The 288,358-nt window shown below is 46.6% G+C and overlaps 1 protein-coding gene and 1 long non-coding RNA gene across 2 annotated transcripts; one reads left to right on the plus strand and one right to left on the minus strand.

Annotated features, from left to right (window-relative positions):
* Positions 1 to 73,040: 73,040 nt before the first annotated feature.
* LOC311220878 (very low-density lipoprotein receptor-like) lies at positions 73,041 to 210,165 on the plus strand (the record flags this gene model as incomplete). Its single annotated transcript, XM_084304511.1, is given in 8 exon segments — positions 73,041 to 73,231; positions 74,660 to 75,405; positions 75,408 to 75,663; positions 75,665 to 75,802; positions 152,585 to 152,695; positions 152,979 to 153,147; positions 209,569 to 209,730; positions 210,121 to 210,165. Coding segments are annotated over 8 exon segments (1,818 nt in total).
* Positions 210,166 to 217,595: 7,430 nt separating this feature from the next.
* Positions 217,596 to 241,544, minus strand: LOC311220900. Its single transcript, XR_014619282.1, has 5 exons — positions 241,381 to 241,544; positions 241,074 to 241,114; positions 239,620 to 239,682; positions 227,285 to 227,368; positions 217,596 to 218,383 (listed from the first exon to the last, which is right to left on the minus strand). It is a non-coding gene; the product is annotated as an uncharacterized lncRNA (long non-coding RNA).
* Positions 241,545 to 288,358: the final 46,814 nt, after the last annotated feature.

The raw sequence follows: 288,358 nt of genomic DNA on the forward strand, positions 1-288,358 counted from the left end.
TGGAGTGAGAGAACAGCCTTGCACCAAGGTCAGTGTAGAGGGAGGGGGAGAGGTGCTCCAGGCGCCGGAGCAGAAGTCCCCTGCGGCCTGTGGTGAGGACCATGGTGAAGCAGGATGTCCCCCTGCAGCCCATGGAGTACCACGGTGGAGCAGGGTTCCACGCTGCAGCCCGTGGAGGAGACCACGGTGGAGCAGGTGGCCCTGCACCGATGGAGGCTGCCGCCTGTGGAAGACCCCTGCCGGAGCAGATTCCGGGCCGGACCTGTAGCCCGTGGAGAGGAGCCCACGCAGGAGCAGGTGACCCGGCAGGAGCTGCTGCCCGTAGGGGAGCCAGGTTGGAGCAGTTTGCTCCTGAGGGATGGACCCCGTGGTACGGACCCATATCTGGAGCAGTTCTGAAAGAGCTGCTGCCTGTGGGAAGCCCACGCCGGATCAGTTCATCAAGGACTGCATCCCGTGGGTGGGACCCCACAGCACAGGGGACGAGAGTGATCGAGAAGGAGCGGCAGAGAAGAAGTGCTGTAGACTGACCATAACCCCCATTCCCCCGTTCCCCTGCGCCGCTCGGGGGGAGGAGATGGAAGAGGGTGGATGGGGGGAAGGTGCTTTTGTTTTTTTTTTCCTTTGTTTTCTCACTTCTCTCGCTTGTTAGTTGTAGGCAATAAATCTTACTATCTCCTTATGCCGAGTCTGTTTTGCCCGTTACAATAATTATTGCGTGATTTTCTCGTCCTTATCTCAATCCTTGAGCCCTTTTCACATATTTTCTCCCCATTCCTCTTTGAGGAGGGGGAGTGAGAGAGCGGCTGTGGTGGAGCTCGGCTGCCCACTCGAGCAGAACCACGACACCCCCGCGCTGGAAAATCTTGATGAAGCTGTGCTGCCAGCATCTGTGCCGCTGCCAGGCAGCAATAAATCCACTCGGAATGCTTCGGCAATGAGAGGTGCAGCAGCAGCTTGCAAAGATTGACCTTCACTGGAGGAGCTGTTCCAAGAACTGTTAGAGAAATTGGAGAACTTAAAAATTACGGATTTGGAGGAGCTTCCTCTCTTGTCTGCCCCACTGGAGCTGACTCCCTCATTATCCGTCACTACAACACCGTCGGCACCAAGGAGGGACATGTGCTCCGACGTCATACGTGATGCCATCATAGAGGGGCATAGGCATGCTACATCCTTGGCCTGCCCTATTATTATCAACTCTGTGCAAGGCACCGGGTTGTGGCAGTCGCATGATTGGAAGCTTTTACAACAAGCTTGAAAAATGTTTTTGGACTATGGATTACAACCCCAGGCAGCTCGACAGATAATTCAATGGATTTTTCAGGCAAAACCAATGTGTCCACTTGACTGTCGAAACTTGGCGCGCTTATTGTTAACTCCTTCCCCATTGTTATTGTTTGAAAGGGAATGGTTGCAGTTAGCACAGGGGGAAGCGGGTCAACTGCGTCAACCGAGGGACCCTCTGTATGGGATTACTGCAGAGATGTTAAAGGGAACGGGTCCTTATCTCAATACCCAGATTCAGTTGCAGTTCCTGTGATTATTCACCAAACAGCTGCACAGCTCTCACTGAGGGCTCTTCTTAGTCTCCTAGGGGAAAAGAAAGCACCTCCATTCGCATCAGTACAACAGGCCCCTGGGGAACCATATGCTAAATTTATTGATCGGTTGTGGGCAGCAATTCTTGATCATCCTGATCTAACTGCGGAGTCTAAAAGCGGTGTGTTTAAAATGCTTGCATTTGACAATGCAAACCCCAAAACTCAAAACATCTTAGTTACACTGCCGAGAACCGCACCGGTAGAGGACATGTTGGAAAGGGTACAGAGAGCTGATCAGTCCAGGCAACCAGATGTGGTGGCACAGGCTGTAAAGGACTGTCAGAGATTTGCTTTTACGGTACCATCCATTAACAAACAGGCCCCGGCAAAGCGCTATGAATGGCTAGTGCTTCCGCAGGGGATGAAGAATTCCCCTACATTATGTCAATTATATGTGGCCTGGGAATTACAACCAATTCAGACAGCGTGGTGTGATGTAGTTATTTACCATTATATGGATAACATTCGGCTTGGTAGGCCAGAAGGCTTCCAGGATTCAGATTTAAAGATTATTTGGGATACATTGGAAGCAAAAGGGTTGAAGATAGCCCCAGAGAAGGTTCAACGGAAACAGCCATGGCTATACTTGGGATGGAAAATATCAGACTCTACTATTCGTCCACAGAAAGTTGATATAACTAGGGTGTTACATAATTTGACAGATGTACAAATGTTCCTGGATAATATTCAGTGGGGTTGCCACATTGTACAGATTACTAATGACGACTTAGCTATATTACTACTACCTTTATTGCGGGGCAGGAGTGCAGAGCCGCAGATTACACTAACAAATGACCACGGGCAGGCTCTTTCACAAATAGCTTCTAAGGTTGCAGCTGGCGCTGTTTGCAGACGTATAGCACAAGTTGCACTCTCCTTCCTAATTAGCAATCATGTGTCTCATCCATTTGCGGTCCTTGGTCAGTGGCAAAAAGAAAATGGGGAGAGTAAGGGGCGACAAAGACAGAAACGGTATCAGGAGGATGCCTCTGACGCTAACAGCACTGGGAATAGGAATAGCATAAGTGAAACAGGTGATGGCAAGGGCAGCATTTTTGAGTTCTGGAATGGATTTTCCTACCAATTCAGCCAAAAACGAGTGTTCAAACATGGGCAGAAGCTATCGCAGAGTTAGTACGTGAGGGTTGCTCTCAGAGAATTGAGATCAGTGGGCAGGAACCAGGAGATATTAGTCTGCCGATGACTCAGGATCATTTGGAATGGGGTTTACAGCAATCCATAACACCACAAGAAGCTGTGTTAGATTACCCGGGATTGGTACATTCCTGAACTCCAAAAGGGCCTCTCTGGCAAGTTATAAGATCATATAAATGGCAGGTAGTACCACGGCTTTTGTCCCGACCAGTGGTGGGTCGCACTGTATACACTGATGCAGGTGCAGCAAGTAGGAAGGCTGTGTGTGTGTGGTACGAGAATGGAAGTTGGGAGAAATACATAATTCTGGAGGAGACGGGATTCATTGCAAACACTGGCATTGTCTGCAGTTGTTTGGGCTTGTCAGTGCTGGATGCATGAGCTGATTAATACAGGCTCTCTCTGTTGTCAATGTGGTAAAACGGATAGAGGATGCCTTGATATGGAACACTAAGAGGGACAGATTATTTCTGCAGCTGCGAGATGCCATTCAGGGGAGAACTACACCTTACTGTGTTATCCATATACGTAGTCATCAGTTCTCAGTTGGGTTAGCAGAAGGTAATTATACCTTCACTGAGTAGTATGAGAAAGATTCAATATGATATCAATTCTTTCAATCAATGGCTCACTGATTTGTTTGAAACGATGCATAGATGGTTACTGGGATCAGTCAAAGAGGGATTAAGGATTCTGTTTGTTGTGGTGTTAATCATCATTGCATGTTGTATTGTAATAAATGTGGTTAAAGGGTTACTTGCAAAACTGTTACATCGGGCTTGGTTTGCTCAAAAAGAAAAAGGGGGAATTGTTGAGGGATTTTTGAAACAGCAAAGATCCCATGACTTGCTGCAGCTGAGCAAACCAAGCTACCAGGACGACTATGAGAAGTTCCCATGACAGTGTTCCCACATCGCCCAATTGAGTAATTTAAAAAATATTGTTGCCAGCAGCTGGCTTCAAGGACAAGTTCTACGTGACTGCTAATCACAAGGGGGTGGTTTTCTTGTAGTTGTTTGTCTGAGTGCCTTTGACCAATAATCTTGTGTGAGACACTATCTGCCCCTGTTAAGTTCACTATAAAAGTCAGGCAATTCGAGCAATAAAGGAGAGAGCATGATCTGACCATACTAGTGTCTGTCGTGTTTTCGGCCATTCTTCCTGCAACAGGCCTCTGGCTTCTCAAGGAGAATACTTTAGGAAACCATGTCAAAGGCTTTTCTGTATTCTATGTAGACTACCTCAACAGCCTTTCCATCATTCAACAGGCAGGTCACCCAGTCATAGAAGGAGATGAGGTTGGTCAGGCTGGACTGGCCATTCATGAACCCATGCTGGCTGGGCCTGATCTCCAGGTTGTCTTGCACATGCTGTGTGATGCTGATTTGTTCCATAACCTTTCCTGGCACCAAGGTCAGGCTGGCAGGCCTGTAGTTCCTCAGGTCCTCATTATTACCCTTCTTATAGATAGGCATCACATTAGCAAGTATCCAGTCATAGAATCATAGAATCATAGAATATCCTGAGTTGGAAGGGACCCTTAAGGATCATCAAGTCCAACTCTTGACACCGCACAGGTCTACCCAAAAGTTCAGACCATGTGCCTAAGTGCACAGTCCAATCTCTTCTTAAATTCAGACAGGCTCGGTGCAGTGACCACTTCCCTGGGGAGCCTGTTCCAGTGTGCAACCACCCTCTCTGTGAAGAACCCCCTCCTGATGTCAAGCCTAAATTTCCCCTGCCTCAGCTTAACCCCGTTCCCGCGGGTCCTGTCACTGGTGTTAATGGAGAAAAGGTCTCCTGCCTCTCGACACCCCCTTACGAGGAAGTTGTAGACTGTGATGAGGTCCTCCCTCAGCCTCCTCTTCTCCAGGCTGAACAGGCCCAGTGACCTCAGCCGTTCTTCGTACGTCTTCCCCTCCAGGCCTTTCACCATCTTCGTAGCCCTCCTCTGGACACTTTCCAACAGTTTAATGTCCTTTTTGTACTGTGGTGCCCAGAACTGCATACACTAGGCGAGGCCACACCAGCGCAGAGTAGAGCGGGACAATCACCTCCCTTGACCTACTAGCGATGCCGTGCTTGATGCACCCCAGGACACGGTTGGCCCTCCTGGCTGCCAGGGCACACTGCTGGCTCATATTCAACTTGCTGTCTACCACGACCCCCAGATCCCTCTCTTCTAGGCTGCTCTCCAGTGTCTCATCGCCCAGTCTGTACGTGCAGCCAGGGTTTCCCCGTCCCAGGTGCAGGACCCGGCACTTGCTCTTATTGAACTTCATGCGGTTGGTGATCGCCCAGCTCTCCAACCTATCCAGATCCCTCTGCAAGGCCTTTCCACCCTCATTCGAGTCCACAACTCCTCCAAGTTTGGTGTCATCAGCAAACTTGCTCAAAATACCTTCTATTCCTACATCCAGATCGTTTATAAAAATATTGAAAAGTACCGGCCCTAAAATGGAGCCTTGAGGGACCCCACTGGTGACCGCCCGCCAGCCTGATGCAGCCCCATTTACCATAACCCTTTGGGCCCTGCCCGTTAGCCAATTGCTCACCCATCGTATGATGTTTTTAATTAGCTGTATGGTGGACATTTTGTCCAGTAGGATCCTGTGGGAAACCGTGTCAAAAGCCTTGCTGAAGTCCAAAAAAATCACATCAGCTGGTTTCCCTTGGTCCACCATACGGGTGATCTTATCATAAAAGGAAATCAGGTTAGTTGGGCAGGACCTACCCTTCACAAACCCATGCTGGCTGGGACCAATGACTGCTTTGTCCCCCAGGTGTGCCTCAATAAGTTCGAGAACCATCTTCTCCATGATTTTACCAGGCACTGACGTGAGACTGACAGGCCTGTAATTGCTAGGGTCTTCTTTCTGACCCTTCTTGAAAATCGGCACAACATTTGCCAGCTTCCAGTCTACCGGGACCTCTCCAAATTCCCAGGATCGTTGAAAAATAATTGAGAGAGGTTCCGCGATGACGTCCGCCAGCTCTTTCAGCACCCGGGGATGAATCCCATCTGGACCCATGGACTTGTAGGGATCCAGGTGGAGTAGCAAATCCCGCACACGTTCAGGGTCGGTTGGGAGTATGTCATCCCCACCGTCCCGGTCCTCCAGCTCAGGGCACCCTGGGTCCCAAAGCCCATCATCGGCATTGAAGACAGAGGCAAAGAAGGTGTTAAGCGTCTCTGCTTTGCCTATGTCATTGTCTGTGAGGAGACCTTCCCTATCAAGGAGCGGCCCTATGTATTCTTTAGTTCTCCTTTTTCCATTCACATATCTAAAAAAAACCTTTTTATTTTCTCTCACAGACACAGCCAGCTTCAACTCTAGGTGTGCTTTGGCCACACGAACTTTCTCCCTACAAACACGAACAGCATCCCTGTATTCTTTCCATGACACCTGGCCCTTCTTCCAGTAGCGAAACACTCTCTGTTTCCACCTAATCTCCATTAGAATGTTCCTGGTCAGCCATGCCGGCCTCCTGCCCCGCCTGCCTGACTTGCGATATTTAGGAATTGCCTGATCTTGTGCTTCTAGGAGGCATCGCTTAAAGAATGACCAGCACTGGTGGACATTGAGGCCTTCAAGAGCAGTTTCCCAGGGGACCTTGCTGACTAGTTCCCTGAGCAGCCTGAAGTCCGCTTTCCCCATATCTAGGGATGAGGTTTTGGTGGCACTTTTCCTTCTGTCACCGTAAATTTTGAACTCAACCACTTCATGGTCGCTATGACCGAGGCGGCCACCAATCACCACATCTCCCACCAGACCCTCTCTGTTTTCTAGCAACAGGTCTAGGAGGGCACCTTTCCTAGTTGGTTCCGTTAGCACCTGCACCAAGAAGTTATCATCTAGGTGCTTCATGAACCTCCTGGACTTGCTTGTGTCAGCCGTGTGGCACTCCCAGTTAACGTCTGGCAAGTTGAAGTCCCCCATAAGGACAAGGGGAGTTAATCTCGAGGCCTCTCTTAGTTCTGTAAAGAATAATTTATCGGCACTATCGTCCTGGCCAGGCGGTCTGTAATGGACTCCCACAACGACATCCCCTTTATTCGTTCGTCCCTTGATCCTTACCCAGAGGCTCTCAACTTTGCCATTGCTGACCTGAAGTTCCACACAGTCCAGCCCCTGCTTCACATACATCGCCACCCCACCACCTCGCCTACCTTGCCTGTCCCTCCTGAAGAGCCTGTAACCATCTATCGCAACACCCCAGTCACAGGACTCATCCCACCAGGTTTCGCTTATGCCGATGATGTTGTAGTTGCGGGACTGGGCCAGGACTTCTAGCTCATCCATTTTATTCCTCATACTGCGTGCGTTCGTGTAGAAGCACTTCAGGTGCGTCTCCTTACACTCAGCACCTTGTGGATCTGACCGAAGGACCTCACTGGCACACAGCCCCTCTGATTCTAGCGTACCATCCCTTAGGTCTTCACTGGCGTGCCTGGTTTTAGCCCCTTCCCCCTTCGACTCTAGTTTAAAGCCCTATCTATCAGCCCTGCCAACTCCTGACCAAAGATCCTTACCCCTCTCCGAGAGAGGCGCATCCCATCCGGTGCCATCAGGCCCGGTGTAGCATAGACCTTTCCGTGATCAAAGAACCCAAAATTCTGCCGGTCACACCAGTCTCGAAGCCACGAGTTTATGTGAACAGCACGCCTTTCAGCTTCGATCCCCCCTATCGGAAGGACAGAGGCAAACACAACCTGCGCCCCTGATCCTTTAAGTAGTCGCCCCAAATCCCTAAAGTCTCTTTTGGTCGCCTTCGGACTTCTTGTTGCTACTTCATCGCTACCAGCCTGAAAGACCAGTAGCGGGTAGTAGTCAGTGGGCCGTACCAGGCACTTGACTTTCTTGGCAAAGTCTCTCACCCGAGCCCCAGGGAGGCAACAGACTTCTCTGCGGGTTGGGTCCGGTCGGCATATTGGTCCCTCTGTCCCTTTCAGGAGGGAGCCCCCCATAACAATAGCCCTTCTTTCTTTTTTGAAGGATGATGTGGCAATGCGATGTGTAGGTCGCCTTGTCTTAGGCACCCCCTCCAACTGGGACGGGTTTTTATCTACTTTGCCATTTAGATTGTCTTGTTCTAGTCCTTCATATCGATTATTTAAGGGTAGATGAGAAGGTGAGGTGGGCAGAGAGAGGGCTCGCCTACCACCCCGAATAGGCACCTGCCTCCATTCCCCCCCTTGATCTAGGTCTCCTCCCACTGCCTGGCAGGAGGAGGGAACCTCCGTCTTCTGCATAACAGGAGACGCCTGTGCTGTGGCAGGCTCGTGAGCCTGCCTCAGAGAGGGTAGAGTGCACCTCCACCAGTCAATTTCCCTCTCTGATTCCCTGATGCTCCTGAGCCTGTTCACCTCCTCCCGGAGCTCCGCTACCTGGCTGAGCAGTTCTTCAACCTGGGCACACCTCCCACAGGCATACCCACCACTGCTGTCGGAGACCGACAGAAGGCTGGGGCACACTCTGCAGCCCAGGACCTGGACGGCTGCGTGTTTCCCCGAGCCCTCCGTCTGAGTAGCCACACTGGTGACCGTGGCTGGAGATGCCGCACGAGATGCGGAGGCCACGGTTTTCTGCCTGGTTGATACCATGGTCAGGTTCTACGCAAGCAGGTTACAAGCACCGAAGGGAGAGGCAGCTGCAACAGAGCGACGATGGGCCCCCCGCTCGCCCTGTCCGTGCGAACTGCCGCGCAAACTGCCGCACCACGCCCTTCGACGTGCCACGCCCTGTTTGCCCGTCCTGTTCGCCACGCTCCTGGGTGCTCGCGCTCCCTAGGGGCAACTTTTAAACAGCCTGGGAGGGGGCGCTGCTGGCTCCGCCCGCGCCTCGTCAGCCTCCCTCGTGAGGACTGCCGGGTCCCGGCGGCTCCCCCGAGTGGCCTCGATGCCGGACAAAAAGCCCTGCCCGCCTCGGTCCCCTGCTCTGCTGCAGAACACATCTGCTCCAGAGCCGATCACCTCAGCAAATGGCTCTAAAACGGTGGCAACACCCGATTTAAATAGCCCGCCACTGACGTTGCTGGCTCCGCCCGCACCTCGTCAGCCTCCCTCGCGAGGACTGCCGGGTCCCGGCGGCTCCCCCGAGTGGCCTCGATGCCGGACAAAAAGCCCTGCCCGCCTCGGTCCCCTGCTCCGCTGCAGGACACGTCTGCCCCGGAGCCGATCGCCTCAGCAAAAAATCACCTCTAGCACAGCTAATTCCCTCAGGTACCAGATTCCCCTCTCCATGGTGGTCCACTTGCCTGGTTGACATCCAAGATCTTCCTTGAAGGGATACCTTTCCTTCCTGCCTGACAGGAGACGCCTCGAGAGGGTGAAGATTTGTGCTTCTTTCCCAATTGCTTTGTAAATGCCTGCTTCCCTAGCGAGGGATCCCAGCTGCCTGGCTTCCCTACCCTCTAATTCCAGGCTATTGGTTCCACTCTCCCAGCACCGGAGCAGCCAGGTGACAAGGTGCTCACCTGGATGACGACTGAAATCTTTTCACATATCTCGTAGCTCATGCTGGGATAAGCCTCAGATAGTTATTGATGCTCTTATGATATCTTCCTCTTCGTCTTCCTGTTCCTCTAATGGCCCAGGCACTTTGGAGTAGCCTCCTCTCGTCGTCTCCTTCCTCCCCAGTCTGAGTAGGAGTTCCTCTGCTTTCTAAATGACCTGACTTTCTCATCCACTGCTTCATCTTGTATACAGGGGCAACTGATACTAGTATAGCCTGTTTCCCTGGCCCAGCCTTGGGGCCTTTCACATGGGTTGGAACAACTGCAGGGTCCATCACAGGAGTGGCCAAAGGGGTTGGAGTGGCTGCAGGGTCTGTCACTGGGATATTGTGGCTCAGTATGCATAGGCCAAGCCCCAGCTCGTTGCAGTGATTTGTGTCTCTTTGGAATTGCCAGGGTGATGACAGACCTTTTTCAAACATTCTTCCATTTTTTTAGGATTTTGCAGTTGTTCAGGGGTGAATTTCCAAAGCACTGGGGGTGCCCACTGCTCTAGATGCCTGCCCTTATCCTCCCACGCTCCCTGACACTCATAACTATCCCGCCACATGACAGATCTCTGGATGACATTCCTAAGTAGTTGTTTAGCCTTAAACAAAACCCGAAGCGCATTCGGGAGACATAACAATAACAACATGCTGGTCTGAATGTTCTAAGGATATTCAAAGTTTTGAAGAGCTATAGTAACTAGCCTGGAGGAGAAGAAAGTGGTGAAGGAGAAAGGGAGAGTGAACAAGTGGGAAAAAACATCTCTCCCTGTTCTCTCCATAGACTGACTGAATGAAGAAAGAAGGTAAAATGTATAATTATTAATATTTTCTGAGATATGGTTTCCAAAGTATGGTGTTGATGGCAATACTGAGTACAAATACCAAATTAGTCTCATGACCAGTAATTTTATTTAATTTTACTCTCAAGTAAACTCAGAAATTTCTTCCTTATGCTTTATGTCTTTCCCTTGTGCAGACAGTAGTCCTCTCTCTTTCCAAATGTGCATGTACTACTCTGAATGTTTACATATTTGTCTTTGCTTGTCCCTCCCATCAGGGGTTCAATGATTCTTCCCTCCAGGTTTTTATTAAGACCTTGTCTCTTGGTTGTATCTTATGAATAGTCAATCCTAAAGGTGGTGTTTGAGCCATCATTCCAATTTCTCTTAGCTCTTGTAATCTCCTTCCAATAGTAATTACATATTTCTGGATACTATGATCCTCAACTACATTGTTCCCTGGAGGCATCCCTTGAGAATAAGACATACCATATAACATTTCATATGGCGATAATCCAGTCTCACTGTGTGGTTTAGTTCTTATGTTTAAAAGTGCCAATGGTAAGCATTTAGTCCAGGGCATTTGTGGGTGCCACGGAGTATGGTATTCCCACTGAATACCTAATGATTGACATAATAATTTTATTATTTTAGAAGTAAAGTGTGTGCCCTGATCAGAATCAATGTACTAGATTATCCCATATCTAGGTATCAGGTGTTCTAATAGAATTTTTACCACCATTTGTGCTGTAGCTTGTGCTACGGGATAAGCTTCTACCCATTGTGTTAAATGATCTACTATTACCAATAGATATTTTATCCTCTCTACTTTGGGCAATTCAGTGAAACCAACTTGTACTTTCTCAAAAGGCCTATAAGCTGTTTGTTTTTGTATCTCCCTCCCGTGGCTGCTTGTTGAAACTCTTTCTTATTTATCTTCTGACAAGTTAAGCAACGGTTATGTAATTTGCTTTGCTATTTCAAAAAAAAAAACAATGCAACCAAATTGTTTTAGTAAATGATCACTTAACACCTTTGTACCCCAATGTGTTTGTGCATGCAAACGTCCCAATATTTGCCTCGCATAAGCTTTTGGCAATATCTCTCACCTGTCTGGCAGTGTCCATTTTCCTTGTTCTAACTTAGCCCCTATTTTCTCCAGTTTTGTTTGTTTGTTTTGTTTTGTTTTGTTTTCCATTGCATTTCAAAGTTGGTCCAAAATTTCCATAGGGGTTTCTTTTGGACCTTGTTGGAACAGATTCTCAATTCCCAATTCAACCAGATTTTGGTATTTACCATTCGTTATTTCTGGGGTGACTATGGTCTCAGTGTGGGGTCGGTCAGGAGAATGCAATCGTCAACAGTTCCCTGAGCGGTTCCATAGGCAATCTGAGCTCACTCAAACTCAGGTTGTTTTAAGAGTTAGCTGCTTTTCTGTTTCCATGACAACTCTCTGGGACCCATCATGGTCCCTCTGCCCCAGAGGGCTCACACCCTGATTTTGAGATCTCAGCCTCCTGTTGAGGCAGAACTATTAACATTCCTACATCCTCTTTCCCTGCTCATTCAACTTCAAACAGCTCTGTTAAATACTACATGCCACACCTTTTCCACAAAAATTTACATTTCAACAGGACCGAATTTCAAGCCGAATGCCAATTTTTCTCATGCACTTTGTTACTAAGCTCATAGAAAACAAGGAATCACTCCTGTGTATCCGTCAATATGAGGGTTTAAAAGGTATTGACGCCTAAATAAACTCGCTCTCCCCCTTCTTACCAAATTCACAGGACTCAAGCCCGAACCACCAAAGAAATGACTCTCTCCGTTCTACCGCTTTGATAATCAGTCAGCCCCCTCCCCCCAGTACTTGGGAAACTGACCAAACACCATAGCAAATACACCAACACTTCTCAACTGTTAGGTACTTAGATAATGCTCCCGCCTTTTTCTTGTCACACTCAAACCATTTAAGAGCAAAAATGGGATCACAAGATACACCACCAGGCCCATATATTGGGCACCACCAATCAAAACTTGGATGAAACAGCACTTCTTTTTGGTCTGTCATGCACTTCGCTCGTCTCCGCCCACTCTCCTCATGGAGAATACAGAACTCCACACTCACTTCGCAGCGACACTGCATCTCACTCACACAGCACAATCATGCAATCACACAGAGAGGCCTCTAGCACATCTCATTCATACCACAAGAATATAATTTAGAATGATAAACAACCAAACAAGTATTGTCTCTGACTGTGTTCTTCGTGGAGTGACTTATTCCACTTTGTTTCAAACCCTCACACTTACACAAATACTTTCAACACAAAATACCTGGGCATTTAATACATACAATTATTAACACTCCAGTTAGTATCCCTCCAGCAGCTGAAAACATACCGTTTGTCTTCAGCTTCAGGACGTCTTTGTCTGCTCCTGCGGTGAGCGGCTGAGAGTGGAGTCCCCTCCGAGCAAAACACTCAGGGTGCACCTAGGGGCATCCACTCCGCAGCCGATCCCGCAGCCGAGCAGTGTCTCCTGCCTGGTTCACCCAAATGACTCACAGAAAGCTGACTCCACAATCAGTTAGATTGTAAATTAGGTATGTTTACTCAGTGCTGGGCGGCACGGGGGGATAGCCCCACCAAAGTCATGCACGCATAATGTGGCAACTTGCTTTGGTTATATCCAGTAAAGAGTTACATATACATGAAGTTTCCCAACACTCCTATACATATGCATAACCTGTCCCTTTGTGAACAGTCCTCCTTATCTCAGACCCCTTGGTTAAAGTCTGAGCCATGAGGTTGTTTTGATCTGGTTCTCAGGGTCCGAGGGGCTCCTGTTATCTGGAGGTCTAAGCGCAGCACAGGCACAGTACATCGCAAATGTAGCACATATTCATTCTTAATCAATCGCTCTCTAATTTCTAATTCCAATGTTTCAGCTGCAGCATACTTGCTCTCTTCCGGATCCACGGGTATTCTACTATTAACATTAATGTTCAAAGCCTGACAGACCCCGTCCTCCGTGGACCCAAATATCGGCCAAAATACATGGGGTCTTAAGGGTTCTTTTGGTCATTCTATCATATAATACTGGACCATTTTTAATTTACTCTTTCACTTTCTGGGGCCCCTATCGTTCCAATTTCTAATCATTATTCCTAATGGACTTTCTGGTGGTATGTCTGGTAATTTGCTCCCTTTCTTCTGGTCCCTAGTCTTCGATTTTCTCTGACCCATCTAGGAATTTTACTATGGCAATTCCCACAGCCCTTGGTTACCTTAGTAAGAGTGTCTTGCAGGGGGTTTAGGACCTATCACCCACCCATGAAACTTATAGTCGCTTCGGTCCTTCACCGGCCAAGTCCCTTGTGGGAGATTGGAACCCTGATTAGAAGACCTCCACACTCGCTTCGGAACTCAGTTCCATCTCAGCCACACTCTTACACACAAAGGCAACCGAATCCCACCCAACCGAACAGTATATGCCTTAAATACTTACAATTCCATCGTCTTCGTTCGGATCTTTGCACGCAGAATTACGGGCAAAATACAGTGCTGCAGCCAGCAAGGGAGCTCATAACAAAATCAAAATCTTTGCTTACCTTTACTCTGGTTCAGGATGACATTAGTCCTGACCCGACTCAAACAGGAGCCACTAAATGGTGGGGCGCCCCTCCTAGATCAAATCAGAATTCAGGAACCAAAGCCATCCTGGACGAGCCCCCATTTGTAATAAATGGCTCAGTCTTCAAAATAGGACTATAATCAAAGTTTACAATTTATTAAATGAATAGAGGTAAGCAAACAGCGCTGGGCGCGCCGGGAGTCTCTGCTCCACCAAGATGCACACCAGTTATATCAAGCAGCTGATTTTTATGCTCCTAGGCTAATACATATTCATTACTACTTTTTAAAAAAACAGGGTTATTATAATTAGTTTCCGGAATCCAAACCCTCCTACTGGAGCATGCCTATCAGTCTCCGGTGGTCCCTCTGGGGGTCTCTTGTGCTGAAGGCTCATAGTCTTCCTCCCTCTTGTCCTCCTCCTTTGTCCAACTTGGCTGTATGTCAGAGACTTGTGCAGCATCCCCTGTAAGCTTTGTCTTTTAGTCGTCCTTCAGCTCACCCCGTCTCCTTAATCTCCTGGCCAGATAGCAGAGACTTGCATAGTGTCCCATGCAATAGTCATAATAGTTAGCACTTATTCTGGAACCCCCCAGATATCAGAGACTTCAAGGAAAAGCCTACAAATACATTTCCCTTCAGCTCTCTATTGACACAAATTGCTAAAACATTCCTTTGCAAGATACAAGAACTATATACATTAACCACTCTGTTTTTCTTAGACTTGTGGTTATACAAGGGTATGCAAGACAGAAGGTCACATTCATCATACCATGCGGCCCTAGCATTGTTCCATATTGACATGAATCAGATGAACATATTTCACAACTGCAAAGCTCAAGTGAGGGCAATTAATTCAGCATTCTGTGCTCACATGCTGGCAGGCAATGTTTGAACTTCCACTATCATCTCAATAGCAATGACTGCATATCCAGATATTCTTTTTTCTTCCTTCATAAAACCGCTACCATTTCATAGAATCATAGAATATCCAGAGTGGGAAGGGACCCAGATGGATCATCAAATCCAACTCCTGACAACGCACAGGTCTGCCCAAAATTTTAGACCACATGATTAAGTGCACAGTCCAATCACTTTTTAAATTCAGACAGGCTTGGTGCAGTAACTACATCCCAGTGGAGCCTGTTCCATTCTGCAATCATCCTCTTGGTGAAAAACCTCTTCCTGATGTCCAGCCTAAACTTCCCCTGCCTCAGCTTAACACCATTCCCGCCGGTCCTATCACTGGTGTTTACAGAGAATAGGTCACCTGCCTCTTCACTCCCCCTTGCGAGGAAGTTGTAGACTGCGATGAGGTCCTCCCTCAGCCTCCTCTTCTCCAGGCTGAACAGGCCCAGTGACCTCAGCCGCTCCTCATACCTCTTCCCCTCTAGGCCCTTCACCATCTTCGTCGGCCTCCTCTGGACACTCTCCAACAGTTTAATGTCCTTTTTGTACTGTGGTGCCCAGAACTGCATACACTAGGCGAGGCCGCACCAGTGCAGAGTAGAGGGGGACAATCACCTCCCTCGACTGACTAGCAATGCCGTGCTTGATGCACCCCAGGACACGGTTGGCCTTCCTGGCTGCCAGGGCACACTGCTGACTCATATTCAACTTGTTGTCAACCACAACCCCCAGATCCCTCTCTGCAGGGCTACTCTTCAGCGTCTCATCGCCCAGTCTGTATGTAAAGCCAGGGTTGCCCTGTCCCAAGTGCAGGACACAGCAATTGCCTTTGTATAAACTTCATGTGGTTGGTGATCGCCCAGCTCTCCAATCTGTCCAGATCTCTCTGCAAGGCCTTTCCACCCTCAGCAGAGTCCACAACTCCTCCAAGTTTGGTGTCATCAGCAAATTTGCTCAAAACACCTTCTAGTCCTATATCCAAATCATTTATAAAACATTGAAGAGGACTGGCCCTAAAATGGAGCCTTGAGGGACCCCACTAGTGACCATCCGCCAGACAGATGTGGCCCCATTTACCACAACCCTTTGAGCCCTGCCCATCAGCCAATTGCTCACCCATCGTATGATGTTTTTGTTAAGTTGTATGCTGGACATTTGTCCAGTAGGATCCTATGGGAAACCGTGTCAAAAGCTTTGTTGAAGTCCAAAAAGATCACATCAGCTGGTTTCCCTTGATCGACTAGACGGGTGATCTTATCATAAAAGGAAATCAAATTTGTTTGGCAGGACCTACCCCTCATGAACTCATGTTGGCTGGGACCAATGACTGCATTGTCCCCCAGGTGCGCCTCAATAACTTCAAGAATCATGTTCTCCATAATTTTATCAGGCACTGACATGAGACTGACAGTCCTGTAATTGCTAGGGTCTTCTTTCTTACCTTTCTTGAAAACTGGCACAACATTTGCCAGCTTCCAGCCTACTGGGACCTCTCCAGATTCCCAAGACCATTGAAAAATAATTGAGAGGTCACCCGATGACATTAGCCAGCTCTTTGAGCACCCTGGGATGGATCCCATCCAGACCCCTGGACTTGTATGGATCCAGGTGGAGCAGCAAATCCCACACACATTCAGGGTTGGTTGGGAGTTTGTCAGTCCCACCGTAATGGCCCTCCAGCTCAGGGCACCCAGGGTGCCGAAGCCCATCATCAGCATTGAAGACAGAGGTGAAGAAAGCATTAAATGTCTCTGCTTTGCCTATGTCATTGTCTGTGAGGAGACCTTCCCCATCAAGTATCGGACCTATGTTTTCTTTGGTCCTCCTTTTTCTGTTCACATATCTAAAAAAAATGTTTTTATTGTCTCTCACACACATGGCCAGCTTTAACTCTAGTTGGGCTTTGGCCGCATGAATTTTCTCCCTACAAACACGAACAGCATCCCTGTATTCCTTCCTTGTCACCTGACCCTCCTTCCAGCAGCCGTACACTTTCTTTTTCTGTCTAAGCTCCATTAGAAGAACGCATCTGCCCCGGAGCCAATTGTCTCGGCTAGATCGATTTGTAATCGATTCCCAGACTGTGTCTTGCAAAGAGGTATCCTTCAGGTAGGGTCTACTTGAATAGAGCTCCTCACAGTCTTCCGTTCGGATCCCATCCTCCTTGCTAATCTGTTTTTAACCTGTTCCTCCCAACAGGGGGCTTAGGCCTTCCTCTACCACGTCCTCTTCCTCAATAACACCCTCTAAGTCCACCTCCAGGTCTTCTTTGAGAACCATGAGTTCCTTAGCACAGCAGTCAATCTAGCATCCTCCTTCTGTTAAATTACCCAAGCCACGTCCAACAATTTTCCCAAATCTCTAGCATCTGCCACCTGAGGCTTTTGCAATTTCTTCTGAATTTCATCATTTCACAAGTACTAGCCTCCCTATCCAGCTGTAGCTTCTGGCAGCTATTTTCCAGTTATTTAAATCTGATTGGAAAAGGCACTTTCACCACAACCAGACCATCATTCCCAACTGCCTGTCTCAACAGGGCTTGCAACACAGTTCCCTGCCACCTGCAAGTTCTTCCTGCCACTGGCAATTTTCTCAGACTCATCCTCCAATCCCTCCACCCCAGAGAGCTCACGCCTGTCATTCTGGTGTCTCTGCCTCAACCCTGGACCTACTAACATTTCTACATCCTCTTTCCTGCTCTTTCAACTTCAAACATCTCTGTCCAATGCTACATGCTGAACAACACCTTTTTAACACCTCCTTTTTATCTTTCTCCCATCTGTCCTTTTCTAATGCCAGCACTAAAGGGTCAGTAGGGGCCAAAAATATTCCATGCTTCTTTTGCCACTCCAGATGCTGTCTCAATTTTAAAGAATATATCATACAATACTTCATCCCATTTTTCTTCCCTCTTTAAAAACAACATTAATTATAACAAAGTATTATAATCCAAAGTGCCATTCATAGGCCATTTTCCCATCATTCAAATTATACATCGACCACCATAGATTACAGTATTTAATCATTTTTTCCATTTTCATGACCCCACTCGGGGGTCTGGCAATCTATTTTTGATGTTTCAAGATACATCCACCCCAAAGGTGATTTTTTCAGGATGGTTCCCTTAGACAATCCCTCACCCATATTAAATATGAGTGTTAAGACAAATATATATATAATCCAAGTAAACAAAAACACATACATAGTTCCAATACCAAAATTCTGATAACCAAAGTAAAATTTAGAAAATCAAGACAGTTAGCCAAGTTGGGGACTCTAACACCTTTTTCCGAAGCAAATGGGAACTCTAACCCCATCACGGGTCTTAAACCTAACCCTGCGTAGCTTTCATTGTGTCTTAAGGGCAGGTAACTAAAATTTCCAAAAGAATGCCTTTGTACTTACAAAACAATGATCTTCACTCAGGGGCTTTTTATCCTTATGATCATATCCATTATGATCATTATGACCATATATCCTTCTGACTCGGTATCAAACTAAGCGACAAAAATAGAAGTAATAAATCAGAAGAAATATATTCATCTTATTTTTTCACAGGCAATTGTTGTACTAAAACGATTAAGCAAAGCAGTAAACATATCTGTTTCTTTGCTTCTGGTCTCAGTTTCTCAGGATGAGGTAGAATACTGTTGCTGCTGCAGTTACTTCTGTATTCTCTGCTGTCTATTCTGGATAGTGGTGGAAAGGCTGCTGTTTGAAAGCCTTCCCTCTTTTTTTTTTTTTTTTCTTTACACACTGAACATATTTGATATTGTTCTTATTTCAAGTATCTAGGAAAACATCCCTGCCATTATTGGAAAGAGCCTGTGAAACCTAGTTCTTTTGCTGTTGGAGTAAAAAAAAAAAAAAAAAAACAACCAACCAAACAATCAAACAAAAAAAGAAATCATATCTTTAATATGATAGATGTTATGGACATGGCATTAGGGGATGTGGTTTAGTGATGGGATTTGGAAGATCAGGTCATTGTTTGGATGTGCTGATCTTGAAAGTTTTTTCCAACCTAGATGATTCTATGATTCTGAGATGTTGGTCTGGTTGAAGATCTAGTGTGATCATACAGACTGTAATATTCCTGCTCCTCAATGCTTACCCTGACCATGACTACAAATATGTTTTTTTTCCTGGCCACACTTCTGCCTTACAGAAACCTTTCTATTGGACCTGGGAAGCATCTGCACTTGAAATTGTTCACTAATCTGCACTGAGGCTGGGAATGTACTTTTCTGAATTTATGTCTGTGGATTCATTTTGGTAAGAGCACAGCAAGAACAAGTGAAAAAAAGAATAATAAAACTTCTTTCAGATATATGTTCTGAAAAACACATGAACTTGTCCTTTAAAAACTTGGTTAAATATCATAAATAGTATCATCTGTTGTGACATGGTTTGCATGACTCTAGATACCAATGATTTGGGCCATGTTTTATTTTATTATTTTCAGAAATTACACAGGACATTTCTGACCTTTCAAGGTACTTTCAGGCATGGAAATACCAGTTTCAATGCCTCTTCCTCCTCAGGCTGCAGTTTTCTGGCAGCAATGATGATAGCTGGGCAAAAGTAAGAGCAAGGCAAGTACTACAGCAGCTTCATCCCGGGAAGCAAGATTACTCTACCTGTCCTTGGATGGAGCAAATATGTCCTGAGCACTTGGCCTGCTGCAGGACCGCTATTTCACAAGGAAGTTTACTGACAAGAGATGATTTCCCTTTACCTTTGTGTTTCATTCTGGCATGGTCTGAGGCAGCGGCAACAGCAGTCATTCAAGGACACAAGCAGATCCAGCTTTTGTTGTTGGAAAGGCTGTTGACAATGGGATCTTAGGCGAGATTAGCAAAGATCTTATATCTCCTGCTCTCCTTGCTGAAGTAGGATACTTACAGTCTTCTTATGTGTATATATATGTTTTAGTGTATATAAACATGAATCTGTGTGCTTATACTCATAGCAAGTCAAAGCAAGTTAATGCTATTTCTAAATCTATTCCCTAAAAATGAATACAAAGAAAGATCATTTTTAAAGGAATGCTAAATAATTTGATAATAACTACATACCTTGAGCTTTGAACTTCATTCTTAGATTTCATCTTTTGGGTTCCTTTTTCCTTCAAATAATACTTTTATGCAGTCATTTGGACTTTATTTGTTTTTCACATTGTATATGTTATTATTAGGATAACTTCAACATGATTTAGTATAATGGTAATTTGTAACACATCTAATATCTTTCAGGGTCAAGAAGAGGAGTCAGGAAGGGTTAGGAAGAGGAGCTGTACTCCAGTATCAACCACTTTTAAAGCATTTCGAAACCCTTCATATGTTGCCAGCAACTGTTTTTCAGTTGGTCTATAGAAGGCCTTGGATCCTCTGTATCCCCAACTCCAAAACCCTAGGTGTCAAATTCGAGTCTGTCTCTTTCTTCCAGAGGCTCCAGGTGGGGCTATTATCCCTGGCTTTGGCATAGAGCACATTTTACCTCTTGGCCTGCTCGAATTGGCCCAAGGGCTACTGCTTGAACCATCTCCCATTTAATTTGTTCAAAGGCTTGTTGTTGCTCAGGGACCCATTTGAAATCGTTCTGCTTCCGTGTCACTTGATAGAGTGGGCTTACAATCAGACTGTAATTTGGAATGTACATCCTCCAAAATCCCATGACACCTAGTAAAGATTGTGTTTACTTTTTGCTAGTTGGTGGAGACATTTTTTCTTGCCTTTTTTTTTTTTTTTAATATTATTTTTATTTTTGTTGATCACATCCATTGGGATCTGATGATATCCATCTTGCCATTTTATTCCTAAAAACTGGATCTCCTGTGCAGGTCCCTTGACCTTACTCTGTTTAATGGTAAAAACAGCTTTCAAAAGGATTTGGATTATTTTCTTTCTTTTCTCATTGAAACAATCTCTCCTCAGGTAGTCTGTGTCAAGTATGCATGGAACCTAAGGGTCAGTCACAATAGGGTGCTTTTGCCACTCATTCCCAATTAGGCTGTATTGGGTTTATATGGTTGTCCTGGTTTCAGTTAGAACAGAATTAATTTTCTTCCTAGTAGCTGGTGGAATGCTGTGTTTTGGCTTAGGATGAGAAGAGTGCTGATAACACCCCGATGTTTTAATTGTTGCAGAGCAATGCTTATACCAAGCCAAGGACATCTCAGCCTTTCGCTCTGTCCTGCCAACAGGCAGGCTGGGGGTGCAGTAAGAGCTGGGAGGGGACAGACCCAGGACAGGTGACCCAAACTAGCCAAAGGGGTATTGCATACCATCTGACGTCATGCTAAACAATATATAGGGGTGGCTAGCCGGGGGGAGGGGGCCGGACTGCTCGGGGTTAGGCTGGGCATCGGTCAGCGGGTGGTGAGCAATTGCATTGTGCATCACTTGTTTGTACATATTTTTATTACTTTCCTATTATCACCATTGTATTATTATTATTATTATTGTTATTATTATTATTTTGTTATTATTATTTTCCTGTCTTATTAAACTGTCTTTATCTCAACTCACGGGCTTCACTTTCCATTTCTCTCCCCCATCCCAGAGAGGGAGGGGGGAGGGTGAGCGAACGGCTGCGTGGTGTTTAGCTGCCGGCCGGGTTAAACCACGACAATGGTAAATTTACATGGATTGTTTTTGTTCAAGGACTTGGGTGCTCTTGGTGGGTAATGCATAAGTATGAGGAAGCCTGATGTGTACCTCTAGGGAATTTCACCTTATGTGATGTCACAATTCAAAAGGGGAGCTACCCAGCTCACAGGTATGTAGCAGTCTTAACCATGAGTTCATACGATTCCAAGGTATAAAAGGACACAGATGCTTTGTTACCTACTTATAGGTAACAAAAATAAATATTGTTAAATATATATATATGTATATATAATTTAATTATGTATAGTTAGGTTGGTAGCATAGTAAGTCATTCTTGAAGAGTTACATCTATGTGAAATATGTTCATCTGATTTGTGTCAATATGGAACAATGCTAGGGCCTCATAATGAAATGTGACCTTCTGTCTCACATTCCCTTGTATAAATAACCACAAGTCCAAGAGAAACAGAGTGGTTAGTGTATATAGCTCTTGCATCTTGCAAAAGAATGGTCTAGCAGTTCGTGTCGATAGAGGGTTTGAAGGGTAAACCTTGAGACTCGGGTCTGGGAGATAAGAGAATAGGGGGGAGTTTTTTGAGATAACTGCTGACTATTGCACAAGACACAACTTTCTGACATCTGGCCTAGAGACTACTAAATGAGAGGGGGGGAAGCTGAAGAACGACCGAAGGACAAAGCCTGGGAGGAAGACTACGTGCCTTCAGTATGAGCGACTCCCAGAGGGACCACCAGAGACTGATATGCATGCATCCGTGGGATGGTTCAGGTCCCGGGAAACTAATTATAATAATCCTGCCTTTTCCAAAAGTGGTGATGAATATGTATTAGCCTAGGAGCATAAAAAAACAGCCACCTGATATAACTGGTGTGTGGCTTGGTGGAGCAGAGACACCCAGTGCACCCAGCGCTGTTTGCTTACCTCTTTTCCTTTAATAAATTGTAAACTTTGATGGTAACCCTATTTGGGACTCAGTCATTTATAACATCTATGAAGAAATCATTAGCATAGTTCTTAAAGAAACAAAAAGAAATAATTCTCCAACTGGACAGTCATATAAATCAGAATATAACGTGTAACTTTCTTTTATGGGAAGACACTTAAGTAATAAATTATTTTTAATTGCTAGGAAAGAAAAGATGTTTGATGAATAGAATCATAGAATCATTCAGGTTGGAAAAGACCTCTAAGATCATCTGGTCCAACCTTTATCCTAGCACTGCTGTGGAGTAATTGCCTAAAGTAACTAGAAAAATTAAACTAATATTCACATTTTAAAGAAAATGTACAGCATTGTAGAAGCTTCCAGGGTGGAGTGTAACTGCACTACCTAAGCATTCCCTAGGCCACCAACCTTAGATGTTAATCACACTGGGGGAACCTGGTGTGCTGACAGTACGGAGCGTAGAGCAGAGTGGAGACACCGCGGCTAGGCTCTGTGACCAGGTGGGGACGCAATTGTTCTTCTGCACACAGAGAACGATAAGCTGCACATTTGCTACCCTGAGCCAAGGACCTGTCATGTTTTTGACAAAAAGCTGTACTCTAGTGTACTTTTGCTCATTATAATATCATTATAATACCAAAACACACCTCTACTCAAAAAGCTACCTGCCTCCAAGGTGCGACCACCCCTCACGGAGCATGCACTCTGAATTTCTTGGAGCCTATACCTTTAAATAAAAGCAAGAAAACTTTTTACCAATCATAACCAAGATATGTTTGACTAGATCACTAAAGCTCCACCTAAAAGATAGAAAATAATATAAACTGGCTTAAGAGAAAGGGGATGTTAGGGAAGATACCATCACGAGCGACCTTCTGACTTCTGGGATCAGTCAACAGTCTGAGCTTCTCTTCCCCCCCCCCCCCCCCCATCGGGACTCCATGGGGTAAGATTTGAACACTTGGTTATACCAGGTGTCTCTGTGGAAACTTAGAAATCTCTAGAGTAAGGGCGTGTTACGTTGTTGGTGAATCCGTGACCGTGATAGTTCAGTACCCTGAATCCAACCAGACCCATAACAGTTAATCAGCTACATCCCTTAACGTGACAACTGCCAAGTCCACCATTAAACCATGTCACTAAGCATGACATCTACATGTTTTCTGAAGACCTCCAGGTATGTACTCAAGTACTTCTCTGGGCAGCCTGTTCCAGTACTTGACTACCCCTTCAGGGAAGAAATTATTCCTAATAGCTGTACTGGGTCTGTCTGGGATGGCGTTAACTTTCCCCACAGTGGCCCATATAGTGCTGTGCTCTATGCTAGAACAGCATTGGTATAACACCACTGTTTTGTCTATTGCTGAGCAATGCTGGCACAGCATCAAGACTCCCTCCAAACCCCTTCACAGCCAGTAGGCTGGGGGTGAGCAAGAAGTGGGGAGGGGATATCACCAGGGCAGCTGACTGAAACCAACCAAAGGGATATTCCATACCATATGATGTCACACTCAGCAAAAAAAGGTGGGAAAGGGGAAGAAGAGAGATGTGCTCTCGTTATGAAGATGTCTGTCCTCCCAAACAACCGCTACGCGTATCGAGGTCCTGAATTGCAGAAAATGCTATATAAATTATTCCCGTATTATAAAACAATTATAACAGTAACTTTGTATTCTATACTCAAGGTCTAAAAGCCCAAAAAAAATTATTTAACCATGAGTATTGCTTAATTTTATACCTTATCTCAGACTTGACTTGTAAAGAAATACATATATGCACAAACTCAAGATTTCAAAAGCATTCAATACACAGGAAGTTAACGGTGTAGTGGGTTTACATGGCAAGGTTTTGGTAGCAAGGGGCCATAGGGGTGGTTTCTGTGAGAAGGATCTAGAAGCTGCCCCATGTTTGATAAGGGCCCCATTGTTTTCCAGAGCTGAGCCAATAAGCGATGTTGTTTTGCACCTCTGTGAGAGCATATTTAAGACAGGGAAAAAAAACGCTGCTCCACACAGCAGCTGGGAGAGTGAGAGCAGTGAGGAACAGCCTTGCAGGCACCAAGGTCAGTGAAGAAGGAGGGGGAGAGGTGCTTCAGGCGCTGGAGCAGAAGTCCCCTGCGGCCTGTGGTGAGGACCATGGTGAAGCAGGATGTCCCCCTGCAGCCCATGGAGTACCACGGTGGAGCAGGGTTCCATGCTGCAGCCCGTGGAGGAGACCACGGTGGAGCAGGTGGACCTGCACCGATGGAAGCTGCCGCCTGTGGAAGACCCCTGCTGGAGCAGATTCCGGGCCAGACCTGTAGCCCGTGGAGAGGAGACCACGCAGGAGCAGGTGACCTGGCAGGAGCTGCTGTCCGTAGGGGATCCAGGTTGGAGCAGTTTTCTCCTGAGGGATGGACCCCGTGGTACGGACCCATATCTGGAGCAGTTCTGGAAGAGCTGCTGCCTGTGGGAAGCCCACGCCGGATCAGTTCATCAAGGACTGCATCCCGTGGGTGGGACCCCACAGCACAGGGGACGAGAGTGACCGAGAAGGAGCGGCAGAGAAGAAGTGCTGTAGACTGACCATAACACCCATTCCCCCGTTCCCCTGCGCCGCTCGGGGGGAGGAGGTGGAAGAGGGTGGATGGGGGGGAAGGTGCTTTTGGTTTCTTTCCCTTGTTTCTCACTTTCTCTAGCTTGTTAGTAATGAGCAATAAATCTTACTATCTCCTTATGCTGAGTCTGTTTTGCCCGTTACAATAATTACTGCGTGATTTTCTCATCCTTATCTCAATCCTTGAGCCCTTTTCACATATTTTCTCCCCATTCCTCTTTGAGGAGGGGGAGTGAGAGAGCAGCTGTGGTGGAGCTCGGCTGCCCACTCGAGCGGAACCACGACAAACAGTGAATTTTTTGATTCTTAAATTACACTCTGGAGTCTGGTTTAGAAAGGAAAACCTGCAGGCTAAAAAATGACATTTGGAAGTTTATTTCTATGTCATTAAAATATGCCATATTCCATGGCACCCATGAGTACATACATAAATTAGTGTATATAATAATCTGTTTATCATGTATATGATATACACAATATGTATATACATAATATATATATACATGTGATCATGTATCTCATATACATAAACCTAACAACACTGGGTCTACAGAATTATATATCTACCAATGAGAGATTTTACAAATAAAATCTCAGTATGAATTGCAACCCTGATCTTCGACTCCTATAGCTTCTGCATATTATAATTTTTTTTTCTCTCCCAACTATCATACATACGTGAGGTCTATCAATAGATATATAAAACCTATCCAAACCATGCAAATCAATGCTAAAAAGCAGTGGAAAGAAGTACAGTAGGTTAAAAAAAAAATACTGTTATATGCATTTAAGTGTTCATAGAATGAAATTAACTGATAAAATTAATTTCTGTGGTCAAAACTAATCCTAGGACCAGGAGCGCAGCGAACAGGGTGGGCAAACAGGGCATGGCATGGCAGTTTTCATGGCAGGTCAAGGAGGGTCAGTCATTTTTGTGTTGTGGGATCAGCAGAGGAAGGGCCTTCTACTGAAGAAATGGTGTCCACCCGCCGAACCTGCCAATCTGCAGCTGAAACCCAGATGGGGGGGCTGCAACCTCCCTGGGCAGATGCCTCCACCCAAACAGACCTCCCGAGGATTGAAAGAGAGGCCCAGGCCCTCAGTTCCAGGGAGCTCCAGTCTCTGGAAGTCCCCCTAGGGTCTGAAGGCAGAGGTGGGTGTCATGGGTACAGGTGTGCCCAGCTGGATGAGCTCTTCAAACAGATTGCTCAGTTGCAAGAGGAGCTCACCAGGCAGCGTAGCATTCGGGAATCTGAACAGGAGATAGACAAATGGTATTATACACTGACATGGTCTGAGCAACAGCCCTGCCTTAAGTCCAAGCAAGGGGTAGGGAAACAAGCTTGCAGCCCATAAGAAGCACATTTGAAAGACTCACAGGATGAGGGAGAGTGGACGCTTGTCTCTGATCAGAGGTGGAGGAGGAGTCTCCCCCCTGCCCCTGAAGTGCCCCTGCACGATAGATATGATGTTCTAAGGAAGGAGAGAAGAGATTCTGGGAGAATTCATAAAGACCTCAGAAAGACAAACCACAGGGAACTCAAAAAGGCCAACCACACAAAGTTAGCTCTATCTCCCAACTGCATCAAAACCAGTGCCACATAGAAGGCACAAAGGGTGTTAGTCATTGGAGATTCCTTTCTGAGAGGCACCGAGGCTCCCGTTTGCTGTCTAGACAATCTCTCCAGAGAGGTTTGCTGCCTGCCTGGGGCCCGTATTCGTGATATCATGAAGAGGCTACCAAGAGTCCCACCCCTTCCTGCATCAAAAGAGGAGTGGCCAACAGGTCGAGGGAGGTGATTGTCCCTCTCTACTCTGGCCTTGTGAGGCCCCACTTGGAGTACTGCATTCAGGTCTGGAGCCCCCAGCACAAGAAGGATGAGATTTATTTGAATTATGAGAAGGAAGGATCTGTTAGAGACGGTCCAGAGGAGGGCCACAAAGATGATCAAGGGACTGGAGCACCTCTCCTATGAAGAAAGGCTGAGAGAGATGGGGCTGTTCAGCCTGGAGAAGAGAAGGCTCTGGGGAAACCTCATTGCAACCTTTCATTACTTAAAGGGGACTTATAAAGAAGATGGAGAGTGACTCTTTGCTCAAACAGATAATGACAGGACAAGGGGGAACGGTTTTAAACTTTGACCTCTTCAGGGACCTAATTAGAGCAATCCCCTGGGCCAGGGCCCTAGAGGGAAAGAGTTGGCTAATATTCAAGCACCACTTTCTCCAAGCTCAGGATTGGTGCATCCCTACGAGAAAGAAGTTGAGCGATGGGGACAGGAGACCTGCATGGATGGGCAAGGAGACCTTGGGAAAACTTAAACAGAAGAAGAAAGCATACATAATGTGGAAGAAGGGACAGACTGCTTGGGTAGAATATAGGAACATTGTCAGAGAATGCAGGGATGTAAAGAGGAAAGCCAAGGCATGGTTAGAATTAAATTTATCAAGAGACATCAAGGACAGCAAGAAGCGCTTCTTCAAATATATCAGCAGCAAAAGGAAGACTAAGGAAAATATGGGTGCGCTGCTAAATGAGGTGGGTGCCTTGGTGATGGTGGATACAAAGAAGGCACTTACTGAATGCCTTCTTTGCTTCAGTCTTCAATGCTAAGGCTAGCCCCCACACACTACCAAGCCCAGAAACAAGAGAGAAAACCTGGAAAGAGGAAGACTTTCCCCTGTTTGAAGAGGATTATGTTAGAGGTTACTTAGGCAAGCTAGACACTCACAAATCTATGGGCCAGATGGGATGCACCCGAGGGTGCTGAGGCAGTTGGCAGATGTGATTGCTGGGCTACTTTCCATCATCTATCAGCAGTCATGGTCTTCCGGAGAGGTCCCAGATGACAGGAGACTTGCTAATGTCACGTCCATCTATAAGAAGGGTCATAAGGAGAAACCAGGTGTGGTGGTTTTACTCGGGTGGGCAGCCGAGTACCACCATGGCCACTCTCTCACTCCCCCTCCTCAAAGGGGAAGGGGGAGAAAATACGATGAAAAGGGCTCAAGGGTTGAGATGAGGATGGGGAGATCGCTCAACAATTATGATGATGGGCAAAACAGCATCAGAGTAGGGAGATAATAAAATTTATTGCCTATTACTAACAAGTTAGAGAAGTGAGAAACAAAAGGAAAGAAACCAAAAACGCCTTCCCCTCTTCCATCTCCTTCCCCGAGCGGCGCAGGGGAACTGGGAAATAGGGGTTGCAATCAGTCTACAGGGTTTCGTCTCCGTTGTTCCTTCTCGATCACTCTTTTCCCCTGATCCAGTGTGGGGTCCCTCCCATGGGATGCAGTCCTTGATGAACTGATCCTGCGTCAGCTTCCCACAGGCAGCAGCTCTTCCAGAACTGCTCCAGATATGGGTCTATACCACGGGGTCCATCCCTCAGGAGAAAACTGCTCAAACCTGGGTCCCCCACGGGCAGCAGCTCCTGCCAGGTCACCTGCTCCTGCGTGGGCTCCATGGGCTACAGGTCTGGCCCAGAATCTGCTCCAGCAGGGGTCTTCCATAGGCAGCAGCCTCCGTCGGTGCAGGTCCACCTGCTCCACCGTGGTCTCCTCCACGGGCTGCAGCATGGAACCCTGCTCCACCGTGGTACTCCATGGGCTGCAGGGGGACATCCTGCTTCACCATGGTCCTCACCACAGGCCGCAGGGGACTTCTGCTCCGGCGCCTGGAGCACCTCTCCCCCTCCTTCTTCACTGACCTTGGTGCCTGCAAGGCTGTTCCTCACTGCTCTCACTCTCCCAGCTACTGTGTGGCGCAGTGTTTTTTTTCCTGTCTTAAATATGCTCTCACAGAGGTGCAAAACAACATCACTTATTGGCTCAGCTCTGGAAAACAGTGGGGCCCTTATCAAACATGGGGCAGCTTCTAGATCCTTCTCACAGAAACCACCACTATGGCCCCCTGCTACCAAAACCTTGCCACGTAAACCCACTACATCTTGGTATCCCCATTCTTTTGCATGACCCACCAGGTATACACCGGTCCTTGGGTAAATACAATCCCACGAGTGGGTTTGCCTTTTCCCATGGCAGGAGAAACCCACACTGCCTTCCCCATCCACTTTCCCACATGCACTACAGGGACTTTTGGATGTGCACAAGTCGATGGGGCCGGATGGGATCCACCCAAGGGTACTGAGAGAACTGGCAGAGGAGCTGGCCAAGCCACTGTCCATCATTTATCAGCAGTCCTGGCGATCGGGGGAGGTCCCAGTTGACTGGCGGCTAGCAAATGTGACGCCCATCTACAAGAAGGGCCGGAGGGCAGACCCGGGAAACTACAGGCCTGTCAGTTTGACCTCAGTGCCAGGGAAGCTCATGGAGCAGATCCTCCTGAGAGTCATCACGCAGCACTTGCAGGGCCAGCAGGCGATCAGGGCCAGTCAGCATGGGTTTATGAAAGGCAGATCCTGCTTGACGAACCTGATCTCCTTCTATGACAAAGTGACACGCTGGGTGGACGAGGGAAAGGCTGTGGATGTGGTCTACCTTGACTTCAGCAAGGCTTTTGACACCGTCTCCCACAGCATTCTCCTCAAGAAACTGTCTGCTCTTGGCTTGGACTGGCGCACGCTTCGTTGGGTTAGAAACTGGCTGGATAGCCAGTCCCAAAGAGTCGTGGTGAATGGAGCCAAGTCCAGTTGGAGGCCAGTCACTAGTGGCGTTCCCCAGGGCTCGGTGCTGGGGCCGGTCCTCTTTAATATCTTCATCGATGATCTGGACGAGGGCATCGAGTGCACCCTCAGTAAGTTTGCAGATGACACCAAGTTAGGTGCGTTTGTCGATCTGCTTGAGGGTAGGAAAGCTCTGCAGGAGTATCTGGATAGGCTGCACCGATGGGCTGAGGTCAACTGCATGAAGTTCAACAAGGCCAAGTGCCAGATCCTGCACCTGGGGCGCAATAACCCCAAGCAGAGCTACAGGTTGGGAGAGGAATGGTTGGAGAGCTGCCTGGCAGAGAAGGACCTGGGAGTGATGGTGGATAGTCGGCTGAATATGAGCCAGCAGTGTGCTCAGGTGGCCAAGAAGGCCAACGGCATCCTGGCTTGTATCAGGAACAGTGTGACCAGCAGGTCTAGGGAGGTGATCGTCGCACCTCGAGTACTGTGTTCAGTTTTGGGCCCCTCGCTACAAGAAGGACATCGAGGTGCTTGAGCGGGTCCAGAGAAGGGCGACGAAGCTGGTGAGGGGCCTGGAGAACAAGTCCTACGAGGAGCGGCTGAGGGAGCTGGGCTTGTTCAGCCTGGAGAAAAGGAGTCTCAGGGGCGACCTTATCGCACTGTACAGATACCTTAAAGGAGGCTGTAGCGAAGTGGGGGTTGGTCTATTCTCCCACGTGCCTGGTGACAGGACGAGGGGGAATGGGCTAAAGTTGCACCAGGGGAGTTTTAGGTTGGATCTTAGGAAGAACTTCTTTACCGAAAGGGTTGTGAGGCATTGGAACAGGCTGCCCAGGGAAGTGGTGGAGTCACCATCCCTGGAGGTCTTCAAAAGACGTTTAGATGTAGAGCTCAGGGATATGGTTTAGTGGGGACTGCTAGCTTTAGGTCAGAGGTTGGACTCGATGATCTTGAGGTCTCTTCCAACCTAGAAATTCTGTGATTCTGTGATTCTGTGATTCTGTGACTTTAGCTTCTCCGACAGTTTGTAGGGGTTTTGTTTCAGCAGGACCAGGATGGCTGTCAGACCCCCTATTGTTTACTAGCCAAGTGGCCTCTGGTAGATTTATATCCCAATGTTTCCACGTCCCAGCACCCAATGCTCGCAGCATAGTTTTTAACAGTCCATTGTACCTCTCAACCTTCCCAGAGGCTTGTGGGTGATAAGGGATGTGATACACCCACTCAATGCCATGTCTCTTGGCCCAGGAGGTGACAAGATTGTTTCGGAAATGACTCTCATTGTCAGACTCAGTTCTCTCTGGTGAACCTTGACGCCACAGCACTTGCCTTTCCAGGCCCAAGATAGTGTTTCGGGCCGTGGCATGGTTTATGGGGTATGTTTCCAGCCACCCAGTAGTTGCTTCTACCATGGTGAGCATGTACCGTTTGCCTTGGCGGGTTTGTGGGAGTGGTCCGATGTAGTCAATCTGCCAGGCCTCACCATATTGAAACCCTAGCTACCTCCCCCTATTCCAGGGAGAGTTTACCCTCATGGCTTTCTTGATTGCAGCACAGGTCTCACACTCATGGGTAACCTGTGTGATGGCCTCAATGGTCAAGTCCACCCCTCGATCACGAGCCCATCTGTATGTGGCATCCCTCCCCAGATGTCCTGATGTTTCATGGGCCCATCGAGCTACAAACAGCTCACCCTTACCTCCCCAGTCCAGGTCCACCTGAGCTACTTCAGTTTTCGAAGCTCGATCCACTTCTTCCTTGTTCTGATGTTCTTCAGTAGTGCGACTCTTGGCCATGTGGGCATCTACATGACGTACCTTTACAGCCAGGTTTTCTACCCAGGCAGCAATATCTTGCCACAGGGTAGCAGCCCAGATAGGTTTACCTCTGCGCTGCCAGTTGTTCTGTTTCCATTGCTGCAGCCACCCCCACAGAGCATTTGCCACCATCCATGAGTCAGTGTAGAGATACAGTACCAGCCATTTTTCTCTTTCGGCAATCTCTAGGGCCAGTTGTATAGCTTTCACTTCTGCATACTGACTCGACTCACCTTCCCCTTCCATGGCCTTCACAACTTGTCATGTGGGACTCCACACAGCAGCTTTCCACTTCCGATGGCTCCCTACCACACGGCAGGATCCGTCAGTGAACAACACATACTGCTTTCTGTCTTCTGGCAACTCATTGTATGGTGGTGCCTCTTCAGCACGGGTTACCTCTTCTGTCGGCACTCCGAAATCCCTGCCTTCCAGCCATGATCTCTTCCAGGATTCCCGGGCGGTTGGGTTTCCCCATTCGAGCCCGCTGTGTAATTAACACTATTCACTTACTCCACATAGCATCAGTCGCATGGTGTGTAGTGGGGATTTTCCCTTTGAACATCCAATGTAACACAGGTAGCCGTGGGGCCAAGAGAAGTTGTGCTTTTGTACCAACAACTTCTGAAGCAGCTCGAACGCCCTCATATGCTGTGAGTATCTCTTTTTCCGTTGCAGTGTAATTGGCTTCTGATCCTCGATAGCCCTGACTCCAGAAGCCCAGAGGTCGACCTCGAGTTTCTTCTGGGGTTTTCTGCCAGAGGCTCCAGGTGAGCCCATGCTGCCCAGCTGCAGTGTAAAGTATGTTTTGCATAGCTGGTCCTGTACGGACAGGCCCAAGGGCTACTGCACGAGCTATTTCTTGTTTGAGTTGTTCAAAGGCCTGTTGTTGCTCGGGGCCCCACTCAAAATAGTTTCTCTTTCGAGTCACTCAATATAGAGGACTCACAAGCTGACTATAGCCTGGCACATGCATTCTCCAGAATCCCACAAGGCCTAGGAAAGCTTGCTTTTCTTTTTTGCTAGTTGGCGGAGACATTGCTATTATTTTATTGATCACATCCATCGGAATATGGCGATATCCGTCTTGCCATTTTACCCCTAAGAACTGGATTTCCTGTGTAGACCCCTTGACCTTACTCTGTTTAATGTCAAAGCCAGCTTTCAGGAGAATTTGGATTACTTTCCTCCCTTTCTCAAAAACTTCTTCTGCTCTGTTGCCCCACACAAGGATGTCATCGATGTACTGCAGGTGTTCAGGAGCGTTCCCCTGTTCCAGTGTCGTCTGGATCAGTCCATGGCAAATGGTAGGGCTGTGTTTCCACCCCTTGGACAGTCGATTCCAGATGTATTGGATGCCCCTCCAAGTGAAAGCAAACTGCGGCCCGCATGCTGCTGCCAAAGGGATGGAGAAAATGCATTAGCATTATCAATTGTGGTGTACCACTCGGCTCCCTTTGATTCCAGTTTGTACTGGAGTTCTAGCACGTCCGGCACTGCAGCACTGAGCAGTGGCGTGACTTCGTTCAGGCCACAATAGTCCACTGTTAGCCTCCACTCGCCATTAGACTTTCACACTGGCCATATAGAACTATTAAAGTGTGAGCGAGTCTTTCTGTTCACTCCTTGACTCTCCAGACAGTGAACCAACTCATGGATGGTAATCTGGGGGTCTTGGTTGGTGCGATGCTGCCGTCGGTGCACCGTTGTGTTAGCAATTGGTTCCTGCTGTTCTTCAACCTTCAGCAATCCTACAACAGAAGGGTCTTCTGAAAGGCCAGGCAGGGTAGACAGCTGCCTAATCTTCTCTGTGCTCAAAGCAGCTATGCCAAAAGCCCACCGGTATCCTTTTGGATCCTTGAAGTACCCTCTCTTGAGGTGGTCTATGCCAAGGATGCGTGGAGCCTCTGGGCCAGTCACAATGAGATGCTTTTGCCACTCATTCCCAGTTAGACTCACTTCAGCTTCCATTACAGTTAGCTGTTGGGATCCCCCTGTCACTCCAGAGATACAGATGAGTTCTGTCCCTTCTGTCAAAGAGGCGCAAACAACATCGCTTATTGGCTCAGATCTGGAAAACAATGGGGCCCTTCCCAAACATGGGGCAGCTTCTAGATCTTTCTCACAGAAACCACCCTTATAGCCCCCTGCTACCAAAACCTTGCCACGTAAACCCACTACAGTAGCCTCATGGCATTAAGGTACATTGTGAGCCAGTGTCCACTAGAGCTTTGTATTCCTGTGGTCCTGATGTGCCAGGCCATCGGATCCACACAGTCCAATAAATCCGGTTATCCCTCTCCTCTACCTGGCCAGAGGCAGGGCCCCTCTAGTCCTGGTTGGAGCGTCTGCCACTTAATTCTTGCAAATGAGAAGCAGAGGTCCCTTCATCAGGGTCAAGAATAACATCAGCTCTTCTCCTGCCTCTGGGGAACTGCCCAACAGAAACTGGAGCAGCGTTTTTCTTAGGAGCCCCTCTTCTTGCTGCTGTATTTCCTTTCAGTTCACGTTCCCAAGCAGCTAGGGTTGAAGTAGGTACACCATCCCATTTCCTCATATCTTCCTCGTGGTCACGCAGATAAAACCACAAGGTGCCACGTGGTGTGCGTTTTGGGTACTCTCTCTTGAGCAGGAAAATACTGATTCTTAGTGGCTGAAATATCACTCCATCTGGATGAGGAGGGATATGCTAGTTCTACGAGGTGGTCAAGTCTTTCGGACAGTTTCTCCACAGCTGAGACACAGGCCCGTAGTGGAGTAGGGAGATTGTCTTCATATTTTTGAAGCTGGCAGGACAGTTTATACGCTGTTGGTCCCATCCCCTCATCCCAGTTAATTACTGCCAACCTACTGGCATGTGCTGATGGTGCACTCCACACCGATTTATGCCACATGGATGTTGTGCACTGGACTTCATTGGGATCTCAAGGTGTCTGGGCGTTGTCCAAATCACTATAAATCATCTCCCGCACAGCTAATTCCTGCAGATGCTGGAGACCTTTATCCACAGTGGCCCACTTGCCTACTTGATATACAATATCTTCTTTATGGGGATACCTTTCTTTCACAGCTGCCAGGAGTCTCCTCCAGAGGCTGAGAACCTGTGTCCCTCTCCCAATTCCTTTGTCAATTACCATTTCTCTAGAGAGGGATCCCAGCTGCTTGGCTTCATTTCCTTCTAGTTGTTGGCTATTGGCCCCAGCATCCCAGCATCGAAGCAGCCAGGTGAGGCTGTGTTCACCTGGGCGTCGACCATAATCCTTTCGTATTTCTCGCAACTCACTCAGGGATAGGGATCGAGTGGTTTCTGATTCCTTTATGATTTCCATCTCTTCTTCCTGCTGTTTTTGTGATGGCTCTTCTTTAGAGGTGCCTGCCTTTTCCCCTTCTCCCTCCTTCTTAGGAGAGGCTTCTTCCCTTATTAAACAAGCTGACTTCTGTTTCCATTGTTTTGACTTGACTATGGGGGCGACTGATACCATAGTTGGTTGGTCCTCTGGGTCAGCAACAGCAGGTGTTATCTGGTCATCAGACTCAGAGACTTCCTCCCTCTCTTCAAGGTGCTGGATGATGTTAAACAGTGTTTGATAGGAGTAAGCCAGGACCCAGCACAATGTTGCAAGCTGTCGTTCTCTGGCATTATCAGGGTCAGGACATACGACTCTCAAACATTCTACCAGGTTTTTAGGATTTTGCACTTGTTCAGGGGTGAAGTTCAAAACTATTGGAGGAGACATCCATGACAGGTACCTGCTTATATCCTCCCACACACCTTGCCACCCGCCATAAGACTGTTTCGAGACAGATTCCCGGGTAAGCTTTCTAAACAATCGACTAATCTTAGAGAGAAGAGGAAACTCGTTATTCATAATTAGAAATAGCAATATATGAGTTACACATGGATATTCAAATACTCAAAAACTGTTGTAATTAGCCCACTGTGAAAGAAGGAGGAGGTACCATTCCTGATATTATTCATAAACTGACATCCAGATTGTTATAAATGGCTCAGTCTTCAAAATAGGATTAAATAAAAAATAGGATTTATTAAAAGAATAGAGGTAAGCAAACAGCGCTGGGTGCACCAGGAGTCTCCGCTCCACCAGGACGCACACCAGTTACATCAAGTAGCTGATTTTTATGCTCCTAGACTAATACATATTCATTACTACTTCTAAAAAAATAGGTTATTATAATTAGCTTCCGGGGTCCAGTCCCTCCTACTTGAGCATGAGCATCAGTCTCCGGTGGTCCCTCTGGGGGTCTCTAGGGGTCTTTCATGCTGAAGGCTCGTAGTCTTCCTCTCCAAGTTTTTTTCTTGTCCTTCCCCTTTGTACTCTTTGGCAGCGTGTCAAGTTTACACAGCATCCCCTGCAGGTCTTGTCTGCTAGCCATCCTTCAGCTTCTTTTTTTTCCTTCTTCTTAATCTCTTGGCCACCTGGCCAGATATCAGAGGCTTGCATAGTATCCCATAACAGTCACTAGTTGTTATCAGTTGTTCTGAAACCCCCAGACATCAAAGACTTCATACAAACACAAATAGCTTTCTTATTGACACTTCACCAGTAATTAAAACATTCCTCACCAGCCATTCACAGGGACAGTCACACCTATAGCAGTGTTAAGTTAATCTGTTAGAAATAGGAGTTCAGAATAACAAAATCAAACAGGTTCATAGATTTGAGGAGTATTTTCTGAAGACTTGATAAATTGACTAGAATGAGGGGGGGACTGGGACACACTGCATCTGTGGTTCAAGAATTAAATTGCTAGTGCAGGTCCCAGAGGCAGACAGGACTGTTCTTTATTGACACGAATTGTTAAAACATTCCTCACAAGATGAAGAAAGGAAGGCAGTGTAGTTCTGAATATTCTCTAAAAAATAGCTTCCATGAGACCCAAATAACAGTGCAGAGCCTGAATGCCAGATTAAACTCAAGGCCAGTGCTTGGCAGCACAGAGAATTCAAAAAAAAAGGAATACATTGTAGCACATTCTCGGATCGGATATAGAGAAGAAAGGAGAACATGACACGGATTGCATGACATATGATCAAACAAGCCAATATTAACAGGACACTGAACATGGTGACTAGCAAGTTAGTGTGTTAGTTTTAAGCGTTTTAATCAATTCTATTGTTATCTCAACCATTCAAGCCCCACATTGGGCGCCAAAAAGGACTGTGGTGGTTTTACCGGGCTAGGCAGCTAAACACCACAACCACTCTCTCACTCCCCCTCCTTAGATGAGGAGGGGAAGAAGTAAAGTAAAGAACAACTCACGGGTTGAGATGAGGATAATTTAATTAAAGGGAAAAATTAATTATTAAGGAAAGATTATTATTAACTAAACAATTTAACTGCAAGGGAAAAAAAAGGGAAAGGGGAAAAGGGAGGGGGAAAGGGAAAAAATAAACAAACAAAACAAATGGAGGCTATGTGGAGGTGCAGAGGAAAGAAATTACTCTCTACTTCCCACAAATGAGTGATGCTTGACCACATCCTTGAAGCAGGGCCTCAACGCATGTAGCCAGTGTTCGGGAGAAGGACCGACGTTTTCACAACAAGAGCCCACCCCTCCCCTCTTCTTCCTGTTTCCACCTTTTATTGCTGAGTGTGACATCATATGGTATGGAATATCCCTTTGGTTGGTTTAGGTCAGCTGCCTTGGTGATGTTTCTTTTCTCACTTTTTTGCCCACCCCCTAGGAGGGTTAGAGAGAGTCCTGATGCTGTGCCAGCGTGGCTCAGCAGCAGACACAACACTGGTGTGATACCACTGCTGTTCTAGCTACAAGTGCAGAGCACAGCACTGTATAGGCTGCTGCAGGGAAAGTTAAAATCCCAGCCAGACCCAGTACAATCCCCAGGTCCCATTCTGCTGATCTGACCATACTGGTGTCTGTCGTGTTTTCGGCCGTTCTTCCTGCAACACAAGTATAAGATAATTTATAGTGATTTCTGATTGCAAGGCTGCCTTCCAGGCTTTTTCATCATCCACACAGTTTCCTCGGGCAGTGACTGAATTCCCTTTCTAGTGCCCTCTTATATGCACTACTGTAATTCCAGTAGGTAATTATAGATTATTTAAGTCTTGTTTTACGAGCTCTTCGTGGACCAATTCCTTCCCCTTACTATTGATCAACCCACGCTCCTCCCAGATTTTACCAAACGTGTGAACCACCAAATATGCGTATCTCGAATTGATACCGATGGTTCCCTCTTTTCCTTCAAGAAGTTTGAGTGCCTGATTCAAGGCATATAATTCATGTTTTGGCTGACCAGTCACTGGGCAATCAGCCCATCTCTTTCAGTTCTTCACTTAATCCATGACCTATAGCATATCCATTAAGCCTCTTCCCTGTACTACCCTTGAGGATCCATTGAAACAGAATATCTCCTTCCTCAAGGGCAATATCTTGTAAATTAGACTTTAGTTTATCATTTTATTTTAGTTTATTTAGGTTATCAGCAGTAATCCCCGTGCCTGTTCCCGATCTGGGCTGAACTATATCTGGGCTGTGTCTCTGTATGTCTGTGCTGACCTCCCTTCTCCCCAGTGCTTCGCAGAGTCTGTCTTCAGATTAACAGTCTCAGTCCTTTGCCGGCCATACCGAGATGACCCACCACCCCTGATGGTACCGCTGAAATCAGCGGGGTGCACCTTCCTGTCTGTGGTGGCAAGAAATCTTCGGCAGGCGACAAGATTCCGGACGAGCCGCCAAATTGTGAGAAAAATCTCTAATAATTTTCTTCAGACAGGATCTTCTGTGAAGCTATTTTATTCATGATTGCAATGGCAGGCATCCTGTCAATTAGGAGCACATTTTAGTAAACAAATTATAACCTTTTATTCCCTATTACCCAATGCCTGATCACCTCCCTTGTTTCCTCATTGTCTGAGTACTACAGGTTCACAAGCTACTCGATGCTCCTCTATATCATCTATGTACAATTTTTCTTTTTTTCAACCATTTTTTCCCAGCCCTTTAATTTTTCCTTTTTCCCTTTTTTTCCCTTTCTTATGTTTTGAGAACTTGTGATCTTTGTTTTACTGTTCCCACACTGCTCATCCTGTTTCTCTCAAGCTTCTACATTATTTTGGAACAGTGAGGCCTTCTACTGTCCACTTATCTACTTAGCATTTCTCGTTATTATGACTACACAACTACCTTGGAATACAGAAAAGTAATTCTTTACTGCAAAAACGCAACTTAGTTTCTCACAGTCTGACATTCGATTAAATCCAGGCAGTTATGTTCTATATGACTTGCCAAGGCAATCGGCTCCCGGGCAGACGTGTTCGAAGCCACTCGAAGCAGCCGAAGGAGCTGCCAGGACCTGGCAGCCCTCGCAAGGGAGGCTGATGAAGTGTAGGCGGAGCCAGCAGCATCAGCAGTGGGCTGTTTAAATTGGGCACTGCTGCCATTTCACAATCACTTGCTGAGGCAATTGGCTCCGGGGCAGACGCATTCTGCAGCGGAGTGGGGAATTGAGACAGGCTGGGATTTTTTTGGCATCGAGGCCACTTGAAGCAGCCGAGGGAGCCGCCAGGACCCAGCAGCCCTCGCGAGGGAGGCTGATGAGGCATAGGCAGAGCCAGCAGTGCCCCCTTCCCGGCCATCCAAAAGCAACCCCTAGGGCGTGCAAGTGACCAGAAGCGGGGCAGCCAGGGCGTGGCATGTCAGAAGGGTGTGGCATGTCAGAAGGGCGTAGCGCATCAGAAGGGTGCATCAGGAGGGCATGGAAGTTTGCACAGCAGTTTGCGCAGGCAGGGCGAGCAGGGAGGGCCCTTCACTGCTCTTTTGCAGTGGTCTTTCCCTTCGGTACTTGTAACCTGCTTTCGAGGAACCTGGCCATGGTATCAACCAGGCAGAAAAACATGGCCTCCGCATCTCTTGCAGCCTCTCCAGCTGCAGTCACCGATGTGGCTACTCAGACAGAGAGCTCAGGGAAACACACTGCTATCCAGGTCTTGGGCTGCAGGGTGTACCTGAGTCTTCTGTTGGTATCCGACAGCAGCAGCAAGGGGTATGTCTGTGTGCCCAGGTTGAAGAGCTGCTCAAACAGGTAGCGGAGCTTCAGGAGGAGGTGAGAAGGCTCAGGAGCATCAGGGAGTCAGAGAGGGAAACTGGCTGGTGGAGGTGTACTCTGCCCTCTCTGAGAGAGACTCACAAGCCTGGCAAAGCACAAGTGTCTCCAGCTAAGCAGAAGACAAAAGTTCCCTCATCCCACCAGGCAGTAGGAGGAGACCTAGGCCGGGGGGGGAATGGAGGCAGGTTCCTGTTCAGGGTGGTAGGCGAGCCCTGTCCCTTCCCACCTCACCTTCCCATCTACCCTTATATAACAGGTATGCGGGTCTAGAACACAACAGTCAGAACAACGATGTAGACGAAAAGCCCATCCCAGTTGAAAAGGGTGCCTAAGACAAGGCAACCTACCATCCGCATCACTATATCTTCTGTCAAGAAAGAAATAAGGACCCAAACCACAGGGAAGTCTCATGTGAGAGACTTAGCTAAGCAAGTCAAGCGCCTGGTACGGCCCACCGACTACTACCCACTACTAGTCTTTCAGGCTGGTAATGACGAGGTAGCAATGAGAAGTCTGAGAGAGATCAAAAGGGACTTTAGGGCTTTGAGGTGACTACTTAAAGGATCAGGGGCACAGGTTGTGTTTGCCTCTGTCCTTCTGATGGGGGAATCAATGCTGACAAGCAGACAAGCATTAATACATGGCTTCAGGACTGGTGCAACCGGCAGAACTTTGTTTCTTGATCATGGAAAGGTCTATGTGACACCAGGTCTGCTGGCACCAGTGCAGAGTAGAGCGGGACAATCTCCTCCCTCGACCGAATAGCAATGCCATGCTTGACGCACCCCAGGATACAGTTGGCCCTCCTGGCTGCCAGGGCGCACTGCTGGCTCATATTCAACTTACTATCAACCGCAGCCCCCAGATCCCTCTCTGCAAGGCTGCTCTCCAGCATCTCATCGCCCAGTCTGTACGTAAAGCCAGGGTTGCCCCATCTCAGGTGCAGGACCTGGCACTTGCTTTTGTTAAACTTCATGCGGTTGGTGATCGTCCCGCTCTCCAATCTGTCCAGATCTCTCTGCAAGGCCTTTCCACCCTCAACAGAGTCCACAACTTCTCCAAGTTTAGTATCATCAACAAATTTGCTCAAAACACCTTCTAGTCCTGCATCCAAAACTTTTATAAAAACATTGAAGAGGACTGGCCCTAAAATGGAGCCTTGAGAGACCCCACTAGTGACCATCCGCCAGACAGATGTGGCCCCATTTACCACAACCCTTTGAGCCCTGCCCGTCAGCCAATTGCTCACCCATCGTATGATGTTTTTGTTAAGTTGTATGCTGGACATTTTGCCCAGTAGGATCCTATGGGAAACCGTGTCAAAAGCCTTGCTCAAATCCAAAAAGATCACATTGGCTGGTTTCCCTTGATCGACTAGATGGGTGATCTTATCGTAAAAGGAAATCAGATTTGTTAGGCAGGACCTACCCCTCATGAACTCATGTTGGCTGGGGACCAATGACTGCATTGACCCCCAGGTGTGCTTCAATAACTTCAAGAATCATCTTCTCCATAATTTTACCAGGCACTGACATGAGACTGACAGGCCTGTAATTGCTAGGGTCTTCTTTCTGACCCTTCTTGAAAACGGGCACAACATTTGCCAGCTTACAGTCTACTGGGACCTCTCCAGATTGCCAAGACAGTTGAAAAATAATTGAGAGATGTCCCGCGATGACATTAGCCAGCTCTTTGAGCACCTTGGGATGAATCCCATCTGGACCCGTGGACTTGTAATGGTACAGTGTTAGGTTGTAGTTGTTCTAAGATGATGAGGTTTGCGTCTTGCTCACTACAAACCCTCAAAAGAAAAGGAGGGATTGATACTAAGTCAGAAGTACATATGGTTCTCTCCCTGATAATAATAATAATAGAGCCAAATCTGAAACATTTTATGAACAGATAGGCCAAACCTTTACTATGTTTAGTTAGATGGAAGTTTGGAAACTTTGGATGTGTAAATGATGACCCAGGCCTGGAGGATGTCTGAAAAGATTAGGTCAGAAACTCATGGCATGCATATATCCTTGGATGTGTATATGACTTAGCTTAGCATGTATGCCTGTTGACTATTGATGAACATTGGAAGAACCCAAAGGACCACCAGTAGAAATAAATGCGCATATGTTGGGGATATTTATGTTATAAATGGCTCAGAATTCAAATTAGGATTAAATAAAAAATAGGATTTATTAAAAGAATATAAAGGAATAGAGGTAAGCAAACAGTGCTGGGTGCACCGGGAGTCTCCGCTCCACCAGGACGCACACCAGTTACATCAAGTAGCTGATTTTTATGCTCCTAGACTAATACATATTCATTACTACTTCTAAAAAAAACAGGTTATTATAATTAGCTTCCGGGGTCCAGTCCCTCCTACTGGAGCATGCGCATCAGTCTCCTCTGGGGGTCTCTAGGATTCTTTCATGCTGAAGGCTCGTAGTCTTCCTCTCCAAGTCCTTCCCCTTTGTACTCCTTTGGCACCATACCAAATTTATAGAACATTTTCTGCAGGTCTTGTCTCCCAGCCGTCCTTCAGCTTCTTTTTTTGTCTTCTTCTTAATCTCTTGGCCACCTGGCCAGATACCAGAGGTTTGCATAGTATCCCATAACAGTCACTAGTTGTTATCAGTTGTTCTGAAACCCCCAGACATCAAAGACTTCATACAAACACAAATAGCTTTCTTATTGACACTTCACCAGTAATTAAAACATTCCTCACCAGCCATTCACAGGGACAGTCACACCTATAGCAGTGTTAAGTTAATCTCGAAGAAGACAGAAAAAAGGCTGTAACTGTTAGAAATAGAAGTCTGGAATAACAAAAGCAAACAGGTTCATAAATTTGAGGAGTATTTTCTGAAGACTTGATAAATTGACTAGAATGAGGGGGAGACTGGGACACACTGCATCTGTGGTTTAAGAATTAAATTGCCAGTGCAGGGCCCAGAGGCAGACAGGACTGTTCTTTATGGACACGAATTGTTAAAACATTCCTAACAATCCCTTATCTTCTTTTTAATATCAACAATTCGTGTCTCTTCTCTCGTTAATAACTGGATTTCATCAGTCCATTCTTGGAGGGTCCAATTCTTAAGCATCATAATTGACATATCCCCTTCCTTTTTTTTTTTTTATGAAGTTATTACAAATGTACTATTTATCACCCGGTGTATTAATAACGTAAGGCAAGGTATCATACAAGGTATAAACAATAACATCATTACACCACATGACAATAAAAATAACACTCTTTTAACCCATGGTCCACCAGGCAGCCATGAAAATAAATCCCATTCCATATCCTTCCAGGTTTGTGCTCGCTCACTCACCTCCCGCCCCTCCTTCTCTGGGATGGGAGAGAGAAATGGGAAAGTGAAGCCTGTGAGTTGAGATAAAAACAAGAAAATAATAACAATAATAATAATAACAATAATGATGATAATAGTACTACTAGTAATAATGTGTACGAAACAAGTGATGCACAATGCAATTGCTCACCACCTGCTGTCCGATGCCCAGCCTAACCCCGAGCGGTCCGACCCTCCTCCCAGCCTGCCTGCTGGCAGGACAGTGAGAAGTTGAAACATCCTTGGCTTGGTGTAAGCACTGCTCTGTAACAATTAAAACATCATCATATTATTAACATTCTTCTCATCCTAAACCAGAACATAACATTCTATCAGCTACTAGGAAGAAACACCCTTTTTATCAATCTTTAAACAGCAATTACTAAAGCTAAATTTTCCACAGACTTCTCCTTCTTGTGCTAGTAAATAATCCAAAGCTAGGCAATTCTGATACAAAGCAGTTCTCATCTTTATAACTCATTTAGATCAGTTCTCATCATTTATAACTATTTCTATTACAGCTAATAACCTAATTATTCTATTAAGTATATATACTGGGGTCCTATAGCCCCAGGATCTGTCTTCTGCCCACGTAGCTGGATCATAATAGGCAAACGCCTTCAGGGTCGATTCAGGCTTGTGTTACCGTTCGGCCTGTCAGGGTGATCCAGCTCCTGTAAAACGAATCACAATTTTATATAGGTTTAAAAAGGTTTCTTATGTTATTTTCTCGGGACAACCTGACCTTAGTGTGGGAGAAGTCCGGTCAAGGCCCTCTCACTCGGCAGTCAATACCCATAGGGGTTGCCTCCCTCGGTAGACCATACACACCGCAGTGGAGGGTCCTGCCCCGGTCTTGCCTTCTCCCTTTTCTCCCTTTAGGCTTGTCCCCTTTATTTGGCATCCTTAATTCATGCAGAGTCTTGTTGCCAGAATATTAATTCGTCCTTAGCTTGAGTTTCAGTTTCCCAGGAGCGGACTCAACCCTCCAAGTTTCAGTAGTTACTGGTCCTTTTATTCTGGATGTGTGGGTCCCTTTCTGCAGTTCTCACAGCTGTTTCAGTAGTCAGTAAAACAAGGTACAGTCCCTCACATCGGGGGTTCAGTGATTCTTCCCTCCCATGGCTGCTTGTTGAAACACTTTCTTTTTTATCTTCTGACAAGTTAAGCAACGGTTATGTAATTTGCTTTGCCGTAGCAGGATTCATCTGATAGCCATGGCTACATTCACATTTGTAGCCACCTTTCAGGTTGATACAGATTTGACTACAGATACCAGGGTTTTGGCATTCATCACTATCTCCACAGTTTCCCAGCTGGACAGTCACATTCATTTATGTTGCATTCCTTCAGGGGCTCATCACCCCAGTCCTTGCAGTCTCTCTGCTGGTTACACACTTTATTGATATCTATGCATTCTCCACTTCTGCACTTGAATTTGCCAGGTCCAGAGCACTGAATAACATTGTTACAGTTTGCTTCATCAGTGCCATCCAGACAGTCTTCACATTTTGCTCTAGAACCGTTGGCAGCAGTGCACAGGCTGGCGAGGGCGAGCAGCAGGCAGAGTGCCCTGCAGCGCGGCAGCACCCGCCGCCGCCCTGCACCTGTATCACTTATACTGCTCCTATTACCCGTGCTGTTAGTGTCAGTGGCATCCTCCTTTTCTTTTTGCCACTGACCATTCACCACAAATGGATGAGACACATGATTGCTAATTAGGAAAGAGAGTGTAACGTCTGCTATACGGCTGCAGGCAGTGCCAGCTGCAACCTTAGAAGCAGTTTGTGAACGAGCCTGCCGGTGGTCATTTGGCAGTGTAATCTGCGTCTCTGCACTCCTGCCCCGCAATAGAGCTAAGTCGTCATTAGTAATAGTTATAACACCGATCTGGGGACGAATAGTCTTTTTTTCATTGCAAGATAAACCTCTTATAAAAAGAATGCTAGAGTGAAGCAGCACAGCCGCTGCTGCCGCTGCCTCTATGGTTACGTCAGACAGGCTGCAGGGTCCTGATGTCCGCCCCTCTGCTCTGTGCCGGCTTGCCATACGGTGAGGGTCGGCTGCCGTTGTCCACTGATGCCTCTGGTCTCCCGTAGCAACTCGATCTCGGATGTCCCGCGTCGCACCGCAATTACTTCAATTTCCCCGCGTTTTGCAGCTTCTGTCAGGTCTATTCTGTGTCTCTCAGAGCCGTCCGTGGCTCTGCAGCGTCTCTCAGGGCTCTCTCCGTCCAGCGGTAGTTCCCTCCGTAGTGTCTCGGGTCTCCCGGCGCCGCTCCAGGCTCTTGGCGCCGCTCCGGTCTCTCGGCCTGTTCAGGTCTCAGCGAGTCCAGGTCTCGGCCTGTTCGGGCCTCATATGTTGCAGGAAGCATGGCCGAAAGCATGACAGGCACCAGTAGAGTCAGATCATGCTCCCGCCTTTTTCTTGTCACAGTCAAAACATTTAAGAGCAAAAATAGGATCACAAGATACATCGCCAGGCCCATATATTAGGCATCACCACTCAAAACTTGGATAAAACAGCACTTCTTTTCAGTCTGTCACGCACTTTGTTCGTCTCTGCTCACTCCCCTTGTGGAGAGTACGGAACCATGGATCGGAACTCTGCACTCGCTTTGCAGCAACGCTGCGTCTCACTCACACAGCACAATCGCACACAGAGGCCTCCAGCACATCTCATTCATACCACAGGAATATAATTTACAACAATAACCAACCAAATAAGTATTGTCTCTGACTGTGTTCTTCGTGAAGTGACTTGTAACACTTTGTTTCAAACCCTTACACTTACACAAATACTTTCAACACAAAATACATACAATATGCAAATATTACAATATACAAAATTTCAACACAAAATACATACATAAAAACACATACAATTATTAACACTCCAGTTAGTATCCCTCCAGCAGCTGAAAACATACCGTTTGTCTGCAGTTTCAGGAGATCTTTGCTCCTGCGGTGAGCAGCTGAGAGTGGAGTCCCCTCCGAGCAAAACACTCAGGGTGCACCTAAGGGCGTCCGCGCTGCAGCCGATCCCACAGCCAAGCAGAGTGTCTCCTGCCTGGCTCACCAAAATGACTCACAGAAAGCTGACTCCACAATCAGTAAGATTGTAAAGTAGGTATGTTTAGTCAGTCCTGGGCGGCACGGGGCGGGTAGTCCCACCAAAGTCGTGCACGCCTAACGTGGCAACTTGCTTTAGTAAAGAGTTACATATACATGAACATTCCTATACATATGCATAACCTGTCCCTTTGTGAACAGTCCTCCTTATCTCAGACCCCTTGATTAAAGTCCGAACCATGAGGTTGTTTTTGATCTGGTTCTCGGGGTCCGAGAGGCTCCTGTTATCTGGAGGTATAAGAGCAGCACAGCACAGTAGCACATATTCATTCTTAATCAATTGCTCTCTAATTTCTAATTCCAATGTTTCAGCTTGCTCTTTTCCAGATCCACGGGTATTCTACTATTAATGTTCAAAGCCTGACAGACCCCGTCCTCCGTGGATCAAAATACATGGGGTCTTAAGGGTTCTTTTGGTCATTCTATCATATAATACTGGATCATTTTTAATTTACTCTTTAATTTTCTGGGGCCCCTATTGTTCCAATTTCTAATCATTATTCATAATGGACTTTTTGGTCATATATCTGGTAATTTGCTCCCTTTCTGGTCCTTGGTCTTCGATTTTCTCTGACCCATCCGGGAATTTTACTAGTGGCAATTCCCACAGCCCTTGGTTGCCCCCAGTGAGAGTGTCTTGCAGGGGGTTTAGGACCTATCACCCACCCACGTATCACTCCCTTCACCGGCCCAGCCCCCCCCACAGGAGATTAGAACCGGTGAGAAAACAAAAAGACCTCCACGCTGACTTTAGTAGTCTCAGTTACACTCTCACACACAAACACTGGCAACCGCACCTTTACCCAACCGGACGGTATCTTACGAATCAGTCGTCTTCGTCCAGAATCCAATCGGACGGCATCCACAAGCGTCTCTGCTGTCTTCGTCTGGGATCGAACCAGACGGTATCCAAACGACTGTCGTCTTCGTCCGGATCTTCGCGCGCAGAATTACGGGCAAAAAACATCCGGCAAGGGAGCTCAAAAAAAATTAAATTCTTTGCTTACCTTTATTCAGGTTCAGGATGGCATTAGTCCCGATCTGACTCAAACAGGAGCCACCAAATGGTGGGGCGCCTCTCCTAGATTAAATCAGAATTCAGGAACTATAGCCATCCCGGACGAGCCCCCAAATTGTTATAAATGGCTCAGGATTCAGGTGCTTCATTTACATACTTGAACTAGTTCCAGGAAATAAAGTGGATATGTTTGTTATCTTTTGTTATCTTGTGGATATTTGTGGATATCTTTGTTATCTTTTTTTTTTTTTTAAATCGAATGAATACGTATGTTTTGATTGTATATAACCCCTGTAACAATTCTGTGGGCACACTAGGTGGAGTGATCCCCTATGAGTCCGGTGCTGCAATTAAAGAATGCCTGCTTTCTAAAACTCCAAATTGAGTCTTAGAGAGTTGCTTTGACCAACTTTTATGATAACAAAACCATGGACACCATTTATAAATTTGCACATTGACTTTGTTCAAGTTTATTATATTCAAGTGCCTAAATGCTTTGGTCTACCTTGACTTCAGCAAGGCTTTTGACACCGTCTCCCACAGCATTCTCCTCAAGAAACTGGCTGCTCTTGGCTTGGACTGGCACACGCTTCGTTGGGTTAGAAACTGGCTGGATAGTCGGGCCCAAAAGTCGTGGTAAATGGAGTCAAGTCCAGTTGGAGGCCAGTCACTAGTGGCGTTCCCCAGGGCTCGGTGCTGGGGCCGGTCCTCTTTAATATCTTCATCGATGATCTGGACGAGGGCATTGAGTGCACCCTCAGTAAGTTTGCAGATGACACCAAGCTATGCGCATGTGTCGATCTGCTTGAGGGTAGGAAGGCTCTGCAGGAGGATCTGGATAGGCTGCACCGATGGGCTGAGGTCAACTGCATGAAGTTCAACAAGGCCAAGTGCCGTGTCCTGCACCTGGGGTGCAATAACCCCAAGCAGAGCTACAGGTTGGGAGAGGAATGGTTGGAGAGCTGCCTGGCAGAGAAGGACCTGGGAGTGGTGGTTGATAGTCGGCTGAATATGAGCCAGCAGTGTGCTCAGGTGGCCAAGAAGGCCAACAGCATCCTGGCTTGCATAAGAAACAGTGTGACCAGCAGGTCTAGGGAGGTGATCGTCGCACCTCGAGTACTGTGTTCAATTTTGGGCCCCTCGCTACAAGAAGGACATGGAGGTGCTTGAGCGGGTCCAGAGAAGGGCGACGAAGCTGGTGAGGGGCCTGGAGAACAAGTCCTACGAGGAGCGGCTGAGGGAGCTGGGCTTGTTCAGCCTGGAGAAAAGGAGGCTCAGGGGCGACCTTATCGCACTGTACAGATACCTTAAAGGAGGCTGTAGCGAGGTGGGGGTTGGTCTGTTCTCCCACGTGCCTGGTGACAGGACGAGGGGGAATGGGCTAAAGTTGAGCCAGGGGAGTTTTAGGTTGGATCTTAGGAAGAACTTCTTTACCGAAAGGGTTGTGAGGCATTGGAACAGGCTGCCCAGGGAAGTGGTGGAGTCACCATCCCTGGAGGTCTTTAAAAGACGTTTAGATGTAGAGCTCAGGGATATGGTTTAGTGGGGACTGTTAGCATTAGGTCAGAGGTTGGACTCGATGATCTTGAGGTCTCTTCCAACCTAGAAATTCTGTGATTCTGTGATTTAATTTTGAATATGTCCTTGTCATTTTAGAGATGTTATCAGGATGGGTCGAGGCCTATCCTTTTAAACTTGCAGCTGCAACAACTTTTGCAAAAAGTTGCTGAGATAATTAATTCATTGGTTTAGTATTCCCCTAATACTAGATAACAATAGGGGGACTCATTTTATTGGACAAAAAATGCAGAAATTTTGTGCAGCCCTAACAAATAGAACCAAAGTGCCGTTGTACTTATCACCCCCAATCCAGTGGGGCTGTAGAGAGGAAAAACTCTGATTTGAAAACCAGATTGGCAAAGATTTGCTTAGCTGAAATCGCTGGATGAATTACCTCTACCTTGATGTATATAAGAAACAATGTGAATAGAAAATATGGGCTGTCACCTCATGAAATTTTAATGGGCAGACCCCGCGCAACTGCCTTACACAACACCCTTGATAACAGTGTATTGTTAACTCTGTTTTGTGAGAAAGAGAGAAAACATACTTTGAGGAAAGGGTGAGATGACCCAGGCCTTGGAGATGTCTAAAGGATGATTAACTGAGGAACTGGCAATCAGGAAGACCATTTTGTTGACATTCTTGTGGGAAACATCCTGAGTATGTCCTTGAATAGGTCACCAATCAATGTAACATGAATAGTTGGCTGAAAAAGAAAGATTAGCAGTATTCTAATGTGACATATTCGCAAAGTATCCTCATTATAAAAGTAAAAATCACGCCCCCAGGCTGGGAAACCCTGGGGCCCAGTAGGAGACCCTTCCTTTCTGAGGATGCACAGAATCATTCTGTCATGTTAGCAGTATGCTAATTATGTAACAAACCAGAGGCTAGGGGATTGTACAAATACGCAATTATATTGATAAGGGATTGTATGAAGAGTGGTGTGGAAAATCCTAAGGTGTGCCAACTTTCTGGGAAAACACCTGATACCCAGACCTGTGCAATTCTGAAATTAACATGATAAGACTTCAGGGAATGTAAGATTATGAGGGGTATGTGGCCCCAATGCCTATAAGATATTGCATGTTAATTGGACTGGATCTTGTAAATTAGGATGTTTTTTTTTTTCCTGTTGTAATGCCCAGGCCACATATAATTGACATAATGTAGGGGAATTCCTCATTCCCTGTAGAAGCACTAGCCATTCACAGTGCTTTGCCGGGGCCTGATCGTTAATGGGGGGTACCATAAAAGCAAATCTCTGACAGTCCTGTGCCACTACATCTGGTTGCCTGGACTGATCAATAAATTTAGCATATGGTTCCCCAGGGGCCTGTTCTACAGATGCGAATGGAGGTGCTTTCTTTTTCCCTGGGAGACTAAGAAGAGCCCTCAGTGAGAGCTGCACAGCTGTTTGGTGAATAAACACAGGAGCTGCAACTGAATCTGGGTATTGAGATAAGGACCCGTTCCCTTTAATATCTCTGCAGTAATCCCATACAGAGGGTCCCCCGGTTGACGCAGTTGATCCGCTTCCCCCTGTGGTAACTGCAACCATTCCCTTTCAAACAATAACAATGGGGAAGGAGTTAACAATAAGCGCGCCTAGTTTCGACAGTCAAGTGGACACATTGGTTTTGCCTGAAAAATCCATTGAATTATCTGTCGAGCCGCCTGGGATTGTAATCCATAGTCCAAAACCATTTTTCGAGCTTGTTGTAAAAGCTTGCAGTCATGTGGCTGCCACAACCCGGTGCCTTGCACAGGGTGGATAATAATAGGGCAGGCCAAGGATGTAGCATGCCTATGCCCCTCTATGATGGCATCAGGTATGATGTCGGAGCACCTATCCCTCCTTGGTGCCGACAGCGTTGTAGCGACGGATAATGAGGGTGTCTGCTCCGGTGGGGCAGACGAGAGAGGAAGCTCCTCCAAATCCGTAATTTTTAAGTTCTACAATTTCACTAGCAGTTCTTGGAACAATTCCTCCAGTGAAGGTCGATTTTTGCAAGCTGCTGCTGCACCTCTCATTGCCAAAGCATCCCGAGTGGATTTATTGCTGCCTGGCAGCGACACACATGCTGGCAGCACAGCTTTATCAAGATTTTCTGGCGCTGGGGGTGGGGAGGGCAACCCCCCCTCCCCATTAGCTCTCTCCTCCGATAGTCCCTCAGTGGTGGGGGTGGGTGCAGGAACCGACAATAAAGATTGTGTCAGCCGCATTCCTGAGGTCTCAGGTTTCGTACTTGGCGGTCTGTCAGTCCCAGACGGTACTGAGAAAGCTTGTGCCACCGCCATAGCCAGCTGCCATTTCCACAGATGCCTCTGTCGCGTTAAGGGGTGTAGCTGATTAACCGTTATGGGCCCGGTCGGATTCAGGGTACTGAACTATCACAACCACAGATTTCACCAATAGCGCATTAACTGTTAGGGGTCCAGTCAGATTCAGCAATAGCGCATTAACCATCTGGGGTCCGGTCGGATAGTCGCCAATAACGCGTTAACCGTCTGGGGTCTGGTTAGATTCAGAACACTGAACTATCATGGTCATGGATTCACCAATAACATATAACCACCCTTACCCTAGTCGCACTTAATGAGAGCTATAACAATGCAATCAAGTGTGATTTATTACAGCAACAGGTACACAGGTTCTTCGGATTGACGGCGATAGTGACTGTCTCCCATTCCCACCTGGAGTGAATTTGTACAAGACATGGATAAATACGGACGCCGAATGGGCTGGATAAGTTCAGCCAGTATTAAATCCCAAGACCACTCTTGGTGAGTCCACCAAATCCACACTCAAAATCCCAGGTACCCCAAATTCAAAGAGAGGTTCAAACCTAATAGGGAACGGAGTGAGTTGTGGTGTCAGCAAAAAAACTCTTATCCCTGGGGAGGGCAGTGAGCCACCCTGCTCGGCGGGTATTAACAATTCAATGGCTCTCTAATGAACACTCTGACCCTATCACTGCCATTCCCTTTGGACCCCGAAAAATATTGGTAAATTTTCTTATTGATACCAGGACCCAAATGTCAGTAATTACACATGAGACAACACAAACCCCGAGCATAACACCTGGTCGACGCAGGGTTAAATTCACGGGAATCGATGGTGTGGAAAAACAATGCCCCACTGCAAAAATTTCACTCTGGTTGCCAGAGGAACAAAATTTAACAAGGATAGAAGCATTAGTTGGTGCTGCATATACTAATATTTTAGGATTTGACATACTGCATGGTCGTATGTGGAAACTCCCTGATGGAACTGTGTGGAGTTTCACGACACATCAAAGGGATTCAGGCACAGTAAAACTGAGTCTGTTACAAACATCCATACCCTTATCCCCTGCTAAAATCATTAATGTTCGGCAATATCTGTTGTCAGCAGCAGCACTTATGGGAATTGACGAGGTGGTAACAGAATTGGAAGAAAGAGGCATTATTAAAAGGACTCATTCACCTTACAATTCACTGGTGTGGCTGGTAAAGAAACCAACCAGGCAATGGCATTTTACAGTGGATTACAGACAGTTGGATGCTAACACCACTCCTTTGACTGCCACAGTTCCAAACATGGCAGAGATAGTGAAAGCCCTCTGTGTATCTAACAGTAGCAATGGTGCTAACTACTCCCAAATATCTCTGTGCATGGGAAATCAAAGATTGATATTTTACCCTCTTTCTAACCCTGCCGGTTGAATACAACCGAGCATATTTTATTTTTTTTTGTGTTCACAGGAACCCTGAGCGAACTGTATATGGACAGCTGGAAGATGACGAATCAACAGTTTGGATTAATAATGCTATGCTTTACCCTGACCTTGATGCAATTACAGACCTTAAAGGAAACTTAGCTACTGTAGTTGTGCATGGAGCTGAGGTGTTTCACCATGGCATCTAACCATGTATTGTCACAGTATAGCACAATCACTGGAACATCTCAAAACAGAAAGGACCTAAATCTCTCTACTTCTACATGGAAACAAAATATTTTCAAAAGATGAATGGAGTTGGAACGATTCTCTAAGAACGGCTGAACTACAAGCCACGTCTGGACAGACAATACAAATTGGTTGATGAATAACTAACTGATCCACTTATAATCGGCCGACTGAAATTAAGACAGTTTCCAAAATAACTGAACCAAATTTTGATTGCTGGTACATTTTTACTTTCACCAAATGTATAATTGTGTACTGTCTTTGGGGCTACAGAGGCACAGAATTACATAGAAATACATAGGAGTAAGTATTTTCAAAAGATGAATGGAGTTGGATCGAGAGGCAGGAGACCTTTTCTCCATTAACACTAGTGACAGGACCCGCGGGAACGGGGTTAAGCTGAGGCAGGGGAAATTTAGGCTGGACGTCAGGAGGGGGTTCTTCACAGAGAGGGTGGTTGCACACTGGAACAGGCTCCCCAGGGAAGTGGTCACTGCACCGAGCCTGTCTGAATTTAAGAAGAGATTGGACTGTGCACTTAGGCACATGGTCTGAACTTTTGGGTAGACCTGTGCGGTGTCAAGAGTTGGACTTGATGATCCTTAAGGGTCCCTTCCAACTCAGGATATTCTATGATTCTATGATTCTATGATTCTATGATTCTCTAAGAATGGCTGAACTTCAAGCCACGTCTGGCCAGACAATACAAATCAGTTGCCGAATAACTAATGGGTCTACTTAAAATAGGTCGACTGAGATTAAGACAACTTATTTGAGATTTTGTCAACTTATTGCACCCCATTATATTCTGCTTCATGCCCTGCCTACTTCTGTTGGAATGAACCCTACCTTGGTGAAGAAATTGCTGTTACGTGAGGGCTTGAAGCGGCTGATGAAACAAGTTTGAGACAATGGACAAAAGACTCTGATTAGTGTTCATCATGATGCACAAAGAAATACATCGAGTGATGGAAAGAGTAAAGAGAGATGAAAGACACAGTTGGTGCGACACTTTGTTTGGATGGTCACCAGCTGCCATGGGAATCTTCAACAAGATGCTTCACTCTGTTGTTGTTCTGTTAATACTCACTGTATTATGCTTTATACTGACAATTAGTTTGTACATTAAACTCTGGATTATGGTGAGATGTTTAGCATCTGTACAAAATCTACACACACTCAATAAACCTCGTCCCGAGAATGTATGTGATATCCCTGACATATTCCAAATGTCGTGAAGCTTGAGTGACTATAGTCACGGGGTGGATTATGTGGTGCAATTGCCCAAAGTAACTAGGGAAATAAAACTAACATTCACATTTTAAAGAAAATGTACAGCATTGAAGAGGCTTTCAGGGTAGGGCGTAGCTGCATTACCTGAGCGTTCCCTAGGCTTCCAACCTTAGATGCTATCGCGCTGGGGAAACCTGGTGTGCTAGCTCTAAGAACAGTACGGAGCGTAGAGTGGAGTGGAGACACCATGGCTAGGCTCTGTGACCAGGTGGGGACGCGATTGTTCTTCTGCACACCGAGACCGATAAGCTGCACTTTTTGCTACCCTGAGCCAAGGACCTGTCATGTTTTGACAAATGCTGTACCCTAGTGTACTTTTGCTCATTATAATATCATTATAATACCAAAACACACCTCCACGCCAAAAGCTACCCGCCTCCAAGGCGTGACCACTCCTCATTGAGCATGCGTTCTGAATTTCTCAGAGCCTATACCTTTAAACGGAGACAGGAGAACTTTTCACCAATCATAACTAAGATATGCTTGACTACAGTCACTCAAGCTCCACCTGAAAGATAGAAAATAATATAAACTGGCCTAAGAGAGAGGGGATGTCAGGGAAGATACCACCGTCAGGGGAGATACCATCCCGAGGGAATACATCATCCTGAGGACCTCCTGACTCCTGGGAGCAGTCGACGGGCTGAGCCTCTCTTCCCCCCCATTGGGACGCCTTTGGGTGAGATTTGAACACTTGGTTATACTGGGTGTCTCTGCGGAAACATAGAAATCTTTATAGAATCTTTGTGCCTTTTAACGCATTAATTTCCAGGCTGCGCACCTGTGTACTTCATGCATGCTAGCTTGCTTTTGCAGACAGTCACTATCGCCGGCAATCCAAAGAACCTGTGTACCTGTTGCTGTAATAAATTGCACTTGATTGCATTGTTCCTAGCCATGATACTTCTTATTGAACGCGACTAGAGTAAGGGCGGTTATACGTTATTGGTGAATCCGTGACCATGGTAGTTCAGTGCTCTGAATGCGACCAGACCCATAACAGTTAATCAGCTACACTCCTTAACGCGACAGAGAAATTGGCATAGTCGGCAGGATTGCTATGGATAAACTGCTGCAAAAATGCAAATGTTTCCCTTCCCAGGTGGGGAAGGAGTGGGCCCAAAAACTTTGGAAAAATCAAGAGAACAAGGTAGAGCACAATGATCAGTGTCAGGCTTCACGAAAGATCGGTCAAAGAAAGGGTAAAGGTGTGATTTGTGCTGTGTTAGGAGACAGTTTGTCTTGTGCTCAGCAGGAAGCTAAGGAAACTCCTGCTCCCAAACTGAGACTACTGTTGATGATGATGGTGGAATCCGCACTACTGTGCGAACGATTCCATGGTCACCAGCAGAGTTGCTTAAAATACAGGAGAAGTTCTCAAGGCAGTCAGGGGAATTGGAAGTTGAGTATGTGTGGCGAGTTTCTCTTGAAGGAGGAGATCAAATTATGTTGAGTGAAGAAGAGGCAGGAGGCTTTTGGAGACCTGGAGTATTTTTAATCACCACACCAGGAGACCATAGTTACTCTATAACTGCACGGGCAACATACTGGGCAGGTGGAATAGATCCTCAGGAGAGAGGGGAACCCCTGGAAATTAGAGCCACAAGCTATTCTGACCTGGCTGTAGCAGTACAGAAAGCAGCCTGCATTCAGGCGATATATGAAAGAGATGAATTCAGAAAATCCCCAGTGTTAGTTCCTATTGACCCGGTTCGATTAACTCCTCTCATCCATGGACTCCCTGATTGTCTTAAGATGTTTGTAGCAAATACCCAGGATCGCATACTAGCTGCTCTTAGGGATGATGATTGTGGTTGTAGGCGGAATCCAAACTCCCCCATTCCCACCTGGAGTGACTTTTTACGAGACATAGATAAATATGGATGCCGAATGGGCTGCATTAGTTCATTCAGTATTAAGTCCCAAGACCACTCTTGGCGAGTCCACCAAATCCACGCTCAAAATCCCAGATACCCCAAATTCAAAGAGAGGTTCAAACCTAATAGGGAACGAGGTGAGTTGTGGAGTAAAGCCCTAGCTTTGGGTGCACCCCGACCATTCTTGCGTGGTGTCTCTATGGAGGACCTCCGTATGTTAGTCCAATTTATGGGTAAGAAAAATATTCCAGCTGGGGAGAATTGCCTAACCAGAAAACCCCCAACTCATAAGGAAACTGCAACTTCTGCCCTAGCATTGTTCCATATTGACACGAATCAGATGAACATATTTCACACCAGTGAGGGGCAGTTGTGTGCACGGGTCCACTTCTCTCAGCTTGAGCTTCTTCCCAGCTCCGGTGCACCTATTTCCAGCGACTTTCTGTATGAGCTTCTTTGAGCGGATTGCTGAGTTTGGCCGAACCTATCTTCATGAGGCGATCAATGTGCCTGTTCCTGTCTTGGTCTCCGTTCTGCTAGCTGGTCCCTATTCATTCCTTTTTCCTGCTTCTTTATTGATGACATAACTTCATTATATCGTGTCGCCTTTCTTCATCTTGAGGACAGGTTCCCCTCTTATACCCTTCACCCCATAGCAGTCCTTTTCAAAACAACTTTTCATTGGTCAAACAACTTTGACTTAACAGCAACAGCAAACACCCAGCAACTTCCATGCCTTAATGACTGAAGAACAAGCAACCCTGAGACTGCATGGCGTCTCCTGAATCACCCTTCTTTGTTCCCTCTAAACTCTTACACTCCTGATGGCCTCATCGTTAAGAGTCTGATGTTATCATCAACCATGAGGCTTGCTGACCCCCATGGCCACACTCCCAAATCTCCCCTTTCTTTATTAATATCAACCATCTTCTTGACACGAATTATTATGCCATATATCACACACACGTCTGTCCCAACCCATAAGGAAACTGCAACTTCTGCACCAAGCCTAATTGAGGAGGCAGAAGCTCAGCAAAAAAACTCCTTTCCCTGGGGAGGGCAGTGAGCCACCCTGCTCGGCGGGTATTAGCAATTCAATGGCTCTCTAATGGACACTCTGACCCTATCATTGCCATTCCCGTTGGACCCAAAAAACTATTGGTAAATTTTCTTATTGACACCGTGTCGTGGTTTAACCCGGCTGGCAGCTAAACACCACGCAGCCGTTCGCTCACCCTCCCCCCTCCCTCTCTGGGACGGGGGAGAGAAATGGAAAGTGAAGCCCGTGAGTTGAGATAAAGACAGTTTAATAAGACAGGAAAATAATAGTAATAATAATAATAATAATACAATGATGATAATAGTACTACTACTAATAATATGTACAAACAAGTGATGCACAATGCAATTGCTCACCACCCGCTGACCGATGCCCAGCCTAACCCCGAGCAGTCCGGCCCCCTCCCCCCGGCTAGCCACCCCTATATATTGTTTAGCATGACGTCAGATGGTATGGAATACCCCTTTGGCTAGTTCGGGTCACCTGTCCTGGGTCTGTCCCCTCCCAGCTCTTACCGCATCCCCAGCCTGCCTGTTGGCAGGACAGAGCAAAAGTCTGAGGTGTCCTTGGCTTGGTATAAGCACTGCTCTGCAACAATTAAAACATCGGGGTGTTATCAGCACTCTTCTCATCCTAAGCCAAAACACAGCATTCCACCAGCTACTAGGAAGAAAATTAATTCTGTTCTAACTGAAACCAGGACATCTATCCACCCCTTATTCCATACCATTTATGTCATGCTCAGGTTACACTCTTTTCCATACATTCTAATTAGTCACCTATAGTAGTCATGGTAGTGGTAACATACAGTATTATATAGCAATTAACATGGTACAATTCAGTTCATGGGCTATTCTCACCCAGTATTAAATCTCCTTGAGGTACACACCGGACCTCTCCGTTCTTTTGCATCACCCACCAAGTGTATCCAGGTCCCTGAGCGAAAACAATTCCACGAATGGGTTTGCCTTTTCCTGAGGCAGGAGTAGCCCAGACTGTTTTACCCAGCATATTTCTTACATGCACTACAGGAACTTTATCCCCATCTACAGTATGTAGCAGGTTTGATTGGGCAGGTCCAGCTCGGTTGGCAGATCCCCTAGTATTGACTAGCCAGGTGGCCTTTGCCAAATGCGTATCCCAGTTTTTGAATGTCCCAGCGCCCATTGCTTTCAATGTAGTCTTTAACAGTCCATTGTATCGTTCAACTTTCCCGGAGGCTGGTGCATGATAGGGGATGTGATACACCCACTCAATACCATGTTCTTTGGCCCAAGTGTCTATAAGGTTGTTTCAGAAATGAGTTCCATTGTCTGACTCTATTCTTTCTGGGGTACCATGTCGCCATAGGACTTGCTTTTCAAGGCCCAGGATAGTGTTCCGGGCGGTGGCATGAGGCACAGGATATGTTTCCAGCCATCCGGTGGTTGCTTCCACCATTGTAAGTACGTGGCGCTTGCCATTGCGAGTTTGAGGGAGTGTGATGTAATCAATCTGCCAGGCCTCTCCATATTTATATTTCAGCCATCGTCCTCCATACCAAAGAGGCTTTGACCGTTTGGCTTGCTTGATTGCAGCACATGTTTCACAGTCATGAATAACCTGTGCTATAGCGTCCATGGTCAGGTCCACCCCTCGATCACGAGCCCATCTGTATGTTGCATCTCTACCTTGATGGCCTGAGGTGTCATGGGCCCATCGGGCTATAAATAATTCACCTTTATGCTGCCAATCCAGATCCACCTGAGCTACTTCAATCTTAGCAGCCTGATCCACCTGCTGGTTGTTTTGATGTTCTTCAGTAGCCCGATTCTTGGGCACATGAGCATCTACGTGACGTACTTTCACAGCCAGGTTCTCTACCCGAGCAGCAATATCTTGCCACAATGCAGCAGCCCAGATGGGTTTGCCCCTACGCTGCCAGTTGTTTTGCTTCCATTGCTGTAACCATCCCCACAGGGCATTTGCTACCATCCATGAATCGGTGTAGAGATAGAGAACTGGCCATTTTTCTCGTTCATCAATGTCTAAAGCCAGCTGAATGGCCTTCACTTCTGCAAACTGACTCGATTCACCTTCTCCCTCAGCAGCTTCTGCAACTCGTCGTGTAGGACTCCATACAGCAGCCTTCCATCTTCGATGCTTCCCCACAATACGACAGGACCCATCAGTGAACAGGGCATATTTCTTTTCATTCTCTGGTAACTGGTTGTACAGTGGGGCTTCTTCAGCACGACCCACCTCCTCCTCGGGTGATATCCCAAAGTATTTGCCTTCTGGCCAGTCCATAATCACTTCCAATATTCCTGGGCGACTGGGGTTTCCTATTCGAGCCCGCTGAGTAATCAGTGCAACCCACTTGCTCCATGTAGCATCAGTTGCATGATGCGTAGAAGAGACCCTTCCCTTGAACATCCAGCCTAGTACCGGCAATCGGGGTGCTAGGAGGAGCTGCGCTTCAGTACCGACCACCTCTGAAGCAGATCGAACTCCTTCATATGCTGCCAGTATCTCCTTTTCAGTTGGAGTATAGCGGGCCTCAGACCCTCTGTATCCCCGGCTCCAAAACCCCAGGGGCCGACCTCGAGTTTCCCCAGGTTCTTTCTGCCAGAGGCTCCAGGTGGGGCCGTTCTCCCCGGCTGCAGTGTAGAGCACATTCTTTACATCTGGTCCTGTTCGAACTGGCCCAAGGGCTACTGCATGGACTATTTCCTGCTTAATTTGTTCAAAGGCTTGTCGTTGTTCAGGGCCCCATTCAAACTCATTCTTCTTACGGGTTACTTGGTAGAGCGGGTTTACAATCAGACTGCAATTTGGGATGTGCATTCTCCAAAACCCCACAACACCTAGGAAAGTCTGTGTTTCTTTTTTGTTAGTTGGTGGAGACATAGCTGTTATTTTGTTGATCACATCCATTGGGATTTGACGACGTCCATCTTGCCATTTTATTCCTAAAAACTGGATCTCTCGTGCAGGTCCTTTGACTTTATTTTGTTTTATGGCAAAACCGGCTTTCAGAAGGATTTGGACTATTTTCTTCCCTTTCTCGAAAACTTCCTCTGCTGTGTCACCCCACACAATAATGTCATCGATGTACTGCAGGTGTTCAGGAGCTTCCCCCTGCTCTAGTGCAGACTGGATCAGCCCATGGCAAATGGTGGGGCTGTGTTTCCACCCCTGGGGCAGTCGATTCCAAGTATATTGGACTCCCCTCCAAGTGAAAGCAAACTGCGGCCTGCACTCTGCTGCTAGAGGGATGGAGAAAAATGCATTAGCGATATCAATTGTGGCGTACCACTTGGCTGCCTTCGATTCGAGTTCATACTGAAGTTCCAGCATGTCCGGCACTGCAGCACTCAGTGGTGGCGTCACTTCGTTCAGGCCACGATAGTCCACTGTTAGTCTCCACTCGCCATTAGACTTTCGCACTGGCCATATGGGACTATTGAAAGGTGAATGAGTCTTGCTGATCACTCCTTGGCTCTCCAATTGACGAATTAGCTTATGGATGGGAATCAGGGAGTCCCGGTTAGTGCGATATTGCCGCCGGTGCACAGTTGTGGTAGCGATTGGCACTTGCTGTTCTTCGACCCTCAGCAACCCCACAACAGAGGGGTCCTCTGAGAGACCAGGCAAGGTAGATAATTGTTTAATGCCCTCTGTCTCTAAGGCAGCTATACCAAAAGCCCACTGGAACCCTTTTGGGTCCTTGCAATATCCTCTTCTGAGATAGTCTATGCCAAGGATACATGGAGCATCCGGGCCAGTCACAATACGGTGCTTTTCCCACTCATTCCCAGTCAGACTCACTTCAGCCTCCAATACAGTCAACTGCTGAGATCCCCCTGTCACTCCACAAATATAGATGGGCTCTGGTCCTTTATAGCTCGATGGCATTATAGTGCATTGTGCACCGGTGTCTACTAAAGCCTTATACTTCTGTGCGTCTGATGTGCCAGGCCATCGAATCCACACAGTCCAATAAACTCGATTATCCCTTTCCTCCCCCTGGCTGGAGGCAGGGCCTCCCTAATCCTGGTCGGAATCTTCTTCGTTTCTGTGTTTGAAGGACTGTCTGCTGGAAGTTGGAGCAGCAAACTTTTCAGAGAATCCCTTCTTCCTGATTGTTTTCTTTTGCAACTCACGTACCCGTGCCTCTAGGGTCGCGGTAGATTTTCCATCCCATTTTCTCATGTCCTCTCCATGGTCTCGTAAGTAAAACCACAGGGTAGCACGGGGTGAGTACCCACCATATCGTCTTCCTTGTGTGGATGAACGACTACCCCTGATAGCTGAGACACTGCTCTGTACAGGTACGGAGGAGAATAATCTCTCTTCAAGTTGGTGAACCTTTTCAGAAAGTTTCTCCACAGTGTTCTCTTTTGGTCGGTGGACACTGGTTGGTTCAGGTGGGGATGAAGATAGATTCTCTTTAAGTTGGTGGAACTCTTCAGAAAGTTTCTCCACAGCTGAGATGCAGGCCTGTAAGGAAGAGGAGAGACTTTCTTCGTACTGCCGGAGTTGTTTAGCCACTTCATCCACTGTGGGTTCCTCATCCTCTTTCCAGGCCATTATTGCCAATGAGCTGGCATATGATGATGGTGCACTCCGTACAAACTTCCGCCACATGGGTCGCGTACACCTGACTTCATCTGGATCTTTGGATGTTTGTCTGAGGTCTGGATCCTCATAAATCACTTCCCGTACGGCTAATTCCCTCAGGTACTGGATTCCCTTCTCCATAGTGGTCCACTTGCCTGGTAGACATAAAAGTTCTTCCTTGAAGGGATACCTTTCCCTCACAGCTGAGAGGAGACGCCTCCAGAGGCTGTGAGATTGTGCTCCATCTGCAATTGCTTTGTCAATGCCTGCATCTCTAGCAAGGGATCCCAGTCGCTTGGCTTCCCTGCCATCTAATTCCACACAATTGGCTCCAGTGTCCCAGCATCGGAGCAGCCAGGTGACAAGCTGCTCACCTATACAGCGACCAAAATCTTTTCGCACATCTCGTAACTCACGCTCGTTTAGGCTTCGGGTAGTTACTGTTGATTTTTCGGCATCCTCATCTTCCTCCTCCTGAACCCTTGATGGCCCAGCGTCGTCGTCGTCTCCGTCGTCTCTATACCTAGATTTGGCAGAAGATTCTCTGCGTTCTAAACGACCTGAATCTCTATACCATTTTTTCACCTTCTCTACAGGGGCAGCTTGCACTGCTACTGCTCGTTTCTCTGACCTTGCTACAGGGTCTGCCACAGAGGTTGGAATACCCTCCGCAGGGTCAACTTGCACTGCTACTGCTCGTTTCTCTGACCGTGTTATAGGGTCTGCCACAGAGGTTGGAATACCCTCTGCAGGGTCAACTTGCACTGCTACAGCTCGTTTCTCTGACCCAGCTACAGGAGCTGGAGCGGCTGCAGGAGCTGAAGCAGCTGCAGGAACTGGAGCTGGAGCAGCTGCAGGAACCGGAGCTGGAGTGGCTGCAGGAGCTGGGACTGGAGCGGCTGCAGGAGCTGGGACTGGAGTGGCTGCAGGAGCTGGGATTGGAGCATCTGCAGAAGCTGGGACTGGAGCGGTTGCAGAGTCCACCGTAGGGGTCACAGTGGCCGTTGGATCTGTCACAGGACTTGGAGTGGCCGCAGGGTCTGTCACTAAGTTGATAGCAGTATCCATGGCAGCTCGATAGGCATGAGCCAGGCCCCAGCATGTTACAATGATTTGTGTTACTTTGGAACTTCCCAAATCCCGACACCTTTTATTCAAGCATTCTGCCAGTTTTTGAGGATTTTGCACTTGTTCAGGGGTGAATTTCCAAAACACTGGGGGTGCCAACTGGTCTAGATGCCTGCCCATATCCTCCCATACTCCCTGCCACCCACAACTATACTGCCTCCGGGCAGATCTCCGGATGAGCTTCCTAAGTAGTTGTTTAACTTTAAGCAGAACCTGAAGCGCATTCAGGAGGCAGAACAACAGGACTATGCTGGTCTGAGTATCCCAAGGATATTCAATATCTTGGAGAGCTATTGTAATAAACTCGGAGGATAAGAGGGTGGTGAAGGAGGAAGGGAGAGTGATCAAGGAGGGTACAGGGGTGGTGAAGGAGAAAGGGAGAGTGATCAAGTAAGAAAAATTATCTTCCCCTTTCCCCTCCACAGATTGACTCCCTAATGAAAAAAGGCAACAGATACAATTGCTAATAGTTTCCAAAATACAGTTTCCAAAGTATAGAATCGAAGATGTTACTGAGTACAAATACCAGGTTAGAGTCATGGCCAGATATTTCATCATCTCATAAGCCACTGATACAACACACAGTACCATAATGGTCTGAAACCAGGGCCCAGAGAGGATAAACAACATGACAGAGAGCACATACGGAAAATAACGTGCTATAATACTCAATTTGGAAAACAGGCGCAGCACAGTTGAGATTAAAGCAATCAGCATTATGACAAGTGACTATTAAGCAGGTCTAATACTTATACCAATTTTAGTTTAACACACTCTGGTCAGATCTGCCGTTATCTCAACATTTCGGGCCCCACGTTGGGCGCCAAAAAGACTGTCGTGGTTTAACCCGGCTGGCAGCTAAACACCACGCAGCCGTTCGCTCACCCTCCCCCCTCCCTCTCTGGGACGGGGGAGAGAAATGGAAAGTGAAGCCCGTGAGTTGAGATAAAGACAGTTTAATAAGACAGGAAAATAATAGTAATAATAATAATAATAATACAATGATGATAATAGTACTACTACTAATAATATGTACAAACAAGTGATGCACAATGCAATTGCTCACCACCCGCTGACTGATGCCCAGCCTAACCCCGAGCAGTCCGGCCCCCTCCCCCCGGCTAGCCACCCCTATATATTGTTTAGCATGACGTCAGATGGTATGGAATACCCCTTTGGCTAGTTCGGGTCACCTGTCCTGGGTCTGTCCCCTCCCAGCTCTTACCGCATCCCCAGCCTGCCTGTTGGCAGGACAGAGCAAAAGTCTGAGGTGTCCTTGGCTTGGTATAAGCACTGCTCTGCAACAATTAAAACATCGGGGTGTTATCAGCACTCTTCTCATCCTAAGCCAAAACACAGCATTCCACCAGCTACTAGGAAGAAAATTAATTCTGTTCTAACTGAAACCAGGACACACCGGAACCCAAATGTCAGTAATTACACATGAGACAGCACAAACCCTGAGCATAACAACTGGTCGATGCAGGGTTAAATTCAAAGGAATTGATGTTGTGGCAAAACAATGCCCCACCGCAAAAATTTCACTCTGGCTGCCAGGGGAACAAAAATTAAAACTGGCCATATGGCCAGTGCCAAAAGTCTAATGGTGAGTGGAGACTAACAGTGGACTATCAAGGCCTGAACAAAGTCACGCCACCGCTGAGTGCTGCAGTGCCAGACATGCTAGAACTCCAGTAAAAACTGGAATCAAAGGGAGCCGAGTGGTATGCTACAACTCATATCACTAATGCATTTTTCTCCATCCCTTTAGCAGCAGACTGTAAGCTACAGTTTGCTTTTACTGGAGAGAGGGGTGTCCTCTCTCCCAGAGAGGGAGGGGGGAGGGTAAGTGAATAGCTGTGTGGTGTTTAGCTGCCAGCTGGGTTAAACCACAATAGGAACCATCTATACCAATTTGAGATATGTTTATGGGGTGGTTCACATGTTTGCTAAAATCTGGGAGGAGTATGGGTTGATCAAATATAAGGGGAAGGAATTGGTGCACAAAGAGCTTGTAAAGCAAGACCTAGATAATTTGCACTTCTAGTATGTAATAATAATAATGCATATAAAAGAGCACCAGAAAGGGAATTCAGTCACTGCCCCAGGGAACTCTGTGGCAGATGAAAAAGCCCAGCCGGTGGCCTTGCAATCAGAAATCACTATAATCTTATACCTGAAGGAATTAGGAGCCACGAAGTCTGAAGGTAAATGGATACTTCCTGATGGGAGAGAAATGCTGAATAAAGTGCTAAAGAGGCAAATATTAACTGTTTTACATCAAGAGAGCCATTGGGGAATTCAAGCAACGTGTGACGCTGTGCTACTGAAATATGTATGTGTGGGAATATATACTCTGGCTAAACAAGTATTCAGGCGTTATGTAGTATGTCAAAAGGTAAACAGGAAAATTTTCCACAAGCAGCCCCAAAGGGGGCTAGAACCAGGAATTCAACCCTTCCAAAGTGTACAGGTAGATTTTACAGAACTCCTTCGAGTAGGTAGATTTAAATACTTATTAGTCTTGGTCAATCACTTGTCAGGGTGGGTAGAAGCTTTCCCTTCAGTATCTGCTACTGCGAGATTGGTAGCTAAGGTAAGTCTAGAACAGATAATTCCCAGGTATGGAATCATTGAAAATATTGACTTTGATCAAGGAAATCACTTTACGTCACAAATATTGCAAGGGCTAAAAGGGCTAATGTGGACTCTAGGAATTAAGTGGAAATTTCACGCTCCTTGGCATCCTTCCTCTTCTGGAAGGGCAGAGCGGGTGAATCAGACAGTAAAGAAGCAATTGACTGAGTTCTGGAAACTCGGCTCCCCAAACAAAATGCTTACCTTTGGCACTTCGCTGAATTCAAATGGCGACAAAAAAGATGTGGGAGTTTCACCATATGGAATATTATTTGGATTGCTGTACCTAGGCAAAGGGAATGAATTACCCTTGGACCCTATCCTTGGAAGTCCATCCCTTCCGAGCAGGAGACTGGGTTCTGATACGGTGTGGTGGTTTTACTCAGGTGGGCAGCCGAGCTCCACCACAGCCGCTCTCTCACTCCCCCTCTCCTCAAAGAGGAAGGGGGAGAAAATACAACACAGAGAACTCGAGGTTTGAGATGAGAAAGGTTTAATTAAAGGGAAAGGGAATGGGGAGGAAAAAAGAAACAAAAGAAATAATAAGCCCGCGTGGAAGCACAGAGAGAGAGAAAAAAACTTATTCTCTACTTCCCATCAACGAAGCGATGTTCGGCCACGTCCTGGGAAGCAGGGCCTCAAAATGCATAGCGGTTGTTCAGGAGGAACAGCCCCCTCCCCCACGAGAGCCCTCCTTCTTACTGCTGAGTGTGACATCAGGTGTTATGGAATATCCCTTTGGTTGGTTTAGGTCAGCTGCCCCGGCAATGTCCCCTCCCCATCACTTGCCCACCCCCAGCCTGCTGGCTCTTGGGGGCTTGGAAGGAGTCCTGATGCTGTGCCAGCACTACACAGCAATAGACACAACACTGGAGTGATATCAGTGCTGTTCCAGCTACGAGTGCAGAGCACAGCACTGTGTGGGCTGCTACAGGGAAAAGGTGACTCCAGCTCAGACAGATCCAACACTACTTCCACCTCTTATTCCATAACATTTGTGTCACAATCAGGTACAGTTTAGTATATAGATGTTCTCATCACCATTGTTTTCTGTCCATTGAAGCATTTATATGTCTGTACTTCCCTTTATTCCATAGGTCTTTTCCCAAAATGCTCATAAAAACTGTTGATGGTTTCAGCTTCATCTGTCAAAGTGGTCACTCAGGGCAGGCGAATTTGGTTTTCTTGACACCAGCACCAGCTTAGCTCACATCACTGTTGCACTTGCCCGGTTCCTTGCGAAGTTGACCTGTCGTTGGTTCTGCAGTGTCCTCCTACAACACATAACTTGGATGACAGATTAATTTTCTCCCAGTGTTAAATCTCCTTGAGGCACACACTTGATATCCCCATCTTTCTGCATTACCCACCAGGTATACCCTGGTCCTTGGGCAAAGACAATCCCACGAGTGGGTTTGCCTTTTCCCATGGCAGGGGCAACCCACACCGCCTTCCCCATCCACTTTCCCACATGCACTACAGGGACTTTAGCTTCTCCCACAGTGTGTAGGGGTTTTGTTTCAGCAGGACCAGGATGGCTGTCAGACCCCCTATTGTTAACTAGCCAAGTGGCCTCTGGTAGATTTATATCCCAATGTTTCCACGTCCCAGCACCCAATGCTCGCAGCATAGTTTTTAACAGTCCATTGTACCTCTCAACCTTCCCAGAGGCTTTTGGGTGATAAGCGATGTGATACATCCATTCAATGCCATGTCTCTTGGCCCAGGAGGTGACCAAATTGTTTCGGAAGTGACTCCCATTGTCGGACTCAATTCTCTCTGGTGTACCATGTCGCCACAGCACTTGTCTTTCCAGGCCCAAGATAGTGTTTCGGGCCGTGGCATAATTCACTGGATATGTTTCCAGCCCCCCAGTAGTTGCTTCTACCATGGTAAGTATGTAACGTTTACCTTGGCAGGTTTGTGGAAGTGGTCCGATGTAGTCAATCTGCCAGGCCTCACCATATCGAAATCCAAGCCATCTCCCCCTATTCCAGGGAAACTTTACCCTCATGGCTTTCTTGATTGCAGCACAGGTCTCACACTCATGGGTAACCTGTGTGATGGCCTCAATGGTCAGGTCCACCCCTCGATCACGAGCCCATCTGTATGTGGCATCCCTCCCCAGATGTCCTGATGTTTCATGGGCCCATCGAGCTACAAACAGCTCACCCTTACCTCCCCAGTCCAGGTCCACCTGAGCTACTTCAATTTTCGAAGCTCGATCTACTTCTTCGTTGTTCTGATGTTCTTCGGTAGCACGATTCTTAGGCATATGGGCATCTACATGACGTACCTTTACAGCCAGGTTTTCTACCCAGGCAGCAATATCTTGCCACAGGGTAGCAGCCCAGATAGGTTTACCTCTGCGCTGCCAGTTGTTCTGTTTCCATTGTCACAGCCACCCCCACAGAGCATTTGCCACCATCCATGAGTCAGTGTAGAGATACAGTACCGGCCATTTTTCTCTTTCGGCAATTTCTAGGGCCAGTTGTATAGCTTTCACTTCTGCATACTGACTCGACTCACCTTCCCCTTCCATGGCCTCCACAACTTGTCGTGTGGGACTCCACACAGCAGCTTTCCACTTCCGATGGCTCCCTACCACACGGCAGGATCCGTCAGTAAACAACACATACTGCTTTCTGTCTTCTGGCAACTCATTGTATGGTGGTGCCTCTTCAGCACGAGTTACTTCTTCTGTCGGTGCTCCGAAATCCCTGCCCTCTGGCCAGTCCATAATCTCTTCCAGGATTCCCGGGCGGTTGGGTTTCCCCATTCGAGCCCGCTGTGTAATTAACACTACCCATTTACTCCACGTAGCATCGTTTGCATTATGTGTAGTGGAGATTTTCCCTTTGAACATCCAATGTAACACAGGTAGCCGTGGGACCAAGAGGAGTTGTGCTTCTGTACCAACTTCTGAAGCGGCTCGAATCCCCTCATATGCTGTTAATATTTCCTTTTCAGTTGGGGTGTAATTGGCTTCTGATCCTCGATAGCCCCGGCTACAGAAACCCAGAGGTCGGCCTCGAGTTTCTCCTGGGGTCTTCTGCCAGAGGCTCCAGGTGAGCCCATGCTCCCCAGCTGCAGTGTAAAGTGTGTTTTGCACAGCTGGTCCTGTACGGACAGGCCCAAGGGCTACTGCACGAGCTATTTCTTGTTTGATTTGTTCAAATGCCTGTTGTTGCTCGGGGCCCCACTCGAAAGAGTTTCCTCTTTCGAGTCACTTGATATACAGGACTCACAAGCTGACTATAGCCTGGCACGTGCATTCTCCAAAATCCCACAAGGCCTAGGAAAGCTTGTGTTTCTTTTTTGCTAGTTGGCGGAGACATAACTGTTATTTTGTTGATCACATCCGTCAGAATGTGGCAACGTCCATCCTGCCATTTTACCCCCAAGAACTCGATTTCCTGTGCAGGTCCCTTGACCTTATTATGTTTAATGTCAAAGCCAGCTTTCAGGAGAATTTGAATTATTTTCTTCCCTTTCTCAAAAACTTCTTCTGCTGTGTTACCCCATACGATGATATCATCAATGTACTGCAGGTGTTCAGGAGCGTTCCCCTGTTCCAGTGTTGTCTGGATCAGTCCATGGCAAATGGTAGGGCTGTGTTTCCACCCCGGGACAGTCGATTCCAAGTGTACTGAATGCCCCTCCAAGTGAAAGCAAATTGTGGCCTGCATGCTGCTGCTAGAGGGATGGAGAAAAATGCATTAGCGATATAGATTGTAGCATACCACTTGGCTGCCTTTGACTCTAGTTCGTACTGGAGTTCTAGCATGTCTGGCACTGCAGCACTTAGTGGTGGCGTGACTTCATTCAGGCCCTGATAGTCCACTGTTAGCCTCCACTCACCATTGGACTTTCGCACTGGCCATATAGGACTGTTAAAAGGTGAATGAGTCTTGCTGATCACTCCTTGGCTCTCCAGATGGTGAACTAACTCATGGATGGGAATCAGGGAGTCTCAGTTGGTGCGATATTGCCGCTGGTGCACAGTTGTAGTCGCAATTGGCACTTGCTGTTCTTCAATCCTCAGCAATCCTACAGCAGAAGGGTCTTCTGAGAGACCAGGCAGGGTAGACAGCTGCTTAATCTTCTCTGTACTCAAGGCAGCTAGGCCAAAAGCCCACTGGTACCCTTTTGGATCCTTGAAGTACCCTTTCTTGAGGTAGTCTATGCCAAGGATGCACGGAGCCTCTGGGCCAGTCACAATGGGATGCTTTTGCCACTCATTCCCAGTTAGACTCCAGCTTCCAATACAGTTAGCTCTTGGGATCCCCCCGTCACTCCAGAGATAGAGATGAGTTCTGCCCCTCGGTGGCCTGACGGCATTAGGGTACACTGTGTGCCTGTGTCCACTAAAGCTTTATATTTCTGCAGTTCTGGTGTGCCAGGCCATCGAATCCACAGTCCAGTAAATCCGGTTGTCCCTCTCCTCTACCTGGCCAGAGGCAGGGCCCCACTAGTCCTGGTTGGAGCATCTATCAATTAATTCTTCCAAATGTGAAGCAGAAGTCTCTTCGTCAGGGTCAGGAGTAATACTAGCCCTTCTACTGCCTCTGGGGGACTGCCCAACAGGAGGATTGCTGCCCCAAACTGGGGCAGCAATCCTCCTAGGGGCCCTCTGTTGCTGCTGTATCTTTCCGTAGCTCACGTACCTGAGCAGCTAGGGCCGAGGTCGGTTCACCGTCCCACTTCCTCATATCTTCCCTGTGGTCACGTAAATAAAACCACAAGGTACCTCGCGGTATGTGTCCCGGATTCTCCCTTGTTTGAGCCGGAGACTGCTGGCGCTTGATGGCCAAAAGATTCTTCCGTCTAGGTGAGGAGGAAGCTATGTGTTCATCTAACCGTTGGGACAGTCTCTCCACAGCTGAAATGCAGTCCCGTACTGGGGCAGAGAGATTTTCTTCATATTTATGAAGGTGATTGGACACGTCCACTGTTGGCCCCATCCCCTCCTCCCAATCCATTGCTGCCAGTGTGCTGGCATGTGATGAGGGTGCAGCCCGTACAAACTTCCGCCACATGGATGTTGTGCATTGGACTTCATCAGGGTCTTTAGGTGTCTGGACATTGTTTAAATCACTATAAAGCATCTCCAGCACAGCTAATTCCCGCAGCTGCTGGAGGCCCTTATCCATAGTGGTCCATTTGCTTACTTGGTATACAATATCTTCTTTGTGGGGATACCTTTCTTTCACAGCTGTTAGGATTCGCCTCCAGAGGCTGAGAACTTGTGCCTCTCTCCCAATTACTCTATCAATGAGCCTTTCTCTAGAGAGGGATCCCAGCTGCTTGGCTTCATTGCCTTCTAGCTGTTGGGTATTGGCCCCAGTATCCCAGCATCGAAGCAGCCAGGTGAGGATGTGCTCACCTGGATGACGACTGAAATCCATTCGTATTTCTCGCAGCTCACTCAAGAATAGAGACCGAGTAGTTTCTGATTCATCTATGATTTCAGTATCTTCTCCGTGATGTTGCCGTGATGACGCTGCTTTAGAGCTGCCTGCCTTTTCCTCTTCTCCCTCATCCTTAGGAGGAGCTTCTTCCCTTACTAAACGACCTGATCTCTGTTTCCACTGTTTTGTCTTTACTATAGGGACGACTGATACCATAGATGGTTGGTCTTCTGGAGTGGTCACAGTGTGTGCTGTCTCATCATCAAATTCAGGAAACTCCCTATCCTCTTGAGGGTGCTGGGCAATGTTAATTGACATTTGATAGGCGTAAGCCAGACCCCAGCAGAGTGCAGCAAGCTGGTGGAGTTCTCTGGTATTGCCAGGGTCAGGGCATACGTCTTTCAAACATTCTACCAGTTTTCTTGGATTTTGCACTTGTTCAGGGGTGAAATTAAGGACCATCGGAGGAGAGAACTGTGACAGGTACCTGCCCAAATCCCCCCACACACCTTGCCACCCACAACTACTTTGTCTGGGGACAGGTCCTTGGATAATATTCTTAATAAATTGCTTTACCTTGGGGAAGACAAACACTAGACCTAGTAATAGGAGGATAATATCTGACCAAGGGTATCCAAGATACTGAAAGGCTGCTGTAATTAGCCCACAGGGAGAAAAGTAGAAGGCACTACCCCCGATATTATTCACTGATTGACTGCTAGGGGCAAAAAAGAAGGCGCTGTAATTCTTAATATTTTCAAAAAGATAATCTCCATGAGACCAGGAAGATAACAATGCCGGGCCTGAATACCAAACAAAACTGAAGGCCAGTATGTTACAGCACAACATGATAAAAAAAAACAAGCACAGACTTCACCACTTTCTCCGATCAGATGTAAAGGAAAAAAGAAAACAGAGAGTGGACTACATACAACATAGCCACACAGAAAAATATTACCAGAAAACCGAACATTATGACTACCAGTATGTTAGTTGTCAATACTTCAACCAATGCTATTGTTATCTCAACCCTCGAGCCCCACGTTGGGCGCCAAAAAGGACTGTGGTTGTTTTACTCAGGTGGGCAGCCAAGCTCCACCACAACCGCTCTCTCACTCCCCCTCTCCTCAAAGAGGAAGGGGGAGAAAATGCAACACAGAGTGTTGAGGGATTTTTTGAAACAGCAAAAATCCCATGGCTTGCTGCAGCTGAGCAAACCAAGCTACCAGGGTGACTACGAGAAGTTCCCATGACAGTGTTCCCACATCGCCCAAGTGAGGAATTTAGAAAAATATTGTTACCAGCCTCTGGCTTCAAGGACAAGGTCTACGTGACTGCTAATCACAAGGGGGTTGTTTTCATGTAGGTGGGGCTGTTTTCTTGTAGTTGTTTGTCTGAGTGCTTTTGACCAATAATCTTGTGTGAGACACTATCCGCCCCTTTTAAGTTCACTATAAAAGTTAGGCTATTTGGGCAATAAAATGGAGCATGATCTGACTCTACTGCTGTCTGTCGTGCTTTCGGCCGTGCTTCCTGCAACATATGGCGCTCGAACAGGCTGAGACCCGGACTCGCTGAGACCCGAACAGGCCGGGAGACCAGAGCAGCGCCGAGAGACCCGAGGCACACGGAGGGACTACTGCCGCACGGAGAGAGCCCTGAGAGACGCTGCAGAGCCACGGACAGCTCTGAGAGACACGGAGAGACCTGGAAGAAGCCGGAACACCTGAGAGACATTGAGAAACTCCAAGCATCGACCCGGACAAAGGACTCGCAGTGAGACGCGGGGAAAGAAAGCGCGGGGGGACGCGGGGAAAGAAACCGAGGGGAGACTCGGGGAAAGAAACCGCGGGGGGACGCGGGGAAAGAAACCGAGGGGAGATGCGGGGAAAGAAACCGAGGGGAGATGCGGGGAAAGAAACCGCGGGGGGACGCGGGGAAAAGATCCTCGGGGACACGCGGGGAAGGAAGCCACGGGGAGACGCGGGGAAAGGAAACTGCAGGAAACGCGGGAGCCGCGGAGGGACGCGGGAGCCGCGGAAAACGCGGGAGCCACGGAAAACGCGGGAGTCGCGGGCAGACGTGGAAGCAGTGGGAAACGCGGGAGCCGCGGTGGGACGCAGGAAATTGACGTCATCGCGGTGCTACGCGGGACATTCGGGATCGAGTTGCTACGGGAGACCAGAGGCGTCAGTGGACAACGGCAGCCGACCCTCACCGTGTGGCGAGTTGGCACATAGCAGAGGGGCGGAGATCACAACCCTGCAGTCTGTCTGACGTAACCATGGAGGCAGCGGCGGCTGTGCTGCTTCTCTCTAGCATTCTTTTATGAGAGGCTTATCTTGCAATGCAAAAAAGACTATTCGTCCCCAGATCGGTGTTATAACTATGTTCCTGGATAACATTCCGTGAGGTTGCCACATTCTACAGATTACTAATGACAATTTAGCTCTATTACTACCTTTATTGCGGGGCAGGAGTGCAGAGACGCAGATTACACTAACAAATGACCACCGGCAGGCTCTTTCACAAATAGCTTCTAAGGTTGCAGCTGGCACTGCCTGCAGCCATATAGCAGACGTTACACTCTCTTTCCTAATTAGCAATCATGTGTCTCATCCATTTGTGGTGAATGGTCAGTGGCAAAAAGAAAATGGGGAGAGTAAGGGGCGACAAAGACAGAAATGGTACCAGGAGGATGCCACTGACACTAACAGCATGGGTAATAGGAGTAGTATAAGTGACACAGGTGGCAGTGCAGGGCGGCGGCGGGCACTGCCACGCTGCGGGGCGCTCTGCCTGCTGCTCGCCCCTGCCTGCCTGTGCGCTGTTGCCGACGGTGCTAGAGCAAAATGTGAAGAATCCCAGTTCCTGTGTAGTAATGGACGCTGTATTCCTTTACTCTGGAAATATACAATATTTATATCTATATATCTATATAGATATAAAAATCTATAGCAATTACAGGCCTGTCAGTCTCACGTCAGTGCCTGGTAAAATCATGGAGAAGATGGTTCTTGAACTTATTGAGGCGCACCTGGGGGACAAAGCAGTCATTGGTCCCAGCCAGCATGGGTTCGTGAAGGGTAGGTCCTGCCTAACTAACCTGATTTCCTTTTATGATAAGATCACCCGTATGGTGGACCAAGGGAAACCAGCTGATGTGATTTTTTTGGACTTCAGCAAGGCTTTTGACACGGTTTCCCATAGGATCCTACTGGACAAAATGTCCACCATACAGCTAAATAAAAACATCATACGATGGGTGAGCAATTGGCTAACGGGCAGGGCTCAAAGGGTTATGGTAAATGGGGCTGCGTCAGGCTGGCGGGCGGTCACCAGTGGGGTCCCTCAAGGCTCCATTTTAGGGCCGGTACTTTTCAATATTTTTATAAACGATCTGGATGTAGGAATAGAAGGTATTTTGAGCAAGTTTGCTGATGACACCAAACTTGGAGGAGTTGTGGACTCGAATGAGGGTGGAAAGGCCTTGCAGAGGGATCTGGATAGGTTGGAGAGCTGGGCGATCACCAACCGCATGAAGTTCAATAAGAGCAAGTGCCGGGTCCTGCACCTGGGACGGGGAAACCCTGGCTGCACGTACAGACTGGGCGATGAGACACTGGAGAGCAGCCTAGAAGAGAGGGATCTGGGGGTCATGGTAGACAGCAAGTTGAATATGAGCCAGCAGTGTGCCCTGGCAGCCAGGAGGGCCAACCGTGTCCTGGGGTGCATCAAGTACGGCATAGCTAGTAGGTCAAGGGAGGTGATTGTCCCGCTCTACTCTGCGCTGGTGCGGCCTCACCTCGAGTACTGTGTGCAGTTCTGGGCACCACAGTATAAAAAGGACATGAAACTGTTGGAGAGTGTCCAGAGGAGGGCTACGAAGATGGTGAAAGGCCTGGAGGGGAAGACGTACGAAGAATGGCTGAGGTCACTGGGCCTGTTCAGCCTGGAGAAGAGGAGGCTGAGGGGAGACCTCATCACAGTCTACAACTTCCTTGTAAGGGGGTGTCGAGAGGCAGGAGACCTTTTCTCCATTAACACCAGTGACAGGACCCGCGGGAACGGGGTTAAGCTGAGGCAGGGGAAATTTAGGCTTGACATCAGGAGGGGGTTCTTCACAGAGAGGGTGGTTGCACACTGGAACAGGCTCCCCAGGGAAGTGGTCACTGCACCGAGCCTGTCTGAATTTAAGAAGAGATTGGACTGTGCACTTAGGCACATGGTCTGAACTTTTGGGTAGACCTGTGCGGTGTCAAGAGTTGGACTTGATGATCCTTAAGGGTCCCTTCCAACTCAGGATATTCTATGATTCTATGATTCTATGATTCTAAATGTGATGGTGATGAAGACTGCTCAGATGGCAGTGATGAGAGTGCTTGTGTGAAGAAGATGTGTGCTGAATCTGACTTTGCGTGCAACAGTGGTCAGTGCGTGCCAAACAGATGGCAGTGTGATGGGGATCTGGACTGTGAAGATGGGTCTGATGAGAGTGCTGAGCTGTGTCATATGAGAACATGCCAGGTAAATGAAATCAGCTGTGGTCCTCAGTCAACCCAGTGTATCCCAGTGTCCTGGAAATGTGATGGTGAAAAAGACTGTGACAGTGGAGGAGATGAAGAGAATTGTGGCAATGTGACTTATAGTGCAGCAGAGTTCACATGCAGTAGTGGGCAATGTATTTCCAAAAGCTTTGTCTGCAATGGTCAAGATGACTGCAGTGATGGTAGTGATGAGCTGGAGTGTGCACCTCCTACCTGTGGTGTTCATGAGTTCCAGTGCAAGAGTTTTACCTGCATCCCTATCAGCTGGGTGTGTGATGATGATGCTGACTGCTCCGACCACTCGGATGAATCTTTGGAGCAGTGTGGCTGCCAGCCTGCACCTCCAGTGAAGTGTTCTGCGAGTGAGGTGCAGTGCGGCTCAGGTGAATGTATCCACAAGAAGTGGCGATGTGATGGAGATCCTGATAGCAAGGATGGAAGTGATGAAATTAACTGCCCTTCTCGGACCTGCAGGCCAGACCAGTTCAGATGTGAAGATGGGAACTGTGTCCATAGGAGTAGGCAGTGCAATGGTGTGAAGACTGTCTGGATGGCACCGATGAAGCAAACTGTAACAATGTTATTCAGTGCTCTGGACCTGGCAAATTCAAGTGCAGAAGTGGAGAATGCATAGATATCAATAAAGTGTGTAACCAGCAGAGAGACTGCAAGGACTGGAGTGATGAGCCCCTGAAGGAATGCAACATAAATGAATGTTTGGTGAACAACGGTGGATGCTCCTACATCTGCAGAGGTTTCATTATTGGCTATGAATGTGACTGTCCAGCTGGGAAACTGTGGAGATAGTGATGAATGCCAAAACCCTGGTATCTGTAGTCAAATCTGTATCAACCTGAAAGGTGGCTACAAATGTGAATGTAGCCATGGCTATCAGATGAATCCTGCTACAGGAACCTGGAAAGGGCCATACGGGTACAGAAATACAAATAACACCTGTGATTACAATGACACTGCTAAGCAGGGTTTAGGGGTTTATGGCACGGAGACAAGGGGTAACAACTATAGTGTTTGGAACAATTGTACAGCTTTGGCCTTACCTCCTGATGTTTTTCTGATTTGTGGGGATAGGTCCTGGCAAGGTATCCCTGCAAATGCTATCGGATGTCCATGTTACTTAGATAAACTCATTATATTTGCTCCTAGCTTGTCACAGTTGCGTGAGATCACCAGACATAAATGGGCATTGCTTGCACTGGATAGCAATGATAATGCTGAATTGCTTGGTGTTGCAGCTAGAGTGGCATTGGCAATTTTAGTGCCAGGAGTGGCATCTGTGGCTGCACTTAAGAACTTAGAAAAATTGGTATGCTGGGCTGAGAAGCAAGCCCATGCCATGACAGAGATACTTGAGGAGATGTTACCAGATCAAAATAGTCTGCGACATGTGCTTTTACAGGATCAAGCCGCTATTGTCTTCTTGCTTTTGGCTCAAAGGCATGGGTGTGAGGACTTTGAGGGAATGTGCTGTTTGAACCTTTCTGATCATAGTGAGTCAATTCACAAATCCATTACTTTCCTGAAAGAGCACATGAGAAAGATTCAATATGATATCAATCCTTTCAATCAGTGGTTCACTGATTTGTTTGAAACGATCCATAGATGGTTACTGGGATCAATCAAAGAGGGATTAAGGATTCTGTTTGTTGTGGTGTTAATCATCATTGCATATTGTATTGTAATAAATGTGGTTAAAGGGTTACTTGCAAAACTGTTACATCGGGCATGGCTTGCACAAACAAACAAACAAAAAAAAAAAAAAGGGGGGGGGGATTGTTGAGGGATTTTTTGAAACAGCAAAAATCCCATGGCTTGTTGCAGCTGAGCAAATCAAGCTACCAGGGCAACTATGAGAAGTTCCCATGACAGTGTTCCCACATCGCCCAAGTGAGGAATTTAGAAAAATATTGTTACCAGCCTCTGGCTTGAAGGACAAGGTCTACGTGACTGCTAATCACAAGGGGGTTGTTTTCGTGTAGGTGGGGTTGTTTTCTTGTAGTTATTTGTCTGAGTGCTTTTGACCAATAATCTTGTGTGAGACACTATCCGCCCCTGTTAAGTTCACTATAAAAGTTAGGCTATTTGGGCAATAAAATGGAGCATGATCTGACTCTACTGCTGTCTGTCGTGCTTTCGGCCGTGCTTCCTGCAACAACAGAGAACTCAAGGTTTGAGATGAGAAAGGTTTAATTAAAGGGAAAGGGAATGGGGAGGAAAAAAGAAACAAAAGAAACAATAAGCCCGCGCGGAAGCAGAGAGAGGGAAAAAAACTTATTCTCTACTCCCATCAATGAGCGATGTTTGGCCACGTCCTGGGAAGCAGGGCTTCAAAACGCGTAGTGGTTGTTCAGGAGGAACAGCCCCCTCCCCCACGAGAGCCCTCCTTCTTACTGCTGAGTGTGACATCAGGTGTTATGGAATATCCCTTTGGTTGGTTTAGGTCAGCTGCCCCGGCAATGTCCCCTCCCCATCACTTGCCCACCCCCAGCCTGCTGGCTCTTGGGGGCTTGGAAGGAGTCCTGATGCTGTGCCAGCACTACACAGCAATAGACACAACACTGGAGTGATATCAGTGCTGTTCCAGCTACGAGTGCAGAGCACAGCACTGTGTGGGCTGCTACAGGGAAAAGGTGACTCCAGCTCAGACAGACCCAACACATACGGACATGGAGGGAATCAAAGTTACAACCTGAGCGGGATGGACCATTCCAAGTACTCCTGACTACTGAGATGACAGTAAGAACAGCTGAGAAATGGTGCACTCATTACATCCAAGTGAAGGCAACAGTTGACCCTGAGACCTGAGATACTGTTCCTGCAGGAGAATCGTTAAAATTAAAAAATAAAATAAATATAAATAAAAATAATAAAAAAAAAATAGGAGGAGGTGTGAATCAGTTGTAAACTGACTTTTAACTTCTCCTTGGGAAAAAATAATGAACTTGTTGTGGTTTAATAATTATTAACAATAAGAATGGTACCTGTGAGGTAGGGAAATATCTGTACTGACCAAGTGCATCCAGGTCCATGAGAAAAGCAATCCCACAAATGGGTTTTCCTTTTCCTGAGGCAGAAGTAGCCCAGACTATTTTACCCAGCATGTTTCTTACGCACACTACAGGAACTTTATCCCCTTCTACAGTATGTAACAGGTTTGACTGAGCAGGTCCAGCTCGGTTGGCAGATCCTCTAGTATTGACTAACCAGGTGGCCTTTGCCAAATGCGTATCCCAATTTTTGAATGTCCCAGAACCCATTGCTTTCAATGTAGTCTTTAACAGTCCATTGTATCGTTCAACTTTCCCAGAGGCTGGTGCATGACAGGGGATGTGATACACCCACTCAATACCATGCTCTTTGGCCCAGGTGTCTATAAGGTTGTTTTGGAAAGAAGTTAAGAAACGATGCTCCTTGTAAAAGCACAGTGCTGTGCTCTTCACTCGTAGCTGGAACAGCACTGATATCACTCCAGTGTTGTGTCTATTGCTGCATAGTGCTGGCACAGCATCAGGACTCCTTCCAAGCCCCCAAGAGCCAGCAGGCTGGGGGTGGGCAAGTGATGGGGAGGGGACATCGCCAGGGCAGCTGACCTAAACCAACCAAAGGGATATTCCATAACACCTGATGTCACACTCAGCAGTAAGAAGGAGGGCTCTCGTGAGGGAGGGGGCTGTCCTCCCGAACAACCGCTACGCGTTTTGAGGTTCTTCTTTAATAAGCCCACGTGGCCTTATTGTTTCTTTTCTTTCTTTTTCTCCCCTTTCCCTTTAATTAAACCTTTCTCATCTCAAACCTCGAGCTCTTTGTGTTGTATTTTCTCCCCCTTCCTCCTCCTTCCCCTCCAAATTGTGGCCAGCAGGTTGAGGGATGTGCTTCTCCCCTTCTACTCTGCTCTCCTGAGACCCCACCTGGAGTACTGTGTTCAGCTCTGGAGCCCCCAGCGCAAGAAGAGAGAAGAGAAGGCTTCGGGGAAACCTTAGAACAACCTTCCAGTACCTAAAGGGGGCCTACAGAAAAGCTGGAGAGGGATTCTTTTTTGGGGAGTGGAGTGATAAGACAAAGGGTTATGGCTTTAAACTAAAAGAGGGTAGATTTAGATTAGATATTAGGAAGAAATTCTTTACTCTGAGGGTGGTGAAGCACTGGAACAGGTTTCCCAGAGAAGTTGTGGATTCCCTATCCCTGGAAGTATTTAAGGCCAGGTTGGATGGGGCTTTGAGCAACCTGGCCTAGTGCAAGATGCCCCTGCCCATGGCAGGGGAGATGGAATTAGATGATCTTTAAGGTCCCTTACAACTATGATTCTGTGATACTATGACACAGCACAAACGAGACAATTGAGTCATTAAACAGCCATGGGTTTATCACAGAATCACAGAGTCACAGAACTGTAGGGGTTGGAAGGGACCTCAAAAGATCATTGGGTCCAACCCCCCTGCCAAAGCAGGTTCCTCAGAGCAGGCTGCCCAGGTAGGCATCCAGACAGGCCTTAAATATCTCCAGAGAAGGAGACTCCACAACCTCCCTGGGCAGCCTGTTCCAATGCTCCATCACCCTCACTGTGAAGAAGCTCTTTTGCATGTCAGTGCGGAACTTCCTGTGTTCTAACTTGCAGCCATTGCCCCTTGTCCTATCCCCACAAACCACTGAGAAGAGGTTGGCTACATCCTTCTGTCCTTCACCCCTCAGATATTTATACACATTGATGAGATCCCCTCTTAGTGTTCTCTTCTCCAGGCTGAACAGACCCAGGTCTCTCAGCCTTTCCTCATAAGGAAGATGCTCCAGGCCCTGTATCATCTTTGTGGCCCTCCGCTGGACTCTTTCCAGGAGATCCCTGTCTTTCTTGTACCGGGGAGCCCAGAACTGGATACAGTACTCCAGGTGAGGCCTGACCAGGGCAGAGTAGAGGGGGAGGATCACCTCCCTTGACCTGCTGGCCACACTTCTTTTAATGCACGCCAGGATCCCCATTAGCCCTCTTGGCCACAAGGGCACACTGCTGGCTCATGGTCAGCCTGTCATCCACCAGGACCCCCAGGTCCTTCTCCTCAGAGCTCCTCTCCAGCAGGTTGTCCCCCAGCCTGTACTGATACTTCGGGTTGTTCCTTCCCAGGTGCAGGACTCTACGCTTGCTCTTATTAAATCTCATTTGGTTTCTTCCTGCCCAGCTCTCCAGACGGTCCAGGTCTCGCTGAATGGCAGCACAGCCTTCTGGCGTGTCAGCCACTCCTCCCAGCTTTGTGTCATTGGCGTACTTGCTGAGGGCAGACGCTATTCCCTCATCAAGGTCATCGATGAAGATGTTGAACAAGACCAGACCCAACACCGACCCCTGGGGAACACCGCTAGTCACAGGCCTCCAGACAGACTCTGCTCCTCCGATCACCACCCTCTGAGCTCGGCCAGTCAGCCAGTTCTCAACCCACCTTATTGTCCACTCCTCTATCCCACACTTTCTCAGCTTTGCCAGTAGGATGTCATGGGAGACAGTATCGAAAGCCTTGCTAAAGTCAAGGTAGATGACATCCACCGCTCTCCCCTCATCTACCCATCTGGTGATGCCATCATAGAAGGCAACGAGGTTGGTCGAGCACGACTTCCCCTTGGTGAATCCATGCTGACTACTCCTCATAACCTTCTTCTCTTCCAATTGCTTGGAGATGGCATCCAGAACAAGCTGTTCCAACACCTTTCCAGGGACAGAGGTGAGACTGACTGGCCTATAGTATCCCAGATCCTCCTTCCTGCCCTTCTTGAAGACCGGAGTGACATTGGCTATCCTCCAGTCTTCAGGCACCTCACCCGTTCTCCAGGACCTTTCAAAGATGATAGAGAGTGGTTCGGTGATAACATCTGCCAGCTCCCTTAGCACACGTGGATGCATCCCATCGGGACCCATGGATTTGTGTGCGTTGAGCCCACTCAGACGCTCCCGAACCACTCCCTCATCAACCAGGGGGGAGCCCTCCATTTCCCAGACCCTTTGTCCTATTGCCAGGGGCAAGGAGTCCCAGGGGAGTGTCCTTGAAGCAAAGACTGAAGCAAAGAAAGCATTCAGTATCTCTGCCTTCTCAGCTTCTCCCGTGACAAGGACACCCCCCTCATTCAGCAAGGGACCCACATTGTCCATAGTCTTCCTTTTACTGTTTACATACTTGAAAAAACCCTTCTTATTATCCTTTACCTCTTTCGCAAGCCTCATCTCTAGGTGGGCTTTAGCCTTCCTCGTTGCGTCCCTGCAGGCCCTGACAACACATCTATACTCCTCCCAAGAGGACAGGCCCTTTTTCCACACTTCATAGACCATCCTCTTCCTTTTGATCTTATTGATGAGCTCCTTGCTCATCCACACGGGTTTCCTGCCCCCCTTCCCCAATTTCCTATTCCTCAGGATGCACCGACCCTGAGCATGGAAGTGCTGCTTAAATGTAGCCCAGCTCTTGCATGCACCCTTGCCTTCTAGCAACCTATCCCATGAGATACCCCCAAGCAGGTCCCAGAAGAGGTCGAAGTTGGCTCTTCGGAAGTCCAGGGTTGCAATCCTGCTCTTAGCCTTACTTCCTTTGCCTAGTTCCATCTGGAACTCCACCATCTCATGGTTGCTGCATCCCAAGCCGCCCCCAACCTTCACATCCCTAACAAGGCTATCCCTGTTGGTAAGAACGAGGTCCAGGAGCACCCCCCGCCTTGTCGGCTCCTCCACCACCTGGGTCAGAAAATTGTCCTCAACGCATTGTAGGAACCGTTTGGACTGCTCGTGCCTGGCCGAGTTGCTTACCCAGCAGATGTCTGGGTAATTGAAGTCCCCCATGAGGACCAGCGCTCGTGATCGTGAGGTTACTAGCAGCTACTCGTAGAAGGCCTCATCGACTTCCTCCTCCTGATCTGGAGACCTGTAGTAGACCCCTACCACCGTGTCTCCCATACCTGCCCACCCCTTAATTCTTACCCACAAGCTCTCCACTTGTCCTTCACCCTCCCCCAGGTGGAGCTGGGTACACTCTAATTGCTCCCTCACATAAAGGGCAACCCCACCCCCTTGCTTCCCCAGCCTGTCTTTCCTAAAGAGGACATAGCCCTCCATGACTGCGTTCCAGTCATGTGAGCTGTCCCACCACGTCTCAGTGATCGCAACGAGATCGTGGCCCCGCGACCGAACACAGATCTCGAGCTCATCCAGTTTATTTCCCATGCTCCGTGCATTGGTGTACAGGCACTTTAGGGAAGGAGCAGGTGCAGTTACCCCTGGGGGGATGCAAGAAGATGATACTGGACGGGGGATCGGGGACGCTACCTTCTCTGAGGAGCCCACAGACAATCCTATGGGAGAGCTCAGAAGTTTTTCCCTGTCTTCAACAGTGACAGCAGTGACAACTTCCCCCAGCCCTTCTCTGTCACCTTTAGCTCCCCTCCCTTCCCCCATCAAACCTAGTTTAAAGCCCTGGAAATCAGCCCAGAGAGCTTGCTCCCCAACACACTTGCACCCCACTTGCTCAGTTGGTGTCTGTCCGTAGCCCACATACCCGGACTCTCAAAGGACGGCCCAAGATCAAAATACCCAAATCCCTGGTCCAGACACCACCCCCTCAGCCAGTCATTTACCTGTCCTGTTCTGCTCCTTCTATCTGCATCCCAGTCACCCAGTGGGAGGACAGAGGAGAACACTACCTGCACCCCCGATCCCCTCAACAACCTTCCCAGGGATGCAAAGTCCTTTTTAATATTCTTCATTTTTCTAATAGCGGCTTCCTGGGATATAACCTGAATGACTACGAGAGGATAGTAGTCCTCCAGTTTAATGAGTTGTGGCAGAGCCTTCCTAACATCTCTGACATGTGCCCCAGGAAGACAGCACACTTCTCTGGCTAGGTTATCTGGATGGCAGATAGGAGCCTCAGTGCCCCTCAGCAAGGAGTCCCCTATCACCAGGACTCTCCGCTCTTTTTTTGTGGCACAGGTTACAATGCCGTGCTCCATCCAGCCCTGATCCTTATGTTTTGCACTTCCCCCAATCTTGACTCTCTTCTTGGGGTTGCTTCCCAGGTTCGGACTACTGTCCAGACACTCAGCCTCTTCCGCAACCTCCGTAAGAGCCTCAAATTTATTTCCCAGGGACACCGTGGGGGTAGGTGGCACTGTGGGTGTCGGGGGCAGACGTCTCTGCTCCGAGCCGAGACAAGGGTCCAGCCCCTTGTCTCTTGCGGACAGTCTGGCCCTGTTCCACATGTGTTCAACGGGGGCAGCCTCTACCCCTTGTCGGGACATAGGAGAGGGCTGCCAAGCAACAGCAGGGGTGGGGAGTCCCCTCCTATCTGTCACCCTCAGAGACTCCCTCGGGCTGCCAATTTCTCTCTGCAGCCCAGCCACCTGCTCGAGGAGTCCCTGAAGCAGGACACACCTGCACCCGTGACAGCGCTAAATTTATGAAGGGCAGGTCTTGCCTGAGTAACTTGATTTCCTTCTATGACAAGATGACCCACTTATTGATGAGGAAAATCTGTGGATGTCGTCTACCTGGATTTCAGTATTTGCCTTTTTTTTTTTTTTTTTTTTTTTTTAGATTTTTGGTATTTGACACCATCTCCCACAGTATTCTCCCGGAGGACCTTCAGACCTCCAAGCAGCTCACGTAGTCCAACCTCTGACCTAACACTAACAAGTCCTCCACTAAACCATATCACTAAGCTCTACATCTAAATGTCTTTTAAAGACCTCCAGGGATGGTGACTCCACCACTTCCCTGGGCAGCCCATTCCAATGCCTAACAACCCTCTCAGTAAAGAAGTTCTTCCTAATATCCAACCTAAAACACCCCTCGTGCAACTTTAGCCCGTTCCCCCTCATCCTATCACCAGGCACATGGGAGAATAGACCAACCCCCACGTTGATACAGCCTCTTTTAATGTACCTATAGAGAGCAATAAGGTTGCCCCTGAGCCTCCTCCTCTCCAGGATGAACCATCCCAGCTCCCTCAGCTGCTCCTCGTAAGACTTGTTCTCCAGACCCCTCACCAGCATCGTTGCCCTTCTCTGGGCACACTTGAGCACCTCCATGTCCTTCTTGCAGCAAGGGGCCCAAAACTGAACACAGGACTCGAGGTGCGGCCTCACCAGAGCCGAGCACAGGGGGACAATCACTTCCCTAGCCCTGCTGGCCACACTGCTTCTGATACAAGCCAGGATGCTGTTGGCCTTCTTGGCCACCCGAGCACACTGCTGGCTCATATTCAGCCGTCTATCAACCAATACTCCCAGGTCCTTCTTTGCCAGGCAGCTTTCCAACCACTCATCTCCCAGCCTGTAGCTCTGCTTGGGGTTATTGTGCCCCAGGTGCAGGACCCGGCACTTGGCCTTGTTGAACTTCATACAGTTGACCTGTTCTGAAGACATTTGTTTTCCCAAACTACTGCTATGTGTATTGAGGCCCTGCTGCCCTGGATGTGGCCAAACATCCCCCGTTAATAGGTAGTAGAGAATGTTTTTTTCTCTACTTCCATGCTTCTGCGTGGCCTTTGCTTGTTTTTTTACCTTCTTCTTCAGTCCTTTCTGGTGCTCAACATCGTCCTCAAAGGGTTGAAATAACAGTAGATTTGATCAGAACGCTTATAATTAACAAGCTTACTTGATAGTCACCATGTCCTCTGGTTTGCTGTAAATATTTTTCTATGTCATCCACGGCATGTTCTCCCTTCTACTGTATATCTGGTCAGAGAGTCTGTTAAAGGTGATGTTCGTTGGTGGTTTTTTTCAGTTCACTGTGCTGTAAAGCACTGGCATTGAGCCTAATCAGGTATTCAGGCCCTGCATTGCTATCATCTCTGTCCTTTGGGATCTATCACTATCTCTTCGAGAATATTAACAACTACAAACTTTTCTTTTTTCTTTCCTTCTCTGGAAGTCAGTATGTGGATGGTATCAGGAATGGTACCTCCTCCTTGTTTCCCTGTGGGTTAATTACAGAAGCTTTTGAGTATTCTGAATTTCTGTGGGTAACCAACATCCTTCTAGTGCTAGGTCTCCAGAATGTTTCCTCTTCTCTCTAAGGTTAATCAGTTAGTTAGAAATCCCACCCAGGAATTTGCCCTGAGAGAGTGTGGTGGGGGGTAGCAAGGTGTGTGGGAGGATATGGGAAGGTGCCTGTCAGAATTTTCTCCTCTGATAGTTTTGAACTTCACCCCTAAACAAGTGTGAAATCCTAAATAATAATAATAATAATAATAATAATAATAATAATAATAATAATAATAATAATAATAATAATAAAACAGATAGCATATTGGAAAGATGTATGCTCTGACCCTGATAAAGCCGGAGAACTACAGCTCGCTGCTCTGTGCTGGGGCCTGGCCTGCAACTATCAAATGGTAGTTAACATTACCCAGCACCCTCAAGGAAAGGAGGAGGTCTGAATCTGATGAACAGATAACACACACTGTGGCCAATGGTCTATGGTATCGGTTGACCACATAGTCAAGAATGAGAGAGGGAGTTAGGAGAATCTTATCAAGTAGAGATAGAGTGCTGACAGCATTAAATTAGGATGCTACTTAGTGTCTTTGCTAACTATGGTGCATTGTGCAAATTAACTAAAGCAAGAAGCCTTGGGCCCCTTGCCAAGGTCAGTCTCCTAATAAGAGTGTGAGCCTATCTTAAGAAACTGGCAGAAATGGGCCCTGCGGATGGACAAGAGCCAAGGAGCAACTGAGTCTGCGCAAAGACAAGAGGTCAACTGGCGGTGATGAGGAAGAGTAAGCAACCTTCATCCCCCAACCCCCAGCGACCACCACCAGGAGACACTGCGCAAGCACTGATGGGAGGAGTTTATGGAAATGACTCCTTGGAACTAATTTTAATATGAAGCAGGGACAGGTTATGAATATGTATAGGCGCATTGTGAAACTTTATGCATATGTAACTCTTTGCTGCATATAACCATGGCAAATTGCTGCGTCAGGTGTGCACGACTTTGGTGGGACTAACCCCCGTGCTGCCCAGCACTGAATAAACATACCTACTTTACAATCTTACTGATTATGGAGTCCATTTTCTGCAAGTCAAAACAATGGAAGCAGAAGTCAGCTTCTTTAGTGAGGGAAGAAACTCCTCCTAAGAAATCCCAGGAGGGACAAGTGGAAGAGGCAGGCAGCTCTAAAGCAGAGACATCACAAAAACAGAAGGAAGAAGAGAGAAATCATACATGAATCAGAAACTACTTGATCCCTATCCCTGAGTGAGTTGTGAGATATACAAAAGGATTTCAGTCATCACCCAGGTGAGCACATCCTCACCTGGCTGCTTTGTTGCTGGGACACTGGGGCTGGCAGCCAGGAATTAGAAGGCAAGGAAGCCAAGCATCTGAGATCCCTCTCTAGAGAAAGGGTCATTGACAGAGACTGGGAGAGAGGCACAGGTTCTCAGCCTCTGGAGGCTACTCCTGTCAGGTGTGAAGGAAAGGTATCCCTTCAAGGAATATATTTTATATTAACTAGGCAAGTGGACCACCATGGAGAAAGGTCTCCAGCACCTGCGGGAATTAGTTGTGCTGGAGGTTGTTGTTATGGTTTAACCCGGCCGGAAGCTAAGCACCATACAGCTGTTCGCTCACCCTCCCCCCTCCCTCTCTGGGAGATGGGTAAACTAAAGCAAGATGGGTAACCTTGTCATGAAAAGAAATTAAGTTAGTCAAGCAGGACTTTCCCGTCGTGAACCTGTGTTAGCTATGACCAATGACTGTTGTCTTTCAAATGTTTTTCAATAGCTCCCAGGATACAGCCCTGAGAAAGCAGTCTAGGAGGTTTCTGGAGAGCGTGGAAGATAGCTTCCTGATGCAGCTGGTTAGTGAACCTACCAGGGGTGGTGCCCTGCTAGACCTTTCTTCACAAACAGGGAAGGACTGGTGGAGGATGTGATTGTCGGGAGCTGTCTTGGGCAAAGTGACCACGAAATGGTGTAGTTCACTATTCTTGGCGAGGCCAGGAAGGGGACCAGTAAAACCGCTGTATTGGACTTTCGGAGGGCTGACTGAGCTGCTCAGGACACTAGTTGGTGGAGTCCCTTGGGAGGCGGTTCTGAAGGGCAGAGGGGTTCAGGAAGGCTGGGCGCTCTTCAAGAGGGAAATCTTAATGGCGCAGGAATGGTCTGTCCCCACGTGGCCAAAGACGAGCTGGCGGGGAAGAAGACCAGCCTGGCTCAACAGAGAATTGTGGCTTGATCTTAGGAGGAAAAAGAGGGTTTATAAGCTTTGGAAAAGTGGGCAGGCCACTAAGGAGGACTTTAAAGATGTAGCGAGGCTGTGCAGGGACAAAATTAGGAAGGCCAAAGCTCATCTGGAGCTCAATCTGACTACTGCCGTTAAAGATAACAAAAAACGTTTCTATAAATACATCAGCACAAAAAGGAGGACTAAGGAGAATCTCCATCCTTTACTGGATGCGGGGGGAAACTTAGTTACAAGAGATGAGGAAAAGGCGGAGGTGCTCAATGCCTTCTTTGCCTCAGTCTTTAGCGGCAATACCGGTTGTTCTCTGGATACTCAGTACCCTGAGCTGGTGGAAGGGGATGGGGAGCAGGATGTGGCCCTCACTATCCATGAAGAACTGGTTGGTGACCTGCTACGGCACTTAGATGTGCACAAGTCGATGGGGCCGGATGGGATCCACCCAAGAGTACTGAGAGAACTGGCAGAGGAGCTGGCCAAGCCACTGTCCATCATTTATCAGCAGTCCTGGCTATCGGGGGAGGTCCCAGTTGACTGGCGGCTAGCAAACGTGACGCCCATCTACAAGAAGGGCCGGAGGGCAGACCCGGGAAACTACAGGCCTGTCAGTTTGACCTCAGTGCCAGGGAAGCTCATGGAGCAGATCCTCCTGAGAGTCATCACGCAGCACTTGCAGGGCCAGCAGGCGATCAGGCCCAGTCAGCATGGGTTTATGAAAGGCAGATCCTGCTTGACGAACCTGATCTCCTTCTATGACAAAGTGACACGCTGGGTGGACGAGGGAAAGGCTGTGGATGTGGTCTACCTTGACTTCAGCAAGGCTTTTGACACCGTCTCCCACAGCATTCTCCTCAAGAAACTGGCTGCTCTTGGCTTTGACTGGCGCACGCTTCGTTGGGTTAGAAACTGGCTGGATAGCCTGGCCCAAAGAGTCGTGGTGAATGGAGTCAAGTCCAGTTGGAGGCCAGTCACTAGTGGCGTCCCCCAGGGCTCGGTGCTGGGGCCGGTCCTCTTTAATATCTTCATCGATGATCTGGACGAGGGCATCGAGTGCACCCTCAGTAAGTTCGCAGATGACACCAAGTTAGGTGCGTGTGTCGATCTGCTTGAGGGTAGGAAAGCTCTGCAGGAGGATCTGGATAGGCTGCACCGATGGGCTGAGGTCAACTGCATGAAGTTCAACAAGGCCAAGTGCCGGGTCCTGCACCTGGGGCGCAATAACCCCAAGCAGAGCTACAGGCTGGGAGAGGAATGGTTGGAGAGCTGCCAGGCAGAGAAGGACCTGGGAGTGATGGTGGATAGTCGGCTGAATATGAGCCAGCAGTGTGCTCAGGTAGCCAAGAAGGCCAACGGCATCCTGGCTTGTATCAGGAACAGCGTGACCAGCAGGGCTAGGGAGGTGATCGTCCCCCTGTACTCAGCTCTGGTGAGGCCGCACCTCGAGTACTGTGTTCAGTTTTGGGCCCCTCGCTACAAGAAGGACATCGAGGTGCTTGAGCGGGTGCAGAGAAGGGCGACGAAGCTGGTGAGGGGCCTGGAGAACAAGTCCTACGAGGAGCGGCTGAGGGAGCTGGGCTTGTTCAGCCTGGAGAAGAGGAGGCTCGGGGTGACCTTATCGCTCTTTTTAGGTACCTCAAGGGAGGCTGTAGCGAGGTGGGGGTTGGCCTGTTCTCCCACGTGCCTGGTGACAGGACGAGGGGGAATGGGCTTAAGTTGAGCCAGGGGAGTTTTAGGTTAGATGTTAGGAAGAACTTCTTCACTGAAAGGGTTGTGAGGCATTGGAACAGGCTGCCCAGGGAAGTGGTGGAGTCACCATCCCTGGAAGTCTTTAAAAGACGTTTAGATGTAGAGCTTAGGGATATGGTTTAGTGGGGACTGCTAGCGTTAGGTCAGAGGTTGGACTCGATGATCTTGAGGTCTCTTCCAACCTAGAAATTCTGTGAAATATCTGTGAAATAATCTTCTCCATAATTTTACCAGGCACTGAAGTGAGATAGGCCTGTAATTACCAGGATCTTCTTTCTTACCTTTCTTGAAAACTGGGAAATCTTTTGCCAGCTTCCAGTCAACTGGGACCTCTCCAGATTCCCAAGACAGTTGAAAAATAATTGAGAGAGTTCTTGTAATGACATCAACCAGCTCTTTCAGAACCCTGAGAATCTCATCAGACCCCATAGAATTATGTGCATCCAGCTGGAGGAGCAAATCCTGCATATGTTCAGAATCAGCTGGGAATTTTTCATTTTTGCAGTCAGGGTCCTCCAGTTCAGGGCTCTGGGGGTCCCAGGTCCCATCACTGGTGTTGAAGACAGAGGCGAAGAAGGCATTAAACTCTGTATTGTCTACATCCCTGTTTGTGAGGTGACCATCCTCATCAAGTAATGGACCAATGTTATCTCTGGTCCTCCTTTTGCTGTTAATATATTTTAAAAAGACCTTTTGGTCATCCCACACAGTTCTGGCCAGCTTCAACTCTATTTGTGCTTTGGCCACATGAATTTTCTCCCTGCAATGGTGAACAGTATCTCTGTAGTCCTCCCATGACACCTGACCTCACTTCCAGTGTCCATACACTTTTTCATACATTTTTTTTCTTCACCTAAGCTCTATAAGAGGATCCCTGCTCAGCCAACCCGGTCTTCTGTCCTACCTGCTTAACTTCTGACACTTTGGAGTTGCCTGCTCCTGTGCTTTTAAGAGGTGTCTCTTAAAATGTGACGAGCACTGATAGACCCCAACACCTTTAAAAGCAGTTTCCCGGGGGACCTTACTAACTAGTTCCCTGAGCAGCCTGAAGTCCTCATAAGGACAAGGGCAGCTGATGTAGAGATATCCCTTATTTCCTTAAGAAATAATCCATCAGGTTCATCATCCTGGATGGTTAGTCTATAGAAGACTCCCACAACGATATCCGCTTTATTTGCTTTTCCTTTAATCCTTACCCAGAGGCTCTCAACCATGTCATCGCCAACTGCAAGATCCGCACAGTCCAGCCCCTCCATTACATACAACAATACCACTCATACAACAATACCAGGACACCTTCCAAAATTCATAGCTCACGCTAAATAAAGGAGTAACTTGCATAACAACCTGTCCACTAGGAAACGGTCTAGTTATAAATTCATTTAAAAGCCATCAGATTTTAAACTAGTGGTTTTAAACAAACAAACAAAAAAAGCCATATATTCAGTGAGGTATGCAAGAAAGGAATGTCTGCATTTCCAGTAAGCATTTGAAAGGAAGGTAGAGAAACTCATTTAGTCTTACCAAGTTCATTCGTTGCATGCCTGTGTTCTTCATCAAATGAAAGTTTCATCAAAACGCACACTGCAGGACAGGTGTAATGACCACCTGGAGCTGGCACTGATCAGGAAATAGTATTTCTTAGGTGTACAATTTTGTCTGGATGATAAGCTTTCCAAAGAAAATCTAATCTTAAGATAAATAAAGTGCAGTTTTTGCAGGGCTTGTATCTTCCCAGTAATTCAAGAACAGACAGTTAATTAGGAACATTAGTAATAAATGTGCATACACAGAGGCTGTAGCGAGGTGGGGGTTGGTCTATTCTCCCACGTGCCCGGTGATAGGACAAGGGGGAACGGGCTAAAGTTGCACGAGGGGTGTTTTAGGTTGGATATTAGGAAGAACTTCTTTACTGAGAGGGTTGTGAGGCATTGAAACGGGCTGCCCAGGGAAGTGGTGGAGTCACCATCCCTGGAGGTCTTTAAAAGACGTTTAGATGTTGAACTTCGTGATATGGTTTAGTGGAGGACTTGTTAGTGTTAGGTCAGAGGTTGGACTCGATGATCTTGAGGTCTCTTCCAACCTAGACAATTCTGTGATTCTGTGAGAATAACCCACCACCACCACCCCTTTTTCCCTTTTCCTACCTTTTATTGCTTAGTATGACATCATATGGTATGGAATAACCCTTTGGCTGGTTTAGGTCAGCTGCCCTGGTGATGTCCCCTCCCCCCCCCAGCCTACTGGCTCTTGGTGATAGGGGGAGTTTGGAGGGAGTCTTGATGCTGTGCCAGTATTGCTCAGCAGTAGATGAAATACTGGTGAAATACCAATGCTGTCTGTTGTGTTTTAACCCAGTAGACAGATAAGCACCACTCAGCCATTCACTCACCCCACACACACACACACACAACCGGATTTATTAATTATGAACAATCTTAATTGTTCAGCATGACGTCATATGTCATGTTATATGTTATACCCTTTGGCCAGGCTGGGTCAGCTGTCCTAGTTCTGTCTCCTCCCAGCTTCTTGTACACCCCCAGCTTCCCCACTGGCAGAGCAGTTTGAGAAGCCAAGAAGTTCTTGACTGTGTGTAAGCACTGCTCTGCAACAACTAAAACATCAACATGTTATCAGCATTATTCTCATCCTAAATCCAAAACACAGCACCATACCAGCTATGAGGAGGAAAATTAACTTTATCCTAGCCAAAACCAGGACAACATCCACCCCTTATTCCATACCATTTATGTCACCATAGGACTTGATTTTCAAAGCCTAGGATAGCATTCCAGGCAGTGGCATGGGACACAGGATATGTTTCCCGCCCTCTTGTGGTCGCTTTTACCATTCTTAGTGCATGGCCTTTGCCTTGGCAGGATTGAGGGAGAGTGGCTTGCTTGATTGCAGCACATATTTCACAATCATGGATAACCTGTGCAATAGTGTCCATGGTCCAGTCCAACCCTCAATCACAAGCCCATCTATATGTTGCATCTCTGCCTTGATGGGCTGAGGCATCATGGGACCACAAAGCTATAAGTAATTCATGCTTATGTTGATAGTACAGTTACACCTGAGCCATTACAATCTTAGCAGCCTGAACCACCTGCTGGTTGTTTCAGTGTTCTCTAGTGGCCGGATTCTTATCTATATGGCGTACTTTTACAACCAGGTTCTCTACCTGGGCAGCAATATCTTGCCACACTGCAGTAGCCCAAATGGCTTTACCTCTGTGGTACCAGTTGTTTTGCTTCCATTGCTGTAACTACCCCCACAGGGCATTTGCCACCATGCAGGAGTCAGTGTAGAGACAGAGCACTGGACACAAAGAGGGCATTTCCTTTGAACATCCAGCCCACTACTAGCAGTCAGGGTGCCACAAAGAGCTCTGCTTCAATACCAATCACTTCTGAAGCAGCTCAAACCCCCTCATATGCTGCCAATATCTCTTTTTTGGTTGTAGTATAGGGACCCTCAGATCCTCTGTATCCCCATCTCCAAAACCCTAGGGTCAGTCTTGAGTTTCCCCAGGTTCTTTCTGCCAGAGGCTCCAGGTGGGGCCATTCACCCCGGCTGCAGTGTAGAGCACATTCTTTACATCTTGTCCTGCTTGGACTGGCCCAAAGGCTACTGCATGAACTATCTCCTGTTTAATTTGTTCAAAGGCTTGTCATTGTTCGGGGCCCCATTTAAAATCATTCTTCTTACGGGTTACTTGGTAGAACGGGTTTACAATCAGACTGTAATTTGGTATGTGCATTCCCCATGACACCTAGGAAAGTTTGTGTTGCTTTTTTGCTAGTTGGCAGAGGCTGTGAGAAACAGTCTGCAGCCAATAACACAGGCTCAGGTAACTACTTAGTGAAGCAGTATTTTTCTATGTGATTGCAATGGCAGCCATGCTGCAAGCAGGAGTGCACAGCAAATATTGAATATGCAAGGTTAGGGGAATTTTTCCACTGGGAAAACAACAACAACAACAACAACAAACACTTTAATTTTCACAATTCCCCCCTCTTTTCTTACTCCTATTGTTATTTTTGCACCTCTTCACATCCCCCCACCCTTGAGTTTTTCCAACACTAGGGTGTAATATTTTTCTTTGTATGTCATGAGGGATGACGGATAAACAATGCCATTATTACTAGAACACTAACAAATGGTTGCTTCAGCCAATTCCTTCCAGGCAACCATGAGGTCAATTTTTCCAATATGTCTCTAACTATCCAGGAAGTGTCATCTTGGGCCACCTCACGTAAGATCTTGGTTTGATCTCAAAAATATTTGGGAGAAGTATCAGTTTGCCCCATTTGGTCTACATACTTACATCAACTGGCATTAATTATACTGTGAACCCCTCCTTGAAAGGCGAGTAATAAATACAGTACCATGAGACTCTGGAATACCATCTCAGACAGACTTGTCACCTCCTCTTGCAGTGCCCAGATTGCATCATAGTTTTTAAAATTCACTCACCACTAACCAAGGGATATTTTGATGCAACTGTAGTTGTTTTACTTGGGTGGGCAGCTGAGCTCCACCACAACCACTCTCTCACTCCCCCTCTCCTCAAAGAGGAAGGGGGAGAAAATACAACACAAAGAGCTCGAGGTTTGAGATGAGAAAGGTTTAATTAAAGGGAAAGGGGAGAAAAAGAAAGAAAATAAAAAATAAGGCCACGTGGAAGCACGAAGAGAAAGAAAAAGAAGTTATTCTCTACTTCCCATAAACGAGCAATGTTCGGCCACGTCCTGGGAAGAAGGGCCTCAAAACGCGTAGCGGTTGTTCAGGAGGACAGCCCCCTCCCTCACGAGATATCCCCTTCTTACTGCTGAGTGTGACATCAGGTGTTATGGAATATCCCTTTGGTTGGTTTAGGTCAGCTGCCCTGGCGATGTCCCCTCCCCATCACTTGCCCACCCCCAGCCTGCTGGCTCTTGGGGGCTTGGAAGGAGTCCTGATGCTGTGCCAGCACTATGCAGCAATAGACACAACACTGCAAGACTCATTCACCTTTTAACAGTCCTATATGGCCAGTGCGAAAGTCCAATGGTGAGTGGAGGCTAACAGTGGACTATCAGGGCCTGAATGAAGTCACGCCACCACTAAGTGCTGCAGTGCCAGACATGCTAGAACTCCAGTACGAACTAGAGTCAAAGGCAGCCAAGTGGTATGCTACAATCTATATCGCTAATGCATTTTTCTCCATCCCTCTAGCAGCAGCATGCAGGCCACAATTTGCTTTCACTTGGAGGGGCATTCAGTACACTTGGAATCGACTGTCCCGGGGTGGAAACACAGCCCTACCATTTGCCATGGACTGATCCAGACAACACTGGAACAGGGGAACGCTCCTGAACACCTGCAGTACATTGATGATATCATCGTATGGGGTAACACAGCAGAAGAAGTTTTTGAGAAAGGGAAGAAAATAATTCAAATTCTCCTGAAAGCTGGCTTTGACATTAAACATAATAAGGTCAAGGGACCTGCACAGGAAATCGAGTTCTTGGGGGTAAAATGGCAGGATGGACGTTGCCACATTCTGACGGATGTGATCAACAAAATAACAGTTATGTCTCCGCCAACTAGCAAAAAAGAAACACAAGCTTTCCTAGGCCTTGTGGGATTTTGGAGAATGCACGTGCCAGGCTATAGTCAGCTTGTGAGTCCTGTATATCAAGTGACTCGAAAGAGGAAACTCTTTCGAGTGGGGCCCCGAGCAACAACAGGCATTTGAACAAATCAAACAAGAAATAGCTCGTGCAGTAGCCCTTGGGCCTGTCCGTACAGGACCAGCTGTGCAAAACACACTTTACACTGCAGCTGGGGAGCATGGGCTCACCTGGAGCCTCTGGCAGAAGACCCCAGGAGAAACTCGAGGCCGACCTCTGGGTTTCTGTAGCCGGGGCTATCGAGGATCAGAAGCCAATTACACCCCAACTGAAAAGGAAATATTAACAGCATATGAGGGGATTCGAGCCGCTTCAGAAGTTGGTACAGAAGCACAACTCCTCTTGGTCCCACGGCTACCTGTGTTACATTGGATGTTCAAAGGGAAAATCTCCACTACACATAATGCAAACGATGCTACGTGGAGTAAATGGGTAGTGTTAATTACACAGCGGGCTCGAATGGGGAAACCCAACCGCCCGGGAATCCTGGAAGAGATTATGGACTGGCCAGAGGGCAGGGATTTCGGAGCACCGACAGAAGAAGTAACTCGTGCTGAAGAGGCACCACCATACAATGAGTTGCCAGAAGACAGAAAGCAGTATGTGTTGTTTACTGACGGATCCTGCCGTGTGGTAGGGAGCCATCGGAAGTGGAAAGCTGCTGTGTGGAGTCCCACACGACAAGTTGTGGAGGCCATGGAAGGGGAAGGTGAGTCGAGTCAGTATGCAGAAGTGAAAGCTATACAACTGGCCCTAGAAATTGCTGAAAGAGAAAAATGGCCGGTACTGTATCTCTACACTGACTCATGGATGGTGGCAAATGCTCTGTGGGGGTGGCTGTGACAATGGAAACAGAACAACTGGCAGCGCAGAGGTAAACCTATCTGGGCTGCTACCCTGTGGCAAGATATTGCTGCCTGGGTAGAAAACCTGGCTGTAAAGGTACGTCATGTAGATGCCCATATGCCTAAGAATCGTGCTACCGAAGAACATCAGAACAACGAAGAAGTAGATCGAGCTTCGAAAATTGAAGTAGCTCAGGTGGACCTGGACTGGGGAGGTAAGGGTGAGCTGTTTGTAGCTCGATGGGCCCATGAAACATCAGGACATCTGGGGAGGGATGCCACATACAGATGGGCTCGTGATCGAGGGGTGGACCTGACCATTGAGGCCATCACACAGGTTACCCATGAGTGTGAGACCTGTGCTGCAATCAAGAAAGCCATGAGGGTAAAGTTTCCCTGGAATAGGGGGAGATGGCTTGGATTTCGATATGGTGAGGCCTGGCAGATTGACTACATCGGACCACTTCCACAAACCTGCCAAGGTAAACGTTACATACTTACCATGGTAGAAGCAACTACTGGGGGGCTGGAAACATATCCAGTGAATTATGCCACGGCCCGAAACACTATCTTGGGCCTGGAAAGACAAGTGCTGTGGCGACATGGTACACCAGAGAGAATTGAGTCCGACAATGGGAGTCACTTCCGAAACAATTTGGTCACCTCCTGGGCCAAGAGACATGGCATTGAATGGATGTATCACATCGCTTATCACCCAAAAGCCTCTGGGAAGGTTGAGAGGTACAATGGACTGTTAAAAACTATGCTGCGAGCATTGGGTGCTGGGACGTGGAAACATTGGGATATAAATCTACCAGAGGCCACTTGGCTAGTTAACAATAGGGGGTCTGACAGCCATCCTGGTCCTGCTGAAACAAAACCCCTACACACTGTGGGAGAAGCTAAAGTCCCTGTAGTGCATGTGGGAAAGTGGATGGGGAAGGCGGTGTGGGTTGCCCCTGCCATGGGAAAAGGCAAACCCACTCGTGGGATTGTCTTTGCCCAAGGACCAGGGTATACCTGGTGGGTAATGCAGAAAGATGGGGATATCAAGTGTGTGCCTCAAGGAGATTTAACACTGGGAGAAAATTAATCTGTCATCCAAGTTATGTGTTGTAGGAGGACACTGCAGAACCAACGACAGGTCAACTTCGCAAGGAACCGGGCAAGTGCAACAGTGATGTGAGCTAAGCTGGTGCTGGTGTCAAGAAAACCAAATTCGCCTGCCCTGAGTGACCACTTTGACAGATGAAGCTGAAACCATCAACAGTTTTTATGAGCATTTTGGGAAAAGACCTATGGAATAAAGGGAAGTACAGACATATAAATGCTTCAATGGACAGAAAACAATGGTGATGAGAACATCTATATACTAAACTGTACCTGATTGTGACACAAATGTTATGGAATAAGAGGTGGAAGTAGTGTTGGATCTGTCTGAGCTGGAGTCACCTTTTCCCTGTAGCAGCCCACACAGTGCTGTGCTCTGCACTCGTAGCTGGAACAGCACTGATATCACTCCAGTGTTGTGTCTATTGCTGTGTAGTGCTGGCACAGCATCAGGACTCCTTCCAAGCCCCCAAGAGCCAGCAGGCTGGGGGTGGGCAAGTGATGGGGAGGGGACATTGCCGGGGCAGCTGACCTAAACCAACCAAAGGGATATTCCATAACACCTGATGTCACACTCAGCAGTAAGAAGGAGGGCTCTCGTGGGGGAGGGGGCTGTTCCTCCTGAACAACCGCTATGCGTTTTGAGGCCCTGCTTCCCAGGACGTGGCCGAACATCGCTTCGTTGATGGGAAGTAGAGAATAAGTTTTTTTCTCTCTCTCTGTGCTTCCACGCGGGCTTATTATTTCTTTTGTTTCTTTTTTCCTCCCCATTCCCTTTCCCTTTAATTAAACCTTTCTCATCTCAAACCTCGAGTTCTCTGTGTTGTATTTTCTCCCCCTTCCTCTTTGAGGAGAGGGGGAGTGAGAGAGCGGCTGTGGTGGAGCTCGGCTGCCCACCTGAGTAAAACCACCACACCGTATCAGAACCCAGTCTCCTGCTCGGAAGGGATGGACTTCCAAGGATAGGGTCCAAGGGTAATTCATTCCCTTTGCCTAGGTACAGCAATCCAAATAATATTCCATATGGTGAAACTCCCACATCTTTTTTGTCGCCATTTGAATTCAGAGAAGTGCCAAAGGTAAGCATTTTGTTTGGGGAGCCGAGTTTCCAGAACTCAGTCAATTGCTTCTTTACTGTCTGATTCACCCGCTCTGCCCTTCCAGAAGAGGAAGGATGCCAAGGAGCGTGAAATTTCCACTTAATTCCTAGAGTCCACATTAGCCCTTTTAGCCCTTGCAATATTTGTGACGTAAAGTGATTTCCTTGATCAAAGTCAATATTTTCAATGATTCCATACCTGGGAATTATCTGTTCTAGACTTACCTTAGCTACCAATCTCGCAGTAGCAGATACTGAAGGGAAAGCTTCTACCCACCCTGACAAGTGATTGACCAAGACTAATAAGTATTTAAATCTACCTACTCGAAGGAGTTCTGTAAAATCTACCTGTACACTTTGGAAGGGTTGAATTCCTGGTTCTAGCCCCCTTTGGGGCTGCTTGTGGAAAATTTTCCTGTTTACCTTTTGACATACTACATAACGCCTGAATACTTGTTTAGCCAGAGTATATATTCCCACACATACATATTTCAGTAGCACAGCGTCACACGTTGCTTGAATTCCCCAATGGCTCTCTTGATGTAAAACAGTTAATATTTGCCTCTTTAGCACTTTATTCAGCATTTCTCTCCCATCAGGAAGTATCCATTTACCTTCAGACTTCGTGGCTCCTAATTCCTTCAGGTATAAGATTATAGTGATTTCTGATTGCAAGGCCACCGGCTGGGCTTTTTCATCTGCCACAGAGTTCCCTGGGGCAGTGACTGAATTCCCTTTCTGGTGCTCTTTTATATGCATTATTATTATTACATACTAGAAGTGCAAATTATCTAGGTCTTGCTTTACAAGCTCTTTGTGCACCAATTCCTTCCCCTTATATTTGATCAACCCATACTCCTCCCAGATTTTAGCAAACATGTGAACCACCCCATAAACATATCTCAAATTGGTATAGATGGTTCCTATTGTGGTTTAACCCAGCTGGCAGCTAAACACCACACAGCTATTCACTTACCCTCCCCCCTCCCTCTCTGGGAGAGAGGACACCCCTCTCTCCAGTAAAAGCAAACTGTAGCTTACAGTCTGCTGCTAAAGGGATGGAGAAAAATGCATTAGTGATATGAGTTGTAGCATACCACTTGTCTCCCTTTGATTCCAGTTTTTACTGGAGTTCTAGCATGTCTGGCACTGCAGCACTCAGCGGTGGCGTGACTTTGTTCAGGCCTTGATAGTCCACTGTTAGTCTCCACTCACCATTAGACTTTTGGCACTGGCCATATGGCCAGTTTTAATTTTTGTTCCCCTGGCAGCCAGAGTGAAATTTTTGCGGTGGGGCATTGTTTTGCCACAACATCAATTCCTTTGAATTTAACCCTGCATCGACCAGTTGTTATGCTCAGGGTTTGTGCTGTCTCATGTGTAATTACTGACATTTGGGTTCCGGTGTCAATAAGAAAATTTACCAATAGTTTTTTGGGTCCAACGGGAATGGCAATGATAGGGTCAGAGTGTCCATTAGAGAGCCATTGAATTGCTAATACCCGCCGAGCAGGGTGGCTCACTGCCCTCCCCAGGGAAAGGAGTTTTTTTGCTGAGCTTCTGCCTCCTCAATTAGGCTTGGTGCAGAAGTTGCAGTTTCCTTATGGGTTGGGACAGACGTGTGTGTGATATATGGCATAATAATTCGTGTCAAGAAGATGGTTGATATTAATAAAGAAAGGGGAGATTTGGGAGTGTGGCCATGGGGGTCAGCAAGCCTCATGGTTGATGATAACATCAGACTCTTAACGATGAGGCCATCAGGAGTGTAAGAGTTTAGAGGGAACAAAGAAGGGTGATTCAGGAGACGCCATGCAGTCTCAGGGTTGCTTGTTCTTCAGTCATTAAGGCATGGAAGTTGCTGGGTGTTTGCTGTTGCTGTTAAGTCAAAGTTGTTTGACCAATGAAAAGTTGTTTTGAAAAGGACTGCTATGGGGTGAAGGGTATAAGAGGGGAACCTGTCCTCAAGATGAAGAAAGGCGACACGATATAATGAAGTTATGTCATCAATAAAGAAGCAGGAAAAAGGAATGAATAGGGACCAGCTAGCAGAACGGAGACCAAGACAGGAACAGGCACATTGATCGCCTCATGAAGATAGGTTCGGCCAAACTCAGCAATCCGCTCAAAGAAGCTCATACAGAAAGTCGCTGGAAATAGGTGCACCGGAGCTGGGAAGAAGCTCAAGCTGAGAGAAGTGGACCCGTGCACACAACTGCCCCTCACTGGTGTGAAATATGTTCATCTGATTCGTGTCAATATGGAACAATGCTAGGGCAGAAGTTGCAGTTTCCTTATGAGTTGGGGGTTTTCTGGTTAGGCAATTCTCCCCAGCTGGAATATTTTTCTTACCCATAAATTGGACTAACATACGGAGGTCCTCCATAGAGACACCACGCAAGAATGGTCGGGGTGCACCCAAAGCTAGGGCTTTACTCCACAACTCACCTCGTTCCCTATTAGGTTTGAACCTCTCTTTGAATTTGGGGTATCTGGGATTTTGAGCGTGGATTTGGTGGACTCGCCAAGAGTGGTCTTGGGACTTAATACTGAATGAACTAATGCAGCCCATTCGGCATCCATATTTATCTATGTCTCGTAAAAAGTCACTCCAGGTGGGAATGGGGGAGTTTGGATTCCGCCTACAACCACAATCATCATCCCTAAGAGCAGCTAGTATGCGATCCTGGGTATTTGCTACAAACATCTTAAGACAATCAGGGAGTCCATGGATGAGAGGAGTTAATCGAACCGGGTCAATAGGAACTAACACTGGGGATTTTCTGAATTCATCTCTTTCATATATCGCCTGAATGCAGGCTGCTTTCTGTACTGCTACAGCCAGGTCAGAATAGCTTGTGGCTCTAATTTCCAGGGGTTCCCCTCTCTCCTGAGGATCTATTCCACCTGCCCAGTATGTTGCCCGTGCAGTTATAGAGTAACTATGGTCTCCTGGTGTGGTGATTAAAAATACTCCAGGTCTCCAAAAGCCTCCTGCCTCTTCTTCACTCAACATAATTTGATCTCCTCCTTCAAGAGAAACTCGCCACACATACTCAACTTCCAATTCCCCTGACTGCCTTGAGAACTTCTCCTGTATTTTAAGCAACTCTGCTGGTGACCATGGAATCGTTCGCACAGTAGTGCGGATTCCACCATCATCATCAACAGTAGTCTCAGTTTGGGAGCAGGAGTTTCCTTAGCTTCCTGCTGAGCACAAGACAAACTGTCTCCTAACACAGCACAAATCACACCTTTACCCTTTCTTTGACCGATCTTTCGTGAAGCCTGACACTGATCATTGTGCTCTACCTTGTTCTCTTGATTTTTCCAAAGTTTTTGGGCCCACTCCTTCCCCACCTGGGAAGGGAAACATTTGCATTTTTGCAGCAGTTTATCCATAGCAATCCTGCCGACTATGCCAATTTCTCTGTCGCGTTAAGGAGTGTAGCTGATTAACTGTTATGGGTCTGGTCGCATTCAGAGCACTGAACTACCATGGTCACGGATTCACCAATAACGTATAACCGCCCTTACTCTAGTCGCGTTCAATAAGAAGTATCATGGCTAGGAACAATGCAATCAAGTGCAATTTATTACAGCAACAGGTACACAGGTTCTTTGGATTGCCGGCGATAGTGACTGTCTGCAAAAGCAAGCTAGCATGCATGAAGTACACAGGTGCGCAGCCTGGAAATTAATGCGTTAAAAGGCACAAAGATTCTATAAAGATTTCTATGTTTCCGCAGAGACACACAGTATAACCAAGTGTTCAAATCTCACCCAAAGGCGTCCCAATGGGGGGGAAGAGAGGCTCAGCCCGTTGACTGCTCCCAGGAGTCAGGAGGTCCTCAGGATGATGTATTCCCTCGGGATGGTATCTCCCCTGACGGTGGTATCTTCCCTGACATCCCCTCTCTCTTAGGCCAGTTTATATTATTTTCTATCTTTCAGGTGGAGCTTGAGTGACTGTAGTCAAGCATATCTTAGTTATGATTGGTGAAAAGTTCTCCTGTCTCCGTTTAAAGGTATAGGCTCTGAGAAATTCAGAACGCATGCTCAATGAGGAGTGGTCACGCCTTGGAGGCGGGTAGCTTTTGGCGTGGAGGTGTGTTTTGGTATTATAATGATATTATAATGAGCAAAAGTACACTAGGGTACAGCATTTGTCAAAACATGACAGGTCCTTGGCTCAGGGTAGCAAAAAGTGCAGCTTATCGGTCTCGGTGTGCAGAAGAACAATCGCGTCCCCACCTGGTCACAGAGCCTAGCCATGGTGTCTCCACTCCACTCTACGCTCCGTACTGTTCTTAGAGCTAGCACACCAGGTTTCCCCAGCGCGATAGCATCTAAGGTTGGAAGCCTAGGGAACGCTCAGGTAATGCAGCTACGCCCTACCCTGAAAGCCTCTTCAATGCTGTACATTTTCTTTAAAATGTGAATGTTAGTTTTATTTCCCTAGTTACTTTGGGCAATTGCACCACATAATCCACCCCGTGACTATAGTCACTCAAGCTTCACGACATTTGGAATATGTCAGGGATATCACATACATTCTCGGGACGAGGTTTATTGAGTGTGTGTAGATTTTGTACAGATGCTAAACATCTCACCATAATCCAGAGTTTAATGTACAAACTAATTGTCAGTATAAAGCATAATACAGTGAGTATTAACAGAACAACAACAGAGTGAAGCATCTTGTTGAAGATTCCCATGGCAGCTGGTGACCATCCAAACAAAGTGTCGCACCAACTGTGTCTTTCATCTCTCTTTACTCTTTCCATCACTCGATGTATTTCTTTGTGCATCATGATGAACACTAATCAGAGTCTTTTGTCCATTGTCTCAAACTTGTTTCATCAGCCGCTTCAAGCCCTCACGTAACAGCAATTTCTTCACCAAGGTAGGGTTCATTCCAACAGAAGTAGGCAGGGCATGAAGCAGAATATAATGGGGTGCAATAAGTTGACAAAATCTCAAATAAGTTGTCTTAATCTCAGTCGACCTATTTTAAGTAGACCCATTAGTTATTCGGCAACTGATTTGTATTGTCTGGCCAGACGTGGCTTGAAGTTCAGCCATTCTTAGAGAATCATAGAATCATAGAATCATAGAATCATAGAATATCCTGAGTTGGAAGGGACCCTTAAGGATCATCAAGTCCAACTCTTGACACCGCACAGGTCTACCCAAAAGTTCAGACCATGTGCCTAAGTGCACAGTCCAATCTCTTCTTAAATTCAGACAGGCTCGGTGCAGTGACCACTTCCCTGGGGAGCCTGTTCCAGTGTGCAACCACCCTCTCTGTGAAGAACCCCCTCCTGACGTCCAGCCTAAATTTCCCCTGCCTCAGCTTAACCCCGTTCCCGCGGGTCCTGTCACTAGTGTTAATGGAGAAAAGGTCTCCTGCCTCTCGATCCAACTCCATTCATCTTTTGAAAATACTTACTCCTATGTATTTCTATGTAATTCTGTGCCTCTGTAGCCCCAAAGACAGTACACAATTATACATTTGGTGAAAGTAAAAATGTACCAGCAATCAAAATTTGGTTCAGTTATTTTGGAAACTGTCTTAATTTCAGTCGGCCGATTATAAGTGGATCAGTTAGTTATTCATCAACCAATTTGTATTGTCTGTCCAGACGTGGCTTGTAGTTCAGCCGTTCTTAGAGAATCGTTCCAACTCCATTCATCTTTTGAAAATATTTTGTTTCCATGTAGAAGTAGAGAGATTTAGGTCCTTTCTGTTTTGAGATGTTCCAGTGATTGTGCTATACTGTGACAATACATGGTTAGATGCCATGGTGAAACACCTCAGCTCCATGCACAACTACAGTAGCTAAGTTTCCTTTAAGGTCTGTAATTGCATCAAGGTCAGGGTAAAGCATAGCATTATTAATCCAAACTGTTGATTCGTCATCTTCCAGCTGTCCATATACAGTTCGCTCAGGGTTCCTGTGAACACAAAAAAAAATAAAATATGCTCGGTTGTATTCAACCGGCAGGGTTAGAAAGAGGGTAAAATATCAATCTTTGATTTCCCATGCACAGAGATATTTGGGAGTAGTTAGCACCATTGCTACTGTTAGATACACAGAGGGCTTTCACTATCTCTGCCATGTTTGGAACTGTGGCAGTCAAAGGAGTGGTGTTAGCATCCAACTGTCTGTAATCCACTGTAAAATGCCATTGCCTGGTTGGTTTCTTTACCAGCCACACCAGTGAATTGTAAGGTGAATGAGTCCTTTTAATAATGCCTCTTTCTTCCAATTCTGTTACCACCTCGTCAATTCCCATAAGTGCTGCTGCTGACAACAGATATTGCCGAACATTAATGATTTTAGCAGGGGATAAGGGTATGGATGTTTGTAACAGACTCAGTTTTACTGTGCCTGAATCCCTTTGATGTGTCGTGAAACTCCACACAGTTCCATCAGGGAGTTTCCACATACGACCATGCAGTATGTCAAATCCTAAAATATTAGTATATGCAGCACCAACTAATGCTTCTATCCTTGTTAAATTTTGTTCCTCTGGCAACCAGAGTGAAATTTTTGCAGTGGGGCATTGTTTTTCCACACCATCGATTCCCGTGAATTTAACCCTGCGTCGACCAGGTGTTATGCTCGGGGTTTGTGTTGTCTCATGTGTAATTACTGACATTTGGGTCCTGGTATCAATAAGAAAATTTACCAATATTTTTCGGGGTCCAAAGGGAATGGCAGTGATAGGGTCAGAGTGTTCATTAGAGAGCCATTGAATTGTTAATACCCGCCGAGCAGGGTGGCTCACTGCCCTCCCCAGGGATAAGAGTTTTTTTGCTGACACCACAACTCACTCCGTTCCCTATTAGGTTTGAACCTCTCTTTGAATTTGGGGTACCTGGGATTTTGAGTGTGGATTTGGTGGACTCACCAAGAGTGGTCTTGGGATTTAATACTGGCTGAACTTATCCAGCCCATTCGGCGTCCGTATTTATCCATGTCTTGTACAAATTCACTCCAGGTGGGAATGGGAGACAGTCACTATCGCCGTCAATCCGAAGAACCTGTGTACCTGTTGCTGTAATAAATCACACTTGATTGCATTGTTATAGCTCTCATTAAGTGCGACTAGGGTAAGGGTGGTTATATGTTATTGGTGAATCCATGACCATGATAGTTCAGTGTTCTGAATCTAACCAGACCCCAGACGGTTAACGCGTTATTGGCGACTATCCGACCGGACCCCAGATGGTTAATGCGCTATTGCTGAATCTGACTGGACCCCTAACAGTTAATGCGCTATTGGTGAAATCTGTGGTTGTGATAGTTCAGTACCCTGAATCCGACCGGGCCCATAACGGTTAATCAGCTACACCCCTTAACGCGACAGAGGCATCTGTGGAAATGGCAGCTGGCTATGGCGGTGGCACAAGCTTTCTCAGTACCGTCTGGGACTGACAGACCGCCAAGTACGAAACCTGAGACCTCAGGAATGCGGCTGACACAATCTTTATTGTCGGTTCCTGCACCCACCCCCACCACTGAGGGACTATCGGAGGAGAGAGCTAATGGGGAGGGGGGGTTGCCCTCCCCACCCCCAGCGCCAGAAAATCTTGATAAAGCTGTGCTGCCAGCATGTGTGTCGCTGCCAGGCAGCAATAAATCCACTCGGGATGCTTTGGCAATGAGAGGTGCAGCAGCAGCTTGCAAAAATCGACCTTCACTGGAGGAATTGTTCCAAGAACTGCTAGTGAAATTGTAGAACTTAAAAATTACGGATTTGGAGGAGCTTCCTCTCTCGTCTGCCCCACCGGAGCAGACACCCTCATTATCCGTCGCTACAACGCTGTCGGCACCAAGGAGGGATAGGTGCTCCGACATCATACCTGATGCCATCATAGAGGGGCATAGGCATGCTACATCCTTGGCCTGCCCTATTATTATCCACCCTGTGCAAGGCACCGGGTTGTGGCAGCCACATGACTGCAAGCTTTTACAACAAGCTCGAAAAATGGTTTTGGACTATGGATTACAATCCCAGGCGGCTCGACAGATAATTCAATGGATTTTTCAGGCAAAACCAATGTGTCCACTTGACTGTCGAAACTAGGCGCGCTTATTGTTAACTCCTTCCCCATTGTTATTGTTTGAAAGGGAATGGTTGCAGTTACCACAGGGGGAAGCGGATCAACTGCGTCAACCGGGGGACCCTCTGTATGGGATTACTGCAGAGATATTAAAGGGAACGGGTCCTTATCTCAATACCCAGATTCAGTTGCAGCTCCTGTGTTTATTCACCAAACAGCTGTGCAGCTCTCACTGAGGGCTCTTCTTAGTCTCCCAGGGAAAAAGAAAGCACCTCCATTCGCATCTGTAGAACAGGCCCCTGGGGAACCATATGCTAAATTTATTGATCAGTCCAGGCAACCAGATGTAGTGGCACAGGACTGTCAGAGATTTGCTTTTATGGTACCCCCCATTAACGATCAGGCCCCGGCAAAGCACTGTGAATGGCTAGTGCTTCTACAGGGAATGAGGAATTCCCCTACATTATGTCAATTATATGTGGCCTGGGCATTACAACAGGAAAAAAAAAAACATCCTAATTTACAAGATCCAGTCCAATTAACATGCAATATCTTATAGGCATTGGGGCCACATACCCCTCATAATCTTACATTCCCTGAAGTCTTATCATGTTAATTTCAGAATTGCACAGGTCTGGGTATCAGGTGTTTTCCCAGAAAGTTGGCACACCTTAGGATTTTCCACACCACTCTTCATACAATCCCTTATCAATATAATTGCGTATTTGTACAATCCCCTAGCCTCTGGTTTGTTACATAATTAGCATACTGCTAACATGACAGAATGATTCTGTGCATCCTCAGAAAGGAAGGGTCTCCTACTGGGCCCCAGGGTTTCCCAGCCTGGGGGCGTGATTTTTACTTTTATAATGAGGATACTTTGCGAATATGTCACATTAGAATACTGCTAATCTTTCTTTTTCAGCCAACTATTCATGTTACATTGATTGGTGACCTATTCAAGGACATACTCAGGATGTTTCCCACAAGAATGTCAACAAAATGGTCTTCCTGATTGCCAGTTCCTCAGTTAATCATCCTTTAGACATCTCCAAGGCCTGGGTCATCTCACCCTTTCCTCAAAGTATGTTTTCTCTCTTTCTCACAAAACAGAGTTAACAATACACTGTTATCAAGGGTGTTGTGTAAGGCAGTTGCGCGGGGTCTGCCCATTAAAATTTCATGAGGTGACAGCCCATATTTTCTATTCACATTGTTTCTTATATACATCAAGGTAGAGGTAATTCATCCAGCGATTTCAGCTAAGCAAATCTTTGCCAATCTGGTTTTCAAATCAGAGTTTTTCCTCTCTACAGCCCCACTGGATTGGGGGTGATAAGTACAACGGCACTTTGGTTCTATTTGTTAGGGCTGCACAAAATTTCTGCATTTTTTGTCCAATAAAATGAGTCCCCCTATTGTTATCTAGTATTAGGGGAATACTAAACCAATGAATTAATTATCTCAGCAACTTTTTGCAAAAGTTGTTGCAGCTGCAAGTTTAAAAGGATAGGCCTCGACCCATCCTGATAACATCTCTAAAATGACAAGGACATATTCAAAATTAAATCACAGAATCACAGAATTTCTAGGTTGGAAGAGACCTCAAGATCATCGAGTCCAACCTCTGACCTAACGCTAACAGTCCCCACTAAACCATATCCCTGAGCTCTACATCTAAACGTCTTTTAAAGACTTCCAGGGATGGTGACTCCACCACTTCCCTGGGCAGCCTGTTCCAATGCCTCACAACCCTTTCGGTAAAGAAGTTCTTCCTAAGATCCAACCTAAAACTCCCCTGGCTCAACTTTAGCCCATTCCCCCTCGTCCTGTCACCAGGCACGTGGGAGAACAGACCAACCCCCACCTCGCTACAGCCTCCTTTAAGGTATCTGTACAGTGCGATAAGGTCGCCCCTGAGCCTCCTTTTCTCCAGGCTGAACAAGCCCAGCTCCCTCAGCCGCTCCTCGTAGGACTTGTTCTCCAGGCCCCTCACCAGCTTCGTCGCCCTTCTCTGGACCCGCTCAAGCACCTCCATGTCCTTCTTGTAGCGAGGGGCCCAAAATTGAACACAGTACTCGAGGTGCGACGATCACCTCCCTAGACCTGCTGGTCACACTGTTTCTTATGCAAGCCAGGATGCTGTTGGCCTTCTTGGCCACCTGAGCACACTGCTGGCTCATATTCAGCCGACTATCAACCACCACTCCCAGGTCCTTCTCTGCCAGGCAGCTCTCCAACCATTCCTCTCCCAGCCTGTAGCTCTGCTTGGGGTTATTGCGCCCCAGGTGCAGGACACGGCACTTGGCCTTGTTGAACTTCATGCAGTTGACCTCAGCCCATCGGTGCAGCCTATCCAGATCCTCCTGCAGAGCCTTCCTACCCTCAAGCAGATCGACACATGCGCATAGCTTGGTGTCATCTGCAAACTTACTGAGGGTGCACTCAATGCCCTCGTCCAGATCATCGATGAAGATATTAAAGAGGACCGGCCCCAGCACCGAGCCCTGGGGAACGCCACTAGTGACTGGCCTCCAACTGGACTTGACTCCATTTACCACGACTTTTGGGCCCGACTATCCAGCCAGTTTCTAACCCAACGAAGCGTGTGCCAGTCCAAGCCAAGAGCAGCCAGTTTCTTGAGGAGAATGCTGTGGGAGACGGTGTCAAAAGCCTTGCTGAAGTCAAGGTAGACCAAAGCATTTAGGCACTTGAATATAATAAACTTGAACAAAGTCAATTTGCAAATTTATAAATGGTGTCCATGGTTTTGTTATCATAAAAGTTGGTCAAAGCAACTCTCTAAGACTCAATTTGGAGTTTTAGAAAGCAGGCATTCTTTAATTGCAGCACCGGACTCATAGGGGATCACTCCACCTAGTGTGCCCACAGAATTGTTACAGGGGTTATATACAATCAAAACATACGTATTCATTCGATTTAAAAAAAAAAAAAAAAAAAAAAGATAACAGACATATCCACTTTATTTCCTGGAACTAGTTCAAGTATGTAAATGTTATAAATGGCTCAGGATTCAAATTAGGATTAAATAAAAAAATAGGATTTATTAAAAGAATATAAAGGAATAGAGGTAAGCAAACAGCGCTGGGTGCGTCCTGGTGGAGCGGAGACTCCCGGTGCACCCAGCGCTGTTTGCTTACCTCAATTCCTTTATATTCTTTTAATAAATCCTATTTTTTTATTTAATCCTAATTTGAATCCTGAGCCATTTATAACAATTTGGGGGCTCGTCCGGGATGGCTATAGTTCCTGAATTCTGATTTAATCTAGGAGAGGCGCCCCACCATTTGGTGGCTCCTGTTTGAGTCAGATCGGGACTAATGCCATCCTGAACCTGAATAAAGGTAAGCAAAGAATTTAATTTTTTTTGAGCTCCCTTGCCGGATGTTTTTTGCCCGTAATTCTGCGCGCGAAGATCCGGACGAAGACGACAGTCGTTTGGATACCGTCTGGTTCGATCCCAGACGAAGACAGCAGAGACGCTTGTGGATGCCGTCCGATTGGATTCTGGACGAAGACGACTGATTCGTAAGATACCGTCCGGTTGGGTAAAGGTGCGGTTGCCAGTGTTTGTGTGTGAGAGTGTAACTGAGACTACTAAAGTCAGCGTGGAGGTCTTTTTGTTTTCTCACCGGTTCTAATCTCCTGTGGGGGGGGCTGGGCCGGTGAAGGGAGTGATACGTGGGTGGGTGATAGGTCCTAAACCCCCTGCAAGACACTCTCACTGGGGGCAACCAAGGGCTGTGGGAATTGCCACTAGTAAAATTCCCGGATGGGTCAGAGAAAATCGAAGACCAAGGACCAGAAAGGGAGCAAATTACCAGATATATGACCAAAAAGTCCATTATGAATAATGATTAGAAATTGGAACAATAGGGGCCCCAGAAAATTAAAGAGTAAATTAAAAATGATCCAGTATTATATGATAGAATGACCAAAAGAACCCTTAAGACCCCATGTATTTTGATCCACGGAGGACGGGGTCTGTCAGGCTTTGAACATTAATAGTAGAATACCCGTGGATCTGGAAAAGAGCAAGCTGAAACATTGGAATTAGAAATTAGAGAGCAATTGATTAAGAATGAATATGTGCTACTGTGCTGTGCTGCGCTTATACCTCCAGATAACAGGAGCCTCTCGGACCCCGAGAACCAGATCAAAAACAACCTCATGGTTCGGACTTTAATCAAGGGGTCTGAGATAAGGAGGACTGTTCACAAAGGGACAGGTTATGCATATGTATAGGAATGTTCATGTATATGTAACTCTTTACTAAAGCAAGTTGCCACGTTAGGCGTGCACGACTTTGGTGGGACTACCCGCCCCGTGCCGCCCAGGACTGACTAAACATACCTACTTTACAATCTTACTGATTGTGGAGTCAGCTTTCTGTGAGTCATTTTGGTGAGCCAGGCAGGAGACACTCTGCTTGGCTGTGGGATCGGCTGCAGCGCGGACGCCCTTAGGTGCACCCTGAGTGTTTTGCTCGGAGGGGACTCCACTCTCAGCTGCTCACCGCAGGAGCAAAGATCTCCTGAAACTGCAGACAAACGGTATGTTTTCGGCTGCTGGAGGGATACTAACTGGAGTGTTAATAATTGTATGTGTTTTTATGTATGTATTTTGTGTTGAAATTTTGTATATTGTAATATTTGCATATTGTATGTATTTTGTGTTGAAAGTATTTGTGTAAGTGTAAGGGTTTGAAACAAAGTGTTACAAGTCACTTCACGAAGAACACAGTCAGAGACAATACTTATTTGGTTGGTTATTGTTGTAAATTATATTCCTGTGGTATGAATGAGATGTGCTGGAGGCCTCTGTGTGCGATTGTGCTGTGTGAGTGAGACGCAGCGTTGCTGCAAAGCGAGTGCAGAGTTCCGATCCATGGTTCCGTACTCTCCACAAGGGGAGTGAGCAGAGACGAACAAAGTGCGTGACAGACTGAAAAGAAGTGCTGTTTTATCCAAGTTTTGAGTGGTGATGCCTAATATACGGGCCTGGCGATGTATCTTGTGATCCTATTTTTGCTCTTAAATGTTTTGACTGTGACAAGAAAAAGGCGGGAGCATGATCTGACTCTACTGGTGCCTGTCATGCTTTCGGCCATGCTTCCTGCAACATATGAGGCCCGAACAGGCCGAGACCTGGACTCGCTGAGACCTGAACAGGCCGAGAGACCGGAGCGGCGCCAAGAGCCTGGAGCGGCGCCGGGAGACCCGAGACACTACGGAGGGAACTACCGCTGGACGGAGAGAGCCCTGAGAGACGCTGCAGAGCCACGGACGGCTCTGAGAGACACAGAATAGACCTGACAGAAGCTGCAAAACGCGGGGAAATTGAAGTAATTGCGGTGCGACGCGGGACATCCGAGATCGAGTTGCTACGGGAGACCAGAGGCATCAGTGGACAACGGCAGCCGACCCTCACCGGGTTATGGCAAGCCGGCACAGAGCAGAGGGGCGGACATCAGGACCCTGCAGCCTGTCTGACGGAACCATAGAGGCAGCGGCAGCAGCGGCTGTGCTGCTTCACTCTAGCATTCTTTTTATAAGAGGTTTATCTTGCAATGAAAAAAAGACTATTCGTCCCCAGATCGGTGTTATAACTATTACTAATGACGACTTAGCTCTATTGCGGGGCAGGAGTGCAGAGACGCAGATTACACTGCCAAATGACCACCGGCAGGCTCGTTCACAAACTGCTTCTAAGGTTGCAGCTGGCACTGCCTGCAGCCGTATAGCAGACGTTACACTCTCTTTCCTAATTAGCAATCATGTGTCTCATCCATTTGTGGTGAATGGTCAGTGGCAAAAAGAAAAGGAGGATGCCACTGACACTAACAGCACGGGTAATAGGAGCAGTATAAGTGATACAGGTGCAGGGCGGCGGCGGGTGCTGCCGCGCTGCAGGGCACTCTGCCTGCTGCTCGCCCTCGCCAGCCTGTGCACTGCTGCCAACAGTTCTAGAGCAAAATGTGAAGACTGTCTGGATGGCACTGATGAAGCAAACTGTAACAATGTTATTCAGTGCTCTGGACCTGGCAAATTCAAGTGCAGAAGTGGAGAATGCATAGATATCAATAAAGTGTGTAACCAGCAGAGAGACTGCAAGGACTGGGGTGATGAGCCCCTGAAGGAATGCAACATAAATGAATGTGACTGTCCAGCTGGGAAACTGTGGAGATAGTGATGAATGCCAAAACCCTGGTATCTGTAGTCAAATCTGTATCAACCTGAAAGGTGGCTACAAATGTGAATGTAGCCATGGCTATCAGATGAATCCTGCTACGGCAAAGCAAATTACATAACCGTTGCTTAACTTGTCAGAAGATAAAAAAGAAAGTGTTTCAACAAGCAGCCATGGGAGGGAAGAATCACTGAACCCCCGATGTGAGGGACTGTACCTTGTTTTACTGACTACTGAAACAGCTGTGAGAACTGCAGAAAGGGACCCACACATCCAGAATAAAAGGACCAGTAACTACTGAAACTTGGAGGGTTGAGTCTGCTCCTGGGAAACTGAAACTCAAGCTAAGGACGAATTAATATTCTGGCAACAAGGCTCTGCATGAATTAAGGATGCCAAATAAAGGGGACAAGCCTAAAGGGAGAAAAGGGAGAAGGCAAGACCGGGGCAGGACCCTCCACTGCGGTGTGTATGGTCTACCGAGGGAGGCAACCCCTATGGGTATTGACTGCTGAGTGAGAGGGCCTTGACCGGACTTCTCCCACACTAAGGTCAGGTTGTCCCGAGAAAATAACATAAAAAAAAACTCTTTTTTTTAAACCTATATAAAATTGTGATTCGTTTTCCAGGAGCTGGATCACCCTGACAGGCCGAACGGTAACACAAGCCTGAATTGACCCTGAAAGCGGGCCTAACTCCTTGACTGAAGGCTTTTGCCTATTATGATCCAGCTACGTGGGCAGAAGACAGATCCTGGGGCTATAGGACCTCAGTATATATACTTAATAGAATAATTAGGTTATTAGCTGTAATAGAAATAGTTATAAATGATGAGAACTGATTTAAATGAGTTTTAAAGATGAGAACTGCTTTGTATCAAAATTGCCTAGCTTTGGATTATTTACTAGCACAAGAAGGAGAAGTCTGTGGAAAATTTAGCTTTAGTAATTGCTGTTTAAAGATTGATAAAAAGGGTGTTTCTTCCTAGTAGCTGATAGAATGTTATGTTCTGGTTTAGGATGAGAAGAATGTTAATAATATGATGATGTTTTAATTGTTACAGAGCAGTGCTTACACCACGCCAAGGATGTTTCAACTTCTCACTGTCCTGCCAGCAGGCAGGCTGGGAGGAGGGTCGGACCGCTCGGGGTTAGGCTGGGCATCGGACAGCAGGTGGTGAGCAATTGCATTGTGCATCACTTGTTTCGTACACATTATTACTAGTAGTACTATTATCATCATTATTGTTATTATTATTATTGTTATTATTTTCTTGTTTTTATCTCAACTCACAGGCTTCACTTTCCCATTTCTCTCTCCCATCCCAGAGAAGGAGGGGCGGGAGGTGAGTGAGCGAGCACAAACCTGGAAGGATATGGAATGGGATTTATTTTCATGGCTGCCTGGTGGACCATGGGTTAAAAGAGTGTTATTTTTATTGTCATGTGGTGTAATGATGTTATTGTTTATACCTTGTATGATACCTTGCCTTACGTTATTAATACACCGGGTGATAAATAGTACATTTGTAATAACTTCATAAAAAAAAAAAAAAGGAAGGGGATATGTCAATTATGATGCTTAAGAATTGGACCCTCCAAGAATGGACTGATGAAATCCAGTTATTAACGACAGAAGAGACACGAATTGTTGATATTAAAAAGAAGATAAGGGATTGTGAGGAATGTTTTAACAATTCGTGTCCATAAAGAACAGTCCTGTCTGCCTCTGGGACCTGCACTGGCAATTTAATTCTTAAACCACAGATGCAGTGTGTCCCAGTCTCCCCCTCATTCTAGTCAATTTATCAAGTCTTCAGAAAATACTCCTCAAATTTATGAACCTGTTTGCTTTTGTTATTCCAGACTTCTATTTCTAACAGTTACAGCCTTTTTTCTGTCTTCTTCGAGATTAACTTAACACTGCTATAGGTGTGACTGTCCCTGTGAATGGCTGGTGAGGAATGTTTTAATTACTGGTGAAGTGTCAATAAGAAAGCTATTTGTGTTTGTATGAAGTCTTTGATGTCTGGGGGTTTCAGAACAACTGATAACAACTAGTGACTGTTATGGGATACTATGCAAGCCTCTGATATCTGGCCAGGTGGCCAAGAGATTAAGAAGAAGACAAAAAAAGAAGCTGAAGGACGGCTGGGAGACAAGACCTGCAGAAAATGTTCTATAAATTTGGTATGGTGCCAAAGGAGTACAAAGGGGAAGGACTTGGAGAGGAAGACTACGAGCCTTCAGCATGAAAGAATCCTAGAGACCCCCAGAGGAGACTGATGCGCATGCTCCAGTAGGAGGGACTGGACCCCGGAAGCTAATTATAATAACCTGTTTTTTTTAGAAGTAGTAATGAATATGTATTAGTCTAGGAGCATAAAAATCAGCTACTTGATGTAACTGGTGTGCGTCCTGGTGGAGCGGAGACTCCCGGTGCACCCAGCACTGTTTGCTTACCTCTATTCCTTTATATTCTTTTAATAAATCCTATTTTTTATTTAATCCTAATTTGAATTCTGAGCCATTTATAACATAAATATCCCCAACATATGCGCATTTATTTCTACTGGTGGTCCTTTGGGTTCTTCCAATGTTCATCAATAGTCAACAGGCATACATGCTAAGCTAAGTCATATACACATCCAAGGATATATGCATGCCATGAGTTTCTGACCTAATCTTTTCAGACATCCTCCAGGCCTGGGTCATCATTTACACATCCAAAGTTTCCAAACTTCCATCTAACTAAACATAGTAAAGGTTTGGCCTATCTGTTCATAAAATGTTTCAGATTTGGCTCTATTATTATTATTATCAGGGAGAGAACCATATGTACTTCTGACTTAGTATCAATCCCTCCTTTTCTTTTGAGGGTTTGTAGTGAGCAAGACGCAAACCTCATCATCTTAGAACAACTACAACCTAACACTGTACCATTACATGTCCACGGGTCCAGATGGGATTCATCCCAAGGTGCTCAAAGAGCTGGCTAATGTCATCGCGGGACATCTCTCAATTATTTTTCAACTGTCTTGGCAATCTGGAGAGGTCCCAGTAGACTGTAAGCTGGCAAATGTTGTGCCCGTTTTCAAGAAGGGTCAGAAAGAAGACGCTAGCAATTACAGGCCTGTCAGTCTCATGTCAGTGCCTGGTAAAATTATGGAGAAGATGATTCTTGAAGTTATTGAAGCACACCTGGGGGTCAATGCAGTCATTGGTCCCCAGCCAACATGAGTTCATGAGGGGTAGGTCCTGCCTAACAAATCTGATTTCCTTTTATGATAAGATCACCCATCTAGTCGATCAAGGGAAACCAGCCAATGTGATCTTTTTGGACTTGAGCAAGGCTTTTGACACGGTTTCCCATAGGATCCTACTGGACAAAATGTCCAGCATACAACTTAACAAAAACATCATACGATGGGTGAGCAATTGGCTGACGGGCAGGGCTCAAAGGGTTGTGGTAAATGGGGCCACATCTGTCTGGCGGATGGTCACTAGTGGGGTCTCTCAAGGCTCCATTTTAGGGCCAGTCCTCTTCAATGTTTTTATAAAAGTTTTGGATGCAGGACTAGAAGGTGTTTTGAGCAAATTTGTTGATGATACTAAACTTGGAGAAGTTGTGGACTCTGTTGAGGGTGGAAAGGCCTTGCAGAGAGATCTGGACAGATTGGAGAGCGGGACGATCACCAACCGCATGAAGTTTAACAAAAGCAAGTGCCAGGTCCTGCACCTGAGATGGGGCAACCCTGGCTTTACGTACAGACTGGGTGATGAGATGCTGGAGAGCAGCCTTGCAGAGAGGGATCTGGGGGCTGCGGTTGATAGTAAGTTGAATATGAGCCAGCAGTGCGCCCTGGCAGCCAGGAGGGCCAACTGTATCCTGGGGTGCGTCAAGCATGGCATTGCTATTCGGTCGAGGGAGGAGATTGTCCCGCTCTACTCTGCACTGGTGCCAGCAGACCTGGTGTCACATAGACCTTTCCATGATCAAGAAACAAAGTTCTGCCGGTTGCACCAGTCCTGAAGCCATGTATTAATGCTTGTCTGCTTGTCAGCATTGATCCCCCCATCAGAAGGACAGAGGCAAACACAACCTGTGCCCCTGATCCTTTAAGTAGTCACCTCAAAGCCCTAAAGTCCCTTTTGATCTCTCTCAGACTTCTCATTGCTACCTCGTCATTACCAGCCTGAAAGACTAGTAGTGGGTAGTAGTCGGTGGGCCGTACCAGGCGCTTGACTTGCTTAGCTAAGTCTCTCACATGAGACTTCCCTGTGGTTTGGGTCCTTATTTCTTTCTTGACAGAAGATATAGTGATGCGGATGGTAGGTTGCCTTGTCTTAGGCACCCTTTTCAACTGGGATGGGCTTTTCGTCTACATCGTTGTTCTGACTGTTGTGTTCTAGACCCGCATACCTGTTATATAAGGGTAGATGGGAAGGTGAGGTGGGAAGGGACAGGGCTCGCCTACCACCCTGAACAGGAACCTGCCTCCATTCCCCCCCCGGCCTAGGTCTCCTCCTACTGCCTGGTGGGATGAGGGAACTTTTGTCTTCTGCTTAGCTGGAGACACTTGTGCTTTGCCAGGCTTGTGAGTCTCTCTCAGAGAGGGCAGAGTACACCTCCACCAGCCAGTTTCCCTCTCTGACTCCCTGATGCTCCTGAGCCTTCTCACCTCCTCCTGAAGCTCCGCTACCTGTTTGAGCAGCTCTTCAACCTGGGCACACAGACATACCCCTTGCTGCTGCTGTCGGATACCAACAGAAGACTCAGGTACACCCTGCAGCCCAAGACCTGGATAGCAGTGTGTTTCCCTGAGCTCTCTGTCTGAGTAGCCACATCGGTGACTGCAGCTGGAGAGGCTGCAAGAGATGCGGAGGCCATGTTTTTCTGCCTGGTTGATACCATGGCCAGGTTCCTCGAAAGCAGGTTACAAGTACCGAAGGGAAAGACCACTGCAAAAGAGCAGTGAAGGGCCCTCCCTGCTCGCCCTGCCTGCGCAAACTGCTGTGCAAACTTCCATGCCCTCCTGATGCACCCTTCTGATGCGCTACGCCCTTCTGACATGCCACACCCTTCTGACATGCCACGCCCTGGCTGCCCCGCTTCTGGTCACTTGCACGCCCTAGGGGTTGCTTTTGGATGGCCGGGAAGGGGGCACTGCTGGCTCTGCCTATGCCTCATCAGCCTCCCTCGCGAGGGCTGCTGGGTCCTGGCGGCTCCCTCGGCTGCTTCAAGTGGCCTCGATGCCAAAAAAATCCCAGCCTGTCTCAATTCCCCACTCCGCTGCAGAATGCGTCTGCCCCGGAGCCAATTGCCTCAGCAAGTGATTGTGAAATGGCAGCAGTGCCCAATTTAAACAGCCCACTGCTGATGCTGCTGGCTCCGCCTACACTTCATCAGCCTCCCTTGCGAGGGCTGCCAGGTCCTGGCAGCTCCTTCGGCTGCTTCGAGTGGCTTCGAACACGTCTGCCCGGGAGCCGATTGCCTTGGCAAGTCATATAGAACATAACTGCCTGGATTTAATCGAATGTCAGACTGTGAGAAACTAAGTTGCGTTTTTGCAGTAAAGAATTACTTTTCTGTATTCCAAGGTAGTTGTGTAGTCATAATAACGAGAAATGCTAAGTAGATAAGTGGACAGTAGAAGGCCTCACTGTTCCAAAATAATGTAGAAGCTTGAGAGAAACAGGATGAGCAGTGTGGGAACAGTAAAACAAAGATCACAAGTTCTCAAAACATAAGAAAGGGAAAAAAAGGGAAAAAGGAAAAATTAAAGGGCTGGGAAAAAATGGTTGAAAAAAAGAAAAATTGTACATAGATGATATAGAGGAGCGTCGAGTAGCTTGTGAACCTGTAGTACTCAGACAATGAGGAAACAAGGGAGGTGATCAGGCATTGGGTAATAGGGAATAAAAGGTTATGATTTGTTTACTAAAATGTGCTCCTAATTGACAGGATGCCTGCCATTGCAATCATGAATAAAATAGCTTCACAGAAGATCCTGTCTGAAGAAAATTATTAGAGATTTTTCTCACAATTTGGGGGCTCGTCCGGAATCTTGTCGCCTGCCGAAGATTTCTTGCCACCACAGACAGGAAGGTGCACCCCGCTGATTTCAGCGGTACCATCAGGGGTGGTGGGTCATCTCGGTATGGCCGGCAAAGGACTGAGACTGTTAATCTGAAGACAGACTCTGCGAAGCACTGGGGAGAAGGGAGGTCAGCACAGACATACAGAGACACAGCCCAGATATAGTTCAGCCCAGATCGGGAACAGGCACGGGGATTACTGCTGATAACCTAAATAAACTAAAATAAAATGATAAACTAAAGTCTAATTTACAAGATATTGCCCTTGAGGAAGGAGATATTCTGTTTCAATGGATCCTCAAGGGTAGTACAGGGAAGAGGCGTAATGGATATGCTATAGGTCATGGATTAAGTGAAGAACTGAAAGAGATGGGCTGATTGCCCAGTAACTGGTCAGCCAAAACATGAATTATATGCCTTGAATCAGGCACTCAAACTTCTTGAAGGAAAAGAGGGAACCATCGGTATCAATTCGAGATACGCATATTTGGTGGTTCACACGTTTGGTAAAATCTGGGAGGAGCGTGGGTTGATCAATAGTTGATAGTAAGTTGAATATGAGCCAGCAGTCCGCCCTGGCAGCCAGGAGGGCCAACTATATCCTGGGGTGCTGTCCTGGTTTCAGTTAGAACAGAATTAATTTTCTTCCTAGTAGCTGGTGGAATGCTGTGTTTTGGCTTAGGATGAGAAGAGTGCTGATAACACCCCGATGTTTTAATTGTTGCAGAGCAGTGCTTATACCAAGCCAAGGACACCTCAGACTTTTGCTCTGTCCTGCCAACAGGCAGGCTGGGGGTGCAGTAAGAGCTGGGAGGGGACAGACCCAGGACAGGTGACCCGAACTAGCCAAAGGGGTATTCCATACCATCTGACGTCATGCTAAACAATATATAGGGGTGGCTAGCTGGGGGAGGGGGCCGGACTGCTCGGGGTTAAGCTGGGCATCGGTCAGCGGGTGGTGAGCAATTGCATTGTGCATCACTTGTTTGTACATATTATTAGTAGTAGTACTATTATCATCATTGTATTATTATTATTATTATTATTTTCCTGTCTTATTAAACTGTCTTTATCTCAACTCATGGGCTTCACTTTCCATTTCTCTCCCCTGTCCCAGAGAGGGAGGGGGGAGTGTGAGCGAACGGCTGCGTGGTGTTTAGCTGCCAGCCGGGTTAAACCACGACAGTCTTTTTGGCGCCCAACGTGGGGCTTGAAAGGTTGAGATAACGGCAGATCTGACCAGAGTGTGTTAAACTAAAATTGGTATAAGTATTAGACCTGCTTAATAGTCACTTGTCATAATGCTGATTGCTTTAATCTCAACTGTGCTGCGCCTGTTTTCCAAATTGAGTATTATAGCACGTTATTTTCCGTATTTGCTCTCTGTCATGTTGTTTATCCTCTCCGGGCCCTGGTTTCAGACCATTATGGTACTGTGTGTTGTATCAGTGGCTTATGAGATGATGAAATATCTGGCCATGACTCTAACCTGGTATTTGTACTCAGTAACATCTTCGATTCTATACTTTGGAAACTGTATTTTGGAAACTATTAGTAATTGTATCTGTTGCCTTTTTTCATTAGGGAGTCAATCTGTGGAGGGGAAAGGGGAAGATAATTTTTCTTACTTGATCACTCTCCCTTTCTCCTTCACCACCCTCTTATCCTCCGAGTTTATTACAATAACTCTCCAAGATATTGAATATCCTTGGGATACTCAGACCAGCATAGTCCTGTTGTTCTGCCTCCTGAATGCGCTTCAGGTTCTGCTTAAAGTTAAACAACTACTTAGGAAGCTCATCCGGAGATCTGCCTGGAGGCAGTATAGTTGTGGGTGGCAGGGAGTATGGGAGGATATGGGCAGGCATCTAGAGCAGTTGGCACCCCCAGTGTTTTGGAAATTCACCCCTGAACAAGTGCAAAATCCTCAAAAACTGGCAGAATGCTTGAATAAAAGGTGTCATGATTCTGGCAGTTCCAAAGTAACACAAATCATTGTAACATGCTGGGGCCTGGCTCATGCCTATCGAGATGCCATGGATACTGCTATCAACTTAGTGACAGACCCTGCGGCCACTCCAAGCCCTGTGACAGATCCAACGGCCACTGTGACCCCTACGGTGGACTCTGCATCCGCTCCAGTCCCAACTCCTGAAGCTGCTCCTGTCCCAGCTCCTGCAGCCGCTCCAGTCCCAGCTCCTGAAGCTGCTCCAGTCCCAGCTCCTGCAGCCACTCCAGCTCCGGTTCCTGCAGCCGCTCCAGTCCCAGCTCCTGAAGCTGCTCCAGTCCCAGCTCCTGCAGCCGCTCCAGTCCCAGCTCCTGCAGCCACTCCAGCTCCGGTTCCTGCAGCCGCTCCAGCTCTGGTTCCTGCAGCTGCTCCAGTTCCAGCTCCTGCAGCCGCTCCAGCTCCGGTTCCTGCAGCCGCTCCAGCTCCAGCTCCTGCAGCCGCACCAGTTCCAGCTCTTGCAGCTGCTCCAGCTCCGGTTCCTGCAGCTGGTCCAGCTCCTGCAGCCGCTCCAGCTCCTGTAGCTGGGTCAGAGAAACGAGCTGTAGCAGTGCAAGTTGACCCTGTAGAGAAGGTGAAAAAATGGTATAGAGATTCAGGTCGTTTAGAACGCAGAGAATCTTCTGCCAAATCTAGGTATAGAGACGACGGAGACGACAACGACGCTGGGCCATCAAGGGTTCAGGAGGAGGAAGATGAGGATGCCGAAAAATCAACAGTAACTACCCGAAGCCTAAACGAGCGTGAGTTACGAGATGTGCGAAAAGATTTTGGTCGCTGTATAGGTGAGCAGCTTGTCACCTGGCTGCTCCGATGCTGGGACACTGGAGCCAATTGTGTGGAATTAGACGGCAGGGAAGCCAAGCGACTGGGATCCCTTGCTAGAGATGCAGGCATTGACAAAGCAATTGCAGATGGAGCACAATCTCACAGCCTCTGGAGGCGTCTCCTCTCAGCTGTGAGGGAAAGGTATCCCTTCAAGGAAGAACTTGTATGTCTACCAGGCAAGTGGACCACTATGGAGAAGGGAATCCAGTACCTGAGGGAATTAGCCGTACGGGAAGTGATTTATGAGGATCCAGACCTCAGACAAACATCCAAAGATCCAGATGAAGTCAGGTGTACGCGACCCATGTGGCGGAAGTTTGTACGGAGTGCACCATCATCATATGCCAGCTCATTGGCAATAATGGCCTGGAAAGAGGATGAGGAACCCACAGTGGATGAAGTGGCTAAACAACTCCGGCAGTATGAAGAAAGTCTCTCCTCTTCCTTACAGGCCTGCGTCTCAGCTGTGGAGAAACTTTCTGAAGAGTTCCACCAACTTAAAGAGAATCTATCTTCATCCCCACCTGAACCAACCAGTGTCCACCGACCAAAAGAGAACACTGTGGAGAAACTTTCTGAAAAGTTTCACCAACTTGAAGAGAGATTATTCTCCTCCGTACCTGTACAGAGCAGTGTCTCAGCTATCAGGGGTAGTCGTTCATCCACACAAGGAAGACGATATGGTGGGTACTCACCCCGTGCCACCCTGTGGTTTTACTTACGAGACCATGGAGAGGACATGAGAAAATGGGATGGAAAATCTACCGCGACCCTAGAGGCACGGGTACGTGAGTTGCAAAAGAAAACAATCCGGAAAAAGGGGTTCTCTGAAAAGTTTGCTGCTCCAACTTTCAGCAGACAGTCCTTCAAACACAGAAACGAAGAAGATTCCGACCAGGATTAGGGGGGCCCTGCCTCCAGCCAGGGGGAGGAAAGGGATAATCGAGTTTATTGGACTGTGTGGATTCGATGGCCTGGCACATCAGACGCACAGAAGTATAAGGCTTTAGTAGACACCGGTGCACAATGCACTATAATGCCATCGAGCTATAAAGGACCAGAGCCCATCTATATTTGTGGAGTGACAGGGGGATCTCAGCAGTTGACTGTATTGGAGGCTGAAGTGAGTCTGACTGGGAATGAGTGGGAAAAGCACCGTATTGTGACTGGCCCGGATGCTCCATGTATCCTTGGCATAGACTATCTCAGAAGAGGATATTGCAAGGACCCAAAAGGGTTCCGGTGGGCTTTTGGTATAGCTGCCTTAGAGACAGAGGGCATTAAACAATTATCTACCTTGCCTGGTCTCTCAGAGGACCCCTCTGTTGTGGGGTTGCTGAGGGTCGAAGAACAGCAAGTGCCAATCGCTACCACAACTGTGCACCGGCGGCAATATCGCACTAACCGGGACTCCCTGATTCCCATCCATAAGCTAATTCGTCAATTGGAGAGCCAAGGAGTGATCAGCAAGACTCATTCACCTTTCAATAGTCCCATATGGCCAGTGCGAAAGTCTAATGGCGAGTGGAGACTAACAGTGGACTATCGTGGCCTGAACGAAGTGACGCCACCACTGAGTGCTGCAGTGCCGGACATGCTGGAACTTCAGTACGAACTTGAATCGAAGGCAGCCAAGTGGTACGCCACAATTGATATCGCTAATGCATTTTTCTCCATCCCTCTAGCAGCAGAGTGCAGGCCACAGTTTGCTTTCACTTGGAGGGGAGTCCAATATACTTGGAATCGACTGCCCCAGGGGTGGAAACACAGCCCTACCATTTGCCATGGGCTGATCCAGTCTGCACTAGAGCAGGGGGAAGCTCCTGAACACCTGCAGTACATCGATGACATTATTGTGTGGGGTGACACAGCAGAGGAAGTTTTCGAGAAAGGGAAGAAAATAGTCCAAATCCTTCTGAAAGCCGGTTTTGCCATAAAACAAAATAAAGTCAAAGGACCTGCACGAGAGATCCAGTTTTTAGGAATAAAATGGCAAGATGGACGTCGTCAAATCCCAATGGATGTGATCAACAAAATAACAGCTATGTCTCCACCAACTAACAAAAAAGAAACACAGACTTTCCTAGGTGTTGTGGGGTTTTGGAGAATGCACATCCCAAATTACAGTCTGATTGTAAACCCGCTCTACCAAGTAACCCGTAAGAAGAATGAGTTTGAATGGGGCCCTGAACAACGACAAGCCTTTGAACAAATCAAGCAGGAAATAGTCCATGCAGTAGCCCTTGGGCCAGTTCGAACAGGACCAGATGTAAAGAATGTGCTCTACACTGCAGCCGGGGAGAACGGCCCCACCTGGAGCCTCTGGCAGAAAGAACCTGGGGAAACTCGAGGTCGGCCCCTGGGGTTTTGGAGCCGGGGATACAGAGGATCTGAGGCCCGCTATACTCCAACTGAAAAGGAGATATTGGCAGCATATGAAGGAGTTCGATCTGCTTCGGAGGTGGTCGGTACTGAAGCGCAGCTCCTCCTAGCACCCCGATTACCGGTACTAGGCTGGATGTTCAAGGGAAGGGTCTCTTCTACGCATCATGCAACCGATGCTACGTGGAGCAAGTGGGTTGCACTGATCACTCAGCGGGCTCGAATAGGAAACCCCAGTCGCCCAGGAATCTTGGAAGTGATTATGGACTGGCCAGAAGGTAAATACTTTGGGATATCATCAGAGGAGGAGGTGGGTCATGCTGAAGAAGCCCCACTGTACAACCAGTTACCAGAGAATGAAAAGAAATATGCCCTGTTCACTGATGGGTCCTGTCGTATTGTGGGGAAGCATCGGAGATGGAAGGCTGCTGTATGGAGTCCTACACGACGAGTTGCAGAAGCTGCTGAGGGAGAAGGTGAATCGAGTCAGTTTGCAGAAGTGAAAGCCATTCAGCTGGCTTTAGACATTGCTGAACGAGAAAAATGGCCAGTTCTCTATCTCTACACCGATTCATGGATGGTAGCAAATGCCCTGTGGGGATGGTTACAGCAATGGAAGCAAAACAACTGGCAGCGTAGGGGCAAACCCATCTGGGCTGCTGCATTGTGGCAAGATATTGCTGCTCGGGTAGAGAACCTGGCTGTGAAAGTACGTCACGTAGATGCTCATGTGCCCAAGAATCGGGCTACTGAAGAACATCAGAACAACCAGCAGGTGGATCAGGCTGCTAAGATTGAAGTAGCTCAGGTGGATCTGGATTGGCAGCATAAAGGTGAATTATTTATAGCCCGATGGGCCCATGACACCTCAGGCCATCAAGGTAGAGATGCAACATGCAGATGGGCTCGTGATCGAGGGGTGGACCTGACCGTGGACGCTATAGCACAGGTTATTCATGACTGTGAAACATGTGCTGCAATCAAGCAAGCCAAACGGTCAAAGCCTCTTTGGTATGGAGGACGATGGCTGAAATATAAATATGGAGAGGCCTGGCAGATTGATTACATCACACTCCCTCAAACTCGCAATGGCAAGCGCCACGTACTTACAATGGTGGAAGCAACCACCGGATGGCTAGAAACATATCCTGTGCCTCATGCCAACTCCCGGAACACTATCCTGGGCCTTGAAAAGCAAGTCCTATGGCGACATGGTACCCCAGAAAGAATAGAGTCAGACAATGGAACTCATTTCCGAAACAACCTTATAGACACTTGGGCCAAAGAACATGGTATTGAGTGGGTGTATCACATCCCCTATCATGCACCAGCCTCCGGGAAAGTTGAACGATACAATGGACTGTTAAAGACTACATTGAAAGCAATGGGCGCTGGGACATTCAAAAACTGGGATACGCATTTGGCAAAGGCCACCTGGCTAGTCAATACTAGGGGATCTGCCAACCGAGCTGGACCTGCCCAATCAAACCGGTTACGCACTGTAGATGGGGATAAAGTTCCTGTAGTGCATGTAAAAAATATGCTGGGTAAAACAGTCTGGGCTACTCCTGCCTCAGGAAAAGGCAAACCCATTCGTGGAATTGTTTTCGCTCAGGGACCTGGATACACTTGGTCGGTGATGCAAAAGAACGGAGAGGTCCGGTGTGTACCTCAAGGAGATTTAATACTGGGTGAGAATAGCCCATGAACTGAATTGTACCATGTTAATTGCTATATAATACTGTATGTTACCACTACCATGACTACTATAGGTGACTAATTAGAATGTATGGAAAAGAGCGTAACCTGAGCATGACATAAATGGTATGGAATAAGGGGTGGATAGATGTCCTGGTTTCAGTTAGAACAGAATTAATTTTCTTCCTAGTAGCTGGTGGAATGCTGTGTTTTGGCTTAGGATGAGAAGAGTGCTGATAACACCCCGATGTTTTAATTGTTGCAGAGCAGTGCTTATACCAAGCCAAGGACACCTCAGACTTTTGCTCTGTCCTGCCAACAGGCAGGCTGGGGGTGCAGTAAGAGCTGGGAGGGGACAGACCCAGGACAGGTGACCCGAACTAGCCAAAGGGGTATTCCATACCATCTGACGTCATGCTAAACAATATATAGGGGTGGCTAGCTGGGGGAGGGGGCCGGACTGCTCGGGGTTAAGCTGGGCATCGGTCAGCGGGTGGTGAGCAATTGCATTGTGCATCACTTGTTTGTACATATTATTAGTAGTAGTACTATTATCATCATTGTATTATTATTATTATTATTATTTTCCTGTCTTATTAAACTGTCTTTATCTCAACTCACGGGCTTCACTTTCCATTTCTCTCCCCCGTCCCAGAGAGGGAGGGGGGAGGGTGAGCGAACGGCTGCGTGGTGTTTAGCTGCCAGCCGGGTTAAACCACGACAGGTGCGTCTTGCATGGCATTGCTATTCGGTCGAGGGAGGAGATTGTCCCGCTCTACTCTGCGCTGGTGCAGCCTCACGTCAAGTACCGTGTGCATTTCTGGGCACCACCGTACAAAAAGGACATTAAACTGTTGGAGAGTGTCCAGAGGAGGCCGACGAAGATGGTGAAGGGCCTAGAGGGGAAGAGGTATGAGGAGCGGCTGAGGTCACTTGGCCTGTTTAGCCTGGAGAAGAGTCTGAGGGGGGACCTCATCGTGGTCTACAATTTCCTCATGAGGAGGAGTGGAGAGGCAGCTCACCTATTCTCTGTAAACACCAGTGATAGGACCCGCGGGAACGGTGTTAAGCTGAGGCAGGGGAAGTTTAGGCTGGACATCAGGAAGAGGTTCTTCACCAAGAGGGTGGTTGCATGTTGCAGCAGGCTCCCCAGTGAAGCAGTCACTTCACCAAGCCTGTCTGAATTTAAAAACCAATTGGAATGTGCACTTAGTCACGTTCTAAACTTTTGGGTAGACCTGTGCGGTGCCAGGAGTTGGACTTCATGATCCTTATGGGTCCCTTCCAACTCGGGATATTCTATGATTCTATGATGACTTGGGGCTCCATCTGTCATAAGAGTCCTTCAGGGCAGGAGAGATGGTGAGTGGTGTTAGACTGTCACATGCTGAAGTCAATTCTGATTCCATCATCGCTGTTCTTGTGTTGTTCTGTCAAAATTAATTTTTCATTAATCTCTGTGATTTTTACTGTGATACCATTAATATGACATTTAGCAATTGTAGTGATGACATACAGTATTATATTAATATTTAACATAATACAATTCAACTCATGGGCTATTCTCACCCAGTATTAAATCCCCTTGAGGTACACACCAGACCTCCCCATTCTTCTGCATTACCCACCAAGTGCATCCAGGTCCCTGAGCAAAAGTAATCCCATGAATGGGTTTGCCTTTTCCTGAGGCAGGACTAGCCCAGACTGTCTTCCCCAGCATGTTTTTTACATGCACTACAGGGACTTTATCCCCTTCTATGCTATGTAACAGGTTTGATTGGGCAGGCCTAGCATGACTGGCAGATCCCCTAGAACTGACTAACCAGGAGTCTTTCGTCAAATGCATATCCCGATGTTTGACTGTCCCAGCACCAATTGCTTTCAGTGTAGTCTTTAACAATCCACTGTATCGTTCAACTTTACCGGAGGCTAGTGCATGATAGGGGATGTGATACACCCACTCAATACCATGCTCTTTGGCCCAAGTATCTATAAGGTTGTTTCGGAAATGAGTCACATTGTCTGACTCACTTCTTTCTGGAGTGCCATGTCGCCATACGACTTGCTTTTCAAGGCCCAGGATAGTGTTCCGGGCGGTGGAATGAGACACAGGATATGTTTCCAGCCATCCGGTGGTTGCTTCCACCATTGTAAGTACATGGCACTTGCCGTTGCGAGTTTGAAGGAGTGTGATGTAATCAATCTGCCAGGCCTCTCCATATTTATATTTCAGCCATCGTCCTCCATACCAAAGAGGCTTTTACCGTTTGGCTTGCTTGATTGCAGCACATGTTTCACAGTCATGAATAACCTGTGCTATAGCGTCCACGGTCAGGTCCACCCCTCGATCACGAGCCCATCTGTATGTTGCATCTCTTCCTTGATGGCCTGAGGTGTCACAGGCCCATCGGGCTATAAATAATTCACCCTTATGTTGCCAGTCCAGGTCCACCTAAGCCACTTCAATCTTAGCAGCCTGATCCACCTGCTAGTTGTTTTGATGTTCTTCAGTGGCTTGACTCTCAGGTATGCAAGCATCTACATGGTATACCTTTACAACCAGGTTCTCTACCCAGGCAGCAATATCTTGCCACAGTGCAGCAGCCCAGATGGGTTTGCCCCTACGCTGCCAGTTGTTTTGCTTCCATTGCTGTAACCACCCCCACAGGGCATTTGCTACCATCCATGAATCGGTGTAGAGAGAGAGAACTGGCCACTTTTCTCATTCAGCAATATCTAAAGCCAGCTGAATGGCCTTCACTTCTGCAGACTGACTCGATTCACCTTCTCCCTCAGCAGCTTCTGCAACTTGCCATGTAGGACTCCATACAGCAGCCTTCCATCTCCGATGCTTTCCCACAATACGACAGGACCCATCAGTGAACAGGGCATATTTCTTCTCATTCTCTGGTAGCTTGTTGTACAGTGGGGCTTCTTCAGCATGGACCACCTCCTCCTCTGATGATATCCCAAAGTATTTACCTTCTGGCCAGTCCATAATCACTTCCAAGATTCCTGGGCGACTGGGGTTTCCTATTCGAGCCCGCTGAGTAATCAGTGCAACCCACTTGCTCCATGTGGTATCAGTTGCATGATGTGTCGAGGGGATCCTTCCTTTGAACATCCACCCTAGTACCGGCAATCGGGGTGCCAGGAAGAACTGCGCTTCAGTACCGACCACCTCTGAAGCAGATTGAAGTCCTTCATATGCTGCCAATATCTCTTTTCCGGTTGTAGTACAGGGACCCTCAGATCCTCTGTATCCCCATCTCCAAAACCCTAGGGTCAGTCTTGAGTTTCCCCAGGTTCTTTCTGCCAGAGGCTCCAGGTGGGGCCATTCACCCCGGCTGCAGTGTAGAGCACATTCTTTATGTCCTGCTTGGACTGGCCCAAGGACTACTGCATGAACTATCTCCTGTTTAATTTGTTCAAAGGCTTGTTGTTGTTCAGGGCCCCATTCAAAATCACTCTTCTTACGGGTTACTTGGTAGAGCGGGTTTACAATCAGACTGTAATTTGGAATGTGCATTCTCCAAAACCCCACGACACCTAGGAAAGTCTGTGTTTCTTTTTTGTTAGTTGGTGGAGACATAGCTGTTATTTTTTTATTGATCATATCCATTGCGATTTGACGACGTCCATCTTGCCATTTTATTCCTAAAAACTGGATCTCTTGTGCAGGTCCTTTGACTTTATTTTGTTTTATGGCAAAACTGGCCTTCAGAAGGATTTGGACTATTTTCTTCCCTTTCTCGAAAACTTCGTCTGCTGTGTCACTGTAGTGGGTTTACGTGGCAAGGTTTTGGTAGCAGGGAGCCATAGGGGTGGTTTCTGTGAGAAAGATCTAGAAGCTGCCCCATGTTTGGGAAGGGCCCCATTGTTTTCCAGATCCGAGCCAATAAGCGATGTTGTTTTGCGCCTCTGTGAGAGCATATTTAAGACAGGGAAAAAACGCTGCGCCACACAGCAGCCGGGAGACTCAAGGGAGCGAGAGAACAGCCTTGCACCAAGGTCAGTGTAGAGGGAGGGGGAGAGGTGCTCCAGGCGCCGGAGCAGAAGTCCCCTGCGGCCTGTGGTGAGGACCATGGTGAAGCAGGATGTCCCCCTGCAGCCCATGGAGTACCACGGTGGAGCAGGGTTCCACGCTGCAGCCCGTGGAGGAGACCACGGTGGAGCAGGTGGCCCTGCACCGACGGAGGCTGCCGCCTGTGGAAGACCCCTGCCGGAGCAGATTCCGGGCCGGACCTGTAGCCCGTGGAGAGGAGCCCACGCAGGAGCAGGTGACCCGGCAGGAGCTGCTGCCCGTAGGGGAGCCAGGTTGGAGCAGTTTTCTCCTGAGGGATGGACCCCGTGGTACGGACCCATATCTGGGGCAGTTCTGGAAGAGCTGCTGCCTGTGGGAAGCCCACGCCGGATCAGTTCATCAAGGACTGCATCCCGTGGGTGGGACCCCACAACACAGGGGACGAGAGTGACCGAGAAGGAGCGGCAGAGAAGAAGTGCTGTAGACTGACCATAACCCCCATTCCCCGTTCCCCTGCGCCGCTCGGGGGGAGGAGGTGGAAGAGGGTGGATGGGGGGGGAAGGTGCTTTTGTTTTTTTTTTTCCTTTGTTTTCTCACTTCTCTCGCTTGTTAGTTGTAGGCAATAAATCTTACTATCTCTTTATGCCGAGTCTGTTTTGCCCGTTACAATAATTATTGCGTGATTTTCTCGTCCTTATCTCAATCCTTGAGCCCTTTTCACATATTTTCTCCCCATTCCTCTTTGAGGAGGGGGAGTGAGAGAGCGGCTGTGGTGGAGCTCGGCTGCCCACTCGAGCGGAACCACGACAGTCTTTTTTGGCGCCCAACGTGGGGCTCGAGGAATTTGAGATAAGGATGATAGTTAGTAGAAGTAACGGGCAAAAATATGTGCAGGATGATTGTTAGGAATGTACAAGTTGTGAAGAATTTAAGAAAGCAGTAACTGTGAGATGTTAGTGTGGTGAAGGGACGAGGGGTGGTGTGTGTGTAAAATGTCCACCTTGTCGGTGCTGTGATGATGTTATGTTTATTTTGGTGTGGTGAATTCTTTTTCTTTTTGATGTAAGTGAAGTTTGTGAAGGTTGTTGTGATAATTGTAAAGTAAGAGTATGTTGTGAGTAGTCTTAAATATGCTTTTAACAGAGGCGAGGGGTGGAATGTAGTGGGTTTACGTGGCAAGGTTTTGGTAGCAGGGAGCCATAGGGGTGGTTTCTGTGAGAAAGATCTAGAAGCTGCCCCATGTTTGGGAAGGGCCCCATTGTTTTCCAGATCCGAGCCAATAAGCGATGTTGTTTTGCGCCTCTGTGAGAGCATATTTAAGACAGGGAAAAAACGCTGCGCCACACAGCAGCCGGGAGACTCAAGGGAGCGAGAGAACAGCCTTGCACCAAGGTCAGTGTAGAGGGAGGGGGAGAGGTGCTCCAGGCGCCGGAGCAGAAGTCCCCTGCGGCCTGTGGTGAGGACCATGGTGAAGCAGGCTGTCCCCCTGCAGCCCATGGAGTACCACGGTGGAGCAGGGTTCCACGCTGCAGCCCGTGGAGGAGACCACGGTGGAGCAGGTGGCCCTGCACCGACGGAGGCTGCCGCCTGTGGAAGACCCCTGCCGGAGCAGATTCCGGGCCGGACCTGTAGCCCGTGGAGAGGAGCCCACGCAGGAGCAGGTGACCCGGCAGGAGCTGCTGCCCGTAGGGGAGCCAGGTTGGAGCAGTTTTCTCCTGAGGGATGGACCCCGTGGTACGGACCCATATCTGGGGCAGTTCTGGAAGAGCTGCTGCCTGTGGGAAGCCCACGCCGGATCAGTTCATCAAGGACTGCATCCCGTGGGTGGGACCCCACAGCACAGGGGACGAGAGTGACCGAGAAGGAGCGGCAGAGAAGAAGTGCTGTAGACTGACCATAACCCCCATTCCCCGTTCCCCTGCGCCGCTCGGGGGGAGGAGGTGGAAGAGGGTGGATGGGGGGGGAAGGTGCTTTTGTTTTTTTTTTTCCTTTGTTTTCTCACTTCTCTCGCTTGTTAGTTGTAGGCAATAAATCTTACTATCTCTTTATGCCGAGTCTGTTTTGCCCGTTACAATAATTATTGCGTGATTTTCTCGTCCTTATCTCAATCCTTGAGCCCTTTTCACATATTTTCTCCCCATTCCTCTTTGAGGAGGGGGAGTGAGAGAGCGGCTGTGGTGGAGCTCGGCTGCCCACTCGAGCGGAACCACGACAGTCACCCCACACAATAATGTCATCGATGTACTGCAGGTGTTCAGGAGCTTCCCCCTGTTCCAGCGCAGACTGGATCAGTCCATGGCAAATGGTAGGGCTGTGTTTCCACCCCTGGGGCAGCCGATTCCAAGTATATTGGACTCCCCTCCAAGTGAAAGCAAACTGTGGCCTGCACTCTGCTGCTAGAGGGATGGAGAAAAATGCATTAGTGATATCAGTTGTGGCGGACCACTTGGCTGCCTTTGATTCCAGTTCGTACTGGAGTTCTAGCATGTCCGGCACTGCAGCACTCAGTGGTGGCGTGACTTTGTTCAGGCCACGATAGTCCACTGTTAGACTCCATTCACTGTTGAGGGATTTTTGAAACAGCAAGGAGGCCATGACTTGCTGCAGCTGAGCAAACCAAGCTACCAGCACGGCTGAACAGGGTGAGACCCGAACAGGCTTAGACCCGGACACGCTGAGAGACCTGAGAGATGCTGAGAGAAGCTGAGAGACTTCAGAGACCCGGAGAAGCCCTGTGAGATGCTTAGAGACACAGAGAGACTTCAGAGACACGGAGAGCCCTGAGAGACGCTTCAGAGACACAGACAGCCCTGAGAGACACGGAGAGACCTGACAGAAGCCTAAACACCTGAGAGACATTGAGAAACTCCAAGCACCGACCCGGACATAAAAATCGCGGTGAGACGCGGGGAGAAATCGCGGTGAGACGCGGAGATTGACTGATAGAGATTGCGGTGAGACCCGGAGACTGATTGATTGATACAGATCGTGGTGAGACGCGGGAACAAGGAATCGCGGTGAGACGCGGGAAAGTGACGTAATCGCGGTGAGACGAGGGACATCCGGGATCGAGTTGCTACGGGAGACCAGAGGCATCAGTGGACAATGACAGACGACCCCCACCATGTGGTGAGTTGGCATATAGCAGAGGGGTGGAGATCATGACCCTGCAGCCCGTCTGACGTAACCATGGAGGAGGAAGCAGCTGTGCAGCTTCTCTCTAGCATTCTCTCTAAGAGAGGCGTATCTTGCAATGTAAAACAGATCAAATCCTTGGTACACTGGGCCCAGAAGGAGGGTTTTCTAAAGGAAATCCTTCTAATTTTTAGCCCAGATGAGTGGCGGCTCGTAGGAGATCATTTAAGGGATACAACCATCACAAGTGGAAAGTTCGATAAAGATCTATGTATGACCTGGCTTGCAGTGCTTAACACGCTGTGCGGTATGAAAACCAAACAGCAGCCGGCTATGGCGGCAGCACAATCTTTCTCAGTACCGTCTGGGACTGACAGACCACCGGGTATGAAACCTGAGACCTCAGGAATGCAGCTGACACATTCTTTATTGTCGGTTCCTGCACCCACCCCGGTTCGGTGTATGACCTCTCCAATAAATCAATCAGCAGCAGAAATAACTGAGGGACTATCGGAGCAGAGTGCTAATGGGGAGGGGGGGTTGCCCTCCCCACCCCCAGCGCTGGAAAATCTTGATGAAGCTGTGCTGCCAGCATCTGTGCCGCTGCCAGGCAGCAATAAATCCACTTGGGATGCTTCGCCAATTAGAGGTGCAGCAGCAGCTTGCAAAAATCGACCTTCACTGAAGGAGCTGATGGGTACACTACAAAGAAAACAAGACCTGATTAACAGACTGGAGACTCAGCTAGCAAAACAGAAACAGCTGAGGATTGAGCAAGTCAAAATTGTTCAAGAGGAAGCTGCCAAGATCAAAGAGTGGGTAACATCTAAGCTGAGAGAGCTTGAGCTAGAAAACTACCACCTGAAAAACTGTAATCAGAGGCTGACGGAGCAAATTACAGCCCTTCAGGATACATTGCAAGGTATGACCAGCATTTCTCCCTTCAAATCTCTTTGGAGCTGTAATTCTCTGAAGTCCAGAGCAACACAGACTTCTTTACCTGAGAAGATAGACCAGAAATCTATGCTTCTTGCACCTGCTTTCAGGCAGCTATGTCAAACAAGACCTACCAAACGTGTCTTCTCTACAACAAGCATCGTCCTTGCCAATGACACCTTCACTGAGGATGGAGAAGACAAATCTCTGCTTTCTCAGAACACACTGAAGCTCGTGTCTGACCCATCAAGCTGGAAACTCTCTGCAGAAAAAGACATATTTTCAACCATAAGCTCTGAACACAGGTTAGAGTGCTCTGATCCTGTGTCTCTGGACACTCCAGCTGAGCCCACAAAAATCCTTGAGGCTTTGACTTTCCGGTCTTAACTAGAGGAAAACCATTGCACTGTGAGCACCTTGCAACAAGTGTCTTTGGACGGAGCCGGCTCCTCTGATGATCTGAGTGCCAGGTTCCATTCCCACCACCTGGATTCCACTTCCTCAGGAAAAATAATGAGCATGCTTGAGGGCACCCTCCAGACTGCTGGGTGTAGTGGGTTTACGTGGCAAGGTTTTGGTAGCAGGGGGCCATAGGGGTGGTTTCTGTGAGAAAGATCTAGAAACTGCCCCATGTTTGGGAAGGGCCCCATTGTTTTCCAGAGCTGAGCCAATAAGCGATGTTGTTTTGCGCCTCTGTGAGAGCATATTTAAGACAGGGAAAAAAAATGCTGCTACACAGCAGCTGGAAGGGAGAGAGCAGTGAGGAACGGCCTTGCAGGCACCAAGGTCAGTGTAGAAGGAGGGGGAGAGGTGCTCCAGGTGCCGGAGCAGAAGTCCCCTGCGGCCTGTGGTGAGAACCATGGTGAAGCAGGCTGTCCCCCTGCAGCCCATGGAGTACCACGGTGGAGCAGGGTTCCACGCTGCAGCCCGTGGAGGAGACCACGGTGGAGCAGGTGGACCTGCACCGATGGAAGCTGCAGCCTGTGGAAGACCCCTGCCAGAGCATATTCCGGGCCGGACCTGTAGCCCGTGGAGAGGAGACCACACAGGAGCAGGTGATCTGGCAGGAGCTGCTGTCTGTAGGGGATCCAGGTTGGAGCAGTTTTCTCCTGAGGGATGGACCCCGTGGTACGGACCCATATCTGGAGCAGTTCTTGAAGAGCTGCTGCCTGTGGGAAGCCCACGCCGGATCAGTTCATCAAGGACTGCATCCCGTGGGTGGGACCCCACAGCACAGGGGACGAGAGTGACCGAGAAGGAGCGGCAGAGAAGTGCTGTAGACTGACCGTAACCACCATTCCCCCGTTCCCCTGCGCCGCTTGGAGGGAGGATGTGGAAGAGGGTGGATGGGGGGGGAAGGTGCTTTTGGTTTCTTTCCTTTGTTTCTCACTTTCTCTAGCTTGTTAGTAATGAGCAATAAATCTTACTATCTTCTTATGCTGAGTCTGTTTTGCCCGTTACAATAATTACTGAGTGATTTTCTCGTCCTTATCTCAACCCTTGAGCCCTTTTCACATATTTTCTCCCCATTCCTCTTTGAGGAGGGGGAGTGAGAGAGCGGCTGTGGTGGAGCTCGGCTGCCCACTCGAGCGGAACCACGACACTGGGCCACCCCTGGCCGTGTCAACATCAGCTGTTACAGCAGGTTCCATCTCTCCAAGGAGGGATAGGTGCTCCGACATCATACCTGATGCCATCATAGAGGGGCATAGGCATGCTACATCCTTGGCCTGCCCTATTATTATCCACCCTGTGCAAGGCACCGGGTTGTGGCAGCTGCATGACTGCAAGCCTTTACAACAAGCTCGAAAAATGGTTTTGGACTATGGATTACAATCCCAGGTGGCTCGACAGATAATTCAATGGATTTTTCAGGCAAAACCAATGTGTCCACTTGACTGTCGAAACTTGGCATGCTTATTGTTAACTCCTTCCCCATTGTTATTGTTTGAAAGGGAATGGTTGCAGTTACCACAGGGGGAAGCAGGTCAACTGCCGGGGGACCCTCTGTAAGGGATAGAGATATTAAAGGGAATGGGTCCTTATCTCAATACCCAGACTCAGTTGCAGTTCCCTGCGATTATTCACCAAACAGCTGCACAGCCCACACTGAGGGCTCTTCTTAGTCTCCCAGGGGAAAAGAAAGCACCTCCATTCACATATGTAGAACAGGCCTGATCTGACCATACTAGTGTCTGTCATGTTTTCGGCCGTTCTTCCTGCAACAGGAGTGGCCACAGGGTCTGTCACTAGGTTTATAGTAGCACCAATGCAGCTCGATAGGCATAGGTCAGGCCCCAGGACGTTGTGATTTATGAATCTCTGGTATTGCTGGGGTGATGACACACCTTTTTGAAGCATTCTACCAGTTCTTTAGGATTTTGCAGTTGATCGGGATAAATTTCCAAAGCACTGGAGGTGCCTGCTGCTCTAGATGCCTGCCCATATCCTCCCACACTCCCTGCCACTCACAACTATCCCGCCTCAGGACAGAGCTTTGGATGACATTCCTAAGTAGTTGTTTAACCTTAAACAAAATCTGAAGCTCATTCAGGAAAAATAACAAGAAGAGCATGCTGGTCTGAAAATTCCAAAGATATTCAAAATCTTGAAGAACTCCCCCCGTCCCCTCCACAGACTGGCTCCCTGAAGAAAAAAGGCAATAGGTGTAATTGCTAATAGTTTCCAAGATATGTTTTCCAAAGTATAGAGTTGACAAAAGTGCTGAGTACTAAGACCAAGTTAGTCTCATGACCAGCAATTTCATCATATCATAAGGCAGTGTTACACCGCACAGTAACATAATGATCTTAAACCAGGGCCCGGAAAGGATAAACAGCACAACAGGGAACACATACAGTAAGTAACGTGCTATATAACTCGATTTGGAAAACAGGCACAGCAGACTTGAGATCAAAGCAATCAACATTGTGACTAGCAACTATTAAGCAGATCTAATACTTATACCAATTTCGTTTTAACCCACTCTGGTCAGATCTGTCGTTATCTCAACCCTTCGTGCCCCACGTTGCGCGCCAAAAGGACTATCGTGGTTTAACCTGGCTGGCAGCTAAGCACCACACAGCCGTTCACTCACCCTCCCCCCTCCCTTGCTGGGATGAGGGAGAGAATCAGAAAGAAATTAAGGCCTGTGGTTTGAGATAAAGACAGTTTATTAGGACAGAAAAGAAAGGAAAATAATAATAATAATGATAATAGTACTACTAATTATAATGTGTACAAAACAAGTGATGCACAATGCAATTGCTCACCACCCGCTGACCGATGCCCAGCCTATCCCTGAGCATCCGGCCCCCCTACCCCGGCTAGCCACCCCTACATATTGTTTAGCATGATGTCAGATGGTATGGAATACCCCTTTGGCCAGTTTGGGTCAGCTGTCCTGGGTCTGTCCCCTCCCGACTCCTGCTGCACCCCCAGTCTGCCTGCTTGCAGGATAGAGTGATATGCTTAAAAGTCCTTGGCTTAGTGTAAGCACTGCTCTGCCACAATTAAAACATCAGTGTGTTATCAACATTACTATCATTCTAAATCCGAAACACAGCACCCTACCAGCTACTAGGAGGAAAATTAACTCTGTCCTAGCCAAGACCAGGTCACTTGCCTTTCAACATGACAAAGTTATCCTATTGCCACCTTATAGAGAAATTTCAAAGTTGCATTACTGCATATTTTAGTCAAAATTAATATAATTTTAGTTGGTTTTTTTTTTCACATTAAAATAAATAAATACTTTCATTAAATTATTTAAAAGGTGCTTTCCGTGAACATAAAAACTAATAAATTGGGTGCCATGATACTCTTTGACAGCCAGAGCTTTGGATATTTGGACAGATGAGCCTTCTAAGACCTTCACTTTAATCTCCTACTGAACACCCAAAAGACCACCAAAGAGTTTTTAACCAAACAAAAAGATGAGGTATAAACTAGTATAATTAGCTCAACTTTTAATCAAAAAAATATTAACTATTAAATGACAAAGAAATCTTGAAAAGACACTTTAATTGCTATTCTAGGTCTCTATAATTCTGCTTCAGGGCAATTTTTAATTGTAGCACTGCTCTGTAAAGCACTAATCGGTCCTGAGAAAGGCTCTTTTCTATCACCTGCAGGGCTCAGCTATCCAATTCCTACTCCCTACTGCAATCTCTTAATCTCTTCATCTACAGATTCCCAAGGCCACTGTTGTCACTCGTTTCCTTCCTTCCTGTCTCTCCAGTACACCGAAATTTCCAAAGGCCTCTTTCCTTGATAATGTTCAAGAGTTCTAAAAGGAAGGGAAGTTCTCCTCACTCTGGGGGCTCTGCTCTAGCCAATCTTAAGAGAGGATAATCAAATGTGAAAAAAATAAACAGAAGCAAAAACAAATAATGTCCTTCACAGTGAGCCAGAATGAATATCCATCAACAACAATATCCAACAGCAAAAACCTAGTGTAGATACAGAAACAAAACAAAAATGCTGTTCATTTCTCCTGTATATCCCTCTCTCCAGCTTCCAGTGTTACCTTATGTTGATAACTAGTCAGCTTTATCTGTAAGAAAATACAGAATTGTATCTCAGAATGACAGCCATGTGACCAAGATTATGAGGATGTTTGGAAATAAAATTAGGCGAGGAACTCATGGTATACATATGTCCTTGGATGCATAAACAACTTAGCTTAGTACACATGCCTAAGTTGAAACAATAAGACAGGAAAGAAGGAGATGACCTGAGCATGGGCTAGAATTGGGTGCAACCAATGAACAGAGTGAGGAAGACTATCGAAGACCACCAGAAGACTGGTCCACAACTGCATCAGTTGACAAGGGAAGACCAACCCATGGTCTCCAAACTGGAGAGATATGAATTTGATAGTTGGACCATTCAGTGGATAAGGAGTTGGCTTGAAGGTTGCACCTAGAGAGTGGTGGTCAAGGGCTCTATGTCCAGGTGGAAGCCAGTGACGAGCGGTGTCCCTCGGGGGTCTGTCCTGGGACTGGTACTGTTTAATACCTTTATCAATGACATAGACAGTGGGATCGAGTGCACCCTCAGGAAATTTGCAGATGACACCAACCTGAGTGGTGTGGTTGACACTATTGAAGGAAGAACTCCATCTACCCTCTGTAACTTTTTCCAAATATCAGGGGTTGACTGTTTACTTTATGAGCTTCATCTTTGGGGTACAGATCTGTCCATTTCCTAGCTACTTCACATAATCTTTCATAGCATGCCAAGGGGTCCTCATTAGGAGGATGCATGACTTGATACAACTTAGAAATATTTTTGGGTTTCAGTACCCCATGTTTAATTCAATATAAAATCAATTGTTGATACTTTACCAACATTTTTTCCCCATCCATATTTAGATCCTAAGCAGGTTGCTGTTTGGGAATGAACCTCTTGGGGCCTTCTTTCACATTAACCATCCTATTTTCTTCATTAACCTTTTCTAGGACTAATTGCCTTTCTTCTGGGAGGAGGAAGGCATTCAGCAGGACTTGCATAGCTTTCCAACCTGGGTTATGGTTCAGCACTATCATTTGAAATACTCTGTATACCTTTCCATGTTTTTCACAATAAGAACCTGCTGGCTCTTTCCAATTTATCAAGTCAGAGGATGAAAAAGAAATTTTTACAAAGACTGGGGATTTAAACTAGTCGAAGGAAGAAGGGGATAAAACCAGGCATGCCGGTGATGAGCTAAGGGATGGTGCACTAGAATCAGAGGGACTGTGTGCCAGAGAGGTCCTTCGGTCTGCTCCACAAGGTGCTGCGTGTAGAGAGGCACATTTGAAGTGCTTCTACACAAATGCACGCAGTATGAGGAATAAAATGGACAAGCTAGAAATCTTGGCCCAGTCCCACAGCTACGACATCATCGGCATAAGCGAAACCTGGTGGGATGAGTCCTGTGGCTGGTGTGCTGCAATAGATGGTTACAGGCTCTTCAGGAGGGACAGGCACGGTAGGCGAGGTGGTGGGGTGGCGATGTATGTGAAGCATGGGCTGGACTGCGTGGAACTTGAAGTTGGCGATGGCAAAGTTGAGAGCCTCTGGATAGGATTAAGGGACAAATAAAGGGGATGTCGTAGTGGGAGTCTATTACAGACCACCTGGCCAGGATGACAACGCCAATGAATTATTCTTTGAGGAACTAAGAGATGCCTCAAGATCAACTACCCTTGTGGTATTTCAACTTGCCAGACGTCAACTGGAATCACCACATGGCTGACATGAGCAAGTCCAGGAGGTTCATAAAGCATCTAGATGATAACTTCTTGGTGCAGGTGCTAAGGGAGTCAACTAGGAATGGAGCCCTCCTAGATCTTTTGCTGGAGAACAGAGAGGGTCTTGTGGGAGACGTGTCAATTGGCGGCCATCTCGGTCATAGTGACTATGAAGTGGTTGAGTTTAGAATTTATGGTGACAGAAGGAAAGCCGCCACCAAAACTTCAGCCCTGGATATGGGGAAATGTTGCAGGAAGGACGGCCGAAAACATGACAGGCACTAGTATGGTCAGATCATGCTCCCTCCTTTATTACCCGAATAGCCTGACTTTTATAGCAAACTTAACAGAGGCGGATAGTGTCTCACACAAGATTATTGGTCAAAAGCACTCAGACAAACAACTGCAAGAAAACCACCCCCTCGGAATTAGCAGTCACGTAGATCCCGTCCTTGAAAGACAGAAAAAGAAAGTGTACGGCTGCTGGAAGGAAGGTCAGGCAATGAGGAAGGAATACAGGAATGCTGTTCGTGTTTGTAGGGAGAAAATTCGTGGGGCCAAAGCCCAACTAGAGTTAAAGCTGGCCATGTGTGTGAGAGACAATAAAAACATTTTTTTTAGATATGTGAACAGAAAAAGAAGGACCATAGAAAACATAGGTCCGATACTTGATAGCAAATGTTCCCAGGAGGATGCCTGGGGCGAGGAGGTCAACTCCGCACCTCAGGACTGCCTCCACCAAGAAAGACAGGAGGGTTATTGTTGTTGGTGACTCGATTCTTAGGGGAACAGAGGGCCCTATTTGTCGGCAGAACCCTACCCGTAGGGAAGTCTGCTGTCTCCCTGGGGCCAGGGTCAGGGACGTTGCCAGGAAGCTTCCTAACCTGGTACGCCCCTGTCCTGGTTTCAGTTAGAACAGAATTAATTTTCTCCAATCCCAGCTCCTGCAGCCGCTCCAGTCCCAGTTCCTGCAGCCGCTCCAGTCCCAGTTCCTGCAGCCGCTCCAGTCCAAGCTCCTGAAGCTGCTCCAGTCCCAGCTCCTGCAGCCGCTCCAGTCCCAGCTCCTGCAGCCGCTCCAGCTCCGGTTCCTGCAGCCGCTCCAGCTCTGGTTCCTGCAGCTGCTCCAGTTCAAGCTCCTGCAGCCGCACCAGTTCCAGCTCCTGCAGCTGCTCCAGCTCCGGTTCCTGCAGCTGCTCCAGCTCCTGCAGCCGCTCCAGCTCCTGTAGCTGGGTCAGAGAAACGAGCTGTAGCAGCGCAAGTTGACCCTGCAGAGGGTATTCCAACCTCTGTGGCAGACCCTGTAACAAGGTCAGAGAAACGAGCAGTAGCAGTGCAAGCTGCCCCTGTAGAGAAGGTGAAAAAATGGTATAGAGATTCAGGTCGTTTAGAACGCAGAGAATCTTCTGCCAAATCTAGGTATAGAGACGACGGAGACGACGACGACGCTGGGCCATCAAGGGTTCAGGAGGAGGAAGATGAGGATGCCGAAAAATCAACAGTAACTACCCGAAGCCTAAACGAGCGTGAGTTACGAGATGTGCGAAAAGATTTTGGTCGCTGTATAGGTGAGCAGCTTGTCACCTGGCTGCTCCGATGCTGGGACACTGGAGCCAATTGTGTGGAATTAGACGGCAGGGAAGCCAAGCGACTGGGATCCCTTGCTAGAGATGCAGGCATTGACAAAGCAATTGCAGATGGAGCACAATCTAACAGCCTCTGGAGGCGTCTCCTCTCAGCTGTGAGGGAAAGGTATCCCTTCAAGGAAGAACTTTTATGTCTACCAGGCAAGTGGACCACTATGGAGAAGGGAATCCAGTACCTGAGGGAATTAGCCGTACGGGAAGTGATTTATGAGGATCCAGACCTCAGACAAACATCCAAAGATCCAGATGAAGTCAGGTGTACGCGACCCATGTGGCGGAAGTTTGTACGGAGTGCACCATCATCATATGCCAGCTCATTGGCAATAATGGCCTGGAAAGAGGATGAGAAACCCACAGTGGATGAAGTGGCTAAACAACTCCGGCAGTATGAAGAAAGTCTCTCCTCTTCCTTACAGGCCTGCGTCTCAGCTGTGGAGAAGCTTTCTGAAGAGTTCCACCAACTTAAAGAGAATCTATCTTCATCCCCACCTGAACCAACCAGTGTCCATCGACCAAAAGAGAACACTGTGGAGAAACTTTCTGAAAAGTTTCACCAACTTGAAGAGAGATTATTCTCCTCCGTACCTGTACAGAGCAGTGTCTCAGCTATCAGGGGTAGTCGTTCATCCACACAAGGAAGACGATATGGTGGGTACTCACCCCGTGCCACCCTGTGGTTTTACTTACGAGACCATGGAGAGGACATGAGAAAATGGGATGGAAAATCTACCGCGACCCTAGAGGCACGGGTACGTGAGTTGCAAAAGAAAACAATCGGGAAAAAGGGGTTCTCTGAAAAGTTTGCTGCTCCAACTTCCAGCAGACAGTCCTTCAAACACAGAAACGAAGAAGATTCCGACCAGGATTAGGGAGGCCCTGCCTCCAGCCAGGGGGAGGAAAGGGATAATCGAGTTTATTGGACTGTGTGGATTCGATGGCCTGGCACATCAGACGCACAGAAGTATAAGGCTTTAGTAGACACCGGTGCACAATGCACTATAATGCCATCGAGCTATAAAGGACCAGAGCCCATCTATATTTGTGGAGTGACAGGGGGATCTCAGCAGTTGACTGTATTGGAGGCTGAAGTGAGTCTGACTGGGAATGAGCGGGAAAAGCACCGTATTGTGACTGGCCCGGATGCTCCATGTATCCTTGGCATAGACTATCTCAGAAGAGGATATTGCAAGGACCCAAAAGGGTTCCGGTGGGCTTTTGGTATTGCTGCCTTAGAGACAGAGGGCATTAAACAATTATCTACCTTGCCTGGTCTCTCAGAGGACCCCTCTGTTGTGGGGTTGCTGAGGGTCGAAGAACAGCAAGTGCCAATCGCTACCACAACTGTGCACCGGCGGCAATATCGCACTAACCGGGACTCCCTGATTCCCATCCATAAGCTAATTCGTCAATTGGAGAGCCAAGGAGTGATCAGCAAGACTCATTCACCTTTCAATAGTCCCATATGGCCAGTGCGAAAGTCTAATGGCGAGTGGAGACTAACAGTGGACTATCGTGGCCTGAACGAAGTGACGCCACCACTGAGTGCTGCAGTGCCGGACATGCTGGAACTTCAGTACGAACTTGAATCGAAGGCAGCCAAGTGGTACGCCACAATTGATATCGCTAATGCATTTTTCTCCATCCCTCTAGCAGCAGAGTGCAGGCCACAGTTTGCTTTCACTTGGAGGGGAGTCCAATATACTTGGAATCGACTGCCCCAGGGGTGGAAACACAGCCCTACCATTTGCCATGGGCTGATCCAGTCTGCACTAGAGCAGGGGGAAGCTCCTGAACACCTGCAGTACATCGATGACATTATTGTGTGGGGTGACACAGCAGAGGAAGTTTTCGAGAAAGGGAAGAAAATAGTCCAAATCCTTCTGAAAGCCGGTTTTGCCATAAAACAAAATAAAGTCAAAGGACCTGCACGAGAGATCCAGATTTTAGGAATAAAATGGCAAGATGGACGTCGTCAAATCCCAATGGATGTGATCAACAAAATAACAGCTATGTCTCCACCAACTAACAAAAAAGAAACACAGACTTTCCTAGGTGTTGTGGGGTTTTGGAGAATGCACATCCCAAATTACAGTCTGATTGTAAACCCGCTCTACCAAGTAACCCGTAAGAAGAATGAGTTTGAATGGGGCCCTGAACAACGACAAGCCTTTGAACAAATTAAGCAGGAAATAGTCCATGCAGTAGCCCTTGGGCCAGTTCGAACAGGACCAGATGTAAAGAATGTGCTCTACACTGCAGCCGGGGAGAACGGCCCCACCTGGAGCCTCTGGCAGAAAGAACCTGGGGAAACTCGAGGTCGGCCCCTGGGGTTTTGGAGCCGGGGATACAGAGGGTCTGAGGCCCGCTATACTCCAACTGAAAAGGAGATACTGGCAGCATATGAAGGAGTTCGATCTGCTTCAGAGGTGGTCGGTACTGAAGCGCAGCTCCTCCTAGCACCCCGATTGCCGGTACTAGGCTGGATGTTCAAGGGAAGGGTCTCTTCTACGCATCATGCAACTGATGCTACGTGGAGCAAGTGGGTTGCACTGATCACTCAGCGGGCTCGAATAGGAAACCCCAGTCGCCCAGGAATCTTGGAAGTGATTATGGACTGGCCAGAAGGTAAATACTTTGGGATATCATCAGAGGAGGAGGTGGGTCGTGCTGAAGAAGCCCCACTGTACAACCAGTTACCAGAGAATGAAAAGAAATATGCCCTGTTCACTGATGGGTCCTGTCGTATTGTGGGGAAGCATCGGAGATGGAAGGCTGCTGTATGGAGTCCTACACGACGAGTTGCAGAAGCTGCTGAGGGAGAAGGTGAATCGAGTCAGTTTGCAGAAGTGAAGGCCATTCAGCTGGCTTTAGACATTGCTGAACGAGAAAAATGGCCAGTTCTCTATCTCTACACCGATTCATGGATGGTAGCAAATGCCCTGTGGGGATGGTTACAGCAATGGAAGCAAAACAACTGGCAGCGTAGGGGCAAACCCATCTGGGCTGCTGCATTGTGGCAAGATATTGCTGCTCGGGTAGAGAACCTGGCTGTGAAAGTACGTCACGTAGATGCTCATGTGCCCAAGAATCGGGCTACTGAAGAACATCAGAACAACCAGCAGGTGGATCAGGCTGCTAAGATTGAAGTACCTCAGGTGGATCTGGATTGGCAGCATAAAGGTGAATTATTTATAGCCCGATGGGCCCATGACACCTCAGGCCATCAAGGTAGAGATGCAACATACAGATGGGCTCGTGATCGAGGGGTGGACCTGACCATGGACGCTATAGCACAGGTTATTCATGACTGTGTGTCGTGGTTTAACCCGGCCGGCAGCTAAACACCACGCAGCCGTTCGCTCACCCTCCCCCCTCCCTCTCTGGGACGGGGGAGAGAAATGGAAAGTGAAGCCCGTGAGTTGAGATAAAGACAGTTTAATAAGACAGGAAAATAATAATAACAAAATAATAATAACAATAATAACAATAATGTTACAATGGTGATAATAGGAAAATAATAATAATATGTACAAACAAGTGATGCACAATGCAATTGCTCACCACCCGCTGACCGATGCCCAGCCTAACCCCGAGCAGTCCGGCCCCCTCCCCCCGGCTAGCCACCCCTATATATTGTTTAGCATGACGTCAGATGGTATGGAATACCCCTTTGGCTAGTTCGGGTCACCTGTCCTGGGTCTGTCCCCTCCCAGCTCTTACTGCACCCCCAGCCTGCCTGTTGGCAGGACAGAGCAAAAGTCTGAGGTGTCCTTGGCTTGGTATAAGCACTGCTCTGCAACAATTAAAACATCGGGGTGTTATCAGCACTCTTCTCATCCTAAGCCAAAACACAGCATTCCACCAGCTACTAGGAAGAAAATTAATTCTGTTCTAACTGAAACCAGGACACTGTGAAACATGTGCTGCAATCAAGCAAGCCAAACGGTAAAAGCCTCTTTGGTATGGAGGACGATGGCTGAAATATAAATATGGAGAGGCCTGGCAGATTGATTACATCACACTCCCTCAAACTCGCAATGGCAAGCGCCACATACTTACAATGGTGGAAGCAACCACCGGATGGCTGGAAACATATCCTGTGCCTCATGCCAACTCCCGGAACACTATCCTGGGCCTTGAAAAGCAAGTCCTATGGCGACATGGTACCCCAGAAAGAATAGAGTCAGACAATGGAACTCATTTCCGAAACAACCTTATAGACACTTGGGCCAAAGAACATGGTATTGAGTGGGTGTATCACATCCCCTATCATGCACCAGCCTCCGGGAAAGTTGAACGATACAATGGACTGTTAAAGACTACATTGAAAGCAATGGGCGCTGGGACATTCAAAAATTGGGATACGCATTTGGCAAAGGCCACCTGGCTAGTCAATACTAGGGGATCTGCCAACCGAGCTGGACCTGCCCAATCAAACCTGTTACGTACTGTAGATGGGGATAAAGTTCCTGTAGTGCATGTAAAAAATATGCTGGGTAAAACAGTCTGGGCTACTCCTGCCTCAGGAAAAGGCAAACCCATTCGTGGAATTGTTTTCGCTCAGGGACCTGGATACACTTGGTGGGTGATGCAAAAGAACGGAGAGGTCCGGTGTGTACCTCAAGGAGATTTAATACTGGGTGAGAATAGCCCATGAACTGAATTGTACCATGTTAATTGCTATATAATACTGTATGTTACCACTACCATGACTACTATAGGTGACTAATTAGAATGTATGGAAAAGAGTGTAACCTGAGCATGACATAAATGGTATGGAATAAGGGGTGGATAGATGTCCTGGTTTCAGTTAGAACAGAATTAATTTTCTTCCTAGTAGCTGGTGGAATGCTGTGTTTTGGCTTAGGATGAGAAGAGTGCTGATAACACCCCGATGTTTTAATTGTTGCAGAGCAATGCTTATACCAAGCCAAGGACACCTAAGACTTTTGCTCTGTCCTGCCAGCGGGCGGGCTGGGGGTGCGGTAGGGGCTGGGGGGGGGACGGGCCCGGGGCAGGTGACCTGAATTGGCCGAAGGGGTATTCCATACCATCTGACGTCATGCTAAACAATATATAGGGGTGGCTAGCCGGGGGGAGGGGGCCGGACTGCTCGGGGTTAAGCTGGGCATCGGTCAGCGGGTGGTGAGCAATTGCATTGTGCATCACTTGTTTGTACATATTATTAGTAGTAGTACTATTATCATCATTGTATTATTATTATTATTATTATTATTATTATTATTATTATTATTATTATTATTATTTTCCTGTCTTATTAAACTGTCTTTATCTCAACTCACGGGCTTCACTTTCCATTTCTCTCCCCCGTCCCAGAGAGGGAGGGGGGAGGGTGAGCGAACGGCTGCATGGTGTTTAGCTGCCAGCCGGGTTAAACCACGACAGCCCCTCTGACTATTACCCCCTTTTGATAGTCCAGGCGGGCAGTGATAACATCGAAGAGAGAAGCCTCAAGGCTTTCAAAAGGGACTTTAGGGGACTGGGTCGGTTAGTGGATGGAGCGGGAGTGCAGGTGGTGTTTTCGTCCATCCCTACGGTGGCAGGGAGGGGTTCAGAGAGGGCACGGAAAGCCCACCTATTAAACATGTGGCTCCGGGACTGGTGCCAACGCAGAAATCTTGGGTTTTTTGATCATGGGGCACTTTACTCAGCACCTGGCCTGATGGCCGCAGACGGGTCCCTATCTTTTAGGGGAAAAATGATCCTGGGCCAGGAGCTGGCAGGGCTCATTGAGAGGGCTTTAAACTAGGTAGGAAGGGGGATGGGGCTGAGGCTAGGATTGTTGGGGCTGTGCTAGGGGGAACAATGGCAAGGCCGGAGGATAAGGCAATGGCCCAGCTGAAGTGCATCTACACCAATGCACGCAGCATGGGTAACAAACAGGAGGAGCTGGAAGCCATCGTGCGGCAGGCAGGCTACGACTTGGTTGCCATCACGGAGACGTGGTGGGACCAGTCTCATGACTGGAGTGCTGCAATGCCTGGCTATAAGCTCTATAGAAGGGACAGGCAGCATAGAAGGGGTGGTGGTGTGGCTCTCTATATTAGAGAGTCTTTCGAGGTTGTAGAACTCGAGGTTGGGAATGACAAGGTCGAGTCCCTTTGGGTTAGGATCGGCAGGGACAACAAGGCTAGTGTCCTGGTCGGGGTCTGCTATAGACCGCCGAACCAGGATGAGGAGACGGATGAGGAATTCTACAGGCAGCTGACAGAGGTTGCAAAATAGTCAGCTCTTGTACTCGTGGGGGACTTCAACTTCCCTGACATATCCTGGAAGCACAACACAGCCCTGAGAAAGCAGTCTAGGAGGTTTCTGGAGAGCGTGGAAGATAGCTTCCTGACGCAGCTGGTTAGTGAACCTACCAGGGGTGGTGCCCCGCTAGACCTTCTCTTCACAAACAGAGAAGGACTGGTGGAGGACGTGATTGTCAGGAGCTGTCTTGGGCAGAGTGACCACGAAATGGTGGAGTTCACTATTCTTGGCGAGGCCAGGAAGGGGACCAGTAAAACCGCTGTATTGGACTTTCGGAGGGCTGACTTTGAGCTGCTCAGGACACTGGTTGGTGGAGTCCCTTGGGAGGCGGTTCTGAAGGTCAGAGGAGTCCAGGAAGGCTGGGCGCTCTTCAAGAGGGAAGTCTTAATGGCGCAGGAACGGTCTGTCCCCACGTGCCCAAAGACGAGCTGGCGGGGAAGAAGACCGGCCTGGCTCAACAGAGAATTGTGGCTTGATCTTAGGAGGAAAAAGAGGGTTTATAAGCTTTGGAAAAGTGGGCAGGCCACTAAGGAGGACTTTAAAGAAGTAGCGAGGCTGTGCAGGGACAAAATTAGGAAGGCCAAAGCTCATCTGGAGCTCAATCTGGCTACTGCTGTTAAAGATAACAAAAAACGTTTCTATAAATACATCAGCACAAAAAGGAGGACTAAGGAGAATCTCCATCCTTTACTGGATGCGGGGGGAAACTTAGTTACAAGAGATGAGGAAAAGGCGGAGGTGCTCAATGCCTTCTTTGCCTCAGTCTTTAGCGGCAATACCGGATGTTCTCTGGATACTCAGTACCCTGAGCTGGTGGAAGGGGATGGGGAGCAGGATGTGGCCCTCATTATCCATGAAGAACTGGTTGGTGACCTGCTACGGCACTTAGATGTGCACAAGTCAATGGGGCCGGATGGAATCCACCCAAGGGTACTGAGGGAACTGGCAGAGGAGCTGGCCAAGCCACTATCCATCATTTATCAGCAGTCCTGGCTATCGGGGGAGGTCCCAATCGACTGGCGGCTAGCAAATGTGACGCCCATCTACAAGAAGGGCCGGAGGGCAGACCCGGGAAACTACAGGCCTGTCAGTTTGACCTCAGTGCCAGGGAAGCTCATGGAGCAGATCCTCCTGAGAGTCATCATGCAGCACTTGCAGGGGAAGCAGGCAATCAGGCCCAGTCAGCATGGCTTTATGAAAGGCAGGTCATGCCTGATGAACCTGATCTCCTTCTATGACAAAGTGACGCGCTGGGTGGACGAGGGAAAGGCTGTGGATGTGGTCTACCTTGACTTCAGCAAGGCTTTTGACACCGTCTCCCACAGCATTCTCCTCAAGAAACTGGCTGCTCTTGGCTTGGACTGGCGCACGCTTCGTTGGGTTAGAAACTGGCTGGATAGCCGGGCCCAAAGAGTCGTGGTGAATGGAGCCAAGTCCAGTTGGAGGCCAGTCACTAGTGGCGTCCCCCAGGGCTCGGTGCTGGGGCCGGTCCTCTTTAATATCTTCATCGATGATCTGGACGAGGGCATCGAGTGCACCCTCAATAAGTTCGCAGATGACACCAAGTTAGGTGCGTGTGTCGATCTGCTTGAGGGTAGGAAAGCTCTGCAGGAGGATCTGGATAGGCTGCACTGATGGGCTGAGGTCAACTGCATGAAGTTCAACAAGGACAAGTGCCGTGTCCTGCACCTGGGGCGCAATAACCCCAAGTAGAGCTACAGGCTGGGAGAGGAATGGTTGGAGAGCTGCCAGGCAGAGAAGGACCTGGGAGTGATGGTGGATAGTCGGCTGAATATGAGCCAGCAGTGTGCTCAGGTGGCCAAGAAGGCCAACGGCATCCTGGCTTGTATCAGGAACAGTGTGACCAGCAGGGCTAGGGAGGTGATCGTCCCCCTGTACTCAGCTCTGGTGAGGCCGCACCTCGAGTACTGTGTTCAGTTTTGGGCCCCTCGCTACAAGAAGGACATGGAGGTGCTTGAGCGGGTACAGAGAAGGGCGACGAAGCTGGTGAGGGGCCTGGAGAACAAGTCCTACGAGGAGCGGCTGAGGGAGCTGGGCTTGTTCAGCCTGGAGAAGAGGAGGCTCAGGGGCGACCTTATTGCTCTCTATGGGTACCTCAAGGGAGGCTGTAGCGAGGTGGGGGTTGGTCTGTTCTCCCACGTGCCTGGTGACAGGACGAGGGGGAATGGGCTTAAGTTGAGCCAGGGGAGTTTTAGGTTAGATGTTAGGAAGAACTTCTTCACTGAAAGGGTTGTGAGGCACTGGAACAGGCTGCCCAGGGAAGTGGTGGAGTCACCATCCCTGGAAGTCTTCAAAAGACGTTTAGATGTAGAGCTTAGGGAAATGGTTTAGTGGGGACTGTTAGCGTTAGGTCAGAGGTTGGACTCGATGATCTTGAGGTCTCTTCCAACCTAGAAAATTCTGTGATTCTGTGATTCTGTGATTGATGGGGAAGGTCTCCTCACAGACAATGACATAGGCAAAGCAGAGACATTTAATGCCTTCTTCACCTCTGCCTTCAATGCTGATGATGGTCTTCGGGACCCAGGGTGCCCTGAGCTGGAGGACCATGATGGTGGGAATGACAAACTCCCAACCGACCCTGAATGTGTGTGGGATTTGCTGCTCCGCCTGGATCCATACAAGTCCATACAGGTCTGGATGGGATCCATCCCAGGGTGCTCAAAGAGCTGGCTAATGTCATCGGGTGACCTCTCAATTATTTTTCAATGGTCTTGGCAATCTGGAGAGGTCCCAGTAGACTGTAAGCTGGCAAATGTTGTACCAGTTTTCAAGAAGGGTCAGAAAGAAGACGCTAGCAATTACAGGCCTGTCAGTCTCATGTCAGTGCCTGGTAAAATTATGGAGAAGATGATTCTTGAAGTTATTGAAGCACACCTGGGGGACAATGCAGTCATTGGTCCCCAGCCAACATGAGTTCATGAGAGGTAGGTCCTGCCTAACAAATCTGATTTCCTTTTATGATAAGATCACCCATCTAGTCGATCAAGGGAAACCAGCCAATGTGATCTTTTTGGACTTGAGCAAGGCTTTTGACACGGTTTCCCATAGGATCCTACTGGACAAAATGTCCAGCATACAACTTAACAAAAACATCATACGATGGGTGAGCAATTGGCTGACGGGCAGGGCTCAAAGGGTTGTGGTAAATGGGGCCACATCTGTCTGGCGGATGGTCACTAGTGGGGTCTCTCAAGGCTCCATTTTAGGGCCAGTCCTCTTCAATGTTTTTATAAAAGATTTGGATGTAGGACTAGAAGGTGTTCTGAGCAAATTTGCCGATGACACCAAACTTGGAGAAGTTGTGGACTTGGATGAGGGTGGAAAGGCCTTGCAGAGAGATCTGGACAGACTGGAGAGCGGGACGATCACCAACCGCATGAAATTTATACAAAAGCAAGTGCTGGGTCCTGCACCTGGGATGGGGCAACCCTGGCTTTACGTACAGACTGAGCAAAGAGACGCAGGAGAGCAGCCCTATAGAAAGGGTTCTGGGGCTTGCAGTTGACAGCAAGTTGAATATGAGCCAGCAGTGCGCCCTGGCAGCCAGGAAGGCCAACTGTATCCTGGGATGCATTAAGCACGGCATTGCTAGTCAGTCGAGGGAGGTGATTGTCCCACTCTACTCTGCGCTGGTGCGGCCTCACCTCGAGTACCGTGTGCAGTTCTGGGCACCACCGTACAAAAAGGACATTAAACTGTTGGAGAGTGTCCAGAGGAGGCCGATGAAGATGGTGAAGGGCCTAGAGGGGAAGAGGTATGAGGAGCGGCTGAGGTCACTGGGCCTGTTCAGCCTGGAGAAGAGGAGGCTGAGGGAGGACCTCATCGCGGTCTACAACTTCCTCGCGAGGGGGAGTGGAGAGGCAGCTCACCTATTCTCTGTAAACATCAGTGATAGGACCCGCGGGAACGGTGTTAAGCTGAGGCAGGGGAAGTTTAGGCTGGACATCAGGAAGAGGTTCTTCACCAAGAGGGTTGTTGCACACTGGAACAGACTCCTCAGTGAAGTAGTCACTGCACCAAGCCTGTCTGAATTTAAAAAGTGACTGGACTGTGCACTTAGTAACATGTTCTAAACTTTTGGGTAGACCTGTGTGGTGCCAGGAGTTGGACTTCATGATCCTTATGAGTCCCTTCCAACTCGGGATATTCTGTGTTTCTATGATTCTATGACTGACAAGTCATATAGGTCCACTGCCTCCTGGAGTGGGGCCTGTATGATTGGATTCCTAGTTCTTGTCCTCCCTGTCGTAGGACTGAATCCTGATGTTCTTCTAAATTCTTCATATCTTCCTTGTCTCTCATTACCACTTCCCCTATCAGAACCTTTCTCATTTGATACTAGGAACTATACATCTTGGTCTTCTTCCAAATATTTCAAACACCTCTGTCCAATAATACAAGCCGAACAACATCTAGGTAAATGCTTATTTTCCTTTTCAGTTGACATCATCATCACATTACCATCACTAATCAACAATTTGCATTTATTTCGAGTTTCATTATCATTCCTTAAAGAGAAGAACAAACCCATATAATGTATTTAATCCAATTTACCCGTTCTTCTACAAAACAATATTAATTGCAAAATAGTATCAGTGTACCCAATTCTGGACATTTTTCCTCATCATCCAATTTATATTTAGGCCACCACTGCATGTAATATTGTTTTAACTTGCCTTTAGTCAGGAGATCCACACCAAAATTATTCCAGTTCTTAAGGATGCATCCTAGAGGTGAACAAGGGGTTGGTTTGGAGGAAGGCATGGTCCCCATTTTATCAAACAAGAGAGTCAAAAATACCAAGTGAAGGGGCCTATGCCCAGTCCTTCATACACTCTGGTCACCGCCAACTGCGCACAAGAAATTATCTTACCCAAGCACTGGCACAAACTCAGCTCCAAGGCAGAAATGTTTTGTAGCAGCAGCAGGGGATGGCAGCGTGAAGGGTTTTTCCTGCTTCAAGTCCACTCACGGCAGCTGAGGGAGCCACCAGGACCTGGTAGCCCTCGCAAGGGTGGCTGACGAAGTGTGGGCGGAGACAGAATTGCCCCTCCTCTGTCGTATAAAGGCAGCCCCTGGAAGCATGAGTGACCAGGGTGGGCAAACAGGGCGTGGCACACCAGTCAGGGCAGGGCACGGCAGTTTGTGCAGCAGTTTGCGCAAGCAAGGAGAGCAGGGAGGTCAAGCAGGGTTGGTCATATTTGTGTTCTGGGAAGGGCCTTCTACTGAAGAAATGGTGTCCACCCACCAAACCTGCCAGTCTGTGGCTGAAACCCAGACGGGAGGGACACAACCTCCCTGGGCAGATGCCTCCACCCAAACAGACCTCCCAAGGATCAAAAGAGAGGCCCAGACCCTCAGTTCCAGGGAGCTCCAGTCTCTGGAAGTCCCCCTAGGGCCCGAAATCAGAGGTGGGTGTTGTGGGTGCAGGTGTGCCCAGCTGGATGAGTTCTTCAAACAGATGGCTCAGTTGCAAGAGGAGCTTACCAAGCAGCATAGCATGTGGGAATCTGAGCAGGAGATTGTATTATATGCTGAATGGTATTATACGCTGACATGGTCTGAGCAACAGCCCTGCCTTAAGTCCAGGCAAGGGGTAGGGAAACAAGCTTGCAGCCCAAAAGAAGCACATTTGAAAGACTCACAGGATGAGGGAGAGTGGACCCTTGTCTCTGATCGGAGAAGGAGGAGGAGGAGTCTCCCTCCTGCCCCTGAAGTGCCCCTGCGCAATAGATACGAGGTTCTAAGGCAGGAGAGAGGAGACTCTGGGAGAACTCGGGGAACTCAGAAAGGCCGACCACATGAAGTTGGCTCTGTCTCCCAGTTGCATCAAAGCTATTGCCACAAAGAAGGCGCAAAGGGTGTTAGTCACTGGAGGCTCCTCTCTGAGAGGCACCGAGGCTCCGATTTGCCGTCTGGACAATCTCTCCAGAGAGGTTTGCTGCCTGCCTGGGGTCCATATTCGTGATATTACTAAGAGGCTACCAAGCCTGGTAGGTCCCAAAGACTACCACTCCTTCGTACTTTTTCAAGTAGGATCAAATGATGCTGTAACAAGGAAACTCCGAAATATCAAAAAAGATTTTATGTCCCTTGGAAAAATATTGAAGGGATCAGGAGTGCGAGTAGTGTTCTCCTCTGTCCTCCCAGTTGGTGACTGCACACAGGACACCTTCGCACTACTTGATTTGCAATAGTTTGCATTTTTGGTGCAAAGCGCTTCAGGCTGTCTACCAAAGTGTGTCCCTTCACGTAAGTCTTTCATTAACTGCTCAGTCATAGTTTCTGTTATCAGGATCTGTTCATTAGGGGTCTCCCACCATCCATCTTTTCGCTTTGTACATTTCAGTTTTTCCGCTAGTTGTGTCTCTTTAGTAGTATATTCTGGTGGATTGAGCAAAGTCTTTGCACAGGGGACTAATGTGCCTTGTAGGTCTCCTGGTGCTCTTCTAGTTGCTTCCTTGGATGCTAAGTAAGCTTTTCTGTTTCCTATTATTATGTCATGATCACCCTTTTGGTGGTGAAGTGAAGAAAGCATACCTGAGAACACTACCACTCTAAGTAACAACAAGGAAATACTTGTGAACTGTCCCAATGCAATCAGGAAGGTTTCTGGAAATGTGATACAACCGATTGCCCAGCTGAAGGGCCTCTAAACCGGAGCATGCAGCATGGGAAACAAGCAAGAGGAATTGGAAACCGTGGTGCCATTAGACAAATATGACCTGATTGCTATCACGGAAGCACAGTGGAATGGATCACTGAAGGGATGCAAGACACAGACTCCTGATGGCTCTTGAACAGGAGATGTTTATTGCCCTTTTTCACTACTACATATACTTTCCCTGTAGCCCCACGTGCTGTCCACGCGCCCGAATCTATCATACAATTGGTTAGAGACCCTCAGACGCACCTGGAGCCAGCCAGCAATTGACCACTGCCCAAAGCTCATCTTTAACACTGTATCCAATTTACTTTATCTCAACCTTGCTCAAGTTTTTGTTTCTACTGCTTGTTTCCTCATTATCTCTAATTCAGGGACGTGTGAAACAACGCAAAGCCACCTGCAAATTCCTTTCCCACAGATCACATAACTGGAACATTGGAATAGAGGGCTACAATCTCTTCAGAAGGGATAGACAGGAAAGGAAGGGAAGGGGGTGTTGCCATCTACATTAGGGAAGGGATTGATAGTAAAGAGTTGCCTTTGAGAAACAGCCACAGACATGTTGAGAACTTGTGGATGAGAGTTAAAGACCACACCAATAAAGGACAGCTTGTGGTTGGGGTCTACTACAAGCCACTCAATCAAGGGGAGCCTGTGGATAAGGCATCCTTGCTTCAACTATGTAATAAATGACTGAGTCCCAAATAGGGTTGCAATTAAAGTTTACAATTTATTAAACGAATAGAGGCAAGCAAACAGCGCTGGGTGTGCCAGGAGTCTCTGCTCCACCAAGACGCACACAAGTGTCGTGGTTCCGCTCGAGTGGGCAGCCGAGCTCCACCACAGCCGCTCTCTCACTCCCCCTCCTCAAAGAGGAATGGGGAGAAAATATGTGAAAAGGGCTCAAGGATTGAGATAAGGACGAGAAAATCACGCAATAATTATTGTAACGGGCAAAACAGACTTGGCATAAGGAGATAGTAAGATTTATTGCCTACAACTAACAAGCGAGAGAAGTGAGAAAACAAAGGAAAAAAAAACAAAAGCACCTTCCCCCCATCCACCCTCTTCCACCTCCTCCCCCCCGAGCGGCGCAGGGGAACGGGGGAATGGGGGTTATGGTCAGTCTACAGCACTTCTTCTCTGCCGCTCCTTCTCAGTCACTCTCGTCCCCTGTGCTGTGGGGTCCCACCCACGGGATGCAGTCCTTGATGAACTGATCCGGCGTGGGCTTCCCACAGGCAGCAGCTCTTTCAGAACTGCTCCAGATATGGGTCCGTACCACGGGGTCCATCCCTCAGGAGAAAACTGCTCCAACCTGGCTCCCCTACGGGCAGCAGCTCCTGCCAGGTCACCTGCTCCTGCGTGGGCTCCTCTCCACGGGCTACAGGTCCAGCCCAGAATCTGCTCCGGCAGGGGTCTTCCACAGGCGGCAGCCTCCGTCGGTGCAGGGCCACCTGCTCCACCGTGGTCTCCTCCACGGGCTGCAGCGTGGAACCCTGCTCCACCGTGGTACTCCATGGGCTGCAGGGGGACATCCTGCTTCACCATGGTCCTCACCACAGGCCGCAGGGGACTTCTGCTCCGGCGCCTGGAGCACCTCTCCCCCTCCTTCTACACTGACCTTGGTGCAAGGCTGTTCTCTCACTCCCTTGACTTTCCCGGCTGCTGTGTGGCGCAGCGTTTTTTCCCTGTCTTAAATATGCTCTCACAGAGGCGCAAAACAACATCGCTTATTGGCTCGGATCTGGAAAACAATGGGGCCCTTCCCAAACATGGGGCAGCTTCTAGATCTTTCTCACAGAAACCACCCCTATGGCTCCCTGCTACCAAAACCTTGCCACGTAAACCCACTACAACAAGTTACATCAGGCGGATGTTTTTTATGCTCCTAGGCTAATACATATTCATTACTACTTCTAGAAAAGGCAGGGTTATTATAATTAGTTCCCGGAATCCGAACCCTCCCACTGGTGCATGCGTATCAGTCTCCGGTGGTCCCCCTGGGGGTCTCTCGTGCTGAAGGCTCATAGTCTTCCTCCCAGGCTTTTTCCTTGTCGTCTCCTTTGTCCATCTTGGCCGGATGTCAAAGACTTGCGCAGCATCCCATGCAAGCTTTGTCTTTTAGTCGTCCTTCAGCTTTCCCCTTCTCCTTAATCTCCCGGCCAGATATCAGAGACTTGCATAGTGTCCCGTGCAATAGTCATAAGAGTTAGCAGTTATTCTGAAACCCCTTTGTTCTCTTATCCCCTAGCCCCGGGCCTCAATGTTAACCCTTCAAATCCCCTATTGACACGAATTGCTGGACCATTCCTTTGCAAGATACAAGAACTATATACATTAACCACTCTGTTTTTCTTAGACTGAGTGAGGCAAGGGTATGTAAGACAGAAGGTCACATTTCATCATATCATGCGGCCCTAGCATTGTTCCATATTGACACGAATCAGATGAACACATTTCACAAACTACAAGAAGCGTCACGCTCACATGCTCTCATCCTGATGGGGGACTTCAGCCACCCAGATGTCTGCCAGAAAAACTACACAGCAGACTGTAAGCAATCCAGGAGATTCCTAGAGTACATTGAGGATAACTTCCTGGTCCAGGCAGTAGACAAACCAACCAATTGAGAAGCATTACTTGACCTGGTGCTCACCAACACAGATGAACTCATTAAAGAGGTCAAGATTGGAGGCAGTCTGGGATGTAGTGACCGTGCCCTGGTTGAGTTTGTGATCTTGAGGAATATGGGCCTGGCGAAGAGCAAAGTCAGGACCCTGAACTTCTGAAGAGCTATTTAAAGACCTAGTAGATGAGATCCCCTGGAACACCATCCTTAGGAACAAAGGAGCTGAGCAGAGCTGGAGACTCTTTGGGGATGATACTCTCTGATAAGGATGAGACTCTCCATCCCTCTGTGTAAGAAAGTGAGCAGGGAGGGCAGACAACTGGGATGGCTGAGCAAGGACCTGCTGGTCAAACTGAGGCACAAGAAGGAAATGCACAGGCAGTGGAAACAGGGACATGGGGAGAGTACAGGGATGTGGTCCATATGTGCAGGGATGGGATCAGGAAAGCCAAGGCATGGATGGAACTGAGTTTGGCAAGGGATGCAAAGAATAACAGGAAGGGATTCTATAGGTACATTGCTCAGAAAAAAAAGGCCAAGAAGAGTGTACCCCCCTCTGATGGATGAGAAGGGTGAACTGGTAATGACAGACATGGAGAAGGCTGAGGTACTCAACAACTCCTTTGCCTCAGTCTTCACGGACAGTCAGGCTTCCGAAGTCTTTCATTTATGTGAACCCGTAGATCGAGGCTGGGGGAGCAAATTCCCACCCACTGGAAGCGAAGACCAGGTTCGAAACCACCAGATGAAACTAAACAGGTACAAGTCTACTGGACCTGATGACATGCATACCAGGGTCCTGAGGGAACAAGCTGATGTAGTTGCCAAGCCTCTCTCTCTCCGTCATATTTGAAAAGTCCTGTCAGCCAGGTGAAGGTCCTGGTGACTGGAAAAAGGGAAACATCACTCCCATTACTAAAAAGGGTAGAAAGGTGGACCCGGGGAACTACAGACAGCTGAACCTCACCTCTGTACCTGGCAAGATCATGGAACAGATCCTCCCGGAAGCAATGTCAAGGCACATCACCTCTTGCCAAAGAGTTGATCTGAGACAGCCAGCATGGCTTCACCAAGGGTATATTGTGCCTGACCAATCCAGCAGCTTTCTGTGATGGAGTGACTGCATTAATTGAGAGAGGAAGGATGGATCTGCCTGGACTTCTGCAAAGTCTTTGATACAGTCCCACATGACATCCTGGTCTCCAAATTGGAGAGAGATGGATTTGATGGGTGCACCATTCAGTGGATAAGGAGTTGGCTTGAAGGTCGCACCCAGAGAGTGGTGGTCAAGGGCTCTATGTCCAAGTGGAGGTTGGTGATGAGTGGTGTCCCGCGGGGGTCTGTCCTGGGACTGGTACTGTTTAATATCTTTATCAATGACATAGACAGTGGGATCGAGTGCACCCTCAGGAAACTTGCAGATGACACCAACCTGAGTAGTACAGTTGATACCAAAGAAGGAACAGATGCCATCCAAAGGGACCTGGACAAGCTTGAGAAGTGGCCCCACATGAATTGAATGAGGTTCAACAAGTCCAAGTGCAAGGTGCTGCACCTGGGCTAGAGCAATCCCAGACATGAGTACAGACCAGAAGAACTCATTGAGAGCAGCCCTGCAGAAAAGGACTTGGGAGTTCTAGTGGATGAAAAGCTTGACATGAGCCAGCTGTGCATGCTTGCAGCCCAGAAGGCCAACTGCATCCTGGGCTGCATCAACAGAGGAGTGGCCAGCAGGTCAAGGGAGGTGATTGTCTCCCTCTACTCTGCCTTTGTGAGGCCCCACTTGGAGTACTGCATCCAGGTCTGGAGCCCCTAGCACAAGAAGGATGTGGATCTGTTAGAGTGGGTCCAGAGAAGGGCCGTGAAGATGATCAAGGAGCTGGAGCACCTCTCCTATGTAGGAAAGCTGAGAGATCTGGGGTTGTTCAGCCTATAGAAGAGAAGGCTCCAGGGGTGACCTCATTGCAACCTTTCAGTACTTGAAGGGGTCTTATAAAAAAGATGGAGAGCGACTCTGCTTAGTCATAATAATGAGAGGACAACGGGGAATGGTTTAAAACTAAAAGAGGGGAGATTTAGATTAGAGGTTAGGAGGAAATTCTTCACTCAGAGGGTGGTGAGGCACTGGAACAGGTTGCCCAGAGAGGCTGTGGATACCCCATCCCTGGAGGTGTTCAAGACCAGGTTAGATGAGGCCCTGAGAAACCTGATCTAGTGGGTGACATCGCTGCCTATGGCAGGGGTGTTGGAACTAGATGATCTTTAAGGTCCCTTCCAACCCGAACCATTCTGTGATTCTGTGATTTATTAACAGTCTTGGCTATCAAGGGAGGTCCCAGTCAACTGGCGGCTAGCAAATGTGATGCCCATCTACAAGAAGGGCCAGAAAGAGGATCTGGGAAGCTACAGTCCTGTCAGTCTGACCTCGGTGTCAGGGAAGCTCATGGAGCAGATTATCTTGAGTACCATCACAAATCACCTAATAGACAACCAGCTGATCAGGCCTAGTCAGCATGCGTTTATGAAAGGCAGGTCCTGCTTGATGAACCTGATCTCCTTCTACGACAAGGTGACGCGTTCAGTGGATGAGGGAAAAGCTGTGGATGTGGCCTACTTAGACTTCAGGAAGTCTTTTGACACCATTTCCCACAGCATCCTCCTGAAGAAGCTTACTACTCATAGCTTGGATGGGTATAAGCTTCGTTGGGTTAAAAGCTGGCTGAGTGGCCGAGCCCAAAGAGTCATGGTGAATAGAGTTAAATCCAACTGGATGCCTGTCAATAGTGTTGTCCCCCTGTGCTCAGTACTGGGGCCACTTTTCTTCAATATCTTTATCAATGATATGGACTAAGGGATCGAGTGCACCCTCAGGAAGTTTGCAGATGACACCAATTTGAGGAAAATGCTGATCTGACGGAGGGTAGGAAGGCCCTGCAGAGCGACCTGGACAGGATGGGTCACTGGGCAGAGGCCAATGGGATGAGGTTCGACATGTCTAAGTGTCGGGTCCTGCACTTTAGCCACAGCAACCCCATACAGCGCTACAGGCTCAGGGCAGAGTGGCTGGTAAGAGTGGCAGAGGATCTGGGGGTGTTGGTTGATGCTCACCTGAACATGAGCCGGAAGTGTGCCTAGGTGGCCAAGAAGGCCAATGGCATCCTGGCTACTATCAGGAATAGTGTAGCCAGCAGGACCAGGGAGGGGATCGTCCCCCTGTACTCAGCTCTTGTGAGGCCATACCTCAAATTCTGTGTTCAGTTCTAGGCCCCTTACTACAACAAGGACATTGAGGTGTGTGGTGGTTTTACCGTGCTGGGCAGCTAAACCCCACAACCGCTCTCTCACTCCCCCTCCTTTAGATGAGGAGGGGGAGAAGTAAAGCAAAGAACAACTCACGGGTTGAGATAAGGATAATTTAATTAAAGGGAAATAATTATAATAATTAAATAAAGACTACCATGAACTAAACAATTTAACTAAGGGGAAATAAAAAGGGAAAGGGGAAAAGGGAGGGGAAAAGGAAAAATAAAAAGAAGGGAGGAAAACAAACAAACAAAATAAATGAAGGCTATATGGAAGTGCAGAGGAAAGAAATTACTCTCTACTTCCCACAAATGAGCGATGATTGACCACGTCCTTGAAGCAAGGCCTCAACGCACGCAGCCGGTGTTCGAGAGGAGGACCGAGGTTTCCCAACGAGAGCCCACCCCTCCCCTCTTCTTCCTGTTTCCACCTTTTATTGCTGAGTGTGACACCACATGGTATGGAATATCCCTTTGATTGGTTTAGGTCAGCTGCCCTAGTGATGTTTCTCTCCTCACTTTTTGCCCACCCCCTAGGAGGGTTAGAGAAAGGCCCAATGCTGTGCCACTGCTGCTCAGCAGTAGACACAACACTGGTGTGATAACACTGCTGTTCCAGCTACAAGTACAGAGTACGGCACTGTATGGGCTGCTGCCGGGAAAGTTAACATTCCAGCCAGACCCAGTACAACCTCCACTCCTTATTCCATAACATTTGTGTCACACTCAGATCCCCATACTTTAGCATACAAGCATTCTCATCATTATTCCTTGTCCTTTAACAGGACAAGGATTTAACAGGACAGGATTAATAGGCAGGTGCATCTTTTCGTTCCATAAGTCTTTCTTGGAAAACGTTCATAAGAACTGTTGATGATTAGGTCTTCATCTGCCAAAGTGGCCACTCAAGGCAGGCGGAGTTGGATGTCTGGACACCAGCACCAGCTTAGCTCAAGTCCTTGTTGCACTGCCCGGCTCCTTGCAAAGTTGACCTGTCGTTGATCCTACAGCATCTTCCTACAACATATAACTTAGATTATAGATTAGTTTTCTCTCAAGGTCAAATCTCCTTGAGGCACACACTTGATATCCCCATTCTTTTGCATGACCCACCAGGTATACCCTGGTCCTTGGGCGAAGACAATCCCACGAGTGGGTTTGCCTTTTCCCGAGGCAGGAGCAACCCACACTGCCTTCCCCATCCACCTTCCTATATGCACTACGGGAACTTTAGCTCCTTTCACAGTGTGTAGGGGTTTTGTTTCCGCAGGACCAGCACGGCTGTCAGACCCCCTATTGTTAACTAGCCAAGTGGCTTCTGGTAGATTTGTGTCCCATTGTTTCCAAGTCCCAGCACCTAATGCTCCTAACATAGTCTTTAACAGTCCATTGTACCTCTCAACCTTCCCAGAGGCTTGTGGGTGATAAGGGATGTGGTACACCCACTCAATACCATGCCTCTTTGCCCAGGAGGTAACAAGATTGTTTTGGAAATGACTCCCATTGTCAGACTCAATTCTCTCTGGTGTACCATGACGCCACAATACTTGTCTTTCCAGGTCCAAGATAGTGTTTCGGGCCGTGGCATGGTTTACAGGGTATGTTTCCAGCCACCCAGTAGTTGCTTCTACCATGGTGAGTATGTACCGTTTGCCTTGGCGAGTTTTTGGGAGTGGTCCGATATAGTCAATTTGCCAGGCCTCACCATATTGAAACCCTAGCCATCTCCCCCTGTTCCAGGGAGATTTTACCTTCATGGCTTTCTTGATTGCAGCACAGGTCTCACACTCATGGGTAACCTGTGTGATGGCCTCAATGGTCAAGTCCACCCCTCGATCATGAGCCCATCTGTAAGTGGCATCCCTCCCCAGATGTCCTGATGTTTCATGGGCCCATCGAGCTACAAACAGCTCACCCTTACGTTCCTAGTCTAGGTCCACCTGAGCCACTTCAATTTTCGAAGCTCGATCCACTTCTTTGTTGTTCTGATGTTCTTCAGTAGTGCGACTCTTGGGCATGTGGGCATCTACATGACGTACTTTAACATCCAGGTTTTCTACCCGGGCAGCAATATCTTGCCACAGGGTAGCGGCCCAGACAGGTTTACCTCTGCGCTGCCAGTTGCTCTCTTTCCATTGCTGCAGCCACCCCCACAGAGCATTTGCCACCATCCATGAGTCAGTATAAAGATACAATACTGGCCAATTTTCTCTTTCGGCGATATCTAGGGCTAGTTGTATGGCTTTTACTTCTGCATACTGACTCGACTCACCTTCCCCTTCCATGGCTTCCACAACTCGTCGTATGGGATTTCACACAGCAGCTTTCCATTTCCGATGGCTCCCTATCACACGGCAGGATCCGTCAGTAAACAACGCATACTGCTTTCTGTCTTCTGGCAACTCATTGTATGGTGGTGCCTCTTCAGCATGGGTTACCTCTTCTGTTGGCACTCCGAAATCTCTGCCTTCCGGCCAGTCCATAATCTCTTCCAGGATTCCTGGGCGATTGGGTTTTCCCATTCGAGCCCGCTGTGTAATTAACGCTATCCACTTACTAGCGGCAGTTGCATGGTGTGTAGTGGGGATTTTCTCTTTGAACATCCAATGTAACACAGGTAGCCGCGGTGCCAAGAGGAGCTGTGCCTCTGTACCCACAACTTCTGAAGCAGCTCGAACGCCCTCATATGCTGTGAGTATTTCTTTTTCAGTTGGGGTGAAATTGGCTTCTGATCCTCGATAGCCCTGACTCCAGAAGCCCAGAGGTCGACCTCGAGTTTCTTCTGGGGTTTTCTGCCAAAGGCTCCAGGTGAGGCCATGCTCCCCAGCTGCAGTGTACAGTATATTTTGCACAGCTGGTCCAGTACAGACAGGCCCAAGGACTACTGCACGAGCTATTTCTTGTTTGATTTGTTCAAATGCCTGTTGTTGCTCAGGGCCCCACTCAAAATAGTTTCTCTTTCGAGTCACTCGATATAGAGGACTCACAAGCTGACTATAGCCTGGCACATGCATTCTCCAGAATCCCACGAGGCCTAGGAAAGCTTGCGTTTCCTTTTTGCTAGTTGGCGGAGACATTGCTGTTATTTTATTGATCACATCCATTGGAATATGGCGACGTCCATCCTGCCATTTTACCCCCAAGAACTGGATTTCCTGTGTAGGCCCCTTGACCTTGCTCTTTTTAATGGCAAAACCAGCTTTCAGGAGAATTTGGATTATTTTCTTCCCTTTCTCAAAAACTTCTTCTGCTGTGTTGCCCCACACGAGGATGTCGTCAATGTACTGAAGGTGCTCAGGAGCTCCCCCTTGCTCCAGTGCAGACTGGATCAGTCCATGGCAAATGGTAGGGCTGTGTTTCCACCCCTGGGGCAGCCGATTCCAGGTGTAATGGATGCCCCTCCAAGTGAAAGCAAACTGCGGCCTGCATGCTGCTGCCAAAGAGGTGGAGAAAAATGCATTAGTAATATCAATTGTGGCGTACCACTTGGCTGCCTTTGACTCTAGTTCGTACTGAAGTTCTAGCATGTCCGGCACTGCAGCACTCAGTGGTGGCGTGACTTCATTCAGGCCTCGATAGTCCACTGTTAGCCTCCACTCGCCATTAGACTTTCACACTGGCCATATAGGACTATTAAAGGGTGAGCGAGTCTTGCTGATTACTCCCTGACTCTCCAGTCGGTGAACCAACTCATGGATGGGAATCAGGGAGTCTCGGTTGGTGCGATATTGCCGTCGGTGCACCGTTGTAGTAGCAATTGGTACCTGTTGTTCTTCAACCTTCAGCAATCCTACAACAGAAGGGTCTTCTGAAAGGCCAGGCAGGGTAGACAGCTGCCTAATCTTCTCTGTGCTCAAAGCAGCTATGCCAAAAGCCCACCGGTATCCTTTTGGATCCTTGAAGTACCCTCTCTTGAGATAGTCTATGCCAAGGATACACGGAGCCTCTGGGCCAGTCACAATGGGATGCTTTTGCCACTCATTCCCAGTTAGACTCACTTCAGCTTCCAGTACAGATAGTTGTTGGGATCCCCCTGTCACTCCAGAGATACAGGTGAGTTCTGTCCCTTGGTAGCCTGATGGCATTAAGGTACATTGTGCGCCAGTGTCCACTAAAGCTTTGTATTCCTGTGGTTCTGATGTGCCAGGCCATCGGATCCACACAGTCCAATAAATCCGGTTATCCCTCTCCTCTACCTGGCCAGAGGCAGGGCCCCTCTAGTCCTGGCTGGAGCGTCTGCCACTTAATTCTTGCAAATGAGAGGTAGAGGTCCCTTCATCAGGGTCAAGAATAACATCAGCTCTTCTACTGCCTCTGGGGAACTGCCCAATAGAAACCGGAGCAGCATTTCTCTTAGGAGCCCCTCTTCTTGCTGCTGTATTTCCTTTCAGTTCACGTACCCGAGCAGCTAGGGTTGAAGTAGGTACACCATCCCATTTCCTCATATCTTCCCCATGGTCACGCAGATAAAACCACAAGGTGCCACGTGGTGTACGTCTTGGGTACTCTCTCTCTTGAGCAGGCGAATGCTGATTCTTGGTGGCTGAAGTATCACTCTGTCTAAATGAGGGGGAATATACTTGTTCCACGAGCTTGTCAAGTCCTTTAGACAGTTTCTCCACAGCTGAGACACAGGACTGTAGCGGAGCAGAGAGATTGTCTTCATATTGTTGAAGCTGGCAGGACACATCATACATTGTTGGTCCCATCCCCTCATCCCAGTGAATTGCTGCCAGGGTACAGGCATGTGCTGATGGTGCACTCCGCACAAATTTACGCCACATGGATGTTGTGCACTGGACTTCATCGGGGTCTTGAGGTGTCTGGGCATTGTCCAAATCACTATAAATCATCTCCCGCACAGCTAATTCCCGCAGATGCTGGAGACCTTTATCCACAGTGGTCCACTTGCCTATGTGATATACAATATCTTCCTTATGGGGATATCTTTCTTTGATAGCTGCCAGGAGTCGTCTCCAGAGGCTGAGGGCCTGTGCTCCTCTCCCGATTACTTTGTCGATTACCCTTTCTCTAGAGAGGGATCCCAGCTGCTTGATTTCATTGCCTTCTAATTGTAGGCTATTGGCCCCAGCATCCCAGCATCGAAGCAGCCAGGTGAGGCTGTGTTCACCTGGGCGTCGACCATAATCCTTTCGTATTTCTCGCAACTCACTCAGGGATAGGGATCGAGTGGTTTCTGATTCCTTTATGATTTCCATCTCTTCTTCCTGCTGTTTTTGTGATGGCTCTGCTTTAGAGGTGCCTGCCATTTCCCCTTCTCCCTCCTTCTTAGGAGAGGCTTCTTCCCTTACTAAACGAGCTGACCTCCGTTTCCATTGTTTTGACTTGACTATGGGGGCGACTGATACCATAGTTGGTTGGTCCTCTGGGTCAGCCACAGCATGTGTTATCTGGTCATCAGATTCAGAGACTTCCTCCCTCTCTTCAAGTTGCTGGATGATGTTAAACAGTGTTCGATAGGAATAAGCCAGGACCCAGCACAATGCTGCAAGCTGTCGTTCTCTGGCATTATCAGGGTCAGGACATACAACTCTCAAACATTCTACCAAGTTTTTAGGATTTAGCACTTGCTCAGGGGTGAAGTTCAAAACTATTGGAGGAGACACTCGTGACAGGTATCTGCCAACATCATCCCACACACCTTGCCACTCACCACAAGACTGTTTCGGGACAGATTCCCATGTAAGTTTTTTAAACAATCGACTAATCTTAGAGAGAAAATGAAACCTGTTATTCAGAACTAGAAATAGCAATACATGGGTTACAGATGGATCTTCAAAATACTCCCAAACTGTTGTAATTAGCCCACTGTGAAAGAAGGGAAAGGTACCATTCCTAATATTATTAATAAACTGGTGTCCAGATGAGAAAAGGAAGGCAGTGTAGTTCTGAATATTCTCTGGAAGATAGTTTCCATGGGACCCAAATGATAACAGCGCAGAGCCTGAATTCCAGATTAAAACCAAGGTCAGTGCTTGGCAGCACAGCGAATTAAAAACAGTGAACACAGATTGTAGCACTTTGTCGGATTGGATATATAGGAGAAAGGAGAATATGACACGGATTGCATGACATATGAACAAAGCTATTATTATTAACAGGGCAATGAACATGGTTACTAGCAAGCAAGGGTGTTAGTTGTATGCGTTTAATCAATTCTGTTGTTATCTCAACCCTTCGAGCTCCACGTTGGGCGCCAAAAAGGACTGTGGTGGTTTTACCGTGCTGGGCAGCTAAACCCCACAACCGCTCTCTCACTCCCCCTCCTTTAGATGAGGAGGGGGAGAAGTAAAGCAAAGAACAACTCACGGGTTGAGATAAGGATAATTTAATTAAAGGGAAATAATTATAATAATTAAATAAAGACTACCATGAACTAAACAATTTAACTAAGGGGAAATAAAAAGGGAAAGGGGAAAAGGGAGGGTGTCCTGGTTTCAGTTAGCACAGAATTAATTTTCTTCCTAGTAGCTGGTGGAATGCTGTGTTTTGGCTTAGAATGAGAAGAGTGCTGATAACACCCCGATGCTTTAATTGTTGCAGAGCAGTGCTTATACCAAGCCAAGGACATCTCAGCCTTTGCTCTGTCCTGCCAACGGGCAGGCTGGGGGGTGCAGTAAGAGCTGGGAGGGGACAGACCCAGGACAGGTGACCCAAACTAGCCAAAGGGGTATTCCATACCATCTGACGTCATGCTAAACAATATATAGGGGTGGCTAGCTGGGGGAGGGGGCCGGACTGCTCGGGGTTAGGCTGGGCATCGGTCAGCGGGTGGTGAGCAATTGCATTGTGCATCACTTGTTTGTACATACTATTATTACTTTCGTATTATCCCCATTGTATCATCATTATTATTATTGTTATTATTATTTTTGTTATTTTTTTTCCTGTCTTATTAAACTGTCTTTATCTCAACTCACGGGCTTCACTTTCCATTTCTCTCCCCCGTCCCAGAGAGGGAGGGGGGAGGGTGAGCGAACGGCTGCGTGGTGTTTAGCTGCCGGTCGGGTTAAACCACGACAGTCTTTTTGGCGCCCAACGTGGGGCCCGAAAGGTTGAGATAACGGCAGATCTGATCAGAGTGTGTTAAACTAAAATTGGTGTAAGGATTAGACCTGCTTAATAGTCACTTGTCATGATGCTGATTGCTTTAATCACAACTCTGCTGCGCCTGTTTTCCAAATTGAGTATTATAGTACATTATTTTCCGTATTTGCTCTCTGTAGTGTTGTTTCTCCTCTCCGGGCCCTGGTTTCAGACCATTATGGTACTAAGTGTTATAGCAATGGCTTATGAGACGATAAGATATCTGGTCATGACTCTAACTTGGTATTTATACTCAGTAACATCGTGGACTCTGTACTTTGGAAACAGCATCTTGGGAACTATTAGCAATTATACCTATTGTTTTTCTCCATTAGAGAGTCAATCTGTGGAGGGGAAAGGGGAGGATATTTTTCCTTACTTGCTTACTCTCCCTTTCTCCTTCACCACCCCTGTATCCTCCTGGGTCACTCTGCCTTCCTCCTTCACCACCCTCTTATCCCCTGAGCTTGTCACAATAGCTCTCCAAGATATTGAATATTTCTGGAATACTCAGAATACCATAGTCTTGTTGTTCTGCCTCATGAATGCACTTCAGATTCTGCTTAAAGTTAAACAACTACTTATGAAGCTCATCCGGAGATCTGCCCGGAGGCAGTATAGTTGTGGGTGGCAGGGAGTATGGGTGGATATGGGCAGGCATCTAGAGCAGTTGGCACCCCCAGTGTGTTGGAAATTCACCCCTGAACAATGGCAAAATCCTCAAAAACTGGCAGAATGCTTGAAAAAAAGGTGTAATGATTCTGGCAGTTCCAAAGTAACACAAATCATTGTAACGTGCTGGGGCCTGGCTCATGCCTATCGAGCTGCCATTGATACTGCTGTCAACTTAGTGACAGACCCTGCGGCCACTCCAAACCCTGTGACAGATCCAACGGCCACTGTGACCCCTACGGTGGATTCTGCAGCCGCTCCAGTCCCAGCTCCTGCAGCCGCTCCAGTCCCAGCTCCTGCAGCCGCTCCAGTCCCAGCTCCTGCAGCTGCTCCAGTCCCAGTTCCTGCAGTCGCTCCAGTTCCAGCTCCGGCCGCTACTCCAGTCCCAGTTCCTGCAACTGCTCCAGCTCCTGAAGCCGCTCCAGCTCCAGCTCCTGCAGCTGCTCCAGTCCCAGTTCCTGCAGTCGCTCCAGTTCCAGCTCCGGCCGCTACTCCAGTCCCAGTTCCTGCAACTGCTCCAGTCCCAGCTTCTGAAGCCGCTCCAGCTCCAGCTCCTGAAGCCGCTCCAGCTCCAGCTCCTACTGCTGCTCCAGTCCCAGCTCCTGCAACTGCTCCAGCTCCAGCTCCAGCTCCTGTAGCCGCTACAGCTCCGGTTCCTGCAACTGCTCCAGCTCCTGTAGCCGCTCCAGCTCCTGTGGCCGTGTCAGAGAAACGAGCTGTAGCAGTGCAAGTTGACCCTGCAGAGGGCATTCCAACCCCTGTGGCAGACCCTGTAACAAAGTCAGAGAAACGAGCAGTAGCAGTGCAAGCTGCCCCTGTAGAGAAGGTGAAAATATGGTACAGAAATTCAAGTCGTTTAGAACGCAGAGAGTCTTCTGCCAATCCAGGTAAGGCTTCTGCCAAAACTAAGTATAGAGATGACGAAGATGATGACGACGCTGGGCCGTCAAGGATTCAGGAGGAGGAAGATGAGGATGCCGAAAGAGCAACAGTAACTACCCGAAGCCTAAACGAGCGCGAGCTACGAGATGTGCGAAAAGATTTTGGTCGCTGTATAGGTGAGCAGCTTGTCACCTGGCTGCTCCGGTGCTGGGACTCTGGAGCCAATTGTGTGGAATTAGACGGCAGGGAAGCCAAGCGGCTGGGATCCCTTGCTCGAGACGCCGGCATTGACAAAGCAATTGCAGATGGAGCACGACCCACCAGCCTCTGGAGGCGTCTCCTCTCAGCTGTGAGGGAAAGGTATCCCTTCAAGGAAGATATTTTATGTCTACCAGGCAAGTGGACCACTATGGAGAAGGGAATCCAGTACCTGAGGGAATTAGCCGTACGGGAAGTGATTTATGAGGATCCAGACCTCAGACAAACATCCACAGATCCAGATGAAGTCAAGTGTACACGACCCATGTGGCGGAAGTTTGTACGGAGTGCACCATCATCATATGCCAGCTCATTGGCAATAATGGCCTGGAAAGAGGATGAGGAACCCACAGTGGGTGAAGCGGCTAAACAACTCCGGCAGTACGAAGAAAGTCTCTCCTCTTCCTTACAGGCCTGCGTCTCAGCTGTGGAGAAACTTTCTGAAAAGGTTCACCAACTTGAAGAGAATCTATTGTCCTCCCCACCTGAACCAACCAGTGCCCACCGACCAAAGGAGAACACTTGGGAGAAACTTTCTGAAAAGGTTCACCAACTTGAAGAGAGATTATTCTCCTTCGCACCTGTACAAAGCAGTGTCTCAGCTGTCAGGGGTAGGCGTTCACCCACACAAGGAAGACGATATGGTGGGTACTCACCCCGTGCCACCCTGTGGTTTTACTTACGAGACCATGGAGAGGACATGAGAAAGTGGGATGGAAAATCTACCGCGACCCTAGAGGCACGGGTACGTGAGTTGCAAAAGAAAACAATCAGGAAAAAGGGAGTCTCCGAAAAGTTTGCTGCTCCAACTTCCAGCAGACAGTCCTTCAAACACAGAAACGAGGAAGATTCTGACCAGGATTAGGGGGGCCCTGCCTCCAGCCAGGGGGAGGAAAGGGACAATCGAGTTTATTGGACTGTGTGGATTCGATGGCCTGGCACATCACGCGCACAGAAGTATAAGGCTTTAGTAGACACCGGTGCACAATGTACTATAATGCCATCGAGCTATAAAGGACCAGAGCCCATCTATATTTGTGGAGTGACAGGGGGATCTCAGCAGTTGACTGTATTGGAGGCTGAAGTGAGTCTGACTGGGAATGAGTGGGAAAAGCACCGTATTGTGACTGGTCCGGATGCTCCATGTATCCTTGGCATAGACTATCTTAGAAGAGGATACTGCAAGGACCCAAAAGGGTTCCGGTGGGCTTTTGGTATTGCTGCCTTAGAGACAGAGGGCATTAAACAATTATCTACCTTGCCTGGTCTCTCAGAGGACCCCTCTGTTGTGGGGTTGCTGAGGGTCGAAGAACAGCAAGTGCCAATTGCTACCACAACTGTGCACCGGCGGCAATATCGCACCAACCGAGACTCCCTGATTCCCATCCATAAGCTAATTCGTCAATTGGAGAGCCAAGGAGTGATCAGCAAGACTCATTCACCTTTCAATAGTCCCATATGGCCAGTGCGAAAGTCTAATGGCGAGTGGAGACTAACAGTGGACTATCGCGGCTTGAACGAAGTCACGCCACCACTGAGTGCTGCAGTGCCGGACATGCTGGAACTTCAGTACGAACTTGAATCGAAGGCAGCCAAGTGGTACGCCACAATTGATATCGCTAATGCATTTTTCTCCATCCCTCTAGCAGCAGAGTGCAGGCCACAGTTTGCTTTCACTTGGAGGGGAGTCCAATATACTTGGAATCGACTGCCCCAGGGGTGGAAACACAGCCCTACCATTTGCCATGGGCTGATCCAGTCTGCACTAGAGCAGGGGGAAGCTCCTGAACACCTGCAGTACATCGATGACATTATTGTGTGGGGTGACACAGCAGAGGAAGTTTTCGAGAAAGGGAAGAAAATAGTCCAAATCCTTCTGAAAGCCGGTTTTGCCATAAAACAAAATAAAGTCAAAGGACCTGCACGAGAGATCCAGATTTTAGGAATAAAATGGCAAGATGGACGTCGTCAAATCCCAATGGATGTGATCAACAAAATAACAGCTATGTCTCCACCAACTAACAAAAAAGAAACACAGACTTTCCTAGGTGTTGTGGGGTTTTGGAGAATGCACATCCCAAATTACAGTCTGATTGTAAACCCGCTCTACCAAGTAACCCGTAAGAAGAATGAGTTTGAATGGGGCCCTGAACAACGACAAGCCTTTGAACAAATTAAGCAGGAAATAGTCCATGCAGTAGCCCTTGGGCCAGTTCGAACAGGACCAGATGTAAAGAATGTGCTCTACACTGCAGCCGGGGAGAACGGCCCCACCTGGAGCCTCTGGCAGAAAGAACCTGGGGAAACTCGAGGTCGGCCCCTGGGGTTTTGGAGCCGGGGATACAGAGGGTCTGAGGCCCGCTATACTCCAACTGAAAAGGAGATACTGGCAGCATATGAAGGAGTTCGATCTGCTTCAGAGGTGGTCGGTACTGAAGCGCAGCTCCTCCTAGCACCCCGATTGCCGGTACTAGGCTGGATGTTCAAGGGAAGGGTCTCTTCTACGCATCATGCAACCGATGCTACGTGGAGCAAGTGGGTTGCAGTCGCCCAGTCGCCCAGGAATATTGGAAGTGATCATGGACTGGCCAGAAGGCAAATACTTTGGGATATCATCAGAGGAGGAGGTGGGTCGTGCTGAAGAAGCCCCACTGTACAACCAGTTGCCAGAGAATGAAAAGAAATATGCCCTGTTCACTGATGGGTCCTGTCGTATTGTGGGGAAGCATCGGAGATGGAAGGCTGCTGTATGGAGTCCTACGCGACGAGTTGCAGAAGCTGCTGAGGGAGAAGGTGAATCGAGTCAGTTTGCAGAAGTGAAAGCCATTCAGCTGGCTTTAGACATTGCTGAACGAGAAAAATGGCCAGTTCTCTATCTCTACACCGATTCATGGATGGTAGCAAATGCCCTGTGGGGATGGTTACAGCAATGGAAGCAAAACAACTGGCAGCGTAGGGGCAAACCTATCTGGGCTGCTGCATTGTGGCAAGATATTGCTGCTCGGGTAGAGAACCTGGCTGTGAAAGTACGCCACGTAGATGCTCATGTGCCCAAGAATCGGGCTACTGAAGAACATCAAAACAACCAGCAGGTGGATCAGGCTGCTAAGATTGAAGTAGCTCAGGTGGACCTGGATTGGCAGCATAAAGGTGAATTATTTATAGCCCGATGGGCCCATGACACCTCAGGCCATCAAGGTAGAGATGCAACATACAGATGGGCTCGTGATCGAGGGGTGGACTTGACCATGGACGCTATAGCACAGGTTATTCATGACTGTGAAACATGTGCTGCAATCAAGCAAGCCAAACGGTCAAAGCCTCTTTGGTATGGAGGACGATGGCTGAAATATAAATATGGAGAGGCCTGGCAGATTGATTACATCACACTCCCTCAAACTCGCAATGGCAAGCGCCACGTACTTACAATGGTGGAAGCAACCACCGGATGGCTGGAAACATATCCTGTGCCTCATGCTACCGCCCGGAACACCATCCTGGGCCTTGAAAAGCAAGTCCTATGGCGACATGGCACCCCAGAAAGAATAGAATCAGATAATGGGACTCACTTCCGAAACAACCTTATAGACACTTGGGCCAAAGAACATGGTATTGAATGGGTGTATCACATCCCCTATCATGCACCAGCCTCCGGGAAAGTTGAACGATACAATGGCCTGTTAAAGACTACCTTGAAAGCAATGGGCGCTGGGACGTTCAAAAACTGGGATACGCATTTGGCAAAGGCCACCTGGTTAGTCAATACTAGGGGATCTACCAACCGAGCTGGACCTGCCCAATCAAACCTGTTACGTACTGTAGATGGGGATAAAGTTCCTGTAGTGCATGTAAAAAATATGCTGGGTAAAACAGTCTGGGCTACTCCTGCCTCAGGAAAAGGCAAACCTATTCGTGGAATTGTTTTCGCTCAGGGACCTGGATATACTTGGTGGGTGATGCAAAAGAACGGAGAGGTCCGGTGTGTACCTCAAGGAGATTTAATACTGGGTGAGAATAGCCCATGAACTGAATTGCACCATGTTAAATAGTATATTATACTGTATGTTATCACTACCATGATTACTATAGGTGACTAATTAGAATGTATGGAAAAGAGTGTAACCTGAGCATGACATAAATGGTATGGAATAAGGGGTGGATAGATGTCCTGGTTTCAGTTAGCACAGAATTAATTTTCTTCCTAGTAGCTGGTGGAATGCTGTGTTTTGGCTTAGAATGAGAAGAGTGCTGATAACACCCCGATGCTTTAATTGTTGCAGAGCAGTGCTTATACTAAGCCAAGGACATCTCAGCCTTTGCTCTGTCCTGCCAACGGGCAGGCTGGGGGGTGCAGTAAGAGCTGGGAGGGGACAGACCCAGGACAGGTGACCCAAACTAGCCAAAGGGGTATTCCATACCATCTGACGTCATGCTAAACAATATATAGGGGTGGCTAGCCGGGGGGAGGGGGCCGGACTGCTCGGGGTTAGGCTGGGCATCGGTCAGCGGGTGGTGAGCAATTGCATTGTGCATCACTTGTTTGTACATACTATTATTACTTTCGTATTATCCCCATTGTATCATCATTATTATTATTGTTATTATTATTTTTGTTATTTTTTTTCCTGTCTTATTAAACTGTCTTTATCTCAACTCACGGGCTTCACTTTCCATTTCTCTCCCCCGTCCCAGAGAGGGAGGGGGGAGGGTGAGCGAACGGCTGCGTGGTGTTTAGCTGCCGGTCGGGTTAAACCACGACAGAGGGGAAAAGGAAAAATAAAAAGAAGGGAGGAAAACAAACAAACAAAATAAATGAAGGCTATATGGAAGTGCAGAGGAAAGAAATTACTCTCTACTTCCCACAAATGAGCGATGATTGACCACGTCCTTGAAGCAAGGCCTCAACGCACGCAGCCGGTGTTCGAGAGGAGGACCGAGGTTTCCCAACGAGAGCCCACCCCTCCCCTCTTCTTCCTGTTTCCACCTTTTATTGCTGAGTGTGACATCACATGGTATGGAATATCCCTTTGATTGGTTTAGGTCAGCTGCCCTAGTGATGTTTCTCTCCTCACTTTTTGCCCACCCCCTAGGAGGGTTAGAGAAAGGCCCAATGCTGTGCCACTGCTGCTCAGCAGTAGACACAACACTGGTGTGATAACACTGCTGTTCCAGCTACAAGTACAGAGTACGGCACTGTATGGGCTGCTGCCGGGAAAGTTAACATTCCAGCCAGACCCAGTACAAGGTGCTGGAGTACGTCCAAAGAAGAGCAATGAAGCTGATGAAGGGTCTAGAGAACAAGTCTTATGAGGAGACGCTGAGGGAGCTGGGGTTGTTTACCTTGGAGAAAAGAAGTCTCAGGGGAGACCTTATTGTACTTAAGAATTACCTTAAAGGAGGTTGTAACACAGTGGGGATTGGGCTCTTTTCTCAAGCACCAAGTGATAAGATGAGGGGAAATGTCCTCAAATTGCGCCAGGGGAGGTTTAGGTTGGATATTAGGAGAAATTTCTTTATGAAAGTGTTGTGCAGCGTTGGAATAGGCTGCCAAGGGAAGTGGTTGAATCACCATCCCTGGAGGTCTTCAAGAAATGTGTAGATGTAGAACTTAGTAGTGTGGTTTAACAGTGGACTTGTCAGTATTAGGTTAAAGGTTGGACTAGATAATCTTAGAGGTCTTTTCCAACCTGAATGATTCTATGAGTCAATGATTTTAATATCTCACATTTGCCATTGGACTGTTGAGTCTCTTACCACCTCTGGACAGGGAGAGGATACTGGAAGTCCCTGATCAAAACAGTTGGTGTGGGCTGGAGTTCTGTAGATTCGTTCTCCCTGCCAGCAGCCAGCAAGATGATCCATGCAAGCCTCTGAGGTAGTCCCATCTGGGTCGCCAAAAACTGTTGTCTGATAAAATGTTCAGATTCGTTATCTGGTGTGCAATAAGCCAAAATACACAAACTAGGTTGAGATATTGTTTATTTCAGAGTTGTGCAAGTCTGGGTACCAGGTGGTTTACCACAAAGCTGGCCCTACTCCAGACTTTTTGTTGATTTTTATACAGTTCTACATAGTCATTATCATATTAGTTCATCCCACTAAATTCTAACTGGTTAGTGATTTACATATAGTTGCCCGATCTTATCTAGGAAATCTATGCTCATGGGTAGGGTCTTCACCTGCACTGGGCTTGTCCCGACCTGTGGGTGTGTTTTTTAGCATTATAATGACATTACAATGAGAAAACTTTACCTTCAGACATTACTGTTCCTCTTCTTCTGCCAACTTGTCCTAATTCCGCTTGGCATGCTGATTACTACATCCAAGTTCTTTATATTCCAAGGTATTCTACGCAATAGATAATGCTAGTTCTACATTCCAGCCAAAACAAGAACAGTTTCCACTCCTTATTCCCTATCATTTACATCATGCTCAGGTTCCATGTTTTCTAATACATCCTCATTAATCACCACATTTCATGTCTTTTGATATATGCACACAGATATCATTCACTTAGTCTATGGGTGTTGTGGTTTAACCCAGCCGGCAGCTAAACACCACACAGCCGTTCACACACCCTCCCCCCTCCCTCTCTGGGATGGGGGAGGGAAACAGGAAAATGAAGCCTGTGGGTTGAGATCAAGACAGTTTATTAAGACAGAAAATAAAATAAAATGATAATGATAGTAGTACTACTAATAATAATGTGTACGAAACAAGTGATGCACAATGCAATTGCTCACCACCCACTGACCGATGCCCAACCTATCCCCGAGCAGCTGGCCCCCCTGCCCCAGCTAGCCACCTCTATATATTGTTCAGCATGATGTCAGATGGTATGGAATACCCCTTTGGCCAGTTTGGGTCAGCTGTCCTGGGTCTGTCCCCTCCCAGCTCCTGCTGCACTCCCAGCCTGCCTGCTGGCAGGACAGCGAGAGTGAAAAGCTGAAAAGTCCTTGGCTTGGTGTAAGCACTGCTCTGCAACAATTAAAACATCAGTGTGTTATTAACATTATTCTCATCCTAATCCAAAACATAGCACCCTACCAGCTACTAGGAGGAAAATTAACTCTATCCTTGCTGAAACCAGGACAATGGGCCATCCATCTGAAATGTCAATTGAATTCATTTAATCCATGATTTTGGACTTCATTTGTCATAACAGTCCTTCAGGGCAGGAGAAATGAAATTTTGCTTGATTCCATCAAGATTCATTCTTCATTAGTTTGTGTGACTCTTACTGTAATACCTCTGATGTGACATAGAGCAACCATAGTAGTGATGACATAGAGCATTATATAGCAATTAACATCATACAAATCAAATCATGGGCTAGTCTCACCCCAAATCAAATCCCTTTGAGGTATGCATCAGACTTCCCCATCCTTCTTCTACATTACCCACCAAGTGCACCCACATCCTTGAGCAAAAGCAATCCCATGGATGGGTTTGCCTTTGCCTATGGCAGGAATTACCCATCCCATCTTCCCCAGCATGTTTTTTTATGTACACTACAGGGACTTTAAGCCCTTCTACAGTATGTAAGAGTTTTTATTGGACAGGCCAGCTGGGTTGGCAGATACCCTAGTATTGACTAACCAGGTGGCTTTTGCTGAATGTGTATCCCAGTGCTTGAATGTTTCACTACCTATTGCTCTCCGTGTACTCCAGTCCATCATATCTTTTGATTTTCCTGGAGCCTGGTGCATGATAAGGGATGTGATATACCCACTCAGTGACATACCTTACGGCCCAGGTGTCTATGAGTTTGTTGCCACCCCCCACTCCTCCATAAGCAGCCCCTAGGGAGCACAAGTGACCAGAAGCATGACAAAAAGAGTGGGAAAACAGGGTGTGGTGTGGCAGTTTGCACGGGAGGGCATGCAGTGAGGGTACCCCATGACGGAGGGCCGTTCCATAGGACAAGTGGGAGGCACCAAGTACACCTTAACCCTGCACCCAGATCTCCACAGGTCAACAGCACGCACCTTTCGTGATCCTCAAGACAGAATGGTGGGCACTTGTCTCAGGGCAAAGGCTACGGCACTGGCTGCGCGGTCTGCACCATCTACCCCAGTGGTGGTTGATACCTCCACCTAGACACAGCTACTGAGGGGTGAGGCTGCAGTGCAGACTTCTGACTGCTGGAAGTGACTAGATCTTTCTCCTGGAGCAGGGACAGGTGGCAAACCTGCCTGCAAAATGTGTGCCCAGGTAGAGGACCTCCTGCACCAGGTGGCTGAGCTGCAGGAGGCAGTGAGAAGGCTGCTTAGCATCAGGGAGGCTGAAGAGGAGTTAGACAGCTGGATCCTAGGACAATCTGCAGGGGACCCATAGCCCACAGCCAAACAGCCCAAAACTCCCTCACCAACACTCACAGAAGTGGCGGGGGGGCAACAACACAGGAGAGTGGAAGCTGGCAAAAAGAACCAGCAGGAGGAAGAGTCTTCCCTCAGAGTCTGAGGTGCCCTTACAGAACTGCTTCCCCCCTCTGTGGACTGAAAAGGAAAGACCTGTAGCAAGGAGGGTGGAGCTGAATAAGACAACTGTTGTGGTTTAACCTGGCCAGCAGCTAAGCACCACACAGCCGTTCCCTCCCCCTCCCCCCTCCCTTCCTCTCTGGGATGGAGGAGAGAAATGGGAAAGCCTGTGGGTTGAGATAAAGACAGTTTATTAAGACAGGAAAATAATATATATTTTCTATATAATCTCTATATATTGTTTAGCATGATGTCAGATAGTATGGAATACCCCTGTTAGAAATGGCTCAGTCTTCAAAATAGGATTAAATAAAAAATAGGATTTATTAAAAGACTAGAGGTAAGCAAACAGCGCTGGGTGCACCAGGAGTCTCCGCTCCACCAGGACGCACACCAGTTACATCAAGTAGCTGATTTTTATGCTCCTAGACTAATACATATTCATTACTACTTCTAAAAAAAATAGGTTATTATAATTAGCTTCCGGGGTCCAGTCCCTCCTACTGGAGCATGCGTATCAGTCTCTGGGGGTCCCTCTGGGGGTCTCTAGGGGTCTTTCATGCTGAAGGCTCGTAGTCTTCCTCTCCAAGTTTTTTCTTGTCCTTCCCCTTTGTACTCCTTGGCACCGCAGCATCCCCTGCAGGTCTTGTCTCCTAGCCGTCCTTCAGCTTCTTTTTTTGTCTTCTTCTTAATCTCTTGGCCACCTGGCCAGATATCAGAGGCTTGCATAGTATCCCATAACAGTCACTAGTTGTTATCAGTTGTTCTGAAACCCCCAGACATCAAAGACTTCATACAAACACAAATAGCTTTCTTATTGACACTTCACCAGTAATTAAAACATTCCTCACCAGCCATTCACAGGGACAGTCACACCTATAGCAGTGTTAAGTTAATCTCGAAGAAGACAAAAAAAAGGCTGTAACTGTTAGAAATAGAAGTCCGGAATAACAAAGGCAAACAGGTTCATAAATCTGAGGAGTATTTTCTGAAGACTTGATAAATTGACTAGAATGAGGGGGAGACTGGGACACACTGTGTTGAGGGATTTTTGAGACAGCAAGAATCCCATGGCTTGCTGTAGCTGAGCAAACCAAGCTACCAGGGCAACTATGAGAAGTTCCCATGACAGTGTTCCCACATCGCCCAATTGAGGAATTCACGAAAATATTGTTACCAGTAGCTGGCCTCAAGGACAAGGTCTATGTGACTGCTAATCACAAGGGGGTTGTTTTCTTGCAGGTGGGCTTGTTTTCTTGTAGTTGTTTGTCTGAGTGCTTTTGACCAATAATCTTGTGTGAAACACTGTCCGCCCCTGTTAAGTTCACTGTAAAAGTTAGGCTATTCGGGCAATAAAATGGAGCATGATCTGACACTACTGGTGTCTGTCGTGCTTTCGGCCGTGCTTCCTGCAACAACACTGCATCTGTGGTTCAAGAATTAAATTGCCAGTGCAGGACCCAGAGGCAGACAGGACTGTTCTTTATTGACACGAATTGTTAAAACATTCCTCACACCCCTTTGGCCAGTTTGGGTCAGCTGTCCTGGGTCTGTCCCCTCAGGATCAGGAAGACCAAGCAGATGAGGCCCTCTATAGACAGATAGAAGTAGCCTCATGTTCACAAGCCCAGCAGGGCATAGACAATCCAGAAGGTTCCTGGAATGTACTCATGATAACTTCCTTCTCCAAGGGATAGAGGAGCCAACCAGGAGAGGTGCTATGCTGGACGTCATTCTCACCAAAAAGGAGGGGCTGGGGGGGAATGTAAATTTCAAGGGTAGTCTTTGGTGCAGTGACCATGAAATGGTGCAGTTGACGAGATTCGACGGACAGGTTGATACCCACCATCCAGCTCATAAAATGTTCTCCTTTTATAATAATATAAATGTTGAAGAGTGGACGTTGTGCCAATGGCAACCAGTGAATGGCCGGATGGTCTTTACAGATGGGTCCGGAAAAACAGGCAAAGCTGTAGTAACTTGAGAAGAAGGTGGAAAGTGGAAACACCAGATTGAGCGGATCCACGGTTCCCCACAGATAGTTGAATTACATGTTATTATAATGGCTTTTAAGCGCTGGCCAAAAGTACCTTTGAATATTGTATATAACTCACAATATGCTGTAGGTGTCGCTCAGCGCATTGAGAGGGCACATTTGAGACATATCCCAAAGGAAAACTTGTTTCTAAAATGTAAGGAGCTGTTATTTTTGGTGGAGCAGCGAGTGCACCCGTATTGTATTATTCACATGTGGAACCATACCATGTTACCCGGTATTTTTGCAGAGGGTAACGCATGCACTGACCAGCTAACTAATATGACCCTGACTGCCCCGGTGCCTAAGGTGCAGGAGCAATCCTATGCTTTTTTCCATCAATCCATCAAAGTCTTGGCGAAACAATTCGTTATATCGATCACTGTACTGGATCTCTTTGGGATGTTAACTTTCCCTGCAGTAGCCCATACAGTGCTGTGCTCTGCACTTGTAGCTAGAACAGCAGTGGTATCACACCAGTGTTGTGTCTGCTGCTGAGCAGTGCTGGCACAACATCAGGACTCTCTCTAACCCTCCTAGGGGGTGGGCAAAAAAGTGAGAAAAGAAACATCACCAGGGCAGCTGACCTAAACCAACCAAAGGGATATTCCATAACCCGTGCTGAAGAGGTACCACCATACAGTGAGTTGCCAGAAGACAGAAAGCAGTATATGTTGTTTACTGATGGATCCTGCCGTGTGGTAGGGAGCCATTGGAAGTGGAAAGCTGCTGTGTGTAGTCCCACACAACAAGTTGTGGAGGCCATGAAAGGGGAAGGTGAGTCGAGTCAGTATGCAGAAGTGAAAGCTATACAACTGGCCCTAGAGATTGCCGAAAGAGAAAAATGGCCAGTACTATATCTCTACACTGACTCGTGGATGGTGGCAAATGCTCTGTGGGGGTGGCTGCAGCAATGGAAACAGCAACTGGCAGCACAGAGGTAAACCTGTCTGGGCTGCTACCCTGTGGCAAGATATTGCTGCCTGGGTAGAAAACCTGGCTGTAAAAGTACGTCATGTAGATACCCACATGCCCAAGAGTCGCGCTACTGAAGTACATCAAAACAACGAAGAAGTGGATCGAGCTTCGAAAATTGAAGTGGCTCAGGTGGACCTAGACTAGGAACGTAAGGGTGAGCTGTTTGTAGCTCGATGAGCCCATGAAACATCAGGACATCTGGGGAGGGATGCCACATACAGATGGGCTCGTGATCGAGGGGTGGACCTGACCATTGAGGCCATCACACAGGTTACCCATGAGTGTGAGACCTGTGCTGCAATCAAGAAAGCCATGAAGGTAAACTCTCCCTGGAACAGGGGGAGGTGGCAAGGGTTTCAATATGGTGAGGCCTGGCAAATTGACTATATTGGACCACTCCCACAAACCCACCAAGGCAAATGGTACATACTCACCATGGTAGAAGCAACTACTGAGTGGCTGGAAACGCATCCAAGTTCTTTATATTCCAAGGTATTCTACGCAATAGATAATGCTAGTTCTACATTCCTACAATCCAGGTTATCAAACAGTGACTGGACCTAATAATTGTTGCTCTTCTGAAGCCTGGAAATGGTTGACTTCTTGGTTTCCGGATCTAAATTTCTGGGTAAAGAAAATTTTAGTAGTACTAATTATAGCAGTAGATTTCTTTGTTTGTATCTATGTGTTAATACAATGTTCATTTAAATGTTGCTCAAAGTTAGCAAACGTTGAAATGAAAAGATGAGACTCATCTAACTTTAGGAGGTTAAATAAGTCTCAAAGGGGGGAATTATGATACCAGTAAATAGATTTATTTATTTATTTATTTTCGTGAAAGAGAAAAAATATGTACTCTGAGGAAATGGCAAGATGACCCAGGACTTGGAGATGTCTAAAGGATGATTAACTGAGGAACTGCTAATCAGGAAGACCATTCTCTTGCTATTCTTTAGGGAAACATTCTGATGTATGCCTTTGAATATGTCACTGTCGTGGTTTAACCCGGCCGGCAGCTAAACACCACGCAGCCGTTCGCTCACCCTCACCCCTCCCTCTCTGGGACGGGGGAGAGAAATGGAAAGTGAAGCCCGTGAGTTGAGATAAAGACAGTTTAATAAGACAGGAAAATAATAATAACAAAAGTAATAATAATACAATGGTGATAATAGGAAAATAATAATAATATGTACAAACAAGTGATGCACAATGCAATTGCTCACCACCCGCTGACCGATGCCCAGACTAACCCCGAGCAGTCCGGCCCCCTCCCCCCGGCTAGCCACCCCTATATATTGTTTAGCATGACGTCAGATGGTATGGAATACCCCTTTGGCTAGTTTGGGTCACCTGTCCTGGGTCTGTCCCCTCCCAGCTCTTACTGCACCCCCAGCCTGCCCGTTGGCAGGACAGAGCAAAAGGCTGAGATGTCCTTGGCTTGGTATAAGCACTGCTCTGCAACAATTAAAACATCGGGGTGTTATCAGCACTCTTCTCATCCTAAGCCAAAACACAGCATTCCACCAGCTACTAGGAAGAAAATTAATTCTGTTCTAACTGAAACCAGGACAGTCACCTATCAATGTAATGTGAGTAGTTGGCTGAAAACAAAGATTAGGAGTGTTCTAATGTGAACTATCCTCATTATAATTGTAAAAATTATGTCCCTAGGCTGGGAGACCCCGGCCCAACAGGGGACCCTTCCTCTTCTGATGATGTACAGAATGATTCTGTCATGTCAGCAGTAAGCTAATAATGTAACCAATTGGAGGCTAAGGGATTGTGCAAACATGTACATGTATTGATAAGGTGTTGTGCCAAGGATATGCCAAGGATACACGGAGCATCCGGGCCAGTCACAATATGGTGCTTTTGCCACTCATTCCCAGACTCATTCAGCCTCCAATACACTTAACTGTTGAGATCCCCCCATCACTCCATAAATACAGACGGGCTCTGGCCCTTTATAGCTTGATGGCATCAGAGTACATTGTGCACCCATGTCTACTAAAGCCTTATACTGCTGTGTGTCTCAAGTTTGGGTCACCTGTCCTGGGTCTGTCCCCTCCCAGCTCTTGCTGCACCCCCAGCCTGCCTGTGGGATGCGGAGAGGTTCATCTCACGGGCTTCACTTTCCATTCACCAGGACAGAGGTGGCTAGCTGGGGTGGGGGGGCTGGACTGCTCGGGGTTAGGCTGGGCATCAGTCAGCGGGTGGTGAGCAATTGCATTGTGCATCACTTGTTTGTACTCATTAGTAGTAGCACTATTATCATCATTGTATTATTATTATTATTGTTATTATTATTGTTGCTATTATTATTTTTCTGTCTTATTAAACTGTCTTAATCTCAGCTCACGGGCTTCACTTTCCATTTCTCTCCCCCGTCCCAGAGAGGGAGGGGGGAGGGTGAGCAAATGGCTGTGTGGTGTTTAGCTGCCGGCCGGGTTAAACCACAACAGGTGGCCACAGATCTCAGTAGTGAAAACAAGAAACTCAGTAAATCCCAGCAGCTGAAAAAAGTTTTCAAAGAGTGTGGTGCTGTAGGGGTTTCATTCCATGTTGGAATTTCATTAGTATTTCGAGGAATCTTCAACCTGACTGTATCAAGTGGTGTGGGAATGACTGTAGTGTATTGCTAGAATGATCAAGTACAACTTTGACTGGATTGTTTGTTTTGCCGAGGATAATTGATGCCAATTATAATGGACAAAAAAATAACAATAAAAAAAAAAAGAGAGATGTGGTGAGACGTGGGATGCAGAGAGACGTGGGACAGAGACGCAATGAGACGCGGGACGTGGAGAGACGTGGGACAGAGACACGGAGAGACAGGGAACAGGGACTCTAGACACAGTGAGACGCGGAACAGAGATGCGGCGAGATGTGGGACATGGAGAGACGCGGAACAGAGACGTGGTGAGACACGGGATGCGGAGAGATGCGGGACGTGGAAAGACGCAGAGACGCGTCAAAAGAAAAAGAAAAACCTAGTACCTTTGAATATTGTATCAGACTCGCAGTATGCTGTAGGTGTCGCTCAGCGCATTGAGAGGGCACATTTGAGACATATCCCAAAGGAAAACTTGTTTCTAAAATTTAAGGACCTGTTATTTTTGGTAGAGCATTGAGTGCACCTGTATAGTATTATTCACATGCAGAGCCACAGGAATTAGATATTCTGGGAAGTGTAACAGCAACAGCATGTGTAAGGTTCAATTGCTCGCAAAAAACAAACAAACCATGAAACAAATCATCAACACCACACTTGCTCCTTATTGAAATGCATCTCTTTGGTGTAATTATACAAAACTATAATAGCATCATTCCTTGTACCAGGAGCCACTCTGCTCAGCTGTGAGATCGACTGTGGAGCGGACGCCCCTAGGTGCACCCCGAGTATTTTCCCCAGAGGTGTCTCCACTCTCAGCCACTCACAGCGGGAGTAGACAAGGACCTCCTGAAGCCACGGACAAATTATTTTAAGTGATATTTTCTTGTGGTATGAATGAGAAGTCTCTCCTCTTCCCTGTTGTGCTGTTTATCCTTTCCGTGCCCTGGTTTAAGATCATTATGGTACTATGTGGTGTAACACTGCCTTATGATATGATGAAATTGCTGGTCATGAGACTAACCTGGTATGTGTACTCACCACTGTCATCGACTCTATACTTTGGAAAACTGTATCTTGGAAACTATTAACAATTACACCTATTACCTTTTTCCTTCAGGGAGCCAATCTGTGGAGGGGACAGGGGGAGATATGTTTTCCTACTTGTTCACTCTCCCTTTCTCCTTCACCCCCCTCTTATCCTCCGGGCTAGTTAATATAGTTCTTCAAGATTTTGAATATCCTTGGGATGTTCAGACCAGAATGTCCTTATTGTTATTTCTCCTGAATGCGCTTCAGATTTTGTTTAAGGTTAAAAAAATACTTAGGAATGCCATCCAGAGATCTGTCCTGAGGCATGATAGTTGTGAGTGGCAGGGAGTGTGGGAGGATATGGGCAGGCATCTAGAGCAGTGGGTGCCTCTAATGCTTTGGAAATTCACCCCTGAACAACTGCAAAATCCTGGAAAACTAGTAGAATGCTTGAAAAAGGGGTGTCATCACTCTGGCAATTCCAAAGTGACACAAATCACTGCAGCGTGCTGGGGTCTGGCCTATGCCTATTGAGCTGCAATTGATGCTGCTATAAACCTAGTGACAGACCCTGTGGCCACTCCAAGTCCTGTGACAGGCCCAATGGCCCCTCCAACCCCTGCAGCCACTCCAACCTCTGCAGCCACTTCAGTCCCTGCGGCATCTCCAGCCCCTGTGGCCTATCAACGTAGAAGAGGGTGGATGGTGAGGGCAGGTGTTTTCATTTTGTTTTGAGTTTCTCACTGCTCTAGCTTGTTAGTAATAGGTAATAAGTTTCTCTAATTTCCCTATGCTGAGTTTGTTTTTCCTGTGACAATAATTGCTGAGTGATCTCCCTGTCCTTATCTCAGCCCTTGAGCCCTTTTCATTTTGTTTTTCTCCCCCTTTCCCTTTGAGGAGGGGGAGTGAGAGAGTGGTTGCATTGGACCTCAGCTACCCACTTGAGTAAAACCACCATACCAGGTTACAGGACCTAATCGTAGTTGCCAGATAGTTCTCCCCTTTGAGACTTAAATAATTCATATTAGATGAGTCTCATCACTTTCTAGGTTTATTTAGATCTTTGCCAACAACTTTAGATCTGGAAACCAAGAATCCATTGCCAGGCTTCAGAAAACCCACATGAAGCTTTCAATTCAAAATGGGTGTTCTGGGTCTAGGTACTCAAAAACACTTCTCGTTTGCCTTCACTCCCTGGCTTCTCAACTAACAAAGGACAGTCATTACGTTTAACCCCCTCATTTTCTAACTTAATGAAACTTATATCTTTACACAAAAAGTATATCTATATAGATATCAGGTAGACACAATAACAGAGATATACTTCAGTTTATACAATCTCATAGTATAAACTTATTAATTTTGGTGATTTTCATCTTTGAATCACAGAATCATAGAATCATTAAGGTTGGAAAAGACCTCCAAGATCATCTGGTCCAACCAACCCTCTACCACCAGTATCACCCAATAAACCATGTCCCTAAGCACTACGTCCAATCTGTTATAAATGGCTCAGGATTCAAGTTAGGATTAAATAAAAAAAAATAGGATTTATTAAAAGAATATAAAGGAATAGAGGTAAGCAAACAGCGCTGGGTGCACCGGGAGTCTCCGCTCCACCAGGACGCACACCAGTTACATCAAGCAGCTGATTTTTATGCTCCCAGACTAATACATATTCATTACTACTTCTAAAAAAAAAAGATTATTAAAATTAGCTTCCGGGGTGCAGTCCCTCCTACTGGAGCATGCGCAGTCTCCTCTGGGTTCTCTTCTGGGGGTCTCTAGGGGTCTTTCATGCTGAAGGCTCGTAGTCTTCCTCTCCCCCTTTGTACTTACTGGGCACCATGCCAAGTTTATAGAACATCCTCTTCAAGTCTTGTCTCCCAGCCGTCCTTCAGCTTCTTTCTCCTTCCTCTTTATCTCTCGGCCCCCCCTAACCAGATACCAAAGATCCACATAGTATCCCATAACAGTCACTAGTTGTTATCAGTTGTTCTGAAACTCCCAGACACACGGGTAATTAAAACATTCTTCCCCAGCCATTCACAGACACATCTATAGCAGTGTTAGAAATAGAAGTCCGGAATAACAAAAGCAAACAGGTTCATAAATTTAAGAAGTGATAAATTGACTAGAATGAGGGGGAGACTGGGACACACTGCATCTGTGGTTCAAGAATTAAATTGCCAGTGCAGGGCCCAGAGGCAGACAGAATTCAAACAGAATTGTTCTTTATGGACACGAATTGTTAAAACATTCCTCACAAATCTTTCCTTAAACACCCCCAGGGACAGTGACACCACCACCTCCCTGTGCAACACTTTCCAATGCTTGACCACTCTTTCTCAGAAGAAATGTCTCTTAATTTCCAACCTGAACCTCCTCTGGTGCAACTTGAGGACATTCCCTCTAGTCCTAGTTATCTGTGAGAAGAGGCTGACCCCTAGCTCCCCACAGCTTCCTTTCAGGTAGTTGTAGAGAGCAATAAGGTCTCCCCTGAGCCTCCTCTTCTCCAGACCAAACAACCCCAATTCCCTCAGCCTCTCCTCATAAGATTTGTGTTCCAGACTCATCACTTGAGTCTGAAGGGCATTGATGTCCTTCTCGTAGTGAGGGGCCCAAAAGTGAATACAGTACTCAAGGTGCAGCCTCACAAGAGCTGAGTACAGTAGGATGATCCCCTTCCTGGTCCTGCTGGCTACACTATTCCTGATAAGTGCCAGGATGCCGTTGGCCTTCTTGGCCACCTAGGCACACTTCTGGCTCATGTTCAGGCTAGCATCAACGAACACCCCCAGACCACCTCGAACTCACTTTATGCAGCTGTTTTGAGAAATAATCTACAGTTCTTCTCCAGTCTCCTAAATATTATGTCATTGCTCCCAATACCTCATGCCCCTTTTCATGGATAAACAGTTCAAATGGTTTGGTTAAGTTAGGAAGTCCTGCACTCCAAGGTCCATTCTAATAGTTCCCTTGGACCTTTAACAGCTTCATGTATGGGTTTAGCCATCCACCCATAATTCAGAATCCACAACCTACACCAGCCAGCCATTCCAAGAAAACGCCTTAATGTCTTTAAAATTGGGGTATTATATTCAGAATGGCATTCTCTTAATAATCCATATGGTAAGAAGTTATCAATCTAATTATAGTTGTCCTGGTAACACTAGGTCGACATATTGTTTAATTCAGAATTTCTGGGTACCAGGTAGCTTCCCACAAAGCTGGCACACCATAAGACTTTCTGCACCGCTCTTTATACCATCCTATATGTCCTGGTTTCAGTTAGGACAAAGTTGGTTTTCTTCCTAGTAGCTGGTGGAATGCTGTGTTTTGGCTTGGGATGACAGGAGTGCTGATAACATGCTGCTCCCGCAGCTCCTGTTCCTGCAGCCGCTCCAGCTCCTGCAGACACTCCAACCCCTGTGATGGGCCTATGCTGGGGTCTGGCCTATGCCTATCGAGCTGCAATTGATGCTGCTATAAACCTAGTGACAGACCCTGTGGCCACTCCAATTCCTGTGACAGGCCCAACGGCCCCTCCAACCCCTGCAGCCACTCCAACCCCTACAATGGACCCTATGGCCACTGCAGCCCCTGCAGCCACTCCAACCTCTGCAGCCACTTCAGTCCCTGCGGCATCTCCAGCCCCTGTGGCCTATCCAGCTCCTGCGGCCTCTCCAGCCCCTGAGGCCGCCCCAGCCTTTGCGGCTTCTCCAGCTCCTGTGGCCTCTCCAGCTCCTGCGGCCACTCCAACCCCTGTGATGGGCCCAGCGGTCATCCCAGCTCTTCTGACAGGCCCAGAAGCCGTTCCAGTCCCTGTGATGGGTCCAGTGATTGTTCTAAGCCTGTGGAACAGGATTGTTCCAGCCCCATTGGCTGGGTCAGAGAAACGAGCAGTAGCAGTTGCCCCTGTAGACAAGGTGAAAAGGTGGTTTACAGAGACAAATCGCTTAGAATGCAGAGAAATTCCTGCTAAGACTAGGTATGGAGAAGAAGAGGCCGGGCCATCAGAGGAACAGGAGGATGAAGATGTCAAAAAAGCAACAGTAACAACCGGAAACCTATACCAGTGTGAGCTACGAGATGTGCGAAAAGATTTTGGTCACTGTATAGGTGAGCAGCTTGTCACCTGGCTGCTCCAGTGCTGGTACACTGGAGCCAATTGTCTGGAATTATAGGGGGGGGGAAGCCAGGTGGCTGGGATCCCTTGCTAGAGACACAGGCATTGAAAAAGCAATTGCAGATGGAGAATGATCTCACAGCCTCTGGAGGCGTCTCCGGTCAGCTGTGAGGGAAAGGTATCCCTTCAAGGAAGAACTTGTATGTCTACCAGACAACTGGACCACTATGGAGAAGGGAATCCAGCACCTGACGGAATTAGCCATACGGGAGGTGATTTATGAGGTCCCAGACCTTGGACAAATATTCCGAACCACAGTTCCAGATGAAGTCAAGTGTACACGACCCATGTGGTGGAAGTTTGTACAGAGTGCACCATCATCATATGCCAGTTCATTGGCAGTAATAGCCTGGAAAGATGATGAGGAACCCATGGGGGATGAAGTGGCTAAACAACTCCGGCAGTATGAAGAAAGTCTCTCCTCTTCCTTACAAGCCTGCGTCTCGGCTGTGGAGAAACTTCCTGAAGAGTTCCACCAACTTAAAGAGAATTTATTTTCCTTCCCTACCTGTACAAACCAGTGTCTCAGCTATCAGGGGTAAGCGTCTGTCCATGCAAGGAAGATGATACAGTGGGTACACACCCCGTGCCACCCTGTGGTTTCACCTACGTGACCATGGAGAGGACATGAGAAAATGGGATGGAAAATCTACCGCGGCCCTAGAGGCATGGGTACATGAGTTGCAAAAGAAAACAATCGGGAAAAAGGGATTCTCTGAAAAGTTTGCTGCTCCAACTTCCAGCAGACAGTCCTTCAAACACAGAAACAAAGAAGATTCTGACCAGGATTAGAGGGGCCCTGACTACAGCCAAGGGGAGGAAAGGGACAATCGAGTTTATTGGACTGTGTTTGAATTCGATGGCCTGGCCCAAACTTGAGACACACAGCAGTATAAGGCTTTAGTAGACATGGGTGCACAATGTACTCTGATGCCATCAAGCTATAAAGGGCCAGAGCCCGTCTGTATTTATGGAGTGATGGGGGGATCTCAACAGTTAAGTGTATTGGAGGCTGAATGAGTCTGGGAATGAGTGGCAAAAGCACCATATTGTGACTGGCCCGGATGCTCCGTGTATCCTTGGCATATCCTTGGCACAACACCTTATCAATACATGTACATGTTTGCACAATCCCTTAGCCTCCAATTGGTTACATTATTAGCTTACTGCTGACATGACAGAATCATTCTGTACATCATCAGAAGAGGAAGGGTCCCCTGTTGGGCCGGGGTCTCCCAGCCTAGGGACATAATTTTTACAATTATAATGAGGATAGTTCACATTAGAACACTCCTAATCTTTGTTTTCAGCCAACTACTCACATTACATTGATAGGTGACTGTCCTGGTTTCAGTTAGAACAGAATTAATTTTCTTCCTAGTAGCTGGTGGAATGCTGTGTTTTGGCTTAGGATGAGAAGAGTGCTGATAACACCCCGATGTTTTAATTGTTGCAGAGCAGTGCTTATACCAAGCCAAGGACATCTCAGCCTTTTGCTCTGTCCTGCCAACGGGCAGGCTGGGGGTGCAGTAAGAGCTGGGAGGGGACAGACCCAGGACAGGTGACCCAAACTAGCCAAAGGGGTATTCCATACCATCTGACGTCATGCTAAACAATATATAGGGGTGGCTAGCCGGGGGGAGGGGGCCGGACTGCTCGGGGTTAGTCTGGGCATCGGTCAGCGGGTGGTGAGCAATTGCATTGTGCATCACTTGTTTGTACATATTATTATTATTTTCCTATTATCACCATTGTATTATTATTACTTTTGTTATTATTATTTTCCTGTCTTATTAAACTGTCTTTATCTCAACTCACGGGCTTCACTTTCCATTTCTCTCCCCCGTCCCAGAGAGGGAGGGGTGAGGGTGAGCGAACGGCTGCGTGGTGTTTAGCTGCCGGCCGGGTTAAACCACGACAGTGACATATTCAAAGGCATACATCAGAATGTTTCCCTAAAGAATAGCAAGAGAATGGTCTTCCTGATTAGCAGTTCCTCAGTTAATCATCCTTTAGACATCTCCAAGTCCTGGGTCATCTTGCCATTTCCTCAGAGTACATATTTTTTCTCTTTCACGAAAATAAATAAATAAATAAATCTATTTACTGGTATCATAATTCCCCCCTTTGAGACTTATTTAACCTCCTAAAGTTAGATGAGTCTCATCTTTTCATTTCAACGTTTGCTAACTTTGAGCAACATTTAAATGAACATTGTATTAACACATAGATACAAACAAAGAAATCTACTGCTATAATTAGTACTACTAAAATTTTCTTTACCCAGAAATTTAGATCCGGAAACCAAGAAGTCAACCATTTCCAGGCTTCAGAAGAGCAACAATTATTAGGTCCAGTCACTGTTTGATAACCTGGATTGTAGGAATGTAGAACTAGCATTATCTATTGCGTAGAATACCTTGGAATATAAAGAACTTGGATGCGTTTCCAGCCACTCAGTAGTTGCTTCTACCATGGTGAGTATGTACCATTTGCCTTGGTGGGTTTGTGGGAGTGGTCCAATATAGTCAATTTGCCAGGCCTCACCATATTGAAACCCTTGCCACCTCCCCCTGTTCCAGGGAGAGTTTACCTTCATGGCTTTCTTGATTGCAGCACAGGTCTCACACTCATGGGTAACCTGTGTGATGGCCTCAATGGTCAGGTCCACCCCTCGATCACGAGCCCATCTGTATGTGGCATCCCTCCCCAGATGTCCTGATGTTTCATGGGCTCATCGAGCTACAAACAGCTCACCCTTACGTTCCTAGTCTAGGTCCACCTGAGCCACTTCAATTTTCGAAGCTCGATCCACTTCTTCGTTGTTTTGATGTACTTCAGTAGCGCGACTCTTGGGCATGTGGGTATCTACATGACGTACTTTTACAGCCAGGTTTTCTACCCAGGCAGCAATATCTTGCCACAGGGTAGCAGCCCAGACAGGTTTACCTCTGTGCTGCCAGTTGCTGTTTCCATTGCTGCAGCCACCCCCACAGAGCATTTGCCACCATCCACGAGTCAGTGTAGAGATATAGTACTGGCCATTTTTCTCTTTCGGCAATCTCTAGGGCCAGTTGTATAGCTTTCACTTCTGCATACTGACTCGACTCACCTTCCCCTTTCATGGCCTCCACAACTTGTTGTGTGGGACTACACACAGCAGCTTTCCACTTCCAATGGCTCCCTACCACACGGCAGGATCCATCAGTAAACAACATATACTGCTTTCTGTCTTCTGGCAACTCACTGTATGGTGGTACCTCTTCAGCACGGGTTATGGAATATCCCTTTGGTTGGTTTAGGTCAGCTGCCCTGGTGATGTTTCTTTTCTCACTTTTTTGCCCACCCCCTAGGAGGGTTAGAGAGAGTCCTGATGTTGTGCCAGCACTGCTCAGCAGCAGACACAACACTGGTGTGATACCACTGCTGTTCTAGCTACAAGTGCAGAGCACAGCACTGTATGGGCTACTGCAGGGAAAGTTAACATCCCAAAGAGATCCAGTACAGTGATCGATATAACGAATTGTTTCGCCAAGACTTTGATGGATTGATGGAAAAAAGCATAGGATTGCTCCTGCACCTTAGGCACCGGGGCAGTCAGGGTCATATTAGTTAGCTGGTCAGTGCATGCGTTACCCTCTGCAAAAATACCGGGTAACATGGTATGGTTCCACATGTGAATAATACAATACGGGTGCACTCGCTGCTCCACCAAAAATAACAGCTCCTTACATTTTAGAAACAAGTTTTCCTTTGGGATATGTCTCAAATGTGCCCTCTCAATGCGCTGAGCGACACCTACAGCATATTGTGAGTTATATACAATATTCAAAGGTACTTTTGGCCAGCGCTTAAAAGCCATTATAATAACATGTAATTCAACTATCTGTGGGGAACCGTGGATCCGCTCAATCTGGTGTTTCCACTTTCCACCTTCTTCTCAAGTTACTACAGCTTTGCCTGTTTTTCCAGACCCATCTGTAAAGACCATCCGGCCATTCACTGGTTGCCATTGGCACAACGTCCACTCTTCAACATTTATATTATTATAAAAGGAGAACATTTTATGAGCTGGATGGTGGGTATCAACCTGTCCGTCGAATCTCGTCAACTGCACCATTTCATGGTCACTGCACCAAAGACTACCCTTGAAATTTACATTCCCCCCCAGCCCCTCCTTTTTGGTGAGAATGACGTCCAGCATAGCACCTCTCCTGGTTGGCTCCTCTATCCCTTGGAGAAGGAAGTTATCATGAGTACATTCCAGGAACCTTCTGGATTGTCTATGCCCTGCTGGGCTTGTGAACATGAGGCTACTTCTATCTGTCTATAGAGGGCCTCATCTGCTTGGTCTTCCTGATCCTGAGGGGACAGACCCAGGACAGCTGACCCAAACTGGCCAAAGGGGTGTGAGGAATGTTTTAACAATTCGTGTCAATAAAGAACAGTCCTGTCTGCCTCTGGGTCCTGCACTGGCAATTTAATTCTTGAACCACAGATGCAGTGTTGTTGCAGGAAGCACGGCCGAAAGCACGACAGACACCAGTAGTGTCAGATCATGCTCCATTTTATTGCCCGAATAGCCTAACTTTTACAGTGAACTTAACAGGGGCGGACAGTGTTTCACACAAGATTATTGGTCAAAAGCACTCAGACAAACAACTACAAGAAAACAAGCCCACCTGCAAGAAAACAACCCCCTTGTGATTAGCAGTCACATAGACCTTGTCCTTGAGGCCAGCTACTGGTAACAATATTTTCGTGAATTCCTCAATTGGGCGATGTGGGAACACTGTCATGGGAACTTCTCATAGTTGCCCTGGTAGCTTGGTTTGCTCAGCTACAGCAAGCCATGGGATTCTTGCTGTCTCAAAAATCCCTCAACACAGTGTGTCCCAGTCTCCCCCTCATTCTAGTCAATTTATCAAGTCTTCAGAAAATACTCCTCAGATTTATGAACCTGTTTGCCTTTGTTATTCCGGACTTCTATTTCTAACAGTTACAGCCTTTTTTTTGTCTTCTTCGAGATTAACTTAACACTGCTATAGGTGTGACTGTCCCTGTGAATGGCTGGTGAGGAATGTTTTAATTACTGGTGAAGTGTCAATAAGAAAGCTATTTGTGTTTGTATGAAGTCTTTGATGTCTGGGGGTTTCAGAACAACTGATAACAACTAGTGACTGTTATGGGATACTATGCAAGCCTCTGATATCTGGCCAGGTGGCCAAGAGATTAAGAAGAAGACAAAAAAAGAAGCTGAAGGACGGCTAGGAGACAAGACCTGCAGGGGATGCTGCGGTGCCAAGGAGTACAAAGGGGAAGGACAAGAAAAAACTTGGAGAGGAAGACTACGAGCCTTCAGCATGAAAGACCCCTAGAGACCCCCAGAGGGACCCCCAGAGACTGATACGCATGCTCCAGTAGGAGGGACTGGACCCCGGAAGCTAATTATAATAACCTATTTTTTTTAGAAGTAGTAATGAATATGTATTAGTCTAGGAGCATAAAAATCAGCTACTTGATGTAACTGGTGTGCGTCCTGGTGGAGCGGAGACTCCTGGTGCACCCAGCGCTGTTTGCTTACCTCTAGTCTTTTAATAAATCCTATTTTTTATTTAATCCTATTTTGAAGACTGAGCCATTTCTAACAGGGGTATTCCATACTATCTGACATCATGCTAAACAATATATAGAGATTATATAGAAAATATATATTATTTTCCTGTCTTAATAAACTGTCTTTATCTCAACCCACAGGCTTTCCCATTTCTCTCCTCCATCCCAGAGAGGAAGGGAGGGGGGAGGGGGAGGGAACGGCTGTGTGGTGCTTAGCTGCTGGCCAGGTTAAACCACAACAGTTGTCTTATTCAGCTCCACCCTCCTTGCTACAGGTCTTTCCTTTTCAGTCCACAGAGGGGGGAAGCAGTTCTGTAAGGGCACCTCAGACTCTGAGGGAAGACTCTTCCTCCTGCTGGTTCTTTTTGCCAGCTTCCACTCTCCTGTGTTGTTGCCCCCCCGCCACTTCTGTGAGTGTTGGTGAGGGAGTTTTGGGCTGTTTGGCTGTGGGCTATGGGTCCCCTGCAGATTGTCCTAGGATCCAGCTGTCTAACTCCTCTTCAGCCTCCCTGATGCTAAGCAGCCTTCTCACTGCCTCCTGCAGCTCAGCCACCTGGTGCAGGAGGTCCTCTACCTGGGCACACATTTTGCAGGCAGGTTTGCCACCTGTCCCTGCTCCAGGAGAAAGATCTAGTCACTTCCAGCAGTCAGAAGTCTGCACTGCAGCCTCACCCCTCAGTAGCTGTGTCTAGGTGGAGGTATCAACCACCACTGGGGTAGATGGTGCAGACCGCGCAGCCAGTGCCGTAGCCTTTGCCCTGAGACAAGTGCCCACCATTCTGTCTTGAGGATCACGAAAGGTGCGTGCTGTTGACCTGTGGAGATCTGGGTGCAGGGTTAAGGTGTACTTGGTGCCTCCCACTTGTCCTATGGAACGGCCCTCCGTCATGGGGTACCCTCACTGCATGCCCTCCCGTGCAAACTGCCACACCACACCCTGTTTTCCCACTCTTTTTGTCATGCTTCTGGTCACTTGTGCTCCCTAGGGGCTGCTTATGGAGGAGTGGGGGGTGGCAACAAACTCATAGACACCTGGGCCGTAAGGTATGTCACTGAGTGGGTATATCACATCCCTTATCATGCACCAGGCTCCAGGAAAATCAAAAGATATGATGGACTGGAGTACACGGAGAGCAATAGGTAGTGAAACATTCAAGCACTGGGATACACATTCAGCAAAAGCCACCTGGTTAGTCAATACTAGGGTATCTGCCAACCCAGCTGGCCTGTCCAATAAAAACTCTTACATACTGTAGAAGGGCTTAAAGTCCCTGTAGTGTACATAAAAAAACATGCTGGGGAAGATGGGATGGGTAATTCCTGCCATAGGCAAAGGCAAACCCATCCATGGGATTGCTTTTGCTCAAGGATGTGGGTGCACTTGGTGGGTAATGTAGAAGAAGGATGGGGAAGTCTGATGCATACCTCAAAGGGATTTGATTTGGGGTGAGACTAGCCCATGATTTGATTTGTATGATGTTAATTGCTATATAATGCTCTATGTCATCACTACTATGGTTGCTCTATGTCACATCAGAGGTATTACAGTAAGAGTCACACAAACTAATGAAGAATGAATCTTGATGGAATCAAGCAAAATTTCATTTCTCCTGCCCTGAAGGACTGTTATGACAAATGAAGTCCAAAATCATGGATTAAATGAATTCAATTGACATTTCAGATGGATGGCCCATTGTCCTGGTTTCAGCAAGGATAGAGTTAATTTTCCTCCTAGTAGCTGGTAGGGTGCTATGTTTTGGATTAGGATGAGAATAATGTTAATAACACACTGATGTTTTAATTGTTGCAGAGCAGTGCTTACACCAAGCCAAGGACTTTTCAGCTTTTCACTCTCGCTGTCCTGCCAGCAGGCAGGCTGGGAGTGCAGCAGGAGCTGGGAGGGGACAGACCCAGGACAGCTGACCCAAACTGGCCAAAGGGGTATTCCATACCATCTGACATCATGCTGAACAATATATAGAGGTGGCTAGCTGGGGCAGGGGGGCCAGCTGCTCGGGGATAGGTTGGGCATCGGTCAGTGGGTGGTGAGCAATTGCATTGTGCATCACTTGTTTCGTACACATTATTATTAGTAGTACTACTATCATTATCATTTTATTTTATTTTCTGTCTTAATAAACTGTCTTGATCTCAACCCACAGGCTTCATTTTCCTGTTTCCCTCCCCCATCCCAGAGAGGGAGGGGGGAGGGTGTGTGAACGGCTGTGTGGTGTTTAGCTGCCGGCTGGGTTAAACCACAACACCCATAGACTAAGTGAATGATATCTGTGTGCATATATCAAAAGACATGAAATGTGGTGATTAATGAGGATGTATTAGAAAACATGGAACCTGAGCATGATGTAAATGATAGGGAATAAGGAGTGGAAACTGTTCTTGTTTTGGCTGGAATGTAGAACTAGCATTATCTATTGCGTAGAATACCTTGGAATATAAAGAACTTGGATGTAGTAATCAGCATGCCAAGCGGAATTAGGACAAGTTGGCAGAAGAAGAGGAACAGTAATGTCTGAAGGTAAAGTTTTCTCATTGTAATGTCATTATAATGCTAAAAAACACACCCACAGGTCGGGACAAGCCCAGTGCAGGTGAAGACCCTACCCATGAGCATAGATTTCCTAGATAAGATCGGGCAACTATATGTAAATCACTAACCAGTTAGAATTTAGTGGGATGAACTAATATGATAATGACTATGTAGAACTGTATAAAAATCAACAAAAAGTCTGGAGTAGGGCCAGCTTTGTGGTAAACCACCTGGTACCCAGACTTGCACAACTCTGAAATAAACAATATCTCAACCTAGTTTGTGTATTTTGGCTTATTGCACACCAGATAACGAATCTGAACATTTTATCAGACAACAGTTTTTGGCGACCCAGATGGGACTACCTCAGAGGCTTGCATGGATCATCTTGCTGGCTGCTGGCAGGGAGAACGAATCTACAGAACTCCAGCCCACACCAACTGTTTTGATCAGGGACTTCCAGTATCCTCTCCCTGTCCAGAGGTGGTAAGAGACTCAACAGTCCAATGGCAAATGTGAGATATTAAAATCATTGACTCATAGAATCATTCAGGTTGGAAAAGACCTCTAAGATTATCTAGTCCAACCTTTAACCTAATACTGACAAGTCCACTGTTAAACCACACTACTAAGTTCTACATCTACACATTTCTTGAAGACCTCCAGGGATGGTGATTCAACCACTTCCCTTGGCAGCCTATTCCAACGCTGCACAACACTTTCATAAAGAAATTTCTCCTAATATCCAACCTAAACCTCCCCTGGCGCAATTTGAGGACATTTCCCCTCATCTTATCACTTGGTGCTTGAGAAAAGAGCCCAATCCCCACTGTGTTACAACCTCCTTTAAGGTAATTCTTAAGTACAATAAGGTCTCCCCTGAGACTTCTTTTCTCCAAGGTAAACAACCCCAGCTCCCTCAGCGTCTCCTCATAAGACTTGTTCTCTAGACCCTTCATCAGCTTCATTGCTCTTCTTTGGACGTACTCCAGCACCTTGTACTGGGTCTGGCTGGAATGTTAACTTTCCCGGCAGCAGCCCATACAGTGCCGTACTCTGTACTTGTAGCTGGAACAGCAGTGTTATCACACCAGTGTTGTGTCTACTGCTGAGCAGCAGTGGCACAGCATTGGGCCTTTCTCTAACCCTCCTAGGGGGTGGGCAAAAAGTGAGGAGAGAAACATCACTAGGGCAGCTGACCTAAACCAATCAAAGGGATATTCCATACCATGTGATGTCACACTCAGCAATAAAAGGTGGAAACAGGAAGAAGAGGGGAGGGGTGGGCTCTCGTTGGGAAACCTCGGTCCTCCTCTCGAACACCGGCTGCGTGCGTTGAGGCCTTGCTTCAAGGACGTGGTCAATCATCGCTCATTTGTGGGAAGTAGAGAGTAATTTCTTTCCTCTGCACTTCCATATAGCCTTCATTTATTTTGTTTGTTTGTTTTCCTCCCTTCTTTTTATTTTTCCTTTTCCCCTCCCTTTTCCCCTTTCCCTTTTTATTTCCCCTTAGTTAAATTGTTTAGTTCATGGTAGTCTTTATTTAATTATTATAATTATTTCCCTTTAATTAAATTATCCTTATCTCAACCCGTGAGTTGTTCTTTGCTTTACTTCTCCCCCTCCTCATCTAAAGGAGGGGGAGTGAGAGAGCGGTTGTGGGGTTTAGCTGCCCAGCACGGTAAAACCACCACAGTCCTTTTTGGCGCCCAACGTGGAGCTCGAAGGGTTGAGATAACAACAGAATTGATTAAACGCATACAACTAACACCCTTGCTTGCTAGTAACCATGTTCATTGCCCTGTTAATAATAATAGCTTTGTTCATATGTCATGCAATCCGTGTCATATTCTCCTTTCTCCTATATATCCAATCCGACAAAGTGCTACAATCTGTGTTCACTGTTTTTAATTCGCTGTGCTGCCAAGCACTGACCTTGGTTTTAATCTGGAATTCAGGCTCTGCGCTGTTATCATTTGGGTCCCATGGAAACTATCTTCCAGAGAATATTCAGAACTACACTGCCTTCCTTTTCTCATCTGGACACCAGTTTATTAATAATATTAGGAATGGTACCTTTCCCTTCTTTCACAGTGGGCTAATTACAACAGTTTGGGAGTATTTTGAAGATCCATCTGTAACCCATGTATTGCTATTTCTAGTTCTGAATAACAGGTTTCATTTTCTCTCTAAGATTAGTCGATTGTTTAAAAAACTTACATGGGAATCTGTCCCGAAACAGTCTTGTGGTGAGTGGCAAGGTGTGTGGGATGATGTTGGCAGATACCTGTCACGAGTGTCTCCTCCAATAGTTTTGAACTTCACCCCTGAGCAAGTGCTAAATCCTAAAAACTTGGTAGAATGTTTGAGAGTTGTATGTCCTGACCCTGATAATGCCAGAGAACGACAGCTTGCAGCATTGTGCTGGGTCCTGGCTTATTCCTATCGAACACTGTTTAACATCATCCAGCAACTTGAAGAGAGGGAGGAAGTCTCTGAATCTGATGACCAGATAACACATGCTGTGGCTGACCCAGAGGACCAACCAACTATGGTATCAGTCGCCCCCATAGTCAAGTCAAAACAATGGAAACGGAGGTCAGCTCGTTTAGTAAGGGAAGAAGCCTCTCCTAAGAAGGAGGGAGAAGGGGAAATGGCAGGCACCTCTAAAGCAGAGCCATCACAAAAACAGCAGGAAGAAGAGATGGAAATCATAAAGGAATCAGAAACCACTCGATCCCTATCCCTGAGTGAGTTGCGAGAAATACGAAAGGATTATGGTCGACGCCCAGGTGAACACAGCCTCACCTGGCTGCTTCGATGCTGGGATGCTGGGGCCAATAGCCTACAATTAGAAGGCAATGAAATCAAGCAGCTGGGATCCCTCTCTAGAGAAAGGGTAATCGACAAAGTAATCGGGAGAGGAGCACAGGCCCTCAGCCTCTGGAGACGACTCCTGGCAGCTATCAAAGAAAGATATCCCCATAAGGAAGATATTGTATATCACATAGGCAAGTGGACCACTGTGGATAAAGGTCTCCAGCATCTGCGGGAATTAGCTGTGCGGGAGATGATTTATAGTGATTTGGACAATGCCCAGACACCTCAAGACCCCGATGAAGTCCAGTGCACAACATCCATGTGGCGTAAATTTGTGCGGAGTGCACCATCAGCACATGCCTGTACCCTGGCAGCAATTCGCTGGGATGAGGGGATGGGACCAACAATGTATGATGTGTCCTGCCAGCTTCAACAATATGAAGACAATCTCTCTGCTCCGCTACAGTCCTGTGTCTCAGCTGTGGAGAAACTGTCTAAAGGACTTGACAAGCTCGTGGAACAAGTATATTCCCCCTCATTTAGACAGAGTGATACTTCAGCCACCAAGAATCAGCATTCGCCTGCTCAAGAGAGAGAGTACCCAAGACGTACACCACGTGGCACCTTGTGGTTTTATCTGCGTGACCATGGGGAAGATATGAGGAAATGGGATGGTGTACCTACTTCAACCCTAGCTTCTCGGGTACGTGAACTGAAAGGAAATACAGCAGCAAGAAGGGGGGCTCCTAAGAGAAATGCTGCTCCGGTTTCTATTGGGCAGTTCCCCAGAGGCAGTAGAAGAGCTGATGTTATTCTTGACCCTGATGAAGGGACCTCTACCTCTCATTTGCAAGAATTAAGTGGCAGACGCTCCAGCCAGGACTAGAGGGGCCCTGCCTCTGGCCAGGTAGAGGAGAGGGATAACCGGATTTATTGGACTGTGTGGATCCGATGGCCTGGCACATCAGAACCACAGGAATACAAAGCTTTAGTGGACACTGGCGCACAATGTACCTTAATGCCATCAGGCTACCAAGGGACAGAACTCATCTGTATCTCTGGAGTGACAGGGGGATCCCAACAACTATCTGTACTGGAAGCTGAAGTGAGTCTAACTGGGAATGAGTGGCAAAAGCATCCCATTGTGACTGGCCCAGAGGCTCCGTGTATCCTTGGCATAGACTATCTCAAGAGAGGGTACTTCAAGGATCCAAAAGGATACCGGTGGGCTTTTGGCATAGCTGCTTTGAGCACAGAGAAGATTAGGCAGCTGTCTACCCTGCCTGGCCTTTCAGAAGACCCTTCTGTTGTAGGATTGCTGAAGGTTGAAGAACAACAGGTACCAATTGCTACTACAACGGTGCACCGACGGCAATATCGCACCAACCGAGACTCCCTGATTCCCATCCATGAGTTGGTTCACCGACTGGAGAGTCAGGGAGTAATCAGCAAGACTCGCTCACCCTTTAATAGTCCTATATGGCCAGTGTGAAAGTCTAATGGCGAGTGGAGGCTAACAGTGGACTATCGAGGCCTGAATGAAGTCACGCCACCACTGAGTGCTGCAGTGCCGGACATGCTAGAACTTCAGTACGAACTAGAGTCAAAGGCAGCCAAGTGGTACGCCACAATTGATATTACTAATGCATTTTTCTCCACCTCTTTGGCAGCAGCATGCAGGCCGCAGTTTGCTTTCACTTGGAGGGGCATCCATTACACCTGGAATCGGCTGCCCCAGGGGTGGAAACACAGCCCTACCATTTGCCATGGACTGATCCAGTCTGCACTGGAGCAAGGGGGAGCTCCTGAGCACCTTCAGTACATTGACGACATCCTCGTGTGGGGCAACACAGCAGAAGAAGTTTTTGAGAAAGGGAAGAAAATAATCCAAATTCTCCTGAAAGCTGGTTTTGCCATTAAAAAAAGCAAGGTCAAGGGGCCTACACAGGAAATCCAGTTCTTGGGGGTAAAATGGCAGGATGGACGTCGCCATATTCCAATGGATGTGATCAATAAAATAACAGCAATGTCTCCGCCAACTAGCAAAAAGGAAACGCAAGCTTTCCTAGGCCTCGTGGGATTCTGGAGAATGCATGTGCCAGGCTATAGTCAGCTTGTGAGTCCTCTATATCGAGTGACTCGAAAGAGAAACTATTTTGAGTGGGGCCCTGAGCAACAACAGGCATTTGAACAAATCAAACAAGAAATAGCTCGTGCAGTAGTCCTTGGGCCTGTCTGTACTGGACCAGCTGTGCAAAATATACTGTACACTGCAGCTGGGGAGCATGGCCTCACCTGGAGCCTTTGGCAGAAAACCCCAGAAGAAACTCGAGGTCGACCTCTGGGCTTCTGGAGTCGGGGCTATCGAGGATCAGAAGCCAATTTCACCCCAACTGAAAAAGAAATACTCACAGCATATGAGGGTGTTCGAGCTGCTTCAGAAGTTGTGGGTACAGAGGCACAGCTCCTCTTGGCACCGCGGCTACCTGTGTTACATTGGATGTTCAAAGAGAAAATCCCCACTACACACCATGCAACTGCCGCTAGTAAGTGGATAGCGTTAATTACACAGCGGGCTCGAATGGGAAAACCCAATCGCCCAGGAATCCTGGAAGAGATTATGGACTGGCCGGAAGGCAGAGATTTCGGAGTGCCAACAGAAGAGGTAACCCATGCTGAAGAGGCACCACCATACAATGAGTTGCCAGAAGACAGAAAGCAGTATGCGTTGTTTACTGACGGATCCTGCCGTGTGATAGGGAGCCATCGGAAATGGAAAGCTGCTGTGTGAAATCCCATACGACGAGTTGTGGAAGCCATGGAAGGGGAAGGTGAGTCGAGTCAGTATGCAGAAGTAAAAGCCATACAACTAGCCCTAGATATCGCCGAAAGAGAAAATTGGCCAGTATTGTATCTTTATACTGACTCATGGATGGTGGCAAATGCTCTGTGGGGGTGGCTGCAGCAATGGAAAGAGAGCAACTGGCAGCGCAGAGGTAAACCTGTCTGGGCCGCTACCCTGTGGCAAGATATTGCTGCCCGGGTAGAAAACCTGGATGTTAAAGTACGTCATGTAGATGCCCACATGCCCAAGAGTCGCACTACTGAAGAACATCAGAACAACAAAGAAGTGGATCGAGCTTCGAAAATTGAAGTGGCTCAGGTGGACCTAGACTAGGAACGTAAGGGTGAGCTGTTTGTAGCTCGATGGGCCCATGAAACATCAGGACATCTGGGGAGGGATGCCACTTACAGATGGGCTCATGATCGAGGGGTGGACTTGACCATTGAGGCCATCACACAGGTTACCCATGAGTGTGAGACCTGTGCTGCAATCAAGAAAGCCATGAAGGTAAAATCTCCCTGGAACAGGGGGAGATGGCTAGGGTTTCAATATGGTGAGGCCTGGCAAATTGACTATATCGGACCACTCCCAAAAACTCGCCAAGGCAAACGGTACATACTCACCATGGTAGAAGCAACTACTGGGTGGCTGGAAACATACCCTGTAAACCATGCCACGGCCCGAAACACTATCTTGGACCTGGAAAGACAAGTATTGTGGCGTCATGGTACACCAGAGAGAATTGAGTCTGACAATGGGAGTCATTTCCAAAACAATCTTGTTACCTCCTGGGCAAAGAGGCATGGTATTGAGTGGGTGTACCACATCCCTTATCACCCACAAGCCTCTGGGAAGGTTGAGAGGTACAATGGACTGTTAAAGACTATGTTAGGAGCATTAGGTGCTGGGACTTGGAAACAATGGGACACAAATCTACCAGAAGCCACTTGGCTAGTTAACAATAGGGGGTCTGACAGCCGTGCTGGTCCTGCGGAAACAAAACCCCTACACACTGTGAAAGGAGCTAAAGTTCCCGTAGTGCATATAGGAAGGTGGATGGGGAAGGCAGTGTGGGTTGCTCCTGCCTCGGGAAAAGGCAAACCCACTCGTGGGATTGTCTTCGCCCAAGGACCAGGGTATACCTGGTGGGTCATGCAAAAGAATGGGGATATCAAGTGTGTGCCTCAAGGAGATTTGACCTTGAGAGAAAACTAATCTATAATCTAAGTTATATGTTGTAGGAAGATGCTGTAGGATCAACGACAGGTCAACTTTGCAAGGAGCCGGGCAGTGCAACAAGGACTTGAGCTAAGCTGGTGCTGGTGTCCAGACATCCAACTCCGCCTGCCTTGAGTGGCCACTTTGGCAGATGAAGACCTAATCATCAACAGTTCTTATGAACGTTTTCCAAGAAAGACTTATGGAACGAAAAGATGCACCTGCCTATTAATCCTGTCCTGTTAAATCCTTGTCCTGTTAAAGGACAAGGAATAATGATGAGAATGCTTGTATGCTAAAGTATGGGGATCTGAGTGTGACACAAATGTTATGGAATAAGGAGTGGAGGTTGTACTGGGTCTGGCTGGAATGTTAACTTTCCCGGCAGCAGCCCATACAGTGCCGTACTCTGTACTTGTAGCTGGAACAGCAGTGTTATCACACCAGTGTTGTGTCTACTGCTGAGCAGCAGTGGCACAGCATTGGGCCTTTCTCTAACCCTCCTAGGGGGTGGGCAAAAAGTGAGGAGAGAAACATCACTAGGGCAGCTGACCTAAACCAATCAAAGGGATATTCCATACCATGTGGTGTCACACTCAGCAATAAAAGGTGGAAACAGGAAGAAGAGGGGAGGGGTGGGCTCTCGTTGGGAAACCTCGGTCCTCCTCTCGAACACCGGCTGCGTGCGTTGAGGCCTTGCTTCAAGGACGTGGTCAATCATCGCTCATTTGTGGGAAGTAGAGAGTAATTTCTTTCCTCTGCACTTCCATATAGCCTTCATTTATTTTGTTTGTTTGTTTTCCTCCCTTCTTTTTATTTTTCCTTTTCCCCTCCCTTTTCCCCTTTCCCTTTTTATTTCCCCTTAGTTAAATTGTTTAGTTCATGGTAGTCTTTATTTAATTATTATAATTATTTCCCTTTAATTAAATTATCCTTATCTCAACCCGTGAGTTGTTCTTTGCTTTACTTCTCCCCCTCCTCATCTAAAGGAGGGGGAGTGAGAGAGCGGTTGTGGGGTTTAGCTGCCCAGCACGGTAAAACCACCACACATAGCACCTCTCCTTGTTGGCTCCTCTGTCACTTGGAGAAGGGAGTCAATGCATTCCATCAGTCTCCTGGACTGCTTATGCCCTGCTGTGTTGTCCCTCCAACAGATATCAGGGTGGTTGAAATTCCCCATAAGTACTAGTGATTGTGAACGTGATGCTGCTCCTAGCTATCTACAGAGAGCCTCATCCGCTTGTTTTTCCCAATCAGGTTGCCTGTAGCAGATTCCCACTGTAATGTTGCCTAGCCCTGTCCTCCCTTTAATCCTAACCTGTAAACTCTCAGTTGTCTCCTCATCTATCCCCAGGCAGAGAGACCTCCATGTGTTCCAGCTGTTTTCTCACATAAAGGGTAACACCCCCTCTTCATCTCCCCAGCATACCCTTAAAAAGCCTGTATCCATCCACTGTAACATTCCAGTTATGGGAGCCATCCCACCATATCTCTGTGATCCCAGCAATATCATGGTCTTGCAAATGTACACAGATCTCTAACTCAGCATGTTTATTCACCATGCTGTATGCATTAATGTACAGACACTTTAGAGAGGCACCCCAGCATGCTTATTTCCCTGTAAATGCTTGTATTGTTTTCCCCAGAATGGTTTTATTGCTTCTGTGTTTCCTTTCATTCACAACACTTCAGGCCCTTTGCCCATTAACCCTGCCCATTACTCCCTCACAGGACTGCTGTTAACCAACTCCCCCATCATTCCTAGTTTAAAGCCTTTTTCACATTCCTGCACTTGATTTTTATTTTTTAATTTTGGAAAAAGCTTTTCTCACCTACTCTTGTTCTTAAGGTCTTAATGACACTTAGACATTTGATTAATAATCCACCACTCAGACCAGCATCTAAACTTTCTGTCAGAGACCTAATCACATACCAATTCAAACATCCCACTAGACTTATATTAACTATCAAGTCTCATAGTGTTCTGGCTGCTGGATTTCTTTGATATGCATTAACACAACCATGGAACAAGTCTAAATGTAAGTGTACAGATTTACAATTTACAAATCAAGCTAGGAATGATATTCTAAACAGGAAAAATATAACAATCACATTGACATATGAACTCCTACTCGGACATACCGTGTGGAATCAAAAGGAGAAAGATTTCATTGAATTACAATCGTTTCATTGACTCCAAATTGAATCCAGATCTTAAAAATTTCTGAGTCTGGTCATTCTGAATCACATTTAAAGACCTTCACGTGTGAATTCAGTATCATTATCTTGTTTCTGGATTTCTACTCTGGGCCATATTCATTGTATGGAATTAAAGTCATGAACATATATAATACTTCATAGAATCATAGAATATCTCGAGTTGGAAGGGACCCACAAGGATCATCGAGTCCAACTCCTGGCTCCACACAGGTCTACCCAAAACTTCAGACCATATGATTGAGAGCATAGTCCAAACTCTTCTTAAACTCCAACAGGCTTGGTGCAGTGACTACTTCCCTGGGGAGCCTGTTCCAGTGTGCAACCACCCACTAGGTGTAGAACCTTTTCCTTATATCCAGCCTGAACCTCCCCTGTCGCAGCTTGACACCATTCCCGTGGGTCCTATCACTGGTCACTAAAGAGAAGAGATCAGTGCCTGCCCCTCCACTCCCCCTTGTGAGGAAGCTGTAGACCACAATGAGGTCTCTCCTCAGCCTCCTCTTTTCCAGGCTGAACAGGCCAAATGACCTCAGATGCTCCTTGTATGTCTTCCCCTCTAGGACTTTCACCATCTTAGTAGCCCTTCTCTGGACACTCTCCAACAGTTCCACGTCTTTTTTGTACTGTGGTGCCCCAAACTGCACACAGTACTCAAGGTGAGGCTGTACCAGTGCAGAGTAGAGCGGGACAATCACTTCCCTCGACTGACTAGCAGTGCCATGCTTGATGCACCCCAGGATACGGTTGGCCCTCCTGGATGCCAGGGCACACTGCTGGCTCACATTCAGCTTGCTATCAACCAAAACCCCCAGATCCCCTGTTGCACAGAAACAAACTTTACAACCCGAGGAGAGTTATAAAGCAGGTATGTTTATTGCAGCGCTGGGTTCAAGGGGGATCACTCCTCCTAGCTTGCACATTAAGGCTTACTAGCAGGGTGCTTATATTGATGGGATAGATGCATATTCATTTCACTTCCCCTGTAAGTCTTTTGCATATTCATTCGGTCTCTGAAGAATAATTAACATAGGTTCCCACCCCTATTCGCATGCACGCTAGAGTCCTCGGGTGGTGGTCCAGTGTACTCTGGTGGTCTTTTGATGAAGGCCAAAAGTCTTCCTCGCTGCTAAACTTTTGACCCTTCCACTCATTTACAGACTTCAGCAGTCCAAGTCAGTTCTTGCTGGTTCTATTATCTGTGTGCAGAACTTCCTCTGCTCTAACTTGCAGCCATTGCCCCTTGTCCTATCCCCACAAACCACTGAGAAGAGGTTGGCCAAATCCCGATGTTTCCCACACCTCAGGTATTTATATACATTGAGGATATCCCCTCTCAGTCTTCTCTTCTCCAGGCTGAACAGACCCAGGTCTCTCAGCCTTTCTTCATAAGGAAGATGCTCCAGGCCCCGTATCATCTTTGTGGCCCTCCGCTGGACTCTTTCCAGGAGATCCCTGTCTTTCTTGTACCGGGGAGCCCAGGACTGGACACAGTACTCCAGGTGAGGCCTGACCAGGACAGAGTAGAGGGGGGAGGATCACCTCCCTTGACCTGCTGGCCACGCTCCTTTTAATGCACGCCAGGATCCCATTAGCCCTCTTGGCCACAAGGGCACACTGCTGGCTCATGGTCAACCTGTCATCCACCAGGACCCCCAGGTTCTTCTCCTCAGAGCTCCTCTCCAGCAGGTTGTCCCCCAGCCTGTACTGATACTTCGGGTTGTTCCTTCCCAGGTGCAGGACTCTACACTTGCTCTTATTAAATCTTATTTGGTTTCTTCCTGCCCATCTCTCCAGCCAGTCCAGGTCTCTCTGAATGGAAGCACAGCCTTCTGGCATGTCAGCCACTCCTCCCAGCTCTGTGTCATCAGCATACTTGCTGAGGGCAGACACTATTCCCTCATCAAGGTCGTCGATGAAGATGTTGAACAAGACCAGACCCAACACCGACCCCTGGGGAACACTGCTAGTCACAAGCCTCCAGCCAGACTCTGCTCCGCCAATGAGCATGATTTGGTGGATTTCACCCCTTGGTGAATCCATGCTGACTACTCCTCATAACCTTCTTCTCTTCCAATTGCTTGGAGATGGCATCCAGAACAAGCTGTTCCAACACCTTTCCAGGGACAGAGGTGAGACTGACTGGCCTGTAGTTTCCTGGATCCTCTTTCCTGCCCTTCTTGAAGACCGGAGTGACATTGGCTATCCTCCAGTCTTCAGGCACCTCACCCGTTCTCCAGGACCTTTCAAAGATGATAGAGAGCAGTTCGGTGATATCATCTGCCAGCTCCCTTAGCACACGTGGATGCATCCCATCGGGACCCATGGATTTGTGTGCGTTGAGCCCACTCAGACGCTCCCGAACCACTCCCTCATCAACCAGGGGGGAGCCCTCCATTTCCCAGACCCTTTGTCCTATTGCCAGGGGCAAGGAGTCCCAGGGGAGTGTCTTTGAAGCAAAGAAAGCATTCAGTATCTCTGCCTTCTCAGTGTCTCCCTTGACAAGGACACCCCCCTCATTCAGCAAGGGACCCACATTGTCCATAGTCTTCCTCTTGCTGTTTACATACTTGAAAAAACCCTTCTTATTATCCTTTATCTCTTTCACAAGCCTCATCTCTAGGTGGGCTTTAGCCTTCCTCGTTGTGTCCCTGCAGGCCCTGACAACACATCTATACTCCTCCCAAGAGGACAGGCCCTTTTTCCACATTTCATAGACCATCCTCTTCCTTTTGATCTTACTGATGAGCTCCTTGCTCATCCACATGGGTTTCCTTCCCCCCTTCCCCAATTTCCTATTCCTCAGGATGTACCGACCCTGAGCATGGAAGTGCTGCTTAAATGTAGCCCAGCTCTTGCATGCACCCTTGCCTTCTAGCAACCTATCCCATGAGATACCCCCAAGCAGGTCCCAGAAGAGGTCGAAGTTGGCTCTTCGGAAGTCCAGGGTTGCAATCCTGCTCTTAGCCTTACTTCCTTTGCCTAGTTCCATCTGGAACTCCACCATCTCATGGTTGCTGCATCCCAAGCCGCCCCCAACCTTCACATCCCTAACAAGGCTATCCCTGTTGGTAAGAACGAGGTCCAGGAGCACCCCCCGCCTTGTCGGCTCCTCCACCACCTGGGTCAGAAAATTGTCCTCAACGCATTGTAGGAACCGTTTGGACTGCTCGTGCCTGGCCGAGTTGCTTACCCAGCAGATGTCTGGGTAATTGAAGTCCCCCATGAGGACCAGCGCTCGTGATCGTGAGGTTACTAGCAGCTACTCGTAGAAGGCCTCATCGACTTCCTCCTCCTGATCTGGAGACCTGTAGTAGACCCCTACCACCCACCCCTTAATTCTTACCCACAAGCTCTCCACTTGTCCTTCACCCTCCCCCAGGTGGAGCTGGGTACACTCTAATTGCTCCCTCACATAAAGGGCAACCCCACCCCCTTGCTTCCCCAGCCTGTCTTTCCTAAAGAGGACATAGCCCTCCATGACTGCGTTCCAGTCATGTGAGCTGTCCCACCACGTCTCAGTGATCGCAACGAGATCGTGGCCCCGCGACCGAACACAGATCTCGAGCTCATCCAGTTTATTTCCCATGCTCCGTGCATTGGTGTACAGGCACTTTAGGGAAGGAGCAGGTGCAGTTACCCCTGGGGGGATGCAAGAAGATGATACTGGACGGGGGATCGGGGACGCTACCTTCTCTGAGGAGCCCACAGACAATCCTATGGGAGAGCTCAGAAGTTTTTCCCTGTCTTCAACAGTGACAGCAGTGACAACTTCCCCCAGCCCTTCTCTGTCACCTTTAGCTCCCCTCCCTTCCCCCATCAAACCTAGTTTAAAGCCCTGGAAATCAGCCCAGAGAGCTTGCTCCCCAACACACTTGCACCCCACTTGCTCAGTTGGTGTCTGTCCGTAGCCCACATACCCGGACTCTCAAAGGACGGCCCAAGATCAAAATACCCAAATCCCTGGTCCAGACACCACCCCCTCAGCCAGTCATTTACCTGTCCTGTTCTGCTCCTTCTATCTGCATCCCAGTCACCCAGGGACTATTTCCCAGGGACACCATGGGGGTAGGTGGCATTGTGGGTGTCAGGGGCAGACGTCTCATTTTGCTCCGAGCCGAGACAAGGGTCCAGCCCCTTGTCTCTTGCGGACAGTCTGGCCCTGTTCCACATGTGTTCAATGGGGACAGTCTCTACCCCTTGTCAGGACATAGGAGAGGGCTGCCGAGCAACAGCAGGGGCAGGGAGGCCCCTCCTATCTGTCACCCTCAGAGACTCCCTCAGGCTGCCGATTTCTCGCTGCAGCCCAACCACCTGCTTGAGGAGTACCTGAAGCAGGACACATCTGCACCCGTGACAGCACTCTCCTCCCTCATGGCCCAGATGGACCTCCAGATTCCGGAGTTCCCCACAGTCACCTGTCTGGACTGCCACCTCCCCCCTCAGGGGATCCACCTGGGTGCCCACGTGAGCCCAGAGAGGCAGCATCTCCTCCGTTTGGGTTGCCAACCGCTGCAACAGGCGCCCACCATGGAGAGGTCTAGGTTCTCCTCCCTGCCCTGCTTGAACTGCCTGTGCTAACTGCCAAGCCGGTCCTGTTAGCGCATCCTGTTAGTGGCGCTCCTGGATCACGGCGCTCCGTGATCTAGGGACTACTTTTATAGCGCTGGGGGTGGGTGGGCTGTTGACACCCCTGGCTCCAGCCTCAGCACGTCAGCGCCCACAGGGGCACAAGCACAGCTCCTGCCTGCCCGGGGCGGGGGGGGGGGGGGGGGGGGGGGGGGGCGGGGCTGGGGCTGCGGCTCTGTTCTGCGTTATTGGGGGGTTTGGGGTTGGCTTTGTTCGTCTCCCTGCCAGGAGCCCTCGCTGCAGCCGATCCCTGCGAAGTTCCCGATTGAATGACAATAGGGCCAAAAGTCTTCCTCGCTGCTAAACTTTTGACCCTTCCACTCATTTACAGACTTCAGCAGTCCAAGTCAGTTCTTGCTGGTTCTATTATCTGTGTGTATGGGGTCTTTTCCTCCCTTATCTTGCTGGTATGGAGTCTTCTCCTCCCTTATCTTCAGAGTCCTCCCGTTGATATTCCCTACATCAGTCCTGTGAGAAACTAAGTTGTGTTTTTGCAGTTGAACATGTTTTTGAAGTAGTGTTGTTTTTTTCTTTGTTTTTGTTTGCTTGTTTTGTTGTTGTTGTTGTTGTTTGTTTGGTTTTTTTCAGTAGAAGCTAACCTTCCGTATTCAAAAGTAGTTGTGTAGTCAGAACAAAGAGAAATGCCAAGTAGATAAGTGGACAGTAGAAGGCCTCACTGTTCACCAATAAGGTAGAAGCTTGAGAAAAACAGGATGAGCAGCGTGAGAACAGTAAAAAACAAAGATCACAAGCTCTCAAAATATAAGAAAGGGGTGTGAAGAATGTTTTAGCAATTCGTGTCAATAGAGAGCTTGAAGGGAAATGTATTTATAGACTTTTCCTTGAAGTCTCTGATATCTGGGAGTTTTCAGAACGACTGCTAACTATTATGACTATTGCATGGGACACTATGCATGTCTCGGATATCTGACCAGGAGATTAAGAAAGCTGAAGGAAAACTAGAAGACAAAGCTTGCAGGGGACACTGCGCAAGTCTCTGACATCCGGCCAAGATGGACAAAGGAGACAACAAGGAAAAAGCCTGGGAGGAAGACTATGAGCCTTCAGCACAAGAAACCCCCAGAGGGACCCCCAGAGACTGATACGCATGCTCCAGGGTTTTGATTCCAGAAACTAATTAAGATAAGCCTGTTTTTTCTAGAAGTAGTAATGAATATGTATTAGCCTAGGAGCATAAAAATCAGCTGCTTGATGTAACTGGTGTGCATCTTGGTGGAGCAGAGACTCCCGGCGCACCCAGTGCTGTTTGCTTACCTCTATTTGTTTAATAAATTATAAACTTTGATTATAGTCCTATTTTGAAGACTGAGCCATTTATAACAGGGGGAAAAAAAAGGAAAAAGGAGAAATTAAAGGGTTGATCAAAAAAAAATTGTACATATATGGTATAGAGGAGCGTCAAGTAGCTTGTGAACCTGTAGTACTCAGCCAATGAGGAAACAGGGGAGGTGATCAGGTGTCAGGTAATAGGGAATAAAAGGTTATGATTTATTTACCAAAATGCGCTCCTGATTGACAGGACACCCGCCATTGCAATTGCGAATAAAATAGCTTCACAGAAGATCCTGTCTGAATAAAGTTATTTGAGATTTTTCTCACAGCTATCAAAAGGGACTTTAGGGCTTTGGGGCAACTAGTTAAAGGATCAGGGGCACAGGTTGTGTTTGCCTCTGTCCTTCCGAGAGGAGGGATCAGTGTTGACAAGCAGACTCATTTTATTAATACGTGGCTTCAGGACTGGTGCAACTGGCAGAACTTTGGGTTTGTTGATCATGGGAAGGTCTATGCGACATTAGGCCTGCTGGCACCAGATGTGATGTGCCTCTCTCAGAGAGGGGTAAGGATTTTTGCCCAGAGTTAGCATGGCTGATCGATAAGGCTTTAAACTAGAGTCGAAGCGGGAAAGGGATAAAATCAGGCCCAATGGTGATAAGCTAAGGGATGGTGCACTAGAATCAGAGGGACTGTGTGCCAGTGAGGTCCTTCGGTCTGCTCCACGAGGTGCTGCGTGCAATGAGGTGCATTTGAAGTGCTTCTACACAAATGCATGCAGTATGAGGAATAAAATGGATGAGCTAGAAGTCTTGGCCCAGTCCCACAGCTACGACATCATCAGCATAAGCAAAACCTGGTGGGATGAGTCCTGTGGCTGGTGTGTTGCAATAGATGGTTACAGGCTCCTCAGGAGGGACAGGCAGGGCAGGCAAGATGGGGGGGAGAGTGGCGATGTACGTGAAGGAGGGGCTGGACTGTGTGGAAGTTCAAGTTGGCGAAATTTGAAGTTGACTGTGCGGAACTTGAAGTTGACTAAACTTGAAGTTTAGTCACCACATATCTGTCACAGGTAAGGAATCTCTTGACCTTGAGAAGTAACCTTGGGAGGTGTCTCTGCTCAAGGGGAAGATCCTGGCATGCAGCCTGCTGTAGTACAGGAGAGCTCAATGGGCTCTGGGCTGTCCCCTATCTATGGGGTAAGATGACTGACTACTAGTCATATTTGCATGCCAGCCATATTTTGTTGGTGCATGATCCATTAGCCCTTGGGTCTATCTCCCCCGAATCCACCTTGATCCTGGTTCAACTATCACAGACCGATGCATTCATCACAGTCACCACTGATGGTTAGTGCCCTAGCAGGGATACGGGTGAAAGGTCAACTTAGGGAGGGGCAGGAGGAGTACACTGCTGTTGTGGTTTAACCCAGCTGGCAGCTAAGCACCACACAGCCATTCACTCACCCTCTCCCCTCTCTCTCTGGGATGGGGGAGAGAATCAAAAAAAAGTAAAAGCTTGTGGATTGAGATAGACAGTTTATTAGGACAGAAAATAAAGGAAAATAATAACGATAATAGTACTATTAATAATGTGTACAAAACAAGGGATGCACAATGCTCACCCGCTGACCGATGCCCAACCTATCCCCGAGCAGCCAGTCCCCCCACCCCAGCCAGTCCCCCCATAATAATTGTTCAGCATGACATCAGATGGTATGGAATACCCCTTTGGCCAGTTTGGATCAGCTGTCCTGGGTCTGTCCCCTCCCGTCTCCAGCTGCACCCCCAGCCTGCCCGCTTGCAGGACAGTGCAAGAAACTGAAAAGTCCTTGGTTTAGTGTAAGCACTGCTCTGCAACAACTAAAACATCAGTGTGTTATCAACATTATTCTCATCCTAAATCCCAAACACAGCACCCTACCAGCTAATAGAAGGAAAATTAACTCTATCCTAACTGAAATCAGGACAACTGCCTAAGGTATTCCCTGCACCATCATCCAGATTATTAATGATGTTGAACAGGACTAGACTGAATTTTGATCCCTGGGGTACTCCACTAGTTGCTGGCTTCCAACTAGACTTTGTGTCACTGACAACCACCCTCTGGGCCGGGCCATTCATACAGTTTTTAATCCACCTCACTGCCCATCTAACCTGAACATGAATGGCTTGCCTATGAGGATCTTATGAGGGACAGTGTCAAAGGCCTTACTGAAGTACAGGAAGACTATATCCGCTGCTCTCCCCTCATCCATCAGGCTCACCATTTCATTGTAGAAGCTTATCAGGTTGATCAAGCATGACTTCGCCTTGGTGAATCCATACTGGCTACTCCTGATGACTTTCTTGTCCTTCATGACCTCTTGTCCTTTCCCCTTCCCTCCTCCTGTATCCTGGGCTGCATCAAAAGAAGCATGACCAGCAGGCTGAGAGAAGTGATTCTCCCCCTCTACTCTGCTCTTGTTAGACCTCACATGGAGTAGTGCATCCAGCACTGGAGCCCCAGCACAACAAGGATGTGGACCTGTTAGAATGAGTCCAGAGGAGGGCCACAAAGATGATCAGAGGGATGGAACACCTCTCCTATGAAGATGAGACAGTTATGGTTGTTCAGCCTGGAGAAGAGAAGGCTCTGAGGAGACTTTATTTGGGAGTGTGGCCATGGGGGTCGACAAGCCCCATGGTTGGTAATAACATCGGACTCTTAACCATGAGGCCATGAGGAATGTAAAGAAGTTAAAAGGAACAAAGAAGGGTGATTCAGGAGACACCTTGCTGTCTTGGACTGCTTGTTAAGACATGGAAGTTGCTGGGTGTTTGCTGTTGCTGGGCAAAGTTGCTGACCAGTGAATAGTTAGTGGAAAAGTACTGCTGTTGAGCGAATGTTATAAGAAGGGAGCCTGTCCTCAGTGAGAGAGTTGAAGTTATGTCATCAATAAAGTAGTAGCAGTTACTGATCCCAAAAGAACCTTGGTGTCTCTGTGGTCATTACGCCACAATGGCACCTGAACAGGGACAACCTGAAGAGCAGGGACCAGCTGACAGAACAGGGACAAAAACGGAATGAACAGGGACAGGCTAACAGAATAGGGACCAGGACAGGAACAGGGACACTGATCGCCTCATGAAGACAGGTTCAGCTGAACTCAGCAAACCGCTCACAGAAGTGAATCCCGCACTGAAAGGAAGCGCACCCAAGCTGGAAGGAAGCTCATACTGAAAGTCGCTGAAAGGAAGCGCACCCGAGCTGAGAGGAGACCTGTGCACACAACTGCCCCTCACTGGCCGAAGGCAAGCAGTTACACGCTATGGGGAATCATATGTCCTTAGAACCAAAGAATGTGTTGGTAACCTTCCAGTTTCTTCCCTTGTTGCGGTTTAACCCAGCCGGCAGCTAAGCACCACACAGCCGTTCGCTCACCCTCTCCCCTCCCTCTCTGGGATGGGGGAGGGAAACAGGAAAATGAAGCCTGTGGGTTGAGATCAAGACAGTTTATTAACAGAATTTACAATAATGTGTACGAAACAAGTGATGCACAATGCAACTGCTCACCACCTGCTGACCAATGCCCAGCCTATCCCCGAGCAGCTGGCCCCCCCACCCCAGCTAGCCACCCCTATATATTGTTCAGCATGATGTCAGATGGTATGGAATACCCCTTTGGCTAGTTTGGGTCAGCTGTCCTGGGTTTGTCCCCTCCCAGCTCTTGCTGCACCCCCAGCCTGCCCGCTGGCAGGAGAGCAAGAGAGAAAAGCTGAAAAGTCCTTGGCTTGATGTAAGCACTGCTCTGCAACAATTAAAACATCAGTATGTTATCAGCATTCTTCTCATCCTAATCCAAAACATAGCACCCTACCAGCTACTAGGAAGAAAATTAACTCTATCCTAACTGAAACCAGGACACCCGTCTTGGGAGCCATCTCACACAGTCTCTGTGATCCAAGGTCTTAGCACTGTGACAGTACTTACATCTCTTACTCATTTTGTTTATTCCCCATATTGTACATCATAGTGTGCAGGCACTTCAGAGAGATACCTCATCATGTTGGGATCCTAGAAATATTTTGGTTTTGGTTTTGTTTTTTTTCTCCATAATGGTGTCTTGTAGACATTTCCTTGTTTACATGCTGGTGGTGGAAGTAACCCTGCTTAAGCCCCATTTTGTTGATTTTGTGATTTCTTCCTATCACATCTCTCCATGCGCTTTGTCTAGCAACCCTTTCTATCACTCCTTCACAGGGCTGCTGCTTACTCTATCCCTCTCCCCTCATTCCTAGTTTAAAGAGCTTGTTTCAGTCATGTCTTCATTTTTAGCTAGATGACCCTTTTTAGAACCTTTTCTATTAACATTTTGTCAATTTATTAGCAAATACACGATTTCTAACTTGGAAGTCAATACAGTTTAAAAACAAACTGCAACTTTTAATTAAGAAGCTATTTTGAGATGTTGTATTGGGTTTATGTGGCAAGGTTTACATGCTGGGAGGTGGGAGGTGGTGCAGGGGTGTCCTCTGTGAGAATAGACCAGGAGCTGCCCCCATGCTGGACAACGCCAATTCCAGACAGCTCCAAAACAGACTTACTGCTGTCTAAAGCTGAGCCTATCAGTGATGCTGGTGGTGCCTCTGTGATAAAATATTTAAGAAAGGGTAAAAAGCGCTGTGCAGCAGCTGTGAGAAGGAGAGGAGTGAGAAAAACAACTCTTCAGACAACAAGGTTAGTGAAGAAGGAGGAAGAGGAGGTGCTCCAGGCACTGGAGCAGAAATTCCCCTGCAGCCCATGGAGAGGACCATGGTGATGCAGGTTGTCCCCCTGCAGTCCATGGAGGACCATGCCAGAACTGAGGACCATGCTGCAGCAGGTGGAGGATGCCATGCCAGAGCAAGTGGATATGCCATGAAGGAGGCTGCAGCCTTTGGAGAGCCCATGCAGGAGCAGGCTCCTGGCCAGAAATGCAGCCTGTGGAGAGGAGCCCATATAGGAGCAGGTTGTCTGGCAGGAGTTGTGGCCCATGAGACACCCACACTGGAGCACCCTGTTCCTGAAGAACTGTATCCGGTGGAACGGACTGACATTAGAGCAGTTCATGAAGGACTGTATCCCATGGGAGAGACCCCACAGAACAGGGGAAGAGCATGAGGAGGAAGGAGTGGCAGAGACAAACTATTATGAACTGACTGCAACCCCCATTTCCTATTTCACTTATTTGCCCTTATTGATGGCATCTTCAGGATGACTCTGGTTCTCAGGTACCCAGCTGTACTTCAGGGATGCCAGATGCACCCTTCAAAGATGTTCCTGTTTCCCAGGCCAAGTTCCCAGGATGGATTCCCAGGCTAGCAGTTCCCAGACTGGCAGACATTTTCTCCTGTCAGTTTTTAGCAGCCGTTTTCTGACAGTATTTTCTTATTATTGTAAGGTCACCTCTGTGATTGCTCCCATCAGTTGGTCTGCCTTGATGATGGTTTTAGTTTTAACTGTCTAAGCCAAGCAGTGTTTTCACATTCATGTTCATTCACGTCTTCTCTACTATTTACTATTAAATTATCTTTCAGTTTTCAATAAAAATAATTACATTTCTTCAGATAAAATTTCAATTATTTTAGAGATATTTTTTCAAAAGACAAGGATACCACAGTATCCTCTTGTTATTGTATGGGCTGTTTCTCCTCCATCCACCATTTTTTTAATTGTAATTTTATGCCAAACAATAAAGAGCATCTGACAAACCCTAACCTTAAAAGAGAAAATAAAAAGGAAAACTCATACATACCCTAGTACTTTTCTTCATTATTTTAACTGTTTCTTTACCTATGCACCAGGCCTATTCCTCTGAATCAGATCCTTCTCTAGCAATTCACAGGAAGTTCCGCACCAATATGCGAAAGAACTTATTCATGGTAAAGGTGACAGAGCACTGGAACAGGCTGCCCAGGGAGGCTGTGGAGTCTCCTCTGGAGATATTCAAGGCCCATTTGGACGCCTACCTGGGCAACCTGCTCTACGGAAACTGCTTTGGCAAGGGGGGTTGGTCCCGATGATCTTTCGAGGTCCCTTCCAATCCCTACAATTCTGTGATTCTGTGTTATCACCACTATTTTAATCAAAATCCCAAGACACAGCATTGTGTGAGTGTCTACGATGAAAATTAACTCTGTCCCAACCACACCTTCCTAGATCTGTTATTTGAGAATAGGGAAGGCCTTGTGGGATAGGTGGTGGTAGGTGGTTGTCTAGGACACAGTGATCATGAAATAGTTGTGTTCAAAATTACTGGTGTGTTGTGGTTTAACCCGGCCGGCAGCTAAACACCACACAGCCATTCACTCACCCTCCCCCCTCCCTCTCTGGGATGGGGGAGAGAAACGGGAAAGTGAAGCCTGTGAGTTGAGATAAAGACAGTTTATTAAGACAGGAAAATAATAATAACAATAATAATAATAATAGCAATAACGATGATAATAGTACTACTACTAATAATGTGTACGAAACAAGTGATGCACAGTGCAATTGCTCACCCACTGACCAATGCCCAGCCTAACCCCGAGCAGTCCGGCCCTCCTCCCCCTGGCTAGCCACCCCTATATATTGTTCAGCATGACGTCAGATGGTATGGAATACCCCTTTGGCTAGTTTGGGTCACCTGTCCTGGGTCTGTCCCCTCCCAGTTCCTGCTGCACCCCCAGCCTGCCCGCTGGCAGGCCAGAGCAAGAAGCTGAAAAGTCCTTGGCTTGATGTAAGAACTGCTCTGCAACAATTAAAACATCAGCATGTTATCAGCACTCTTCTCATCCTAAGCCAAAACATAGCATTCTACCAGCTACTAGGAAGAAAATTAACTCTGTCCTAACTGAAACCAGGACACTGGTGTAAGGAGCAAAAAGGTCAGCAGAGTTGCCGCCCTGTACTTTAAGAGAGCAAAATTTTAGCTACTCAGGGAGTGAGTTAGCAGTGTCCCTGGGGAATTGGCTCTAGAGGTTGTAGGGTTCCATGAGAGCTGTTCGCTTTTCAAGAACTACCTTTTAAAAGCCCAGGAGCAGGCCATTCCATTGTGTCACAAATCAAGCTAGTGGGGCAGAAGACCAGCTTGGCTGAACAGGGAACTCCTCCTGGAACTTGGGCAGAAAAAGACAATATACGATCTCTGGAAACAAAGTCAGGATTCACAGGGAGATTACAGAGCTGCAATTTGCATCTGTAGGGAGAAAACAAAAAAAGCTAAAGCTCAACTTGAGTTGACATTGGCCAGTGTGGTGTCAAACAAAAAAAGGCTTTTTCAAGTATGGCAACAGAAAGAGGAGGTCTAAGGAAAACATTAAACATTACGTTAATTTCCCTATGCTGAGTCTTTTTTGTCTGTGATGGTATTTGGTGAGTGATGTCCCTGTCTGAATCTCAACCCACGAGCCTTTTTTCATCATATCATCCTGTTCTTTTGAGAAGGGGGAGTGAGAGAGCAGTGTGGTGGAGCTTAGCTAGCCACTGGTGCGAAGCCTTAACAAGGGAGCAGGAAGAAGATTCGAGCAGGCTTTTGGGAAAGCTGTGAGATAGGTAGGTGTTGCATGTAGAGCTCTCCTTTCTCCACTAAACCTGTAAGAGATAAGAGCCTGTCCCTTGGGACAGTAGCTGCAAAGGAGGTGCCATTAGCCCAGGCCCCATGCCAGAGCACCATCTACGTGCCCCTTGCAAAAAAGTATGGCTTAAGCATGTTTTTGAACTCAGAGTAATTTTTGTACAACAAAATGGATCAAACATGATGCATGTAGATAATATTCCAAAATGTCGAAGCTGGACAGGATTTTTTGCAACCCTGTCTAATAATTATGATTCATAGATCACTACAAGGAAGAAGACAAATATGAAGTCTTATGTGCATTCCTTAAAATGACCATACTGTGTGTTTTTTTTAAGGTATGCCCACTCTATAATTCTTTTTTCCTGCCACATCTTATGAAGCTGACAATTCATACACACTACGTCCACTATTGCTGATGCAATAGTATAGGTGACCTTTGAATGGTTAGGAAGCCTCTATCAGTCATAATGCATTTGAAATCGTCCTTGGCAAAATTCAGTCTCTAGAATGTTATTATGGGAAAAGTTGCTGTATATACTAAGGAATCTTATTGCTAAAACAAAGAAGACGTTACTTGTGGTATTCAAGAGTCATTTTCAGTTGTGTTGTAGTTTGAACAAAGATTCTAATACACAGATCTTTATGCTTTTATTAATATGTGGCATGTTGCTATGAAGATTAAAACAGTGCTAAAGGTGAAGCAGTCATTGTAGCAGCTGTAGGTTCTAAAAGGATAGTGTGCAGTCCTTTTAGATTTTTCAAAATCTTTAAAAGCTTTTCTTGTGTAGCAAATTTAAATTTTGCTAATAACAGGACTGTTTGTGTTTTTTTTTTAATCAGTTTACATATCTCTTTCAGAAACATTTAACTTATTTCCCAAAGCCAGTGGACCACAGGTTAAAATAAATAAATAATTTGTTCTATTAGTGCACTAATACTATTAGTTGTTTCTCACCATTAAATGAACATTTACATACATTTATGTATATACTTATATAATATATATGTATATATAATGTATTTGTATGCATACATATATGATTGATAGATAGATAGGTAGATAGATAAAATTGCTTTCTAACCACAGAGCCAGCTCTAGTCCAAATCCACGGTAGTCTGCTGTGTTTCTTACTGTTAGACAGGTAGCCATTTGGATCAGTAAGTGGTGGTGCCTTGCATGCATGGTCAGCTTTTTATGACACAAAGTCATCAAGCCAAACTCAATCCCTGTGTAAATTCACTTAGTGGGATAAATAGTCATGGCATGTGTAATTACACTCATTTGGTCTCATAACTGGAAAATTTCAGTCATGACCTACATCTGCTGTTAATTAGTAGATCTCTGCTTGTGTTTTAAAAAAATGCTGCTAAATTTGTGTTCTATGCTAAAATGAAAGCACTATACATTCTAAACCTTACAAATGCAGATATCACTTATCTGATAAAACTGCTTTTAAGACAGATGAGTATATCAACATTCTCTAAAATTAACTTACACGATAGAAAACAGGCCTGTTAATTCAGTTTCTTTTATCAGGCATGAATAATGAAATGCATTGTTCTTGCCATGCATACAATCCCACAGCCTCCTCCTAGGATTACTAAAAATGGCATCAAGTATCACATCTGATCCAGCTGCTCATGAATCTTAAAAGAGACATATATTCCACAACTGTCTGGAAGATATTGTTTCCCAGATACAGATTTGGTATTTAGTTTATCTTAACAGCTATTGTTTATCAGACAACAATTCAGAAGGAATCACCTTTTACATTGCCAGATATTTCTGAAATAAACTCAGAAATCATGTAAAGAACAGGTGAAAAGGCAAAGAAAACAGAGACATCGTGGCTACCCTTAGAGCCTGAATATTTATTGAACAAATCATACTCAAATAACTGAAATACATTGGGTACTTGTAGTGAATTATTAAAGATCACATTGTTACAAAAGTCTGCATTTTCAGCAGTACGTAACTACAACTATACATAAATGTCACAACTGCTTAATATTATTTCCTGTTCTATATACAGCACAGTAGAAGTATCTAGAATACTGGAATGTGAGAAACAATCTGCAGCCAATAACACAGGCTCAGGCAAGGATCTCAGTGAAGTAGCATTTTTATTCGTGATTGCAATGGTGGGCATCCTGCAAGCAGGAGCACACAGTAAAAGTGTATCATAACCTTATATCCCCTATTACCCAGTACTTGATTCCTCCCCTGTTTCCTCATTGGCTGAGTACTACAGGTTCACAACCTACTCGATGCTTATCACTGTACCATATAAGTATAATTTTATATGACCAACCTTTAATTTCTCCATTTCCCCCTTTTTTCTTCTTCTCTTGTGCCTGGAGGAGCCCGTGATTTTTTGTTTTTGCTGATTCCGCAACTGCTCGTCTTGTTTTTTCTTAGCCTTTCTCCTTATTTTGGGACAGTGGGACCTTCCACTGTCCCCTTTTCTGCTTAACAGACTCCCCACTGTTATGCCTGTACAATCACTTTTGAATATGCAAGGTTAGTGGAATTTTCCACTGCGAAAACACAACTTTGATTCTCACAGAAATTAAAATATACAAGAGGGATACAGAAAGTGGGGAAAGGAAAGAAAAGAAATCTAGGAAGTGCAACGCATACATTAGTATTTAACAGTCAGAAGCTAAACTAGTTCAGAACAAAGCCTGTCCTGTAAAAGGAAGAGTTATATAAAAAATTAAGGTGAGCTTTCAGACTGTGTCTAGCACAACATTCCATGAGTAGATGATACCATTTAGTTTTTTGCTTTGTATTGTTAGTTCTCTGGGAGCAAGAACAAAAACGTAAAATCCACATGTTGACAGTACTGTGGAAAGGTACCCTTTCCCTCTTTAAAAGTTCTCCTTCCAGAAATTTACTGTATTGTTCAACTATTTTATGGATTTGTAGAAGACATTAAAACTTGTCCTTTCTTTCAAAAAGGCTTTAAAGACCTGTCATGATTTTGGCTGGGACAGAGTTAATTTTAATCACAAACGCTTACACAATGCTGTATCTTGGGATGTTGATGAAAATAGTGGTGATAATACACCAATGTTTTAGTTGTTGCAGAGCAGTGCTTACACGGAGCCAAGGACTTTTCTGCTTCTCGTACTGCCCTGCAAGCAAGGAGGCTGGGGGTGCACCAGAAGCTGTGAGGGGACAGAGCCAGGACAGGTGACCCAGGCTGACTAAAGAGATATTCCATACCATATGACGTCATGCTCAGCAATAAACGATGGGGGAAAGAAGGAGGAAGGGGGGGACGTTCTGAGTGATGGCCCTCATCTTCCCAAGAAGCCGTTACATGTGATGAGCCCTGCCTTCCTGGATGTGGCTGAACACCTGCCTGCCAACGGGAAGTAGAGAATGAATTCCTTGTTTTGCTATGCTTGCGTGCGTGGTTTTTGCTTTACCTAGTAAACTGTCTTTATCTCAACCCATGAGTTCTCTCACTTTTACCTCTCTGATTCTCTCTCCCACCCCACCTAGGGAGAGTGAGGGAGTGTCTGTGGTACTTAGCTGTCTGCTGGGTTTAAACCACATCAAGATTCAAACAAATTTTTTTGAAAGACTGATGAAAAATTATTGCTTGCCTTTCTCCAGGTTAGACGGATAGGAATCAGAAAGGACATTTTAAGTAAATTACAGTTTTTGTGATTGCTCCCACTATAACTGCATGTGTGTGAGTAGACCCTGATAGGGAATCAGTTCCTTGCTTGTACGCTATAAGTAGTTACTCATCTACAGCACTGAATAAGAAAGCAAGACTGAAGACACTATTAAACAAGTCAGTTCAGTCTGAGGAACAACATTCAGAAAAACAAAGAACCAACACCTTCTCAGAACATGGGAAAAAAAAATTCCATCAGAGCTACCTTGCCAAGGAGCATTAAGTCCAAAATAGCACCATTCATCAGTGTCTCGAATCCTGTGGCAGCATCACAATCACTTACCACAAGGAAACCCTGAGTTTTATACTATATCTATATATATCAAAAGAGTACATGAATATAGAATTTCAATATACAGACAATGGATGAAAATAAACTACTAGGCTTATTACATCTAAATGAGAAAAAAAGGGGAACTCAGACTCTGCAAGAAGCAATTAGGGGTGGTGGAAATAGAGATAGCGTGTAGTTTACCAGTTGCACGTGAGCAGTGGAGTTTGAGTAGTGAAAGACGTTTTTATGATACACATTTATTCCACTTGTATTCTCTAAAGCAAGGCTCAGAGCCCCATACTTTCTTCTTACACTTGATTTACAGAAACAATTCCTGATATATGAAACCATGATCTCATCAAATCTATACACCATATGTAATACAAATGGAGGAATTATGACTGAAAAGAGTAGAGGTAATTGATTTGGGTGAAATGGTGTCAATAGCCATTTACTGAAGTCAGGAATGCCACTTCAGCCTCACTTTTCTTCTTACAATTTACTTCCTTTGAGATAGGAAAATATCCCTGCAGAGAGGAAAAGTAATATTAGCTGTGCTTCTACAAAGTCTGATTGATGGGATCCTCCTTCCTTTTTCCCACCCTAAGGCTTTTATAGTCTTCTAACTGTAGTTTAGATGTAAACACCTACTAAACATGGCTTTATCAACTGTAAATATTATGGCCACAGGGAGGAAAAAATGTTTAAAAACTAGGAAAGCCTTGGAACATCTGAGTAAATATCTTTACTTTGAGCTGAACAAGTGTGCCCTAGCAGCTGAAATGCACAAGACTTGAGACAACAACCCCCCTCCACAGCTGAGCTGGGGAATTCAGCCATTTGTTGCAGCTGGGGAAGACACCAATGATCCTACCAAAGCTACAGAGGAAGAAGCTATGGAGTGACAACCCTTTCCACAGCTCACCATCAACTGTACATGCTACACTGTTCCTCAAAATGATGTCTCTTGCTACCACCAAACCAAGCAATTTCTGTGTCCTTCACAAGAGCTGGGACAGCTCAGGCCTAAGACTGCACCTGCACATGTTGAATGTGCAGCTATTTTGTGATACAAATATGGATAATAACTAGCAATTATCCATTTTGCACACATGAAGCACAAAACTCAGTCACAGTGTCTCAATAACATCAATGCAAAACTCATGGCCAAAACTCTATAGATGTCATTGAGCCCCTTTGACTATATAACTCAGTACTAATGTGGTTAGCCAAAAAATTAATATTAATGATATTATCCATTAATGAATTACTTTGCCTAATTGCTTTTTAATATATCTCAAGGTCCATTTTATGGCTCCACCTGGCCTCCAACATGGAAAACATGTCTTAGTTATGAAAGACCACTTCATTATTAAGAGAACTTTTCAGAGCTTAGACCTCTCACTTTTTAAACACCTTACACTTTAAGCAGTTAATGTGCACTTATTAGTGATTTTCTTATAATGCCTCACTGAAAAGAGCATTTATCCTTTTCCTATTAGCACTTTAAAGGTGCTGTAGTGTATTATCATGGTCTCTGGACAAGTAAAGAAATGGTGACTTGTTAATTAGCTGTTTGAGATAGCTTTATATTAAACATACTTAAACATTCTGTCCCATTGGCTGAAGTCTATGCCTATTTAGCAAAGCACTTAAATATATGTAACAGCTTAAGCATCAGTAGGAGGCTAAAGATTAAATGTGTGACTACAATACTTTACTGATGATATGTCACAATGGGATCTTAAAATAATTGTGTTTAACTAGTGTGGTGGTAAAATTATTAATATTTAAGTTTTGAGAGGTCTGGGTAAGAAGTTTAATCTAACAAAAGGAACATTCCTTTTGGGTAAAAGCTAGCAGTCAGTGATTTTTTTCCAACCTCCACTACTGAGCTAAGATAATACTGGATGTGCCACTACTACAGTCTCCACCAAGAGCCATCTCTCCATATTCTCTTTGATCATATTCCATTGATTCTCCTGGAGAAGCTGGCAGCCCATGGCTTAAACGGTTACACTCTTTGATGGGTTAAAAACTAGCTGGATGGCCAGGCCCAGAGAGTGGTGGTGAATGGAGTAAAATCTAGCTGGTGAGCAGTCACAAGTGGTGTTCCCCAGGGGTCGGTGTTGGGCCCCATCCTCTTTAATACCTTTACCGATGATTTGGACAAGGGAACTGAATACACCCTCAGTTAGTTTGCAGACGACACCAAGTTGGGGGGAAATGTCAGTCTGCCAGAGGGTAGAAAGGCTCTGCAGAGGGACCTGGACAGGTTGGATCAAAGGGCAGAGGCCAGTGGGATGAGGTTCAACATGGCTAAGTGCCAGGTCCTGCACTTTGGCCACCTCAACCCCATGCAATGCTATGGGATTGGGAAAGAGTGGCTGGAAAGCTGTGCAGAGGAAAAGGATCTGGGGGTGTTGGTAGATGCTCGCCTGAACATGAGCCAGAAGTGTGCCCAGGTGGCCAAGAAGGCCAATGGCATCCTGGCTACTATCAGGAATAGTGTAGCCAGCAGGACCAGGGAGGTGTTCATCTCTCTGGACTCAGCTCTGGTGAGTCCGCACCTCGAGTACTGTGTTCACTTTTGGGCCCCTCACTACAAGAAAGACATCGAGGCCCTGGAGTGTGTCCAGAGAAGGTCTACAAAGCTGGTGAAGGTCCTGGAACACAAGTCCTATGAGGAGCGGCTGTGGGAACTGGGGTTGTTTGGTCTGGAGGAGGCTCAGGGGAGACCTTATTGCTCTCTACAACTATCTGAAAGGCAGTTGTGGGGAGCTGGGAGTCAGCCTCTTCTTGCAGATAACCACTGATAGGACAAGAGGGAATGTCTTCAACTTGCACCAGAGGAGGTTCAGGTTGGAAATTCGGAGACATTTTTTCAGAAAGAGTGGTTAGGCATTGGGACGGGTTCCCCAGAGAGGTGGTGGAATAACCGTCCCTGGGAGTGTTTAAGGAGTTGCTAGATATTGTACTTAGGGACATGTTTTAGTGGATAATATTGGTGGTAGGGGGATGATTGGACTAGATGATCTTGGAGGTCTTTTCCAACCTTAAAGATTCTATGATTCTATACTGTCAGTTGTGGCAGTTAAGCTACTTAGGGAGTCCATCTCTCCCAGGCATGAGTACTTAGCTTTATTAACATATAAATGATTGTCTACAGTCTATTCTTCTCAAGGATGGATACCTGGTTTTGTTAACATAGAAATTATTTTTCCTCACCTCTTTCATTTCTTTGAAACAGTATATAAGTTGTGTCACTGCAATCATATGGCAGAGAATGGGGGAGCAGATAGGGAGTTGCTGTCTGAACGTTCTCACTATGATCATAGTTAATAAAGCTTCAGTCTGACATCTTAAATGTAAACAATGACAGTACTGCCATATGTTAATTTTAAAATAATCATGCTCACACAAGTCTGCAAATCTGATACACACAAATATTGCACAGCTATGAATTTTAGAACTTCCTTTATAAAGTGTGGGAAATATAATGTTATCCAGATGGAATAGCAAAGTTTTGTTAACAGGGTTTTGTTAGCAGTCTAGATAGTAATTGAAATTTAATCAAAGGAGTTTTCCGTGTACTCTCCTTTTCTTACCTGCCTTTATTATTTTTTTTGGGGGGGGGCAGATTTTGAGTCATTAATGAACAATATGAGAATAAAACACACACGTTCTATGGTTCTGAGTAACTGTTTTATTTTCCTTCTCAAATTCCACGTCCAGTTCAGGGTTTATGAAAACAGTTACGGTAACAGAGCAAAACCTTATCAACCTTGTCTGATATGCCACATCTTCTGCATTTATGTTAACATTATACTTACTCCCTGTCAATCTCAAATGAAGACTGCCGTCTTTGTATGTTTATTACTCAAGTAGAAACAAACAACTTAAAAAAGTGAAAGGGAAAGGAAGAAAAGAAGAAGAAGAAGAAAGAGAGAAAGAGAAAGAGAAGAGAGAGAGAGAGAGAGAGAGAGAGAAAGAGAAAGAGAAAGAGAAAGAGAAAGAGAAAGAGAAAGAGAAAGAGAAAGAGAGAGAAAGAGAAAGAGAAAGAGAAAGAGAAAGAGAAAGAGAAAGAGAAAGAGAAAGAGAGAAAGAGAAGGAAGAGAATCCCCCCTTTCCTCACACTGCATTATCATTGACTTTTTCCTCTATATTGCTATGTAAAAAATACCAAAATCAAGTATTCAAAATTGAGATGTCAAGTTTGTAAAATCATGAGACAGGCTTACAAAACATGAACCTTTAAAAATTCCTATGTTTACTTTCTGGCATGTGAGCCAGAAAGACTCCCGGTTTTCTGCAAGCTTGAAGGCTACCACATCATTTTTAAATGAAAGCTGAAATCCTCGCTTAACTGCTTGGCTCAAGGAGTCAAGGCTTTAAGAAAAATCAATATCATTAAACTTGTGATGAAATTGTGAATGCTGGCTACTCTTTTGAAGTAAACATAAGATAAATCTAATGAACTTTCACAGTGTTGTGGGTTTTTTAAAGAAATTTGCATACTAATAAATTGTTTATTAGATTAAAGAAATTACATACCTTTATCTTTGGAAATCCCCCATTCCTTGGGCTGGTTGCAAAGAGTTTCTGGCTAACCCAAATTCTTAAGCTTGGTTGATAAATCTGTAGTGACATAAGTACATATGATTTCTTACTAACAAAAAGGAGATCCATTAAATACAGTCAAATGATATTCATATGACAGACTACATTACTGAAACCAAGTCTAATGTCAGTTGAGTTTGGCCCAGAGACCTAGAGCTGTGTTGAATTCTGATTTTTGGGTAGACCTGTGTGGAGCCAGGAGTTGGACTTGATGATCCTTGTAGGTCCCTTCCAACTTGGGATATTCTATGATTCTATGACTTTATGCTCAGTACAAATTTTCTGAGTACCCATGGCAACAGGATCTGTCCCTGGAATATTTCAACTATACTGTATATGACAATCTGAATTCAATAGCATAGGATGTACTTTTAAAATTACTTTTAGAATCTCTTTAAGAAAATCTGTAATATGGCAGGATTTACACATATAAAAGGATGTCTGGTACTATTAAACTTATTTAGGATTTTGTGAGACCACATACATGCCCCCTCTCTTCTGCCTCCAAGTCCTGTAACACAAAATCCCTGGTAAAGAATGTTAGACTACTGTCTTATTTAGGATCTGGAGGAAGAAAAACTAGAATGAACAACTCCCACAATACATTCCTGTATTACAGCTCTGCACAGCACCACTAGCAGCAATAACTCACTGGCAAGACTAATGAAGATTATTATCTTTGCTGATGACTGCAAGAGACAAGACGAATGCACCTTTGATAATCCTTTCAAAATGAACTGTGAACTGGACCTTGCTACTTTCTGAGGTCATTGAACATAGCTATAATCCTGTGCTAGCACCTTATTTTTAGATATGAAAGGAATTGCAACACATAAAGGACATGATAAAATAGCTGGCAGCAGGATTAAATGGTTATGGTACTGGCCTATGACTCTTTTGTGTCAAAACTTGCTATTCAACCATAGGAGAGATGATTTGGGTGGACACATTCTACTGAGACACTAAGGGAAGAGCCCACTTTCCCTAGGCATGCTCTGCAATCAAGAGAGACTTATCCATCAGAAAAATGGGTAAGATCCAAAGCAGGCCACTGGCTACAGTGGAAACCTATAGTGAATAAATGCCAGTTAGAAAAATCTGAGCTGCAGACCTCCTGCACTTCAGTTTCTCAACTTTAGGATGGGAATTGGTGCATTTCTCCATCTCACTCTCATTAAACACAGTGCATATACAACACAAGTTGTATATGACACTGAAGAGCTTAAATTTATTTTCCTGCTGGGTCTGCCTACTAGGTCTTTGGTTTGTGAATTAAACTTTCTGCACAGTGGCTGAATGTCAAACTATTGCAAGCTGAACTACCTTGCACCCTTCAAACTTGTTTGTACTTTGGGACTCAAAATTTACTGTGTCACTTAAATTTCTGATTAACCGGCTTTTATTCATGTACTTGCCATTGTATCTACACTGAAACCAGAGAAATGTTTTCATTTTCATGAAGTTGTATGTTGACAATTGCTAGTCATAAAAGGTCAGTGAAGAAGGAAGGGGAAGAGGTGCTCCAGGTACCAGAGCAGAGATTCCCCTGCAGCCTGTGGAAAGGACCATGGTGGAGCAGGTTATAACCCTGCAGCCTATGGAAGACCACACCAGGACAGATATCCATGCTGCAGCCCAGGGATGACCCCATGCCACAGCAGGTATGTATGCCCTGAAGGAAAGCTGCAGCCCATGCTGGAGTAGGCTCCTGGCAGTCAATGGAGAGGAGCCCACACTGGATCTGTGCATTCCTGAAGGACCCCAGTGGAAAGGACTCATGCTGGAGCAGTTCTTGAAGAACTGCAGTCTGTGGGAAAGAAAGACCAACGCTGGAGCATTTTGTGAAGGACTTTATCCCATGGGAAGGACCCCATGCTGGAGCAGGGGAAAAGTGCGAGGAGGAAGGAGCAGCAGAGACAAAGATTATAAACTGACCCCAACCCCCATTCCCCAGCCCCCTGCACTGCTATCTTCCCCAAGCAGAGTTTGTTTTGCCCATGATGGTAATTGGTGAGGAGGGGGAATGAGAGAACAGCTTGGTGGGCATCTGGCAGCTAGCCAAGGTCAACCCACCACACAGTTAAATCATTCTGATAAAAAACTAATTCATTTTAAGCAAATTTGGAAGAAAAGCTTGTACTAGGATCAATGCTGTGATGGTTTCACATTAATGGGCAGCTAAGCTCCACCATGCCACTCTCTCACTCCCCCTCCTCAAAAGGACGGGGAGAAAATATGATGAAAAAAGGCTCATGGATTGAGATAAGGACAGGGAGATCACTGACCAATTATTGTCACGGGCAAAACAGACTGAGCATAGGGAGATTAATGTAATTTATTGCCTACTGATAACAGACTAGAGCAGTGAGAAACTAAAAACAAACTAAAAACAAACTAAAAACACCTTACCCCCATCCACCCTCTTCTACCTCCTCCCCCCCCTCCCCCACTGCCCAGCAGTGCAGGAGGGTGGGGAATGGGGATTGCGGTCAGTCCATAGTGCTTTGTCTCTGACATTCCTGCTTCATCATGCTCTTCCCCTGCTCCAGTGTGGGGTGCCTCCCACAGGATGCAGTCCTTCCCAAACTGTTCTAACAAGGGTCCTTCCCAGACTGCAGTTCTTCAATAACTGCTCCAATATGGGTCTGTACCATGGAGTGCAGTCCTTCCTGCTCCAGAATGGGACCCCCATGAGCAGCAGCTCCTGCCAGACCACCTGCTCCACTGTGAGCTCCTCCATAGGCTGCAACATGGATATTTGTTCTGGTGTGGTCCTCCATGGGCTGCAGGGGGACAGCCTGCTCCACCATGGTCCCCTCCACAGGCTGCAGGGGAACTTATGCTTAAGCGCCTGGAGCACCTCCTCCCCCTCCTTCTTCACTGACCTTGGTGTCTGCAGGGTTGTTTCTCTCAATATTTTTTCAGTCTTCTGTCCAAGCTGATGTTGAGCAGACTTTTTTTTCTTTATTAAATATGTTCTCACAGAGGCACAGTGTCGCTCTTTCACTCAGCTTTGGCCAGCAGTGGGTTCCTTTTGGAGCTGGCTGGAACCGGCCCTTAACTAACATGAGGCAGATTCTGGTCTCTTCTCACAGAGCCCCCCAATGCAGCCTCCCTGCTACCAAAACCTTATCAGGTAAACACAATATAAATGCACGTTTTCTCATTAACTTAGTGGAAGAAGTATACCAGAGTTCCCATATGCCATACATTACTTTTAGCATATGTAGTGGGTTTACGTGGCAAGGTTTTGGTAGCAGGGAGCCATAGGGGTGGTTTCTATGCGAAAGATCTAGAAGCTGCCCCATGTTTGGGAAGGGCCCCATTGTTTTCCAGATCTGAGCCAATAAGCGATGTTGTTTTGCGCCTCTGTGAGAGCATATTTAAGACAGGGAAAAAAACGCTGCGCCACACAGCAGCCAGGAGAGTGAAGGGAGTGAGAAAACAGCCTTGCAGGTGCCAAGGTCAGTGTAGAAGGAGGGGGAGAAGTGCTCCAGGCGCCGGAGCAGAAGTCCCCTGCGGCCTGTGGTGAGGACCATGGTGAAGCAGGATGTCCCCCTGCAGCCCATGGAGTACCACGGTGGAGCAGGGTTCCACGCTGCAGCCTGTGGAGGAGACCACGGTGGAGCAGGTGGCCCTGCACCGACGGAGGCTGCCGCCTGTGGAAGACCCCTGCCGGAGCAGATTCCGGGCCGGACCTGTAGCCCGTGGAGAGGAGCCCACGCAGGAGCAGGTGATCTGGCAGGAGCTGCTGCCCGTAGGGGAGCCAGGTTGGAGCATTTTTCTCCTGAGGGATGGACCCCGTGATACGGACCCATATCTGGAGCAGTTCTGGAAGAGCTGCTGCCTGTGGGAAGCCCACGCCGGATCAGTTCATCAAGGACTGCATCCCGTGGGTGGGACCCCACAGCACAGGGGACGACAGTGACCGTGAAGGAGCGGCAGAGAAGAAGTGCTGTAGACTGACCATAACCCCCATTCCCCCGTTCCCCTGCGCCGCTCGGGGGGAGGATGTGGAAGAGGGTGGATGGGGGGGAAGGTGCTTTTGTTTTTTTTTTCCTTTGTTTTCTCACTTCTCTAGCTTGTTAGAAATGAGCTGTTTTCTCACTTCTCTAGCTTGTTAGAAATGAGCAATAAATCTTACTATCTCCTTATGCTGAGTCTGTTTTGCCCGTTACAATAATTATTGCGTGATTTTCTCATCCTTATCTCAACCTTTGAGCCCTTTTCACATATTTTCTCCCCATTCCTCTTTGAGGAGGGGGAGTGAGAGAGCGGCTGTGGTGGAGCTCGGCTGCCCACTCGAGCGGAACCACGACACATGTATACTACAATGGCAACTTTTCTTATTTTACTTAAGATGTTAACATGCACATACAGAAAAAGAATTATAACAGATCTCAGCATTAAAACAGTATTTAAGTTTTCAGTCAATTTCTTGTGAGTTCATCATTTGCTCTTCAAGCACAATCAGGTAATGAAATTATTAATTAGTAACTATTTGTATCCACACTTAATGGCAACTGCAGATGCAGAACTACGTCTCTTGTTACAAATTTAGGTGAACACAGAGTATGGCAGCAAAATTCAGGACCAAAGTCTGCATGCTCAAGTTTTTTGGTAGTTTCATACTCAACACTGTGAAATTACTGGAGCAATAGAGGAGGAAGAAAAAACACTCTCAGAGTAACCACAGGCTGTCCAAAAGTCCATTTAGCCCAGTATCCTCACTCCATCAAGTTTTGTACCTAAGGGAAAGACCACCAAGAACAGTGGCCTATAGTAGAATCCCAAAGAAATAGTAGAAAGAAAAGGGAAAACCCAGACTAATGCTTCTCTTGTAGGCTCTCCCAGTTCCCTACTTCGAATTTTGGGGTATATATAAGGTATACACCAAGTTGAATCCCAAAGCATGTTTTTTTTTTGTTTTATTTCCCATACCGTAATTTAATGTGTACTGTTTTACTGTTACTCCAAATATAAACGCACAATCTAGAGTATCATATAAATTATGTATGTCATAAATAATACTTATGGATATGGGTATTTCTTTAATCAGGAGACATAAAGGAAAATAACATTGCCTGGCAAGTACTGTTCTTCTGTTCTTGTTGCTTTATTTAATTACTTAGTTGAGAAATTAAGTGTAAGAAAATTTATGAATATTTCCATGGGACTTTTTCCTGCTATCAGCAATAGAGTTATTTAAACTTGTACCACAGATGCATTAATTTAAAAAAAAAAAATGTTCTTCCTTTCTAACATAATCTTTTTGAGTATCTGCATGATGGTAATGTGTACTTTCTAAACATCAGTGCTTTAAGAATGTAAGAATTCTACCTGATAATGTGCCTATTAAGCCAAGGCTTATACTACCTTCAGGGAAAATATACAAATTTCTTTTAAGCTTTTTTTTTTAACATATTCCCACAAAGTTATGTTATGCAAGTAGACAGACAAGAAGGTTACAGCTAACAAAGCTGATCCAGAAATATTTATTCTTGCAGGCTGAAAAATTGTACATATTTTGAGGGTAATTTTTTATGCAGTATTTACAGAAAGAAACATCAGCAACCCTCACAGGAACATCTACATAGGGATTCATTTAGTAGTGCTACAGTGAATTTGCCAGGCCAGAAGCCTAAACTGAATTTAATGTAATATTCAAACAGTGATTCATGGTATCATTCCAACTTAAACATTTGAAAAGAACATTTTTGTACCTTACCAAATTGCATGCTCAACCACTATTGTTCAACATAGCAGCAGAGTGAAAAAATCTTTGAAATAAAAGAAAAAAAAACAAATATTTAAAAATATTTTTCAAATATCCTGTCCTGGTCAATGATACGAACTGAATTATTTTTATGAGGTTGTTCTAGGTCTGTTAGGTGTAGTATCCCTCTCTTCAGGCAAACCAACAATATGCAGGGCTCAGGTGTGGGGCAGCAGTATTACGATACAAAAAAAAAAAAAGTATTTGTTGATGAAAGTTTTTGATCCCAACACCTGAAAAGCAGTGTCATGACTATGCACTATTACAAGCTGTATATGAATTCTTATTTCTGTTTTTACGAGATCTTCAGATTTTTCAAGATTTTCCACATGGCATCCTTATCTCCAAAGCAGAGAGAGATGGATTTGATGGGTGGACCATTCAGTGGATAAGGAATTGGCTTGAAGGTTGCACCCAGAGAGTAGTGTTCAATGGCTCTATGTCCAGGTGGAGGCCGGTGATGAGGGTTGTCCCTCAGGGGTCTATCCTTGGACCGGTACTGTTTAATATCTTTATCAGCAACATAGACGGTGGGATCGAGTGCACCCTCAGCAAGTTTGCGGATGACACCAAACTGCGTGGTGCAGTTGATACCAAAGAAGGAAGGGATACCATCCAAAAGGGACCTGGTCAAGCTTGAGAAGTGGGCTCACATGAACCTAATGAGGTTCAACAAGTCCAAGTGCAAGGTGCTGCATCTAGGTCAGGGCAATCCCAGGTATGGGTACAGACTGGGAGAAGAATTTATTGAGAGCAGCCCTGTAGAGAAAGACTTGGGAGTTCTAGTGGATGAAAAGCTTGATGTGAGCCAGAAGTGCATTGAGGCCAACTGCATCCTTGCCTATGCACCTCTCCTATGAAGACAGACTGAGTGAGCTGGGGCTGTTCAGCCTGTGAAGAAGAGAAGGCTCAGGGGTGACCTTATTGCAGCTTTTCAGTACTTAGAGGGGAATTATAAAAAAAGATACAGAGAAACTTTTTGCTCAGTCAGATAATGACAAGACAAGAGGGAAGGTCTTTAAACTAAAAGAGGGGAGATTTAGATTAGAGGTTAGGAGGAAATTCTTCACTCAGAGGGTGGTGAGGCACTGAAACAGGTTGCCCAGAGAGGTTGTGGATGCCCATCCCTGGAGGTGTTCAAGTCCAGTTTAGATGAGGCCCTGGGCACCCTAAGCTAGTGAGTGGCATCCCTGCCCAGGGCAGGGGTGTTGGAACTAGATGATCTTCAAGGTCCCTTCCAACCTGAGCCATGCTATGATTCAGCCTTTGTGAAAAAGAAAGGTTCAATAAAGATTTGTCCTGGAAAAAGACAAAGCATTACTTAAAACTCCAATTCCGTGTATCAACACTGTCCTGTTCAGATATGGTATGCTAGTGCATAATTATAAAATTTTAGTATATGGAGTGTGCATGTTTGCGACTGTATAGACACCCATATACATAGACCACTTGCTTTTTAATGTGCATATGAATGGTACCCCAGATATATTCAGTGTCTGCTTTGGACAAAAATGACTTTTTTAAAAACTTTACTTCAAATTGTTCTAGCCATAAACAAGTAAAGGTGCTTTTTCTTTTTCTTTTCTTTTTTTTTTTTTTACACCGTTGAACATCTAATTAGCAAAACTATTGCAAAAAGTGAGCTTTTATTTCTGCTTATTTATTTTCTAAGTTGTGAAGGCCTTAATTGTCCCTAAGCTTTCAGTAATCAAGTATTGTAGGACAAATTGCATCAAATATATTCTTCATGTGCAATTACATAAGCATGTTAAAAAAGATCAATATACACATTCAGATGGCCAAAACTGCTTAGCTGTCATATCTCTCAATAACATCTCTTGACCAAATTCTGCCCATGGCTACACATAAACAAAACAGGATCTGACGTATTCCTTAAGCTCCTATACAGCTCTTAACTAAGAATAAAAATGCAGAGAATGCAAATGATAAAATAACTTAATACCTGATCCAGTTCAGACAAGGATAGACTACAGGAAATATTCAGTTTAACTGATATCCTTTTGGGATCTTTTGCTTTGGGGTGTTTTAGGATGAATGGATTAAAAGTGGAAGACTCGTGAGGAGGATGGGATGAGAACAGAAGACTGGTGAGGGGGATTATAAACCTGCTCAAGTGACCTTGCAGCTGGGATGATATAAAAGGCTGAAGAGTAGTCATATAGGAAAGCATGTATATCATACCTATTGCTGTTTATCTTCTATGTGTTTGACAAGTAGCACATCTGCATATAGATAACATAGGTGTTTGGTAGATTTAGAGGCGCAGTATTGGACATGCTTGAGCTCCCTGCTTTGGTAGGGAGAAGCACAGTGAAGATTAAAGCACGGTGGTAAACTTTGACTGTGTGAACCCCTGATAAACAGGTGTAAACAGCAGGTCTGCAATCCTCTAGCATGGACCAAGCTTAGCAGTGTTTGCTTGTGTGCCTCTGCCTGGGTGCTGCTTTAAAGATCCCCTGGCTGATGAGGTAACAAAAATATTTTTTCTTTGTGTTTCAGCTGTGGGTCTGTGGTTGTTCCTGCTGCTTGCCTGTGCTGACGCACACAGGATGACTTAGATATACTGTACAACACCTATCCCCTGAAATTCCACAGCACTAGTGCTTTAGATTGAAGCCATCTAATCGTGGTGAGTCAGAAGTAAAATAATGAGCTGTTCTAGATTTTTTTTTTTCTTTTAAAAGGTAGATTAAAATTAAACTATGACAGATGTATCTGTTTACTGATACATGCTTTTATTAGTTAGTGATAAGCCTGCCATTTAAATTCCTTAGCATCTACAATGCAAACTGAACTGCCATGGGAACCGGGGAAAAAGGACACACTAAAGTGCTTTAAAAGAAAATGGATCATTTTCTTTTTAAAAGAGAGAAATCAAACAGGCCTTTTATACATTTCAGAAAGTGTTTACCGTATTAAAAAAAAAAGTCTCCTTTCTCAGAGGTCTCAGAAAACTGAGTGGAGGTCATGGAAAACTATGTATGTTATGACATATAGCACTTTCCAGGAAGGTGTTATACTGAAATTCTAACATTAAAAAAAAGTTTAAAAAAAATCATGTCAGGACTTTATACATTGCAAAGGAATATAAAAGATTCCTTCTTTCTTCAGTGGTTGCTTTGTAAGCAAATAAATTTTGCACAAGTAAGGACAGATCCTTAAATGTCAGTTGTTCTTGTGTAAGATGTATCCATGATATATCCAAGATATATCCAAAATATCCATGAGTTAAAATTGTCAGAAGAATACGAAGTACAGTCTTTTGCCTTTTTATTTATCCTTAAATTATTGACAATGTTAACAGTATACAGCTCCAAGAAAGATTTATTCACAAGGTATGAGCAAATCATAATTCCAAGTCTAGGAAAAGGAGAAGCAGCATTGAAAAATAATCTTCTAAGTTGTTTGTTTTTAATTGTAAGGAGCTTAAGAAATACTTTATGGAATAAGAACATTAAAAAACTTAGAAGTTAAAACAGTGGAGTTAAACCAAGAGTTACTTTGTTCTTAGTCAACAAGCTTATTCTAGTCACTTCTAATTTTATTGTAAGCTTAACTAAATAATTAATGTACCTTCTGCAAAGGAAATAGTTTGATTTTTCCTGTTTTTAAAGTTTAGTTCAGCTTAGTGAAATGAAACAGCTAAATTCTCAATGATCAGTGAAAGCAGAACAGACTCTTTGCATATGCTGTTATATTAAAAAAATGTAAAAACTTCAACAATCATGTATTTCAGTGTAGAAAGTATTGATTACTTAAATATACAAAGAAGATTTTTTTCCTGCAAATTAGAATGGTTAAGGAGACACTTGGAATAAATACAATAATGTAGTGGGTTTATGTGGCAAGGTTTTGGTAGCAGGGGGCCATAGGGGTGGTTTCTGTGAGAAAGATCTAGAAGCTGCCCCATGTTTGGTAAGGGCCCCACTGCTGACCAGAGCTGAGCCAATAAGCGATGTTGTTTTGCGCCTCTGTGAGAGCATATTTAAGACAGGGAAAAAAATGCTGCGCCACACAGCAGCCGGGAGAGTGAAGGGAGTGAGAAACAGCCTTGCAGACGCCAAGGTCAGTGGAGAAGGAGGGGGAGAGGTGCTCCAGGCGCCGGAGCAGAAGTCCCCTGCGGCCTGTGGTGAGGACCATGGTGAAGCAGGATGTCCCCCTGCAGCCCATGGAGTACCACAGTGGAGCAGGGTTCCATGCTGCAGCCCGTGGAGGAGACCACGGTGGAGCAGGTGACCTGGCAGGAGCTGCTGCCCGTGGGGGAGCCAGGTTGGAGCAGTTTTCTCCTGAGGGATGGACCCCGTGGTACGGACCCATATCTGGAGCAGTTCTGGAAGAGCTGCTGCCTGTGGGAAGCCCACGCCGGATCAGTTCATCAAGGACTGCATCCCGTGGGTGGGACCCCACAGCACAGGGGACGAGAGTGACCGAGAAGGAGCGGCAGAGAAGAAGTGCTGTAGACTGACCATAACCCCCATCCCCCCGTTCCCCTGCGCCGCTCGGGGGGAGGAGGTGGAAGAGGGTGGAAGGTGCTTTTGGTTTCTTTCCTTTGTTTTCTCACTTCTCTAGCTTGTTAGAAATGAGCAATAAATCTTACTATCTCCTTATGCTGAGTCTGTTTTGCCCGTTACAATAATTATTGCGTGATTTTCTCGTCCTTATCTCAACCCTTGAGCCCTTTTCACATATTTTCTCCCCATTCCTCTTTGAGGAGGGGGAGTGAGAGAGCGGCTGTGGTGGAGCTCGGCTGCCCACTCGAGCGGAATGGTTAAGGAGACACTTGGAATAAATACAATAACTATGTCAAAGACAAGTGTGTTCACTACTGCAAGGAAAGTACGTCAGTGGTCTGACTTCAGTGCTACTGTGCTGAAAATGGTGATGGAGAAGATAGTCTGCTAAGTGTCACATTTTAAGCAACCTTGTAAACTAAGGCAAAAACTAATCTTTCTTTGATTTAAATTCTCATCAACAATCACATTTGGATAGTTATAAGTTGTATTTTATGTTGTGGACTGGAGGCTGGCTGTACAAAAGCAAGGTTCCTGTAGCAGTCAGTGAAATCAGTTTTGTAAAGTCAGCATCAAGGCCAGAATATAATACACAATTTAAAAGTATCCAAATGCAGAAAATCAAATGCAATTACACATTTATTTACTTTTCCTATTGTTAATTCTGCAGTGTAACAAAGTAAAATCTCATTTGGCTGTTTCCGAAATGTTTTATATTTATTGTGAAATTCACTAATTCCACTTTTTTCATAATCATTTACCCTTCAAGATCATCAAGTCCAACCATCATCTAACACTAGAAGTCCACTGCTAAGCTATGTCCCTAAGTGTGCCACATCCACATGTCTCTTAAATACCTCCAGTGATAATGACTCTACCACTTCCCTGGGCAGCCTGTTCCAATGTCTAACCACCTTCTCCGTGACAAAATTCTTCCTGATGTCCAATCTAAACCTTCCCTGTGCAACTTGAGGCCATTACCTAGTGTCCTATCACTTGCCTCCTGAGAAAAGAGACCAGAACCCTCCTTGCTGCAATCTACTTCCAGGCAGCTGTAGAGAGCCTGGATGTAGGATGTAGGATGATATAGCACCCAAAATATATCACATTTATGTATAGATATGTATTCAGACATACTTCAGTAATAGCTGCATCTTCAATGAAGAACGTTATATGACTACAAAGCATCTAATCTAATTCTGTCTTTGCATAACCTTTTTGCAAAAAATGATTTTCTTTGTTTTGCTGAGACACAAACTTTCTCAAAAAATATCACATATAAAGAATGTTTAGATGTATAATATGTTTCATCATTAAAAGTAGGTATTCATCAGCAGTAGAATCTCACAGTATAACAAATGTGCCAGGAAACCAGTAAAAATATAAACATAATTAATAATGGAGGAAATGAATGACTGTTACAATATGGTTCAATAAATACATTCCAACTAAGTGCTTATAAGTTCAGTTGGGCTGAGGCCAAGCCTTTTTTTTTTCCCTCTTGAAGAACATCTATCCTTCTTGAGAATTTATCAAATAATAAGAAAAATTAGTTGGCTTCCTACGTACTTCCCTGACAGAACAATGTTAAATCTATTTCATTTACTAAATGCAATGATTTCTTTCTTCTTTTTTTGGTGGGGGGGAGGGTGAAATTATTAGATATTACTTTGTATGTATTCCTACGTGTTATGTGTATTTTTCATATTATGCTTAATAATTTTGTTTCAATTAAATAAGCCTTATTGCACAAAGAAGGATTTCAGTTTTCTATTCAAAAAAAATCATGAAAATCAAAGATCCAGCATACAGAGGGTTCCAGAGTACATCAATCATTGTATGGCAAATCCCCATAATTTCAGAAAGTATGACTTATGTGGGTCACATTTATAAACAGGTGTTGGGAATGGGGAAAGAAGGTTTGTACCTACATTAAAAAAAGTTTCTTTGCTAACACTTACCATTTTTAGATTCTGTGAAGTCTTTGGATTGCAGTTTCTCTGAAGTAGCACAAGGAGAACAATCTGAAAATAATTAAAACCAAACAAACGTCATTCCAACTATCACAACATTATAAAGGCTTTTTTTTTCTGGTATAATATTGAATGAGCCAAGTATAAGCTTCAGTGGTTAAGATTAAATTCATGAAAAATATTCTAACCATATCTTCTATCATGCTTAACTGCATTTCAGTGGTCTGTAGGCTTAAATATAGCACAAAGAAATCCCTGTTACCTGGATTCGCAAATCCCTACGATATTCTTAGCAGTTTGAACATCTATGAAGAACGCTATACCTAATGGTTAACACACTTGAAAATCAGCCAAGTGGACAAAAAAACATCCTATGTTTACCGTAAAGGTGGTTCATTGTTCCCAGGCATTCTACAAAGTGTTTTGTTTTGTTTTGTTTTGTTTTTATTATTTTAATTAAGAAACAAGTATAACAGTGTTAGGTTTTCACAATGCAATGGCTAAGAGAGTAGGCATTTTTTGAAATAATACTGCATTACATAACCTACAGTTTTCTCTCCCTCTATTCCACACATACATACCCCTATTTTAAATGGGGGGGCGGGGGGGAGGATAAGAGTAGGTGCTATTTATCTCATGGTGTCTTAAATTCCTACTCTCTTAATTGACTATATTTGTAGTATACGTCTTTTATCAGTTTTCACATAGTGAGAAAAATTAAAGTCCTCTTCAATTGCTTATATATTTCTTACCTATAGTGTGTATGTATGAAATGCAATTAGGCATGAGTCATATATTTACATACAAACACATATATATTGGATATAAAATTGCAAATTCATATCTGTAGATGTTCACATAAACATTTGGAAGAAACGTACACCAAAATGCATTCATTTTGTTTCAAAAGAACCACCAAAAATTTAACTTCTTCATATGCATAAAAATGAAGAAGTCTGTTGCAAGAATGACTGCTTTCTAAAAATAAAACCCAGCAGCCTGAGAGGAATCCAGTGTAAGGATGGAGAAAGAAATTCGTTTTACAAGACAGAAAAAAAAAAAAGAGACAAAAAAATATCTGAAAGGCTAACAAAGCAATGTAAATTATGTTCCAAAATGTGTTTTGGTGTTTTTGGAGTGCAAGAGCACAGATTTAGGAAAACAGTTCACATACCCCCTTGAACGTGTGCAGAAAAATCCTGTCTAGAAAACCATCTTTAAATGATACAGAGTTAAATATATGTACTGTGCATTTCTCATCTTCTTGAAGAAAGCCTATTTGCAAATGTGCACTGAAGGGAGAGGGGGCAAGCTGCTGCAAAGTCCAGCTAAGGACAAAAGAAAAAGAAACAAAGAAAGAGAGAGAGAAATAATTTTAAAACAACACAACAACAACAACAACAAAGCCCACACAACTATAGATTGCAATTGCGTATACTTACAGACAAAAGTCCCTGCTCATTTTCTGTCCTTTCTATATGATCTGAAACACAAATGTGAATTAAGAAAAGGGCAGCATGCTACAGAAGGGAATTTATAGGTGGGGGAGTGGAAAGAGGGTAGGGGATGTGAGAAAAATGACTGCATCTATTCCAAAATGCAGCCTTGGGGGGGGGGGGGGAGGTGAGCAGGGGAAAGTCCCCCTCCCCATGGGTTTTGGCTGATAATTCTGATGGTAGCTGTCTAGCTGTCAGCTCTCTCCACCCTCCTCCCGTTCCCTCCTTACACATATACACTCCTCTTACTTACACCCTCCCTCTGCTGCGGAGCCAGGCTGTTTAGTCTTTAATAATCCGCAGCCCAACATCCTCCCACTGTCTGTGTGCCAGGACAGCGCCAGCCCCGCCAAGGCACCCCACCACCGACACTGAAAGGCGGGGGAGAGTCGTTGACGCGCCTGTCTGTTGGTGTGCCGGCCGTTGATGTCCCCCCGCGCCACCCCACGCCCGCGGACCCTGGTGCTCCCCTCACAGCAGGGATTTGGGCGGCGGCCAGGCACGGAGCGGGGCCAAGGCGCTGCATAGCCGTGCCAGCGACGCAGAGCAGCCCACGGGGGGGAGGGCGGAGGGAAGGGCAGCTATATACTGTAATAATAATCCTGCAGCAGCGTCAGCAAAAAGCATTTGAGGAGAACGGGAGGGAGACAGATGCAGCTGCCTATTCCTGTTCCTCACCTTGCCTGAGAGGAAAGAAAATGGTGGGCAGGAAGAACTAGGTGTCACATCATGGCATAGACATACTGGGCCAAATCAGCCTAGGTGTGCACCAGGCCACAACACCAGCTAGGGAAAAGCATGCATTCAGGCATGGAAAAAATCAATGAAACCAGGGAGAGAGACCAGAGAGGCCTGTGGCCGCCCAAAGGTATAGGTCAAGTGCACATAGAGGTGAGCAGAAAGTGCCCATTGATTAAGGAGGTATTGGGGAGGTATTGGGGAGGCAAGGGCAATCCCCAGACATGGACTGTATATCTCGAAACAAGACACTGGAACTCATGATAAGGAAGCGGCAGACGGACAGAGAAACGAATGTAAGGACTATAAATCTCGAAACTGGACATTGGAATTCATTATAAAGATACAACAAACGGAAGAATTAGCAACAACCAGCTCTTGCAATTAAGAAACCTGCCAATTCAGCAGATTCCTGACCAAAGGTGAAAAGTACACTGTGAGGAAGACTCGGGGTCTTCCTCCCAAAGACCCCTGCCCACGTCCCAAAGACCCCTGCCCACAATTCTTGGGAGGCTCTACGCAGGCGCAAGGTGCCAAAAGGCTAATTAGCATGAGAAGCGAGGGAAGGCGGGGATAGGTAATGAATATGTATAGGCACTTGTAGAATATTGATAGATTGATTGTATAAATTCAAGACTGCTTTCCGCTTTGGGTATGCACGATAGGTGGAGAGATCCCCCATGCATCCAGCGCTGCAATAAAGAATATACCACTTAAAGGAATTTCGGCTTCGATCTTTGAATCAATCTGGCGACCCAGATGGGACAACCTCTCTGCCGGACCGCAGGACCCGCTGGGGACAGGACTCCCTAGGGTACCCCCGGGATTTCCCGGAGGGACTCCTCGACTCACTGGATCACTGCGGAGGCAGACAAGGACCCCATCATTGTAAGTGAGTATATTCTTTATTCTGGTTTGTTTTTCTGGTAGACCGGTCATCTGGAACTGTCTGTTAAGTCGGAAGGTGATCTTCTGCGAGGCAGTGTTTGGTATATACTTTGTGGTTAGCACCATAAGTATATGTTTGGGGACTTTAAGGAAAGAGCTCGCTTTAAGGTCCATCTGGAATTGTGTTGTCTATTTTGGTTTTCTGACTCATGGAGTATGGTATTTAACTCTGGTTATTGTTACTGCGATTTTGGCTATTTTCCTGGTGGTAATAGTAGGTTCGTGGCATTGTTATAAGAAAGATATCGTTACGGTGTTACACAGTTCGGTTTTCTGACTTATCGCATGTGGAATTTGACTCTGACTATTGTTATTGTGATTTTGGCAATATTGCTGGTAATAGTAGTTTTGTGACATCGCTACTGAAAGATATTGCGTGCCCGTATTTTTGTGAGTGATACGTTTTGTGATACGCTTTTGTAAGTAACATGTGTATTCTGAAAGTGTAAACTGGAAAATGGGGGGGCAAACAAGCAGTGAAATTTTAAAGAAAAGTGTGTTAGGATGTGTTTTAAGTCACTGGAAGGATATTGGAGGATCTGCCGGTGGAAGTGTGAACAGGAAAACATTGATAAAATATCGTAATCAGTGGTGGCCACTTTATAAGCTGGAATGTGGAGAAAAGTGGTCCCTAAATGGAACTTTAAACTATAATATTTTGCTACAGTTAGTGTTGTTTTTGGAGAAGCAGAACAGGATGAAATGTTATATACTGATGTTTCAGCATCTTGGTGGGAAAAGGTACAGAATTATGTTGGCCCCTGACTGAGCCTTTGATGATGGCATTAGAGAAGTACAGGCTGGAGAAAGATAAAGGAAGTGTTAAAAGGGTTGTTGAAAGTGTTAAAGGTGTTTGAAGTTGAATGAGCAGGGAAAGAGGATGTAGGAATGATAATAGTTCTGCCTCTGCCCGAGGCAGAGATCTTAAAATCATGGGTGTTAGCCCTTTGGGGCAAAGGGACCATGATGGGTCCGAGAGAGTTGTCACAGAAACAGAAAACCAGTTAACTCTTAAAACAACCTGAGTTCATGTGCGAGCTCAGATTGCCGATGGGACCGCTCAGGGAACTGTGGACAATTGCATTCCCCTGACCGACCCCCACTAAGACCCTAATCATCCCGAAAATTATGAACGGTTAAGTAAATACTAAAATCTGGATGAATTGGGAATTGAGAATATGCTTCCAACAAGGTCTAAAAGAAACCCCTATGGAATTTTTGGACCAACTCTGAAATGTAATGAAAATAAATAAATAAATAAATAAATAAATAAAACAAAACGGTTTGGACCTGGCTTCGGAGGACAAATTGACTAGCCTTTTCCTAGGATAATAGACCCCTGATTTCAACAGGAATAACGGGGACCTGGGGAATCTACCCTAGTACCTCCGCTGGTTATAATGAAGCTAGAAGAGGAATGGAAGTGAAATTTCTTATTGATATGGGGCAACGTATTCAGTTCTAAATCAAGCATTAATGCCTTCACAGAATTATTATGTTAGGGTAAAAGATGTGTCGTGGTTTAACCCGGCTGGCAGCTAAACACCACACAGCCGTTTGCTCACCCTCCCCCTCCCTCTCTGGGACGGGGGAGAGAAATGGAAACTGAAGCCCGTGAGTTGAGATAAAGACAGTTTAATAAGACAAAATAATAATAATAATAATAATAGTAATAATAATAATAATAATAATACAATGATGATAATAGTACTACTAATAATAATATGTACAAACAAGTGATGCACAATGCAATTGCTCACCACCCGCTGACCGATGCCCAGCCTAACCCCGAGCAGTCCGGCCCCTTCCCCCGGCTAACCACCCCTATATATTGTTTAGCATGACGTCAGATGGCATGGAATACCCCTTTGGCTAGTTTGGGTCACCTGTCCTGGGTCTGTCCCCTCCCAGCTCTTACTGCACCCCCAGCCTGCCTGTTGGCAGGACAGAGCAAGAAGCTGAGATGTCCTTGGCTTGGTATAAGCACTGCTCTGCAACAATTAAAACATCGGGGTGTTATCAACACTCTTCTCATCCTAAGCCAAAACATAGCATTCTACCAGCTACTAGGAAGAAAATTAACTCTGTTCTAACTGAAACCAGGACAAGGTGTAACCGAAAAGGCTTATTTTTGTGAACCTTTGAAGTACAAGTTAGGGAAACAATGGGGCATACACAGATTTTTATATATGCCTAGCTCCTCATGGGCACTCTTAGGTAGAGATTTATTAGAGCAAGTAGGAGCAGAAATTGTCTTTGAAAAAGGGAAAATGGAATTAAGAATAGGAGAAGAACAACTAACAAATGTGTTAAGCTTGGCACTAATACAAACTGACCCTAAAAGTGAAATACCTTTAGAGATCACAGATCAAGTATGTCCAGGAGTGTGGGCTACTGAAGTCCCTGGAAGAGCTAAAAATGTGACCTTAATAATTATTAAATTAAAGCCAGGACAGAAACCCGTTAAGGTTAAGTAATATCCTTTGAGGATAGAAGATAGGAAAGGAATTAAAGAGATAATTAATAAATTTTTACAGTATGGATTATTGATTGAATGCGAATCAGAATACAATACACCCATATTGCCAATTAAAAAGGCAGATGAAAAAGCTATAGGCTAGTTCAGGATTTGAGGGCCATAAATAAAATCACTGAGGATATACATCCAGTAGTGGCAAACCCTTATACTTTGCTGACTAAATTAAAGAATAGTCAAGTCTGGTTTACCGTACTGGATTTAAAAGACGCCTTCTTCTGCCTAGGCTTAGCCACAGAAAGCCAAAACCTATTCGCCTTTGAATGGGAAAATCCCGATTCAGGCAGAAAGACGCAGCTTACGTAGACATTACTACCTCAAGGATTCAAGAATAGCCCCACTATTTTTGGAAACCAATTAGCAAGGAAACTCGAAACATGGATGCCTCCGGACACTGAAGGTGCTTTGTTACAATATGTACATGATCTCTTAATAGCTACTGAGACTAAAGGGAGTTGTATTCAATGGACTATAAGTCGTCTTAATTTTCTGGGTTTAAATGGATATCAAGTCTCTTGACAGAAAGTCCAGCTGGCTCAACAAAGTGTGACCTATCTGGGATTTGAAATTTCGGAAGGACAACGAGAACTAGGAACTGAACATAAGGAAGTCATTTGCCAGACTCCAGAACCTCAAATGGTAAAGGAGCTACAAACCTTTTTAGGAATGACAGGTTGGTGTCGCCTTTGGATTTATAATTATGGACTATTGGTAAAGCCTCTATGTGAATTGATAAAGATTAACCAGTCAAAGTTAGTCTGGACTGGAGAAGCACAAAAAGTCTTTAAACAACTTAAACAAGAATTGATGATTTTGAAATATCAAGCAATATTGGTAGAACAGGACAACGTGGAAATTGTGATAACTAATATTGTGAATCTAGCCTCTTTTCTTAGTGATGCTCCGGCACAACCTGTGATTCATGATTGTTTAGAAACTATAGAGACTGTGTATTCCAGCCGACCAGACCTTAAGGAGGAGCCCATGGAAGATGCGGAAGAAACTTGGTTCACGGATGGGAGCAGTTTTGTTATGCAAAGACAACGTAAAGCTGGATATGCTATAACAACTACTCAGCAGGTAATCGAGTCTAAGCCTTTACCCCCTGGAACATCAGCTCAAAAGGCGGAGATAGTTGCTCTCACGAGAGCATTGGAACTGGCAGCGGGAAAAAGGGTAAATATTTGGACAGATTCTAAATATACATTCGGCGTGGTACATGCTCATGGAGCAATTTGGAAAGAACATGGATTGCTGACCGCTCAGTGAAAACACAAAGTATGCTGAAGAAATTTTAAAATTGTTAGAGGCTGTAAAACAACCAGAAAAGGTAGCTATCATGCATTGTCATGGACACCAAAAGGGGAACACCGATTTTGAAATTGGAAATCGATTGGCAGAGGCTAAGCAGGCAGCTGAAATAACTGAGGTGAAGGCATTGTCTTTGATACCAGACGGTAAAATCCAAACTATATCCAAATTATACAAAAGAAGACTTAAAATTAATTGAAGATTTGAAAGGTAAAATGAAACCAGATGGATGAGTATATTTAAAAGATAACCACATAGTAATACCCTCTAGTTTGACATGGCCCATAGTTCTTACAGAACACAATAAAACGCATTGAGGAGCTGGCACACTGCATAAGAGCCTGAGTCAGACATTAGTGGGACGATATGATAAAACAAGTAACTCAACAATGTAGCATTTGCTTACACAATAACCCCAATACCAAGAATAGAATGAAATTTGGAATAATCGGTAAAGGAAATTATTCGGGGCAACAGTGGCAAATTGATTTTTCAGAACTCCCTAGAAAAGGGGGGTATCATTATTTACTGGTTCTGACTGACACGTTTTCAGGAAGGCCTGAAGCCTTTCCCTGTCGAACAAACAAAGCAAGAGAAGTGGTTAAAGTCTTGTTAAATGAAATAATACCATGCTTTGGGATTCTAGTAGCAATGTCTTCTGATAGAGTTTCACATTTTTGTGCACAAGTGGTAGAACAGATAAGTAAGATTCTAAAGATAGATTGGCAACTGCATACTCCTTATAGACCACAGGCAAGTGGACAGGTAGAAAAAATGAACCATTTAATTAAACAATAAATAACTAAAATTGGATAAGAAGCTAATTTGTCATGGCCTCAATCCCTCCCTTTAGCATTACTTGGAATTAGAGTTAAACCTAGAATAAAAGGGAATTTGAGTCCCTTCAAAATCTTATATGGAAGGCCATAGCAATTTCTATTTAGTGGAGAGGACCTAACGCAGTTAGGATCAGAATATTTATATGCTTATATAACTGAACTTCAGAAACAATTAAATAAAGTACATAAATTTGTTTTAGGGACCAGGGCTAGAGGGTTGGATCAACCAATCCACCCCTTTAAGCTCGGGAATTATATATATATAAAGACTTTTTCAGGACAACCCCTACAGGAAAAATGGAAGGAAAGTGGATGGGACCATACCAAGTATTACTGACAACACACACCGCCATTAAGATTAAGAAGCAAGCAGCTTGGATCCACAATTCAAGGGTGAAGAAGGTCCCGGCGAGGATATAGACCACCACTCCAATTGGACCAACAAAATTACGGTTTTCCAGATCCTAATGATTGCAGGGGTGCGGTTCTCGGATTCGGGGTGGGCAACTTGGGATGAGAACTTACACCTGACCTTAATACAAACAATTTCTCAAGTAACTAATAAGACGAACTGTTGGGTATGCACCCATCTGCCACAGCATGGGAATAAGGGTGTATCGTTAATCGGGATTCCCTTGCCTGCAAACTTATCTTGGACTAATTTGTGGGAAAACACATCTTGGGGTCGAAAATATGAAGAAGTTTTGGAACTAGAAGTGAGTGGCTTCATGCCGTTAGAATCCTATTATGTATGTGTACAAAGGTGTAACCCGCCTAAGGGTATAGGAAAACAGCATTGTATAAATACGGATACTACTTATGTGGGAAATCAGACATCTTGTAATTGAACAATTGATATTAGTACGACTAGCGGCTGGGCAAATTCAACCAGCTGGACGGTTCCAGAAGGAAAAGGGTGGTATTGGCTATGCAATGATACAGCCTGTAAGGTCTTGCCTGAGAATTGGAAGGGAACTTGCACTCTTGGAGCGGTAGTCCCCAATATGACAGTACATGATGTAGTGCCTCGAGGTTACTTGAGAAATCATATCCGGAGAATAAGATGAAAAATTAACAATACATTGGTAGAGAGACACACCGCTTTTCATAGTTTTGTTTGATGGTTTATCCCATGGTTAGGAGTGAGTGAATTGGAAAAGGCAATAGTTAATATTTCTGCAATTATAGAGAAGTTAGAAAAAAAAATTCTGGATGCTATAAAGGCTCAACAAGAAGAGATATCTAGTTTATCACAGGTAGTATTACAAAAGCGGATGACCCTAGACTTGTTACTGGCCACTCAAGGGGGAGTCTGTACAGTAATAAACACAAGTTGTTGTGTGTATGTAGATCAGAGTGGAAGGATCTCTACCGACCTGGAAGAAATATGGAAGCAGACAAGGATCCTACATGAGATCAGTAAAGATGATCTTTCATGGAGTTTTAGTGAAATATGGAATAAGTTAACCTCCTGGTTGCCCAATTTCCAATGGTTGAAACAAGTGTTCATTGCTCTAATCGTATTAGTAGTGTTAGGAATATTTGTGTGCATGTTGTTTAGATGCCTGCTTTGTTGTGTTACTGTAAATAATGAAAGTATCTGATGCAAAAGAATTTGCATGGGAAAAGAAAAGGGGGGATTGATTAAGGAGGTATTGGGGAGGCATTGGGGAGGCAAGGGCAATCCCCAGACATGGACTGTATATCTCGAAACAAGACACTGGAACTCATGATAAGGAAGCGGCAGACGGACAGAGAAACGAATGTAAGGACTATAAATCTCGAAACTGGACATTGGAATTCATTATAAAGATACAACAAACGGAAGAATTAGCAACAACCAGCTCTTGCAATTAAGAAACCTGCCAATTCAGCAGATTCCTGACCAAAGGTGAAAAGTACACTGTGAGGAAGACTCGGGGTCTTCCTCCCAAAGACCCCTGCCCACGTCCCAAAGACCCCTGCCCACAATTCTTGGGAGGCTCTACGCAGGCGCAAGGTGCCAAAAGGCTAATTAGCATGAGAAGCGAGGGAAGGCGGGGATAGGTAATGAATATGTATAGGCACTTGTAGAATATTGATAGATTGATTGTATAAATTCAAGACTGCTTTCCGCTTTGGGTATGCACGATAGGTGGAGAGATCCCCCGTGCATCCAGCGCTGCAATAAAGAATATACCACTTAAAGGAATTTCGGCTTCGATCTTTGAATCACCATGCAGCAGTGCTTGCAGCCCTGAAAAGCTCAGAGGGATGCACAGCACACAGTTACACAGGTACAGTGAGCTCCAGACAAAATGGCCTAAAAGCCAAGGACTGAGACATCCCCACACCATAAGGTGACACAGAAACAGCTGGGAACACTGGGAGGAAGAGCCTGCTGGGGTGAACATGGTCCCTTTTGTTATAAATGGCTCAGGATTCAAATTAGGATTAAATAAAAAAATAGGATTTATTGAAAGAATATAAAGGAATAGAGGTAAGCAAACAGCGCTGGGTGCACCGGGAGTCTCCGCTCCACCAGGACGCACACCAGTTACATCAAGCAGCTGATTTTTATGCTCCTAGACTAATACATATTCATTACTACTTCTAAAAAAAATAGATTATTAAAATTAGCTTCCAGGGTGCAGTCCCTCCTACTGGAGCATGCGCAGTCTCCTCTGGGTTCTCTTCTGGGGGTCTCTAGGGGTCTTCCATGCTGAAGGCTCGCAGTCTTCCTCTCCCCCTTTGTACTTACTGGGCACCATGCCAAGTTTACGGAACATCTTCTTCAAGTCTTGTCTCCCAGCCGCCCTTCAGCTTCTTTCTCCTTCCTCTTTATCTCTCGGCCCCCCCTAACCAGATACCAAAGATCCGCATAGTATCCCATAACAGTCACTAGTTGTTATCAGTTGTTCTGAAACTCCCAGACATCAAACACAAACAGCTTTCTTATTTGATGCTTCACGAGTAATTAAAACATTCTTCCCCAGCCATTCACAGACACATCTATAGCAGTGTTAGAAATAGAAGTCTGGAATAACAAAAGCAAACAGGTTCATAAATTTAAGAAGTGATAAATTGACTAGAATGAGGGGGAGACTGGGACACACTGCATCTGTGGTTCAAGAATTAAATTGCCAGTGCAGGGCCCAGAGGCAGACAGGATTCAAACAGAATTGTTCTTTATGGACACGAATTGTTAAAACATTCCTCACACTTTGCTGTGAGAGAGCCCAGTTCCTGCTCTCCTCTGTGATTTGATTCAAAGATTGAAGCTGAAATTTCTAAGTGACGAAGTATCCTTTATTGTCAGTGCTGGATGCACAGGGGATCCTTCCACCTAACATGCATGTTCGAAGTAACAAACTATCTCATATTTATACAGCAAAACAATGAATATTTCATTAACGCCTATACATATTCATTGCCTAAACCCGCCTACTCTCGCTTCGTATGCTAATTATCTTATCAGTCCTTGCGCTTGCGCAAAGCCTCACAAGAATTGTGGGCAGGGGTCTTCGGGACGTGGGCGGTGGTCTTTGGGAGGAAGACCATAGGTCTTCCTCATGATGTACTTTTCACCTTTTGCTAAAGAATGCCATGTTGGCTGAATCAGTTGTTTTCCAAGCCTCAGGAATGCCGAGTTGGCTCAAGTTAGCTCAAGTTTCAGCATAACTGAAGGTCGACAGATAACGGGATGTTTCAATTAACAAGATGCTTCAACATAACAGAAGGTCGACAGATAACAAGATGTCGTATATTTTGTTCTCATTATATTTTAACTACAAGATTTATTCTATCCTAAAGTGAGTTTATACAATATCAGATTCCTCTCAAATACTGTAACCTGTTTGGTGGTCCCTCTGTCCCCACATCTTTCTTTCCATTTTAACCACTGGAGACAGGGCCTGAGGCTGCTGGCACACAGGGTGCAGAAGGATAGGTGCACAAGAGGCTTGGTCAGACAGTCCATGGGGACATATTATAGGAAGTGGCACAAAATCTGAGCACAGTGGCATATAGAACAAAAGACAGAAACAGCCAAGTGATGTCGCAGGGGTTGGAGTGACTACAGAGCCCATTTCAGGAGTTGGAGTGGCCTCAGGGTCTGTTGCAGGGGTTGTAGTGGCGCTGACTGCAGCTCTGAAATCTTTTTGCATATCTCGTAGCTCACGCTGGTATAGGCCTCAGGTAGTTATTGATGCTCTTATGATCTCTTCCTCTTCACCTTCCTGTTCCTTAGCCATTTCAGAGTAGCCTGCCTTGTCGCCTTCTTCCCCAGTCTGAATAGGAGTTCCTCTGCTTTCTAAATGACCTGACATTCTCATCCATTGTTTCATCTTGGATACAGGAGCAACTGACACAGGGGCAACTGGTACAGTCTGTTTCCCTGGCTAAGCCTTGGGGCCTGTCACAGGGGGTAGAACAAGTGCAAGGCCCATCACAGGGGTTGGAATGGCTGCAGGGCCCATCACAGGGCTCATAGCAGCGTTGATTGCTGCTTGGTAAGCATAGGCCAAGCCCCAGCACGTTGCAGTGATTTGTGTCTCTTTGGAATTGTCAGGGTGATGACGCCTTTTTCAAGCATTCTGCCAGGTTTTTTAGGATTTTGCAGTTTTTCAGGGGTGAATTTCCAAAGCGCTGGAGGTGCCCATTATTCTAGGTGCCTATCCATATCCTCCCACACTCCCTGCCACTCATAACTATCCTGCCTCAGGACAGACCTCTGGATGGCATTCCTAAGTAGTTGTTTAACCTTAAATAAAATCTGAAGCCTATTCAGGAGACATAACAATGGCAACATGCTGGTCTGAACATTCCAAGGATATTCAAAGTTTTGAAGAGCTATCGTAACTAGCCTGGAGGAGAAGAGGGAGGTGAAGGAGAAAGGGAGAATGAACAAGTGGGAAAAAATATTTCCCCCATCCCCTCCACAGACTGTCTTTCTGAGGAGAAAAGGTAAAAGGTGTACTTATTAATAGTTTCTGAAATATGGTTTCCAAAGTGTGGAGTTGATGGCAACACTGAGTACAAATACCAAATTAGTCTCATGACCAGTAATTTTATCATATCATAAGCCAGTGTTACACAGTACAGCAAAATAATAATGTTAAACCAGCCCCCGGAAATGATAAACAGCACGAGAGGGAACACATACAGTAAGTAATGTAACTCAATTCAGAAAACAAGCACAGCAGACTTGAGATCAAAAAAAACAATCAGCATTGTGATTAGCAACTATTAAACCGATCTAATGCTTATAACAATTTTGTTTCAACACACTCTGTTCAGATCTGTCATTATCTTAACCCTTTGGGCCCCATATTGGATGCCAAAAGGACTGGTGTGGTGTAAGTATGGTTTAATCCATCAGGCAGCTAAGCACTACACAGCCATTTGCTCACCCTCTACTGCTCCCATTGGTATGAGGGAGAGAATCTTGAGGGGAAAAAAAAAAAAAAAGAAAAAAAGTAAAAGCTCGTGGGTTGAGATAAAGAAAGCTTAATAGAACAGAAAAGGAAGAGAAATAATAATGTCCTTGTTTCGTTTAGCTGCTGGTACTCAGCATTGCCATCACCTCAGTACTTCAGCAGTCATCTCTCGGAAACTATTAATAATTTCACTCTTTAACTTTACCTAAGGCTGCTGTATGGAGTCCTACATGACAAGTTGCAGAAACTGATGAAGGAGAAAGTGAATTGAGCCAATTTGCAGGAGTGAAGGACATCCAGCTGGCTTTAGATATTGCTGAATGAGAAAAGTGGCCAGTTCTCTATCTTTATACTGACTCCTGGATGATGGCAAATGCCCTGTGGGGGTGGCTGCAGCAGTGGAAGCAGAGCAACTGGCAGCGCAGAGGCAAACCCATCTGGGCTGCTGCGTTTTGGAAAGATATTCAGAACTTGGTTGTAAAGGTACACCATGTAGATGCTAATGTGCCCAAGAATCACGCCACTGAAGAACATCAAAACAACCAGCTAACAATCAGGCTGCTAAGACTGAAGTGGCTCAAGTGGATCTGGATTAGCAACATAAGGGTGAATTATTTATAGCTCGATTGGCCTGTGATACCGCAAGCCATTAAGGAAGAGATGCAACATATAGATGGGCTGGAAACATCCTGTGCCAATGCAGCCACCTGGAGCACTATCCTGGGCCTTGAGAAACAAGTCTCATGGCGACATTTAACCACAGAAAGATTTGAATCAGACAATGGGACTCATTTCTGAAACCTCTTAGATACCTGAGCCAAAAAGCAAAGTATTGCGTGGGTATATCACATCCCCTATCATGCACCAGCCTCTGGGAAAATCGAGCAATATAATGGACTGTTAAAGACTACGCTGAAGGTAGTGGGTGCTGGGACATTCAAACATTGGGAAACACATTTGGCAAAGACCACCTGGTTAGTCAACACTAGGGATCTGCCAACCGAGCTGGACCTGCCCAATTAAAACTGTTACTTACTGTAGAAGATGTACAATGTTGTGACACAAAAGACTATACAAAGGCTACAACTACAAAGACTACCACTACAGGAGAAGTGCAGCCATGTAGATGCAGCACATTGATAAAGAGAGACAGAGACAATACACTGCCACACAGTGTCACTCCATAAAATGCTATACAGAGATATAAGATAAAAGAATAGAGATACAAGTACTAAGAAACTGAATGCCTCTTATTGTTCATCATGTGTAGTTATAAAACTCAAAATGGATGAGGCAAAGGAGATTAAAATGGTATATAATATATGTTGTACACTAATAGAAAATTAAGACTTCTCTATTAGGCATAGGTATTGTGGTGGTTTTACCCAGCTGGGCAACTGAGCTCCAGCGCCTGGAGCACCTCCTCCTCCTCCTTCTTCAATGACCTTAGTGTCTGCAGGGCTGTTTCTTACTCCTCCCTCTCCCGGCTGATGTTGCACAGCATTTTTTTCCCCTTTCTTGTGCCTCTCATAGAGACACAAACAACATTGCGTACTGGCTCGGCTCTGGCCAGTGGCAGGTCCCTTTGGAGACAGCAGAAAATGGCCCTTGTCTAACATGCAGCAGCTTATGGATTCTTCTCACAGAGGCCACCCCTGAAGCCCCCTGCTACCAAAACCTTGCCACGTAAACCCAATACACAGGGAAATATTGTGAACTGTCACAAAGCAATTAGGAAGGGTTCCTCTGACAAGGTGATGTGCCCAGCTGAAGTACCTCTAAACCAATGCATGCATGTCGTGGTTTAACCCGGCCAGCAGCTAAACACCACGCAGCCATTCGCTCACCCTCCCCCCTCCCTCTCTGGGATGGGGGAGAGAAATGGAAAGTGAAGCCCGTGAGTTGAGATAAAGACAGTTTAATAAGACAGGAAAATAATCATAACAAAAATAATAATAACAACAATAATAATAATAATAATACAATGGTGATAATAGGAAAGTAATAATAATATGTACAAACAAGTGATGCACAATGCAATTGCTCACCACCCGCTGACCGATGCCCAGCCTAACCCCGAGCAGTCCGCCCCCCTCCCCCCGGCTAGCCACCCCTATATATTGTTTAGCATGACGTCAGATGGTATGGAATACCCCTTTGGCTAGTTTGGGTCACCTGTCCTGGGTCTGTCCCCTCCCAGCTCTTACTGCACCCCCAGCCTGCCCGTTGGCAGGACAGAGCGAAAGGCTGAGATGTCCTTGGCTTGGTATAAGCACTGCTCTGCAACAATTAAAACATTGGGGTGTTATCAGCACTCTTCTCATCCTAAGCCAAAACACAGCATTCCACCAGCTACTAGGAAGAAAATTAATTCTGTTCTAACTGAAACCAGGACAATGCAACATGGGGAAAAAAGCAGGAAACCTTGCAGGAAACAAGCAGGAAACCAAGCAGGAAACAATTGCACCATGGCTGGAAACCTGATTGCTATCACGGAAATGTGACCTGATCGTATATGACCTGATTGCTATCACAGAAACATGGTGGGATGGATCACATAACTGGAACATTGGAAGAGAGGGCTACAGTCTCTTCAGAAGAGATAGGCAGGAAAGGAAGGGAGGGGGTGTTGCCTTCTACATTAGGGAAGGGATTGATTGCGAAGAAATGCCTCTGAGAAACAAACACAGACAGGTTGAGAGCTTGTGGGTGAAAGTTAACAACCACACCAATAAAGGACAGCTTGTGGTTGGGGTCTGTGAGAAACACTCCGTAGCCAATAACTTAGGCTCAGGCGAGGATCTCAGTGAAGTAGTAATTTATTCGCGATTGCAATGGCGGGCACCCCACAAGCAGGAGAGCACATCTACTAGTTCCAAAACACAGTTTATATACTTTTTGATGACAGGACCCTCCCCTGTTTCCCCACTGAGTGGGTAATCCAGGTTCACTATCTATCTGATGTTTCACAAACAATGCATGGCCTTCAGTTGCCAGCCTGTTAAATTTCAAATTTCTTTTGACATTTTTACTGCTTGAAGTGGTAATGTTTCTTCACTTATCTGACTTGACTTGACACCGTGATTTTCACCTGATTGTCCTAAGGAGTCTGGTTGTCTGCATTTTACAAGGTTGTTTGTTGAGCTTTCTTATCACTGTAAGCATATCTCAGTACCACATTCCTTCCTTCTAAACAATGTAACTCTGCAAAAACAACATTTATATTCCCAAAGGTCACCCGATCAAGGGAAGCCTGTAGATGAGGCCTTGTTGCTCCAACTACAAGAAGCATCGTGCTCGCACACTCTCATCCTGATGGAGCCCTTCAACCACCTGGATGTCTGCTGGGAAGACTCAAGACTGGAGGCAGTCTGGGCTGCAGTCACCATGCCCTGGTTGAGTTTGTGATCTTGAGGAATATGGGCCTGGCTAAGAGCAAAGTCAGGACCCTGAACTTCCAAAGAGTGAACTTCCAGCTATTTTAAGGGGTTGGCGCATGGGAACCCCACAGGCAGCAGCTCCTGCCAGATCACCTTCTCCTGTGTGGTCTCCTCTCCACGGGCTACAGGTCTGGCCTGGAATCTGCTCCAGCAGGGGGTCTCCGCAGGCCGCAGCCTCCTTCAGGGCAGGTCCACCTGTTCTATCGTGGTCTCCTCCATGGGTTGCAGCGTGAACCTGCTCCACCATGGTACACCATGGGCTGCAGGGGGACAGCCTGCTCCACCATAGTCCTCTCCGCAGGCCACAGGGGAACTTTGGCTCTGGTGCCTGGAGCACCTCCTCCCCCTCCTTCTTCACTGATCTTGGTGTCTGCTAAGCTGTTTCTTACTCCTCGATCTCTCAGATGCTGTTGTGCAGCAGTTTTTTGTTTGTTTGTTTTTGTTTTTGTTTGTTGTTGTTGTTTTTTTGAATACACTCTCACAGAGGTGCAAGCAACATCACTTACTGGCTTGGCTCTTGGCAGCAGCGGGTTCCTTTGGAGCCGGCTGAAACTGGCCATTATCTAACATGGGGCGGCTTCTGGACTCTTCTCACAGAGGCCACCACTGCAGCCCTCCACTACCAAATCCTTGCCACATAAACCCACCACATTCCACCCCTTGCTTCTGTTAAAAGCATATTTAAGAATTATCACAATTTGCTCTTACATCACAATTTTCACAAAGTTCACTTACATCAAAAAGAAAAAGCATTCCCCACACCAAATTAAAAGTAACATCATCACAACACCAATGAAGTGGACAATTTACGTGCACTCCACCCCTTGTCCCTTCACCACATAGCTACAAAGCATATTCCTCACAATTATTACTTTTTTAAATTATTCACAATTGCATTCATAAACAACATCCAGTCCATGTTTTGCCCATTACTTCTCTCAACTATCAACCTTATCTCAAATTCCTTGAGCTCCATGTTGGGCACCAAAAAGGGCTGTGGTTTACCTTTCTGGGCAGCTGAACTCTAGCATAACTGCTCCCTCACTCCCCCTCCTCAGAAAAAGAGGGAGAGAAGAAAGTATGCTGGAAAGAAGAAAAAAATCACGAGTTGAGGTAAGGATAATTTAATTAAAGGAAAAGGAAGTGGAAAGAAAAAAAAGAAAAAAAAAAAAAAAGCAAAGGCCACACAGAAGCCCAGAGAAAGAGGAAAAAAAACTATTCTCTACTTCCCATCAACAAGCAACGTTCAGCCACATCCTGTGTAGCGGGACCTCAATAGGAGTAGCCGTTGTTTGGGAAGACAGATGTCTTCATAATGAGAGTCCTCCTCTCCTCTCCCTAATATTAGATGAATATGGATAATAATATAGATATAATATAGATAGAGAGATTAATACAGATAATCTTTTGGCCCTTTAAATGCTGTGAACACTATGTTGTGCATCATTAAACAGGCCACCGATCAGGGCTCAGCACGTCATGCAGATCTCATCCATATGGGTTGCCCCATTTTGGTTATTTGAGCTCTTACAGGATTTTCTTACGAGAAAAAAAAAAAAAATATCCATCATTTCTACTGTCAGACAGACAGGATGTTCTCATAAGAACTTTTTTTGCTGCAGTTTTATATAATGACAAGGCCATTTAGGTGGAGTAATTGCCAGTCCCAAGAAGGAGCTGCCTGCAGGCTTCTCTGTTACAATGAGCTGGCTAAATTTAACCCTTTAGTCAAGGGATTTGTGCACCACAACACAGGCCTGTAGGCCAAGCTGCATATGCAGTGCAGCGCAGCGCAGCACAGCTCAGGCTTGGGCCTACATAGGTTAACTGTATTAAGGATCACTAAATCCTGGATGTACAGTGGTCTCTTGGTCAGGATCACTATAGTGGTCCACATAAGATTTCCATTTGTTGAATGGGATCAAATATCTAGCATATCTCTGCACCTTTCTGCTTAGTTACCATGTCTCCGGGAATGCTTTGCAAGCCTGTCAGCTCAGAGGAAATTAGGCAACTGGAAGAGAAATGTGGTTCTCACTCAGCCCCTGATATTTAAACCCATGATAAGCTATCATAGTAACTCCAGCTTTAATGCATTAGAATCTGATCATTAGCTGCTTAGGCATGTTGCTGCACAGTGTAATTATTCCGTTTCTTGGAACAAATTTTCTTTAATAAATTAAGGAATATCTTTTATCTGTTCTTCTTTCTGCTGAATTTCATATCAGCTGCTGGCACCACTCTGTCGGCACACGACTGAAATTCAGACATAGCCACCCCTGAGACCTTTTCACCAGTCCTTTCTTGCTCCCTTCCATATCTTTGTGCTCAAAGGTAGATGTGATGTCTCTTGCTTATATGGAGGCTTAGGGCCATGTTCTACCTTTTATATTTGCACACATGCTACACTTGGACCTCTTCTTTCCTGTTGCCAGTTTTTCTGAGTGTGGACTCTACCCACTCTCTCCAGTCAGAGTCCAAGCAAGTATCCTCTACCCCCACCCTCCCTCAGGAGACTGACCGGACTCTTCCCTTTGATCACAATCAGCTTGACACCAGGTAACTGAGCTCAGCCACAACCTTCCTGACAGCATACTACCACTGCTCAGCACAATCTGCATCCCCTCCACCCATTTCAGTTACACTTCTTTTATCATTTGTATGTTATCTGGGGATACTGCCAACTCCCAAGGTCCTTACTAACAACTCTGCATGTACTATGATGCATGCAACACACATCATATGCCCTCTGACTTTTCCCAGCTCATGTTCCATGCTTCCTCATGTTTCCCAAGAGGATGCAGGCAGTCTGATGTTTGTGGCAACACCTGACACACCAACTGTCCAAGCCCACAGAGTGCCAGCATAAGTTTAACCCACAGATCCCAGTCTCCCAAGCAGCTTTGGTCATTTTCACCTTTCTTGCAGCTTGCCTTTTGCTGCAGAATGCTTGCATGCAAGACAGCAGCAAGTAGGAGAAAGCAATCCAGGCACTCTTGTGAACAGTTTTTTATTACACAAATGAAAAAAATCAGAAATACATAGTTACTTTTCTCCTGCTTCCTGGCCCTTCCACATGTAATCACTGATCAAACATTAGGTCTCTATCACATCAGAGATCATAAATTTAAACTTACACCCTCAGCCTACTGTCAGGGCAGTATGCGAAGAAGAAAATTCCTTGATTCAGTGGAAGCACTGCTCAGTAACAACTAAAATATCAGTGTGTTATCGGCACTGTTTTCATCACAAATACAAAACATAGCACCATGCAAGATACCATGAAGAAAATTAACTCCATCCCAACCAAAAACCAGAACAATATCTACCCCTTATTCCGTACAATTTATGTCATGCCCAGGTCCCACACTATACAATACATCCTCATGAATCACCACCACTCTTCAGGTCCTTTGATTTATAGTGTATATAAAGCACATATGATTAAGAAGACATTGAGAAGGCAAGGACAATTTCCAGATAAGGACTATATATCTCGAAACAGGACACTGGAACTCATGATAAGGAGACAGCAAGCAGAAGAATCAACAAAAGCCAGTTCTTGCGGTTAGGAAACGGGCCAACTCAGCAGAATCCTGATCAAAGGTGAAAAGTACACTGTGAGGAAGACTCAGGGTCTTCCTCCCAAAGACCACTGCCCACATCCCGAAGACCCCTGCCTGCAATTCTTGGGAGGCTTTGCGCAGGCGCAAGGCACCAAAGAGCTAATTAGCATGAGAAGCGAGGGAAGGTGGGGATAGATGATGAATATGTATAGGTGCTTATAGAATATTAATAGCTTGATTGTATAAGTTCAAGACTGCTCTCTGCTTTGGGTAGGCACGATAGGCGGAGAGATCCCCCGTGCATCCAGCACTGCAATAAAGAATATACCACTTAAAGAAATTTCGGCTTCGATCTTTGAATCACATAATTCCCTTAGTCTATGGGCCATTCCTCTAAAATCTCCTTTAAGTTCATTTAGTCTATGACTTGGGGCTCGTAACTGTTGTAATGGTTCTTCAGGACAGGACAGGTGGTGTGTTGTGTTGGATTGTTGCATGCTGAAGCCAGATCAGGTTGCATCACTGCTGCACTTACCCAGATCTTTACAATATTCATTCTTCATTGGTTTGGGTGACCCCTACTGTAATACCATTGATGCGACATATAGCAGCCATAGTACTGGTGACATAATGCATCATATAACAACTGGCATCATATAGTACTGGAATCAGATGACCTCTACTGGGGCCTGATGGGATCCACCACTCTCACTTCCCCTGCTCAGAAGAAAAGGAGGAGAAGAAAGTATGCTGGAAAGAAAAAATACTCACGGGTTGAGATAAGGATAATTTATTTAAAGAGAAAAAAAGAAGAGGAAAAAACAAGTAGAAGCACAGAGAGAGAGAAAAAAAAAATCTCTGCTTCCCATCAATGAGCAATGTTCAGCCACATCCTGAGAAGCAGGGTCTCAGTATGCATAGCGGTTGTTTGGGAGGACAGACATCTTCATAACGAGAGCCACCCCCCCCCCAGCTTTTATTGATGAGTGTGACATCATATGGTATGGAATATTCCTTTGGTCGGTTTAGGTCTGCTGCCCTGGTAATGTCCCCCATGTCTTGCACACCCCCAGCCTGCTGGCTCTTGGAGGCTTGGAGGGAATCCTGATGCGGTACCAGTCTTGTGCAGCAATAGACACAACACTGGTGTGATACCAGTGATGTTCTAGCTACAAGTGCAGAGCACAGTACTGTAAGGGCTGCTTCAGGGAAAGTTAACTCCATCTCAGCCAGGCCCAGCACACCATCTCAGGTATTCTCTGCACCATCATCTAGATCATTAACGTTGTTGAATGGGACTGGACTGAATTTTGACCCCTGGGGTACTCCACTAGTTGCTGGCCTCCAACTAGACTTTGTGTCACTGACAACCACCCTCTGGGCCAGGTCATTCATACAGTTTTTAATCCACCTCACTGCCCATCTAACCCGAACATGAATAGCTTGTCTATGAGGATCTTATGAGGGACAGTGTCAAAGGCCTTACTGAAGTACAGGAAGACTATATCTGCTGCTCTCCCTTCATCCATCAGGGTCACCATTTCATTGTAGAAGCTTATCAGGTTGATCAAGCATGACTTCCCCTTGGTGAATCCATGCTGACTACTCCTGATGACTTTCTTGTCCTTCATGACCTCTTGTCCTCTCCCCTACCCTCCTGTATCCTGGGCTGCATCAAAAGAAGCATGACCAGCAGGTTGAGGAGGCGATTTTCCCCCTCTACTTTGCTCTTGTTAGACCTCACATGGAGTAGTGCATCCAGCAATGGGGCCCCAGCACAACAGGGATGTGGACCTGTGTCGCGCTAAGGGGTGTAGCCGATTAACCGTTATGGGCCCGGTCGGATTCAGGGTACTGAACTATCACAATCACAGATTCACCAATAACGCATTAACCGTTAGGGGTCTGGTTGGATTCAGAGCACTGAACTACCACAGTCACAGATTCACCAATAACGTATAACCACCCTTACTCTAGTCGCACACTCATGTCTTGCACACCTCCAGCCTGCTGGCTTTTGGGGGGGGTCTTGTTGCTGTGCTAGTATTGCTCAGCAATAGACAAAACACTGGTGTGATACCAAAGAATCATAGAATCATAGAATATCCAAATCTGAAGGGACCCACAAGGATCATAAAGTCCAAATCCTTGGTCCCCAAAGGACCACCAAAAAAAAATTATATATATATATATAAATATAAATATTAAAAAAATCAGACCATTTGTCTGAGAGCATTGTGCAAATGATTCTTGAACTCTGGCAGGCTCGTTGACGTGACCATTTCCTTGGGGAGATTGTTCCAGTGCCTTACCACCCTCTTGGTGAAAAACCTTTTCTTGATATCCAGCCTGAATCTCCCCTTTTTCAGCTTCAAGTCATTCCCTCGGGTGCTGTTGCTGGTCACCAGAGAGAAGAGATCAGCGCCTGCCTCTCCACTCCCCCTTGTGAGGAAATTGTAGACCGCGATGAGGTCTCCCCTCAGTCTTCTCTTCTCCAGGCTGAACAAACCAAGTGACTTCAGCTGCTCCTCATATGTCTTGCCCTCCAGGCCCTTCAGCATCTCTGTAGCCCTCCTTTGGATACTCTAACAGTTTTATAACTTTCTTATACTGTGGCACCAAAAACTGCACAGTACTCGAGGTGAGGCCGCACCAGCGCATAGTAGAGCTGGACAATCACTTCCCTTTTCTGGCTAGCAGTGCTGTTCTTGATGCACCCCAGGATACAGCTGGCCCTCCTGGCCACCAAGGCACACTGCTGGCTCATGTTCAGCTTGCTGTTGACAAAAAAACCCAGATCCCTTTCTGCAGGGCCAGTCTACAGCATCTTGTCCCCCCACCTGTACATATAACCAGGGTTGCCTCTTCCCAGGTGCAGGACCTGGCACTTGACTCTTGTCAACTCTTCATATTGTTGGCAATTGCCCAGCTCTCTAATTTGTTATATGATGCTTTATGTCATCGTTGCTATGGCTGCTATATGTCATTTCAGTCTCCATTTTACTTTTGCACTGGCCATATGGGACTATTAAAGAGTGAGTGAGTCTTGCTGATCACTCCTTGGCTCTCCAGTCGATGAATGAGCTTACAGATGGAAATCAGGGAGTCTCAGTTGGTGCAGTATTGCCGCAGGTACACTGTTGTGGTAGTGATTGGCACCTGCTGTTCTTTGACCCTCAGCAACCCCACAACAGAAGGATACTCTGAGAAACTGAGCAAGGTTGATAGCTGTTTAATTTTCTCCATCTCCAAGGCAGCTATACAAAATGCCAACTGGTACCCTTTTGGGTCCTTGAAGTACCCTCTCATGAGGTATTCTATGCCAAGATTGCATGGAGCCTCTGAGACAGTCTCAATGGGGTGCTTTTGCTACTCCTTCCCAGTTAGGCTCATTTCAGCCTCCAGTATAGTTAGCTGATGGGATCCCCCTGTCACTCCAGAAACAAAGATGGATTCTGCCCCTTTATAGCTTGATGGCATTAGGGTACACAGTGAGCTGGTGTCCTCTAGAGCCTTATGCTTCTGTGTGTCTGGTACATCAGGCCATTGAACATACAGAGTCCAATAAACCTGCTTGTTCCTTTCCTCTGCCAGGCTTTAGTCAGGGCCCCTCTAGTCCTGGTCACTGCATTCAAATTAATTACTCACTTCTTGTAAATGTGAATCAAATGTTCTTCCATTCAAGCCAGGAGTAAACTCAACCCATCTACATTTTCTGGATATCTGCCCAGAAGAAACTGGAGCAGCCATTTTCCTGGAAGAACCCCATTTTCCATTGTTTTTCCTTGCAAGTCACATACCCATGCCTCTAGGGTCGAGGTAAATTTTCCATCCCATGTCCTCATGTCCTCCGTATGGTCGCGCAGGTAAATCCACGGGGTGGCACATGATGTGTATGCACAATGTCCTCTCTCTTGGGCAGAGGAACACTTACTCCTAATAGCTGAGACAACTGTTTGTACACATGGGGAGTAGGACATATCCTCTATGAGTTGGTGGGTCTCCTGGGAAAGTTTCTCCATAGCTAATAGGCAGTCACCTAAAGAAGAAGAGAGATTTTCTTTGTAGTGCCGGAGTTGGCTAGCCAATGCATCCACCATATGTTCCTCTCCATCTTTCAGGTCATTACTGCCAAGGACTTGGCATACGACAATGGTGTGCTCCATACAAACCTCCATCATATGTGTCACATGCATTTGACTTCATCTGTACGTTTGGATAACTGGTTGTTGGGTTGTTGTCTAGGTCATCATAAATCACCTCCACTATGGCTAATTCCCTAAGGTACTGGATACCTCTCTCCATGCTGGACCACTTGCCTGGGTGAAAAACATCATCTTCCTTGAAGGGATACATTTCCTTCACACTTCCAGAGTGCCTCTAGAGGGTGAGGGCTTGTACCCCTTTTCCCCTTTTCCAACCACTTTGTCAATACCCGCTTCCCTGCAGAAGGATCCAAATTGCTTGGCCTCCTTGTCTTCTAATTCTTTCTTAGTGGCACAGTTATCATAGAATCATAGAACCATAGCATCTTAGAATCACAGGATGACTTGGACTGAACTGAACAAAGCCCTTAAGAAGTGCTACAGGGTTTGTAAAATCATAGAATCATAGAATGACTCGGGTTGGAAAGGACCTCAAAAATCATCTAGTTCCAACACCCCTGCCCTGGGCGGGGATGCCACTCACTAGATCAGGGTGCCCAGGGCCTCATCTAACCTGGTCTTGAACACCTCCAGGGATGGGCATCCACAACCTCTCTGGGCAACCTGTTTCAGTGCCTCGCCACCCTCTGCATGAAGAATTTCCTCCTAACCTCTAATCTAAATCTCCCCTCTTTTAGTTTAAAGATCTTCCCTCTTGTCCTGTCATTATCTACCTGAGTAAAGAGTCCTTCTCCATCTTTTTTATAAGACCCCCCTTTAAGTATTGAAAAGCTGCAATAAGGTCATCCCGGAACCTTTTCTTCTTCACAGGCTGAACAGTAACAGCTCTCTTTGTCTTCATAGGAGAGGTGCTCCAGCCCTCTGATCATCTTCATGATCCTCTTCTGTATTTGCTCTAACAGATCCACATCCTTCTTGTGCTGGGGATCCCAGACCTGGATGCAATACTCCAAGTGGCACCTCACAAAGGCAGAGTAGAGGGGGACAATCACCTCCCTCGACCTGCTGGCCACTCCTCTGTTGATGCAGCCCAGGATGCAGTTGGCCTTCTGGGCTGCAAGCATGCACAGCTGGCTCACATCAAGCTTTTCATCCACTAGAACTCCCAAGTCTTTCTCTTCAGGGCTGTTCTCAATAAATTCTTCTCCCAGTCTGTACCCATACCTGGGATTGCCCTGACCCAGATGCAGCACCTTGCACTTGGACTTGTTGAACCTCATTCAATTCATATGGGCCCACTTCTCAAGCTTGACCAGGTCCTTTTGGATGGCATCCCTTCCTTCTTTGGTATCAATTGCACCACTCAGTTTGGTGTCATCTGCAAACTTGCTGAGGGTGCACTTGATCCCACCGTCTATGTTGCTGATAAAGATATTAAACAGTACCGGTCCAAGGATGGAGGTCCAAGGATGAGGGAGGGGGTGGACTGGATTTGACTGGGATGGAGTTAACTTTCCCTGCAGCGGACCATATAGTGTTGTGCTCTGCACTTGTAGCTAGAACACCATTGGTATCATACCTGTGTTTTGTCTATTGCTGAGCAATACTGGCACAGCATCAAGACTCCCTCCAAACCCCCCGAGAGCCAGTAGGCTGGGGGTGGGCAAGACGTGGACACGTATTCAGGGCAGCTAACCTAAACCGACCAAAGGGATATTCCATACCATATGATGTCACACTCAGCAATAAAAGCTAGTGTGATGGTTTTACTCATGTGGGCAGCCGAGTTCCACCACAGCCGCTCTCTCACTCCCCCTCCTCAAAGGGAAAGGGGGAGAAAATACGATGCAAAAGGCTCAGGGGTTGAGATAAGGATGGGGAGATCGCTCAACAATTATTGTGACAGGCTAAACAGACTCAGAGTAGGGAGATAGTAAGATTTATTGCCTATTACTAACAAGCTAGAGAAGTGAGAAACATAGGGGAAAAAAAAAAACAAAAAACAAAAAACAAAAAAACAAAAGAAAACACCATGCCTTCCCCCCATCCACCTTCTTCCACCTCCTCTCACCGAGCAGCGCAGGGGAATGTGGCAATGGGGGTTATGGTCAGTCTATAGCACTTAGTCTCCACCACTCCTTCTCAGTCACTCTCTTCCCCTGCTCCATTGTGGGGTCCCTCCCACAAGATGCAGACCTTCCCGAACTGATCCTGCGTGGGCTTCCCACAGGCAGCAGCTCTTCAAGAACTCCTCCAGATATGGGTCTGTGCCATGGGATCCATCCATCAGGAACACACTGCTCCAATATGGGTCCCTCACGGGCAGCAGCTCACGCCAGATCACCTGCTCCTGCGTGGGCTCCTCTCCATGGGCTACAGGTCCGGCCCAGGATTTGCTCTGGAAGGGGGTCTTCCACAGGCTGCAGCCTCCTTCAGTGCAGGTCCACCTGCTGCACCATGGTTTCGTCCACAGGCTGCAGTGTGGAACCCTGCTCCACCATGGTACACCATGGGCTGCAGGGGGACAGCCTGCTCCACCATGGTCCTCACCACAGGACTTCAGCTCTGGCACCTGGAGCACCTCTCCCCCTCCTTCTTCACTGACCCTGGTGTCTGCAAGGCTGTTTCTCACTCCTCAATCTCTTAGCTGCTGTTCCCCAGCAGTTTTTTTTTTTCCCCCTTCTTAAATATGCTCTCAGAGAGATGCAAACAATATCACTTATTGGCACGGCTCTGACCAGCGGTGGGGCTGTTATCTAACATGTGGCAGCTTCTGGATTCTTCTCGCAGAGGCCACCACTATGACCCCTCTGCTACCCAAACCTTGCCACGTAAACCCCAGGAAAGGCGAAGGAGGCAGGGGGGTGGTGGCTCTTGTTATGAAGGTGTCCTCCCAAACAACTGCTACACATATTGAGGCCCTGTCTCCTGGGACGTGGCTGAACATTGCTCATTGATGGGAGTAGAGAATATTTTTTTCCTCTCTCTCTGGGCTTCCGCATGGCCTTTTCTTTTCTTTTCTTTTCTTTTCTTTTCTTTTCTTTTCTTTTCTTTTCTTTTCTTTTCTTTTCTTTTCTTTTCTTTTCTTTTCTTCTCTTCTCTTCTCTTCTCTTCTCTTCTCTTCTCTTCTCTTCTCTTCTCTTCTCTTTTCTCTTCTCTTTTTTCTTTTCTTTCTTTTCTTTTCTTTTCTTTTCTTTTCTTTTCTTTTCTTTTCTTTTCTTTTCTTTTCTTTTCTTTTCTTTTCTTTTCTTTTCTTTTTTTCTTTTCCACTTCTTTTTCCCTTTAATTAAATAATCCTTATCTCAGCCTGTGAGGTTATTTTTTGTTTGTTTGTTTGTTTGTTTTCTTTCCAGCATAGTTTCTTCTCTCTCTCTTCTTCTGAGGAGGGAGAGTGAGAGAGCAGTTGTAGTGGAGTTCAGCTGCCCAGCAAGGTAAACCACAGTCCTTTTTGGCACCCAACATGGGTCTCAAAGGGTTGAGATAACAGTAGATTTGATTAAAGTGCTTTCAATTAACATACTTGATAGCCACCATGTTGTCTGCTTTGCTGTTAATATTTTTCTTCATGATCTTTTTTTATATGATCCGTGCCATCTTCTCCCTTCTGTATATCTGGTCAGAGACTTTTCTAAAGGCTGTGTTTTGGTTTTTCAGTTCCCTGTGCTATAAAGCACTGGCCTTGAGCCTATTCTGGTACTCAAGCCCTGCACTGTTATCATTTATGTAATTAGGAAACTATTTTTTTTGAGACTATTCAAAACTAGACTCACATATTTTCCTTCTCTGGAAGTCAGTTTGCAGATGGTATCAGGAATGGTACCTCCTTCTTCTTTCCCTGTGGGCTAATTACAGTAACTTTTGAGTATTTTGAAGGGCTGTGGGTAACCAACATACTCATAGAATATAATTTTAGAATCATAGAATCATTTAAGGTTGGAAAAGACCTCCAAGATCATCTGGTCCAACCATCCCCCTACCAACAATATCACCCACTAAACCATGTCCCTAAGCACCACGTCCAACCTTTCCTTAAACATCCTCAGGTACGGTGACTCCACCTCCTCCCTGGGCAACCCTTTCCAATGTCTGACTACTCTTTCTGAGAAGAAATGTCTCCTAATTTTCAAACTGAACCTCCCCGGTGCAACTTGAAGCTATTCCCTCTAGTACAATTGCTGGTTATCTGTGAGAAGAGGCCAACCCCCAGCTCCCCACAATTGCCTTTCAGGTAGTTGTAGAGAGCAATAAGGTCTCCACTGAGCGTCCTCTTCTCCAGACTAAACAGGGGGACCATCACCTCCTTGGTCCTGCTGGCTACACTATTCCTGATACAAGCCAAGATGCCATTGGCCTTCTTGGCCACCTGGGCACACTGTCGGCCCATGTTCAGGTGAGCATCAATCAGCACCCCCAGATCCTTTTCCTCTGCACAGCTTTCAAGCCACTCTGCCCCAAGCCTACAGTGTTGCATGAGGTTGTTGTGGCCAAAGTGTAGGACCCAGCACTTAGCCATGTTGAACCTCATCCAACTGGCCATGGATCCAACCTGTCCAGGTCCTTCTGCAGGGCCTTCCTACCCTCCGTCAGTTTGACACTTCCCCCCAGTCCCCCCAACTTGGTGTCATCTACAAATCTACTAAGGGTGCACTTAATTCCCTCATCCGAATTATCAATAAAGATATTAAAGAGGATGGGCCCTAACACTGACCCCTGGGGAGCACCATTCATGACTGCTCACCAGCTGGATTTCACTCTGTTTACCATTACTTCCTGGGCCCGGCCGTCCCGCCAGTTTCTAACCCAGCAAAGATTGTACCTGTCCAAACCATGGGCTGACAGCTTCTCCAGGAGAAGACTGTGGGAGAGCATGTCAAAGGCCTTGCTGAAGTCTAGGTAGACTATGTCAACAGCCTTTCCCTCATCCACCAGGCAGGTTACCTGGTCATAGATGGAGATGAGGTTGGTCAGGCAGGACTTGCCTTTCACGAACCGATGCTGACTGGGCTTCATCCCCAGGCTGTCCCACATATGCTGCGTGATTACGTTCAAGATGACCTCTTCCATCACCTTTCCTGGCACCGAGGTCAGGCTGACAGGCCTGTTGTTCCCTGGGTCCTCCTTACGACCCTTCTTACACATGGGTGTCACATTAGCCAGTCTCCAATTATCCGGGACCTTTCCAGATAACCATAATTGTTCGTAGATGATGGAAAGCGGTGCAACAATCACATCCGCCAACCCCCTCAGCACCCTTGGATGCATCCCATCAGGGCCCATAGATTTGTGGGTGCCTAGTGTGACAAACAAAGCTGTGTTTTTGCAGTAGACCGTGTTTGTTTTTTTAAATTCCACTAACCTTGTGTATTCAAAAGTGATTCTGCAGGCATAAAAGTGGCATAGCACTCTGCAATATGTTGAAAAGATAAGGGGAAGGTCCCACTGTCTCAGAATAAGAAAAATAGCTAAGAAAAACAGGACGAGCAGTGCGAAATCAGGAAAAACAAAAAATTACAAGCCCTCTAGACACAAAAGAAAAAGGGGAAAAAAAGGAAAAGAAGAAATTAACAGTTGGTCAAATAAAATTGTACATATATGGTTTAGAAAGGTGTTGACTAGCTTGTGATCTTTAGTACTCAGTCAATGAGGAAATGGGAGGAATCGAGCACTGGGTAATAGGTGATGATATACTTTTGCTGGGCACTCCTCCATTGCAATTGCAAATAAAATACCTTCACAGAAGACCCTGTCTGAGAAAATTATTGAGGTATTTCTCACAATTTGGGGGCTCATCCAGGATGTTGTCGCCTACCAGAGAGCTCTTGCCACCACAGATGGGAAGGTTGTGGTGCAATTGCCCAAAGTAACTAGGAAAATAAAACTAACATTCACATTTTAGAGAAAATGTACAGCATTGAAGAGGCTTTCAGGGTAGGGCATAGTTGCATTACCTGAGCGTTCCCTAGGCTTCCAATCTTAGATGCTATCACGCTGGGGGAACCTGGTGTGCTAGCTCTAAGGAACAGTACGGAGCGTGGAGTGGAGTGGAGACACCACGGCTAGGCTCTGTGACCAGGTGGGGACTCGATTGTTCTTGAGCACACCGATAAGCTTCACTTTTTGCTACCCTGAGCCAAGGACCTGTCATGTTTTGACAAATGCTGTACCCTAGTGTACTTTAGCTCATTATAATATCATTATAATACCAAAACACACCTCCACGCCAAAAGCTACCTGCCTCCAAGGTGCGACCACCCCTCACTGATTTTAAACGGAGACGGGAGAATTTTTCACCAATCATAACTAAGATATGCTTGACTAGAGTCACTCAAGCTCCACCTGAAAAATAGAAAATAATATAAATTGGCCTAAGAGAAAGGGGATGTCAGGGAAGATACCACCGTCAGGGGAGATACCATCCCGAGGGAATACACCATCCCGAGGACCTCCTGACTCCTGGGAGCAGTCGACGGGCTGAGCCTCTCTTCCCCCCCATTGGGACGCCTTTGGGTGAGATTTGAACACTTGATTATACTGTGTGTCTCCGTGGAAACGTAGAAATCTCTATAGAGTCTTTGTGCCTTTTAACGTGTTAATTTCCAGGCTGTGCACCTGTGTCACTTGTGTATTTCATGCATGCTGGCTTGCTTTTGCAGACAGTCACTATTGCCGGCAAATCTGTGTACTAGTTGCTGTAATAAATTGCACTTGATTGCATTGTTCCTAGTCGTGACAGTTCTCATTAAATGCGACTAGAGTAAGGGTGGTTATACGTTATTGGTGAATCTGTGACTGTGGTAGTTCAGTGCTCTGAATCCAACCAGACCCCTAACGGTTAATGCGTTATTGGTGAATCTGTGATTGTGATAGTTCAGTACCCTGAATCCGACCGGGCCCATAACGGTTAATCGGCTACACCCCTTAATGCGACAAAGGTGCAACCCGCTGATTTCACCTGTCCCGTTGGGGGTGTTGGGTTGTCTCTGGATGGCCAACAAAGAACGGAGACTGTTAAACTAAAGACAGGCTCTATGAAGAACTAGGGAGAAGGGAGAACAGTAGGAACAGGCACAATTACTGAAATGGACTCGGTAATTCCAAGCATGGACCAAAGTAAGACAAGCTTTACTGTATTACCTTGGGGGGTGTGGAGTGTGAATGAGACGCAGTTATGGTGTGAAGGAAGTGTGGAGTCCCAGTCCATGGTTCCATAGTCCCACAAGGGGAACAGCCAGAGACTGATGAAGCGAAAGATAGATGAGTGAAAGAGTCTCAGGGAATTAGGAGACTCTAGGTGTATGGTACCCCGGGCATAGCAAAGTGTTTGGCAGTACGACCCACCTCTCTCCTTACCCTAGGTACAGGCATGTGGTACCCCTTGTGGGCAGTGAAGTCCACAGCAGCACATCAGGAAAAGTTGGGGAATAAGGTCTCCAAGGAATAGCAGAATGGGGATGGAGACCCCGGAACTGTGCCTAAAGATAGTCCTCAGAAAAAATGATAAGGAATTGTGAAAAAAAAAAAAATCCAGGGAAAAAGATAATAAAACAATGATAGACATTTTTCCCTTTCCCCCTCCCTTTTCCCCTTTCCCTTTTTTCCCTTTAGTTAAATTGTTTAATTAATAATAATCTTTCCTAAATAATTATTTTTCCCTTTAATTAAATTATCCTTATCTGAATCCATGAGATGTTCTTTCCTTTACTTCTTCCCCTCCTCTTCTAAGGAGGGGGAGAGAGGGAGCGGTTGTGGTAGAGTTCAGCTGCATAGCACAGTAAAACTGCTGCTACCCTCTGTTCCCTCTACTGAGTGTCAAGTTGATGCCTTCACATATGCCTGAGCTGTGTATATCTGTGCACATGTTAACCTATGGTTCCCTTCTCTGTCTCTGGAAATAAACTACTGCTTATAATTTGTGTGCTGACAGGCTTTGTCATGTTGCTTGGATACCAAAAAGTGTATAGCCTGGTTTGGTGGACCTTCAGTGTGAGCCTTCATTCAAAGGCCAGATTGTGCAGAGCAGCTTAGCAAGATGTTGAGCTGAGCTACTTGCTGACTCATGTAATTGCCTTTTACAGTCTTCTTATAAAATACTTCAGTAATCTCTCTTGGTGCAGAATTAAGTTTTGCATAAATGCCTTCACATTGGATCTTGAAACATTTTTAATCTGGCGATCAGTTAAATATTGAACTACCCTGTCTGCATACACCAAGGGAGCAGCTGCTGTAAGATTATGAAAAGCTCATCCAGATGTTCTGACATTTTATTGGTTGCAGCAGTCTGCATGGATCTCCTCTGCATAGCTGTCTGAACATATCTTGCTGCTTACATGGTCTGCTCATCAGTGCCTAACTGGAGGCATCCCTCCTGCTGTGATCCCCAGGGTATTTCTCAGTTAATTTGTAAATCAACTGATTAATGGTGTGTTTACCACATCCACTATGAGCAAGGATTGAAACTACTTGTGCTCAATAAAGGGAATAGTAAACCAATGTTATAAATGGCTCAGGATTCAAATTAGGATTAAATAAAAAAATAGGATTTATTGAAAGAATATAAAGGAATAGAGGTAAGCAAACAGCGCTGGGTGCACCGGGAGTCTCCGCTCCACCAGGACGCACACCAGTTACATCAAGCAGCTGATTTTTATGCTCCTAGACTAATACATATTCATTACTACTTCTAAAAAAAATAGATTATTAAAATTAGCTTCCGAGGTGCAGTCCCTCCTACTGGAGCATGCGCAGTCTCCTCTGGGTTCTCTTCTGGGGGTCTCTAGGGGTCTTCCATGCTGAAGGCTCGTAGTCTTCCTCTCCCCCTTTGTACTTACTGGGCACCATGCCAAGTTTATAGAACATCCTCTTCAAGTCTTGTCTCCCAGCCGCCCTTCAGCTTCTTTCTCCTTCCTCTTTATCTCTCGGCTCCCCCTAACCAGATACCAAAGATCCACATAGTATCCCATAACAGTCACTAGTTGTTATCAGTTGTTCTGAAACTCCCAGACACACGAGTAATTAAAACATTCTTCCCCAGCCATTCACAGACACATCTATAGCAGTGTTAAAAATAGAAGTCTGGAATAACAAAAGCAAACAGGTTCATAAATTTAAGAAGTGATAAATTGACTAGAATGAGGGGGAGACTGGGACACACTGCATCTGTGGTTCAAGAATTAAATTGCCAGTGCAGGGCCCAGAGGCAGACAGGATTCAAACAGAATTGTTCTTTATGGACACGAATTGTTAAAACATTCCTCACAATCCCTTATCTTCTTTTTAATATCAACAATTCGTGTCACTTCTGTTGTTAATAACTGGATTTCATCAGTCCGTTCTTGGAGGGTCCAATTCTTAAACATCATAATTGACATATCCCCTTCCTTTTTTAATGAAGTTATTACAAATGTACTATTTATCACCCAGTGTATTAATAACGTAAGGCAAGGTATCATACAAGGTATATACAATAACATAATTACACCATATGACAATAAAAATAACACTCTTTTAACCCATGGTCCACCAGGCAGTCATGAAAATAAATCCCATTCCATATCCTTCCAGGTTTGTGTTTGCTCGCTCACCTCCCCCCTCCTTCTCTGGGATGGGAGAGAGAAATGGGAAAGTGAAGCCTGTGAGTTGAGATAAAAACAAGAAAATAATAACAATAATAATAACAATAATGATGATAATAGTACTACTAGTAATAATGTGTACGAAACAAGTGATGCACAATGCAATTGCTCACCACCTGCTGTCCGATGCCCAACCTAACCCCAAGCAGTCCGGCCCTCCTCCCAGCCTGCCTGCTGACAGGACAGTGAGAAGCTGAATTTGGCTTGGTCCTTGGCTTGGTGTAAGCACTGCTCTGTAACAATTAAAAACAATTAAAACATCATCATATTATTAACATTCTTCTCATCCTAAACCAGAACATAACATTCTATCAGCTACTAGGAAGAAACACCCTTTTTATCAATCTTTAAACAGCAATTACTAAAGCTAAATTTTCCACAGACTTCTCCTTCTTGTGCTAGTAAATAATCCAAAGCTAGGCAATTTTGATACAAAGCAGTTCTCATCTTTAAAACTCATTTAAATCAGTTCTCATCATTTATAACTATTTCTATTACAGATAATAACCTAATTATTCTATTAAGTATATATACTGAGGTCCTATAGCCCCAGGATCTGTCTTCTGCCCACGTAGCTGGATCATAATAGGCAAAAGCCTTCAGTCAAGGAGTTAGGCCCGCTTTCAGGGTCAATTCAGGCTTGTGTTACCGTTCGGCCTGTCAGGGTGATCCAGCTCCTGGAAAACGAATCACAATTTTATATAGGTTTAAAAAAAAGAGTTTTTTTTTATGTTATTTTCTCGGGACAACCTGATCTTAGTGTGGGAGAAGTCCGGTCGAGGCCCTCTCACTCGGCAGTCAATACCCATAGGGGTTGCCTCCCTCGGTAGACCATACACACCGCAGTGGAGGGTCCTGCCCCGGTCTTGCCTTCTCCCTTTTCTCCCTTTAGGCTTGTCCCCTTTATTTGGCATCCTTAATTCATGCAGAGCCTCGTTGCCAGAATATTAGTTCTCCCTTAGCTTGAGTTTCAGTTTCCCAGGAGCGGACTCAACCCTCCAAGTTTCAGTAGTTACTGGTCCTTTTATTCTGGATGCGTGGGTCCCTTTCTGCAGTTCTCACAGCTGTTTCAGTAGTCAGTAAAACAAGGTGCAGTCCCTCACATCGGGGGTTCAGTGATTCTTCCCTCCCATGGCTGCTTGTTGAAACACTTTCTTTTTTATCTTCTGACAAGTTAAATAACAGTTATCTAATTTGCTTTGCCGTATGGCCCTTTCCTGGTTTCAGTTAGAACAGAATTAATTTGCTTCCTAGTAGCTGGTGGAATGCTGTGTTTTGGCTTAAGATGAGAAGAGTGCTGATAACACCCCAATGTTTTAGTTGTTGCAGAGCAGTGCTTATACCAAGCCAAGGACATCTCAGCCTTTTGCTCTGTCCTGCCAACAGGCAGGCTGGGGGTGCAGTAAGAGCTGGGAGGGGACAGACCCAGGACAGGTGACCCAAACTAGCCAAAGGGGTATTCCATACCATCTGACGTCATGCTAAACAATATATAGGGGTGGCTAGCCGGGGGGAGGGGGCCGGACTGCTTGGGGTTAAGCTGGGCATCGGTCAGCGGGTGGTGAGCAATTGCATTGTGCATCACTTGTTTGTACATATTATTATTACTTTCCTATTATCACCATTGTAACATTATTGTTATTATTGTTATTATTATTTTGTTATTATTATTTTCCTGTCTTATTAAACTGTCTTTATCTCAACTCACGGGCTTCACTTTCCATTTCTCTCCCCCGTCCCAGAGAGGGAGGGGGGAGGGTGAGCGAACGGCTGTGTGGTATTTAGCTGCCAGCCGGGTTAAACCACGACAGTCTTTTTGGCGCCCAACGTGGGGCACGAAAGGTTGAGATAACGGCAGATCTGACCACAGTGTGTTAAACTAAAATTGGTGTAAGTATTAGACCTGCTTAATAGTCACTTGTCATAATGCTGATCGCTTTAATCTCAACTCTGCTGCGCCTGTTTTCCAAACTGAGTATTATAGTACATTATTTTCCGTACTTGCTCTCTGTCATGTTGTTTATCCTCTCCGGGCCCTGGTTTCAGATCATTATGGTACTGAGTGTTGTAGCAATGGCTTATGAGACGATGAGATATCTGGTCATGACTCTAACTTGGTATTTGTACTCAGTAACATCGTCGACTCTGTATTTTGGAAACTGTATCTTGGAAACTATTAGCAATTATACCTATTGTTTTTTTCCATTAGGGAGTCAATCTGGGGAGGGGAAAGGGGAAGATATTTTTTCTTACTTGATTACTCTCCCTTTCTCCTTCACCACCCCTGTATCCTCCTGGATCACTATGCCTTCCTCCTTCACCACCCTCTTACCCTCCGAGCTTGCTACAATAGCTCTCCAAGATATTGAATATCCTTGGGATACTCAGACCAGCATAGTCTTGTTGTTCTGCCTCCTGAATGCACTTCAGGTTCTGTTTAAAGTTAAACAACTACTTAGGAAGCTCATCCGGAGATCTGCCCGGAGGCAGTATAGTTGTGGGTGGCAGGGAGTATGGGAGGATATGGGCAGGCATCTAGAGCAGTGTCTCAGCTATCAGGGGTAGGCGTTCATCCACACAAGGAAGACGATATGGTGGGTACTCACCCCATGCCACCCTGTGGTTTTACTTACGAGACCATGGAGAGGACATGAGAAAATGGGATGGAAAATCTACTGCGACCCTAGAGGCACGGGTACGTGAGTTGCAAAAGAAAACAATCAAGAAAAAGGGATTCTCTGAAAAGTTTGCTGCTCCAACTTCCAGCAGACAGTCCTTCAAACACAGAAATGAAGAAGATTCTGACCAGGATTAGGGGAGCCCTGCCTCCAGCCAGGGGGAGGAAAGGGACAATCGAGTTTATTGGACTGTGTGGATTCGATGGCCTGGCACGTCAGACGCACAGAAGTATAAGGCTTTAGTAGACACCGGTGCACAATGTACTATAATGCCATCGAGATATAAAGGACCAGAGCCCATCTATATTTGTGGAGTGACAGGCGGATCTCAGCAGTTGACTGTATTGGAGGCTGAAGTGAGTCTGACTGGGAATGAGTGGGAAAAGCACCGCATTGTGACTGGTCCGGATGCTCCATGTATCCTTGGCATAGACTATCTTAGAAGAGGATATTGCAAGGACCCAAAAGGGTTCCGGTGGGCTTTTGGTATAGCTGCCTTAGAGACAGAAGGCATTAAACAATTATCTACCTTGCCTGGTCTCTCAGAGGACCCCTCTGTTGTGGGGTTGCTGAGGGTCGAAGAACAGCAAGTGCCAATCGCTACCACAACTGTGCACCGGCGGCAATATCGCACTAACCGAGACTCCCTGATTCCCATCCATAAGCTAATTCGTCAATTGGAGAGCCAAGGAGTGATCAGCAAGACTCATTCACCTTTCAATAGTCCCATATGGCCAGTGCGAAAGTCTAATGGCGAGTGGAGACTAACAGTGGACTATCGTGGCCTGAACGAAGTGACGCCACCACTGAGTGCTGCAGTGCCGGACATGCTGGAACTTCAGTACGAACTTGAATCGAAGGCAGCCAAGTGGTACGCCACAATTGATATCGCTAATGCATTTTTCTCCATCCCTCTAGCAGCAGAGTGCAGGCCACAATTTGCCTTCACTTGGAGGGGAGTCCAATATACTTGGAATCGGCTGCCCCAGGGGTGGAAACACAGCCCTACCATTTGCCATGGGCTGATCCAGTCTGCACTAGAGCAGGGGGAAGCTCCTGAACACCTGCAGTACATCGATGACATTATTGTGTGGGGTGACACAGCAGAGGAAGTTTTTGAGAAAGGGAAGAAAATAGTCCAAATCCTTCTGAAAGCCGGTTTTGCCATAAAACAAAATAAAGTCAAAGGACCTGCACGAGAGATCCAGTTTTTAGGAATAAAATGGCAAGATGGACGTCGTCAAATCCCAATGGATGTGATCAACAAAATAACAGCTATGTCTCCACCAACTAACAAAAAAGAAACACAGACTTTCCTAGGTGTTGTGGGGTTTTGGAGAATGCACATCCCAAATTACAGTCTGATTGTAAACCCGCTCTACCAAGTAACCCGTAAGAAGAATGAGTTTGAATGGGGCCCTGAACAACGACAAGCATTTGAACAAATCAAGCAGGAAATAGTCCATGCAGTAGCCCTTGGGCCAGTTCGAACAGGACCAGATGTAAAGAATGTGCTCTACACTGCAGCCGGGGAGAACGGCCCCACCTGGAGCCTCTGGCAGAAAGAACCTGGGGAAACTCGAGGTCGGCCCCTGGGGTTTTGGAGTCGGGGATACAGAGGATCTGAGGCCCGCTATACTCCAACTGAAAAGGAGATATTGGCAGCATATGAAGGAGTTCGATCTGCTTCAGAGGTGGTCGGTACTGAAGCGCAGCTCCTCCTAGCACCCCGATTGCCGGTACTAGGCTGGATGTTCAAGGGAAGGGTCTCTTCTACGCATCATGCAACTGATGCTACGTGGAGCAAGTGGGTTGCACTGATTACTCAGCGGGCTCGAATAGGAAACCCCAGTCGCCCAGGAATCTTGGAAGTGATTATGGACTGGCCAGAAGGTAAATACTTTGGGATATCATCAGAGGAGGAGGTGGGTCGTGCTGAAGAAGCCCCACTGTACAACCAGTTACCAGAGAATGAAAAGAAATATGCCCTGTTCACTGATGGGTCCTGTCGTATTGTGGGGAAGCATCGGAGATGGAAGGCTGCTGTATGGAGCCCTACACGACGAGTTGCAGAAGCTGCTGAGGGAGAAGGTGAATCGAGTCAGTTTGCAGAAGTGAAAGCCATTCAGCTGGCTTTAGACATTGCTGAACGAGAAAAATGGCCAGTTCTCTATCTCTACACCGATTCATGGATGGTAGCAAATGCCCTGTGGGGATGGTTACAGCAATGGAAGCAAAACAACTGGCAACGTAGGGGCAAACCCATCTGGGCTGCTGCTTTGTGGCAAGACATTGCTGCTCGGGTAGAGAACCTGGCTGTGAAAGTACGTCACGTAGATGCTCATGTGCCCAAGAATCGGGCTACTGAAGAACATCAAAACAACCAGCAGGTGGATCAGGCTGCTAAGATTGAAGTAGCTCAGGTGGACCTGGATTGGCAGCATAAAGGTGAATTATTTATAGCCCGATGGGCCCATGACACCTCAGGCCATCAAGGTAGAGATGCAACATACAGATGGGCTCGTGATCGAGGGGTGGACCTGACCATGGACGCTATAGCACAGGTTATTCATGACTGTGAAACATGTGCTGCAATCAAGCAAGCCAAACGGTCAAAGCCTCTTTGGTATGGAGGACGATGGCTGAAATATAAATATGGAGAGGCCTGGCAGATTGATTACATCACACTCCCTCAAACTCGCAATGGCAAGCGCCACGTACTTACAATGGTGGAAGCAACCACCGGATGGCTGGAAACATATCCTGTGCCTCATGCCACCGCCCGGAACACTATCCTGGGCCTTGAAAAGCAAGTCCTATGGCGACATGGTACCCCAGAAAGAATAGAGTCAGAGAATGGAACTCATTTCCGAAACAACCTTATAGACACTTGGGCCAAAGAACATGGTATTGAGTGGGTGTATCACATCCCCTATCATGCACCAGCCTCCGGGAAAGTTGAACGATACAACGGACTGTTAAAGACTACATTGAAAGCAATGGGTGCTGGGACATTCAAAAATTGGGATACGCATTTGGCAAAGGCCACCTGGTTAGTCAATACTAGGGGATCTGCCAACCGAGCTGGACCTGCCCAATCAAACCTGTTACGTACTGTAGATGGGGATAAAGTTCCTGTAGTGCATGTAAGAAATATGCTGGGTAAAACAGTCTGGGCTACTCCTGCCTCAGGAAAAGGCAAACCTATTCGTGGAATTGTTTTCGCTCAGGGACCTGGATACACTTGGTGGGTGATGCAAAAGAACGGAGAGGTCCGGTGTGTACCTCAAGGAGATTTAATACTGGGTGAGAATAGCCCATGAACTGAATTGTACCATGTTAATTACTATATAATACTGTATGTTATCACTACTATGACTACTGTAGGTGACTAATTAGAATGTATGGAAAAGAGTGTAACCTGAGCATGACATAAATGGTATGGAATAAGGGGTGGATAGATGTCCTGGTTTCAGTTAGAACAGAATTAATTTGCTTCCTAGTAGCTGGTGGAATGCTGTGTTTTGGCTTAAGATGAGAAGAGTGCTGATAACACCCCAATGTTTTAGTTGTTGCAGAGCAGTGCTTATACCAAGCCAAGGACATCTCAGCCTTTTGCTCTGTCCTGCCAACAGGCAGGCTGGGGGTGCAGTAAGAGCTGGGAGGGGACAGACCCAGGACAGGTGACCCAAACTAGCCAAAGGGGTATTCCATACCATCTGACGTCATGCTAAACAATATATAGGGGTGGCTAGCCGGGGGGAGGGGGCCGGACTGCTTGGGGTTAAGCTGGGCATCGGTCAGCGGGTGGTGAGCAATTGCATTGTGCATCACTTGTTTGTACATATTATTATTACTTTCCTATTATCACCATTGTAACATTATTGTTATTATTGTTATTATTATTTTGTTATTATTATTTTCCTGTCTTATTAAACTGTCTTTATCTCAACTCACGGGCTTCACTTTCCATTTCTCTCCCCCGTCCCAGAGAGGGAGGGGGGAGGGTGAGCGAACGGCTGTGTGGTATTTAGCTGCCAGCCGGGTTAAACCACGACAAGGTTCCTGTAGCAGGATTCATCTGATAGCCTTTCAGGTTGTTACAGATTTGACTACAGATACCAGGGTTTTGGCATTCATCAATACCTCCACAGTTTCCCAGCTGGACAGTCACATTCATTTATGTTGCATTCCCTCAGGGGCTCATCACCCCAGTCCTTGCAGTCTCTCTGCTGGTTACACACTTTATTGATATCTATGCATTCTCCACTTCTGCATTTGAATTTGCCAGGTCCAGAGCACTGAATAACATTGTTACAGTTTGCTTCATCAGTGCCATCCAGACAGTCTCTCACACCACTGCACTGCCTACTCCTATGGACACAGTTCCCATCTTCACATCTGAACTGGTCTGGCCTGCAGGTCCAGGAAGGGCAGTTAATTTCATCACTTCCATCCTTACAATAAGGATCTCTGTCACATCGCCACTTCTTGTAGATACATTCACCTGAGCCGCACTGCACCTCACTCACAGAACACTTCACCGGAGGTGCAGGCTGGCGGCCACACTGCTCCAAAGATTCATCCGAGTGGTCGGAGTAGTCACCTTGACCATTGCAGACAAAGCTTTTGGAAATACATTGTCCACTACTGCATGTGAACTCTGCTGCACTACAAGTCACATTGCCACAATTCTCTTCATCTTCTCCACTGTCACAGTCTTTTTCACCATCATATTTCCATGACACTGTTCTCATATGACACAGCTCAGCGCTTTCGTCAGACCCATCTTCACAATCCGGGTCCCCATCACACTGCCATCTGTTTGGCACACACTGACCACTGTTGCACACAAAGTCAGATTCAGCACACATCTTCTTCACACATCTTCTTCACAAAAGCACTCTCATCACTGCCATCTGAGCAGTCTTCACATTTTACTCTAGCACCGTCGGCAGCAGTGCACAGTCAAGCGAAGGCGAGCAGCAGGCAGAGCACCCCGCACCGTCACCTGTGTCACTTATACTACTCCTATTACCCATGCTGTTAGTGTCAGTGGCATCCTCCTTTTCTTTTTGCCACTGACCATTCACCACAACTGGATGAGACACATGATTACTAGTTAGGAAAGAGAGTGTAACGTCTGCTATACGGCTGCAGGCAGTGCCAGCTGCAACCTTAGGTTTGTGAAAGAGCCTGCCGGTGGTCATTTGGCAGTGTAATCTGCGTCTCTGCATTCCTGCCCTGCAATAGAGCTAAGTTGTCATTAGTAATAGTTATAACACCGATCTGGGGACGACTAATAGTCTTTTCTGCATTGCAAGATAAACCTTTTATAAAAAGAATGCTAGAGTGAAGCAGCACAGCCGCTGCTGCCGCTGCCTCCATGGTTACGTCAGACAGGCTGCAGGGTCCTGATGTCCGCCCCTCTGCTCTGTGCCGACTCGCCTCACGGTGAGAGTCGACTGCTGGTGTCCACTGACGCCTCTGATCTCCCGTAGCAACTCGATCTCGGATGTTCCGCAATTACTTCAATTTCCCCGCCTTTTGCAGCTTCTGTCAGGTCTATTCTTTTTCTCTCAGAGCCGTCCGTGGCTCTGCAGCGTCCCAGGGCTCTCTCCGTCCAGCGGTAGTCCCTCCGTAGTTTCTCTGGTCTCCCAGCGCCACTCCAGTCTCTCGGCGCCGCTCCGGTCTCTCGGCCTATTCAGGTCTCAGCGAGTCCAGGTCTCGGCCTGTGCGGGCCTCATATGTTGCAGGAAGCATGTCATATCATGCTCCTGCCTTTTTCTTGTCACAGTCAAAACATTTAAGAGCAAAAAATAGGATACACAAGATACACAAGATACACCGGGCACCACCACTCAAAACTTGGATAAAACAGCACTTCTTTTCAGTCTGTCAAGCACTTCATTTGTCTCTGCCCACTCCCCTTGCAGAGAGTACGGAACCATGGATCGGAACTCTGCACTCGCTTTGCAGCAACACTGCGTCTCACTCACACAGCACAATCGCACACGGAGGCCTCCAGCACATCTCATTCATACCACAGGAATATAATTTAGAATGATAACCAACCAAATAAGTATTGTCTCTGACTGTGTTCTTCGTGAAGTGACTTGTAACACTTTGTTTCAAACCCTTACATTTACACAAATACTTTCAACACAAAATACATACAATATGCAAATATTACAATATACAAAATGTCAACACAAAATACATACATAAAAACACATACAATTATTAACACTCCAGTTAGTATCCCTCCAGCAGCCGAAAACATACCGTTTGTCTGCAGTTTCAGGAGATCTTTGCTCCTGCGGTGAGCAGCTGAGAGTGGAGTCCCCTCCGAGCAAAACGCTCAGGGTGCACCTAGGGGCGTCCGCGCTGCAACCGATCCTGCAGCCGAGCAGAGTGTCTCCTGCCTGGCTCACCAAAATGACTCACAGAAAGCTGACTCCACAATCAGTAAGATTGTAAAGTAGGTATGTTTACTCAGTTCCATGCAGCACGGGGCAGGTAGTCCCACCAGAGTCGTGCACGCCTAACGTGGCAAATTGCTTTAGTAAAGAGTTACATATACATGAACATTCCTATACATATGCATAACCTGTCCCTTTGTGAACAGTCCTCCTTATCTCAGACCCCTTGATTAAAGTCCGAACTGTGAGGTTGTTTTTGATCTGGTTCTCGGGGTCCGAGAGGCTCCTGTTATCTGGTGGTATAAGTGCAGCACAGGCACAAATGTAGCACATATTCATTCCTAATCAATTGCTCTCTAATTTCTAATTCCAATGTTTCAGCTTGTTCTTTTCCGGATCCACAGGTATTCTACTATTAATGTTCAAAGCCTGACAGACCCCGTCCTCCGTGGATCAAAATACATGGGGTCTTAAGGGTTCTTTTGGTCATTCTATCATAAAATACTGGATCATTTTTAATTTACTCTTTAATTTTCTGGGGCCCCTATTGTTCCAATTTCTAATCATTATTCATAATGGACTTTTTGGTCATATATCTGGTAATTTGCTCCCTTTCTGGTCCTTGGTCTTCGATTTTATCTGACCCATCCGGGAATTTTACTAGTGGCAATTCCCACAGCCCTTGGTTGCCCCCAGTGAGAGTGTCTTGCAGGGGGTTTAGGACCTATCACCCACCCACGTATCACTCCATTCACCAGCCCAGCCCCCCCGACAGGAGATTAGAACCAGTGAGAAAACAAAAAGACTTCTACGCAGACTTTAGAAGCCTCAGTTACACTCTCACACACAAACACGGGCAACCGTACCTTTACCCAACCGGACGGTATCTTACGAATCAGTCGTCTTCGTCCAGAGTCCAACCGGACGGTATCCACAAGCGTCTTCGTCTGGGATCGAACCAGACGGTATCCAAACGACTGTCGTCTTCGTCCGGTTCGATCCCGGACACCGGAATCCAACCGAACGGTATCCAAATGACCCTGTCGTCTTCGTCCGGATCTTCGCGCGCAGAATTACAGGCAAAAAACAGCCGGCAAGGGAGCTCAAAAAAAATCGAATTCTTTGCTTACCTTTATTCAGGTTCAGGATGGCATTAGTCCTGATCTGACTCAAACAGGAGCCACCAAATGGTGGGGCGCCTCTCCTAGATTAAATCAGAATTCAGGAACTATAGCCATCCCGGACGAGCCCCCAAATTGTTATAAATGGCTCAGGATTCAAATTAGGATTAAATAAAAAAATAGGATTTATTGAAAGAATATAAAGGAATAGAGGTAAGCAAACAGCGCTGGGTGCACCGGGAGTCTCCGCTCCACAGGACGCACACCAGTTACATCAAGCAGCTGATTTTTATGCTCCTAGACTAATACATATTCATTACTACTTCTAAAAAAAATAGATTATTAAAATTAGCTTCCGGGGTGCAGTCCCTCCTACTGGAGCATGCGCAGTCTCCTCTGGGTTCTCTTCTGGGGGTCTCTAGGGGTCTTTCATGCTGAAGGCTCGTAGTCTTCCTCTCCCCCTTTGTACTTACTGGGCACCATGCCAAGTTTATAGAACATCCTCTTCAAGTCTTGTCTCCCAGCCGCCCTTCAGCTTCTTTCTCCTTCCTCTTTATCTCTCGGCCCCCCCTAACCAGATACCAAAGATCCACATAGTATCCCATAACAGTCACTAGTTGTTATCAGTTGTTCTGAAACTCCCAGACACACGAGTAATTAAAACATTCTTCCCCAGCCATTCACAGACACATCTATAGCAGTGTTAGAAATAGAAGTCCCGAATAACAAAAGCAAACAGGTTCATAAATTTAAGAAGTGATAAATTGACTAGAATGAGGGGGAGACTGGGACACACTGCATCTGTGGTTCAAGAATTAAATTGCCAGTGCAGGGCCCAGAGGCAGACAGGATTCAAACAGAATTGTTCTTTATGGACACGAATTGTTAAAACATTCCTCACAATCCCTTATCTTCTTTTTAATATCAACAATTCGTGTCACTTCTGTTGTTAATAACTGGATTTCATCAGTCCGTTCTTGGAGAGTCCAATTCTTAAACATCATAATTGACATATCCCCTTCCTTTTTTAATGAAGTTATTACAAATGTACTATTTATCACCCAGTGTATTAATAACGTAAGGCAAGGTATCATACAAGGTATATACAATAACATAATTACACCATATGACAATAAAAATAACACTCTTTTAACCCATGGTCCACCAGGCAGTCATGAAAATAAATCCCATTCCATATCCTTCCAGGTTTGTGTTTGCTCGCTCACCTCCCCCCTCCTTCTCTGGGATGGGAGAGAGAAATGGGAAAGTGAAGCCTGTGAGTTGAGATAAAAACAAGAAAATAATAACAATAATAATAACAATAATGATGATAATAGTACTACTAGTAATAATGTGTACGAAACAAGTGATGCACAATGCAATTGCTCACCACCTGCTGTCCGATGCCCAACCTAACCCCAAGCAGTCCGGCCCTCCTCCCAGCCTGCCTGCTGACAGGACAGTGAGAAGCTGAATTTGGCTTGGTCCTTGGCTTGGTGTAAGCACTGCTCTGTAACAATTAAAAACAATTAAAACATCATCATATTATTAACATTCTTCTCATCCTAAACCAGAACATAACATTCTATCAGCTACTAGGAAGAAACACCCTTTTTATCAATCTTTAAACAGCAATTACTAAAGCTAAATTTTCCACAGACTTCTCCTTCTTGTGCTAGTAAATAATCCAAAGCTAGGCAATTTTGATACAAAGCAGTTCTCATCTTTAAAACTCATTTAAATCAGTTCTCATCATTTATAACTATTTCTATTACAGCTAATAACCTAATTATTCTATTAAGTATATATACTGAGGTCCTATAGCCCCAGGATCTGTCTTCTGCCCACGTAGCTGGATCATAATAGGCAAAAGCCTTCAGTCAAGGAGTTAGGCCCGCTTTCAGGGTCAATTCAGGCTTGTGTTACCGTTCGGCCTGTCAGGGTGATCCAGCTCCTGGAAAATGAATCACAATTTTATATAGGTTTAAAAAAAAGAGTTTTTTTTAATGTTATTTTCTCGGGACAACCTGATCTTAGTGTGGGAGAAGTCCGGTCGAGGCCCTCTCACTCGGCAGTCAATACCCATAGGGGTTGCCTCCCTCGGTAGACCATACACACCGCAGTGGAGGGTCCTGCCCCGGTCTTGCCTTCTCCCTTTTCTCCCTTTAGGCTTGTCCCCTTTATTTGGCATCCTTAATTCATGCAGAGCCTCGTTGCCAGAATATTAGTTCTCCCTTAGCTTGAGTTTCAGTTTCCCAGGAGCGGACTCAACCCTCCAAGTTTCAGTAGTTACTGGTCCTTTTATTCTGGATGCGTGGGTCCCTTTCTGCAGTTCTCACAGCTGTTTCAGTAGTCAGTAAAACAAGGTGCAGTCCCTCACATCGGGGGTTCAGTGATTCTTCCCTCCCATGGCTGCTTGTTGAAACACTTTCTTTTTTATCTTCTGACAAGTTAAATAACAGTTATCTAATTTGCTTTGCCGTATGGCCCTTTCCAGGTTCCTGTAGCAGGATTCATCTGATAGCCTTTCAGGTTGTTACAGATTTGACTACAGATACCAGGGTTTTGGCATTCATCAATACCTCCACAGTTTCCCAGCTGGACAGTCACATTCATTTATGTTGCATTCCCTCAGGGGCTCATCACCCCAGTCCTTGCAGTCTCTCTGCTGGTTACACACTTTATTGATATCTATGCATTCTCCACTTCTGCACTTGAATTTGCCAGGTCCAGAGCACTGAATAACATTGTTACAGTTTGCTTCATCAGTGCCATCCAGACAGTCTCTCACACCACTGCACTGCCTACTCCTATGGACACAGTTCCCATCTTCACATCTGAACTGGTCTGGCCTGCAGGTCCAGGAAGGGCAGTTAATTTCATCACTTCCATCCTTACAATAAGGATCTCTGTCACATCGCCACTTCTTGTAGATACATTCACCTGAGCCGCACTGCACCTCACTCACAGAACACTTCACCGGAGGTGCAGGCTGGCGGCCACACTGCTCCAAAGATTCATCCGAGTGGTCGGAGTAGTCACCTTGACCATTGCAGACAAAGCTTTTGGAAATACATTGTCCACTACTGCATGTGAACTCTGCTGCACTACAAGTCACATTGCCACAATTCTCTTCATCTTCTCCACTGTCACAGTCTTTTTCACCATCATATTTCCATGACACTGTTCTCATATGACACAGCTCAGCGCTTTCGTCAGACCCATCTTCACAATCCGGGTCCCCATCACACTGCCATCTGTTTGGCACACACTGACCACTGTTGCACACAAAGTCAGATTCAGCACACATCTTCTTCACACATCTTCTTCACAAAAGCACTCTCATCACTGCCATCTGAGCAGTCTTCACATTTTACTCTAGCACCGTCGGCAGCAGTGCACAGTCAAGCGAAGGCGAGCAGCAGGCAGAGCACCCCGCACCGTCACCTGTGTCACTTATACTACTCCTATTACCCATGCTGTTAGTGTCAGTGGCATCCTCCTTTTCTTTTTGCCACTGACCATTCACCACAACTGGATGAGACACATGATTACTAGTTAGGAAAGAGAGTGTAACGTCTGCTATACGGCTGCAGGCAGTGCCAGCTGCAACCTTAGGTTTGTGAAAGAGCCTGCCGGTGGTCATTTGGCAGTGTAATCTGCGTCTCTGCATTCCTGCCCTGCAATAGAGCTAAGTTGTCATTAGTAATAGTTATAACACCGATCTGGGGACGACTAATAGTCTTTTCTGCATTGCAAGATAAACCTTTTATAAAAAGAATGCTAGAGTGAAGCAGCACAGCCGCTGCTGCCGCTGCCTCCATGGTTACGTCAGACAGGCTGCAGGGTCCTGATGTCCGCCCCTCTGCTCTGTGCCGACTCGCCTCACGGTGAGAGTCGACTGCTGGTGTCCACTGACGCCTCTGATCTCCCGTAGCAACTCGATCTCGGATGTTCCGCAATTACTTCAATTTCCCCGCCTTTTGCAGCTTCTGTCAGGTCTATTCTTTTTCTCTCAGAGCCGTCCGTGGCTCTGCAGCGTCCCAGGGCTCTCTCCGTCCAGCGGTAGTCCCTCCGTAGTTTCTCTGGTCTCCCAGCGCCACTCCAGTCTCTCGGCGCCGCTCCGGTCTCTCGGCCTATTCAGGTCTCAGCGAGTCCAGGTCTCGGCCTGTGCGGGCCTCATATGTTGCAGGAAGCATGTCATATCATGCTCCTGCCTTTTTCTTGTCACAGTCAAAACATTTAAGAGCAAAAAATAGGATACACAAGATACACAAGATACACCGGGCACCACCACTCAAAACTTGGATAAAACAGCACTTCTTTTCAGTCTGTCAAGCACTTCATTTGTCTCTGCCCACTCCCCTTGCAGAGAGTACGGAACCATGGATCGGAACTCTGCACTCGCTTTGCAGCAACACTGCGTCTCACTCACACAGCACAATCGCACACGGAGGCCTCCAGCACATCTCATTCA

This window comes from Netta rufina, assembly GCF_964035555.1.
Source record: "Netta rufina genome assembly, chromosome: W".
Taxonomy (NCBI): domain Eukaryota; kingdom Metazoa; phylum Chordata; class Aves; order Anseriformes; family Anatidae; genus Netta; species Netta rufina.